Source organism: Rattus norvegicus, chromosome 1 (assembly GCF_021556685.1).
Source record: "Rattus norvegicus strain SHRSP/BbbUtx chromosome 1, alternate assembly SHRSP_T2T, whole genome shotgun sequence".
NCBI classification, from domain to species: domain Eukaryota; kingdom Metazoa; phylum Chordata; class Mammalia; order Rodentia; family Muridae; genus Rattus; species Rattus norvegicus.
In genome coordinates this window covers 52,606,972-52,895,329 of record NC_141534.1, presented here as the reverse complement: position 1 = coordinate 52,895,329, position 288,358 = coordinate 52,606,972, and the positions used below count along the sequence as shown (strand labels likewise).

Sequence of the window (288,358 nt, the reverse complement as noted above, 5' to 3'; positions counted from 1 at the left end):
GCCCCACTGAAGTCTATGCTGTTGAGCCATAATGACAGACGACCCTTGAGGCAGCCACATCCCTTAAAACATGGTACAATAGACAGTGGTCGCAGGGAGTCTTCCTTGCCCCGTATCTTATTCAGGCTTATAAAGTCTCTATCATCTTCCTTCAAAGCAGGTCAGAATGAGGCATCTACACAGTAACTAATCTGTCTTTGTGTCCCCACATTCTCTAAGTCGGAAAAGAAACTCCTTAGGCCTGAAACAACTTCATGGGGATAGATAGAAGAGGCAGTAGGTGCAAGTGAGGAGAGATACCACCCCCAAAATGTTGGTTGTTGTCTATGCAGCCACCCCTGAAGACTTACATGAGGTCCCACTGCAGAGAGGTCTGTCTGCCTTCTCAGAAAGAATAGTGCTTGGGTAGAAAAACCTCTGTCACATCTGAATTTTCCCTCCTCTTGGAAGAAGAGTGGAAAGAGAAATGAATGATCTAAGTGCTAAAGTATCTGTTCCATCAGCCCCACCTGGGTAGATGAGCGTGTTGGGTCTTTGGACCTGGCTGAGCCATGGCTCTTCCGGGTTCATCCATCCTCTAATTGTGTGCACCAGTGAGGAAGGCCCCCTCCCAGAAGGCCTGATGTCAGCAAGCTCCTTGTGGGCAGCTTCCTTCTCCATCCCTCCTTCCCACTCACAGAGTTCACAGTCTGGTGTGTAACTAGCTCACAACATTGTGGCTACAGGCTATTCGTCAGAACCACCCAGGTCAGTGGATCCTGAACATCCAACACTTGCCACTTTACAGAACACACAAAACACATTACATCATTATTTAAGGACCATTTGTGCATGGTTTAGAAATCTACAGACTTATTACATTATATACGTACATATGTTTATAAGTATGGCTTTCTCCCAGTTAATACTAGCAATGATAGTGTGTACAGAATAGGAAAAAATATAAATAAGATAGGATTTTAATGGAGCAATCTTGAAATGCATCCAACATCTTTATGCTTGGCTAGGAAGGATGATAAAGAAAGAAAACTGGGCCCCAGGGACTTTTGATTGTGGTAAAAAAAAAAAAAAGTAGCCTTTTAGTGAATTAAGTGTAAATGTACAGAAGCGTAGGGATCATATTCTCGTCAAAACAAAGCCAAGATTTAGAAGAAAAGGAATTCTGGCAAACTCATTTTGGTTTGTTGAACCCAAGCATTGTGAAAAATAGTTTGATTAATTTTGCCAACTGGAAACTCTGCCAATTTTCTAGTGTCCCTAAGCACTTACTAGCATTTTCCCAGATTGAATTTCCTATCCATATTTCTAAGCGTTCTTGGCCACTCTGCCCGTAATTATTTGGAGTTCTTTGTGAGCATTGTGATAGCACGCCTTGTTCTCTGAGAGTCAGTCCAATGTCACGCTGACTTCTGCACGGCTCTATCCCTATGAAATTCTTTCAAGAATATCCCTCCACTTTGCAGCCACAGTAGCGCCCTGTGGCTTACGAATTGTCTCCTTCTGTAGATGTGTAAACTAAGGCTAAAAGAGATGAAAGAGCTACTACATCAACGCCGCACAGCCAGGAAAATGCAGATCATGGATTAAAAAATCCTGATCTCCGGACCTGAATCCACACTGCACCATAGATATAAAGAGAATGCTAAATTCCAAGTCTTCCTCAGGCAGCAGCTCCACAAAGGAACCTTTGTGGGGTGCTCATTGGAATGATATAACCTGAGGCATCACAACAGACCCTACAGAGTCAGACCAGGAAACAAGTCTCCCTGGATGGAGTCCTCTGCCCTCCTTAACTTCCTGCTTTCCTCTACCTTGCTTCGGAGCATACCACTTTGTCCTTTCAAAAGCATCTTTCCTCACTGTGGGTTCTAACCATATAAATAGAATGATTCATCATTCTGAAATTAACATAAATAGAAAAACTTCAGGTGTAAGAATAGGCATGTAAATAAACCAACAAAAACGCCAGCTATAATTTTAGCAAATGGTGCTGTCAACAAATACGTATCTGTCCTACTTTTAACCAGTAGGTATCCTAGATTATACAAGTTCAGTATGACAACTAATGGGAGAGAGATTAGTTATCTTTTATATCGCCTCCCACTTAAAATCCAGGCACTTAATTAATGTTCTGTTCATATCCTACTTTCTGGTCATTAATAAATGAGTTCAGACCTATTGAGTTTATTAATAATCTTTATGCAAAACTCCCAATCTTCTTCCCCTAGTCAGGGCCCTGTTCTCTTTCCCACAAGCTTAGTTGCAGCTCTAAGTTATTTTTGCCATTTAATTTAAATGCCCAGAATAACCCAGCCTATAACCCCACCCTGAAGCTACAATGTACTGGGATCATCTAAAGTTCTTCATTTATGAATCCCATGGCCAGGGGCACCTAGGAGCCAGTTGTTAATTATCCAATATCTGACCCATCACTGGAGCAGAGGGACAGTTGAGGTATCTCTTCAGAGCTCTGAACTCTCTCTCATAGTCAAGAATTCCTATCTTAGTCTGACAAGGCCTGAAAAGAAATGAGGAAATCCTAAAGGCAGAGGTACCTAAGACAATTACTTCAGATCCATCTTTCTAGTCAAGACATAAACTGAGTTGAGATGAATTCATAAAGATCTCTTGCAGATAAAGACATAATTCTTTGTTACTAACTTGCATCCCATCCATTTAGGAAATAATGATAAAGCCTTGGTTCGTGTGTTGGGTTCTAGACCAAGAGAACCAAAGAGCCATTCTAATCTCATTTCTGTTGTTTTAATAAAATAAGAGCAAAAAGCACCCTGGGGCAAAGGGGTTTGTTTGACTTAGAATTCCAGGCTATAATCCATGACAGTGGGGAAGTCAAGGCAGAAAGGTAAAGCACTGCGTCCACAGTCAAGAGCAGAGACAGAATAAGTACACAGGGCCTCGCTTGATCTCAGAGAGCCTTCTCCTCTCTTGAATGTTTGGGACACACTACCTATGGAATAGTGCCACCCACAATGGACTGGATTGTCTTACATCAACTAACAATTAAGACAACCCCTCATAGATATAACTACCGGTAAGCATGATATAACATGATTCTTTCTTAAAATTCTTTTCCCAGGTGGGTCTAGTTTATGTGAGCTGTTATTAAAAACCAACCAGCAGGAGAACCTTGCCATCAAAGAGAGCTTGCAGAGTGGCCAGAGAGCAAGAAGCAAGCACACACCACAGCAACCCAGTGTACCAGAATAGTTCCCACCATGACCCTTATACTGCTGCCTCCCAAGACTGCCTTCGCCTGGCCTCTCATTCACCCTAATTTCCCTGGTTACTGGGGAATCACTCTTAGATGTTTCCTGATGGAACATCTTAGGGAGGTAAAGCACCCTAACCAGAAAAGTGCAGAATATTGGTTAAAGTCCAGGCCTCCTGACACCAAACTTAAACCAGGCCATAGGTATAAAGGGATGTTAAATTTCTAGTCTTTCTCAGTGAAGCTATCCAAACAAGTGCACGCCACCTCAAGGCATGTATTAGAGTGTGTGCAATGTAAGAAATCAGAATAGACTGTATATGGTCAGAAGGTTGGGTCTTCAAGAATGGAATTAACTGGCCTGTGTCTGCAGCTGCCCTTGACCCTCCTTAGTCTTACCAAACCCCAAACCCTTGGGTCTTCTCACATCTCCCTGTCATTTTTCTCCAGCTGAGCCTGGCCCAGATCCCTCTGGTGCTGTGACTCTGTCCCCGGCATGTCAGTGTTATTGCCCCTCGGTTCGCAGACAGCTCTGCTGCTGATATTTTGGAAGTTCCTATGCTCATACAAATGAGGCAATCTGTCAGGAGCCCCTGTGCTTATCCAATCAACAGAGATGGAGAGGGGGCAGTTCCCCCACTGCTCAAGGTCTCAAATGCCAAGTTCTTCAGTCACATGTCACCCGCAGACCCCAGCAGTCCCTAGGGAGAGCTCGTGCCTCAGGACGCTCATTGAAATATAGATAAATCCATCAAAATGAAGACCCACAGCATCCATCCACTCCTGCCTCGAGCAGCCCTTGTCTAGGGTGTCATTGCCACAGCCCTGAACAAATCAGAAGATATTATTTTCAAAGACCTGAAAGGCTTGCAGAAATTCACAGAGAACCACGGGAACCTGTCCAGCTGTGTGGAGACTCTGGTTGTCACACAAAGACAACTACGCCGATAGCTTCTTTAATGGCATATCCTCTATTGACTAACCCTCCACACTCCCACCCAGACCTAATAGCAGCCAGGAAGATGTTAATGAAAGTTAGTACTAAGGGCAGTTTTCCATCTTCCTCCATAAAAGAAGTATGAAGGGTTTAAAAAAAAAAAGGACATTTCAAACTGATGATGTTTTAAAACCTTGGTGTTCATTAAATACTTGATTTCTCTCAGGCTCCTTAGAGATAATAGTACAACTTTATGTTAACATACATCACACACATACACCACATACACACACACATACACACACACATACACACACACACACACCACACACACACCATACACACACACACACACACACACACACACACACGTCTAAACAACCTGGCCAAACATCCATGTAGTTCATGTTTCCCTGTCCAGAAAACAATGTTCAAATCCAGGACTGCTCCCATAAAATGTGATCACAAGGGCTTATTTTTAAAACAAAAATATACATGGAGTTGAAGGAACCAGTGCACGCAATGAACATAAAAGGAACCAAGACAGACTCCCTGAAGCATGTTTGTGAGCCCAAGGATGCAAATCAAAACAGAAGCACTTACAGGAGGCTTCCATTCCCCAAACCCAGAAAGGTGACAGTCACCAGGGTCTACCCTGAAAAGCTCAGCTCTTAAAACACTCCAGCCCTCATGGGCCTCCACAGCAGGTGACTACTGAACAGAATCCTGCATGTCCAACCAGATAGAGGCTCTCTCTTGCTGGCAGGGGCTCCCAGGTCAGGATTAGCAGTATGTTGTTGCCTTGTTAGATGCAGGCTGAGTCAGTGAACTAAGAGCTGGCTAAGCTATCATAAAGAACTCAGGATAAAGCACTCCCTTCATTACCAGGGAAGGCTAATGGGGATTGATGAATTGTTTCCCGTCCCACGGGGGAAAGGCATCTACCAAATTTTAGATTTCAATTGTGTGAGAAATTACTTCTGCAATTCAGCCAATTCAAGTGCATGGCACTGGCTTCGGGATTCTGTTTTTGAAATCTTAGCAGAGTGTGACCAAATCGGAAAATACACTTTGCTGCCCTGAGGGAGGAATGCAGGCATTCTGAGAGGGCCTGTTGAGAGCTCAGCCTGCACATTTGCAGGGCTCAGTCAGCCTGAGATGCTCAGACAGCATCGAGAGCTCACACAAAAGGCATTCATTTCCTGGCCTGGAGGCCCACGGGGCAGGAATCTTTTAGACCCTTTGGGCATTTCTCAATCTCTGAGTAGAGTTGCTGGTCTTGGGTTCTGATCTTTCAAAGCTCTTCTTGGCCTGTGGGTCTGTGAGCAGACTCTCTGAGGTCACTTCTGCAGATAACTTTTCATTAAAAGATGCACGCATAGGCTCTCAGGGGGCTCTGCCTTTCAGTCCATTGGCTCTGTGATGGATCAAACACCCAGGCAAAGAAAGTTCTGCTGCAGTGACTTCTAGACCATACAACTCCTGAGGATGACTGCCAGGAACTGCCTGTCACACGGGGAACACGTGATGGTCGTTCCTTTGTAAACCTTGGAAGCCTTGTCTTTACTATGTTGGTTCGCAAGTGAATAGCCATGGTAACTATGGGAAGACCCATTTTAGGGGTAGGGGATCCTGGGCTGTATAAATGAGAAGAGGAAGTGAGCAAGAATTTGTATTTATGACTCTCTTCCTGATTACAGATGTGGCCAGCTGCTTTAAGCCCTGCTGCCTTGACTTCCTAACTGTGATGGACCCATTAAGCAAAAAAAGGACCTTTCTCCCTTAAGTCACAATTGTCAGAGTATTTTATTACAGCATCGGGAAAACAAAATAAAATAGGTCAAGCTTAGCTTCTGCAGAGGGACGGCCAAGATAGGAAGTAAAGCAGAAGGCAAATACTCAGGGGTAAACACAGGTGTCCAGTTAGCCAACCATGATTTGGTTCTTGGCAACAGGAAATGCTAGTATGTCTATTCTGCACATTAGGATACTGAGACAAAGGGGGATGAGGACCACTCAACATGGTACAACAGGTCAAAAAAGGACTTACACCCTAAATTCTCACAATATACTCCATCCAGCATCCCACTAAACATCTCCATTGCCCCTTGCTTCTGGTCACTTCTATCTCATCCTTCCTAGCTTCTGGTAAATGTGTTAGCTTCATGTGGGACACAGAAGTCCAGGTATGAGTCATTCCTGTTGTGAGTGACCCTTTGTTCTTTTGCACAGAGGCCTGAGTTCAATTCCCAGGTCCATATGAAAAGAGGAAACTAACTCCCTAAAGCTGTCTTCTGTCATGCCTACATATTACACACACACACACACACACACACACACACACACACACTCACTCATAGACATACAGACACACACACACTCATAAACACACAAACACACACATACATATACACACAGACATACACATAGATACACACATAGAGACACACAGACATACACATAGATACACACATAGAGACACACAGACACATACACATAGACACACATACAGACACACACTCATAGACACAGAGACACACACATACATACACACACAGATACATACATAGAGACACACAGACACATACACATAGACACACATACAGACACACACTCATAGCCACAGACACACATACATACACACACAGATACATACATAGAGACACACAGACACATACACATAGACACACACACATAGACACACAGACACACACGTACACACAATACACACACACATAGACACACAGATGCACAGAGACACACAGATACATATACAGAGACATACACACATAGACACATAGACACACACATATATACACACATAGACACACAGACACATACATATATACACACACATAGACAAACAGACACACACATACAGATACACACATAGACAAACACAACACATATAGACACAGACACACAGAGACATACATAGACACACACACACGTTTTCCTGTAAACAAGGAAAACTAGTAAACTAGTATAGCGTACATAAAGGGGAGTGATTGACCCACTACATCTCCTAGCTGAAATGTAGTTAAGTCAGGAAGAACTGGGTAAAGTATTTATGTATATATTGGTATTATTCTTTTCCAAACGAAACATAACATTTCATAAGTATTTCGAAATACATCTTTTTGGAAACTCAGCAACAGTCAAAATGATAATACTTATGCCAGGGACGTTAGTGCCTGCCTATCATCCCAGCACTTGGGAAGTAAAAACAAAAGGACCAAAGGTTCAAGGCTAGACTCAGGTATATAACAACTTTGAGGCCAACCTGGGCAGTAAGAGGGATAGGGGAAGGGAAGAAGCTACATTATTCCAAGGCAATTTTCTGTAGGCCATGACAGCTTCTAAGCAAAGGACAGGGCTGCCACTGTCTCCATAAACGTACATGTGTGACACACACGGCATTCATGCTACAGGGTGGAGAGTGGCTGAGAATGTTGAAGTCTCAGTACCTGGATAGAAAGAAGAGTTCAGTGTGCGGCTGACAAAGCAGAGACTATTTCAGAAGCTGAAGGGCTGGGCTGAATCATAGCTGGTGGTGAGTGGGAAGAAACACGAAATACTAGCTAACACTGTGAGCCCTAACTTAGCTCCAATGCAAACAGAAGCAAGAAGCCACCGATGTGTACTGTGTTATTTTCAGCTAAAAATGAAGCCTTGTTGGGGACCCCTGTGCATAAACAGAGGCAAGCTGACGTGGTCCCCAAGGTTCTGTGGCTCCCCAGAACTTTACAAACCTCAAAGGTAAGACATTGAGTCTGTAGACAGGCTGTGTTGCCCTCCTCCATCAGTAAATAGGTGCAGTGGACAAATTTGTTGAACCAGAGTTGTTTGTTTTTTCTTCTTCTTTTAGTTCTAAAGCAAAGAACGTTAATGCCAGTGTTACAGCATCGACCACATCTTCCAAAATGCGTGCACGCTGGGAGGGTACTTTCCTGACCGCTTCTAGCCAAATCCCATTGGTCCATCTGGAGAACCTGGAGTCTGCAGATTGCAAACCGAGGGAACAGAATGTCAGCCTGTTGAGACCCATGCCTCTATTTGTCTGCAGGAAACGAGGGCCAAGACAAAGAGCTGCAGGAAGGAAATGGAAAAGAATCAAGCTGGTTTGGATGTGCTTAGGAAGCTGTGTGCTGGGCCGTGGGCCTCACGCTCATTCTCACTTATGGAACATGCCAGAAGGAAGGGGGTCACTGTAGAGTGACTACAAGGAAAGGAGATACAAATACTTCCGCTGTCTTTAGTTGCTTATTGCTGAAGGATGACAGAGGATGGGCTTGTGAAATCTCTGTTGGGTGTTTTTATATGTTAAATTCTTTACACTTTTGTAAAATGGGGACTTCATGTAGCAGTAAACACTTTGACCAGATGTTCTCCGTTGGACAAGGCGACATGAAAACTGGACATAAGAGAAACAGGAAGGAGAAGGTCACGGGTTGGAGTTTGGCGAGGCTAAGTCTGACCCCTGAGCACTGAATTCATTGCTTAAGACCCACAGAGCTCCAAGCAGGTGAGAAAACTATGCTGTTACTATCACTTCAGTCTATCAGTAGGCTTAAGTTTGTGCTAACAAAATTTTTCTTAAATCAACCCAGTGGCAAAGAATAGAAAAGCAACTGACAAATTGAACACCCATTATGTGCCCCATTTGATATTTTTTTAATTTATTTTTATGGATATGCATGTGCTGACCTAAGTTTATATGACCCACATGAGGGCAAGAGGCCAGAAGAGAGCACTGAGTACCCTGGAACAGGAAAATAAGTAGTTGTGAGGTGACCCGTGGGTCCTGGGAACTGAACCTGGATCCTCTAAGATTATGAAGCCTCCTAACAGCTGAGACTCTCTGCAGCCCCCAGGTTCAGTAGCAATAATACAATTATCATGTATCCTTGGGTCAGCATGATCAGTGCACATGACCAGTGCACTGGCAGTGAAGGGTGTGGTCAGAGGTGGGAATGGCTAATGATGAACATGCTCAGGAGTGGACACAGGTCTGGAAGCCCAGGCTGTGTAACAGAAGCTTAGAAGGGAGCCCAACACTCACACTCTGCTCTCTCAGGTAAGAAGGATGCATGGGTATACAAAGGCATCAAATAAAGAACAGCGGGGCTCTTCTCTGTCTCATGCTGCTCAGGTAAACTTTGAAGGTGAAGTTCACCTGGCTCAGGGCCAGGAGTGATGAGCAGCCTCAGGCCCCAATGCCTCAGTCTGAGCTGCCAAGGCCTCTTCCTCCTATAGCCACCTTGGCTTAGATTCCATTGTCCTGTGGTGTCTAGTCATGTGGTCTGGCCCAACTCTGGACATATAAACTGCCAGTGGGTAACCCTGTAGAAGCCGCCTGATCTCTTCTGTGACTGAATGTCCTTGTGCTAATAAAGGAAGAGGGAAAGGAGGAAGAAGAGATGGAGAAGGAGAAAAAGGAAAAAGGAAGAAGAGGAGGAGAAGGACATGGAATCAAGCTCACATCACATTTCCAAAGGTCCAGACACCAACTTGTCCTTTCTTGCTCAAACTCTGCAGACACCACCTATGTCCTTCTCGCCTCTCAGAGGAGACTCCTAGCCCAAGAGTGACAGAACAACTTGTCTGTGCAGCTCCAGAAGAGTTGGTGTCCTGGGGGCCATTTTCTATCCACCCCATCTCCGTGCTCCATGGGCTGAGTCTCCGAGGACAATTAGTCCTGGACTCAGAGAACAGATTGATTTCACACAGGGGACAAAGGAGCTTCCAACAGAGCTCAGTGAAGGGAGAGCAAGGGCACCAGCAAAGGACAATCAGAATCTTCTGTATCTTTAAGTTCTTTCCAGCAAGGGCTTCAACCCAAAGCCCAGACCTTCCTTCCCTACCAGTGGGAGAGGTCAGCCACTGCCCATGACATATTTTCAATAGATAGGTACCCTTACAGTTTCAAATGCCACAGGTACTTAATTCCTGGAACTCCGGTTTTTCTTTAAATTTCAGTTCTTCATACCCTCAATCTCTCAGCATAAGAAAATCACATTCTATTCACGCATACAGATACGTAAAATAAGTATACAAAACAAACATTTGCTGTGAATAAGTGTTGTGGTTTGCCCTGGAGTTATCTGTATTTTGATGCTAATTCCACTGCCCCAAGGACAGCTGCCCTGTCCTGTACTCAGGAATCAGGTGACTTCACCAGAACCTTTTCCCCATTGAATTTGTAAAGTACAGGTGAGGGGCAGGTACAGGATAGGAGGCCTGTCATTGGAGGAGAAGGAAGGATGGGCGGGAGAAGTTTGAAGGAAGAGGAGGAGACAAGGAAAGAAGAGAGAAAGGAGAGGAGAGAGGGTGAGAAGCCGTGGCAGGACAAGATGGCAGGTGATGTTAACATTCTTCTCTGTGTATTTACAGGTTGTTATTAATGTTCTCAAGGGATGGATAGTACCGGGCTTTGTATGTTTAAGTGGGCAATTATATCTTACCAATTGGATCTAAGATTATTGGGTTGTGTGTTCTTTTATGTGAGGGTTTGAGTGTAGGAAAGTGTGCGGCCGGGCTGTGTTTCCCCCAAGATATCTAGCAGATATCTTGGGGCACTAAGGTGCGGACCTAGCGGGGTAAAAGACAACTACCCCTTTTTATTTTTATATTTTCACAACAACAAATAAGTCATAAAGAAAATTTAAAATAGTTCTTTGATATATATCCTTTTGCCATTTAGTAAAGACGAAAGCGAATGTATGTACTAACGAGGCCGATTTGCTTGTTCTTACAAAAAGAATTAAATTTGGGGGAATATTTGTTACTGCAGGATGGAGAGGAAGCATAGTCAGTGTTTCTCGGAGATGGTCAGTATTTTGCTGCCCATTCATAGCTGTAAAGTACAGTATGAGAAGTATGTTTAGAATCATTTGATATCGATTGGGAATTCTGCTCTAGTCCCAAGCCAAAATGTAATGTTTGTTTATATATTCTTATGAAACTCAAGTCAGCCATTCAGATGACAATTGTTACAACCAGACCTTGTAACACACTACAGTCCAAAGTCCACTAATTTTACACTTACATGCCAAAGAATGATGACAGTGACTACTGACGACCTCTGTTCTCCGGAACTAAGCCATTATGCTTCATTAAGAGTGGAAAACTCTGTTAGGAACAGTGACCACTGCCGTTCACAGCACACAATGAGTCTCGAACCCATGCCGGGAGGCCTCAGGCAGCATTTGCTGGGGTTGTGTGGCTTGACTCCATGCACAGTACAAAGTGCATTGTAGTTGTATGTTCAAAACTCAAGCTATGGTGATACCACACAACACAATACTACATAGGCGAGGGCTCCGGGAAGACCTGTTTACCAATCGGGTTTTGAATTGGTTTTTGATGGTGGTAAATTCAGAAACCTGTTGTCAATTTTTCTTTTTTATGATTCCCTAACACTTAGTTACACAACCGCATATGGGGCCATGATTCACAATTCAGAAACTGTGTCCCAAAGAAACTTCTATCATGGACTTCTAAACAGGGTAAGATAGGCTCCAAGGCATGAGTTCTGGCTTTTAATAACGTAATCAATGGAAATTCACCTTAGGACGGATATAAATAGTCACTCACAGGTTCCCCCAGGACCTCGTAAGAAAATCACCTCTGATTAGAAAAAGGATAAAGGAAAAAAAGAAAAGCTAGAGAAAAGGAAAATCTCTTTGTTCCCATTGGCAAAGAGAGGCTCACATCGTCTCCTACATTCTGCACTCTCAGTTCTTCATCCAGGAAGCTGTGGGAAGGGAGGAGGCCCCTAGGGGTCTTCCTATACTGCACCACCTTTGATTCTACTTGCTACCTGGGCCCTCAGCTCTTCACTCAGAGGTCTCCAAGACCTATGAAGATGGTAGCCAGAAGACCAGCTCTGCCTTCTCTAGCAATTAAAGAACTTCTGGAAAAGGACAGGCTGTCAGTCTTGCCAAGTCTTGGCATTGCCTGTTCCTTCCCCTCCTCCTTGGAGCCCTTCCATCACAGCTGGCTGCAGCTGTGGCTTCAACTAAAACGGGTTCTGAGAGACACCACTCTCTGGGAAGAAAGTGGGCAGCTTATAGAATTTCACTTAAAACAACTTGTGTTCTGCATCATAGATGCCTGTCTGTATGAGGACACTGGCCATCACGACTCTGTACTCACACTATAAGTACCCAGGAATTATCTTCACGAGCCCCTGTCTACACTGGCAGGAGTGACCAGAGACCTTGACTTTTTCCTGTGGAAATTGGTTCCATTTTGCTGCTAGGCGTGACACGAGGCCATGTCACACCCTCTGGTTTCTTCATTCAACCTCAACTTGAATCTAATATGCATCTGAAACTTCTTTGAGTCCCTGATGGCCCACAGCTGGCATGACCTCAGACTTGAAGACAGATCTCCATCTACTTCTGGGAAGGAAAAGAGTAAAGGCAGATTTCTCAGTGGCGGCACCATTAGCCTTAGAACTGGGCTCTCTGTGGCAAGGGCTGTCCTGTGTATTGATGTCTTGGTCCATTTTTTTGACCCTAACTGAAGACTACAGAATGGAGGTTTATAAAGAATAGAGATTGTTCTAGCCCACAGTAATGAAGACTTCGAAGTCCAGTATCAGGGTGCTAATGTCTACTGAGAGTCTTTCCCTCGAATTATGGTCATGGCATCTTGCACCTGAGACACAACAATCGGACCAGGTCAGCTCTCTCTTGGTCTTATGAAGCCACCGACATCATCACAGGAATCTCTTTTCTCGTCCCACGTCACAAGGGCCCCATCTCCAAACCCTACTAACATATGTGTTGTTTTGAAAGAAAATGGTCCCAAGTCACAGGGAGTGGTACTATTAGGAGGCCCTGTTGGACTAGGTGTTAGCTTGGTTTGAAGAAGTGTGCCACTAGGGGTGGGCTTTGAGGTCTCAGTGTGTCTCCCTTCACGTCCTGCTGCCTTTGGATCAAGAGGTAGAACTCTCAGCTTCTTCTCCAGCACTATGTCTGCTTGCACGGCCGCCTTGCTTTCTGCCATGACGAAAATAGACTAAACCTCTGAACTGTAAGTCAGCACTAATTAAATGTTTTCCTCTAAAAGAGTTACTGTGGTCATGGTGTCTCTTCACAGCAATAGAAACTCTAACTTAAGATAACATATGACTAGGATCTCTGGAGGGGATCAACAGGCAGACTACAGCTCATGCTTACAGCATTCCTGGCTCCCGTGCATGAGATGTCAAAAGAACACCCTCCCCCCACCCCACCCCCGTCCCCCATGCTAATTTGATGACAACATAAACTGTCTCCAGAAATCATCAAATGTCCCTTGAGGATAAAATTGCCCCAGTGGAGAGCACTGGTTTAGAAGAAAGGAAACAATAGGAAGTGTTATCTGATGTGGTGGCAGACATTGGGACCTGAAGGCCATCTCTGTGACACATCTGCAGAGTTCACCCTGAAGAACAATGAATGTGAGCTAAAATAAATAAATAAATAAATAAATAAATAAATAAATACTCACAATGTTTTAAGTAGTTTTGCATTGTGTCTAGCCACATTCAGAGCCATCCTGGAGCACACAGGGATATACTCACAGTGGACACCTCTCTAAACTGCATACCAAGTGGGAGGGGAATAGGAAGCCATAGGAAGGAACCAAGGTGGAGCTGGGATATCTGAAAAGCATCCACCAGCACTGGCAACCACAGCTAAGCCCATCACCCTGATATCCCCTCCAACAAAGATCACACTCGTAGAACAAGGCAAACGACTTCTCTACATAAGAAATTTGTCTTAAAAACACCTCCTCACAAGCCGCGTGCTCACTGCAGCCTTGCTTATAGTAGCAAACTGGAAACCATGCCGCCCCACCTATCTAAGACTCAGATTAAAACCCACTCAGATGCCCAGTAATATCCCACAATGCAGCAGATCTGCCTAGGCGGTCAGGCTGGGGCTGCAAGAGAGCTCCGCTTGTTAAATGAGAAGACCGGAATGCTGTGGTAACTGTGCCGCTTCCGTTTCTGGGAAGAGAGAATGAGGACTGAAGGGCACGAATGTGCAGAGCTCCTTGGTGTTTTTTCTTGGTCATTACACTAATTTGAATCTTTCTACATAATGAGGCACACTTCCAAAACAAGAAATGGACACAGACCATCTTCAAAAAGAAAACGTTTCAAGGTGACCTAGGAAAAGGCAATTTTGCTAAAAGTACTTGGCAGCCAAACCCAGCTGGCTGTTCACTGAGGTCTCCTGCTTTTAAATTTAATGCACTCCTAAAGTCTTTGGTGCGTGCTAATTCTGGATAAGCGGAAGTTGAAACAGTTGGTGGGTTTTATGTGACTATTACGTTATGGTGGGGCTTACTCAGGACTAATCCACAATAGCACAGTGAAGTAAGACATCTAACATCTTCCAATTGAAGGAATTGGTTGCGTCCAACCACACCACCAACACAGCAAATCTGCTCTAAGGAATGAACAGGACCAGATTAGCTGATAGCATCTGACTGATCAATGAAATATTCTCTCTCTCAACTCTAGGGTCCAACACAATTTTTTCACTAGCAGCCATTCAATCTTAATCTTTCCCAAAGTATTGAAATGTAAATCTCTTTGTGTAACAGCAAAGGATGTGTTTTCTAAACTCAAGTTCTGCCCCTCCCCCTGGGGAAGAGCTGCACAGGTCAAAGGCAAAGAAGATAAACCTCCATTAACAATGAGAACGAAAGGTGGGGCGGGAAGTGATGTGCTAAACAGATGAGCCCAGAATCGCTTGTCAGACTTTTTTAGTCTATTTTCAGACGTAAAGGAAAATGTCACCAAATTTTATCAAATGACTAACTTCTGATCGTAAAGTTAACGTCCTTTAAAGTATACGTAAAGACCTTTGTCGTAGAAAATTAGACCGTTTTGAAACAGGATGACCTCTTTTCTAGAGCTGTGTGCTAACCCGGGGGCCTGGTTTTGTCTATATCACTTCATCACGTGGTGTCTGTCTGCCTTGTATGCAAATTCTTCCCGGAAGATCAGAGTCCTGCAGGGAATCACATTGATGGAAATTTGGCCAGATTTTCTCCAGTGCTTGTGTTAATTCTCAAACCCAGGGACAATTGTGAGGTGCCTATTTAACATATCAAAGCTGAGCTGGCCGCCAGGTTCTCCCAGCATCCTTCAGTCCTCACACTGCCCTCTTATGCACCCCACCCCCTCCTGACCCTGTAACTTCTAGCTCAGGCACTGGGCTGCCCTTCCCCCGAGAGGCTCTTCCCTACTTACTCCAGCATTCAGACGTTTCTGCCCATGTCTAAACCCTCCCTTTTATCTACAATAAAATTTTTATCTACAATAAACTTTTTTCTCCACCATACCTAGTAGCAGTCATGTCCTTTCCTTTAATTTTTTTCACTCAGCATGGGCATTTGATATCATGAAATATTTGCCACCAGATAGCCCACCTTTCTCTGAAATAGTCACCTTTATAAAGCCAGAACAGTTACCAAGTACACCCTATGGGCGGGCTGTTAAAATAGGGCATTTTCTTTTGTTAATGTGTGGAGGGAGTAGCTGAGGCAGGTGAATGAAAACATGAACTAACAAGAAGACATGACCACCTCCTTAAAAGAGATTTTTGTTGTAGATAAAAGGGAGAAAGCCGGCAGAGCTGAGTCTAGGCTGGACACAGCCAGCAAACTAACCTGCCCTGAAAGGAGACGGAGAGGCAGAGAGGCACTGACCACGAGAAGATCCCGGGGCCAAGAGACAGGCAAGACCCTCCATGACTGAGCTATAAAGGGATCCGGCTGGGGGCGAAGGGCGCGGAAGCTCAGCTCCGCGAGGAAGCCGCTTGGGGGCGTGGTCTGGGTGAGAAGTGGTGGGAGGAGCCACAGGTATGGAGTGTTTTGGGAACAGCAGGCCCGCATCAGCTTTGATATGTTAATAGGCACCTCTGTTAGCCACTTGTTCTGTGTTTCTGAGACCTAACAGCAGGGTCAAGTGCTGAGACTATCTCGTACAAGCATCCTCCCTCAACCACATTACCCCATCTGTTTGCCCAAATGGAAGAAAGCTAAAGAAGTAGAAAAATACAACTACGAGCATGTCATCAGCCTGCTCCGCCTCCCGCTCTCCAGTCCACCGGCACTCAAGTGCTCCTGTCACAGTGAGCTGTGCTGGCCTGGGACCTACAGTGAGAGGTCACAAAGCCTGAACTGACCCCTGTGAGCTGCCGCGGACTCTGCAACTTCTCATCAGGACTGAGTGTGCAGCGAGCGTGAGCAGACTTAGTCCAGAGCCGAAGCTCAAACACTGCAGGCAAAGTGAAGTTCCATCAGTTCACAACACTCTCCAGGAGAAGATGCCAACAATTTTCCTGCAATTACGCGTTGTTGCCACCCACCCCCTGTGTCAGCTGAATAAACGAATGAGACCAGTGGGCCGGAACCAGAGACCAGATGCAAGTTAGCGACAGTCATCCCCCGAGGGAAAGGGCGAAGAAATAGGTCGAACGCAGCGCCATTTTGGTTGGGTCTGGGAAGAAAACCCCTCTAAGAAAAACGAAGAAGAAACAGTGCTGGACTCATTCCCTCATTCCCATTAGCTAGCACCCCTCATGGCAAGACCCATTAATTTAACTTTTGGATGTCTGGAACCCAGCCAAGATCCGCTCCCTCCATATGCTTAGCAAAGTGCAGAGCTATAACTCTGAGCACTGCTGGCAGGAGCCGTGGTGAATCATGGCAGAGTCTTAGTGGTCCCAATTTCTCCAATTGAGTACTCGATTTTGAGGACCTCCCCCCTACCCTATATGCACTGCCCTTGTAGTCAATCTTGGCCTTCCAGGAGGTTCCAGGGCTTGATGCCCACCCTCAGTAATTGTTTTCCTTGGTCTGTTTTGCTCTCAACTGGCCGGAGTTATACCGGTCACATCTCTCACGTTCAGGCTGTCAAAGGAAGAAGCCAAACATCTCAGTCATGATGCTTCCTGGGCTCTGTTTATTCTAGCGGATGAGCAGATCTGAGGAGCGTTAGCGACAGTCAGAAAGCAGTGGGGTTCTTGCAGGGTTGTCACCAGTGAGAGGATATGGTTTGATGACCTTGTGAATTCCCACCCCGCTCCCGAATACCTACCCCGAATCATGTCCCTCTCTACTAAAGAAGCATACACATGCATACTGACACACACATCCATGGAGGCACAGGTATACACACATAAACATAAGTAGGCACACATGTACATGCACACATGAAGACATATGCATGCTGACACATATATACATATATATTCCCATATATACACAAGCATGCATGCATCTTCATATTCATGCATTCACACATATGCATGTAAGCACACATTCATGCACACGTGTGTGCATCTGTGGATACATACATGCATGTAAATACATATGCATAAACGTACAGGAACTCGTGTATATACACAAGCATGTATGTACATTAGCATATATAGAGGTACTTATGTATACACATATGTGCAGACTCGTGTGTACATATACATGCAGGCATACATGCATATACATACACGTGCACGCAGACATGTACACAGATATGTATACACACTGCATTCCAAATCTGCACAGTGTTCCAACTCAGATTGATCCCAGCCTGTCCCCTGGCTGGCCTTGTTCAGGTCGGCTGCAGAAGTGCCCAGGCCCATGCAAGCCCTGTGTTTACTGGCCATCAATCATCAGGCTTGACTTGAACTCTTTCCAGCACTGCAGCTCCTTCCTCATAAAGTTTAAAATGTGTTGAATAAATGAATTGATCTAGTTACACACACTCTGGCAAGTCATTTAACCTAGCTGCACTTCAATTTCTCCACCTGCAAATGAGAAGAGCCGCAGCTGTCTCACGGGACTGAGGTGGGGGATCATGGGAACGTGGCTGGCCAGTACTCACAAATATTTGTCCCTGCAGTTAAACCCCTGGGTGGCTATTGATGGCTCACCCTTGATAAGACCTTTATTGACAGTGGTCTACCAGATGCTACAAGATGCAGAAGCAACTAAGGCAGAGGGGCCAGATGTTGCCACCTAAGAAGCTCTTTGTCATGGCAACGGTGTGAGTCACCATATGCCACAGACGGCTCCCAGAGCCCCTGCTTCAGCAGAGGGGCTCGCCTTATCCATGTGCACTTCTGAGAGCTTCAATGCTTTGCTTTATTTTGAATTTATGGGACACAGGGTTCCATGCAGCAGAATGGGGAAAGAAGAACACCTATGTATGGCTATAAATTCTACGCGATCTCTGCTCTCCTGGAGCTCACTTACAACAGCACACCTTGCCCCCAACCCCAGGATGCTACTGCCTCTGTCCTCCCATACCTGCCGCCAAGACCCCACCCCTCCTCAGAAGTAGCAACTGAAAGACGATGTGGAAATAAGACAAGGGAAAAACCTCATAAGCACAAGGATAGCATCTGCCTTGGCCCCAGAAAATGGTCAGCATGTGGACATGATCAAATTTGAATCTTACACAACTTAAGGGGGCTCCTGAAGAAAATGGTCCCAAAATGATGAATAGGAAATTAGGCATGAATGTGAATTTCACTTACAGTGAGTAACAACACATCACTGGAAACTTAGAGCCCCTTCCTATGTGACCTCCTGAGCTGATCAGCCATTCATCTCCTCACAAAAAGGCTTCCAACAAAGGTCAGGTCCTCTATCCAGTGCCATGCCAGCCCTAGCAGTCCTACAGCCACAGGGCACACCCAGCTTCTTCTTCATCTCTCTGCAAAGTCTACAGCATCTTCAGAACTAGGACATGGCTCTGCCTACCTGTCCATGTACTTCAAGGAGAAAGAGCAGGTGAAACTCATCTGAACAGATTTTGTTGGATTGAAAAGATCAAGAATAAAGCCCTAGGCCCCTTCTAATTGGTGGGAAACTGCTATATCAGTGTTTGGCATCCATTCTGATCAGCACAGTGGTATTTGAGTAGTGCCCATTGGCAGGGCAGTAGAGAACACCCTGGTCACATGTGCCTCTGCTCTGCCCTCTTTGTTGGTCATCTTCTGCCACGTTCCCCTCCTCTCAGTGTACAGGACATATACCCTGTAAGAACCACTCCTCTTCCCACTGCCTCTACCTACAATCCTCAGAACTCCCATTGGACAATGGATATGCCCATCATTGTCCAGTGAGTCTTATCCTTGTACCTGATCTTCCGGGCCAGCCTATCACAGAAGACCAGAGAGTCAGCCCAGTCATTTTGATCATAGTCATAATTGCTGGTCCTTCGCAGATCTCAGTCTTCATGAGGAATGTTTACCAGCATATCCATGTCCCTACCTAGAACTCTATAGGATGAATGACCAAAAAAAGAACAAATGGGTTGTGTGTATGCATATGCATACGTGTGTGTGTGTGTGTGTGTGTGTGTGAGATGCATCAGCACACTTTTATTGAAAATTACAGTATCTTGAAAATTATCAATACAATTGATCTTTGATAGATGACATTGAATGTCTGTTTGCTGTGGGACAACTCATGGACTCCTTTTATGACTTAGCTCCCTTGACAGTAACATGAACATGACCGGACAACCTACCCACAGGAAGTTGAAGGAGCTGAGGAACTTAAATTAGTGCACTGTAGGCACTCATAAGACATTAGATTTACCATTCTGGCTCTCTGTCCCACCTTACTTGAAGGAACAGAGCTGAACCTCTCATGGTAATAGAGTCATAGGATGGGGGCCACAATGTCACCATCTTTCCATGCGGCACCTTATACCCCAGAGAAATACCATTCCCTGGGACTCTATTTTCCCAGTCGTTTAACCTCACTCATTCACTTGAACCCCTGACGATGGTCATAGCTGTCTAGTATGAGGGAGCGCTCTCTCCAGTTAGGAAACATCCCAAAGTTGTCAGACTTCAAGGCAACACATTTGGTTTGTGGCATGCTAGGTGTGACTTTAAGGATAGAAATCAAGGCATTGGCCTGCCCAGAGCAAGAAGTTACTGATCTTAAGATGGCACAGAAGCATCCCCAGTGGTTTAGCACTGTCCTGGGGCAGGCACTGTCTCCAACTGTTATTTCCACCCTCACTGTCCCTAATGCTCAACAGGGGCTTTCTGACAGATAGGAATTTCACACTTTCTTTTGCTTACCCTTCGATTTTATAAGTACTGTTTGTTAAAATGCTTGAGTGAGAGTCTGGGAAATGGAGTAGAAATTTAGTATCAAAAGGCTTACAGCTCAGTCATGAGAATGAGGTATCAGACGTTCTAAAGCAATCTAGACCAAACCTGAGGGTTCTCTGAGAATGCCACTGATCTGCGGAATGGAAATATGAAGCAAACAAGAAATATCTTTCTCAGCATTTTTGACAGTCCCCTGCCTTCAGTGTTCTGTGCATTTGTCAGAAACCAGTAATTAATTAATAACAATGTTTGAAAAAAATAGAGAGATCACAGTGGGTGGGCTGCCTGCCTGGGTAGAGTTCTGAGGTTCTCGATGCCTCTATTTAAAACTGCCATGTGCTCCAAACTGAAGTGCAGCAATCCATCTTAGGAATACAAATGTTTGTTCCAAGAATATTTTTCAACTTTGGGTCTTAATTAGAAAACCTTAAGAAATAATAAAATATAGTAGGCATGATGGCCACATTAGTTAGGGTTTTACTGCTGTGAGCAGATACCATGACCAAGGCAACTCCTACAAGGACAATATTTAATTGGGGCTGGTTTACAGGTTCAGAGGTTCAGTCCATTGTCAACAAGGTGGAAATATGACAGCATCCAGGCAGGCATGGTGCAGGGGGAGCTGAGAGTTCTACATCTTTATCTGATGGCTGTTAGCAGAATACTGACTTCCAGGCAGCTAGGAAGAGGGTCTTAAAGTTCACACCCACAGTGACACACCTACTCCAGCAAGGCCACACCTTCTAATAGTGCCATTTCCTGGGCCTTTAAACCCAACACTTGGGTGGCAGAGTCAGATGGATGCCTGGGAGTACAAGGTCAGCCTGATCAATATAGTGAGTTGCAGTATCCTCAGGGCTATGTAGAAAGACTCTGTCTAAAAAATAAAACAAAGCAAATTGAAAATTAGAAAAAATATTATTGAGATCAGACAATTTAGATGGATGACAAAAACTGCTGACCTCAAGTGAGGCCTTCTTTTATTCAATATTTTCAAAATTAAATTTTTGTTCTCGCTACATAGACCAGGCTGGCCTCAAATTTCAGACATCCACCTTCTTCTTCTTTCTCTTCCTCTTCATCTTCCTCCTCCTCTTCTTTTCCTCCTCTTCCTCCTTCTCCTCCTGTTCCTCCTCCTCTTCCTCCTTCCTTCCTGAATGTCAGTACTAAAGGTGTAAGCCACCACACCCAGCCTCAAATTTCTATTCTCCACTGATAATTCCCCATACTAAATTTAGTATACTAAATATGAGTTTTGTCTTGGATTTTTTAGTAGACATTGCTTGACAGCATGAAATTTAGTAAGGGCTTTTCACCTTTCAGTGGGAAGCATGAGATGGTGTCTCTCAACACAAGTAGTGTGTTTGTGGAGAATTAGTTATGAGCCTCAATAGTCTGCTCATCGTGCAACTCCATTTCCCCAACAGTGCAGCAAGTAGAATTAACTTCAAAGATTACTCGGAGCAAGACTTCTGGTCTGCTGTTTCCAGGTACCTGTCCTTTGAAGGTGGATGTGGCTATAGGAAATGCTTTGGCCAATCAAATACGTATAGAAAGGCTTTGTGTTACCTTGAGAGAGAAATATTTTAAGAACCAGTAAGCTGTGGAACTCCTGTCCTAGTATCTCGCTTCTCTCTCCTCTCCAGACAAGTGAGCTTCACCACCTGCTCCACCACCTTCTCCACCAACTTCCAGTCCCTGGGTTCTGTGCAGACTCCCAGCCAATGGGTCTGGCCTGCCAGCAGAGCAGCCAGCATTTATGCAGGTGCTTGGGGCTTTGGGTCCTGGATATCCCTGTCCCGCTCTGTCTGGGGTGGCTCTGTGGGGTCTGCAGACCGGCAGGAATGGGTAGAATCCAAACAGAAAAGGAGACCGTGCAAGACCTGAACGATCACCTGGCCAACTACCTAGACAAGGTAGACCTGGAGCCTGGAGACTGAGAACAGGAGACTACAGAGCAAAATCTGAGAACTTCTGGAGAAAAGGGGACTCTACCCAGGGCATCAGAGACTATGGCCACTACTTCAAGATCATCAAAGTTGTGAGGGCTCAGATCTTTGCAAATTCTGTGGACAATGCCCATATCGTCCTGAAGATCAACAATGCCTGTCTTGCAGCGAATGACTTTAGAGTTATGTATGAGATAGAACTAGCCATGCACCAGTCTGTGGAGAGCGACATCCATGGACTCCACAAGGTGATAGATGACACCAATATCACAAGGCTGCAGCTGGAGACAGAAATCGAAGTGCTCAAGGAGGAGCTGCTGTTCATGAAGAAGAATCATGAGGAGGAAGTCCAAGGTCTGGAAGCCCAGATTGCCAGATCTGGGTTGACTGTGGAAATGGATGCTCCCAAATCTCAGGACCTCAGCACAATCATGGTGGACATCCATGCCCAGTATGAAGAACTGGCTCAGAAGAACCGTGAGGAGAACTGTGAGGAACTGGAAAAGTACTGGTCTCATCAGATTGAGGAGAGTACCACAGTAGTCACCACCAAGTCTGCTGAAATCAGGGACACTGAGACCACCCTCTTGGAGCTGAGACGCAACCTCCAGACCTTGGAGATTGACCTGGACTCCATGAAAAACCAGAACATGGAGAACAACCTCGGGACATGAAGGCCAGATAAAAGGTGCAGATGGAGCAGCTCAATGGGGTCTTTCTGCCTGGAGTCAGAGCTGGCACAAATTTGGGCAGAAGGACCCAAGAATATGAAGCCCTGTTGAACATCAAGGTCAAATATGAGGTGGAGATTGCCACCTACAGCCGCTTGCTGGAGGATGGGGAAGATTTCAGTCTCAACGATGCCTTGGACTCCAGCAACTCCACGCAAACTGTGCAGAGGATAGCTCCACGTAAGGTCATGGATGGCAAAGTGTATCTGAGACCAATGACACCACAGTTCTGAGACACTGAGGCTGAGAAGGAGGGAACCCCTGGGGACTGAGGGACCAATAAAAGTTGAGAGCTCACTGGGACAAAAACAAAATAAAGAACTGGTACAGAATTCTGCAGATTCCCTTTTCCTAGGAGGATAATCATGGAAGCAGAAATTATTTGGAGGAGATAGGAGATAGAAACAGCCTAGAAAGCATAGCCTTCGTTTGCACAGGCCTGGACCATTGCCCAGACCCACAAATGACTTAACATGCACAAGAAATAAACATTTGTTGAGTTAAGCCATGGAGATTTGGGTGGTGTTTGTCACTGTAGAAAATCTAGCCTCCTCTGGCTGATCCATTTCCTCACTGGTGCAGCAAGGATTAAATGAATTACTGTACATAAACACTCGAAAATGCTAGCTCTACAAATATTTGCCAACGCTACTCTGTAGACTTGATTCCAGCGTGCTTTTTTTTTCTTCACGTTTTATAATTGGTGGTGTTTCACATTTTAATTGGCAACAGTGTTTCTTCCCTAATGTCCCATAAAATCACCCTACATCTTGGATCCAGGCCCATGAATCTGTATTATTATTATTATTATTATTATTATTATTATTATTATTATTATTACTATCTTAGGGCCTAGTGGATAAATAACAGAACCACATTCTTCATTGGTAAGTAGCATATAAACAAACACTTTGCAGTTGTTGAAAGAGGAGGAAAGCAGAAGAGAACAAGTTTCATCTCACAGTACCGATGTGTGTCAAACTCAACATCTGTAGCCATGTTTGTTTCTGGGACAGATGTGCTGTTTGGATTTAGGCTCAAAGCACACTGATGAGTGGCTCTCCAACAGGCCTGAGGGTAGTGGTTACTATCTAAAGAAGGATCTTGGGGGATGCTTTTGAAAACTAGTGATATTAATTTTATACTTATAGTCCACTAAGAAATGAATTCATCCATCAAATATAGAGCTGGCCATGCAAAGGGACTTCCCTCCACCAAGTGTCAAATCCCCAATAATGCCAGCATGAGTTTTATTCATTTCTAGACTTTTCTCTGTATTACATTTGACAATTTGTTTGTGGTGGAACTGTATAAGAATTAGATGCATATGGATCTTTCTGTTATATTTGCCAAGGTTGATGAAGCATCATATAAACAAATACATGAACATAATAATAAAAATAAATTGAGTCATGAAAGGAGGCCCTTCAATGGGGTATACACATGGATGGCGAGACACTCACTCAAACTAGGCAAGCAAACACCTTATCTTTGCTTTTCTGTCAACACTCCCAGATATTCTTTGTATGACAGGAAATTTCTTCAAATGTGCAGCCCAGAAAGAGCCTCTCAGAGCAGCCTATCTGCAGGCTGAGGCCTGAAAGACAGGCCAGCGTCACCCATTTTCAACCTCTGTGCCACAGCAGATTCTTAGCGCTTCTCAGCTGCTCCTGAGAAGCCGTGGAAGAGTCCCAGAAGGTGGGCTGGGAAAGGTAGGAACAGAATCCATGCTGACAGGAAGTCTCGGGGGTGTGAGGAAGGACAGAGGCCCACAGTGCTGACATTTCACACGTGAATCTAGAGCTGGAGGCCAACCTGTGTAGGAACACAATCTCCATCTGCTGCTCAGCTACCTGGGAGCCTCACAGGCCTCACGGGTTTGTTGACAAAGCCTGTAGAAGTCTCCTCTTGGAGCTCCTGTTGGGCAGCCCGAGCCCCAGAGGCTTGAGTAGTGTTGTCACAATCCCTGGAACATCTGGACCCCAGACTCACAGCATCTGTGTGTGTGTCTTCCTCCATATGTTCACCCAAACGTGCTGCCTAGGATTGCATTCCAATGTGACCGAGTCGCTTGATTAGTTTTATAACTAGTTGCAGAAGAGTCCTGTTTCTTTTAGAACTTGATTGGCATTTGAATTTCAACTGATATATTCTGTGAATTCATTCTAAACCATAGCGGTACCACAGTCCCCCATAATCTACAAAAGTATTATTCTAACCCCCTCCTCAGTCGATGCCTTAAGCCACAGGTAATAATAAACCCTACATAAATTATGCATGCCTATACATTTTAATTTATAAAGTAGGAACAACAAGAAATTAACAATGAATAAAATAGAATAATTATAGTAATATACTCCAATAACACCCATTTAAAATGTAATGACTGTTCATTTCTGGAATTTTCCATTTACTATTTCAAACTACAGGATGCTGGATCTGAGGTGAGGGAGGCTATTGTACAACAGCTCTCCACATCCATGGGCTCCTCATCCACAGAATCAACTGCAGATCAAAGCACTGTAATTGCTTCTCTACTACCCAACTATAGGAGACTTCCTACCATCATTCCCCAAGCAAAACAGACACATGACAACCATCATATGGTCTTGATATTGAACTAGGTGACATACATCACCTAGAGATATGTGATATTAAATTTAATGTACACTGGAGGGTATGCAAAGACTGTGCCATTGTGTGTGAGGCATGTTTGGGTGTGAGGAAGCCATGGAGCCAACCCTCACCCATCCTCAGACACTGAAGTATGACTATCAGCCCTCAAAACCAGAGCAGGTGGTGCACAGTCTTACAGCACTCCCTTGTTTCATAGTCATTTTAGACTTTAAGGCTTCAAGACCACAGCCAAAAATTTCTGGTATTTGAAAGTTTCCTGCAAACAGGAAATAATAAAGAACTGCTCATCTGTTCTCATTTCCCTTGGATGGCCACACTACTTCAACAACCATTTGTACCTCCCTAGCTCCTGCTGTGGTTCTTCCTCTACCATGAAGACAGTCTCTCCAGCTTTTCTCATAAAGGAGAAGGGGAACAGCAAGAAAGAGAAGTGCCTATTGTTCCTGATGTCACTGACTCCTTACGTAACAATTGTGCATAGATGATTCTTTCCACAATTCAGCAATAATTACCCAGAACCTGCTAGGTAGTGGAGCCTAAGCTACTACAGGAAGCAGAAGGCTCTTCCAGGCAGCTAACAGCCAATGGTGGATATGGAGGGGTGGATGGGGGATGGGTAGATGGGTGGATATTACTGATGATAAATAGGATAGCTAGTAAGAAGGATTGATAGATATAATAGATGATAGCTATAAGTGATAGATATGCAACATAAACACATGATGAATAGACAATTGATGCATTCTTAAATAAGATACTATATTAAATATATAGATAGATGACAGATTTAGTTAGTTGATAGTCAAAGACCTACCCATCATAGATAGGTACAAATGATAGATAAATGATAGATAGATAGATAGATAGATAGATAGATAGATAGATAGATAGATAGATAGATTCATAGATACATAGATAGGAATGAAGACATAATAGATACAGGTGACTGATAGAATATAGATGGATTGATGGATCGATGGTTGGATAGATAGATAGATAGATAGATAGATAGATAGATAGATATAGAAGTTGGAGTAACAAATGGCAAGTGCACATATATAATGAATAAAATATAATTTGAGAGTTCATTAAATCTGCCACTGAAGGAATCAAACTGAAGACATGCCCTGAAAGAGCTTTTAACATCAAGCCATCTTGGGGCATCAATATCTAAATTATTTATATTATCAATGCACTATTCCCACAAGAGATTTCAACTCTAATTAAAGCTCAGGTCTGCTGTGAAGGAACTGCAGGGTGTATACATAGGGGAGGGAGGGTGAGGACCAGGAGTACCAAATAACAAAGCTGCCAAATATACCCAGGCAGATAGTAGAGTATTCACCGCTTTCTATTCTTTCACTAAATTATAAGTCATATTGGTGGTCAGCATAATTAAAGACGACTTTAACCCCTGTTGCTCTCCCAGCCCTAACTAGTCAGCATGTTCATGGGCTCTAGGAACTACTAGGCTACCCACGTTGGTTCCTAAAGAGCAAGAAAGAGGACTTTGTTGAGCTCCTACCATGCTCTTTCCTAATTCTTCTAGTCCCAAAGCCATTATAGTTCTGTATATAGCGAAGTTTCTGTGGCAGCTCAGAGTACTGTGTCCTGGTTGCGGAGAAGGCTCTGACTTAGTTTCAGCTGTCGATGTGACACAGCTGGGAGTTATCTGGGGGAGGCTATCGTATTGGCCTGTGGGCATTTTCTTAGTTGCTAATAGATGTAGGAGGACCCAGCCCATTGTAGGTGGTCCCGTCCCTAGACAGGGATAAATAAGAAGTGAATAAGAAAGCTAGATGAGCGAGCCACAGAGAGCAAGCCAAGTGTTGTTACTCCATGATTTCTGCCTCAATTTCTATTTGAGTTCCTGCCCTGGATTTCTGCAATAATAGACTATAATCTGAAAGTTGAAATACCCCCAAATGCCTCCCAACTCAAACCTCAGGTTGGTTTTGGTCAAGGTGTTTATTATAGAAAAACCAAGCAAGCTAGAACAGAAGTTATTACAAGGTGTGGGGTGTTGCTAGGATGAGCCTGACTTCTTTGCTTTGGAAGGAAGATTGCAAAAGCATTTGGAATGTTGAGCTGGAAAAGCCGCAGAGTGCTCAAAGCTTAATGAGCTAGGATGGAGACCTTGGAAAATAATGCACCGAGAGCAACACAGACAGCAAATTCTAGTTTTTGAAGTTTTTAGAGGGAAATGAAGACTCCGCCATGGCTTTTCCTATGATATTTTTGAATGAAGAATCTCTAGGTGTGAAACTTTTGCTCTACTGGGACAATGGAGCCTGTTCATGGAGGGTGAAGAATCAGCTGTGATCACTAAAGGACAAGCATCACTGATGTTAAGTCTTCTGAAAAGTATTGCTTCAGAGTCGTCATACTGAATCTGTGGTCCAGAGGTGGCTAAGGCTGTATTTAAAGCTGGAAGCAAAACTTAGCAACATATAAAATCTCTAAAATGTGCTGCTGATTTTGGTGGCATGAAAACTGAAGAAGTCCTGGAGGAAAGCTGAAGCTTGGTAAGATGTGCCCAAGTCAGGGTCTTTTTTTTTCTTCACATTCAGCACCACAGCAGTATCAGTTTATTAGCAGAATAAAGTAGAAAACGGTCAGGTAAACAAGTAGTATACAACAAAGTGAACTGGAAATAAAACTGAGTAAGGCAAGACGAATAAGGTTCACAGTAATGGGGAAGAGGAGAACTGGGAAACCAAGCTGCAAACATTTACATTTCCTCTCATCCCCAAATCCAAACAATCACCCAAGCCATCTTTTGTGACTAAACAGAATTAAAAGACCGGTGTCAGGTGGCCTCGCTGACTTCTCCATCATGATTAGCTGCTGGTTCTAGAATCTTATCCATTCTCAAAACCTCTTCACAGAGCAAATAGCTCTGCAGACTTCTGGGAAGTGGCAACTGATGGATGAAAATGTCAGAATGACGGCGCTCTGCTTTTAGACTGGTTCAAATTTCCAAAAGACAAAGATGGGTTAGGCTTGGAACAATGGCCATATGTTGCTGAAGAGCAAAGGCGGGGTTTGCATGGACTGAGAGCATCTTTGCAACAGCTGAAGGATGTCTCTTCCAATTAGAAAATTCCAAAGTAAAGATAAGGATGTCGTCACTGACTGAGTCAACCCAAGAGCTGCTGCACAGCGGAATCAATGGTCAAATCCAGCAAGCAGGAGATGTGGCAACCATGCCTTATATTCTGTTTGTGCTTTAACTGCAAAACTTACAAATTCAGATGTATGATCCCAAGTTACCACCAGGCAACCTTTCTTCAAAAAACAGCAAAACATTGAAAACTTCTCATACTTGAGGCAGTATGCCAAGTGAAGTTCATCTAACTGGGCTCCATACTTCAAAAGAATGTTCACAATTCCAGAGAACTCACAGAGGTTCAGAGGTTCAGTCCATCATCCTCCAGGTGGGTGCAGGGAGGAATCTATGCAGGCATGATGAACATGATGAAGGCAGATCTGAGAGTTCTACATCCTCATCTGAAACTCAGGGACTTTAAAGAAAGGCCATGATGCTTAGTGAAAACGCAGCTTCAGTTGCAGTGAAGACCCCAGGATATTGGAGATGCCAGGACCCTGGAACATCTTCTAAGGGCAGCAGTAGGTGTTGAGTGGAGATGGTCTGAGCCTATGAGAGAAGTTGTATGTGCGCTATACATGGCAGAACTGGAGAGGCAGGGCTGTTCAACCTGTTTGGAGTCCAGAAGATCATGAATGAGTCCCAGACATTGAACACTGAGTTCACATTGTTAGATTATTTTTAAAAATCTGATTTTATGTTCTGGTTTCTCCTTCTTGCAATAAGAAACCACATATTGTCTTTTTTTATATACTTTATAGGAGCACATACTTAAGAAACTTTGGATTTTTAAAGAGAACTTGGACTTCTAAATCACTGAAAAGTTTAAATTGCAAAGCTTTAAAGTTGTATGGAATTTTATATTATGGTATGAACTCGACCCGCACCTATAATCCTAGTACTTGGCAGGCTGAGGTAGAAGGACCTTGAGTTTCACAGCCAATTAATGAATAGGAGATTCTGTCTTAAAGAGCTAAAAAGTGGAATTAGAGATGAAATCCTGTCACACATCTACTGGCTAGCTACTCTGGCTCACTCTCCATAGCCCTTAGGAAATCCCCTCCCCTTCGCGGAACAATGCCATGGGGCTGAGACAAAACAGTCTTGTAGAAGAGCATATCAGAGAAAATAAAGCTTTCAAATCTTATTTGTAAGAAGCCCAGTTCTCTAATTATCTGTATACCTTGCAAAGAAGAGATCAAGCAGTGAACTCTCCAAACTATGTGCCCTCCTGAAATAAGAAAGCAGAATAGGCTCCATCCCTCCTTCGCAATCACCTGCTCCACCTCTGTAAGCCTCTGATGATCACATTGACTCTGCCCGCACCTCTCTGCTGGTGGGTTTGCTGCCACAGAAGGAAGGCCGATAGCAGGTGTCTCACATGGAGGGTTTTTTCCCCTCCTACAAAGTTTTGCTCTGTGTGAGCTCGAAGAGGGACTGACTAGTGCTTGAGGTAAACTGACTTTAACTTCACTGAATCTTTAGCCAAGGCTAGCCTTGCTTTACCACTTCCCAACACCCATCTCAAATAGCAGCAGCATCTCTCCAACCCACTCCAGATGGGTTTAGTCCTGAATCGACACTTTCCCTGTTTCCAGTTTTCTTGGGGAAATGAGGCCAGCTCCACACAGCAGCTAGAGCCCTTGGCTTTGATGAAAGCTTAGAGGCTATATTTGAACACGACCGAAAGAGGACATGAAGCTTCAGCTGCCGGTCAGCCCCAGTTGCCAAGGAGGACAGGGTGAGGGTGAGGGGGGTGTTGAGCATCAAACAGCTGCGTTCCTGTTGTTCAGCAGAAACTCCATCTTTCTAGTGTTCTCACCATTTAATTCCTTCCGTTTACAGTCTTGTGATATTATAATAGAAGGTGGCTGCTAAGAAGTTTAGAAATATCCCCTTCATCAGCGAAGACAACTTAGTCCTCCCCTCCCCCCTAAAATAATCTCTCCCCTAAGTATTATTTCCTGCCAGAAAATGAGTTGGATTTGCTTCAAAACTGCTTCAGAACTAGTGAACATAAATGCCTCTAAATTTAGCAAACATCAGCATGCTCAATCAATTTGCAGTATTTTTCTCCACTCCCTTCCAAACCTTGTTTGGCCTTAAAGTCAAAGTTGAGCAGGCCACTGGATCTCTCCCACACCCATCTTTCCCTTCCTTCCCACATCTGGCTTGATGGTTAATTGATAAAAGATGAGCCCATTACATAGTAGCACAGAGCTGACCGGGTCGAGTCCCTGGCCTCACCCTGGCAGCAGCTAGCTATTCAGTGGTGAACTGGGTTCCATCCCTAGTCACTTGGCAAAGTCACTGAGTGGGTGGAGATGGGAAAAGCATCTGTCTTCCTCATCTATGCTCAAAACACAGCATTTCCTCAAAGCCTGGGAGAAGGGACAAAGAGTTCTAACTGCCTACAAACTCCAGCCCAAACAGGATGATTTCACTCTCATGGGTAGGAAAAGCACTAGGAACCATTCAGCAGACTCTGTGGTCTCTGTCTTGATCCTGCCTATTCCAGAACTGGTTATAGATATATATATTTTTTAACATCAACATTGTGTCAAACACCATTCCAGTCCATGTGTCATGTGTGCCATAAATGGATAGCTTCTAAAATAATACAATGGCCTTTGCACCTGACTTAAGTAACACCAAGAAAGATTCTTCTACACCCTGCCAACAGTTGCAACATGGGAGGCAAGAAAGGATTTCTTCTCCACATACTTACTGTCCCCTTGAAAACAACTAACTCAGCCTCATTTCCTGCTCATTGGTCCACTCTCATCTTGGACCCCTCAGAGGTATTCTATCCCTGTCCAGTATCTCACAGACCAGCAGAGCCCACATGATTACCTGACAGCACTGATCCCTGGGAGCCTTCATTCATAAGAAGTCAGCTCTTGGCATCTGTAAGAAATGACAATGCTGACAAGTCCCACTGTGTGGTGCATGTAGTGCAAAGAATAAATTAACTCTTTCTCTATGTGCTACTGGGATGAGTTCCAGATATACACGGGCTTCTTAGGTTTTAGAAATACACTGCATTGTGGAGATTGTAGCACCTTTCTTGAGCTAATTGAAGATTATTTCGTCATCAACACCACCACCACCACCATCATCAAATGAGGCCTTTATCAAAGTAGGACATATAATAGGAAGTCCAAGAACAACTGAAGGGAAAGGAAGTAAAAACCACAAAGAAGGTTCTCAGATGTAGAAGGACCAGGGTTTCTCTGTGATCCTTACCCCTACTCCAGAGGTTTCCTATCTCCAGTGCTCCTTCATAAGGACCATAATACCATGCTTGTGAATTATACGAGATCAAGCATAAAGAGTGATGGTTAAAGCCTGAGAGGCAGCCCTGTGTCATATCTGTTCATTTCAGTTGACCCAGATACATAGCTAGATTTAGATAGATCAGCACAGTGCAGCACGGTCTTTCCACATACAGAAAACCTAGATGTTAAGCTACTATGGAGAATGATTTTTAGAACCGCCATCACATTCAAGGGAATCAAAACATGCCCAGGCTACTTAGATGCACACTCTACTTCCGAGCATCCTTGTGAAGTTTGTTTTGTGTGATAATACCAGTATATGAACATTTCTGGGGGATTTTAAAGACGGATTTTCTATTCACAGTAACATCTTGAAAGGAGAAGTTCTCTTCTAGCTAATTTGTCTCAAAATGAGGTTTAGTTTATTATTAACAGAAGGCCAAGAAACAGTGTTTCACACCAGCACCTGAAATGCAACTAAATTCCCACAGTCTGTTAGAAGCTTTCTCCTCAATTCTAATATTTGCTTGAAGACTAGAGAGATTTTTCAGGGTGATGGCCTTAACCCCTGAGCATCATGGGATGGTTGAGAGCATTCCAGGCTGCCCTTCTCTTCCAGCAGGGTTGGGCACTAGAGACCAGCAAGGAGAACTTGTGGTCCTGAACTCTGTGTTCTGATCCAGGCTTCTCAGACCCACCCAAGGGATACCATGGGATGGAAAGATCAGGAACATCATCTTTTCAAGCTGAGTACATTCTCCTTCTGCCTTCTCCCTACATCCCCTCCCAGCCGGTGATAGTCAAAGCCAAATACACTGAAAAGGGAGAAAAAAGCACTGCCTTCTCTTGTCGGTCTCTGAGAGTGTAGCCTTGGCTTCCTCTCCCACAGGAAGGAGATGATGCTGGCTTCCAGTGAAGGGTGTGGACTGGGGAGAAGCCAGACACAAAAGACAGAGCAAGTCAGGATGTTACTAACAGTCCAGCTTTCTTTTCAGGTTCCTGTTTAGCTAAACATTTCAAAGGAGATGGTTTCCCAAGCTGCTGGTCTTCCTGGTGTGTCTTAGAGGCCTGGGGCAGTGTGGAGGAGGGAAGCAGCCAGATAAAGGGAGTCTGTCCACTCCATCATCCCCCAGACTGGCTTAGTGTCTCCCTATATGATACCAACTGAGACATCTGGGATATCATGTTCCCCCAACATCTGTCATCCATGGCTCTCTGGATGAGTGGGTGAAGATCCCTTTGGGACAGCCAGCTGGAGTCTGAGCCAAGTTGGGTAGACATTCTAGGCAAGCTACCTCTTTGCTTGGGAGCTGGGTATCTTGCTTCTCACTGAACTGAAGGGAACACATCATCAGGCTGTCAATGTGAGTTTCCCTTCTGCTTCTGCTGCTAGGTGAATGGGTAGCACTGGTGGCCAAGCTCTGGTGCTTCCTGAGCAATATTTTGCTCTTTGGACTCAGGGAGAGAGCCCACAACATGCGAAAATAGTGGGTGTCACACTTCACTACAGTTCCAGAGGAGACCTATGTTTAATGATCCACTCATTGATTAGGCAGATTTTGAGGCAAATTAGCAAGGAGGGGCGGGGCTTTCCTTTAAGATCAATGAAGACAGTGAATGATATGTAAAAATCTTATAGACCGTTCCCAACTTCATATGATTCAGAAAATGAATCTCAGCACGATACCCAGTAAAGCAAACCGTGTATTTAAATAGCAAGGATTTTTTTTCCTTTGTATTTCATAATCACACTCAATATTTGTCTCATTTTGTAGCTATGGGGGAAAAAAACAGAAAATCAGAGCAAATAGGAATGAGAAATCCAATTTCACAACTTGCTGTCTAGTAAGCCCTCAGCCCACAGTGAGGACCGACTGGCTCAGCAAATGTGTCATGGTTCCATGTAGCAGCTAGGAACTGGATACCCGAAGCCCTACCTGGCCATGTTAGAGGGTAAAAGGCTATGAGGTAGAAAAGATTTGGAGACCCAATACCAGAGCTACAAGAAATACAGGAACACCCACCAGACTCCCCATCTAACACCTGCTTCAATCCAGGATGGCCAACCTGGCATTGATACAGGACCTTCTCCACTGCTGTGTTGAACAAAACAGACCCTTACATTTCTGTGGCAATTTGCCTCTGTGGCTGAGCCAACTTTAATTGCAGAAATCATCTAGATGACAGGCTTTTATTACATCTGTATAGCATCTCCCAGAAGTGCTTGTCACACAGCAGTTGAGGAAGTTCACCTCCCCGGCTTATAGGGCTATCGACCTTAACCATGGAATACATTTACCTAATTGGATAGCCTTCTCTGGTGATGCTTCCAAGGCCTATAAGTCTTTTAGACCACAACACAACTCTTTGTTACTATAGATATAAAAGGTTAGAGTCTCTGACACAATTCTGTCTACCCCAGGGCCTCTTAGTTTTTTGTTTGTTTGTTTTTGTTTGTTTTTATTCATTACTTTTTAGAAGGTCTTCAATTCAGACTGGTCTTGAAATCCTTATGTAGTTTAGGGTAGCCTTGAACCCCCAATCTTCCTGCCTCTGCTTCCTAAGTGCTGTAATTAAAGGTGTACAGAACCAGGCTTGATTTATGCCATGCTAGGATGAACCTAGGGGGTTGTGCATGCTAAATAAGCACTCTGCCAACTGAGCTCTGTCCCCAGCCCTCCTCTCTCATTTCTGTAAACCCCCTTAGAGGTGAGAAAGGAAAAAGCTAAGGAGAAACACCAAGCTGGAGAAATGTGTTCACGTAATCTTGAGGGAGAATAATTTTTGCTTAATTTTTAAACAGAACCATGATGTCACCAAATTGCAATTACAGCCTGGTGGTTTGAAGTCCCATATGTTTGACAAATAGTGCCAGTCATTTGCCAAGTCTAAACATAACTAGTTTTCCCTCAGTCACAAGCTGTCTCCTCATCTCCCACCAACGTTAGGATTTGGTTTCTTCTGCTCTTCTTGAGATGAGTGTCCCTGAGGACCTGGACAGATGCGAACTGTTTTCCTGCCTGCTCTGTTCTGTTTGCCAAGGAAAACATTCTATAAATTCTTTCAGAACCTCCCCTGGTAATGAGTTTCTGTCCATCAGTCTCTCTGGCTTTGGGTAAAGCATTCCTTCTGGCTTTCCATGACAACGAGTAGAATTGCCCTTAGTGCAATCAAGACCCACCTGGCCTGAGGGCCACTCATCACAGGCCTGTTCCAAAGGCAACAGAAAGTGCATGGTCTCACCCCATTCCTCACCTCCGCCCATCTGTGGACACTTGGTAAAATCACCATCTGCATCGCAAACAGCTGCTCCTATATTTCTACAACTCACTCCCAGCACAGCTTATGTGCCCGAGCTGAAATTTCATCTCAAGAGTGGTTTCTGATGTACCCTGATTCTACAGTTGGGAGAGAGGATCAAATTAAGGATGTGGTTAAACCACATCCAGAACTAGGGGAATGCTATACTATTCTTGTCATAGCAAGACAAGTCAAATATTAAACTCCCAAGAGTCTGTCTCATTTGTATCCATATCCATGATTTACATCCCAATTACTCATCACCATGGAAACCAGGTATTTTTGACTGACTACAGAAAAGATTGCCAAGACACGGTTATCCTTTGGGAATGGGAGTTACCCGCCTCTTTTTTTCTTTTTCCCCAATACTGGGAATAAAACTCAGGACCTTACATGTACTAGGAAAGCCCTCTACATTCTCTGCATTCTGCCCCTAACCCAAGCTTGAGCCTATGAAAGATGGGTCATATTCACTATAGGCCTGTCCTGACACCAGATGGAACTCACTTTGTCCTTAAACACCAGAATGACTTTTACCTGGAAGACTGTGGAAATCTAAGTGTCAGGCCCCACCCCAGGTCTGAACAACTGGTTCAGTGTTTAACGGGTGCTGTAGATGTCCTGGGACTGGGGATCAAGCTTTAAGGATGGAATGCTGGACCAGGGTTCTGGGGTCTCACAGGATGACTGGGAGCAGAGGCCCTGTGACTAAAGCTCCCACTGAGTGTCTCCAGGTATTCCTTGGCAAGTCTGCCCTGAGCTGTTTCTTCTTAAGATAGGTCTCAAGTATTTCAGCTAATCATAGTTCCTGGCATCATAACAACCGTGGCCCTGTAAAATGATCACAAATGGACTTACTGGAAATTTAATTTTGGACTGCCAGGGATGTTTATTTTTTATTTTTTACATGTTAGTCAAATGTCAACTAATTATTAAAAGCACACCATGGAGAATTAACCAGAGGGGTTCTCTCCCATAACTGCCATACCTAGCAGGACTTAATAAGCACTAATGGGCTGTCTTTTCAAAACCAAAGGCGTGGAAGAGGCTAGGTGTCTTCGTTTTTAAGTGAGTACTTCCTATGTTACTTTGGCTGACACATGGCAGTTCTCCCCTTGAGGTCTATGGGGAGACTTTGGGGTGATACAAGGCAGGGGCCGGTGAGTCTAGACTCCCATCCATCCCTACAATGGGGCAGGCTTTAGAGAGGTTATTTCTTGAGATCTGCCAACCTCTGCCTCCAGAGTTCTGGGGTTAAAGGAACACACCACTACTCTGAGCTTTAGAGAAGTACATTCTTAAACTACCTATGTCAGCCTGGCTTTTAACCAGGAGTTCAGTGTTAGAATGCAATGTCATAGGCTGGGCGGCTTACGTGAGTAGCATCCATTTCTCAGAGTTCTTAAAGCTGAGAAGACAGAGATCAAGTCACTAACAGACTTGGTGTCTGATCCTATTCAGGGAAGAGAGTAGAAAGAGCAAGCTCTTGGGTCAAACTCATAAAGGTCTTAGTATAAAACCCATTAGGTACCCTCACCCCATGCTCCAAATAATGGAAGAAATATCTGAGTGCTGTTCAAATCTATCATACCCTAAATCAAAGGCCAGAGCACAATTGGTTGTGGTTTTGGTCATTCTATTTAAACGTAGCTTGTTATGCAACAAAAAGCTACCAGAAAAAAATAACATTTATAACCTGGTCATGAAGTACTACTATGACAAAAACCACCTGTAGCTTTGGGCTGGTGACATGAGGCACAGGTGGAGATAGGTTTGAAAGGGAAAAACTAGTAGAGATAGAGGGAAGAGGCTTTTTAATGGGCACTAAAGAAGAGATCACCCATGTGCTGTGGGGATGAAAAGTTTCATGTTGCCACAGAAATATCGAAGATATATCCATAAATGAATGGATCTGGCTTTGAGGTTTAATGTCCAAAGGCAAAATTCAAGATGAACTTGAACAAAACGAATAGTCAATTTCTTAAGCAGAGTGTAGACTTGGGACTTATTAAGTCTGGGGGTGAATGTTCTCTGTCTTTTCCTTCACTTTTCCCAGTGAACGTTCTCCAAGGAAAACTAATGGCTTTACTGCAAAGACCAAATGTGTGATGTCATTACAAGAGCCATTACGGTCTGAAAAGATCTAAGGTAATGTCTCACAGATCACTTCAGAGATAGAAAGCCCTGCTTGGCTTGTCTCAAAGCTCCTCTTTAACTGAAAATATGGCTCCATCCAGTCTTAAAGCCATGGTTCCCAAGAAACCATACTCAGAGCTGAAGACAAAGCAAGACTCCAAGACTACTCTTAAGAAGGAAAGGGGCCCATGCATGCCTAGTCCTTACAGACCCAGAATGTAAATGGGAGGCCATTTTGAACCTTCTAGATGGTTCCATTCACCCTTCTGACCAGCAAGGGATCCCAGAGTTACAGAAACAAATTCCTATCCAAATTCCTGACCCACCAAACTGTGCAATATAATGAATGATGTTTGGTAGCTTAAACCACTAATCTCAAAATGAATCTCATTCATCAAATTCTATCATCACTTAAAACATTTTATAGAAAATGAGATAGTCGCTAAATAAAAAGGAGATTTTGAATCACCTTCTTTATGCTGATGATAACTTCAATGGTTTCTGCTCACTATGAACCACAGAGTGACCACATGAGAGATTTCAACAACCTTCCTCAGCAATACACTGTCACCCTTGTATCCTTGTGTGAATCCTCTCTTGACTTCCCTCGGTCTACCAACTAGGGTTTTGTAAGTGACTGTCTTTTTCTTTTGATAAGAAACACCAGATGAAGCCACTCTATGATTGGCCCAGGCTGCTGTAACCAATTCTTGTCAATTAACTCTACCTCAAGATGTCTGAAATTTCATGCCTTTTGCCCCCAAAGTATAACTTTAATTACATCAAGCCTTACTCTGACCACTCGAAATTTACTTCTTACCATCCCCCCAGGTTCGTGGTTCCCAAATCTTTACACCTGCCATTTTTCCTCCATAGACTACCTTTGTCTCTATCCAACTTTCATTTTTATCAACATCTTCCCAAGCCCTTAAAACTCTGGAATTTTTTCCTTGCCATTGTTTAACTTTTGCTGTGCAGCTGTTTTCCCTCTGAGGAAACATGGACTTGACTATTCCGCCTGACCTCAGTCTCTGTCTTTCAAATTCATTCATTCTCTCTCTCTCTCTCTCTCTCTCTCTCTCTCTCTCTCTCTCTCTCTCTCTCTCCACAACTGCCAACAGCTTTGTCCTATTCAGTCAAGTAATTGATTCATAGATTTGTCCTCTACTGGATTACATGTTTCACAATGTTGGGAACAATATCCCAGCTGTGGGATGTGCCAAAATGTTAGCTTGAATACATTGGAAAAGATGAATCTTGCTCTCAAAATGCATTCTACCCAACAAAGATGAGAATAAAACAATGAGCAATTAGAGAATGAACTAAGGCTGCAGATAATTAGCTTCCTAATCACATAGTGCAGACTCTTTAAGAGATAGGAAGGTGGGGAGCCATGGTCAAGTATGGATCACACAGGGAAACTTCACCAATATGAGCCTGTAACTTTAGGGTGTAGGAGGGGATAAAAGGAGAAGGAAGTCACATTTGACAAAGAAACATGCTAGAGCTACAGGCTTGGAGTAAACAGTGTTTGCCAATGAATGAAGAGATGGACTTCTGTTCATGAGCTCCATGTGTAGAGGACATCTCCTAGGCCAAAATAAGAAATCCAAGCCAGGCCATAATAGTTCATGCCTTCCTTTAATCCTAGCACTTGGGAAAAAGAGGCAGGTGGATCTCTGAGTTTAAGGCTGGTCAAGTTTGCAGAGTGAATTCCAGGACAGCAGCCAGGGCTACACAGAGAAACCCTATCTCGAAAACAAACAAACCCAAACTCGTGTCCCCATCAGAGTTATAAGGTCACATTATCTTTGACTAGCAAAATCATAAAGGCGTTTCCTAAGCTATAGCCTGGGACATGTGTGAACAAAATATTTGAATGAGCCTTATTTGGGAAAGCTGAGGAAATGTCACACTGTATAATAAGGCCCCATGCAAACAAAAACAAAACAAACAAACAAACAAAAAACCAAAAAACAACTATCCATTTAAAAGAACCTTCGGTAGGAGATTGTACACTCCTTCAGCTAGATCCTGATCAAAGAGCCTTGACTACCCAGTGTGAAGAACCAATTTCATGTTCTGAATGGAACCACGTGGGACAAACCCAGCAGGACACTGGCAGGAAATGGTCAGCTCTGGGACGAACTGCCTGTGCATCTTGCTGTAATCCTGTCTACCATAACCACAGAAACAGGTAATACAACGGCACTGTCTCAGACCTGAAGTAGCCTGGAGCCTGGACATCATCTCAAGAAGACAGCAGGCTAAGAAGTTGTCACCTCCTCCTGTAGTTGACTACAAGGACGAGAGAAAGACACATTATTAAGCCACCATGGTTGGTTTGGAGGTTGCTCCGGTAGCCTAGCATGATCTCTCCTGACTTATCCAGTAAGGATTTCCTTAGATGTGTTTCTGAAATAGATCTTACCTTCATTTTAGAGACAATGAACCTATGGCTCAGGGACACTTGGGTTTGAGCAGTGGACCCGAGAGCCCATTGTCCTGTAAAGAGTAAAATTCCGTACCTGCAATGAGCTATCCAAGAGTTGGAAGGCCTTCTTCCATGGGTCACAGCTGTCACCTAGGAAGCAAACTGCTCAGTGGAAACCCTTCTACTCATGTGTGTGCACTGTTGTTCAGCATTGCCAGGGAAACACTCTACCCCAATGCCTTTCATCCACAGACACAGCATGTCCTGTCCCACTGTGGCCCATATACTTAGCCATAAAGTTCAATTTGAAAGGAAAAGAATAAGGAGGTGATTTTAGTTTTACCGGTAAGTTCCAGTCTATCCAGTTTCTCTGGCAAAGAGTGAAGTTGGTCGCTCTCTGGGTTCTCTACGTTTTTCCCCGATGAGTTCTGGACTCAGAGAAGAAAAGGTTGACTCTCTCAAAGTCATTCAACACCATCATCCTGAAATGTCCACAACACTGCTTCACATGAGGGTTCGTTGCATTAACTCAGCCGACGGAAAGAACGGCACTGTACATACCAGTAGTTACTCATGACAAGTCTGCATGCTTCCTCTGAACTGGACTCTGAAAGTGAAGCCCTGCCCAAACAAAGAAAGCTTTAGGCTCCACTTCCTCATCCCCTTCCCTAGGCTCCTCCCTCCTTCTCTTCCTCCATTTTCTGTGTACAGAGGAACATAGCTCCCCATGGGGTTGGGAGTAAGGGGTTGCTGGTCTATTGTCTACAAAGCTACCATCACCCCAAAAGTAGCAGCGACTGCTTAATTGTGGATTCTAGAACACGGCAACACCCAGAGAAGCCAAATGGCGGGAACAAGCTTCCAGTCATAGTTGCCGTTAAACATAAGAGGACAATGAGACAGACCTAGACCCACAAAGAGGAAAAAAATGGAACTTCCCTGGGAGGCAAGATTGTCTACTAATCTCGCCCTCAGTCGGAGAGCTCTAAGGGCACTCAGGTGACATCTCCCGCCATGTTTCACCTCCTTCCCTCAGCCAAGCCCCAAGAGCTCTCTTCTGTCTCAAATCTAGAATCATCAACTTTCCTTCTTCACATTTCCTTTTCCTATTGACTGGCTCCCCCTTCTCCCCCCAACCCCCCACTGTGAACCTGACACAGTTGCTCCTTTCCAAAGGAGAAGAAGAAAGCCTACTTCAGAGACAGGGCTCCCTTCACACCCCATCTCGGACCCTCTCTCTATGCAGAGCGATCTGTGCTCTCCTGGCAAGTCCCCCTAACCCCTCCTGCCCCTTTTCTGTCGCTCACCATCTTTAAAGACACCCTGCTTCGCTGGAACCAACCCAGACCGTGCCAAGGTGATCTAATTTGTACATGGGGTCTTTGCAGATGTCATCAAGCTACGATGAAGAAATAGGGTGGACCTGAATCAACTCTGTCTGCTGCCATAAGAAGAGGGAGACTCCGAGGTAAGTCAGCCATGTAGCAACTGTAGGCAGAGATTGGACTCCTGGACCTACACGCTGAGGAACACTAGGAGTGGGAGTGGTGGCCCTGCTAGAAGCTAGAGGCAGCTAGGAACGAAATCTTTCCAAGACCATTTGAGGGAAGGCAGTCCAGTGAGCCTGTGATTATGGATTTCTACCCTCTATCCCTGCGAGAGAATAAGCCTTGTAATCCCAGGTCACTTAGTCCCATGATCCTTTGTTATAGAGCCCCTAGGAAGCCAATAGACACCTCTTTCCAGGTTATGCTTCTTTCTTCCTTGCAAGAGTTAACACATCTCACAGTTCCATTCTCCTGAAAGTGTCCTTGGGGATGTCAGCAAGGCAACTTCCATTTCTCCTCGTAACTCTAACTGACAGTTGCTGGCCCTTTTCAGTGTATTTTCTCCAGTCCTTACTACTATTTTTTCCCACTGTTTGCCTTTTTGAGGTGAGCTCGTATCCACAGTGACTAGTATGTACTTGCACTTTGTCACTCTTCAGAGCTTTAGGCTTACATCTCCAAGCACTTACCAGGTATGGCTACTAAATGCAATCCCCATGTACCCATCCAGAACCGAGTTTGCATCTTAATATTACTTAATCTTTCACACTTTTATACATATAAAGTAATGCTCCTCCTATTCTCTCTTCCCGAACTCCCCACTCTTCCCAATAAGTCTAGCTCCTACTTTCATAGATTTCTTAATGGCCCACTGAATTTAATTACCCGAGCTTCAGTGGGAGATTATCTGAGCAAGGGCAATTTGCCATTGGCTTTACCATGGAGGAGAAAGATAGTCTTTTCTTCAGATTTGATTGCTATGACTTCTCAAGGAAAGGTGCAGCTGGATGAGCCCCTCCCCCATCCGTGGTGGAATGTCAATGGGCATAATCTTATGCGAGTCTTGTGCTGGTGGCCACTGTTGCTGGGTTCACAAATGCCACAGCCACCGTGTCATGTCTGGACATCCCTTCCCATTCTTACACCCTTGCACTTTTCCTCCCCTTCTCCCATGGTGCTCTTTGGGCCTTGGAATGGGTAATACAGATGTCCTGTCTAGAGTCAAGCATTTCAAGATCCACCTAATCTCCATACTTTGACCAGTAACAAATCTCTACAATAACTGGCACCCACACGAAAAGAAACGTCTCTGACACGGCTAAGGAACATACTTATCCATGAATTTACACATAAACGTTTAGAAGGCACTTTACGCCATCCCCATTTAACAAAACGACAGTAGTTGTCTCCCTGCTAGGATGTACAGATCCCTCAAGGCACTATTTTAAATCAGGTTGACAATACAGATATGAATTCCTTCTGCGTAGCAGGCCTCAAATCCAATGAACAGTTAACCCTGTAACAGTCAATCCACTAATGCACCAAAGGGCACATCTTGCCATTCAGGTTGGAGAATTCAGCATTACAGCTGGGTAAGGCTGTGTTGATGCCTTTTGCCACCAGCAGACTGCATAGTACTTTCCAGCACTACGAAACCCAACCAACTGGACAAAAGCTGCTAGTTCAGTTCCAGCTTGAATTCTCTGTAATGTGTATCCAAAATGTGTGGTTCCTTCAGCAATGGCATTTTAATGTCTGAATTTAGTGGACAGCCAAGGGTAATATCAATATTCTGTATTGTTTTGGGGGCCTCAGGGGCTTCCTAATCAACAACTTAAGAGAAAGTAACAAAATAGAGTATACCCTTTTCCTATCCTAAAATACAAGATAGGTATAGCTCCTTGTCCCACCACCACACTACCCTATCTGTTTTCTCTTTGATATCATTTAAGATCATAAAGGTCACCAAATAATATCCATTCTACATAACTCTTCTTCCTTTTCATCCTTTTTTCCCCTAACATCCTTTTCATTGTCTGAAAGTTATCTTCATTAGCTCCTGAAGAGCCTATAGTCAGTGTCTCTAATCACCACTGTTCCTCATAAACCATCCCAACATAACGGTCTAAAATAGCATCCACTTGAGCCAGGGTCTAATGAGGCCTCAGTAGGAAGACTCAAAACATGGACTCACTCTTTGTCTGGGATCTGATATATTCTAATAGCTTAGTGACTTGTGCCTGAAAACTAGAGTGATTGCTATCAGCTAGATGATGACACCTGATCTTTTTCTATGGTCCTATGGACTTCCTGTTATGTTGACTTTCTCTAAAGGTGAAATCCTAAAGAACAATGGAAAGATGAGGTAAAGCCTTTCATTGATTCCATAACTCACACACATCCTTTCTACTATATTCATATACTGAGGGGAAGAAGGAAAGCAGAGCTTTTCAGATAGAATAGAGGCAAAAATCACTTTGGAACAAGAGCTTGGGGGGCAGGTATAGGAAGGTAGAACACATGCCATCTGCTTCCTATGTCATCTTCAAACAGACTAAAACTCTCTTGACATTTGCTCCCAAATTTTTGATGCATACAAATTAGGGTTTTTTTTCTTAAAGTTTTCCTATCACCTAGGGGCTTGTCATTTTGCTACTGACTTCAATTCCACATCTACTCTTCCAAAGTCTTCTGCTTGGGCCCCCTACCCACTTTCCAGACACCCTTCCCAGCTACTTCCTTTTAGGCTCTACATGTGTTTAGAAGATATAGAAGAAAATCATTGAACTGAAAAGTATAATAAAAGAGACAGCCTTCCTTTTGTTCCTGTCACATGTTCCTAGCAATGACATTCTGGTTCAGTGGCCACATAGCTTTAGCTCTCGAACTCCATGCTCTCAGATATGGTCCACCTGAATCATCTAGGCCAGGGCCCTGTTTCGGAAGCTTAAGCTCTATCCCTTTTCTCTGAGTTTGTTGTTCTGAAAACTCCTTCTCTTCCTTGGTCTTCCAATCCTAGCATTTCACTAGTTCTCAGCAAAAAACAGATGGGAAGAGTTAAGCAGCCCTAACACACAACTGCCAAAGCAGGAGCGTCTCTCCCCTTAAAGCTTGTATTCTGGCCACAACTGTCTCAGATTTTCACCTAGAATCACACAGTCATGCCGCTCTTCTATACCTGTGGTTACATTAGATTGTGACCCTACCAGGGGAAGGGATTACATACTACTCTTTAACACTATCTTCTATAACTCTCCACTTTCTTTACCAATACCAACTACACCATCTGAGTGGTAATAAATGTTAGCTAACCAAACACATAAATCTATTTATCCTATGTTAGAGGTGGCACAATGAGTGGGTTTCTGGCAGTGTCCACTTACATGTAAGACAGACTTGAAGGATGAGTCTTCCAATACCCTGGCTTTCTGTACTACAAATAGATTTTATTTGAGATGCATGATGATGATCTCATGTTATATATCAACTATGGAAGCTCATGTAGTCCTGTAATCAATGTGAGCCACAAAGATGTTAAAAATTCTCCTCATCTTCTTGACAGCTTACTACGGATGACATCCAACAGCAGCTCTACCTCAAGTCAGAAAGGGGAGTGACCAGTAGAGTAGTCATTTGAATGACAGTCCTGAGAACTAAACTCTCTTATGCTAAAGCATCCGATGCCCCACTGTGCCTGGCATAAGAACACTGCAATCATTTCTGGTCAATAGTTATCATCATTTCTGGTCAATAGTTCTCAGTACTGCCCAGCACAGAAAGCTTCAGGGAGCTCCTCAGTCCCACTCAACCTTAAATTAGGCATGGGCAATGCTCTACCAGCTTAGGGAGGGATAAAAATGGAAGGCAGCATCTAAACACTTTGAATTAGACATGAGTCATCTTTCAAAACCAACTTTGCCTTGCATTTAGATCTCTAGCTAAAACAAACTAGCAAACAAACGCCCAGGCTAATTCTAAATATTCCGAATTTGCTTTTCATTTCTTCTCCAAACAGGTGCAGAGGCTTCTTTCCTCAGCTCGTTTTAGCTTAGGCTTACTTGATGGCAAACATTCCCTCAGGGGCAGCAGACAAGAAGGTGTTTGTGTAAGGGGTGATGAGAGAGCCCTCGTGGAGCATCAGAACAAGCCATGGGCAGCTGCCCTCCAGCTGGGCAGAGGGCAGGAGGCCAGGATCTGAGCAGATGGAGGACTCCCACACAGAGGCATGTGGATCACTTCTACGGTCCACCACTGAGAGTCATAGAAACATCTGCTCCCTTTTTCTAAGGACCAACTATCACCACTTCTTCACCGCTGGAGTAATTTCTTCTGTAAGGAGCCCACTAGGCCCATCAGTCTCAGCTGTGTGACAGGTATGAATATGGACCGCCTGCCCTGAAGTAATGAATGTTAATATGCTATCAGTAGGGTATGAATGTCATGTGTTCGTGTGTGTGCTTAGGGAGAGGGCTTGGTACATTAGGCAGGTGGAGCTGTGGGGCTGTGCCTGAGACACATTATGCACGTGGCAGAAGCCTTTCTGCAACAAAAATACATATTTGTAGCTTTCAATCAACTTCCTGATCCATTTTTCCCAAAAGTTCAAATTTTCCATGTATTAGTTTGTCATGTATCTCAACGCTTAAGTCACAGAGGCAGTGGGTCATCTTGAATATTTTTACAAAGCATAGAAGGCATGGAGGATATCAGGGGCCTCAGAACCTACATCAGTGGGATATGCCCACAGCAGGAGACCAGCGTCAATTGGCTGATTCGATCCCAAGTGGCCTTGACAGCTTTGGGGATGCGGTCACCACAAACTTGAACCTGTGTAGCCAATCAGACCCTTCCATTGGCTACCTAAACACTGACTTCCAAACTAAGCAAACCCTCAAGCTGTTTTCACAGAGGGGAGGGAAATGGGAGTCTGTGGAGGGAGATTGTGGATTTCCGATTTTGTAGGTTAGGACATCAGAATTTGGTTACAAAGGAAAAGGAATGTTACATTGCAGAGCAGATCATGAGAAACACACACACATAAACACGTGTTACATTTGTTCTTGCATGTCTACATGTGTACGTGTGTGTGTGTGTGTGTGTGTGTGTGTGTGTGTGTGTGTGTGTTCTTGCTCCTATGTATGTGGGCAGATATGGGGGTTGCATGTGCATATGTATGTTGAGGCCTGAGATTGATCTGTGGAAGATCGTTCTCCATTATATTCAATGAGTTAGTGTCTCAACTCATTGCAGGTAGCCCTAGGTCATCTGCTTGCTCCAGAAATTCCCCAATGCCTACCCCTGAGCAATGAAATAAAGGCCAGCTACCACACCCACCCATATGGTGAGCACTTTATCCACTGAGTCATCTCCTGCATCCCTGTCATGTTACAAACAAATTAAACACATGTTTTTCAGAGTTAGAATAAATAAAGCTCAGTATTTTGGAATATGTCTTTTAATCATTTTTACAGTTATTACTTGTGTGTGAGTGTGGTTTGTGTGTGTGTGTGTGTGTGTGTGTGTGTGTGTGAGAGAGAGAGAGAGAGAGAGAGAGAGAGAGAGAGAGAGAGAGAGAGAGAGTGAGAGAGAGAGAGATTGGAAATTGGGGGAATTGATTTTTCCACCATATGGTCTCAGGGATTGAACTCGGACTTGGCAGCAAGCCTTTTTACCCACTGAGTCCTTAAACTGTGGCCCTGGAGGAGTGCATTGGTTAAAGAGATTTCTCCTGTGGCAACACACAGCCTGAGGCAGCACAGGCTGAATACACATGGATCCTTAGATTAGCTCCCTAGGACTAGGCTTGAGGTGCTCCTGGGTGGCTGCAGGTAGCTCCCTCCCAGGTGATGGTGAATCCTGTGTTCATCTTGTGTCTTAAACAGTCTCACACCTGAGCTCGGGGGCCACTAGAACACAGTAGTCAGTCTTCATTTCTAAGGACGGAGCGTTGTCTGACCTTACTTTTGGTGATGCTATAGCCAGCCTCTGCTATTCCTTCTACCTCCCTACCTCCATGCCAACGATGAGTGGCTAGACGCTGATGTCCATGGACTGGTTGCTATCTTCAGAGAAATCTCACTGTGTTCAGGCTCCCACACTAGGGGAAGTTCCCCTGCCCACTTAACCCTGGTGAACATGGTCACAGCGTTGTCGGGTCACTTGTGCTACACATTCAGCTCCCACTGCTGTCTGCCATCCATTGAGGCAATTCTACTAGAAGGGACTTTACATGACGATTCAGCAGCTTTCAGGAGACCCCTGCTTAGGCCAGGAAACATTGCTATGTTCCTTGTTCCAAAGCCTTGTAGTTATGCAAGACGATCCAGTGGGCTTTGCCTGGGCCCACTTCATCATTCTCAGAATATGCTGGGAAACACTCCTCTGCACTTTGTCTTATTAGAAGTCACATTGGAAGAGACTGTTGACTGCTGGAAATCTTCCATGGTAGAGACCAGGAATGGGGATCCCAGGACACCTGCTCCCAAGGGACGAAGGGAAGCATGGGAACCTAAATGGACAAGGTCCTCAAACACGTCCGAGGCAACATCTCAGACCCTCTGGCTTGGACACAGCACTTTCCAAATGCCTCACCAGAAATAGTCACAAAACTGCTTGATCCCCTTCTAGGTCTTCTGTCTGGTTTTGAAGTTCAGGACTCGTAGAATCCATTTGCAAAGTTCCCACCTCCAAAGTTCACATCAATATTTGCCTCTTGCTCATTTCAAATGTCTGACATTTACGTTAGTGCTCCTTCCATTTTAAGAACCAGTCATACATATTAACAATTTTAACAAGATCTGAACTTATCATTTCAAACCTACATTTATTTCTTTTTTTTTTTTTTTTATTAACTTGAGTATTTCTTATATACATTTCGAGTGTTATTCCCTTTCCCGGTTTCCGGGCCAACATCCCCCTCCCCCCTCCCCTTCCTTATGGGTGTTCCCCTCCCAACCCTCCCCCCACCTACATTTATTTCTAAACATATTATCTATTCAGCTTTTGATGAATAATCTCTGTACTTGATATAATTAAGCCAGAAATTGGTCCAATTAATAGTAGAAATTAGCTGGCATTGACTTACTCTATGTATGGCTGTGGATATACATGTATGCCTATGGGCTGTATTAAGTGTGGCTGTATGTGGTAGATATAATGTGTGTGTTCTCTGTATGTATATAATATGTGTGCAGGCATAAGTGTATGTGAGTATGGATACATGCATGCCATGATGTGTATGTTATGTATGATACATGTACATGTGTTTGTGTGAATGCACACTTAACCATGATGTAATGTGTGCATGTGTATGTGATATATGTGTGTATGAGTATAGATGTATGTATGCCATGTGTATTATATGTGTACATGTGAGTGTGTGTGCACACACGCCGTGACACACATGTGAAGGTCGTAGGACACGCTCGGTTGTCAGTCTTTGCTTTCTCCCATGTTTTTCTCAGCTGTGTAAGCCTGACTAATGGGAAAGTGAGTTTCCAGAAATCCTCCTTTCTCTCTTTCCCAATCCTGACAGGGTCATGCTGCTGACATGACACATGTGTGTGTGCTGCTTCATCTGCAACTCAGGTTGTCAGGCTTGTGCAGCAAGTGATTCACCCACTAAACCGCCTTCCCCAGATGACTCCTAGGCACCCCTCTTGTGGCTGCAAGGAGCGCAGTGGACCCAAGGCCTGAGAAAACAACCAGGCTTACACTCCAATGAACTACAGTGCTGTCCACGGAACCATCACTGACGCTCCGGCAAACATTATGACTTGTTCAGCCTTATAGGGGTTGCTGAATGGAGAGATCCGACTCAGAGATTTGTGATGTGGGCCCTCCCATTATGAAATAGGTATGGAGCTTTATTGTATGAGAAAACATCTAGAAGGTGCTATTTGCAAAGATGTGTACAATGGTATAAAATAATATTTGTGAGAACATGAATAAGTTATGAAAGTAACATCAAACTCCAGCACCTAAGTATTCATGGAAAGTAAAAACAAAAAGAAGTAGGAGTCAGAGATGACATTTGGTGGCTGGGTGCGTGCTTATGCACCCCATGTAAAGTCCTAGGGTCAATGCTCAATACTAAAAACCAGTGAGCTAATTAAAATTGAAAGTCACTTTCTAGACTATACTGTATTTTTCTTCAGGTCAAATACTGTTAAGCAGGATTGGGGTGTGTCTCCATGGTCGAGCTAATGTTTAGTATGCACAAGACTGTAGGTTCGAGCATTATAAACCACACGGATGGCATCTGCTTTTATGATCCTAAGTGATCAGGCGTGAATGCAGATTGTGAGGGGTGGCCATGCAGCTCTAACACAGTTGGCCCGTGTTTAGAAATTCTTTAAATTTGAAAAGCAGACCTTTTTAGAAATGTCTGCGTAGTTTTCTTTAAAATTGTACAAAGGAAGACACACACACACACAGTTTGCAATCCGAAGTTCTCCTGAGCCTCAGACAGAAACATAAGCTTCTGCTTGGTGGAGTGTCTCCAAGGCAACGGAGTGGCCTGTTGTCCTGGAATCAGAAGGAATGCTTTCTCCTGGGAAAACAACCAGGGTGACTCTTGATTCCTAACACCCAGCAACTGTCCATCAAAGAGAGTCAACAATGATATTACTCAAAAGCTCCTTAGAAAACATATGATGGGCTCAAGTCTCTTGGTGCTGTGATTGCTGGGGGTAATCTTGCCTCAATATTTCACAAAATGTCACCAAAACGACACTTAACAGATTTTCCCACAGTTGGCACAATGGCTGCTTTCAATCAGAGTGTTCTGTTTAATCATGAGTGCCTATCCCGTGTGTGTCAGAATGTCCAGCAGCCTTCCTGGCCTCTACGTACTGAATGTTAATAGCAATCTACCTCCCCCCTTCCCCCAATACTTATGATGACTTAAATGTCTCCAGACATTGCCTAATGTCCCCCGGGAAGCCAAATAGCTCCAGCTGTAAACCACTGACACACGGGCACCATAGATGCGGTTCAACTCATTTCCTTTTAACCCGTGTTTGCTGTTGTCTTGTCAGGGGCCTCCTGGTGCAGGCACAGAGCCCGGCAAGTAAATATGAGGTTTAGGCCATGGGCTCTGCAGTCTTGCTGTTCAGCATTGAATTCAGTTGCTTCCTGTTCTAGCTACCTCTCGCCCTGTTCATCTGGGAAGCAAGAATAGTAGCGATATCTGCCTCACGTTGTGGAGATGAGCATTGGCTGCTCCTTTTAAATAAAAAGCCACTCAACAGACTACTAGCACACAGTTTCTCTAAACTTAGTGGAAAGGAAGACTCGTGAACTCACTGCCAAGAACCAAGAGAATGAAACCTTTCAGGTGTGTGTGTGCATGTGTGCAAAACATCATGTGGATGCGTGGTCATCAGAAGCTCCTCACTACATCATCCATACTGTATTAAGTTGTCAAGTGCATTTTAGGGGCTTCATCTCTAATAAATCAGACAAATTAAATTCATGTTCCTTCAGCTCAGAAGCACAGCACACCTCACTGAGCTCTAGATAGCCCCCGCACCTGCTACTTGCAAAGCTTTCTTGCCTATTTGTTTTGTAGTTTAAGAGGCATTAATGGGCCGCATTCGGTTTTTAGATTTTCTTTGTCCAAAGACTACTCAATAATGATGGAAAGTGGGATGGGGAGGTGGCTCAGTGAGTAAAGCGCTTGATTACAAGCATGAGAGCCTGAGTTTCACATCCCAGCACCCACATAAAGCCTGGCACAATCCCAGAGCTCTCGAGGCAAGAAGAAAGATGAAGACAGGAGAATCCCCTGATACTCAGAGGCCAGACATCTTGGCCTATGCTGCAGCAAACAAGTGGCCTGACTTAAGCAGGGTAGAGCTGAAGACTGATGCCTGGCCTTGCTTTATACATGCATATCCATACCTACTCATTGTGACATGCGAGTACTCATAGGCACATACAGGAATGCACACACACACACACACACACACACACACACACACACACACATATTAAAAAGGAAAATGTAATAGAAAGATGATTTGTGACTTGAAAACAAATACTGTTTCCCTCTTACTAACAGATAGATGTACAGTGTTCACCTAATTGCTCAGTTTGACCTAAGTCATTCCACAAACACCAAGACATGGAGGCAAAACCCATTGCTGCTCAGAGCTCAGCCATCTCTGGTCCAAGGTTACCTGGTGTGGTGGTTTGAGGGAGTGGCCCCATTTATAGGCTCATATATTCAAATGCTCAGTCCCCAGTTGGTGGAACTATTCAGGAGGGACTAGCCTTGTTGAAGGAGGTGGGTCCCTGAAGGTGGGCTTTTCCAGATAGCTTTTCCTCTGCCTTATGGTGTTTGTCTCAACATGAAAGCTCCGAGCTCCAGCACCATGCCTGCCTGCTCACTGCCTACTCACTGCCTGCTCACTGCCATGCTCCTTACCTTGATGGTTATAGACTCACCCTCTGGAACTGTAGGTAATTCCCCAGTTAAATACTGTCCTTTATAAGTTGTCTTGGTCATGGTGTTTTGTCATAGCAATAGAAAAGTAACGAAGACACCTGGAATCATCATAAATAGACCTGCTTGGGAAGTGGTCTAGCAGGGATCCGTCTCCATGAGACCCCATCACTACAACCCTCTTGGGCCCGGATGGGCCTCCTGCACGTGGTACAACCTTAGATGAAGCCACTCAGTTTATTGACTGGATGGCAGTCTGCCCACCAGACAAGTCTACCATCCCTCAGACTTGTTCATTCCGGGCCACTTAACCTTGCAGGTCTGTACCTAGAGGGTCATGTGGCTAGAAAAAGGATCTGGGCTAAGAACCAGGGCCAACTGAGTCAGTTCTGCACCTTGAGCCCCTAGAAATTCTTCCTCTTCCTGACACCTCCTTCCCACTTGGCTCAGAAGGAGTCTGATGCTGAAGTTGCTCTGGCTTCCTCCTTCACCCAGATTATTTCTCCAACCAGCCCTGCAATGTTGTAATGCTTCACTTGGACCCCTAGTCCTACTCCAAGCTCTCCATGGTGAGCTGAACGAATAACATAAGTGGCTTGATTGACACCCCCTCTTTATTTTTATTTTAAAGGGGCGTATTAACATCACTCTAGGCTAAACTGCTGTTTTGCTCCCAGAGAAGTCTGTCAGGTGTTATGGGTAATTTAATGTTTTCCTGGCAGAATCATCTAAATGTGAAAATAGCCAATGTCCCTCAGAACAGAGCAATCACTCTAACGAGAGAGTAGCTTCGTGACTCCCGGCTCTCAGACAGTTGTGGTAACATTTGCCACATATTATGCCAGAGAAAATGATGGAGAATATACCACAAGAAACCTGAGGGACCAAGAGGCTAAGGAGCCTCTGTGCCCCACAGATCCCAGAGGGAGGAGCTGTCCACTCCAACCCACCACTCAATGATTAAGAACACAGTTAAGAGGGAAGTGTGGCAATCTTTGAGGAGTGTCTGAATTCTTCCCATTTGAAGCATGGTTATCTGCTGAGTCAGGCTGACCTCTTATATGAAGAAAAAAGTACCTCAGAACTCTCTCCAGGCCTCCCTATGGAATCCTGAACTGCTGTGTCCTCTTCTGTGGTATCTCTATCTGGGAAAGACCACATCTTCAGCTCCAACAGTGGTGGAGAAGAAGTAAAGGCTTCGTAAGCTCCTTAGGTCTTGTCTCCCTCATCTGTCAGATGGAGATTGTCTGAAAGCAAAGTAGAGAAGCTGGGCGGGGTTCCCTCCTCACAATGGACCACAAATTCCACAAAGGGAAGAAATCGGAAACTTTCTTTCTCGGAGTATTCCTGCTTCTAGAGAGAGAGCTCGGGCTCTGCTTGTCTCTGAAATGCTGGGGGCTTCTGGGCAGAATCAGGCACTTTGGGAAGAACAGAACATCTTACAGTAAGTATGAAAAGAAGAGCGAGAGCACGTTCATGCATCCTCTCCTTGATTACTTCTGCGCACGAACACACCACACACACACACACACACACACACACACACACACACACACACACACGCACTGCCTGTTTTCAGGATATGATCAGTACCTAATTTACAAAGAGCATTACTTTTCTCTGACAATCGAAACTGAAGGCACAACTTATCCATAGGAAAAGATAAAAAGAAGAGAGGTCTAAGGAATAACAGGAATTGAAGCAAAGAACAAACAATAGCAATGTCACACTGGTCAATTTACATATGCATGTACGCATGCACGCAAACCCACCTGAACGAAGGTGTGATGGTGGGTATATGTTGGCAACTTGATGAGTCTTAGGATGACCTGGGAAACAGCCCTCTGGGCTTGTTTATGGGGGATTACCTAGATTGGGTTAACTGAGATGGAAAGACTGCCCACTCCGGGTGGCACCTGTCTCTATGCTGGGATCCCATACTGTACAAAAGAATATGAGCTAAGCAGGAGCCTCCAATGATCTCGACTGTAGAGGAGACCAGCTGCCTCACATGCTTCCGCTATAACTTCTTTACCCAAACTGTGAGAACAAAGCTTTGTCCTGTAAGCTGCTTCTGTTAGGATATTTTATCCCTACATCAGAAAAATAATTAAGACAGCATGTATATGTGTAGGACACAAGAGAATCAAAAGTATGTGATTTCTTCTAGTTTACCAGAAGCCTTAGGAGCTGAACATGAAAATAAATTCCCCCAAACCACTTTCTCCCTGAAATCCCAAATTACTTTGCGTTTAATTCCATCTGAGCATTTTACGAGAGGCCCCTAAACAGGCTCGGCTGGCATGAGCATTCCCTGCAAAAATGTGTGGCATTCAGAAGAGGAAAAATGAGCAGCAGAGGCTGGGCGCAATCTTGTTTACAGCAAAGCCTGACAAAATCATCACGAGCTGAAGGGAACAGTGTAGACAGAGCCAGTGGGTCCCACAGCACGCATACCCTCTGTATCCCGAGCCAGAAATGTAAATCAAAGCAGTCCTCCACTAGATCGTGATCAAAGACAGACACCGCCCATCCGTGTACCATCCCGCTCGGTCTGCCACCTGCTACTGCAAAGAACAAGCACATTTGCTTGTCTGCTGGGCTGGTTGGCTGGCTTGTTTGGGAGTTGATTGGTTGATTAAATAGTTGGTTAGTTAGTTGGATAATCTGGATGACTTTACAAGAGGCTGAAATCAATAGAGAACATGAAGGTTTCTTTTTTGGGCTAGGAATGTAGTTCTGTTGGTAGAGTATTTGCATAGCACATATGAAACCCTGGTTCTATCCCCAGCACCAAATAAAACCTGTGGTGACATACTGCTGCTATCCCAGTATTCCAGAGGCAGAGGCAGCAGGTCCAGAGGTTTTAGATCCCCCTCAGCTATAGGTCTCAAGACCAGCCAAGGCAATATAAGATCTTGTCGAAAAAAAAGAAAACAAACACTATCTCCCCGTTGGTGTTTTCATTTGCAGTTTGGACTTCCTGTAGAAAAGTTGTTCTCGCCTGGTTATCCCTATAGATGTGCCATACTTTCTGGTTATTGTAACTAACCAAGAAATAGCTAGAAATAATCTCTCCACAAGATTAAGCTACTGATGAATGGTTGTGCCTAGGTAGAACCCACACACCGACCTTCAAATTCAACCACATTTCCCCAAGCTAGAGGAAATGCAAGTTTTAAAAATTGTTTTATTTATTTACATTCCAAATGTTGTCCCCTGCCCCTTCCCATCTGCCCTCCAAGAGTTCTTCACTCCATCTCTCCTCCTCTTTGCCTCTGAGAGGTTTTTTCCTCCACTCACCCATCCATCCACGTCCTGCATCCCCCTTCCCTGGAGCATCAAATCTCTACAGGACTAGGTGCATCCGCTCCCGTCAAGACCAAACAAGGCAGTTCTCTGTTACATACGTGTCCAGGGCCTCAGACCAGCACATGTATGCTCTTTGGTTGGTAGCTTCAGCTCTGGGAGTTCCCAGGGGTCTGGGTCAGTTGACACTATTGGTCTTCCTATGGGGTTGCCATCCCCTTCAGCTCCTTCAGTCCTTCCCCTATCTCTTCTTTAGAGGTCTCCAACCTCAGTCCAATGGTTGGCTATAAGTATCTACATCTGTCTCTGTCAGCTGCTGGTAGAGCCTCTCAGGGGACAGCCATGCTAGGCTCCTGTCTGCAAGCACAACATAGTATCAGTAATAGTGTTAGGGTTTGAATGTGTCAGTGCCCATGGGATGGATCCCAGGTTGGGCCAGTTACTGGATAGCCTTTATTTCAATCTTTGCTCCATTTTTGTCCCAGCATAAGAAGTTTAACAAGAAGGAAGGCCCAAGTAAAAATGCTTCAATCCCAATTAGAAAGGGGGGGATAATTACCAGAGAAAGAGAGAAAGGGACCTGGGTGGGAGAAGGGAAGGGGAGGGGGAGGGGCAGAATCAAGTATGGGGAAGAAAGGAGAGAAGCCCAGAGGTCCAGGAGAATGAGTAGAAATATGTAAGTATGAGGTATGGGGGTCAAGGGGAACCTCTAGAAAGTCCCAGAGACCTGGGATATGAGTGACTCCCAGGACTCAATGGTGACGATCTTAGCTGAAATGCTCAATAATGTGGAGACAGAACCTGAAGGGACCACCTCCAGTAATAGACAGAACCCCCAGTGGAGGGATGGGGTCACCAAACTATCTTCAAAATTTTTGACCCAGAATTGTTCCTATCTAAAAGGGAAATGCAAAGATTAAAGGCTGTTTTAAAAAATTAACAGAGGAAGTAATGGTTTTTGTTCATCCTCTCCCTGTAACTTCTTTCCTTCCAGACCTGGCTCACTGGGCTCCCTCCTGTGCCAGTAATCATCCAGTAACACTTTCATATCATAGGTATTGTATTAACCCCCACCCCAATCAAAGACCCTTTTGTTCCCTGCCATGGTTTCCAGTGTAGCTTTGTGACCTATACCCACACTCCCCCACACAGCCAGTTTTCAATCAGAAGCACAACCATTGTTGGTGAAGAATAATAATGCTGAATCAATGGGTCCCACAAAGGTCACCAGTTAGCTACCATAGTCCTAATATTCCCTAGCTCTGTTCTCCAAAAGCTTACCAAAAACACTCACTAACTTATTCAAAGAAGAGCAAAGTTCCTGACCAAGAAAGTGAGCAGGAGGTCCCTGTCCTGTCAATTCCCAGCACCCTCAAACAAGGGCACAAGGCATGAGCCAGTGTAGAGCGCAGCTGTAAGGGAGGGTGTGAGAGGTCAGACTCTACTGTCCACTGAGAAAGGAAAGGATTACCTGATACACAGAAGAGCATCAGTTTGGTGGCTGGGAGATCATCTGTTTGGTCTGGCATAGCTGTTGAACAGTCCTGAGTCTTGAGGTATGAAGTAACAAGCAGACCCTTGAATGCAGGAAAGACCCTATAAAGAAGACTAGTGAGGGTAGAAGGCAAACAGCAGATTACAGAGTGGTACCATGAAAGGTCTTGTCAACATTTCCTCAGGGAAACCTGATGCTCATAGGATGAACTCAGTGAGAGGAAGGTTACAAAGAAGAATGTGTAGAGTGTGGGGTGGCCATGCTCACAGAGATCCACAGCAAATCCCTTTGGGCTAGAAACCCAGTCCAATGGGAGTATCCAGGATGATCCCCTTTAGGAATACTTGTGAAGTTCTTTAATTATCCTATACAAAACCCTTGGCCTGTGTTTGATTGACAGGGACAGAAGCCTCATCATGTTACCACATTATTGTTGTTTTAGTCTCAGTAACTATAGGCACCAGACTGACTGAGTCTAAACTCTAAACTGTTAGAAAATATTAGTATGACACGAGCCCTGTGTCAGTGAGTAAGCTAAGTAGCTGCTGAGTACCTTGGTGGCCTAGTTTTATTTTTTGTTGCTGTGATAAAACACCCTGACAAAAAATCAACATGAGGGTGGAAAGGCTTATTCTGCTTACAATTCCAGGTGACAGTCCATCATTGTGGAGGAGTCACAATGGCAGGAGCTTGAAGCAGATGATTGCATAACATATATCCTGCCTGCTTGCTTATACTCAGAAAGTTTTCTTCACTCTTTCAGTGCCTAGCCTAGGGAATGGTAGCACCCACAGTTGGCAGAATTTCCTACATCAATTAACAGTCAAGGCAATCTTCCGTAGACATGTCCACAAGCCAACTGAATCCAGACATTTCCCCAATTGAAACTCTCTCCCCAGCTGATGGTAGGTTAGGTCAAGTTGACCTAAGCAGAACATTGGTGTCTATAAAGATGCAGTAGCAATAATGATACTTATCTCCAAAGACACTTCTTTAGAGAAACGTGGGAAGGACTAAAGTCAGTAATGAATATAAAATGCTCAAAATGACATGGAAGTGTAATGAGTAGTAGAAGGTGTTATCTATCACCACTATTGTGGTACTGGTTGTGCTCATGATTGGGATGGGAATGGGGGACCTGGGTGAGTCCTTGAGGTTCCTAAGTCTTTAAGTTAGCCAGTCAGTGGCAGAGCCAGGAATTAAGACTCTGAATCCAGTACTTGAATGAGCACTTATTTAGCACTTATTGTTCATGGCAGCATGGGGATTTAAAGTGTAAACACGATTTCTGTTCAGGTAGAAAATATGAGCACACAGAGATAGTGTATTAAATGAGAGCAATACAACATCATTGATTAAAGTGTAGGTGGACCAGGAATGTTGATATCTTCCTGGCATCCCAACTACTCTGGAGACTGAGACAGGAGAATGTTAAGCCCAAGAATTCAAAGCTAGTCTGAGCAACACATTAAAATCCCCATCTTGAGAAGGGAAGGAAGGGGAAGGGAGGGGAAGAAGGGGGGAAAGAGAGAGGAAGAGGAAGACCAAGGGAAGGGGTGGGGGAAGGGGAGGGGAAAGAGAAGAGGGGAGGAGGAAGAAGAAAAGGAAGGGGAGGGGAGAGGATGGGGAAGGGGAAGGGGAAGGGGAAAGGGAAGAGAAGGGGGGAAGGAAAGGCTTGTGAAGAAAAGGGAGGTGGCTTCCTCCTGTCAGTCTGTGAAGGTCTTAGAAGTGGTGACCTCTGTGCTAATAAGCAAATGGGCGGGATTGGGTAGGTAGAAAGGAGCAGGGCAGAAAAGGACAGGAAGGTACCACACAGGTAAATGACATCAAAGCCCAGAGCTTGACCCCGTAAGAAAACCGGCCCCTGGGAGTCTTCATCTCCAGACACTGGACAGTGTCACTTCACTATTTACTTCCCCGAGCCTTTGTGTTTGTATACAGATCCCCAAACTGGATGACCACTGAACCACACAGCATGCCTGGAGATTAAAACAAATCCTCTATTTGTAGTGTTGACCATTGAGTTTCATTTCTTTCAAGGGCCAATGTTATTGGAGCAATGGACACCACAGCTGGTTCATTTCATAAATGAAAAGAAGAAAGAAAGGAAAAAAAGAAAAAAAAATAGCTCTACCATGCTCGCACAGCCGAAGGATCTTATTTTACAAATTGTGTAACTAGAAAGCACTGGCTTTGCCTTTTGTACTAGAGATGTGGTGGCATTAAAGGATTCAGGAGTGCAAAGCCTTCATGAATAATGTACAATCCTCTAGTCCCAGCAAATACTAGCTTCACGTTCTGTATGCCAATATTGGCCTCTGACATTTGAGAAGAGCTTAATGGTGCCGAGTGCTCCTTGAGAAAGAGTCCTCCTCACACACTTGTGCTGAGTGCTCCTTGAGTCAGAGTTTCTTCTCACACACATTGGCCTGTTTGCATCTGTCCATGGAACTGTGCATCTGAAACTCCAAAAGCAACTCATTCGTAATATGAGTTTTGTGAATATGAGTTTTGTACGTGGTACAATTTAAATTAATAAATAGTTAATAGCCATTGGCTACAAACATTCTAAGTAGTAGTTCCTGGGGGTTTTCAGAACAAACTCATGGGGACAGAACAGTTATGCTTTTTTATTAGTGAGGTCCTAAAGGACAAGTCTCTCTCAGGAAGGATAGATCTGGCTAGATATGCCAGCTCTCTGGCCCAAGGCTGTGTATTTCTCCACAAAGAAGCTTTTCACACTTCTTTAAGAGAGGAACAAAAGCATCTGGGATAGAGAAAAGAATAAGTGAGGAAGAACTTTGTACGTGAGCTTGGGGACCTGAGTTCAAATCCTCAGAATTAGAGTGAAAGCTTGGTGTGTATGACACAGTTGCTGCTGGCAATCCCAGCGCCACTACAGCAAGATGGGAGGTAGAGATAGGGGAACCTCAGAAGCTCAAAGACCAGATAGCCAGCATGTGTGTCAGGAAACAAGAGGCCCTGTCTCCGACATGGTACCAGGGGTTGGCATGGCATTCACGGCCATGCTAAATATTCATATATATATGTATATATATATATGTATGTATGTATGTATGTATACACACTACACATCATGCCTTTCCCCTCCCCCCACATGTGAACATGCATGTGTGCTCAAACACAATACACACACACACACATGCACACACACACACACATGCACACATACACATACACAGTGTACATGTGCTCCCCCAGTAACAGCAGCACACAAAGGCTGATACAGCCACTCTGCCACTTGCTCAGAAAGGCCAGGATATTGCGCACGTGCCTGCCCAATTTGAAGACTCCATTCTCAACTTAAATCTTGACTAGTGGTTAGCGGTCTACCCACCTGCAGAGAAGAGAAGATTCTTCCATTGCCTCAGCCTGCCAACCACAGGACAGACCAGCAGAGACTGCCCAGGTGTCCAGGCGGGTCTGTAATCACACACAGGACTAATGGAGCAGTAGGACAGGCTGACCCCATGTGGGAGGAATAATCCCAGAAAACCATCGGAAGGATTTCAGATTCAGGTCAGACACGACCGCTGAGCTAATTACTTTTCTTGGTACTATGGAAAAATACCTGCCAAGACATGTAAGACCGTGAAAGGCAGCCTGGTTCCTGGCTGAGCTACGGCTAGAAACCCCGGTGACCCTGGGAGGGTAGGCATTTTGCTTGACTCCCGGGCACCAGGCCCCCTGTCATTAGCCGTAGCCCTCCATGGATTTGTGGCCATCAGCCACACAGGGCAATTCCCCAAGCCCTTCCACAGGTAGAGGATGTGACCATAGGAGGCTCAAGACAGATCTCCATTTTAATGAGATACCTAAAGGCCTGGAGGCTTAGCCAATGAACTTTCCTTCCCAAACACTCCTCCCTGCAAAAGGAATTTAGTCTCAGACCCACCCTGAGAACTGGTTCTACACATCCACTTTACACCATGACAATAAATGCCTTCCATGGACTGCCTCTTTTCATCGGAATCCGCTGTGGTGAGCCATGGAGAGGGCCTTCCACTACAGAGTCACTGTCTAATCTCTCGTTGAAAGTCTCTCTGTGCTCGCAGCGCATGGCCAACACCCAGCCCAAGCCTAAGCCTACAGCCAACAAGTCAAGGATTTCCCTGCGGGACCAGCCAGAGCTCCCCTCTCTTTTCCCCCTTGGCCCTGAGCTAGATCCAGCTGTCGTACTCTGTTCTCAGTTCTTCTGCAGCTTCTGCGGTCCTGGCCTCATCTCAGGCCTGGGGTCCCCGGAGCCAGCTCCAGCTGTCTCAAGCCTCAGAATGTGCTTTCTCGCTCCCAGAGCAGTGTCCCAGGGCTTCCGTACAGCCCAACACCTGCCCAGCGATGGTGAGTGGTAAGCGCAGTCAACTCCCGCCTCCCGCCTACGATGACAGTGCTCTGCGGCAGAGCAGACACAGGACCCCCCTACAAGTGGCAGGTTTATTCTGGATCATGATTTGAGGGCCCAGTCCTTCACAATGAGGAAGTCAGGAGTGGCTCTTCGCTGTGGGCAGCAGGAGCTGTCTCATTATCAGCAGAGGAGGAAATACAGAGAGAGAGAAAGCTGTTCTGTTGCCTAGCCAGCTTTCTTCCTTTCCTCATATTCACTGAGTCTGGGACCATGGCTCATAGAATGGTGCTGCCACTTCCAGCACCAGGAAGTCTTCCCTCCTCTGTTCATCCTCTCGGATACACCCTCAGGCATACTCAGAGGTGTGTCTCCTAGGTGACTCCAAGTACAGTCAAACCCATAATGGAGATGGGCTACCACACCCAGCCTGGAGCACAGAGTAAAGGGTGAGCGGAGTCTGGTCCACATACAAAGGAGACCTACAGCCTGTGTGGTGGGTGCTGCCACCTCGGCTCCGGACACCTCTCCCTAGACTGAAGGATGCAAAATTCTGCACAAACCGGGCTACTGGTCGCTTGGGAAGAGAAAGTTGAACTGGCGCAGGAGAAAAAGCAGAACAAAAGGGTCCATTTTAAACAGAAACCAGTGTCTCACAGGGATCAAGGCCATTGGGCCAAGGGTTTATGCAGAATTAATTTGATAAATCTATGGATGGATTAAAAATCAGCCATCATTTAGTTCTCATTTAGTAGCGCTCTGGAGTCATTATTATGTAAAGTTACACTAGACTTGGGTGTCCAGGGAGTCCCAGCAGAGCATGCTGCACTCACCTTATTTTCAAATTCAGCACAATCAGAAAGAGGCTCGGTTTTGCCAACTCCCTTAGAGTATGCTTAGTCAGCAGTTCTGAACACCCGCTTGGTGGATTGAAACTGACTGTCTCTCAGACCCTGCAGACTTTGTGCCCAGCACGTGTTAGCAGCATCTCCTTCAAGGGCTTTCTGTGAGAGCTGAAAAATTCTATGTCAATTTTTTGTCAACTTCATACAACCTTGCCTCTACAGCAAGACTTGAAATTTTGCTTTTCAAATGATGGCGTACATTCCAATGGCAATGCCTGGTGTAGCAAAGATTTACTACAGATCTATGGAAAAGATTTCTACAGATCCTTGATTATGCTTGTCTCTGCTGATCGACCTGCTTTCTCAGAGTAGAGTTAGCACTGAGGAAGCAAGCAATACCTAGACCCTAAGACCCGCTGTCATCTCATCTAAAGCACCCAACCCATGGCGTTCTCTAGCCTGAATTCACGGTCTTGCATGTGTTCATGGGTGTGCCATCCTGAGGGCACCAGTCATGGATGCTCTAGGGAAATTGCAGTCAGACTACTCAGGCCAGATGCCCCTAACTGTCAATAAATGGACCTCCCATTTTCAGTAGCATAACCGATGACATTTGTCAAAAGCTTCCCAATAAAAAAACAATTAAAACTAATATAGAAAAAAATCACTTTTAACTCTTATGGTTAACCTTGCAAGAGGAAATGCTGACATTTGAAAGTGAAGACATCCGTGAACAGTAAGGAGTAGCAGCGCAGGCTTCCAGACGTAGTGTCTGGCAATGTCCAGGCAGGATAAGAAAAACGGAGGGCCAAGCCACAGATTTATGTAAGGTGGCTCAGAGACCACCACATAATGAACACAGGACCCTCGGGAAATAACAGCCTCAAGAAAGAGAGCGTATGAAGAGTCTTAGTATTGATTCTGGTTTTCTTTCTTTTTTTAACATTTATTTATTTGTGGGGGAGCATGTGTTTGCGACAGCAGGTCCTGACAGAGGTCAGAGAACAACTTTCAGGAGTCCATTCTTCCCATCGGCCATGTTGGTTTTAGGGATCAGAATCAAGCTTGACGACCAGTGTCTTACACACTAAGTCATCTTGCTGATGCTTCCTATTGGTTCTAAGAAGGGGGTGGGGGACTCATAAGGATTTCTAACTAGACATTGGTCCTCACTGTGTTTAGAGTCGTGGCTCACATCACTATGCAGCCCCTTTAATTCTGGTCCTTGCATCTACAAGCCCTAGCTGAGAGCCTTACACTCGGATCTCAAATAATTTCTCAATATAAATTCAAGAATATATTTCACAACTTAAAAAAAATCAGGAAAGATACGCAAGAATAAAAACTGACATGCATAAAACTTGACAGAAGCCATAACATCAAAAGCAGAACCGCAGGGCAGTAGTTAGAGTTACCAAGAGCAAAAGACAAAATGCGGGCATTTATTCAAAGATAGAAAGGACCACAGCCGCTTGATGCAAAAGTCAGGCCTGAGTGAGAACCATATGTTAGACTTCTTCACTGAAGAGAGCATTTGTGAGCTGAGGGGTAGATTTCAGTATTAAGGAAGAAACGAAATGGTAGACACTGGGAATCCTGAGAAGGACTGAGAGGCAGCAGAACTTCCGGGAAGTGTGTGAAGGTAAACACAGCAATGAAGAGATATTAGCTTGGAACGTTTACATTAATCCTCACATTCAAGACGATCAGGGAATCTCAGATGCAAAGAAAATATGGGTACACACACACACACACACACACACACACACACACAAACACACACATATGTATGCACACAGAGTACTGATTCTGGTTTTGGTTTGTTTTTGTTTTTGTTTTTTTAAACCACAAAACCAAATTTTATTTAGCTTAATAGTTTCTCCAATATAAAGAGAAATATTAAAACCTAGGACATATGCACATATAACCCCCCCAAAAAACCCCCAAAAACCTAAGAGAAGAAAGGACAAAGTTCTCTTCAATGGAGAATATTATCTTCACTTCTGGAAGATGTTTCCACGCCCACTTGGGCCTTCAGGATAGCAGCTTTTCCTCGGCCAGCCCCTGAGCCTTGGTTTTTATTTTTCATGCTGTTTGGCATGGGTGCATTTTTCAGCATGTCAGGCAAAATCAGAAACCGGATCTTGCTGCCACGTATGCACACGTGTTCCAGCTGTGCCACTTGGCCATCTCTGTGTGTGACTGTGATGTTGGAAATCTGGTAGTTCATGCTGTCCTCTGCTTGAATGAGCTTCCCCAGGATACTCCACCAGTGCTGGTCTCACATGTCACTATGTGGCCTTCCGCTTCGTGCCGGACTTTAACTGGCACACCGATAGACATCTTGGCAGGACACTTCCAACTAACTGCAGGCTTTTTTTTTTTTTCGGTCCCGGCACAAACATTAGAAGGTGAAAGCTTAAGGTGACAGGCCATATATATATATTTGTGGGGAGCATGTGCTTGCCACAGCAGTTGTGTGGAGATCGGAGAACAACGTTCAGGAGTCCATTCTCCCCATCTGCCATGTTGGTTTCAGGGATCAAACTGTCCTTCTGTAGATTCATGACAACACTCCTCTCTGCTAAAGCCAAGTGCATGTGTAGACACTAAGGCCCTCCTGTTGTCATCCCATCTGAAGCATCCAAACTGTGCAGTTCTCTATGAATTCTCAAACGAATTCAGGCTCTTACATGTGTTCATGGTGTCCAGTCATGCATATATGTTTGTGTGTGTAATATATATATATATATATATATATATATATATACATAAACATTGGAGAAAACAGTATTGGTTATTAGCATTAAAGTCTTCTAGGGGACAGGAGATGATTCAGTCAGTAGAGCATTTGCCTTGCCATCATGAGAACCCAAGTTTGGTCCCCTCGAACGCACATGAAAAAAAGCTGGTTGTGAGCTAGCAAGATGACCTATGAAGCAAAACATTTTCTGCACAACCCCACTTTTTTTTTCTTTTTTCTTTTTTTTTTTTTTTATTAACTTGAGTATTTCTTATATACATTTCGAGTGTTATTCCCTTTCCCGGTTTCCGGGCAAACATCCCCCTCCCCCCTCCCCTTCCTTATGGGTGTTCCCCTCCCAACCCTCCCCCCATTGCCGCCCTCCCCCCATAGACTAGTTCACTGGGGGTTCAGTCTTAGCAGGACCCAGGGCTTCCCCTTCCACTGGTGCTCTTACTAGGATATTCATTGCTACCTATGGGGTCAGAGTCCAGGGTCAGTCCATGTATAGTCTTTAGGTAGTGGCTTAGTCCCTGGAAGCTCTGGTTGCTTGGCATTACAACCCCACTTTTTAAAATATACAGAACCATGTTATAGAGAACCCACTCCTGCAGTGGTCCTCTGAAACACACACAAACAGGCACAGGCCCACATACATACAGCCCCATCAATAATTAATAATAATAATAAATTAATATTTTAAAAGAAAGACAAGAAAAGCCATGTGTGGCAATGCACACCTGCAATATCAGTCCTGGGAGGCAGAGATAGGCAGAGCCCTGGAGCTGGCTGGCCAACCAACCTAGCTTGCTTGGTGAGTTCCAGGCCAATGAGGGACCCTGTTTCAAAAAAAAAAAAAATAAAGCATGCTACATCTAAGAAAAGGCATCTGAGATTGTCTTCTGGCTTCGGCATGAATACACACATTTAAACACACATCCACTCATGTGTGCACTTACACACACATGAACACATACATATATGCATGTACACACATGCACACGGTATTTTAAAGTTTTAAATTTTGTTAAATACATTGTTTTTTGAGGAAATTACTATAAGATAAGACAGAAATTCACAAATTAACAATGAGCAAATACTATTATTACATAAAATATAAACTATCTATAAAAATATAGAGAACATAAAATATAAATAAAATAAGTAAATATTAACTTTCAATAAATATGAAACCATGAATGTTATATGATATATAATATGTAGTAGTAAATCAGAAACCCACTTCATAACAACAACAACAAAACTGGGAGAAACCCAAAAGTAGAGTCAGTTTACCAAAATGTCCTCCACTTTAATCCAGATTACTCCCTTGGCTTGCCCAGGTCTGAAGTCCACAGTTAAGAACTAGTATCCAAAAACACTCTCTAATCAGTTGCACACTATGCCACATTTCTGCTAACCTCATGCCAAGGCATCTCCATCTGTAACTTTTTATTTCGACCTTGCTCATTTCCTTCTTTTGAAGACCACCACCTTTTTGGATGGTATTGACCTAAGCATAAGGCAATTCTCCAAAGATACTCAGAGGTCTGATAGCTCAAAGTCACTTTCTGATCCCACTCAACTGGATAACGGTGCTTCCGTAAGACTCCTGGGTGCCTGTGGCAACAGTCACACTTGGAACACTGTTTAATTTGAACAGCACTATTGCAGAAATTTTTAATCCCAATCCAGGATTTCTACCATATAGTTCCCAGATAAAAGCCACACATACAACCTTTATATTTATAATAAAACCTTAATCAGTACTAAACATAGGCAGATACCTACCCTCCATGCTATTAGGATCTACTTTCCCATCAATGACCCTGAGTTATTACTTACTATGTTTCATTTGGGCTGCTCTTAACTCCAATTGGCCAGCCCTCAGGGCCATGTTTTCTTGACTCCTAACCCATGGCAACTTTCTCTTGCTCCTTCCCTTCTTCTCCCCCTCATAGTTCTCCTCCAACCCCGAGGCCCAGGAACCCAAAAACTCACCTATGTCTCTTCTTCCCAGCTATTAGCTGTCAGCGTCTTTATTCACCAATCAGAGATAACTTGGGGGCAAGGTCATATAGTGTCACTTGTGTCTACATTTGGACTCTCTCATCTCTGGGGCAACCAGGTCTTAGGGAACCAGTATTAACATTAGAATACAAGCAGCATCAGGCCAAACCACTCCACATCACATCCTAAGAATTAGGATGCTGGAAGACCAAACGCTACCCCATAAAGCCCCAACTCCCCTGTCAAGTCTCCAGTTCTCTTTCAACTTCTTCCTTTACCAATGTCCTCCTTTCTACCTCACCCAGTGAATGACGAAAATACAGACAGACAGATAGACAGATAGCAACTTCCATGGCTCACACACAAAAGCTACTTTTCCACTGAGTTGGTGAGCTCGCTGTGCACACCTGTGAGAGCTGGTCACCACAGGTGTAGCAAGAGCCCATGTGTAAAACCCATTGCATTTGGGTGAGAACATGGGGTTTTACAAGCTTACTCACGCAACATTAATTATTTACAAAAAGTGAGTCAGTCGCACCTGCAGTCAAAACAGAACCGCATTAAAATACAATTTATGATGTGCATATGATTTCCACTCTTTTATCACCTATTTGTTTCCTTAAAATAATTATGTTAAAAGCCGCTCCCTCAGGTAATAAATCCTTGCGTTTAACTTAACTCCCATTCCCATCCTAACCAGGCTCCTCCGCAATAAAACCCAAACTCATCTGACATGTTTGCAGAGCACTTTATCCAAAGAGTCCCAAAGGCTTTCCTGCTTTCATTCTATCTGAGGGAAAGGAGTAAATTATTCACATTACAGAGAGCTGTGAATAATGTGTCCTGGCTACTCCAGCCAGCTACTTTAACCAGCATGAACTACGCCAGGCTCTTGCGGCTGTTCTCAGGCTCAGATCCATTTGTAAGCTTGCCAGGACCAAGAAAGGCTGGACCTACTTTCCCACATGGTCTCTCATCCATCTTCCCTTCCCTACTCCTATCTCTCTCTCTCTCTCTCTCTCTCTCTCTCTCTCTCTCTCTCTCTCTCTCTCTCCACTTTGATTTTTACTCAACAAGTCAAAGTGCAGAGAAAATTTCTAAAACTCAAGAATTACTGGATTCTGTGGTCCTCTGTTACCCTCAGAGGTTAATGCCACCTCAGGAAACAGCCTCCACTCCATGTTCAGAGTCTCTTCTTGCCATTCAGTGCCAGAATCATTCACTCACCTACAGGCAATCTCTGGCCGTCACCACGGAATGCAGAAAAACAAACAAAGGAACAAACAAAAAAAACTAGGAAGAAGGAAAGAAAACGAATGAGTCCAAGGAAGAGTGTCTAAAGCTAGTCCTGTTTGCATATGCAGATTAGGCCACTGGGGGGGGGTGTTCAATTAAAAGCCTAAAAAAATGAAGGCAGACAGGATGGACAAAAGGGAGATCTCTAGCAAGGACCCAGTGAGAAAGCTCATAAGCACCTCTATCTAGTGGGTGATATTTCTGAGAAGCAACCAGAACATCCCACTATTAATGTTCCTTCTTTTTCACCAATATGCAAACTGTACAGGACCATGTGTTCCAAGAATATGTGTAATGTGCTTTGAGCAAGGAGTGATCCCTGATTCTCTGTACTCTCTCTTCCCTCATTGTCCCCCTTCTATTTCATGTCACTTTAAAATATTCTGCATATGAGGACACAGATGTGGCGTTTGTCTTTTTGAGCCCAATGTAACATTTTAATTTTCTATGCGACCCACTTTCCATCACATAGCATGATTTTACTCTTATCATGGCTGAGTAGTACTCCATTGTATAGACATACCACATTTTCCTAACCATTTTTCAGTGTGCAAGCACCTAAGCTGATCCACACCAGGCCTTTGTGCACAGTGCCATAGTAAACACAAGTGGGTAGCTACCAGTACTGTGTGCTGTGTTGAAAGACACAATTGCCAGAGTAAAGAGATAGCTTGCAAAATGTGTGAAGAATCTTCGCTAACTATTAATTCAACAGTGGATTTGTATTGAGAATATATAAATAACTACAAGCATTAAGCATTTAAAGAATGAATAATCCAATTTAATGTTGGGAAAGTGAACTAAATATGGATGTGGGGAGGTGTATTTGTTGTATTGTGATATATAATCATTAGTGTGCCTATTGTGCTTATATGCATGCATGTGGAGGCTAGAGGTTGATATCGAATCTCTTTCCTTAATTGCTCTTGGCCTTTAGTTTTTGAAGAGCGTCTCGCACTAAAACTGAAGCTCATCAATTTGGCTACACTATCTGTCCAATGAGTTTTAGGGATCTATCTGTCTTTCCTTCCCACTTCCCCTACAACATCTCACTCCTCCCCACTGACAAGTGTTGGAGTAACAGGCAGGCACATACTGCTGTAATATTTTCACCATGATTTCTCTAATACAAACTCAGGTCTTCATACCTACACAGCAGGTTCCTTCCTGCCTGAGCCAATGGCCAACCCAACACTTTCCAAGAAGGGCGTGGTCAGTAAATATATGAATTATTCCATTTTTTGTTCAAGGAAAATAAAAGTGGAGGAAGTACATCATCTATCTGCATTTGTTTCTATAAGTTTCTAAATCAACCTCCCCAGACCCATCTAAGCAGCCAACATCAACATTGCAAGTGCAAGCCCTGGGCAAATGTGGATGATAGTTTGGTTTTTAATTGCACACACCTCGATTGAGGAATTGCCCCTATTAGACTGGCCAGTGGTCATGTCCATGGAACCTGTTCTTGACTGCTAATTAGTGTAGATGGCATTGTGGGAGGTGCCATCCCTAGGTACATGGGCTTAGGTAGAATAAGAAAGAGTGAGAATGAGGAGGAAGAGGAGGAGAAGGGAGAGGGGGAGGAGGAGGAGAATGGAGAAGGAGGAGGAGGAGGTGGAGGAGGAGGAGCAGGTGAAGGAGGAGGAGTAGGTGGAAGAGGAGGAAGAGGAGGAGGAGAAGGAGGAAGAGGAGGAAGAGGAGGAGGAGAAGGAGGAAGAGGAGCAGGAAGAGGAGGAGGAGCAGGAAGAGGAGGAGGAGGAGGAAGAGGAGAAGGAGGAGGAGGAAGAGGAGCAGGAAGAGGAGGACAAAGAGGAGGAGGAGGAACAGGAAAAGGAGGAGGAGGAGGGTGAGGAGGAGGAGGGTGAGGAGGAGGAGGGTGAGGAGGAGGAGGAGGAGGAGGAGGAGGAAGAAGAAGAAGAAGAAGAAGAAGAAGAAGAAGAAGAAGAAGAAGAAGAAGAAGAAGAAGAAGAAGAAGAAGAAGAAGAAGAAGAAGCAGCTGAGCCTGAGCCTGAAGGCCTGTGAGTAGCATTCATCTTTGGTTTCTGTTTCAAGCCTTTGCTCTGGCTTCATTGGATGGCAACTATAATGGACTGTACCTTGTAAGCTGAAGTAAACCCTATTCCCCTCAAGTTGCTATAAGTCACGGTGTTTACTTATTGCAAGTTGTTATAAGTCACAGCAACCAGACAGGAACTAAAGAAACCCGGGAAACAAGCACAGTCCTTCGAGAAGGCAATCCATCAGGTATAGCTTCCCTTGGCCTACCCACCCACAGGCCGTCTCTTGAGAGAGCAAACATCAAACCCTTCATCATTGGGGACATGTGCTTACTCTAAAGATTCTCTTTACTGTTAACATTGCTTACAGTCTAGTAACACACGCATGCAGAACTGCAGGGAGGCCCTACACAGATTCCAAATCGATGCACCAAGCACCCTCATGTTACTCCCACACCCATCAATCCAGCACATTTACTGCTGAATAGATGCCAAATCAATAAAATATACACCTCCAAATACCTATAAAATAGAGTGCTATAGAGCAGACACTGTGGGCCTACAAGAAGCAATTATACTGTACAATTACAGAGCGCAATACAAACAGCAAATAGTTATCTTAACTGCTCATGAAACATTATGGGATATTTCAAGCTAACTTGCTTCTCCTTGTCTCCTGAAGGAAAGCCAGTATTGGGAAGTGTATCATATCCTTTAGTCCCACATTCTGCCACTGTCACCTAAACAGAAATGCTCAGCACTAAATAGGATGAACAGACTGGCTTCCTCTGGGACCACATAGGATGAGGCCAAGCCTTCTGAGACCAGATCAGCATCCTCTCCCCAAGGCCTACATAATAGGTTCTGCCATGAGACCCTAAGACCATTCTATGTCACTATTTAACCCACATGAGAGGAAGGCATGCCTCACTGTACCTCACAGGATTGCTACTAATCCCAGGCATTCTTCTTCAGTCCCTGCAACTTCTGTGGTTAGAGATTCTCCACGTAGCATGAGCTGCCTCACATCTGGTTAAAAAAACAAAAACTAAACAACAACAAAAAACAACAATTAAAAACAAACAAACAAACAAACAAAAACCACCCTTCAGCGCCATGAGGCAAGTCAGGGGTGCTCAAGTAACAACTGCTATGGCCAAAAAGAAGGAGGAGTGGGAAACTGAAAGGGGGAAAGAGGGATCTTGAAATTATAGGAGGATTGGGTGGGGCGGGTGGCAAAGACATGAGAAGAAAGGAAAGGAGAAAAGAAATAAGAGAACAGGAGGGGAAGAGAGAGGAGAGGAGAAAAGACAGGAGGGGAGGGGGAGAGGGAGGGGAGGAAGCATGGCTCACTAACTTAGAAATCTTTTTATCTGTACCAGAAATTTCAGCCGCACCACATTAGAAAGGATTCCCACATTGTAGTCATAACCTTCGTTCTGATACCCAATGGCTTAGCAGTTCTGCAGTCTGAGTCCTGAAAAGGGCCATAGCCAGATGTAAAAGTGGATGTAAGATACTGAAGATTCTGTGTTCTCTGGTATACAAGGATTGGCAAGCATGTCCTGAGGAATATAACTCTTGGAGGACAAGTGTCCCTGTGTTCAAACATTCAAGCAGATGCCACAGAAAGGGGGATGAGACAGACATCCTAATGTCCTGTAGCGAATAAGGGGGAGGGGTGCTGATAGGAATTCTGTGTCAATGGAAAGAAAGATTACAGAGCCCTGGAGGACACTACTCAGGTCTCAGAGGAGACATTGGTAACCAGGCAAGGCCAGCTCTCTGGTAGGTGACTAGAGCCGATTTTGCCCTTTGGAAGAGAAAGAACTTGATGAGCTGTATGGGCCTGTTCTCATATCTGCCTCTCCTTGAGAGAGATAGAGAGATAGAGAAATAGGTAAAGAGAATAGTGCCCTGCATGGGGACCACAAGGAGCCACAGAGCACTAGACAAGAGAAAGAATGTTGTCTGGGCTGCCCATGAGAAGTCTGTAGAAGCCAACAGCTATCTGCTCAGATCATTGAAGCAAAATCAGAGTATGAATGAAGACTAGCTGATGAGGAGCTTGCCCAGTACACACCGAGCCCTGGACTCACCTCACCATCACCTAACCAGCATGCGTTACCACACACCTGGAATCTCAGTGCTTGGGAAGTGGAGACAAGAGAGTCAATCACAAGTTGAGGGTCATCCTGGGCTGCTTAAGTGAGTTCAAGGACAGCCTGGGCTCTATGATGTCCCGTTTCAAAAACGAAAGAAAAGAAAAATATCCAGAACAGAGAAATCCAAAGACATTAAGTCCTTAATGGCTTACCAGCCAGAACAAGTAGCAAGGTGTTGGCCACCAAGACAGTGGGTAACTCAGACCACAAAACAGCTGAGAACACCCCGAGCAGGAGGCAGCACATTTAAACCTTCAGTGTATGGTTCTCTTTTATGGCTTAGGCCACAGTGTGTGTGTGTGTGTGTGTGTGTGTGTGTGTGTGTGTGTGTGTGTGTGTGTATGTGTGTGTGTGTGTGTGTATGTATGTATGTCTAGACATGTGTGCTTTAACTTTGCTCCATAGGCTATGACATTATTTTTGAAGCTAAATTACATATTTTACATTTTCCTACACATCTTAGCCCATTGTGTTACAATAGTCCATCATCATGGAGTAGGTCATTGGTAAGGAAAAGAAATTTATTTCTTACGGTTCCAGGACATGGGACATCCAACATCAAGGCCTTTGCGCTGTGTCATTCAGGCTGAAGTTGGATGTGTAAGAGAGCCCAAGGAAGCCAGCAGTTGGCTCAACTTGCTTTTAGGACAAGGTGACTCTGTTAGGGACTAACGAGGTCTAAATATGAGGACATTAGTCTGATCACAAAAGGGAGGGAACCCTCATGACCTGATCATTTATTGACATTCCTCCTGTAACTGCTGCATTTGGGATTAAGTTTCCAACATGGAAACTTTTCATGGCATAGTCAGACCACACAGCCAGGACAGTCTTGGACACAGTGATGGCACCCCACTCCTTTTCTTCGTGGAAGGTAGTCACCCAAAGCTTCTATGGGCTCTGACTCCAGACCACAAACCTCACAGGCTCTAGTGACCACGGGGCTAATGTTCAGATTCACACCGTAATCATGGGTTTTCATACTCTGCACATGTATTTCCATTTCCTTTAGGGTTCACCATGAAGATACAAGTTCTGCCAAGGACTTGTTTAGACAGGAGAGGGTATGTCCTACACACAACACTTACCCATATCAGCTCAGCTGTGGGCTCCATTGCACTCTGGATCCAGGTCTTCCAGTGAGTGACAGAAAAGGATTAGGTCATGACGAAGCATGGATAGGCTCCTAACTCACAACTTACGGGCTCCCAAAGGTGGTGGAAATAGCATCCCTTCCTTGGAGAATGAACCAAAAAGAGTCTACAACCCAGAGTAAACCAAAATGTGATTTTGTGTGCTGGGCCTAGGGGAGGAGGAGGTAGTGTGCACACATGTGTGAGCAGGTGTATACACTCAGGCACATGCATGTGAAGGCCATGTTTTTCTTCTTATCTCCCTGACCTCCTTGGGTATAATTTCTGAGAATTACCAAGCCAAGGATTCCTGGTGCCTTCCCCACCCCTTCCTACCCAGGATCTCCAACCCAGTGTTCTGCCATGAGGCTGCCTGTGGCCAACATCTGTTCAGCACCTCACTCCAGGACTGAATTCTTCACAGTATTATTTTATCCCTGTCCTGGGCAGTGCTTGTCTATATTTCAATGTCCCCTGAGCCCTTGGCAGTGTCAAGAGGTGAAAGCTTCCGAAAAAAATGGAGACTAGCCTTATGGTTATAAATTGGTTCTCAGGCATGGCCATCATTCAGAGCACAAACACCTATCTGTCCATCACCCACACATGATGCCTTCTTCATTAGGCCCATTATCTTGAGAAAAGACAGAGCATCTTCTTTTGCCCCTGAAGGTAGCTAAAATTTCAATTTCCTCCAAGAGTCCATCCGGCTGTTTTATAAATGGATGCTTTGTCCCCATAGTTTGCACTAAAGTGAAGCCTATCATTCAGGGTTCATCTCAACCCCTTTGTCATGGAGGCTCCCTCGAGAAGGACTTTGCCGAGCCCGTCCTTATTAGATGCACGTCGAGGCAGATCTCTCGCACTCCCGTTAGCTTCCCTCTCATGGCATCAGGGGCAAGATATTATTTGCAAGCAGCCAAGGTAATTACCATCCAGCAGGGTCCAATTGTTTTCAATTAAAAGCTTTACTGCAGTCTTTAGTTTTAATACCACTGTGGCCATCTGCTCTCACTGAAGATCTCCCAGCCAAAAGCCCAGGCCACATCTTAATGCCGTTAACTCCAGAGACGAGTTTCCCTGCAATGTGGAAAAATTTCAACAGTTCCAGGAAAAGATGGGAATGTCCCCACATACCTCTAGTGACATGGGGAAAGCTTGAGACTTGAGAAGATTTTCCTACAGGGACCAGCACTTGCCAGGAGTCCTAGGCCACTCTCCTAATTCTCTTCATCACTTTGGCAAAGGAGGCTCAGCTTGTGCCTTGGCCTGTTTTCTACTGAGCCTCCATATTCTTCAGCATTGCTGTGAAAACCCTCTGAACCATAGTTTTTCCAGTTGGATTACCTTAGGATGGACGTTTCCCATCGCTGACAACCAATATTAATTGTCATCCTCTTAGCCACCCCGATCCAATATCTAAGCATCAAAAGGAGCCATCCAGTTATCTAGTGGACTCTCAAACTGTGGTGTCAATGCAACAGCTGTCAGGCCCAGAACCTTCAGCTCACCTCCTAGCTCACATGGTTTGGTTTTATCTGGAAATTCTGAGACAGAGTCTTGCTGGGTACCTGAGTTGACCTTGAACTCCTATATAATCCAGGTTCTCCTAGAATTCTCAATCCTCCTGCTCTACCTACCAAGTGTTAGAATGAATGGCCATGCACGGCTGGTCGCAGCATTTTTAGGAACCAACTCAAATGTTCATTCCTAAGAACTTATACTGAGGCCTTATTTTTATGCCTCCCCGTTCTTCAGGAATAAGAGACTCTTGAAGAAAAAACATCTTGAGTGCCTTCCATCAGTTCTAGTGCCATTTGGAAGGGATTCTTCAGGAAGCCTTAACTTTCTATAACTCCCTACCCACTGTATCTCTGCCTCCCAGATACCAGTGTCAACAGTACCCAGTTCATGAGCTTTCGGAAGCATTCTGTCCAAAGGAAAAGAGGGTGGAGGCAAAAAAAAGAACTGTGTTTACATATAGAGATTCTTTGGTCTTTTCTTTTCTTTTTTTTTTTTTTTGTTCTTTTTTTTTTTTCAGAGCTGGGGACCGAACTCAGGGCCTTGCACTTCCTAGGTAAGCACTCTACCACTGAGCTAAATCCCCAGCCCCCCTTTGGTCTTTTCTTGATGTGTAGAGCCATGCTCAAGAGCATGTCACATCAGCAACAGGGAGAATGGCTGTTAATGAAGAAGATGATAAAGGATGAAGCTCATTACACTTTGAGAAGTGAGCTGAAGGGCCAGTCCAATCCTTGGATGCACATGGACATCAGCAAGGTTACAGCCAACATCATTCTTACTTTCTCAACAAAGAAGACTTGGCCATCCTATCATCTCTTTGTGGTTGCTGGCATTTAAGGGCTTCTGTGGCTCTGAATTGCAGACAGATTCATTTTCCTTTCTCTAAGGTGCTGGTCATTATAATAAGTCAACTCATTGCAATCTGAGTGACTATAGTGTACCTCCTCAGTGGTACCTAAGTGACCAGGGCAGCTTTCCACTGAGGGAAAATGGGTGTCCTTGACAATTGATGTGCTCCCTACTCAGGAGGGTATGCTCAGGAGATTCAGCCTGGCTTCATAAGCCCTGACTTCAGCCCCTAGAGGGGTTGCAAGCACCCTGGACTCCCCTGAGATGAATAGCTAGAGAAGAGGAGCATTTGAGAAGCTCAGTAATAGTTCAAAGTCACGCCTGAATTTAGAACTTCACCTGGAAGTCAATGGCAGGACCCTGGTGAGCTAAAACCAAACCTGACGGCAGGCTGGCAGGTATCAAATAACAAATGAAGCATACTTCAGAGGAGTGGAGGAAGAACATCAAGCTTTCTGGCAAAGGACAAGGCCTGGAATTTGCCTGAAAAAAGACAAATCACAGATTATGGGTGGCTGAGAGCTGGTTTTCTTGGGCTGTGGAGAATGTGCACACACTTAACTGTCCGGTGTGGTCCATGGTACCGTTCCATCAGTGAGCATCCTCTCTCGACTTCCTTCCTCATCCATGAATGTGCTCCGGTTGTTTTGCTTTATGAATTCATTTTATTGATTTTTTAAGTCAGCATATGAAATAATGGGCTACGTGTGCATGACATTTTCTCACACACATGTCATTTGTAGTGGATTTGGTGTAATGTTTGCACATTATGGGTCCCCAAATTACACAGGAATTCACATGTCTGCATGTAAGAAACTGCAGGTCCCTGCCCCAAGTTGGCTCTAATTGGTAAATAAAGTTGCCTGCAGCCAATAGCTAGCTGGGCAGGGAGACAAAGGCAGGACATTGAGGTTTCAGGGCAAGGAGTGCAAGGGAAAAGGAGAATCACTGTTTGCAGAGGGAAGAGAAGGTCCTGGCCTGAGATGTATAGGATGGACGGACAGAAAGACCGCCAACATGACAAGGCAGGGATTGCAGCCTAGGAAGGCTACAGGCTTGGGTCTGTGGCAGCCAGGTAATAATTCAGGAATTTTGAAGGGGAGAATGTGTTAGCCATGGGGAGATTTGGAAGTGCCCAACGGTTGTGCGGTTTAAAGCATATTAATATGCATCTGTCTTTCAGAAATTCAGAACATTGGATGGGTGGTGAGGAACACGCACTGCCGGTAGGGCAATTTGAGTAATGATAATAATTAATGTAACAGTCGTTATACATTGTTCTTATTTGGTCTCCACTGCCTTGCCCCGTCCCCTTGACCCCAACCTGTCTTCCCTTCTTCCTCATCTTTCTGTCTAAATAATCCTTCCTGTTTTCACGTCATACAGAGTTCATTACTTTTTCTTGTGCTCTCTAACATCCCTTTAGGCCCCTTCCTCCAGGCTCACAGTTGCTGTCCACTTCCATGGCATTTGGTGTGTGTATCTATATAGGCATTTACAGACATAAATCTAGATTTCATGTGAAAGAAAATAGGTAGTGTTAGTCTTTCTGAATTTGTCTTGCTTATCATATAATGTCTAGTTCTCTCCATTTATCTGCAAATGTCTAACTCCATTCTTTTCACAGATGAACAAGATTCCATAACATGCACCTGTGTTCTCGCCGATTCCATGTCTGGGCTGCTGTGAGTAGTGCATGAATATGTAAGGGCCTCTCCTGTTCTGTTTCAATCTCAGTGGAGATGGAGGTAAAATAAGAGTGAAATACATTGTGCAGAACTTTCAAATGTTAGTCAAAAATAAATTCAATAAATTAAAAAATAAAACATATAACACATCTTATTTTTAATTCTTAATACATATTAATTATACATATTAGTAAGAAACATTGTGACAAATTCTACACATGCATATAATGTTAATGTGCATTGGTTATATCTAAACACTTTGTTTTAATCTCTGACCCCAAAGAGTGTTTTAACTAGGGTCAATTCTCCCTTAATCAATAGGCCTATATTCTAACAGGCAAATGACAGAGTTACCCCTCCACAATAACATAGTCAAAAAAAAACCTATTTAATCATCCTTTAAACTATATCCTTGGGTGCAATTATAAAGATATTGATTCCATAGCAGATGACCCCTATGAGCCCAACAGAAACTACAAAACAATCTAAATGCATGGTTTTTTTGTTTTGTTTTGTTTTGTTTTGAAATAACAACAATACTCAGTTCAGAGAGTATTAATGTAGTTCCCCAGTTTGCTTGATTTATTCTTTTTTTTAAAAAAAAATGGTTGTTTTAATTTATTTACATTTCAACTGTTGTCCCCCTTCCCCATCTCCTTTCTGCCACCCCCATTCCATCCCCCCTCCTTTGCTTCTATGAGGGTGCTCCTCCAGGCCCCCACTCCTGCCTCACCCGTCTAGTATCCTCCCTATACTGGGGCATCAAGCCTCCATAGGACCAAGGGCCTCCTCTCCCATTGATGCAAGATAAGGCAAATCTCTACTACATATGTAGCTGGAGCCATGGACCCAGCCATGTTTATTCTTTGCGTGGTTTAGTTCCTGGGAGCTTCGGGGGATAAATAAATCTAATAGCTCAATCTTTAGAGTTAAGAAAACAATAAGACAACAACAACCACAATATGTTGGGTATTTGTTTTGATTTTGTTGTCATTGTTTTGAAAGTGTAGCTCTAGCTGTCCCTTCCTCAGCTGCTGCAGGCCAGGGTGCTTAGAAGTCGTTTCCTTGGAGGTGCTGTGTGAAACCTTACAATCTAAGACAAGCCCCTAAGCTGTTAGTGAAGAACACCCTACTGTAACTCTCCTATCATGTAATGGTTGGTGGTATAGATTGTCAGATTGTATTCTTGAGTCGATTTAAGCATTCTGGGTAGGTCTGTGCGTCCCAACAAAAGTGCTATGTTCCCATAGCAACTCCACAAGTGTGTCCCTTGAGGCTCTAGAGTCTAGAAGCATTCAGCACTCCCTCCAGCAAATTTTAAGTAGAGATTTTCTTCATAGAGATTCGATGAATACTTACCTAGCACATGGCTGCTACCTATTTGGGTAATTAGGAGAAAGAACATAAAAACCAGAATCCTTTGTTTTGAAAATATAAATAAATGGTTTATTAAAAAATTTGCACAGTCCAGTGCAAAGTTTTGAAATGAGCCACGGGGTCACCAACACCACTGCTGCACCCTCCTCTTGATAGTGAGAATAAAGCTTTGCTAGGGATGTTTTAAAATGAGGAAAACAAGATCTCCTCACAGCAAAGGAGTGGATCACTTCCCTCAGTTTTATCACATGCATAGACCTCTTGGACCTTTCTGGACCATATTGGTGTGAGATAACCTCACTGTGGAACATTCTTCTAGGTGGCTTTTCCAGTCCTCCTCAGCTGCTCCATAAGAGAAAACACCACATCCAAAGGTTCTTTCCCAATCTCTCAGTCATGCCACCCTTGAGTGATAATGTTTATGCCATGGTGGGGCTCAGGAATGTCTATAGAAACTGCCTATTTATGCCCCTTTACCTCAGGACCTCTTCTTTTTTAAAGATTTATTTATTCATTTATTATATATAAGTACACTGTAGCTGTCTTCAGACACACCAGAAGAGGGCATCAGATCTCCTTACAGATGGTTGTGAGCCACCATGTGGTTGCTGGGATTTGAACTCAGGACCTCTGGAAGAGCAGTTGGGTACTCTTAACCACTGAGCCATCTCTCCAGCCCCTCAGGACCTCTTCTACCACAGACAGGTTGTCATCACACCACACCACTCTTGACACCAATTAAAGGTAAATTTTATTTTACAAAACAAAGAAACAAACAAACGCCAAAAACTATTCATAGAGAAGCCATTGTGCCTCTCTCAATGCCTTGGTCCTTAATTCTTCTGTTCCTCTTCAGACTTAGAATTTAAAGGAGTAGCTTGTTCATTCTACATGTAGACAGAAGAAAATGCTCAGAATGGGGGAAAGAAATTAGCAAGTAGAAATCTGAGACCGAGACAACATGAGTACAGACAGGCCTGGGCTACTTGGCTCCCAGACCCAAGACTCAAGGCATGAGACCACCGGCTATTTCAGACCAACCATGGGATTTACTGTTAACTTGAAAAAGAAAAGTTAAGAACCTTCCAACCACTGGAGTAATCAAAACCAGGACAACCATCAGAACAGAGTCTGAGAGCCCCAGAGGTGCCTATGCTCTGATTCCAGGCCAAATATTGCTATCTTGAAATAGCCACACTGGTCTCTAAATCCCAGGACTGTGAGGAACCAGCCAGACTACAAGAATCTTGTGTAAAGTGTGAAGAAAGCCATTCCCCACTGAGCCATGACTGTTGCTGCACTCCTGTAATTTCTGCCTTTCTATCTTCCAGGAACTTGTCAGGATTGTGTCTTGCAGTCCCTCCAACATAGCATGGGGGAGCTGCCTTCACAGCAACAAACCATTTTTGCCTGCCCCACCACATTGACGTGCAAGTCTATGCAAAGCAGAAACTGTATGTAAGAGGAAAGGTATAGAGAATCTAAAACCTTGACAAGAAGCTTACATTTAAGCAGATATGCCAGTGCCAGCCCTATAGGGAGCTGGGAAAATTCCTGATGCCAAGGTCTACATCCCACATGCACTACACTGGACTGTCTATGCTGAGAGCCAGGTCAAGGGTTAGAGAGATCCCCAAGTGTCGGTAACATGCAAAGAAGATTCAGAGATATACAAAGTCTTTGCAGATGCTTTGGTAATGAGCATAAAATTATCTTATCAAAGAACTTGGGAAGCAATGGCTAGCCATCCTGTGTAGGATGGATAGGCAGGTGCTGTAGCTTCTCAGCTTGGGGCATCATCCTTCAGGGCCACTTCTGTCACCTCATATTTTCTCAGTTAGCTTTTCATCAAAAGGTGGTCCATCTCGCAAAGGTTCACATTGCCTCTGCCCTGAGATCATGCATGAGCTACAGAGGCGAGGAGCACACATCTACCATTGCCCTTCCTAGACCCTTAGCTCAGGTGAATTCCCCAACCCAGAGAGTCCTGGGAGCTTCCACACTGACCCGAGTTGGCTCTGAAGTTCAGAAAGCTAAGGGGCAGGTCACCCCTTGCAGGCAATAGTTAGTCTTGTCCAAACTGGTAGCTTGCCTCAGCCCTCATACAGAAATGATCGACAGGAAACCTTAGTGTATTGAACTGCCCTTGCTAGCAAAGAGTAAAGTAAGAAATGAGATATTTATAAGTTCTTTGCTCCTGTGCCCCAAACTATTTTTCAGCAGTTTCAGCATACCTCTGCAAGATGAAACCAGCCTGGACCAATCCTAGGGAAACCTGAGGCAAGCAAGCCTTACCTACACCTCAAACATCTGTTGTGGACTATGTACGTCCACACTCTCTGTCCCTGGGGTACTTGTGACACACCGAAGCCTTTCTTTCTCGGCCTGGGGGACTACTTAAGAAGCTGTGTGTATAGTACATTGCTCAGACATGCTCTCAGAAGCTTGGCTAATGGCCACTTCCTGTGCCTGTCAAATACAGAAAGAAAAAGCAGCACATCCCTCTGACTTATTGTATTTCTTCCCGTATTCGACTATCTGGCGGCAGCATAATTTAACATCTCTCGTAAATTAAAAGCCTCTGGCGAGGGTACCGCAGTCGAGTCCTCCAACCCCTGTTTCGCTGATTAGAAAGAAACCTTTGCCAAGACTTCCATTATGAATAGTCATTTTCTAAGATGTAGCAGTGACGCACAGCCATATATTAAATGAATGGACAGAGGTTATATGTTCACCCTCTATACCTCTGAGCTCATTCTGGAGATTAAAGTGACTTCCTGTAGCGCTCTCCAGCCAGCTCTGCACTCATGATGTCAAGTTCCCCCCACGAGCCCACCCTTGGTCTTCTTCCTTCCATCCCCCACCAGGCCCGCAGCCTCCCAGCTCTTTGTCTTATCTCAGTTCTCTGGGGGAGAACAGCCAAATGGATCCAAGATGCTATGTTGTTCCGGATTCGCTTATCTCTGTTCAGCAACTGGACAGTTCCGAGAGACTCTGCTGAATAAGACCCTGTTTCCAAACCAAATCCAACCACCATCAGACAGCAGAGGCCATGGTGGCTAGATCCCATGCCTCAGCTTCCTCCTGGGCAGGAGTGTGGGGCGAGCATTAAATAGCTATGTCCGGGGGTGGGGGTCAGTGGGCATTCTCCTTTGTCTTGCTGACTTGAGCTTCTCACCGGCTTTACGCTTGGCAGAAGGGCCATTATGATGATCTTATTGGTCCTGTGTCCAATTGGTCTGCTTTTCCCTGCAGGGTTGTGAGTGGGCAGTATAGTTGGAATCAGAGTACACATCTTATACATGGGCCTTTTCCATTCACAGTGTGGCCCCCTAGTAGGTATATTCCAGGAAGTCAAAATCTTCCTGAACCTCAAGTTTCCCGTGTGTAAAGCAGGACAATACTGAAACCTTTGCTCAGCACTGCTGTGAGAATCTATGAGCCAACACAGATGAACATTCCCTAGGAGATGAAGATAAGAGTAGCTTCCACTGTTGCTAAAAAGAAGGATCAACTAACAGCTCAAATGGTAGTTACAGTGATGGCCCCGTGTCTTTGTGTGTCTCTGAATGTGCAACGGACGGGTTGCAAAGCATGAACAACGTGACTCAGGGGTAGTGGATGCTCAGTGTTCTGTGGATTGACCATCGTGCACATCTGTGCTGTTCCCAGGACCAGCAAAATGCATGGATGCAAAACCTTGAGGCCCAGCAGGAAAACCGTCTTCCACCTTTGCTGAGATGTGAGGCAGATCAGTTGTGAAGCAGAATTGCTTCCTGGTAGAGTTAATCGCCTTGCCAATATACCCTTGTTGATTAACTGATGAATTCAATGAAGCCTTTTTGTCAATTTCCATTTCTATTGGGTAGTTTCTCTCCTTCAAGACAAATTTGTCAGAGCATTAGAGGCCATGTACCTGAAATCCACTACTTAATTTATTTTTAATCCCACGGAAAACCAAGACTGATAAAAGTGCTGATGGGCCTTAAGCAACTGACTTTTCAAGTTAAGGAAGAGTGATCTGGGCCCAGTGGACACTTAGGGGTCCACACCATCAGTCCAAGGTCTAGGTTGCTTGTTTAAGCCACAACCGACTAGTTGACCTTTAACCTTTGCCTCTGAAGTTGATGGGGGGCTAAATTTTATCTAAAATATGTTCATTTACCTTAGAAACTACCTCATAAGAAGGTCATTGGCCCACATAAGAGGTCACAAAACGGCATAAACAGAACAAAGTGACCACAATCTGATTCAGAACACCTGTATCTCCTGCCACTGGGACAACATTCCTAATCAGACTGTCTGCCCACTCTGGAGACTGACCAACTCCAAGGACTCTTAATAAGGATTCATCTTCTCTCTGGAACCTCTAGGATTCCCAGATATCTGTAACCCACCTAGGATTAGAGGACCCACTGACTATGTACTTCAAATACTGTTATCCAAAATTTATGTCCTACGCTGTAGGAGCCTTGTTTTCAAGGTTTAGGAGTAGCCTAAGCCAGCACTGCTGACCATTAGAACCTCTCTGAGAAGCTCAGTGAATATTGTACAGACATGTGTGTCCATGGTCCAGAACAAGTGATTATTCCAAGAGGGGATGCAGCTAGGAGTCTAATGGAGGAGGTCATGGGATATGGGTTAGAGTCTAATGGAGGAGGCCAAGAGTGATGAGCTATGGCCCACTGCGTGGAACCTATCAAATGCTGTCTTCACAGAGAAGGGAAGAGTACTCAATGCTTGTCTCCATTCCAAAGGGAAGGCCATTCACTCAAGAGGCAGAATCATCTCAAACCTATCATAAGGGCTCCAGATACAATAGGACTAGGAAGACACACCCAGAGCCCCAGCAAAGGGAAGAGACACTACTGGGCTGGACTGCTGGTATCCTGACAGAGATTGAAATCACCCCCAAAGAGCTACTTCTAAACAGGCCCACATCCTCTTGTCCTACTTACCATCTTTTCTCCCCTACCTTTAGGACAGTGGACTACATTTGAGAACCCTTATTAAAAGTAGATTTTGAAGAATCCAGGTCTACATTTCTCAGTCTCTATGGGTTTCTTCTTAGGATTCATCCAGTCAAGTATCTTACCCATAGGGTAAGAGCAGAGCTTAGCCCACTGTACAGTAAGCAGGCTCGCCAGCTGCCCTTACTCCTTGTTGGACTAAGCAGGTTTTGCCATAGGAACACCCTCCCTTGTTCTCTCAGCCCTCTCCCCCACCACCAGTCCTGGCTTACACCCTGCTTCACACATACAGCCTTCTCTGTGCAGCCTGCCCAGGTCAGCGGACATAGCTCTGACTATTCGGTACAAAGGACCCATAGCTTAGCTCCCAGTATTAGAGAACCACTGTGTGAGCGACAAGCTCTGCCAATCTGGACATGAAGGACTGAGACCCATTGGAGGTTCTCTTCTTAGTTTCCATTCATAGTTGGAAATTTTGAGGACACTTCATTCACACACAGAAGGTCACCTCTAACAGGCGGCCCACTGGCACTCACACCAGGTCGTGTGCACAGTAGGACTATTAGATATTATGTCCTTCTGTTTTTCACTTGACACATCTCCTCTGACCGGGAGCACGATAAGCCTATATCTGCACTCCCACCAGACCACCAGGTCCATGGGCAGAGACCACCACTCAGCTCCTTAGGCTAAAGCTTGGGGTCAAGGAGGACCCCAAAGTTGGGCATCTCCTGTTATGATGGAACATTTGGACTTTGGCTAAGCTGTTTCTTTGTTTTGCTTTAAGCCCACAGGTTAATCAATAGTTATGCTTTGAGATCCCTTGATATTCTGCTCCTGAGCCCTGGAGTAAACAGGAAAATGTCTCCGTGACCTTAACCCTGTGTCATTGAGCCTGCATGTCTGTGGAGAGGACTGAACAGGCAACAACAAGTTTCATCCTTTTTATATGTGGCAACAGGCTTTCCATGTAAGCAGAGGGGATACCTCTGAGGCTAGGAGATATTATTAGATTGAGAGAAAAATCAGTCTACACAAGAAGAAAGACTCTGCCTGATTCATTCTAAAGCCCTCCTGTCAGATACAAGAGGTCAGCAAATAATCACCTCCCCATCCCCACCTCCAGCCCCACCCCGCCCATTCCTAAGTCTCAGGGGATGAAGGTTCAGGGACGGATAGATTATTTGTGCTGAAGCATGATCCCTAAGCAGAACTGAGCAGAGCCAGGAGCTGCAGTCAGCCCGGGTATGATGGGAAAGGAATCTCAGCTAATGCTCCGGATTGTAAACACATCCGAGACAAATAGTCAAAATCTAGATGGCCATGGTCCATGGTGAGGAGACAGGGTCCCTCTGCTGCGTATGAGATAGCAGGCTTCTGGGCTGCCATCGATCCCACAGATCCCTTCAGTGTGGCTGCTTCCTTTTACCAGTTTACTTTGATCCCATCAGAAGCCCAGCAGGAAGTGCTCCCGAGGACTCTCAGAGCATCCCCACCACAGGCTAGACCTCTACTTCGACCTCTGCTTGACATTTGCTTCATGATTTAATTTACCTTTTCCTGCTCACCTTTTCCTCTCTTGTTTACCTGGATCTCAATTGGACTTAGCAGCTGAATTTTCATTACACGAGTCAGAGGTCTGAGGAGTTTATGAGATCTGAAGCTGTGCCAGCAGGACTCTGTGTTCTACTTCTTCCCTTCCCCTCCACATCCAAACCAGCTTGACACGCTGGCTCATTCCAGACCCGCAAATTCAGGAAGCACTGTGTGTGTCTCCCAAGGTCCTTCACCCTCAAGGACAAAAATGAGGGTTGGGTAGATGAGTCAGCCAAGAGCTTTCCCTGGCAGGCACGAAGGCTGGAGTTTGCATCCCATCATCCCTGTAAAAGCCAAGCACAGCAGTGTCCTGCGTAGGCAGAGAGTAGGATCCCTAGAGCTCATTGGCCTAACTGAGTTGATGAGCTCTAGATGTAGTGAGAGGCCCTGTCTCAAAAAATAAACTGGACAGCAATTTAAAAAGATTCCTGAGCAGTGGTGGCGTACACCTTTAATCCCAGCAGTTGGTCGGATCTCTGAGTTCAAGGCCAGTCTGGTCTACAGAGTGAGTTCCAAGACAGCCGGGGCTGTACAGAGAAACCCTGTCTCAATACCCCCAGCCCTCAGCTCCCCTCCTCCCCAGAAAGAAAAAGAAAAATACCCGACTCTGATTTCTGCTGTACACACACACACACACACACACACACACACACACACACACACCCCTAGCAAACATACACAGGCCCACAAGAATACATACACATACCATACACACGCAAAGGACAAAGCCTTACAGTTTCTCTTGCTGTGTGTCCAACTAGGGGCAAAGCAGCAGTTGGACAAAATGTAAGTATGGGCCTCATCATCTGCTTCTGACAGGTTCCTCTAGGGGAACACATCCCATATCTTTGTCACCACTGGGGAAGGGGCATAGCTGACAAGATTTGGAGGGGGGGAGGGGGAAGGAGGATGGGGAGGTGAGAGAGAAGGGAGGGTAGGAGATGGAGAAGGAAGACGAAACGGGGAGGATTTAAACTCCCCATATTCTGCAATGACACCCTATTCACCTGAAACAAATGCCGATCCTACAGGCATGCACAGGGACACTATGGGAAGGACCACCCAACAAGTCCTCCAACCTTTTCGAATCCACATGCCCCAGCTAATCACAACTGTGGGGACTGTGGGTGGGCAGTGCTTTTCCACTTAGGTTGGCATGGAGAGAAAATAAAAAGAGGGGACAGCAGCTTTGCCTAAGAGCCTCCTCTGCCTGCAGCCTGCAGCTCAGTCAGCTAGAGTCCCAGCATGTACAGCCACGCAGAGGTGAAAATGCCAAGTGCTCCTGTGGCCCGAGAGGAAGCCGTGATTAGACCGGACTATAAAGAGACAGCGCCCTGGCAGGAGGAAAGGCTGACCCCAATCCATCTTCAATCACCTCTCAGAAGAGTTCTTGGGCAGAACAGACGAGTCAGCCCAGCAGGCAAAAATCAGAATAAGGGCAGTGCCTTCTACCCATGCCATTTTTTTAGGTGCCCTCAAAGCTGCCACTGCCCCACTAAAAGCAACAATGGGCGGGTCAGAAAAGCTTGGTTGGTAAGGTGGGGGCTGGGCACAGACAGACCTCAGCATGAAACTCTCCAGGTGAGAGCACTGGCTGGCATCTGACAGCATGGAACTGGCCAGAAAAATAGACTTCATAACTCATCCTCCTCCCCTCCCCTCTCCTCTCCTCCCCTTCCCTCCCCTCCCCTCCCCTCCCCTGTCCTCCCCTCCCCTCCCCTGTCCTGTCCTGTCCTGTCCTGTCCTCCCCTCCCCTCCCCTCCCCTGTCCTGTCCTCTCCTCTCCTCTCCTCCCCTCCCCTCCCCTCCCCTCCCCTCCCCTCCCCTCTCCTCTCCTCTCCTCTCCTCTCCTCTCCTCTCCTCTCCTCTCCTCTTCTTTCCTTCCCCTGTGAACTGAATTGCCAAAGAAACACAGAGTGGCCTGCAAGAGGACTGTGAAAGAGCTGTAATCTCTTGATTTCCCAGGCCTGCAGGAGGAGGCACAAAGGCTATCAGGCAAAGGACATGATCTCCAGTGACCTGACCAAGTCCCACGTAGCTAAATGGGGAGAGGCCAAGAACAGCCCTCTGAGAACAGTCTAATCCAGTGGTTCTCAACCTGTGGGTTGTGACCCCTTGGGCAAACCTCTATCTCCAAAAATATTTATATTACAATTCATAACAGTAGCAAAATCACGGTTCTGGAGTAGGAAGGAAATAATTTTATGGTTGGGGTCACTACAACATAAGAGACTATATGAAAGGGTGACAGTGTTAGGAAGGTTGAGAACCTCAGAATAATCCACAGAGCCCTAGGACACTAGTCACTCCCAGAAAGAAGGTAGCTGGAGGCTATGCCTGACCTGTCATAGCAGCACAGGACTAGAGCACTGTGGTGGGTATGCACTTCCTGTGGCTTCTCCACAGTCCCTCTATCCAGCAAGCACTTTACTGTAACTTCAATTTTTTTTCAAGCCTTATTTTTAATTATGGTTCTTATACACTTTAACCTCCCTTTTAGCCCACCACCCAGCAGTGGAAAAGAAAGGGTATGGGGGGTGGTGGTGGTGGCCCGGTTTAGGTTCTTTAGAGCAGCTCTCATCTGTGTTATCTGGAAATTGGCAGTTCAGTTCACAGGAGTCAGCAGTGGCCACTTGATCCACTCGCAAACACTTCACAGATACACCAACAGTCCAGTTCGGTAGAGTAGGGATGGCAAACAGAAATCAGCAGCGGTGGCACTACCAGGTGACAGCCAGGCCTCAGCCTCAGCATGAGTCAGCAGGAGGGACCAACACCAGGAGAAGTTTCAGCTGTGCCTCTCTCAGCTAAGATCAGCAAAGATGCAAGGCCAACAAGCAATACACAGCTAGCTCTATAAGCAAGCCTAGCTCAGCCCCGTCATTGTCCATTGAGTCCTACTTATACCCTCCAAACATCACATGTTCTCCATGACTCTTTCCTCAGCACATGTACCTGTCTCACTTGACATCACTCTGCCAATTAGCCTGAGTCTGTGGAAGTGGCAGGAAACTGCAGCACAGCACCAAAAGTTTTCTTGGTGAGTTTCTCTCTATGGAATCCCGACAAATGTGGCTCAACCATGCAATGTAAGGCAGACCAATACATGTGTGTCGTCAGCAAGGAATTCATCACATGTTCTTTCACATGCTTGTTTTAGCAGAACATTCTCTCTCCTGTGTCTGCTTTAGTGAAAACATTCCTTCACAAGTGTGCCTTAGCCTTTCACACTTGTGCCCACTTTAACAAAACATTCCTTCATGTGTTTGACCCAGCAAAACACCATCCAACTGACTTTGCAAAGAACCTTTAAATTTCCACTTTGCTTTCTTCAGGTTATCTATGCTGCTAGTGTTTTCTCCACAGTCTCTTTGTCCAGCAAAGGCTTTTCTGAGCTTGTTCTACCAGAGATGCTAGGAGAACAAAGCACTGGAGGCAGGCTGGCACGTGTGACTTCAACTGGATGGCAGTAAACAGATTAAACTCAAGGCCTCACTTTCTTAAGAAGCATTTAAAAAGGAAAGGGAAAAAACAAAGGGATTTGTAGGTTCCCAAGGTCAAGTATGATTGAAACTCTGTCTCTTGATATCCATGTATTACCACAGAAACAGAAGCCATGTTTAAAATGGAAACATACCTAGAAGAATAAAGAGCTAGCTCACTTGGCAACTCCTCCTGCTACATGCACCAGCTAGATGTGGCCACATGACTATTACAAACTCAGCAAGAACATGTAAACAGTAAGCTGTGCCCTCTCATTACCCAAGAGCTGGGGTCTGCACATGGGACTCCTCCTGGACAATAGAGGTGATGCAGCTGCTGGGTAGGATGCTCCTGAGTCCCTGACACTTCAAATCCATGTAGCCCCTTGTGCCTCAGCAACTCTGAAAGAGAGGAGTGGTTAGTGACAGCCAAAGCAACCCTATCTGATAGAAGCCTGGAGATAAAACTTTAGTGTATCTTCAGTGAATAGAGGGAGAGATAAATGGAGAGAAGAGTTCAGGAAGCAATGAAGACAGGAGAGAGGGAAGGAAGGGAAGAAGAGAGAAAATGTTAAGTGAAAAGCACAAAAATTAGCTAGATCATGGGCATAAGGTCCAGTATTCATATAACAAGAATCCACAAGGACGGAAGAGAGGAAACAGAGAAATCACCAATAAAAATGTTCAAGAAAAAAAATTTTCAAGAGTGAGATATATTTATAACTTAGAAGAGCATACAGAAAAACCAACACCACAGGGGAAATAGATTCATCCCAATGCACACCACTGTGAAATGAAAGCATGTTAATGGATAACATATCACTATTTTAACTGAAAAGTCTTCTCCTTTACATTGAAGAAATTTCTAGAAGCCCCATTCTTTACAGTAGCATCAGTATTGTAGCATTTCCTCCTTACTAAACATTTTGTGTAAGTGTGAATGCTGGGCTCATACTCATCCTCGAACGAGGGATCCAAGAATATTTTTAAAAGATGATTACATATTGGCACATATGGCAGCCAATAATCCTAGATACTATGCGTGTCCTTTGTAACACACCAGAATCTCCAGGGCCAGACAGACCTGTAACAAGGAACAGTAACTAAGTGCATGGAAAGCAAACAGTGGGGATTGGGCATACCTGAGACAGCAAGACAAACAACTAAAGCAGGGAGAATGCCCCATCTATTGGGTTTCCTAGATTGTCAGTCACACATCCCTTAGGCAGAAAACCACTGAACAAGCAACATGTATTGGAAGAAAGAGAAGGTAGGTTATCATGAACCCACATTCCCTCAGACTGGTTAGTTCCAAAGTGACAATGGCAGTACCGGTGCTGAAATCTCAAACAGACCTTGAACTTAAGTTTGCAATTTAATTGAATTTTTGTCCCTAATGTACTAGGAGTACTTAAAGAAAAACATCAAGAAAGGCCTTTAAATGATATAAAGTATCCTAGTAGAATATAATTACATGGTTATTCCTTTTGGCTTGTTAACAAAATAAATTATATTAATAGGTCCTATAAGGTTAAATCATTTTGTATTCTTAGAACAAACATTCTTTCATAATGATTACCCTGCAGAGAGACTCTGAGGAAATGACCCTCTGAGTGGTGTTCCTATTCATCAGCAAGATTCACCTGTACATGTCTCTGTGGCTGTTGTCACCATAATAACTGATGTGTCCCAGTTGGGGCACATTTTAGTATCAAGGTAACACTTCCTTTGCTATCACGGAGCTGGAATGTTTCATCCTGTTGCTTGCTCTAAAGATAAGTAGGACAAGAATTACCCATGTAGACATAGCATCAGACCATAAGATCATGCATGCACTCGGGGAAGTAGGAATTTGCTATGTTATTTCAGTTGTGTCTTTCCTTGTTCCTTGATTCTTTTTCAATCTTTATCAAGATTTTCACTTCACTTTTGTGGTTTTTGTAGGAAGTTATCTATTGCATGCAGCCATTTTTCCTGACTCCCTACTGTAAAGTGGACGTATCATTCAAACTGTGCAGACTCCTCCAAAGAAAAACAAACCTGTAACAGTGCACATTATATGTAATATAGTATACATTACATGTAATATGTAACATGTGATAATTCACATTACATTAAATGTGCATACACTGTATATGCAAAGTTACAGAGATACAGAGAAACAAAGGCTGCAGGGAGGTGAGCTACACACTAGATGCAATTCACACATGCAGAATTGGGATAAGCATGTCTAAAATCCACAAACAGGCAGGGCAGTAGGGTAAAATGTGGACAGGATAGACAAATTTCATAAGATAGTGTTAAGGCCTTCAACGAGTTGAGCAAAGCCCACCCACATTATGAAGGGTCATCTATTCCTCTCAGAGTATACTGTTGAAGACTGGTGTCTGGTCTGGTCAAACAACTGGGAAACACAGTCTACACAAGTTAACATATCATGATAACCACCATACCGTTTTCTTTTCTCAGTTTTACACAATGAAAAAAAAATAGGATATCACTCCTGCGATGAAAAAAATAGGATATGTTGCTATGTCATGCGCTCTGACAGCTTCATGCAGGACTAGGGTAAGAAAGATCTCCAGATACCACTCTAATGGATTGTTTGATCTGGTAGAGTCTACAATGTTAAGTGGTGGGAACACAGAGCAGCCAGAGGTTGGGCAAGACTAGTAAGAAAATCACAGTGCATCTCCTGAGGATCTGCAGAATGTTTCACCATCTTAAGAAAAAATTGCTTAACTGTTGAAAAGTTTTTATCAACTAACTAAAGCACTCCCAACTACCTGTAATGTTCCACTGAGGCCTTGGAGAAACAGAATTCCTGGCTTTGGACACAAGTGACCATGTGACCAGAGATGCCCATGATAAGTTTGAACCTTTTATACCCACCAAGGCATCAGTCAAGGCAGACTTACAATAACCCATTATTAAATGACAGTAGTGCATTCAGGTTCTGGCAAGAGTGAGACCACGGAGCACACCAGAGCAATAATCCAGACCTCAGAGGACCCAGCATCTCTCCTTCTCTTGTATCCGTGCAGACAGAGTTGAATCAGCTCACTAAGGAAAAAGAGAAGACTGAGCTTGGGTTACAGGTGAGTCATGTGGGTATGTGAATATGTAGCCATATTCAGAGTGTCTTTGAAACATAGTGTTGCAGAACAGCTCTTTCTGTGGGCAGAACTTGGGACAATTTGTGGTCGTTAATTTTGAGTGATAGAGAAATGCTCTACATTAGACCATAAATAAATGCACAGGCAGTTGTGGGTGGTTTAGCTAGTTGATATGAAGCCCAGGAGAGAAAAAGATTAGAGGATGAGAGATAGAGAATTCTGGGTAGAGGCATATGACACACGAGAGGTAGTGGACAGAGAGGAGAAAGAATCGTGTGCTATTATTGTCTAGAAGCTGCCCATATTTAAAGGATAATATAATAAATAACTAGACAAAAATGCATACTACTTTATCCTTGGCCCTTCCATAGGCATGACATGTTCACAGTGGCAGAGATGGAGACTATGCATCCTATCCAAAGACCAGCCCTCCCAGTGACTGACCAAGTCACTGCTGTAGCTAAATTCCCAACCTGAGTTCTCAATGTAGTGCCACCTCTGGTAGACCAATGGTCTCTGGTAGACCAGTTGTCTGCCTGGGGCATGCTGATAAATCAAACCTTTTCCATTTTAAGGGTCATTGATTATCTCACAGAAATGAATGTGCCTATAGTTGGCTTGGCTGCCTGCTGCTTGCAGGGTCTTAGACAGATCCCCTGTTCAAGTGCACACCATGGTTCTTCATTTTTCGGAACCTTACAGAATGCAGCAATGTAACACCAGCCCCACTTCACAGTAAAGGAAGTGTAAGAGAGTGGGTCCACTGTCCAAGTCACCATACTGCACTGGCCTATTCAGAAGTAGCTGTCTAGAAGGAGCTGTGACACAGGTACAATGTCAGGTTGGGGTGGACATCATCAGGGTGAGAGCACTAATGTGAGTCAAAGCCACCTGTCCAACATTGGATCTCCACTGGAAATACAGAAAACTGAAAAGCAAGCGGCCACCCTTGTCACTGAAAAGGGGGTTCTCCAGAAACTGTTAGCAGTCCATGGGATGTTCCATGGACAGATGAGGTCATTGTAATCCCCAGAAACACCCATTAGCCCTGCCATGTTTCTAGCCCCTCCAGAGGAAGCTCTCTGGACATGACAATTCTTTGTAAAGGAAAACAGGGAGACCAAACATTCCATACTGAAACAGGTACATGTCTCATTTGACCTCTAATAGAGAAATTCCCCTCATTTTCCATTGTCTTTAAATATTAAGAAAGTAAAGATATGAATAATTTAGTGGACACTTTTATTCTTTTTGCCAAAATTGAGAGCAAAGCTTAAAATAACCAAGTTAATCCTTGCATGGAAAGCCTCAGAGGTTGTGGACCCCTCCCTCAGCAGTCTTGACTCAGTTCTTGTGAAGGATACAGGGTAGTAAGAATTTTGGAATTTTGGTTTCTTTAAAATCACAGAAATATTATAAGATTATGCTATATTTTACCCCCAGGTGTGAGAATATGGGGCTGCTTCTGACTGTCCACGGTGACTGACTATAATTAGTCTCATAAGCAGAGGCGTGGTTTTGCCAGCTGCAGATAGTTGCTGCGATTGTGTGAAGTTTGGAATTCTGGGAACTTTTCAGAAGATATATAAATGCTGGGGCTCTGAGAGGCAGGGTTGGTGGTAGTTGGTTTGTTCAGGGGTGGGGGTTTGGTTTTGGTTTGTTAGTAATTGTGCTCAAAGAAGAAACAAAAAGAAAGAAATAAGATTCAGGGATCTCTCTCTCTCCTTCCCTCCCTCCCCACTTCTTACTCTTCTACCTAGAGATAGTGGGTAAAACCAGGGAGATAAAAGGTAGGAAAAATAAGAACCCACAAAGTAGCAAAGACCAGCTACGGCCCAGAGTCAGCATTTGTGACAGGATCCCAGGGGTGTGTCTAGTCCAGGTCCACTTTGAGAAGAATTGCCGAAATCATTCCTCATGGCTCTTTTTTTCTACATTTAGACACCTCTGTGACCTTCTTCTGACCCCTACCATGAACTCTTTCATGAAAGGCTTGTCTCTGCAAAGCACGCTTTCGGTGGACTGCCCAGCACTGAGCATAAAAGAAGGATTACTCTGCAGCGTGCTGTGTCAGCCACTCTGAACAGCCCTCAACGCTTTGGCGGCTGAGCTTTGCCTGTGCAGATGATCCGTGGGCAGTATCCATCTACCGTGACCATGGGTCTCTGCACACAGCATCCTCTTCATCTTGTGCTAGAGACGCAAGGGTGTGTGCAAACAAACGCTTCAAAGTTTTCCTGCAAGGGGAAGAATTACCACACGCTCTCCAGTGAAGGGACTTCCTTTATTCAGAACCACAATGAGAAAACGTGAGACAGCATTTCAGAATGAGTCAGGACAGAACTTCAAATGAACAGAACTGAAAAGGATTGTTCGAAGCCCCATTGTTGGCTTTCATGGACTGTCTCCATCTTTCTTTGCACACTTAGGAAGGGCCTTTGTTTTCAGAGAGCCAAACCCTAACTGCATTCCAAGTGACCAGGCTATCCTCTGGTTTCAGCAGTGGGGAGTGTCAGGGTGGCCCTGTCTCTTATTCAAATTAAACATAACCTATTCTTGGCAATCCATTTCTAACATTGTTCCTCTTTGGACCTCATGCTTTTAACTGCTCTGCCAGCTGTTTTCTCCCATTGGACTGCCAGCATCAGCATCTGTATTAACACCTTCAGAGAGCCCCTTCAACCTGACCCACGTTCACCACCAGACATTTTGCTGCTCAGCGCTATAGCTCCCATTGGAATAGCAGCCACCTCCCTCGGGCAGATATTATGAGAAGAACTGAGTGAGGCATGCTGGCCTCTGCTCTTCTGAAGCCCTCACATATTCTGTATATTAATTATGACTGGCAGTTCTCTGGCCCAGTGCAGAGAGTATAGCTCTGGAGAGGAGTGAGAACAGGATGTGTAAATGACTCCCCTGCCCCCAGAATGCGAGGTGTGATTTCCTTCCAGTGGATTTCAAGCTCTAAATGGATGGTTTAGGCCAATAGAGTAACCTGAAGTGAGCCTGCCCGAGAGCTGAAGGTGCAAAATAAGTGGGATGTCCCTGGAAGTGCTCCCTGTCAACCTCCCTCACGACTGGCTGTTTCTAAAGATGTGCAAACATGGGTTCCTGGTGTAATCTGGTGTGTAGCTTTGGACTTCCCTGACAGGAGCTGGATAGGTGGACCAGGCTTGCTTACTTCAGTCCAGATGCTACCCTGTAACTCTTCAGTAGTGTAATGAAAGCATATTATATGCATGTCACCAAGCCAAGGGGTATGCTAAATAAAGTGGGTGTCCATTATGTCCCAGTGCTTACTGGTGGGATTGCTTCAATCCAGGCATCCACTCACAGCCCACAGGCCGCATACTATGGAGCCTCACCATGATCACAGCGCAACACAGACTCCTAAACATAATCAAAGCATCTGAGATTCTTTTATGATTTTTATTTTCAGTTTGTAGCATGGTTCTCCCATTGTAGATGACAATGTTATGTGCTGTCTTAGTTAGGATTTCTATTGCTATGAAGAGACATATGACCTCGGCAACTCTTACAAGGACAACATTTAACTGGGGCTGGCTTACATGTTCAGAGGTTTAGTCTACTATCAATGGTAGGAAGCATGGTGGCACACGAGTAGACGGGGTGTTAGACAGGTAGTCAAGTGTCCTATGCCTGGATCAGCAGGCTACAGGAAGGAATAGTGAGCCACTAGGCCTGCCTTCCGCTTCTGAGACCTCAAAGGCCATCCCCCGAGTGGCATACTTCCTCTGACAAGACCACGCCTCCTAATATTCCATGGTGGCCAAGCATTCAAACACATGAGTCTATGAGGTTCAGTCCTATTTGAGCCTCCACATGTGTCAATGTCATAGTAGAATACACCTGGAAGGGGGCCTTTGAACTCAGCCCTGTCAGCCACGGCTACCATTAAAATGTTGGCAACTGACCTAAGAATGTTAAAGGATTGACCTAAGAATGTTGAGTCTGATGACCAAACTATCCCTCAAGCCCACATCCTGCGCCTCTTAACATCTTACTGATGTTGACACTGAGTAAGCTGGACATCAGCACTCCTTTCTCCAAGATGAAAACATAGGTCACATGGGCAGTGACTTGCCAAAGCCCCATGGCTAGCAACCAAGCCAGGTTCAGACTAAGGAGGGCTGTTTTTCCCTAAGGTCCATAGTTTGCACTCACTAATATTTGGCTTGTTGTGTTCAAAAGGTAAGCAGCTCCCCTCCACTTCTCTAACCCCATTCCCCACCATCCCACATTGCTCCTTCACTAAGCTGGGCTCTGCCATCTTCAACACAAGCTTCTGGAAGTCTCCAGCCAGCAGAGGAAGCAGGGTCATTAGGATGACTTGTGAAGACCTTCTTAAGGAGATGTCATGTTTTCTGATATTGTCCATTTTGGGGGTAGAAATATATCCTTTTTTTGTGGGGAGTCGTCAAAATTCCAAAATATGATAAAGACTAAAACTACAAGAAGATATAGACTGACGAATCTAGCTGATAAAATACCAAACCGACACTGGGAAGTTCATCCCTGGGACAGTCCTATGCACACAGTAAACAAGCAGAAATGGTTTGTTTAAGGGCGAGAGGCTCCTCCCTCACTTCAGCTGTCAACGTCCTTGTCCGTGTTCACTCTTGGAGCTGTAGCGGAGTTCAGAGAGCATACAAGGTAGATGTAGGTTCGATGCCTTGCTGAGTTGTGAGGAACCCTGGCAAAGTATGCCACAGTCACCAGTTACGTAGCCACCAGCAGTAGAGTGGAGATTACACACCCACAGTACACGTCACAGACTTTTCAAGGTGCAGTCATAGGAGACAGACAGTCAACGGCCTGGACCAGAGGCCAGGCCTAGCAGCCACCCTTGCTCCAAGTGGAAGCTGCAAAAGATCTGGCTTAAGAATGGGTCATTAGCTTCATTCTAAAGGAACACGTACTGGTTCTTCCCACACAAAGGGATCTGTGGCAGTGAAGAGTTTAACAGCTGCCCCGAGGGCAGGGCGGGGTCCTTAGTGATCGGAAGTACTTGGTCTGTGGGAATGTACTGATCCAATAGCTCTCCTGTGGCTGGTAGCCTAACCAACTTTAGGCTGCTCCTCACTGAAGAAATGCCTGCCTCCCTTCTCTTGGAGAGAACAAGTATTGGGAAATGCTGTCCCCTTTCCAGCATAACAATGGCTTCCTCCTCAGAGTCCAGTACACCTGTCTGTCAAAAAAAAGACTTTTCTTCCTGGGATAAGATACAAGAAGCACAGCGAACAGGCCAGCTTAAGCTAGTTTAAAGCCACTGGGTGAGGGCTTTCAGAATAGGGTGATTCTGACAGAAAAAAAAAAAAATGACCAAAGTGTGGCTCTGAGGGGATGTGTGGCCAGCCTTATATGTCCATAAAATCAGGTTAAATTGAATATCAAGGGTATCTTTAAAACAGAAAATAAAATCTTTCCCAGCCTACGCAAGAAATAGAGGGAGCTGTGACCTTCACCCTTCATGGTCACAGGTGTGGAGAGAATTTGACTTCCTCAGAATGCCCAGGGCCACGGTCTTGTTTTTTGTTTATTGTTTTGTTTGTTTGGCGGCAGGGGTGGGGGTAGCTTTAAAGGGGTCGCTCTTTTGGAAAAGTTAGAAGGTGTACACGGCACAGTCTCAGGGAACAAAGGGGGGTCTAACATTTATAACACCCCTCCACTCCTGGGAGGTGACAAAAATAACATGTGGTGTGGCTACAGGGTATTAGGAGATTCACACGGCTCAGTCAGGGTCTTCAGGGACAGGGAGAATGTTGTTATCCCCTGTCATTCTTGCTGTCTGCTAGGAAACCTGGGCTTTAGGGGAAATTGTGGCTGTGCCTTGACTACACCCACCAGCACCCCCCAGAGACTTACCTGTCAGTTTACTTTCCAAGCTAGGGCCTGTCATATCTAGGAGAGAAGATGGCCCGATTCTTTAGCCTATGAGCTCTAGGCTTAAAGGAGCATGTCTGAAATCTAAGATGTCCCGGCTTGAAGCAGCCTCGGGCCACTCTCATTGTATGGAGCTGTTGCAGCTTCTCACCTCAGAGGCACTGACAGTGGTGGTTACCCTGGAATGGCCCGCAGTGGATGGCTGGCCTGGCCCGGCCCTGAAGCATCTAACCGGAAAGTCTGCTTACACCACTAACAAACCCGTGGATCCTGGTGAGGCTGACCCTGAAGGTTCAGAGTCGTTCAGGACCTGCTGGGTCCCTGAGCCTTGGGACCAGGTTGCACAGAGTTGTTATCAGGTTGTCCTATGTGCAGTAGATGCTCAGAAACATCTCTGGCCTCTGTCATAGATGTCAGCAGTGCTCTGTCCCGTCACATCCAAAGCTACCTGCACAGGTCACCAAATGCACACTTGCCCCACTTAGGAACTGTTTCAGGGGAACCAGGGACTGTCCCGGTGTTGCCAACACTGTCTGATGGTTCCTGGGGGAACCTTGCCGCCTTTCTCTCTCTCTCCACACTTACCCTGTTACAGACCCTCTGACGCCACCATCCTTTCCTGACTTGGTTTACCCCCCCCCCCGTATGGAAACAGCACTCTTTCATTCCTATCAAGAATTCTTCTCCCAAATTTACCTGGGCACCAGCATCCACGGACCCTCTCATTAGCCCCTAAATACAGCACGCTTAGTTCTACCCAAGACCCTGAAATCTGGCCCCTGAAATCTGAATAGTGGTGAAATGTCTCTAGAGGAAGCTCAGGGATTAAAAGCACTTGAAGTTCCTGCAGGATGGGGTTCTGTTCCCAGCACCCACATCAGGAAGCTCATGCCCACTGGTATCTCCAGTTCCCAGGGATTCTAGACCTCTCCCTGATTCCCTGGGTGCCAACGTCCATGCGTACACACATAAGTAAAAAAATGAAATTAGAAAGAGAGAAGGTCCCTAGCAATGTTCACACCTTGGAAAGTCCGCCTTACACCGCGCTGCTCGGCTGCTGACAGGAGGGAACTCTCTATGGATCCTGCTACAGCCACATCTTGGGTTCGGCCTGGAGGCTGGGAGCAGAGATGGCTTCTAAGAAGGGGAGTATCCACTTGCTCCAAGTGAGTGGTCAGACTCTAAAGCCAGCCAGCTCCTACCACACGTCAGGCCTCCAGCAAATGACAGGGCAGGCAGGAACAAGCATAGCTTCAGGGAAACCAAACTGAGCATGGGGTGCTGATGGTTTCCGGGAATTCCTCTGCTCTTCTTGACCTCAAGAAACCTCTTTGTCACCACATCTACTCTAAGTCTGATGTCACCACCACAGTGACTTCATCGTTACCCTTTCACCTCCTGCTACCATTCATGAACTCATTCTGTCCGCACACAACAGTTCATCCCCCTGTTTCATCCCATTAGTTTGCCCTTCCCCCCTGCTACTCTACGGGCTATCCTTTGGAATCAGAACTAGTTTAAGTGGGAGTCAAATTTATCCATGGAGAGGCCCCACGGTAGCACTTACCCAAAGAGGAGCTGAACCTTTCCCATGAGGAGTCCTTTGTCCTTTCAAAAAGCCCTTCTGGAAGTGTGTAATCGGCACATGTGAACAAAGTCAGATCACAGACTGACAGTGGATCACAGACTCTGGGGTAGGGCTGGGGAGCCCAGTGTCTGTTGCAACCTGTGCCTGGTGATCCCAGTACATGTACAGAGAAGCAGTGTGCTGGCAGATGTGTCCAGCTTCTTGACAATGGAACAAAGTGACCTCATCCGCAAGGTTCACACGCTACAACCATGCAAATGAGCTATCAAAAATATTGAGCTGGGAGATGGCTTATTTGGCAAAGTGCTTGCCATACAGTGATGCAGACTGGAGTTCAGAACCCTCATAAAAAGGCTGAGAGAAAAAGTCTATATCAGTGATCCTAACAGGGAGACAGAGATAAGCAAAGACCTAGAGCTCACAGGCTGGCCAGTCTAGCTGAATCACTGAACTTCCCGGTGAGTTAGAGATCCTGGAGATCCTGTCCCCCACAAAATTATGTGAAGAACAATTGAAACTGACATCAGACATTGTCCTCTAGCTTCCACATGAAAGCACATACATGCATGTGCACAGGGTCACATGCATATACCATGCATGCACACATATATATACACATACCTCACAATGTTTTAAATAAATTCAAATTTTTTTATGTTATATCACATTCATAGCTATTCTCAATAGCACGTTGCCATGCATAGCCTGAAAGTCATGGGTTGGACATGCCTGTGAGTATGGCCAGCATTTAAATTAGATTTCCTCTCTCTTCTGCACAGTAAACAGCATGTCTTCTTAAAGCCTGTCTGTGAAGGCAAAGCTTCTCACTGCTGATGCCTCCTGACAGCTAGAGAGATTCAAATCATTTGAATAGTTCTGCAGGTCACAGACTTCCTTAGGAAACATAATATAAATTTCCAAACACTTGCAAATTCGGGAGCATACATTGTCCTTTTGATTTACACCCATAATGACACTCGTGCCTAAATTATTTATGTAATATGATAATGCTCCGTCCGTTGTAGACTCTCTGAGGTGAGCCAACAGATAACCACTTTCCTACCTGAAAACAAAATGTGTCAGGCTAGAATAATGTGATATTTTTGTAAGACTGAAAGGACGGGGTGATTTGCAAATGTCGTGTTTTCAGGGCATGAGTAAAATTCTCATTATTCACAACCTGGGATCCAAGAGGCTGTTGTAAAGGCAAACGAGGTGAAACGTTACAGCCAAACATGCCAAGCACATCAGCCTTGTCCGCTGCTCTCTGGGTATGATTGCCCACACACGCTGATTGTTTTAGGTTTGACATTAACGACCTCATGGAATTACCTCTTCGCCTCAGCTGCAGAAACCTGTCAGAGATCGCTTCTGAATCAGCTGTGCGGCAAACAAACACAGTACACACAAGAACAAAGGAAAACAGGATGAATCTGTCACTGGGCGACCTAGGAAGCATCTAACAAGATGTAAGCCCACAAATGCTTACTTTTCTGAGTTGCTGTTGCCCGGGATTGCCATGCAGTAAGGGTACCAGACTGATGTCTCCCCGAGGCCGGGTTGGCATGAACGATGGGTATTTGTCTGAAGTACACAGTCTTTGTGACCACTCTCCATGATGGATAGCCCTTTCCTGTGCCTTAAAGGATGGTTTCTGAATACAGAGCACTGTCAGGCCATTTTCCAGGCCTCTCGTATGTCCTTCAGTTCTTTGCTCTCAACCTCATAGAATTAAGCCAATTCCACACAATCAAAGAAGAGAGAAAATGTTTGGAAGAGGGAAGGGATGCCCCTGAAGCCAGAGGAGCTGCCTAACCTTGAGCTGTCAGAATCCTCCAAGAAAGGACAACAGTGTTAGCCATTCAGTCTTACCAAAGCGTAGATCCTGTGGAGATCTCTCATGAGAAAGTTGAACAGTAGAAGATAGGGTGGAATGACATCTATGTGGTAAGAAGGTGTCCTCCTCTCCCGTGGTCATATGCTGACATTTAACCACCAACGTGACAGCATTATTAAGAGGGAGCTATTAAGCATGATGATTGAGTCCTGGGAGCTTTGACTTTATGCATGAATTAGTGCAGTGGTTCTCAGCCTTCCTAATGCTGCAACCATTTAATACAGTCTCTCATGTTGTGGCGACCCCCAACCATAAAACTACTTCATTGTCACCTCATAACTGTAATTTTGTTACTATTATACCTTGCAATGTAAATATTTGATATGCAAAATATCTGATATGTAGGTGGAGAACCACTGGATTCATGCCAATAAAGGGTAAGAGAACTGGCTACACAAGAATTCATCACCACATACCAAATACAGGCTCCTCAGTCATAGAGTCCAGCCTTCAGCATTGGGGGAAATTAAATTCTGTCCACAGTAAGTTACCCAGTGTATCTTATTACAGCAGTAAAAATAAATAGATACAGTGTTTCTGCAAGAACTGAGAACGAATTAACACAGTGACACCATGGGAGGCATGATTCAAGATGGTGTCTAAGACTTCTGAGGATTAAGACCCCTGTGAGTAGGTTAGTCGCTCATCATCATTGGTAATTAAAAGGCCTGACTGGAACAGAGAAGACCTTGAAGAAAGCGAATGTCCATGATGGTCAACCCAAGGGCTCCCTGCATGTGGTCTTGAGAATCAAGGCACCACCAGTCAACAGCCACAAGCAAATAGACTCAACCAACCCAAAGCAAACCTAAAGGTTCTAGAACCCTGAATCTCACTGAGACTCCAATCCCTGAGACACATTCCTTTCAGCATGCCAGGAGTCTGAGCAAGGAGACCAGCGAACCCTGGTCCCCTGTGGGCTCTCAGAAAATCCCAGGTGATCATCACATGCTTGTCTAAGTTTCTAAGTTTGTGGTATTTGTTGTATGGGACAGAAAACTGAGGCAGAAACCTAATACTCCTGGAAGGAATATTAACTTGGGGTTATTTACCTAATGGGAACATGTGTTCAAGAAAAGGAAAGATTTACTTGGGATGGACTCTGTTGAACTGAGTTAGTTGGAAAAACTATTATAAATTCCAGAATTGATGGACTAACACTATTGCCCCATTGTTTTTCACTTAGCTGAGTGACATGTGTTCAATGACTTCTGGTTTCTGGCTTTTTCAGCACGCCTTTGTCTTCCACATTCCTCGTCAATACCATGTTTAGAATCAAGGTCATATTCAAGGGACTGTCTTTGTATGTCATCTTCTGATAATAGTTCTCAGCCTCCCATATGATCCCTACTTACAAGCAGTTATGGTGACCTCCAGAGGTGTCACGCAAGTGCTGACAATTATGCACCATGGCCTGGGGTTCTGACCACCTGTTAACAAAGCCTCTGGTACCCTCTTGGCTTTGAGTGCCAGGAGAATGAGCTCTCATCAATGACATCACCAACTCAGTAAAATACAGACACTCTGCATCCTCAACACACCAAAACTGTCTTCTCCAGTACCCCTTGTTATGGTTTGTGTATGCTTGGCCCAGGGAGTAGCACTATTAGAAGGTGTGGCCCTGTTGAAATAGATGTAGCCTTGTTGGAGTAGGTGTGTCATTGTGGGTATGAGCTTTAACACCCTCATGCTAGCTGCCTGGAAGCCAGTATTCTGATAGCAACCTTCAGATGAAGATGTAGAACTCTCAGCTCCTCCTGCACCATGCCTGCCTGGATGTTGCCATGTTCCCACCTTGATGATAATGGACTGAACCTCTGAGTCTGTAAGCCAGCCCCAATTAAATGTTGACCTTATAAGAGTTGCCTTGGGAGCTGGAGAGATAGCTCAGCAGTTAAGAACCCTGACTGCTCTTCCAGAGGTCCTGAGTTCAATTCCCAAGAACTACATGCTGGCTTACAACCATCTACAATGTGATTCAATACCTTCTTCTGGTATGTCTAAAGAGAGCTACAGTGTACTCATATGTGGGACAGTGGGCTATGAAAGATACCCTGATTCTTGGACAAGATAGTTGAATCCCCCGAAAGGGATGGCAGGCACATTCCCAGTCTCCCAGGAGATCAAAGTCGCACATAGCTGCAGCCCCCAACAGACCCCCATTGAGAGGTTTGAGACAGACCAGTCACATAGGGCAATGCCTCAAGCCCCTCCTTCACAGGTGAGGGTGTGACCACAGGTTACATAGGCTCAAGACAGATCAATCACAGAGGACATCACCCCAAGTCCCGCCTCCACAGGTGAGGACCTGACCACAGGTCATGTAGGCTCAAGACAGATCAGTCACAGAAACAGGACCATACCCCCGAATATGTAGATGAGGTCTTTCCAAGCTCTCAGGCCAAACCAATAGGAAGTAACTGCTGTCAGACGCTGACCCATTCAAAAACTGTATTTAAGAATCGTGTTCAGGATTAAAAGTGTACAGGAATTATTCCATCATCTGAGAGCTTCTGTCATAAGAGCTGTAACACTGTCGCCTGGGGAAGAGATCTGCTCTCCCGAAATCGCTGCCAGAAGCTCCCTACACCCCTCACCGGCTCAACCTGTCCCAAGCAACTAAAGTGGCAGCAGCAGAAAGGAGAAGGACTGGCAGCAAGAGCTGGCAGTCCTGCCTGAGTTCTCTCCCCCCTCACCCAACCCACCCACCTAGTTTAATAAAAATATATTAAATATTTTTAAAATTTTTTAAAAAGAGTTGTCTTAGTCATGGTGTCTGTTCACAGCAGCAAAACCCTAACTAAGGAAACCCTTAGGTGCTCAAGTATAACTGGGGCATTTACATTACATCAATGAATTCATTACAAGTTAGCACCCCAAATCCCTACAGAGGTGCTGTGCTCTGACCTCTCCCCTCACCAAAAGCCTGTGGATTATTCATGGATAGAACTTTGGTTACCTTGTGGCATTTTGGTCTTTCTACGACAACGTAACTCTTAAACATCATGCATTCCATCCCAACAGAGTAGCCATTATAAGGCTGTCTCCTTAAGAGGGGTTCTCTTGCTGAGTGGCTACTACATCCTCAGAACATGTTGCAGATGTACTGTGTTCCCTTGTATTATAAATGATAAATCTCCAAATATAGCAATTTTAGCAGAGCAGCTTTGATAACAGCTGGTGTTTGCTGCATAACAAACAGGCCCATAACTCAGTAAGTTAGCAGCTGAGGTGGGCTGTGTTTTGAACTTCCATGGGTATACTGGTGGTTTTCTTTGCTGGCTTTTGCTGGGCTTTTTCCAAAACTTCACGGAGTTGGACTGTGGGCCTGAAGATTTATCAGCATGCCTGGTGGCTCGTGCTTGATACCTCTAGGCACATCTGTTGTCTTATGTAGAGCCCCTTACTCTCCTTCAGGTTAGCCTGGGTCTTCCACAGTCTTCTCAGGTTAGCATTCCAAGGAACGACACAGAAGCAACACACCATTAAAGGCCTGCTTCAGAAGTCAGGAGATGATGCTTCCTCCACATTCTGTTGTTCAAAGTATATCATCATGTGACCAGCCCAGATTAGAGGACCTGAGAGGTTAAGCTGAGAACAATGGTCCCATAGCAAAGATGGCGACACCCAATTGGAGACAACATGAGCGGATGTTTTGCAATCTACTGATAGGCCCTGTTTAGTTTCCTTCTCTCACTTAAATTCATGTGAACATGTTCTCTGTCCCTCCTCCTTCTTTTCCTTGTTGCCTCTCCCTCTTTCTCTCTCTTCCTCTCTTCTCCATTCTCTTACTCACTCACACACACACACACACACACACACACACTCATCATTATCTTGCTCCTTTTTGACATTGGCCAAGCATACCTCCCTGGCTTTTCCTTAAAGATGAGTTCTTCTCAACAGTACATCCAATCCCTTAAACATACCAAATTGGCCCAGTGTCACCAGACTTGTCTGAATCCAAGGAGGAGGCCTTTCTCAAACCTGCAGTACATTTCTACCCCAACGCTCAGCTGCTTCTCCAAACCAGGAAGACCAAAACAAGTGAAATTCCATGTCCTGGGGTTTTTTTTCTAACTATGTATCTTCATGTCTGTGTGTGGGTCTGAGCATGTGAGTGGAGTTATCTACAGTGGCCAGAAAAGGGAATTGGATCTCCTGGAGCTAGACTTACAGGTCTATAAGTCACATGACATGTGTGCTGGGAACAATACTTGGGTCCTCTCAAAAAGTAGTATGTGCTCTTAACCACTGAGCTATCTCTCCAGCCCAGGGATTCCGTGTGCCTATAACTCTTTTTACAAAGAGAAGTTGCAGATTATCAGAGGTGAGGAAGAGTAAAGACTGGTCTGGCTTCAGAAATGAGGGAACGAACAGGACATCAAGACAAGGGATGGACGCACATACAATGTGGACATGGGATTTGTTACATAGACAATAAAAACTGATTAGACAAGAGCCCAGAAACAACCAACACAGCAGGCCGATCAGAGACCCAAATCTCAAAGTTCCTGGAGAACCTTGGAAGTGATTCTAGGAGAAATATAGATCATTGGAGTGCGGATGAGTTTCACTGCTGTGATGTACATTCCCATGAGCAGGGGAAGAGGGCTAAAAGCAGACCCCAGCCTGAGGAGCTCTGGCTATGTACCCTTCACACTGTCTCCTTGAGAGGAGATGAGCCCTCATAAAAGGGCACGGCAGAATCTGATTACTCGGTAGAAATGGCCAAGTTAATTAACTTGATAAATTTCAGCTTTCCTGTGTGCGGTATAGACACGGGCATATTCTGAGAAAATATAGGATTACTTCTCCTTAGAGAAAAGTCCACTAATAAAAAGCCATTAACCTATGTTCTTTCAAAGTCTAAAATCACTGAGGAAGCAAGCCGTTTCCTCCTCTTGTGGGAGCATTCTGGGCATCCTCTTGAACCCATGTGGCCACTCAAATTGCCACGGTCTAACAGAAAACAAGCAAATAAACTCAGAGGCTTATCTGCCGCATTAAGAGTTACGGGTGGCGAGACGCACGGTATGAGAAGAGGGAAAAGAGACAGATTTTCAAAGGCACAGCTTAGAAATTATGTTTTTAAGGATTGGCTTCGTTTTTTTTGAAAACCAGCTTGGTACATTTCTATTTTAAAATTAATGGCATATACTTCATCAAACATGCTATTTCCAGCAAACTGCACAGATAATTAAGTCTAATTTCAATGATGTTTGAAATAAGGGCAATAAATCTTTATGGGTCTTAAATGCAATCTATACTGAAAGTTCATTTAAATTTCATCTTCATACAGATTTTTCTCAACTTTGGAAAGTTTTATGAGTTCGTCTAGCCAATGCAATGGTTGCATGGCCAAATTTGAGGGAAGAGGAAAAGGAGAAAGTTACTAGAGTTGTCCTGTTTACACAGAGGGCAGCTTCAATCCCTCACTGTCTGTCTTCCCTGGCTTCTGTCCCCATGTTGTCAACTGCTGTCCCCGGAGTTTAAGAATTAGACAGTTCTCATTCTCACCTACCCTCATGACATGGCAAACTGTCATGATTATGTTGTTTAAACAAAGTACTCGAAAGTCTAAGTGAGCTCAGCTCAGCACGGTGAAGAGAACACCTCTTGGTAGGGCTTCCCTGGACAAACTGCTGATAGACAGTCCAGGGCTGAGCACAGCTCTGAACCCTCACCTCCTACAAAATGATACTTTATGGAGAGATTCCTTCTGTGACTTTGGCTTCTAACCTTGCCAGCCGGGCCAGTAGGCAGGGCAAGAGTTGAGGTGAGGAGGAATGAGGTGAATTTCCCCATAGCTTCGGTATTATGAAGTGCATGGCCCTTCTTTCATGGACCTATTCCCACCACCCATTGTAGAAAGTGGGAAGGCATCCTGTTTGCCTGTGCACTAGGCCCCTGGATGTCTCTGCCTTGTCGCCTGTGTGCCCCATTATCTGGCCAGCTCCGCTGGATAATCTTTAGACACACATTTCTAGAACCCTAACAGGTTTTTTTTTCTTTAGTGGTCAGCACATGCTTTCTGTAAAAGGGGACCCGATTATTGCTTTCTGTGGTACCTGTAGAAGAGAGTTGCTGGTATGGATTGGCCCTTGTGACAAAATGTTAGGTGGGGAAAGGCCACTGAGAGGAACTTTTGTGTTCTTAGTTTTCTGTTTCAATAGCCTCATCTGCATATTTCCAAGAAAATACTTATAAAGGCTTACCATAAATCTCCATTTTTCAAATGCATAAAACATATTCGACGTGATCTGAAACTATCCAGGGACAGACTGTGCAACCAACTGGGAATCATCCCCACCCAAAGTAAACAGAGTCAGACTACGGATGAATTAAACACAAGGTTTGACCCTTGACCACTTGGCCTTCTGACTAAGGAGAAAGGTTATATAACCATTCTTTTCTGCATCTACTTCTTACTTAGTTGTAGCCCAGGCTGTCCCCGAGTGTGTAGTCCAGGCTGGACCTGGCAACCCTCTTACTGTCCCCAGAAGAATAGCTGCAGTTGTTCCAAAGGGTCACTGCTGCGAACTGAGCTGGAATATGTTTATTCCTCTCTTCTGAGCTTATACTAACAGAGATGATACCAAAAAATGGTTAAATATCACACTTGACATTTTTTTAAAGATGCAATCAGATCTGAATTGTTTTCTATGTTGAAGGAGAAATTAAATAATTCATAACACTAACCACAGTTGTCTGAACAAACACTCTTTGTCAGAAGTCCATTGTTGTCTTCGGCGGGTCATTGAATTTGTATTCCTAGCAAGTAGGCCAAGTCTTCCTCCCTTCCAACATCAGGATTTAACTGAACACCAAAGCACTCTCAGCCACAACACAAAATCACTTCTTTTTCAGATGCAGATACTGTATCAGCTGATTCATTCCTAATTATGTATTCACCCCAAACATGCTTGACTACCCTGCTCACATTCCAGCTCACTCAAGCACCTTCAAGTGCCTTCTGTGAGAATCATGAGCAGTAACCTTCCTATCCTAATCCAAGAATGGATTCTGGTTTTAAGTAGACCTTCAGTTACGTCAAGGAGTGCAACATAGCTTAGCAGTAGAACATTTGCAGTATCTCGGGCTCCATCCTTGGTCCTGACAGGGAAGAGACAAGACAGACAGACAGTGAAAGAGATTTAATTGCAGCATTTTATTTGTAAATCTTCAATAGCCATTCCTCTTTAAGGGCAACTGTGAAGGGACCAATTACCTCAGGCCCGAGCTTTCAGAGTAGTAAGTAGTAAATCAGAGTTCAGTCCAACATCTTCACAAACTCCAGGACTTCAAATACCACCTTTCAGGCAAAAGAAAAGCAGTGAGCACTGCACAGGACAGCTATCGGGGTATCATTTGGCTGCACAGATGCCCAGGGACAGTAGGAGCCTATGCATTCCCAGTCCTTCTAGCCTTTTCTTCTTTGACAGCCATCTTCGTCCTAATGGGCCACTGCCTGATGGCTACACACAGTTGTGGGCACCGAGTATGGCCTGTCTACTTTTATTTCTCTCTAGTCTAAGAGAACTGTTCCCTACTCCTGTTAACCATACCTGAGACTATGAAAACCCAGACCTTACCTCAGGGATTTCTATCTAACCCCTGATGAAGTCTGAAGAACCATGATGTTTTTATGTAGCAAGAAATGTCCATCAGATGCTCCCAAGAACACTGTCTTATGTATAAGTCACATTCCCTGTCACACGGTCCTTGTTTAATAGGTCTGTGGTACATACTCGTACACATCCAAGCACCAATAATCACTCATTCTCTCTCTCTCTCTCTCTCTCTCTCTCTCTCTCTCTCTCTCTCTCTCTCTCTCTCTCTCACACACACACACACACACACACACACACACACAAACACACAAACACACAAACACACACACAACCACTTATATGCTGTACCACAAGGCCACCTCAACCCCCACTTCCAGAGAGGTCTGCCACCTGAGAAGGCAGAGAACCAGAGGCTCTTTTGCCTCCTGACTTCTCAGTGATGTTCGAGGGGACACAGAAAATGCTTATGCCAGGCACAGAAGCTGTGGAAAGTCTGTAAGATCTCATAGCAATGCTTCCCATACCATCTAGAAAATAACTCTAAAAGGAAACATGATACAAGGCAGAGACATAACACAGGGCAGGATGAGAGAGAGAAAGAGAGTATGGAGACTCAAGGTTAATATCCAGAGAGGCCAGGTGGGCCCCACCATTCCCAGCTGAGAAGACCCAAATACTCTGCCATAGTGTCCCCGGAGGGTGGTGTCTGTAGAAAAGAGACAACCAAATAGGAAATCAGGATGAGTAGCCCTAGGCAGCCTCCGGCTTCAGAGAATCTTTGCAAACTTGAGGGCAAGCTGGATACATCACACATGGCCTCTAATCTCAGGAGGAGCTCTGTAATGAGAGCTAACCCCCTACAGCAAGAACTGGAGACTGTCTCTTAGACCTCAGGGACCCAGCCACCCACTGACTCTTTGTCACTAGGAGAACCCACGGGTACCTCCCTGAAACTCAACTGCAGTGTAACAAGCCATGGGCACAACTAACTGAGATTTAGAAAACTATAAAGCAGTAGTTCTCAGACCCTTTAATACAGGTCCTCATGGGTGTGGCTCCCAACCATAAAATCATTTTTGTGGCGACTTTAGAACAACAATTTTGCTAGTGTTATGAACTGTAATATATCCTGTGTTTTCCGATGGTCTTAGACAACCCCTGTGAAAGTCTATTGACTTCCAAAGGAGTCTCAACTCACAGGTTCAGAGACTCTGCTATAGAGATTAACTGACTTCAGAAAAATATAGTCCCTTGCCCCTCTTGTCACCCCAGTAGGTTCCTGAGATTCTGAGGCAGTACACTACACCTACTCCTTGGTTACTCCTGTCTCTGAACACAGCAAGGAGGGCAGAGTGTACAGAACAGGTGCCTCCTAGGGAAGCAGGAAACATCAACATTCCCTACAGACCCTGGACTAAGGGAAGACACAGTGCCCTGGACCAAAGCCAGCCAGGGACAGAGTGCCCTGTTCCAGGTGACTGTCATCGGGAATGTATCCAACGCACTATAGGATCAAAAATCTCACCCTTCCTTTCTTTCTTCTCTCACATCAAAGACATGTTTTTGCTCAAAATATGTTTTTGGTCATTCTCTAAGATGACACAGCATCAGTTCAAATTTCTTTTCTCAGGTAGCACAACTAGACAAAGATACTGGCTTCCGGCCCCAAAGACAGAGACAGTTCACAGGTGCTAGATAGACACTGCCGATGGTTGGCAGCCTATAAGATTCTTGATGATCCCACCTTCTCTCCTTTAGTATAGCCTTGAACCTAGTTGTTGGTATCTAAAGACTGAAATACATTTTAAAAAAAAACTGTGGTAATGTCAGTTCTCAGGCTAATCTCCAGAACGGTCATGGCTGTCCTTCTCTGTGTTCTCAGTCAGGCTGCAAATGCCAGGTGCCCTGTTCTCTGATGCTCTACAAGAGGTCCACAAGACAAAGAACTGGCTGGCAGCCATCAGAATTGAGCCCCATCAGTCTTACACATCAATGACTTGGAGATGACGCTCTACCCAGCCAGCCTTCAGATGAATCCATAGCCCAGGTCTTATTTCACTAACAGATGTTTGAGAGACTCAAAGATGGGGGCCAACCAAACCACAACACACAGATCCACATACACAGAACCTCTAAAGTTGGCTGAGGGTGTAGCGTGGTAGCAAAATGACTTGTTAGGTATATGTGACACTCTAGATACTGACACAGAGGGGGCGAAAGCACAACACGAACTGCATGGCTTTATTTGTTTGTTTGCTTTGATTTTTTGTTGTTATTTTGGAGGTGGGCCTTTGGCTTTATTTTCAAATCTTTTGTCTCATTGGGTTTTTTATCTGAGAGAAAAAAAAAACCCAGAGAGTTGTGTGGGTAGGGAGTTAGTAAAAATATGGGAAGAGTTGGGGAGGGGGCAAAACCATGGCCAAAATATATGTATGAAAAAAATTTAGTGAGAAAACCACAGAAGGCATAAAACTCTAAGGGCCCCCCAAAATTGTTATTTAAATATTTTGTGGGGTCACTTACCATTCGATAGATAACTAACACACACCACCTACAAGCTGTTTTCTTTCAGAATAGAAAATTGAATTTCCCTGGATTGGAGGACTAATTGCCTTTTCTTGACTCACTTAATTTTTACCCAAGAGCACGTTTTATGAGCTGCTCATTTTTACTTCAAAGAAAAGAAAGAGCCCTTATGGTTTAAACCTTCCCTCCCCTTTGCTGCCCTGTTTAGATTCCTTGCAATCTAACTTCTTACATTTTTTTTTAATCATCAAAATAGAAGGACAGAGAAGAGGAGCCAAAGACGTGTTCTCTGCACACACAGCTCGTCTCTCATCAGAGAGCAACGTTCCCTTCAATCTCAGTGTCTGGCCTCCTGCTCTATCGAGGGTTGTGAGATCACATTCTTCCCCACGTTACCTGGAAGAATTGTTCCTTTTCAGTTCTTATGCACTAGCTGTTCTGACAGAAAAATCTTTGTGCAAAACATAAAGAACTCATTATTTGACCAATGAATGCTTCAGTTGCCGAGGCTATATTATGGGATTGTGACATTTCTCTCATTCCCGCCCTACTGTGGAGGCTACATTGCTCATTACCAAACGTCTCAAATGGTTTTGATCAAGTCAAAAGGCTGCTCTAATCATCTTGAATGTTGGCTGACTACTGTGGCTGCCTTCTGCAATGCAAGTTCTAAGTCACATTCACAGAGGAATATTCTGAATCTCATTTTGTCCCCATGTGCCAAATAGCACAGAAGACAGAAGGCACCATATGATTGTTTTAAGCACCCCTAAATCTATTCTTACTGGAAATCCCTTGGTTATACAAAAATATAACAGAGGGAATCCTGAGTATGAAGCATCCTGTGGCCATAGCCTTCTGCAAGCTAGATGGGAGACCCTTCACTATAGAAGGGGGACATCTGGGCTTCAGGACCTTAAGAGTTCTTAGAAGGGCCTTCCCCTCACCCTGTGTCCAATAAGGATCTGGACACACAGCTGCCCTCTCCTCCCCTCCTCTCCCTCCAGCATGCAGAGGCACCATGGACCCATTGATGTGACTGGATTACATCTCTACTGTCCCTCCCTTGGAGTACCCTGGCACCTTGAATCACACACGTGCCAGCTCACGAGTTTGATGGTAAATCTTAATGGTCAACTTGATTGGATCTGTAATCAACTTCAAGACACACCTATGGGTGGGTCTGTGAGGCATTTCAGGAAGGAGTTCCTGAAGGGAAGCGCCATCCCTGCAGAGTGTGGGCCGTACCTTGTAGCTGAGGCCCAGATGTATGGATGTCTAAAGAAAGGCAGTGTTACCTGCTGTCTGTCTCTGATTCTGGCTGGTGAGATCAAACATCTGTCCTATTGCTGGCGAAGCTGTCCTCCTTCTGATGAAAGAACCTGAGTTCTTTGTCCTTCCGATCTGAACTGATGATTAGTGACTCCCCGGGAATCCTCAGGCCTTCGGGGTCTGATTAAGATCTAGGAAGCAGTCCTGCTGGCCAAGTAGCTACCTCGGCAGCATGCAGACAGCCACCATTGAACTACCCAGCCCCTGTTCTATAAGCCGTTCTAATAAATACCCTTTGTAATATATACTCGTGTAAGTATTGGTTATATAAAAATCATACAACTATTACACCACTGAACTCCTGTAATACATAGTCATTCTATCCATTCCATTCTAGAGAACACTGACTGAAAAAGGCTATTTCCCTCTCATGGAAACACCAAGGAGAAAGCTGTCAAGAATCAGTAATGATTGATTGAATGAATGAATGAATGAATGAATGAATGAATGATGCATTTCATCACATCATTGAGAGATAAATGGGCAAGTGTCTCAAAAAGGAAACACACACATCTAGGTACCAACTGCCCGAGTAGCAGCAATATGGGAGGTAAGACCCGCTCTTCAGGAGTTGGGACGAGACGAACATGCTCCTCGACCTAACACTGTGGCCCTTTAATACAGTTCTGCAAACTGTGCTGACCCTCAGCCATACAATTATTTTCATTGCTACTTCATACTGTTATGAATCATAATGTAAATAGTTTGGAGATACACGTTTGCCAAAGGGGTCACGCTGCACAGACTGAGAACAACTGCTGTATGGCAAAGGCCTAGCTATTGGACGTGGAGCTTCTTCACACACCGCAGTCAATTGACCAAAGGGACTTCTCAGTGCCTGGTGTTTCCTTTACCTCTGCTTGGCTAAACATTTGCAGGCCTGTGGCCTGCTAACATGTGTGTGATGGACTCATGGCCCAGTGTGGCCCTGCAGTCACCTGACTTGAGATGAGAGCAGATGAATGGCTTGACCTTGACATCAGCCCGCAGAGTGGTCACGGACTAATCAAGTAAAAAGCCACCCTTTCCTGTTTGCTCTGGCTCATGCCTGCTTGCAAGGTAGAGGAGGCACCGTGACCCTCCCTGTCTAAACCTCTGCTCTGCATGGCCAACCAGTGATCTCCTGGGCCTCTATGTGATGCAGGTCTTTGTTCTGACTCCCTGCCTTTCTGCTTTCCCAAAGGTCAGCATGTCCTCCTTGGCCCTTGTCAAATCTGCAACTGCCTTTTTCTCCTGTTCCTTCCACAGATATCATGAAGAAACACTGAGGGGAACTATTTCACCAGGAGTGCCATTCACTACTAAACCGAGGACACTCAGCACAGATGACACAGTCTGGATATGAAGCCTTTTGGATATTCCTCACGACTGAGTATACTGATCCAAAGCGAGTCCTAAGAGCCAGCTGAGAGGGGAAGAGCAGTGCCACAACCAACGGGCACACACAGTTTTGATACATATGGGAGTGAGCACCTTGAGAGGGGAGCCATCCCCCGAGGCCATCTCCTTACTGCATCTCCAGCCCTGCTTCCTCTCTGTGGGTGGGGTCGACACACCGTCCAGCACTGTGTGTACAGCAACTGAGATGAGAAGGTTTTGGGGTCTGGGGAGCACTCCATGTGCTTCACAGTCACCCTCGCTTCCTCTCTTGGGAGATCACAAGTCCAACATGCAAATACATCTGAGTCACACCCCTGTTCCCAGGTTTAACTCAGAACCTGGAAAATGGAAGGCGCTTAAGTTAGTTCCTGATGCTACTGTAACAATCACGGTATCCAGGGTAGCTTTATAAGGCACAAGTTGAAGATATAACAGGGTTTGAGGTCAGAAGCCCGTGCACACAGTGCTGAAGTCAAGATTGGCCGGGGCTGCCTCTTTCAAGTGGTGCTATCTTCAGAGGCAATGGCTGCCAGTCAGATCTCCCCACCTTAAACCTCAAATCTCACCTGCTTCACCCGGGGCCCTGCCCAAACACCCTAAGATAGTCTTATTTTCAAACCAACTGACTGCCAACCATGCCCACATCTGTCACTTGAATTTCTCTTTACATTTACTTTTTTTTTTAAATGCCACAGTGTTCAGCTGGTGTTTCGGTTGAGGACAGATTCACTAATTCTAGATTATAAACTCCATCGCAGCAGGTCAGGGTCTGTTGTCTGTTGCCATGGCAAAATACTTGAGGCAGGTACATTATGGATAAGTTTATTTAGCTTGCCACTCAAGATCGCATTGCTCGGTATTTGGAGAATGCCTCTTAGAGCTGACCTCATGGGAGTGAATGAATGGAAGAGATAGCAAGATGGAAACCCAGAGCCAGGCTTGCTTGGTCACTGGAGAACTCAGTCCAAGGGTCCAGCATTAGTCCCTCCTAAGGGCAATGCCCCTGGGACCTCTCTACCTCGCCCTTATTCTTTATGGCATCGTGGTCTCATCACCTGGACAACATACTACATTGAGGACCAAGTTTCCAGCCCCTGACTCTTTGAGGGACACCCAGCAATGCCCCATCCTAGCATGAAACCTCCAAGTTCCACTCTTCATCCTCAAAGCATTCAGATTTCAAAAAAAAAAAGAGGAAAGACCTCAGAATCCCATTCCTGATCAGCCTCAAAGACAACTGGTGGCACGGACAGACAGTGGTCAGAACGTGGTCAGGGGTTCACTTCCCAGCCAGTGCTGCCTAAGTTGCTCACTGGACAGTACTCAGAACGTGGTGCGTGCCCAGGCGGTGTCTTCTAAGTTGCAGAAAACATTGATTGGATTTTTTAGGTAACTCAACAGAAGCCAGATATATTTTTCCATGTTGATTTCCAATGGATCTGCTCCATAAATCCAGGGAACTGGATCCCACTGAATGGCGCAGTGTGTGAGGGAGAAGGCTTGATGGAGGAGCAGGCATTGTCCCTGTGGTGGAAAAGGCTGAACCCAATCAATTACCAAATGTCTACCTCCTCTTTCCCTTCCAACGTGGCTTTCTCTCCACCAGATGCCAGTTTGCGCTTGATCCTAGGGGACCAACGGGGATGAGGGAGACTCCTTGGTCCTCTCTAAAACAGCTTCCCTGGGTACCACGGGTACAGAGTGCTATCCATTTCAGAAATGAGTTCCTGATGCTCATGGCTCTGGCCTGTCAGGGCACATTATCTCTTGGGCATCTGCAGGGCAAAGCATCACCACCAAGACATGAGGGTAGAAATGCAGATGACTCCTCCCTCTGACACTCTACACCAGATTGGAGTCACATTCAGATACTGTTCCCACAGTGAGGACTTGGCCCCCCGATCTCTGTATGGAGATTTGTGGGACGTGACACAGCCACTCATGGAGTGTACGTTCACCCTCCCTGGAGTCCCGGGGGCATCAGTACCCTGATTTTTAGCTTTTAGCACCCATTGGTCAGGTCCAATATGGTCAAATCTAACATGTCTAAGTGCCTGGGTTCCCATTCCAAAACCCCATCCCCCAGATACACATAAAAATCCAGAATGATTTCATGTAAAAAGTCATTTTGTGTTGGGATCTATTGCTACTACAGCTGAGTGGTGGCTGAAGGGGTTTCCTTACCATTTTTTCACAGAACTGGTTACTGTCCACCTAGTCCCCAAAGAAGTTGCAAGTTTGTTTTACCACAGTGTGTTGAACTAGAAACCGTTCATTTTTCCTGTGACTTTAACAAACAGGAATTATTGGTAAGATGGGAAATAATCATTTTTAAATGTTTTATAAAATTTTTCATATTATTTTAAAATTATAAATTTATTTAAATTTCTAAAACTTAAAAATGTATAGGTGGGTTTCCACATTGGGACTATTTTTCAAGCTTCACATTTTTTAATTAGATATTTTATTTATTTTCATTTCAAATATTATCCCCCTTCCGGGTTTCCCCTCTACAAACCCCTATCCCACCCTCCCTTACCCTGCTTCTATGAGGATGCTCCCCAACCCGCCCACTCCTGCCTCACTGCCCTAGCATTCCTCTACACTGGGGCATCAAGCCTTCACAGGACCAAGGGCCTCTCTTCCCACTGATGCCAGATAGAGACCTTTCAGCTCCTTCCGTCCTTCTTCTAAGTCCTCCATTGGGGTGCCTGTGATCAGTCCGATGTTTGGCTGTGAGCATCTGCATCTGTATTGGTCTGGCTCTGGCAGAACCTCTCAGAAGACAGCTATATCAGGCTCCTGTCAGCAAGCACTTCTTGGCATCAGCAATAGTGTCTGGGTTTTGGTGTCTGCATGTGGGATGGATCCCCAGGTGGGGCAGTCTATGGCTGGCCTTTCCTTCAGTCTTTGCTCCACTCTTTGTCCCTGTATTTCCTTTAGACAGGAACAAGTATGGGTTAAAATTTTGGAGATGGGTGGGTGGCCCCATCCCTCAACCGGGGGCGGTGCCTAACCTCAGGATATGGTATCTACAGGTTCTTCATCACCTTTGTGGGGTATTTCAGCTAATGTCATCCTGGGAGGCTCTTGCTTTTCTGGCATCCGGGACTTTCTAGTTGCTACCCCAGTACCCCATCCCCCCTTGCTACACACCTCTGTTCAATTTCCTAACCCTCTGTACATCTCTGCTACCTCCCATACCGGATTCTGCCCCTCTTCCATCCTCTCCTTTCTTCCTCCCAAGTCCCTACCACCCTCCACTTTCCTTGATTATTTTGTCTCCTCTTCTAAGTAGGACTGATGCATTCCTTCCTCTTGAGCTTCATGGGTATTCCAAGCTCTTTGCCTAGTATCTACATATCAGTGAGTTCAAACCATGTGTGTTCTTTTGTGACTGAGTTACTTCACTCAGGATGGTATTTTCTAGAGCCATCCATTTCCCTGTGAATTTCATGAAGTCATTGGTTTTAATAGCTGAGTATTATTCCACTCCTCTGTTGAAGGTCATCTGGGTTCTTTCCAGCTTCTGTGTATTATAAATAAGGCTGCTATGAACATAGTGGAGCATGTGTCCTTGTTATGTGTTGGAGCATCTTTGGGGTATATGGCCAGGAGTGGTATAGCTAGGTCCTCAAGTAGTATGATATCCAATTCTTTGAGGAGCTGCCAAACTGATTTTCACAGTGGTTGTACCAGCTTGCAACCCTACCAACAATGGAGGAGTGTTCCTCTTTCTCTATATCCTTGCCAGCATCTGTCATCACCTGAGTTTCTGATCCTAGCCATTCTGACTGGTGTGAGGTGGAATCTCTGGGCTGTTTTGATTTGCATTTCCCTGATGACTAAGGATGTTGGACATTTCTTTAGATGCTTCGCAGCCATTTGGTATTCCTCAGGTGAGAATTCTTTGTTTAGCTCTGTACCCTATTTTTAAATAGGGTTATTTGTTTTCTTCTATAATTTTGTTGAAGATATTTACTGCCCCTTTAAGTGGGGAATTTTGGCTCTCTTCTATTCCTCTTATCCTTAGATTCGATCTTCTCTTTGTGTCCTGGATTTCCTGGATGTTTTGGAGCTTTTGCATTTTGCATTTTTTTTTACTATTGTGTCAATGTTTTCCATGGTATCTTCTGCACCTGAGATTCTCTCTTCTATCTCTTGTATTCTGTTGGTGATGTCTATGACTCCTGATCTCTTTCCTAGATTTTCTATCTCCAGGGTTGCCTCCCTTTGTGACTTTTTTTTACTGTTTCTAATTCCATTTTTAGATCCTTGATGGTTTTGTTCAATTCCTTTACCTGTTTGGTTGTGTTTTCCTGTAGTTCTTTAAGGGATTTTTGTGTTTCCTCTTTAAGGGCTTCTACCTGTTTACCTGTGTTGTCCTGTATTTCTTTAAGGGATCTATGTCCTTCTTAAAGCCCTCTATCACCATCATGAGATGTGATTTGAAATCCAAATCTTGCTTTTCTGGTTTTGTTGGGGTATCCAGGACTTGCTGTGGTGGGAGAACTGGGTTCTGGTGATGTCAAGTGGCCTTGGTTTCTGTTGCTTAGGTTCTTGCACTTGCTTCTCATCATCTGATTATCTCTGGTGTTAGCTGGTCTTGCTGTCTTTGACTGTGGCTTGTCCCTCCTGTAAGCCTTTATGTCAACACTCCTGGGAGACCAGCTCTCTATGGACAGAATTTAGGTATAGAGAGCTGTGACACAGGGTCAGCTCCAGGCTGCTGACTGAAACTTGAAGTATCCTGTCCCAGGCTGTTTCTTGGTTCCTATGTCCTGAGGACTCTGAGTGCGTCCCTCTTGGGCCAGGTAATTGAGCAGAAGTGCTGGTCTCACCTGTGCTCTCAGGTGTGTCAGCACTCCTGGGAGACCAGGTCTCTCCCGAAAGCTTCACATTTTTAAGCTGTAGTTTTCTGTGAATGTAAATAATTATTTTCTTTGGAGAAGACAAATTCCCACCTGTGTCTCTGAATATATTCCCATATAATGTAAAAAGAATTCTCTCTGTAGTTATATTTGTTCCTGTTTCTGAAGTGTGGTTGCAGAAGGGGGCCTCTCCCTGTCATCTTTAAAACCCATTCCCAACTTACATGACCTCCCAATGAAGTCAGCATTTGGGGCATTGATACAGCTTTGTCTCAAATATGTGTTGTGAATTTGGTTGCATTTATAGAATAGAATTTTTATTTTAAATATTTTGTTTCACAAAAACACCCCACATTTCAAAGACAGTGAAACAGCCAGGATGGCTGCTCCTGAGTTAGGAATCCTAGCTATAACTGCACAACATGAAGAATGTAAACTGCCTTCTGTGCATTAACTCGGGCATACAACCTTTGACATCTATGTCCACAAATGCACGTTTCCACAAATCACCTCTATTTATAAATGACCACAACTCAGGCTAAGTGTACAAAGAAACCCGCATAGTAGTCCAGAATTTCAGCTGCTCCATACTCCCACTCGTGGCAGTACAAAAGACTGTTTTAAGTATTTGTTACTAATGCAGATCATTAAAATGAAAAAAGTTCTAAATAACAACAAAAATATTTCCAAATGAATAATTAGTTTAAAATGCCCGAAGTGTTTAGTAGGGGAGAGAATTCACTCATTGTTAAGGGTGACTTCTGTTTATTATGTATTTCCTGTTTGGGGGGGATGCACCCCATGCTGTGAAGACACATTATCCCATCACATCGTTATCCCAGCAGCCAAGTCCTGGAAGGTGGAGCATCTTCCAGGTGGGTGGATGCCTGTGTCAGCACCCAGGTGTGTGGCACTGTTGCCGGGTACCAAGAGATGATCTTCGTGTTGTCTAACCTGTTATTTGTAAAGCACAGAATGCAAGTCACTTACAAGTTGAGATGGTCTAAAGTGTCTTCCAGGACCCGCTGGAGCCACCACCTCCTTGCTAGATCTGAGACGCTTTTGTGACTCTCATTTCCAACTTCCCATGGCCTCTTCTCCGTGCCTTATTTCCTACTGATGTCTACTTGGCTCCATCCACTCTTTTTCCTTCTTTATTACTGGACCACATTTCTTTATACATTTATCTGTCTATGGACATGTACAGTGATTCTATAACTTGGCTATCATGAATGATCTTACAGATTTTGTGGATATTGACTGGTCCTGTAAGATACCTTCTCTCAGAGAATGAGGCCCATGTGTTAAGATTCAATATATACAATGTGGGGGAAAAAGAGTCTAAAGTAACAAATACGGCCATATCTCCTAGCATTGTAACTGCCAGACAGTACAAGTTGTCTCTTATAGCCTTGGGATGGGTCCCATATTCTGATAGCAGAGCCACAGATGTCCAGGTGCTGGCCAAACACAGACTGTGACCTTGGTGCTCCTTCAAGCTGACCTGATAGGTTTGGTGCTCACTTACTGAACGCTGCTTGTGTCGTTCATGAGGAAGCCATCCCGTCAGAGATGCTGTGATCTCACAGAGCGAGATATGAACAAGGGAAACAGTAAACCTGTACAAACCATGGATACTATCCGGGCCACACTATGCCAGCCGACAGGAAAGTCTGCAGATTCTTTACCAACCGAGGCTTTAGCCCTGACCTGTTCTGCAGTGGGTGAGACTGACTGCAATGATTAGTCACTGAATCGGCTTCTCTTCTAGACAACATCCAGCTTGGAGTTGATCTCGGCTCTTCCAAACCCTCCCCTCACCCCAACCACCCAACAGAAGCCCACGTTCCACATGTCCTTCCTAAGACCATCTCCCTGTGATGGATACCAAGGTTCTGATCAGAGTGCTCCATCAAGACAATGAGTAATAGGCCATAATGTGTCTTCACAGTTCAGTCTTTGGCTGGGGGAGGGATGGTCTCAGTTGCTAGAACTATATCAGTCATTTGATCTAACTGACAACTGTGGAGATCAGAGCTTGGCAGACATCCCTTAAATAAAATTGGTCGCTATGTAAATTAGTTATCCTGCTTTAATTGACTATGTTATTCTCTGGGGTGGTAGAAGGGAAAAAATAAAATGAAGATAATTTTCATCTTTAAAAAAATATCACAGCATTGGGGGCTTGGAATATGGCTCAGGGATTGTCACACAACATGAGGATCTGGGTCCATGTCCCCAGTACCCACATGAAAACATTGGGTTTGGTCACAGACTCTGTGACCCAGGTCTGTGATGGGGGTGGAGACAGGGGAACCTCTGGGGATTCAGGCTGACGGTCTAACTCCAACTTCAGTGAGAGAACCTGCCTCAAAGAATAAGATCAGGTGAGTGAGTGGTAGAGCAGGACTCCAGAGGAGGATGGCGTGCACATGCACATGGAAAGCTCTTTGGAATGCATTTAAACAGTACACCTAGGAACGTAGATGCAACTTTGGTAAAGTTGGGAGGCTGATGGGAGCGAGTTCCGTGCAGCCCAATAGGAAGAGGCTGCCTCTACATGAGCCTCACTGCTCTGACTAACGGGCTCTGACCTTGGTACAGGCAACAAAGTCTCCCCAACAAACACACACAATGGCATATCCCATCAGGATGCTGTGAGGCTCTGAAAGGAGTTGGACTCTGTCTGTCCATCTGTCTCACTATCTCTCTGTCTTTCCCTCCTCCTTCCCCCTCTCCCCGTCTCCACTAGGGAGTAATGTGCAACATAATTAAATGGGAAGTCATAAGACACAGAACAGGATTACTGGTTGGGACAGTAGGAGGGGACAGGGACACAAGCTACATTTTGTTGAATGAATGCACTTTACCTTGAATCTATACACTATCTTACAAGCCTTTCAAAGCCAAGTTACATTGCTCAAGATAGGACCTACAAAAAGACTGACAAGAAATCGAAATAGTATCTGTTTGTTGGCATAGCTACATGAAGAAGTTTTACAGCAATCTCAGTGTTAACCAAAAAAACCCCAAATACATGTGTATAAATAACATTCGTTTACTTATTATTTTTAGAAATAAAACTGTGGGGCTGAAGAGATGGCTCAGTGGTTAACAGTGCACAGAGCTCTTACAGAGGAACCATGTTCTGTTCCCAGAACGTACGTCAGGCTGCATGCAACTGCCTGTTGCTCCAGCCCCAAGAGAGCTGATGCTGCTGGCCTCTGCCACCCTTGCACATACGTGCACCTTTTGTTCTCTCTCTCTCTCTCTCTCTCTCTCTCTCTCTCTCAAAATAAATCTTTACTATCTATTTTTTTTTATAAAATGTTACCTAAGTAGCCAGTAGGACGTTTGCAATACATTCAAAAATCAGGGGGACATGGGAGTGCTTCTCACATGTTCTTCACAGCCTCATGTTGCTGTTTTGCATGGCTGGATGCTGATGCTTCAACTACATTGCCTAAAGTGCTGGGGAAATAGAAAGCTTCCCATAGGCCTTTGGCCAACTTACCTACTTTTCTCCCACAGTACACTTTCAGCCTTTATTGTGCTCTGTCACAACTGCTTTGTTTGTTTGTTTGGGTTTTTGTTTTGTTTTTAAAGAAACAGTCACTATATGAACAATAAATAATTCAGAGCTAACTACTTTTTTTTTCAAATTTTCATGCAGAAGGGACATAAAAATATGAAAATATAGAGAACACTTTGAGCAAGTTGTATGAGGATCTGAGTTCAAGTCCTCAGCACCCATGTACAAAGTGAAGCCTGGCCACATACTTGCAATTATTCCCCAGCACTGGGGCATAGAGACAGGAGGAATTCTGGTGCTTACTCATCCTGAAAGTACCTTAAATTTTAGAGAGAAACCCTGTCTCAAAGGAATAAGACAGAGAGGGGTAAGGTTGGAACCCTAACATCCTCCTCTGGCACATGAACATACACAACACTCACACATGGTCACACACACACACACACACACACACACACACACACAAAGGACCCAGCCAGGAGTGGGATTAAATATAAATAACACAGAGCATTTCCATTTGGCTACTGCAAAAATGAGGAGAAATAGGGAAATCAAACCAATAACTTTCTAACATATCCCGAATGTGTAGCCAGGCTCCTATTGTATTTGGAATCCATTCTAAATCAACAAGCAAGAAATCCCTCTGCAAGGCTAACTCATCAGCATAGTTGAGGCCTGAAGGTCTTCACCTTCAGTGGAAAAGGCTGGAAATATTGGGAAAGCCACAGCAGGAGAGGGGAGGGGACCAAGGGTGAAGAAAGGTCAGAGAGAAACTATCTAAAAGACACGGGGAGAGAGAAGACAGGCAAAGTGTTTGCTGAGGGAATGGCTGGCCCTGAGGTTCCGACTGTGAGTGGAGGGAACTCCCTGGAAGGTAGGAAAGGCCATTTCTCCTCTGAGCTACGAAGCAGTTGTGTGTACATGTAAGACGATGAATGTCAATGTTGAAAGTACTCAGCCTCAAGCTTGGGACTTAGTGCAGCAGGAGGCGAGAGATTCCTGGACAAACACCTGACAGTGCAATGGGGATCAAGATGCAGGTAGAGATCCCTTCCGTTGGCTCTTTGAGAAAAGACCATTAGGAAGTAAGGAAAAGCCATACCCCTAAGGCACCAAGAGTCCAAGCCTCGGTGTAGATAGACGTGAGGCTGAGGGTGTAACCCTCAGCTCTGTGCAGCAGCACGGGGTGGAAGTGATGTTGATTCTTTGGTGGCTAGAAGGAAGGGAGGCATCATCCTCTCATTATCAGCACCACCCTCATGGCCGTCCTGCTACAGCATTTATAAGAAAGCTACTGCCATCTCCCTGTCTCCTCGTGACCTAATCACCTAATTAAAGGATTTTAATTAATGCTGATCCGTAATGGTGTTTCCATGTCCTTATAAGTATCACACCAGGGTATTGGGATTTCAACAAAAGTAAAGGAGCACGTCCCCATTCTCTTATCCATAAAGGGAGCAATCTGTAATTATCCAAGGGTTCTAGGATGAGTGTCAGGCTTCAGGCCGCAGTGAGAGCCTTGTCCCAGGAAGACAAGAAAAGAGTGTTAAGATCAGAGAGAAAGTCGAGAGTGAATTAGAACAGACGGAGTGGTGAGGGATCAGAAGGGGACAATGGGGAGAGATCAAATCCAGAGCAAAGGGATGCGAGGACTGATTAATGGACTGAAGCAAAACAGAACGAGGAAAAGTAAGGAAAGCCAGGAACGGAGCACATTCTCACTCTGAGTGACCATGTGTCACATTGCACCAAAGGATGCCCCCATTTCCCTGTCCCCTCATCTCCCTGCTGTTCCTTCTCTTCCAGAGCCCTAGCTCTGCCATCCCTACTCAGACTAAAACTTGTTAAGCATTTGGCTCAGCTCAGCCAAAACAGTAAAGCAAACAGCTTCCTCCTGTCATTCCTCTTTGTATTTGTGGGCACTGGTACCATTAAACACAGGATGCCACGGCAAGAATATAATTAATGACTTAATGGACTGCATTTAAATCCGTCATATTTCCATTAATCTAAAAGCTATCCCTTAAAAGTCTGTAAAATTAATTTATTGAAAAAATTTTCTGCATAGCAGTCCTTGAGTATCTCCTCTAAAAAAAATCGTGCCATGGAGGTGGTGTTTATCCCCATCTGTCTCTTCCCTTATTCCTATAAAAGCGTTGCCAAAGATGAGGTCACAGCCTCAACACAGACCGTAGGTCTTGAGAATCCATGAGGACTTTTGAAGAAAACTATCCGAGGCTGGCCACATAACATGCAAGGTGCTGACCACAGGACTTTCCACAAAGGAACCGTAGCTCTCCTGTCGCTGCTTGGACACTATATGAGTACCAAAGTGAGCTATGTACATGGAGTAGAGTCAGAGGTGGGGGTGGGGTTGTCTTAGCCCTATTTGTCTAAATGTTGATGTGGTTGTCTCTCAGGCTGAGATACTCTAATGACCAATGAGTACAAACAACAGCTTTGGATTCTAGATGCCAGAAACCTAAAGTTGAGACGTCAGCTGACTGCACTCCCTCTGATGGCTGCCCAGCCTTTTCAGGGAGAAGCCTTCTTTGCATCCTCTAGCATCTGGTAGCTTTAGGGGATCCCTGGCATGGGCTGTGTTGCTCTGGCCTCTGCCTCCACCATTGTGTGACCTTCTACATGCTTGTGTCATGTCTCTCGTTTTTCATGACGATACTTACCGTTGAATTCAGGGACCCTGTGAATAATCCTGGAAGCCTTCATCTTGAGACAGTTTAACTACTTATATTACATTCATAGAATCTGAGGGTTAGGGCATGGACATATATTCTGAAGGTCACCAGGGAGAGAGAGATGATGATGCATTTCTGATGGACAACTTGAGCTGCATGTAACAGATTCTACTTGGAGCTAGATTTAATGACAAAGAAACTAAGGATCTTGCATCAGAAGCTCAGTAGAGAAGTCATGACCGGTATCAGCCTTCTGCTTACCTCCCCTCTCCTTGCCTGTCAGACTCCTCCCAAGGCAGCATAGCTGTATTGGCCCTTGAAGCAATGAGTATTCTTGGTCATGACCAGGGAGAGTGAGCAAGTCAAGTCTCTCCTCTTAGGAAAAGCACACATTGAGCCATATTAGGTCAGTATGTCCAGGGAACAGTAATCGTTCCCAGGAAAGTTCCACTTACAGTCCAATATAACTTCGACCTGTACTGTGGATCTAAAGGTACATCAGCTTCCTCCAAACTATAAGCGTTATGAAGATAGAAACAATCTTCAAGTCATTAAAAACGAAAGAGAGAGGTAGACAGTGAAGAGAAACTCTAGGGTTGAAGAGTAATGGTGGTTTCAAGAGGGTGGTCATTGGCTGGAGACATCTGGTACAAGACGAGCATGCTTGAACCTGTCAGTTTTTTCCTAAGAAAATCACCCAAGTGTTTGGAGCAAACGCTTAAGAGAAGAGGAAGTCGCAGTGATATCATAGAGGAGAAAAGCTAGGAGCCAAGCATTCAAATAAGAAGCTGTCACTTTATTACAACAATCAGAATCAGAATACTGTACTGTTCTTCTGCTGCATTATTCTTGGAACACATAAACTGGATTAGATTTCTGTCTTAAAGGAGGTGTAGCTGAAAGTCAATGTTAGGATAATTTGAATGTGAAATTGTACCGTGGCTTAGACGGCAGTGTCTGTAGTCATTCAACTCCTGGATTTTTGGTAATTATATGGTGGTTTTGTATGAGAGTCTGAGTATTCCTAGGAAATACACCCTAATACACTCCAAGTAGTGAAGGATAAAGATCCATGATTTGTGAAATTACTTAGATACAGCTTAAAGAGGGGTGTATATTATATATAAAGAGAGAAGGAAGCATTTTCTATGTTAACAATCAGTTGGTCTGGGTAAACAAGGTCTTTGAACCTGTCTTCTGAGTTTTCTTCTAAGGAGCCCAAACGAAAGGTGATAATTTTCTGGATCAACTACAGCAATACACAGCTGGGGCTGCCAAAGGTAGGCTAATGAAAACTGGTATTCTATGCCACAGAAGCCCCATGGCAGGGAGCAGGTTAGACAGGGCAGGCACAGTTGATTTCCCCTATGGGTCTAAGTAATGTTCTTCTTTCAGAGGTCTCCAGCACTGTAGTATGTAAGCAGCCTAGAAGCCCACAGGTTAGGGACAGACTCTAACCTGCCGCGTCGCTGACTGAGGTCTCATGGTCAATTAAGATCATAATGAGAGCATCTGCTCAACCTCACGCCACCCTTCCTCAAACACTATGAAAGGAGAGGTCATGTATTCCATATGTGCATTTAAATGCACAGCTGTACTCAGGACCAAAGGACCCTCCACGATATCAGAGTCCACACTGAGGTCAATGCTGCACAGCTCTTAGAGAGAGTCACTGAAGGCCAGAACAGCCTGCCTATGTTGAAGGAGCTGTGAGAGAAGTCACGTCACTTACTCTTCAGGACAAGTGAAACATGTCCACCCACGCAAACATGAAAAAGTCCCAAAAGGCCGGGAAGAGCATGTTGGAGGCTATTCCATCTCACAGAGGTTACTAATGGGAGAAGGAAATCTTGTTGATGATGAAGGACAGCATTTGGCCAACTAAAGCAACAGAATTTATGCTTGCCAAAGGCAGAACACTGATGTCTTCAAAAGGTAGGGGAAGATGGATATGAACTCACGACCACTTGATTTATTATTCGGATACCTCCAGACATCTGCAGATAAGGGTCCCCACACATAGGAAGTGTCGCTAGAAGAAACACTGTAAGAGACACCGCAAGGGAAAAGAACGGGACGACCCCAAACAAGGGTGACAGAAATCAATACAAGTTGGGTGACCTGGTGGTGCTATAGTTTTGTATGCTCTGTCCTTTCCCACAGCCACGTGGAAATGTGCTGCCACTGTGGTGATCCTTGGAAAGGGACCTTTGGAGCTGATGAGGTTGTAAGAGGCTGGGCTTGCTCGGCTGAGAGCAGGCAGCCCCAAGTCCAGACAGCCCCGAGTGTCTGGTGCCCCATATCTCACTGCTCTTCTGGGTTTTTGTTTTGTTTTTCACTTTTAGGATACATTATGAGGTCCTCACCAGAATAGACACCCAGCCTTTGACTTCAGCATCCAGAGTCATGAGCCAGATACACTTTAAAAGTACCCAAGGTACTTTATTTAGTGATAGCAAATAGAAAATGGATGACCACAATTTATATACATCTTAGTGCCTACATCAGTTTGCATCCAAGTTCTAGAAAGGCATATGAGATTCAGAGGGTTTTTTTCCCCCTCCCCAACGCAATGTTAAAATGTGTTACAATTCTTCCCCTCTAACCCTGTCTGGGTATGTATGTGTTTTCCTGGAGAGGAAATACAAAGCTTCCACAACACCGTCAGAGGAGCCCAGAGTCTCAAAAAAGAACTAAAGGCTATTGTTCTGACAGCTGTCCCACAAGGCACAGCATAGGCTCAGCACAGAACAGAAGAGAATCATGGTCATGCTAATTTGCTTCCGTGCTCTGTCCTCATTCTGCCAGGCAGAGATGGAACTGAGCAGTGGGAAGGAGACCCTCTGGGGTCCACCCTAATATTCTGCACCTCCAACAAACCTAAACCCCCAAACCTAAAAATTGGACAAAAAGAAATCATGTCAATAGGAACATTTTTCTTTAACTCCCTTCCAACAAGAGGCACGGGCCTTTGTTAACATCGCCATAGGCGTCCTCTCCTGAAGTGTGTCAAACTTTGTCTCCTGAAGCCTGACCTGTGTAGCCACTGACTGTACGACTGGACACACGGAAGCTGCAGGACCTGTTTGCCTGACACATTTGTATCCTTTGGGGAATGTGGTAACTACTGGGACTTAAACAGAACATTTTTATAACTGTTAATATTTGTTAGGTAAATTCTTACTCTAGAGCTTCTTTTTTTCCAGCCAGAAAACAACTATTAAGTTAAACTATTAAGTGATCAACTCCGTTTTCTTTTGTTCTGCTGATGACTTTTCTTTTGGTAGAAGCATGAGACATAGTAACTGTGACAAAATCTAGATAACTTGGACCATAACATGGAGGCCATCCTTGGGGACATATTTTCTTCCTCCCTCCTACCTCTACATGAGCACAAAATAACCTCAACTTAGCAGATCTGGCAAATCGTGGTTTGTTTGGCCCTGTGTCCTATAAGTCAGAAAAAAAGAACCCGTGTGGCTGCTGTCTTTGAGCCAATCAGTCTGACTACTATGACTTCCAATGTACCTTGGTACCTCAAGACATATTTGTGCCATTGTGCTGCATATTCAGGGAAAGCTTTCTGAGCCTCTTCATAGCTCTAGGTGGCATGCATGTGTTCGTAAGAGTCTTAGTCAGGGTTCCTATTCCTGCACAGACATCATGACTGACCAAGAAGCAAGTTGAGGAGGAAAGGGTTTATTCAGCTTACACTTCCACATTGCTGTTCATCACCAAAGGAAGTCAGGACTGGAACTCAAGCAGGTCAGGAAGCAGGAGCTGATGCAGAGGCCATGGAGGGATGTTACTGGCTTACTTCCCTTGGCTTGCTCAGCTTGCTTTCTTATAGAACCCAAGACTACCAGCCCAGGGACAACACCACCCCAACCTTGGTCACTAACTGAGAACATGCCTTACAGCTGGATCTCATGGAAGAATTTCCTCAAGGGAGGCTCCTTTCTCTGTGATAACTCCAGCTTGTGTCAAGTTGACACACAAAACCAGCTAGTACAATAAGATCACCTCTGCTTCCAAGGTGGGCCACGAAAAAAAGTTGGGTCAGGTTATCCACAGAGCTTCTAGAGTTAGTTGTCATTGTTTAAGACAGAGGAAACACTTGTTACTGTCTGAAGACAGTATTCAGTCTAGAAATAAATGTTTCATGTCAACAAGAAACCTCATTGGATACTGGGTTTCAGATTTATAATGGATGAAAGACACTCTCACAACTCCAAAATTTTCTGGAATGTTCATTTTTTAAAAGACCATTCTGCTAGTTAGATTTCAAAATGAAGTTCTCTTCATGGTGTTTTAGAACCAAGGTAGAGATTAGAGTTTCACTCAACACCATTTAAAATCTAAGACACTTGAAGAGAACATGAAAAAGAGCAGCCCATGTGCTTGCTGGCAATGGCCAGCCATTGTGTTCCAAAAGCTAGCTGTGAGCAAGGAGTGACAAGATGCAGTAAGAGAACAGGAGGCTGTGAAAATCAGTAGAATCTGGACAATCAAGCAAGAGCACCTGACTTAACTGAGTTATGTGGGTCCCCAGCAACCACATAAAAAGTCAGGCACAATGGTACTTAATTGTTACCCTAGCACTAAGGAGCGGAGGACAGGTAGCTCCCCTGAGTTCACTGGCCAACCAACTTAGTCAACTAATCCTGGGTTCAGTGAGAGATCCTATCTCAAAACTTAGACAGAAAGCAATGGAGGAAGACACCTGATATCAACTTCTGATATCCACATGAATCTGCACACACTCACACATACAGACACACATACACATTCACACACATACATACACACATACACACACTCACGACACACATACACATATACACACATTGACACACATACATATTCATACACACACACTGACACACAATACACTCACATATACAAGACACATATACACAGTCATACATACAGTCACACCCACATGTGCACACACACACGATCACATACACATATACATACATGTGTATATACACATACACACACTCTCACACACATACATACATATATATGTATATATATACACATAAACACATATACACACACTCAAATATACTCATATATATAGCCACACTACATACACACACATACTCACACACACACACACACAATCTCATACACATACACATATATACACCTATACACATCACACAAACGACTCACATACATGTACACACACACACATACACACACACACCAAATACAAAAAAGAAATAGAATACACTTCTTTAGTTCCGGCAGAGTCTTTCCATAATCCTTTTGTTGAAATGAACAAAACCCAAGTATCATCATCTGGACTCATCGATCTTCGTGTCAGAAGGCTGAAGTGTGTACCTACACTGTTACTTGTCTCCAGGACACCATCACTTCCAATGTTTGAGGCTAGCGGTTGGCCTGTAGTGGTTTCCCTAAAACCTTAGGTCCATGGCAGTTCACTGTGAGACATTGTACAAATCTACCCCTACTGGATTCATGGGCTGTTTGGGTCATGTGTAGCATTTGGTGTCATGTGACTTTTCTTGGGACGTTATCAAGGAACATCTATTGACCCCAGAAGGAGAGAACAGTGACAAACCAAGGAGGAGCTCTGTCAACATATATTCATTACCAAGAATATATTCATTACCGAGAGTTTGAGGAGCATGAGAGATTCACAGGCAGCCACATAACCATGATGAGGTCCCTTGGGTAACTCAGAGAGGACCAAGAAGCCCTGCTCCAGTCAGTTGTTGATACTTATCTAACCCTGGGAATGGAAAGGGCGGTGTGAGGCTGTGCCAGCCACCATGTGAGCTCCTCATTCTCTCTAGTAAGTATTATGGGTTGCGTCCCATGAAGTCCTATCCAACCCAGAGCAAACAGTTCCACTGTTCCCATCACTGGAAGCTGCTTCAGCATTAGACTCAAGCTGCCAGGAAAACGACAAGTCGCTCAACCCTGTCCATGGTTAGGGCTGCTGGCATATAGACTCGTCACAGGGATTTGATTGACATAGATCACAGGGTTCCATGTGTAGTCACCAACTCAGCGATACCACATGGCCTGGGAACTGGTTGAATAGCAAAGCCCACAGCTGAGGCCTGGCCGATGAGATTTAGCTGTCTCTCCAGGTGACCAGCTCAGGTCAGCTCTGTGACAAGTCAGTGACGCAATAGGTTGACATGGGTGGGTACCCAGGTTTGGGTAATAGCTGACATTTCTCATCTATTTGTTCTTATTAGACGTTATTCTCTTGTTGTCACAGATATGACTACCGTTGCTCCCACACCAGCATCCTGATCTGCAGCGAGCAAATCTCAGACCCCACCTGCTCAGAGCCATCAGTCAAATTCACACCCACTGTGTTACACACTCAAGACACATGGGCTCCTTCCTGCATGAAGATCAAAAGCGCCGACTGCTTAGTTTATGAGTGCATGGGACTCTCCTACCCTCTCAGCCTTCTGCCTTCAGAGGAAGACCGTCTGGAACTAAAATCTATAAGGTTTTCTTTTTCAAGGTGAGCAAGTGTCTGATACTATGTGTTCTTTCTGAACTCTTCCAAACACAGGAGAAGGGGCTGGACAGGTCTTCTGTTCTCTGCTGAGAGGGGAAGATTAGGAGTCATAAGCCTGTATCCCTTATGCACCATGCATTTTGTCTACTTTTTATGTGAGAGGGTTTATCCTTTCCCTCCCCCTTACTCCAGCCCCACAGCTCCCTCGCCTGGAGGCTGGATGGGTAGGAACGGTGGTTTGGACAACAATGGTACCAATAGGCTGGTACATCTGAATGCTTAGTCGCTAGGGAATGGCACCATTTGAAAGGATTACAAGGATTAGGATGTGTGTCCCTGTCAAAGAAACTTTGTCATTGGAGGTGGGGTTTGAGTTTTCAAAGTTCCATGCCGGGTCAAGCTGCTCTTCTCTTGACCCATAGATGAGGATATAGTTCTCAGCTACTGCTCAAGTATCACGCGTGCTGCTTCATTCCCTGCCATGGCGACAATGGACTAAACTTCTGAAACTGTAAGCATGCCCCCCAGTAAGAGTTGCTTTAATCATGGTGTCTCTTCACAGTAATAGAACAGTGACTGGGACAGTACACATGGCAGAGGAAGGGCTATGGAAGGATCCAGGCCATATGTTGCAAGGAAGGCATTGGTAATAGCTTGCACTGAGCAGAACAGGTCAGCAGCTGCCGCCGCCACTGCCGCCGCTACCACCACCACCACCACCACCGCACATTTAATGTCACCTGAGACATTAAAGTCACTCATAGAGAGAGAGGTTCGATTTTTGCATTCTTCTTCTTGTATTACATTTGGTTTATTAAAGACCATTTTGGGAAACCCAGCAGGAAGCTGCAGTTCCGCCTGGCACCTTCCTCCAAGGCACCCTTTAGGCAGAGACCAGAGCTATACCATTCTGATATGGAACTCCACCTGCAATTAGTGTCCACCATGCGGATGCTGTGCACACATCATGGCTGTCAGCCCTTCCCAGCAGTCAGGAGCTGAGGGTCACATGCTCCCTAGAACTGACTGAAGTGTAGGGAAGTTTTATCTGTGCTCAATGTAGACAATCTAACTAATTTGACAATCGGAAGCGGACTAAGATTAGAGAGACAGATCCAGAGAGCTGGACCTCCCTTTCATTCATAGGAAGTGCATGGCAATGCATCTTGGGAAGCGATTGAAGTCCAGGTTCTTTTCGGCATCTCTAGCCTCATCGGTGCTATGACCCTATGTTTGGAAGGTGGAAAGGAGTCCATGGGAGAGGGTTGGGCCTTCAGGATAGTTTGAATGAAGGCTGTAGGAACCAACAAGCAGGCATGTAAAGACAATCAGGGGAGGAGAGGGGAGTAATGCCATCTTCATAATGCTGTGGTGTTTCACAGGGCCATGCCACAGGGAGGAACTGGCCCAAATAAGTCTCTGGAGCACCTTCAATCTAACATTCATCCATTCTGGACTTAAGACAGAGCCAAACAAGTAGAAGGGACCGATGCCAAGTGGGCTGCAATAAGACACAGTTGTTTGGAAGTGGGACACAGAGACGGTATGATCTATGTGCTTTTAACCAACTGCGCTTTCTGCAAAGTGGGTAACTGGCTGCAAGTATGGATGGGTACAAGACCGCCCTCCCAGCAGGCGTACCCAAGGCTGTGATCAAGTTAGAAGCATTCACTCAGTCTCCGATCCAGCGTCACTCGACTGTGGAAGCATTTATATGAGCAAAGCAATAAAAAAAGGGAAAGGGGTGGAGAGGAAGGGAGACCTCTAAAGATGATTAAGCTTGTTAAAATGAGGGCTGTTAATGGACTAAAGGGTATTAGCACTAAGTGCAAATTGACAACATCTTTCTCAGGTTGAGAGAGTTGCTGGAATGATAATTCCACTATTGATTATATTTAATTATTAACATTTCCCCCCCAAATGAAATGCCAACTGGTTTTCTGGATGACAGACTGTTATTAACTAATGCAGCTAATGACTATCATGCATGAAGACAGAAATATTATTTGGCTCTTTATATTAAAACAATGAGAAAATTGTGGGGAAAAAACATGGTTTATATGGATGCATTAAAATGTAAGATTGAAGCCCCAGAGAGAAAATTCTACAACCTCAGCGTGAAAACAAGCATGTGTGGAAGGCTGTCGCACCCAGGTTCAAGGCACATGGTCCACCGGGTCCCCATGTCTTCATCTTTTCTCCTCCTCTGCCTCAAGCTTCCACTGCAGGGAGGGAGGGGACCCTAACTCACAGGAAATATAGAGTGTGCATGGGCTAAAACCAGTTTCAGGGGGATGTGCATTTTAAGGAGAAATAAATACTTGAATAGAAAGTATACATCCCAGAGCAAAGAGAACAGAGCGCCAGGAGCCAGAGAACCACTTGGAGCTGGCAGAGTGGAAAAACACTGGATATTGAGGAGTTTCTCTGCCTCCTACAGCAGGTCATTGCCACTGGGACCCAGGAATAGGACTAGCATCTCTGACTACAAGTTCAACCCACAGAGATGTTGCCTGTAACTCACGTTAGCTCATTCCACTGATCCCAGCAAACAAGAAGCTTGAGGCCATTACTGAAACCCTGTGATTTCCTTGTTCCATGATGTACCAAGAATGCATTTTAAAGCTTTAACAGAGTATATTTTGATTGGAGACAGTCTTGGACCAATCACACAGACTATCTAGAACCTTCTGTTGGAGGCTAGAGAAAACAGCCCAGCAATTAAAAGCATTAGCTGACCTTCCATAGGCCCCAGGTTCAATTCTAGGCAACTCATGTGGTGACTCACAGCGATTTGCAACTCCACTTCCGAGGCATCCACTGTCCTCTTCCGGCCTCTGTGAGCGCTGCACACATGTGGTGCTCAGGCCCACATACAGGCAGGTAAATACCCATACGTGTACAGGAACTTTGAAAAGAAATAAATTGCATGTTATGTCTCCTAGATAAGTGTGGGAATCCTTACCATTCATTTAATTTACTCAATTAGTTCACTAAGCTTTAGCCCGGCCTTACAGCCACACAGCACTAAGGAAAAGCGAGCAAACGCCTGGTGTCGGGTGCTTCCTGCCTGCCTAGCCTGGTATTTATGCATCAATTCTCAGAGGCAGGTCACTCTTCAAACACTGGCTCCGTGTCTCATTAATGCGTTTTCTCTAGGTAGCTCTGCAGGGAGTGCTGGGAGCCCAGGCCACCCACCCTCTGTTTGAGCCAACTCCCTGCAAGAAGAACAAACTGTTAGCGGGGCCCAGAGAAAACAGCAGAAGTGTTTTGGCTCCTGCTGAAATGCTAACATAGACATAGAGCTGCCAGAATATGGCCCAGAAGCCTCAAAGGCAAAAGTCACTACAGATCCATGTTTGTGTGCCCACCTGTCCAAGACTCCTCCCTGTTAAACTGTAAGCAACGTTATCTGGGATACACACTGGGCTAGGCTGGGCCTGAGGGCACGGAGGGAAGGGAAGTGTGATCAGTGACAAAGAGCTGGCATAGGCTTCCTCGAGCCTCCGGAGGATATCATGTGCTGCGTAGCACTTCAGAGGTTAAAGGACTATAGACAGGAGAACTCTAAGTTCTCGGTCTCCGCATGACTGTTCATCAGAAGAGCAAACAGATGTTCCCTCTTCATCCAGCTTCATGCAAGGTCCTTCATGCATCATCCTTTGGGAAAACTGATGCAAGTTGTATGTTAAGAGGGTAACTTCCAGTTTACTGTGGGCTCACAGGGTTGTGCACACCAGCTAGGGGATGTACATGGGGCTCTGACCAGACCTAATTAACTAGTATTCATGAGGATCTGCGGGTAGAACTACTGATATTTCTATGATGCTCACAGAACCATGGGCATAGACACACACGGGCTGCAAACACAGCCACATGCATGTGGCCCAAGGTGGCCCAGGCTCCTCAGCCCTTCTCCTGCTCCCAGTTTCTCACTGTCACCCTCCCTCCTGGCAGCAGGATCTCCACAGAGGCTGCCTGCCCATCTCTGCACCAGTGGATTGGACAATGAACTGGCGTTCTCTAAGCAGTCTCTGCTCCACCCTTGATTAGACACTATCTTTAATTAAAACGCCCCATCAGAACTCGGAGCCAATTTCATCCTGGCTCTCCTAAGTGCTTTGTACAAAACATTAACTCTGGAGTCTCATTACACACTTTCAACCCCTGTGACAAACATAAATGATAATTCAGCTCTAATGCTTTCTTGAGCAAGCCATATTTTCAGAGGCTCACGGATAACAGGAATACACTGGGGGGAGCACAGAAATGTCGAATCTCTCTCCCTCTCTCTCTCTTCCTCTCTCTCTCTCCCCCTCTCTCCCTCCCTCTCTCTCTCCTCTCTCTCTCCCTCTCTCCCTCCCTCTCTCTCTCCTCTCTCTCTCTCCCTCTCTCTCTGTCTCTCTCTCTCTTTCTCCCTCTCTCTCTCTTTCTCTCTTCCTCTCTCTCTCTCTCTCTTCCTCTCTCTCTCCCCCCCTCTCCCTCCCTCTCTCTCTCTCTCTCCCTCTCTCTCTCTCCTCTCTGAGCTGTTGCTACAGTGGTCTCATCACCAAGTATGCATCTTACTGGCCCCAGATGATGCTCAGAAGGCAGCTAGAACTCTACTTCAATGAAGTTCTTCAACTTTGAAGACTTGGGTGCCAACAGAATGTTGGAAGGCAACAGTCATCTGGGCAAGTGATGGAAGCCTGAGAGATGCTTGGCTTCCTTCACTCAGAGGCACGTCCTGCCCTGGAGCGCACTGTGTTGTTGGAGACTGGGAAGAATTGGCAACTTCTTAGCCTGTGGACTTGATAACAGGTCTTAGAAGGCCTATGGCTCTATGGCTTAAAGGTTGATATTGTCATTGAATCTGATGATCATACCCTACTAGCTACATGCTTGATGTCACTGGTCATACCCATGCCTCCTCCTCATTAAGACTGGAAAGCATTGTTCACAATACATGTTCCCCTTCTCTCCAAGGCATGATGAGGGAACCAACTGTGAGCACCTGATTCCACCTAAGAGCACTACCCTTCCATTTCGCTATAACCTGAGAATCAAATGCTGAACAGGCATGCTCTGTGTTAATCACATGCTCACAGCCATATCAGAGCCAGACAGAAAATGAGGAGGCTGACGGGGAAAGAACGGGCCAGGATAAAGCCAAAATTGCTACTGAGAAAACCCCAAGAAGAGTAGAGGCTGGGGGCCCTGCAGGAAGCTGGCACAGTGAGAAGCTGTACTCCACATAAGGCCAAATTAAATGATGTCTTTTATAAAATTGCTTTGGTCATGGTGTTTTATCACAGCAATTGGAAAGTAAGATTCTCCTCACATTGTTTTTGGTCAGGGTGTTTCATCAGCACAGAATGAAACTAGAACAAAGGTCAAACAGAAAACAACAACAACGGAATGATGGTTGGGAACTGTGAATAAAACATGAGAGATCCTTAAATCTCTGTGGCCCTGTTAGTTCTCATCCATGACAAAAACTGAACTTCTGATACTAAAGAAAGAAGGGTAGCAACAGGAAAGCCTGCCCTTCCAGGAACAAAGCACGGACCTGTTACCTAGGAAGACACCGATCCGCCTGTCATCTGGATCTCACTTAGAGAGCTCTATTTCATGCTACAGAGTGGTGCTATTCAGTTTCTTCCCCAGGGTGAGAGAAATGGGGCAACCATTCTACAGACACTCATAAGCAGCAGCCAAACTTTCATGGAGAGCCACCACGCAGACACGAAGAGTATCACACCAACTCCAGAAGCACGCCAGTGTGCCTTGATTAATAATGCCATTTTGAGGACCAAATTAGAAACTAAGTGACATGGAGTGGCTTGAATATGAATTGGTTCCCGGTTGGCGGCTCGGCTTTCAGAGTTTGTGAGACCTTTGGGAAGCAGGGGATAGCAGTGAGACTGTGCCATGTTGTCCTCCTGTTCTAAGGGTGCTGATCCTCAAGGGCAGGCACGAGTTGTTGATTGTTGGGAGTGGGCAAGCCATGGTCTGTTAAAGGGTTCATGACCTTACTGCATAACACCAACATCTTAACCCCTGTCCCCATGAAAGCAACCAATCCTTTTCAAATCTACTCCTCAAAAGGCATCAATACTTTCTCCTCAGGTGTGAGAAGAAAAAATTGCCATTCTTTATTATTATTATTATTATTATTATTATTATTATTATTATTAATTGATGAAGGTGGAGATGAAGAAGAAGACGATGATGATGTACAGTGTTTTGTCTCATTACAGATGGTTGTGAGCCACCATGTGGTTGCTGGGAATTGAACTCAGGACCTCTGGAAGAGTCGACAGTGCTCTTAACCTCTGAGCCATCTCTCCTGCCCAAAAATGTGCCATTCTTTAAAATGTTTATAAATTAAAAATAAAGAAAAACTTCTCATATTGTAACCTGGCTCCTGGTTTCTAAGTCTGAATCTCAAGGAAAGAGCATAAAAATACATCCAGAGTCCAACTGCAGAGCCCTCCACCCCAAGGGCCCTCTTGGAATTGTTTGGTGTGCCGAGCTTTCTCAGTTTCATCTCTAAAGGACCTCTGGATTGGACAAGACTCTTTTCTTTACCTGACAACAGACAGAAGTCAGGCTTGGCGATCAGAGGGACCCTGTGTATCAGTTCAAGAGGGAAGATTCTAAACCTCACTTAGCAGAGCCAGAGCGGGTCACAGGCGCTGCTCCATGGAGGCGGCGCTATTGAGGACTCACAGGAAATGAATCCCCATCCACGTGCTTACTACCTGCTGTTCATATCAAGGGGACTAAGATTCAAACTGGAAGAAAACACATGCAGTTACAGAATAGGTCCTTATTAATACTGCTTCCTGTGTGCTGTGAGAAGCTAACTAGCTTACTATTTGCCTCAGTATGTTTCCATTTCCCTCTGCCTCCAATCATTCTATTAAAAGTTTCTCCTTTGAAATTGTTTCTGTGCATACACACGTGCTATTTCACACAATATACAAACACTATTTTTTTTTAACCATTCTTCACTCATTCATGCTTCTTTGTCTCACCAGTGGAGACAGAATGACATCACCATTCAGCAGTGCTCACACCTTAACCCTAGATTCCCGACTGCTACCTTACAGCACCAAATGGACTTTGCAGATGGGATTCCTTCAGGTAATCTGCACTGGGAGATTATTCCACAGCATCCAATGGACTCAATATCATTACTAAGGTCTTAATAGGAGGGAGGCAGGAGGGTCAGAGTCAGAGAGAATAAAACAGGAAGATGCCAAGCCTTGTATCAACCATACTGGCTCTAAAGGAGGCCAGCTTCTCATCTCTAGAGCGAAAGACAATATGACAATAGCCATAAGAAACGAATACTCTCTCTCAATTATCTGCCCACTTCTCATGAAACCATGTGTCCTAGATTCCTAATAGTCAACTGGAGCCATCTGGTAAGGGTCTTAATTGAGAAATTTCTCAGATAAAATTAGTCTATGGGCATGCCTGTTGGGGCTATCTTGATTGGTAAATGACTTTGGAGGGGCCAGTCCACTGTGGGTGCACCATTCCTTGGGTAGGTTGTCTTGGGTTGTATACGGAAGTTAACTAAGCATGAAAATGTGCAGGAGCCAGTAAATAGCATCCCTCCATGGCTTCTGTTTCCAGTTCCTGATTAAGTTCGTGTCCTGACTTCTTGCAATAATGGACCATAACCTGTAAGCTGAAATAAAGGATCCTCCCTGGGGTTGCATTTTGTCATGGAATTTGTCATAGTAACCAATTGAAATAAGAACACTATATATGTTTCTGGAATACCACTAGCCATTATACCAAACACACAGTTACTTATGGTCTAGGGACATAGTTCAGGCTTGCCTAGCAGGTTTGAGCACCTGTGTTTGGATTCCTAGCACCAAGTAAAAGCCAGATGTGGCTACACAAGTCTATGATCCCAATGCTGGAGAGGCAGAGAGAGAAGTATCCTTGGGGTCCAAGTCGACGAGCCAGTCCAGGTTCAGTGAGAGAGCCCACCTCATAAGGTGAAAAGGAAGGAGAAAGTACTTAATGTCATGTTGATCTCTGACACCCCTATGAACATGTATACATACTACACGAATGCACACGTGCACACACACACACACACACACACACACACACACACACACAAACATGACATACTGGCTTAAACAAACAGTGCCTAAGTGTTCCCAGGCAGGCTGGCAGCTGTCTTCTTGGTGAGTATTCAGGGGCACAGAGACCTAGGCTCAGTTAGGTGTGGCTTCTAAGTTCTCAGCATCTCCATCTCAGCAGAAAAAGAATAGGAACAGAAGCCCATGGTTTATTGAGGAGAGCATGCTCCTACAGATACAATTAGTTGTAAGAGGGGGGCTGTGGAATAGCACCACCTTCAGCAGATGACCCAAAGTCTTGCTGACACACCATATCCAGCTTGGCATCTGGTACACATGGGAGGCAGTTTTGTTTATTGGGTCCAGATGCCCATCCTCTGGTTCTGATGACATGTGAGTGGGAGGAGCATTGTCTTCAGTTTGCTTTCTATTGCTGTGGTGAAACACAGTCCAAAAGCAACTTGGGGAAAAAAGACTATTTTATCTTACATTCCCACTCAAAACCCAAGAAGGAATCTGGAGACTGTAACTGAAGCAGAAGCCATTAAGGAGCGTCATTTACTGGCTTGTTTTCCATGTCTTGCCCAGCTTGCTTTCTTATAGAACTCAGGACCACCTGTCCGGGATGGCTCCTCCCACAGTGGGCTGGACCCTCTCACATCAATCATTAATCAAGAAGCTCCACAGACTTTCCCACAGGCTAATCTGATTGAGTTACTTTCTCAGTTGAGGGTTCCTCTTCCGGATGACCCTGGCTTGTGTCAAACTGACAAAACACAACCCCGCAGAGCTGAGCCCTCTATTTGTTTCCCCTAGGCAGTTTCTGGGACCGTCCTTCCGAATGAATTTCAACCACACCTCTCAGGAAGCTTGCTGCATTAGTGATTTAAAGGTCTGTCATATTCACTATGTCCTTCCTTCGGGACTGAAAACTGTTCAAAGGTTTGTTCAAATGCTTCTTGGCCTTACTTTACTTGTCCTTTCTCTAACCTCTTTTACCAGCATTTACACTATCCCTCCTTTGCTTCAAATCTGTCTTCTCTTTCTATTCTTCCATTTTCTTTCGGGCACTTTGCAATACAAAACAATTTTGTTTTCCCTAAAATATTTTTTCTAAAAATATTTCTTGAGCTACAACTGGTAGTTCAGCACATAACTTATACATTTGTATAATACAAATTTGTCCTCTGGTGTGTACTTGAAACTTTCCTGTGATGTTATCTCAGGGTGACAACTTCTGCTATCCCCTTCTGAAATTTCAGCTAGGGGTGCTACTGCTTGTCTGCTTTGCAAGTTCTTTGATTGATTGATCTATCTATCTATCTATCTATCTATCTATCTATCTATCTATCTATCTATCTATCTATCTACCTACCTACCTACCTACCTACCTACCTATCTACCTACCTTGCTTGCTTGCTTGCTTGCTTGCTTGCTTGCTTGCTTGCTATTTTTTCCCATCTTAGCATGTGACATTTCACTTTTCTTATATTTCTCTGGATGCAAAAACTCATGTGGTGTGAGTCCGACTTCATTGAGCCAGGTCTTACTAGAGCTCAGACTAAAGGACTTTCTGCTGGCCCTTTGGTTAAAACACTTTCATCTGTTGGCAGGAAGCAATTTCTTTAATCACTCCTTTCAGCTGTGTTTCATCTTCAGACCTAGCCACAAAATGTACACTTGGTTTTGGAGTGTTTGTACGGTTGAGGTCCCTGGGTGGCTTCAGAATGAAGCCTGGTTCATCTGCTCTTGAAGTTTATGGCATGACCAAGACTGAAGGAAGTCATGTCACCCAACAATGCTTAAAAGATTTATTTACAATTTTTTATTTATGTGTGTGAGAATGAGTTTCTGGGCACATGTGTGCAGGTAAGTGCCTGTGTACACCAGAGTGTAAGATCTCTTGGAACTGGAGTTACATGCATTTGTGAGCCACCTTGATGTAGATGCTGAGAACTGAATCTGAGTCCTCTGTAAAAGCAGTAAAGACTCTTAACCTCTCTGAGCCATCTCTCTATCCCCTCCCATATTTTAATTTTAGTTCTGTTGGTATGAGTGCAGGTGCCTATGGCATTCAGAAAATGTCAGATCTCCTGGAGCTGGAGTCACAGGTAGCTGTGAGCCACCTGATTCAGGTACTAAACTTGGGTCCTCTGCAAAAGCAATGAGCACTCCTAACCATTGAGACATCTCTCCACTCCTTTTTATCATTTAGATTCAGATCACAGAAACTTCTATAATGCACTGCAAGGCTCTTAGTTTCTTGCAAACTTCCTAACCTACTCAGAGAAGTACACACTTCCAACATTTGTCTAACTGTGAGAGTATATTCTGTAAATCCAGGAATGTAAGAGTTAATAAGTAAAACATCTCAACACCATCCACTTCTGTTTTTCATTGTCCTCCAGCCACTCAGCAAGGAAGATTCATTCAATCTACTCATTTTGTCTTTGCCGACCTTGTACTCCAGCCTCAGTTTCAATCTTGTAGTTTCCCTCCAACAGGATTCTTTAAATTCTTCAAAAGCCTTATGCTACACTCCAAGGAGTGATTGTGTTTTTGTACAGAGTTACTCAAAGGGGCTCAGTCAGAGGTGTTATCCTGCTCCTATCCTGCTCTGTGCATGATCATCCCCAGAACAAAGTGAATGGTGCTTTCAAAAACTCAGCTAACTCCTAAGGTCTGCGTCTTGGTCTAGATTCTGTGGAAACAATGAAGCAAAGTTTGTACTACAATGAAGTAAAGAGCCACAGAGGAGGTGGTGTTCAGGCAGGACTATTTATTCTCCATGTGGAAGACTAACTCAGCAAGCCCCCCTCGATCACTGTCTTTCTCAGGGGAGACCCTGGCTGCACCCAAAGCTGACCATAGAAAGAAGCACACCTATCAGTTTCCTGGTAAGCCAATAATGTTTGGACAAAAAGATAGTGAGGTCTTCCTTTGTCTCTGGGCTCCAGGAAACATGCTATGAAGACCGGAGGCTCCTTCCCTATAATATGCTTATTGAGTTTTACTTGGGTTCCATTAGATTTTACAAACAACTTTCAGATGTCACTGATGTAGGGCAAAACAGTGGTGATGGTACAGTCCATGTCCACAACACCTCAGCATGCAAGGCTGTTGGTGGGAGTCCAAAGGCACCAGGCTAGTACCTGGAGTGTGTCTACCTGGTGACTGCTCAAATATTAGCATACATACTTGGATATTATCGAGTCATCCAACAGAAGAAATGTCTGGTAATGTGTCTGAATGTAGTCATGGGGGATGCCTACATTTTACATGTTTTTAAAACATCTTCTCATACACACATGTGAATGCTTTAACTAATCACACAGTAGTAACTTCTAAGGCAGTCACAACTTTGTATCTGAGAGGTTTGCTAGATTTTACTTGAATGCTTCAGCAGGTTGCAGAATGTGTAAAAGAATCATGCACAAAACATGTCAGTTACTTGACCCGTGGGATGTGCCTTGGAGCCCCTTTAAATGCATGTGCATCTTAGGAAAGCATGTTTAATCCTTTTACAATAGGAATGAATGTAGGATATGATTTCCTTTCTCCTATAGTGACTCCACTTTAACTGCAGGTCTTCAAGTCAGCACCAGGAAACTGCAGAATGGAGAGGTTAAGGGCAGATGTCCACATTCGGTCCTTGGAGCTATAAGGCATGCTATGAAGGTCAAATCAATGATCTGATGCAACCTACCCTTAGGAGCCCTGTAAGGTAGGCATTGCATATCTTTTAAAGATGAGAAATCTTTAACCTGTGTATGTGGTGTCCATTCCTGTGTGTGTGTGTGTAGATTTTACTTGAATACTTCAGAAGGTTGCAGAATGTGTAAAAGAATCATGCACAAAACATGTCAGTTACTTGACTCATGGGATATGCCTTGGAGCCCCTTTAAATGCACGTGCACATGCATAGATGAATACTGGTATACATGCATGTGGTCACTTGAGGATGACACGTTACTTTCTTGGTCTCTCTGCATCTTACATATTGAGGCAGCAGCTCTCCCTTGAACCAAAGCTCACTCACCTTGTTTCAGGGATCCCATTTTCACCTCCCAGACGCTGGGACTGTAGAACTATCACCTGGCATTTATATACTTGGGTGCTAGGGATTAACTGTGGTCCTCACACTTGGGTGGCAATCACTGTACTCTGAGCCATATCCCCAGCCTCTGTGAGGCTTGACATTGCAGTTATATGTGATTAGTTAACTCAGAACACAGATTAATACTTCCTACATGTGGACAGATTAGGACTCAAAGTATTCAGATAACTTATGCAGGTTTCTAACTGCAAATTCTGAGTGACGGACAAGTACTTCTCACCCCTTCAAAAAGTTTTGGGCTGGAGATGTAGCTCAAAGTACTGAGTTCAACTAGCATTTCAAGACCCAGATTCTATGTTCAACACTGTAAACAAGAAATAAGCTTTAAAATTACTTATATTTTGTTTGACAGACTCATGAACTTATTAGCCTTACAGTCAGAAAAGAGAAGAGCTGTTACTGGACAAGGGCTATGTAGCTAAAACACTGCTGTATCAGAATTCATCTCTAGTAGAATTGCTGTGAAGCCCAGAACAGGGTAAATGGTGAGCGTGAACTCATCAACTTCAGAGGACCTGGATCAGTTTGGAGACAAACCTCTGGGCATATATGTGTCTGAGGAATTTTCTCTATTAGGCTAATTGAGAAGGCCTAAAGTCCATGCGGTCTTGGACTGAATTAAAAGAGCTGACCACCAGCTTTTATTCCTGTTTCCTGAACCACCTGATCATGGTCCTGAAACCAGGAGTCCCAATAACCCTATTCTTCCTTAAGCTGCTGTCAAGAGTGCCGTTGGCTGCTGTCTGCTCTTAGTTAACCTAAACTTTGACAGCCATCCTACAAATCCCATGTTTTTTTCAAAGCATGGGGGAAAGGGTATTGAACTAACCTTTAGAATACCTACATTACCAAAAGGTACCAAGTAGGAGAGAAACATGGATACCCAGATGAAAGAACTCAGATGAAAATCTTTCCTTAGGTCCAAAGAAAGCCAAGCCTCACACAGGGAATATAGTGCTATATAAATCGCACACTGTATGAACTGTGTGAAGCCCCTCTGGAAGTCCCCATTTTTTCTGTTCTCTAGTGGACAAGAAGAGTTATCCTGAAAGCAGCTTAGTTACCACCATGGCCCTTGCAGCTGCTGTCTGGCATCTCACTTCCAGTGGAGGCTAGTCCATGCTTAGAGTCAAGTTATTTGAATACTTTTGGAGTCCTCTCTCTATTTCCTAATGGCTTCTCATGAAGTCAGAATCAAATGGTTTTGGTTGTTGCAAACAGTTGTGGGACCCTCTTGGAGCTCAAAGACATCTGAAGACACACATGGTCAGTTACACGTTCAGTTGTAAACTTCTGAGCATTAGGTTTATCACCCCAAACCAGTTGTGGTTTTCACACTTTTGCTGTAGTGAATGAAGCATTAGTGTGCTCTAGCAATTTATAGTTTCTGTAACTGTTAGATTACCTAAGTCAACGGTTTAGACTGGGGCTCCCTTTGAAGGGGGTTTGTAACCTCCCTTGTGTGTAAACTGTGGACCACTCAGTTTGGAGAAAGTCACCGGACAGGAGAGCTTTGAAAATGCACAGGCTGGCCTGCTATTTCCAGATGAAAGCTTCAGCATAAACAAATGGCTCTTTTTAAATCAGATGACGATGTGCAGAATACTCATTGGTGAAGCTATGTCCACCAGTGACTGAAAATTCACAAAACTCTGTGTCCATTTAGAGAAAAGTAAAAGTTAAAGGAAAAAAAGTTTCCTTTCTCTCCATGAAACAAAGCTTCTTTTATAAACAGTGAGGAGGCAACATGGAACTAAGTATCTCACTTGAGGCAGACTACTTCTAGATATATTTCTTCTAGATATATTTTCATTTTTTTAAACCTCTGAAATTGACTGTCCTGCCAGTAACCAAAACCTAAAAACTAATTCAGAGTAAGGATTAGTTAGTATGTTTGATTTGCTGAGCTAATTTTCTGAGATATCCAGTGTGTATGTTTGTGCCTGTTTGTGTGTGAGCACGCTTGTGTGCGTATCCCCACAGCACATCTGTAGGTCGAGGACAGTTTGGGGAGTCAGTTTTCTTCCACTACCTGGGTTTCAAGCTTGGTGATGGGTACCTTCACCTGCCGAGTCACCTGTCAGCCTGAGACGTCAATTTAAACCTTAGCTCCAGATCTTTCATGCTACCCTTCACCCAGTAATTTCAATTTTCACATTTCCACCGGAAATCCTTAACTTTTGGACATCTGCTTGAAATGTGTTCAAACCAACTTTATACTCTTAAAGTAACCTGTTTCAATTTTATAGGCTGCATTACTTAGAATTTCACAGTACAAAAGCAGCTTTTCAAACATGTTTCAAATATAGCGAAGGCACTGCATTCCTTATAAAATCCACACAAGTTTGCAGTTAAATGGGTGAGTCTGGAAGTTTTAGGATTAACTCAGTTCTGCAAGAAAAGTTTCTTGTGAACATTCTCCTCATTGTTCCCAAATGTTTTAATCAGTATTGAATTAAGTAACCAGTATGTAAGAAGGGCATAGAGAAAACAAAGAGCAGTAACACTGCCACCCCAAGAGGTGAACACTTCATGAAATCATACAGCCAGCCAGCCACCCACCCAATTTTCTAACAAGACTAGTTGATATTATGAAAAAACAATAATTTTGGAAATCCCAAATGCCACTCAGTTCTTCACTATGACACAAAAACTCTATGAGTGACAGTGACTTGGAAATACTTTTCGTGATGTGTGTGAGCTTTGCATGCCATGGCACACACATTGAAGACCAGAGACAGCTTTGGTTCTTTGTTTCTACTATGGGTTGCAGGGAAAGCATCTCACCTGGTAAATAAGCTAGTGGCCCCCTTTTTTGAGAAGGCAGTGTAGTGAGGGTAGTGTCTGCAGATACAAATCATACTCCTAGACCTGGGCAGACTATGCCACAGCTCATGAGTGTGATTCTAGGTGCCCTAAAGAGTAGTGGTGGGGTTAACAGAGATGTCTTTTGGGACAAGGAAAACAAAAGTTCTATTTTCAGCTTATGAGTAATTACTGAGAGAATGTGATCTTTGAAGAGAAGTTTGGTGAAAAACCTAACCTGACTTTTAATGGGTGCTAAGCCATCAAAAGTGCAAGGGTACCCACCTATGTACCTGGTGCCATGGCTGCCAGCTGGCTACCTTTGGAGATATATAGAAAGGACACCCCTTCTAGTGAGCACTTGGAAGACAAAGCCTCTAAGTATAACAAGAAAAATTGGTTACCTTAGAGTACAAACAGCTGTAAACTTTAGATGTCAAGAGGAAACTTTAATGGTGTCAAGCTACTGAGAGAGACCCTAGTGATCCTTCCACTTTGTACAAAGTACCTACAACATCAATGCTTTTCACAAAGTAGCGAGGCCAGCATTTAGTAAGCAAAGCTTCTTTGTTTGTAATGGTGCTAGGAATGCACACTAAGCCAGTAACTTCACCAACTGAGGTACATCCTCAGCCCTTTTCCAGGAATTCTTACATTTAGAAAACTACCTAAAACCCATACCAATGTTTCTTTTTTTTTTTTTTTTTTTTTTTTTGAGCTGGGGACCGAACCCAGGGCCTTGCACTTGCTAGGCAAGCGCTCTACCACTGAGCTAAATCCCCAACCTATACCAATGTTTCTTAAAGATCAGCATGCCAGTGTTTTGGATGCACAGACCAGCTGGGAAACACCACAGAAGTTAACCAATCTTCTTCTTATAATCAGTGCTGTGAGACTGTCTAATTTTCTGCATAGTGTTTAAAGGAGGAGTAAAAATATGCTCTTTACTTTGGTATTTCTCTGTGACAGGGAGCCAGCTACACTTTCAGCTGATTCTTGGCTTGAGAAGATGCAGCACATGCACTTGTCCAGTTGTTTTATTGTATGTTGTGTACAGTCATTTGCAGTTTCCCATTCATGTATAATTCAGGAACATCTACTCATATATATAGTGAGAATATATATATAGTCATATATATACATGTACACATACATACATGTATATCTATTCCTATATATACTCTACAAGTTCAACATTTTTATACATACCAATATAACCTACAATAGATATATTTGGCTCAAAACTTTATAAATAATAGAACCTTTAAAGAGATGTAAATTAATTTTTACCCTGGTTCTGAGACTTGTCCCAGTGCTGGCCGGTATCTCTCCAGGGGATAGCAAACTTCAAGTAATGTTGAACTTCACTTTGTCCAGTCGCTACACACAGCACCCCCCCCCCCCCCCGCCCACATCTGCCTACATGGATTAGTTGCTGCTTCTCCTCTCCCAACCCCTGGCAATTAGTTCAGCAGAAACAATGAGGAGTGTACTGTGCTTCAGTTTGACCAGTTTGATTCAGCATTGAGCACCAGCTCTCCATATACTTTTGTGAAGCCTCTTTAAAGTAAAGACAACTTACAATCTAGGCAACTTTATACAGGGAAATCAGGTACTACCATGTACCATGGATATGTCTAAACTGATATGTCCATAAAATGGGTTATTTCCATGGTAAGCGTATTAAATGATTTGTGACAAAAATACGATTAAATGTGATTAAGCACATTACCCTATATACTTTAAAAATGTGGGAGACTAAGAGGTTTTCAGAAAATAAGCTTTACTTAACTGATAACTTTGGCAACGTGTTTCATTCCACCAAAGAACTCAGAGGTTGAGAATGATATTAACACTTAGCTGTCATCAAGGAGTAGTCAGGCATCCCATTCCAGGCACACGAGCAAACAGCATGCACACCCATACACATGCAACCATATCCTTTATACCCATCAACTTAACCAGACACCGCTCGTGTGCACACAAACATCATCATCATCTCTCTCTCTTTTTAGTGAACAGGGCATTCCAACAACTCCCTCACATAGGCATGTACAATGAAGTGAATATAATTTTCACATGTTTTCCTATATATTTTGCCTAAAGAAAAAGAAAACTACTTTACTAAGTACATTAATATTGCCAGTCTATTGATAATCATTTTACCAAAGAGCGTCAACTAAGAAAGTGACACTAGAACATTCCTATCTATCGTTCGGCTGTCTATTATTACTGTACTTATATAAAAATGTGGCATACCACTCTATCTGTACGTGGGACTCTCTTTGAGCAATATATTCAATAGGAATGGTAGCAATGAGACATATTTACATATTTACATCAAGTGCCCTCACTGAAAACAGGATGAGACCGAATGCACAAGTCTTCAGAGAATATTTAACGACACACGAGTTCTTCATCAACAGTTGTAACAAATTACCACTGGGGCTTTTGTGTAGCAGCAGCAGCCTCTGAAAACACTCGTGGAGCACTAAGCATATTTGTTATAGCAATGGGAACCTGTCTACCCAATATGATGCGGTCTCCTTCTCTTATCAGAGATATTCTGTGTGTACAGGACCAAAAGTGATCAGAGATAAACCAGTCTCACTGTTTTGAGCTTCAGATATGCACAGAATAGTATTTTAACAATATTCTTTCAGAAAGTTAATTTTCAGCCCTTAATTTTAAGGATTCTAAACCACATTTCAAAACATAAACCATTACTTACAAAAGCAAAATTCATTCTAAGAAGGTTTTTTTTTTTTGGTTTGTTCTGGATCATCTTAAGAGTTTTTTCCCCAGACAAGGTAACTGTCCATTTGACACAACAATGGATTTAAGTGCTGAGGAAGAGGTCCCTTTACAGAGCACAGGCAAGTGAAGCACGGTAGAATGAAGGATCTAAATCTGCTATAAATTCACCACCCACCCACCCACACCCACACACTCTCTCTCATATTCTCTCTCTCTCATATTCTCTCTCTCTCATATTCTCTCTCTCTCATATTCTCTCTCTCTCTCTTCAGGTTACAGTGTTTGTTTCTGCCATTCTTCCCATGTAGTTGTCTAGGCTGTTCCTGAAGTGGGTAAAGGTAAAGCCGCCTAGGATGAGCTCTACAAGACACTAAGAGGGGGCGGGGCACAGACAGGATGGGGCTGCCAGGCCTAGAGAGGCCAACTCAACACTAATAGGAGCAGCTAGCTAAACAACACGGGAAACATCAACTGACTATTAACTTTATGAGACCGAAAATGACCCAATCACAGAAATGTAGGCAAAAGGCTCAAAAACGAATCAAACTGGTCTCTCAAGGTGTGTATCATTACAATAAATATCTTGACTCTTTATGCTGTGAGCAGAGGGTGATTATTTTGGAGCAGGAAAAATAAAGTGTGGAATTAGTAATGCAGATGCTGAAAGGCCAGTGGCATGACTAGGAGACTGCCTGGCAAATGCTACCCTGCTCCCATCCTAACTGGCACTTACCCTCCGTGGTAAAAGGCCATTTTAGCAGTAGTGTGCACAACTGTCAGCTGACAAACAACACAGAAAACAAGTCACACTATGTTATCTGTGGTCACGTTCTTCAGTGTTAGTCCAGGAACTCAAGACTTTATTTATCCCTGTTTATCTTCATTAAACATGTAAAGGTTAATAAACAGACATAGTCCAGAGTTAGTAGGTTGGTATTATAACATTTATTAAAATAATGCTATGGGTTAATAGAAACAGCAAAGAACCAAAGAATTAAATGCAAGCTATGTAAAATCCCAACTAAAACCCAGAAGTGTCTAACGTATTCATTCATTAGCTAACTAAAAGCCCAAGAAAGACAAGACACCAATATAATAAAGTACTGCAAAACAATTGGCGATTTTCAGTTATCAAAATTGTGGATTTTGCATTTTGTATCCTTTTCTCAATCAAGAAAAAAATTCTTTTGAATGTTATATAACATACATATAAAACAAGATAGAAAAATACATTATAAACTTGTAACAATGGCTGTAAATACATTATCTTACATGTTTCTCATAGGCAATAGGTTGGTTATGGTACATACACAGCATGAAACTACTAAGATAATAAAGAATAGACAAAAAATACATGTCAGCTGTATGGTAACATACAAGCGACACTCCCATCTACCCACGCCAAAAAATTACATAATACTGTCAGGAAAAAAGTCTAAAAAACTACATACTTTAATAAGAAAAAAATTCAATAGAGTGATAATACTGAGAACCAAGGCATTCAGAGATTCCAAAAGTCATGCTTTTTTCAGTTGACTCAAAACACTGTCAACTAAGTTTTCAGAAGTTTGTTCAGAGCCAGCATTACTCATAAACGTCACACGTCTATTGGTTTACACATTTACTTTCTTCCCCATAAAAGACCTTTGATAAACATCTAAAATGTCCAGGTATAACACAGCTGAGATGAGACTGGATCAAATACTGGTACTGTTCTTTTTCTTTTAAACTATCACCTCAAGTGTTCTGAGTGTCGCATATTTATTCAACCAACCAACCAAAATAAAAATCAAAATGGCACAGCATATATTGTAAATAAATCAAAACCACCACATGTGTAACAGAAAGACAAAGCAGTGGTACATTAAACCAAAGCTGAGTACAAACAAGGACTGTCTATTGCATAGTAAATAAACTGAAAATGGTTCCAAGTGAGACAGAATAATGGAGAGGTCACCGTGAAGGTGGCCAATGAGCTTCCTGCTGACCTTGACTGTGAAGCCATGAGGGTATGGAAGAGGGCATGAGTTGACGAGCCAGGAGTTCACAATCACTTGAGATTTGCCACATCTGGTACTGGGCAGTTCAATGACTTACTAACTCAAGTGTTTATATGCAGGCTTATATGCACACAAACTGCTTCAACTACAAAACTGTGTGACTTTCAAGAGAGAAACTCAAGAGGAAAAGGAATGGAGCTGAGCATCCAGTGTAGCTGTGATGCAGGCTTTCCACATTCCTTCAGAGTTAAAATGGTGTGGTTAGGAGCAGTTACTGAAGCCAGCAGAGATGGACTACATAAGATAGCTGATTAAATTTAGGTTACTTAACACTTTTTCAACAATAAAAAATTTCAAAGATTCATTTTTGTGAAAAAGTTTTTTAGGCATTACGATTATTTCTAATTGGTAAGAAAAAAAATCCATTGTATTCCTCTTCTCCAAATAAAATAAAGTTCTAATTTAATTTTGTCTGTAAACTGATGTTCAGATCTCACATAATTTTTTTTCTAAACTTCAGAATTCTTTGGGCTAACACTGAAGACGGTAATAACTAAAAGAACTCAATTATGATTTGTAAAAGAATGGCATTTTAAAATTTACTAGTCAGACATTAGAAAAGCTATCAAATTTTTTTTCACAGTATCAGATTTGGCAAACTGGCATCAAGATAACGTGACACAAATCTTATCATTTAGACCATCAACTCATTTGTCTCTCCTCATATCTCCTTTCACATACTGGGCGAGGGAGGAACATGCAGTAACTTTATTCTGAGGGAGGAGCTGATCTTACAGGACACTTGACTAAATGACCATGAAGGAAAATAAGGCACTTTCTTTTTCTTTAGACTTATTCCAATACTTAAAAAATAAAAAAGAAAGACAAAAAGGCTCTTTTGGTCTTTTGTTTCTTGACAACCACCAGAAAAAATCATTTAATGAAATAAAGGGTTTCTTTGTTCTTTTTCTTTTTTTTATAACACTTGAAAGTATAAAATGCTACATTTCCAAAAATATATATATTTTTTCTGCACCAGCACCCTTGTATAGTAAAAGTATCTACTTTTTGTTCATTTGTTTCAATGCACTACACTTTATCTACAATTTCATTACATGTATACAGCAAATAGGCAAGCATGGCTTTTACATCCTTAATGATATTTTCTATACAGGGAGGTTTAAAAAAAATATTTGAACAGTTTGCCCAGTAATGTGACACATAATGCATGTACCTTGTTCTCGTATAATTTTAAGTGGTGTAAAATAAAGATTTGAAAATTTTAACTCAGATACTCAACTTTTTAAAAATAGTGTTGTAGTTTTGTTCTTTGCATTACTTTTCAAAACTCCTTGTTAAGTTTTTCTCTCATGGCACACTTTGTTCTAATACTTCAAATTTTGGCAGGCAATATAAAAAGGCTGCAATGTCTGCCCTTTGAGGGCACTGTAGTGACTAAACAAACAGCATGTCAAATTTTGAATACTTTTGAAGTCACTTCCCCAATGACGTCCCTGACCGAAGGTTCATGCATGATGCATTGTCACACAGTACATTCAGAGAGAGCTTTGACTTCGCTAGGAAAGAAAAGGATTCCTACAAGTCTCTCACAGTAACTGCCTCTGTCACTGAGTAGTTAGGGCCATCTGTCTCCCCTTCTTAAGAGAGGCCTTCTTACCGTTCGCTTGGGGTGGGGCATTGAAAGATGATCAGTGCTGTGGGATGAATCGGGCCTTATTGCTTTACTACTATTCAGTGCAGGTTCTAGAACCACTTTCACCCAAACAGGGGGGGAAAAGCTGAGTTGGAGGACAATTTCTTTGTCTTTTGTTTGGTTAGATGGTAAGACGAACGGACAAGTGCCTCAGCTCGCTGCACTGACGACAGGCAAGCAAAGGCGATTACCAGTTAACTGATCAGCAGGCAGGCATGGTCAGGTCATCATTGGGTGAAGAGTTCAGAGGTCAGAAGGTCATAGGTTAGTTGCCGGTGGCGGCTGGGTGGTTAGAAACAAAAAACAAAACAAAAAAAAGAAAAGAAAAGATAGAGAAGAGATTAGTTTCAGCTAGTGACGGCTTAATGACAACATGAAAACTAATCACAACTAATAAAAAAAAGCATGTTGAATTCTGACAAACTGATTGACACCATCTACAGAATACAATAAAAATCATGACAATTTCATATCATGATTTGAACAAATGAAGAAGAGCCCACTCCCACAAAAAATAATTTGAAAAACCCAACTTGTTAACAGAAAAAATAGAAATAAAATACAGCTAACAACTAATAGTTAGTAGCAGTCAATGAAGGAAATTGGAAACGATGATGAACAGGTTTGGTATAAAGAATTCTCAACAGTCAGTGCAGTTATTAAGTATCTGACTGCTATTAAGCATTAGTATTCTCTCAGATGCAAGCAATAAAGCAACTATTAATGATGGATGTGATTATTAATAACTGATGATTAACAGAAATGAATCTAAGGAAATTTAAATTGCTATGAACAATTTGGTTCAACATAAACTCTGGGCCAAACAAAGTTTCTTTTGTTCAATAAATGTTTATTGCTTTTTCAATTATCCTATTTACAAACAACATGGGATTCTTGGCCTCATGATACAAAGCAATACTGTAGTCTAGCAGTGTAGGCAACATCATGGGAACCAGAAAAAGGCCAGGCCTTTTTTGCACCAGCCAACATTTTCCAGTTGAAAATACTAATTTACACATAAAGAACACTTATAAAATGCACTTGCATGTAAACACTGTAAAATCCTGCATTTAAAACTCTATACCTCAAAGAACTCTACGTACATAAAAAATAGAAGAAATTTCTAACTGATACCAAGAAGGCATTTTTAAAACTACAAACAGCTTTCTTTATTCAATTTCAAAGCTAATACTCTGCAAATACAATAAAATCTGACATTTCATATACATTCCTGCTTTATATTTTTATATTTTAAAAGAAGCCACCTGTAAATACTATTTTCTTTTGCAAAGTAACAAAAAAGAACAAAAAAAAACTTTAAAAAATTACAGTAAAACATAAAGTAGTTCTCAAGTGGAAAAGTTATCACTCCAAATGTCCGTGAGTAGCTCCTTCTTTAATCAGCCTCTCACATTCTACTTCACCAAACTTGGTCCACTTAACAGTAGTATAATGTTTAAGACTCATTCAACAGCTTAATTATTTCTACTATATTCTGAGGTTTGACAGAATTTTCTGTACTGTTGCCATTGAGACAAAGGCAGGAGAGATGTGAATGAAAAGATGCTCAGTGCAAGTTAGATACTATGCCACTTCATAAATCAAACCTAGTAGGTGTAATGTTCACAAGGTTTAAATGTTCTATATAATAGACCTATTTACCTCTGTATGACAAAAATGGTTTCTATAGTCTATCAATTAGGACAGTTTATAAATACTACAAAAATATTGTATCTTCAATATAATCAAATCTTCCCTGAATTTCTTAAAAGGAAGCAGAATTTTATTTAAATTTAAAACAAAACCAAAAACGCTGTTCCAAAGTCTTAAATTTTTGTAAGTAATGGTTTTTGTCAAATCATTACTTGGATAATTTCTGATTACGTTTGAGTCTGGATTATTTAACAAAGTACATCATCATATCCAGTACATCTAAAAATACATCCTCTGCCATGTCCTGGACTCCTACAGTACACACAGGTATGTCAACTGTGCAAAATCACGTATAGTTCACTACAACTATAAAGTCAGTTGGTCTTTAAGTTTCAAACTGATTTTGAAATAAGTGTGGAGGTGGGTTTGTTTTAGTAAGCAACTAGATACTTGTCAACCATGCAACTACTCTAAATGCTCCCATATAGTTACATGGTTATATTGTCCTCGGGCTGCTTCCTTGCATCAAATGAATGCTAATAATACTCTTCTCCTTAAAGGATTAAAAATAAAAAAATAAAAAAACAAAAAACAGTAGTATCATAAAATAATGTAAGTCGAGGGCTTCGGTTCTCGCCCTTAGACCCAGTGAGTACATGTGGTGATCATGTGCATGCATAAGTGATCTGTTTCTAGAAAAAGAAAGGAAAAGGTTGGGATGGAGGGATGGAGGAGCAGGGGGATGAAGACGTTTCGGTTTGCTGACACTGCATTTTTTAACACAAACAGAACTAATCAAAATAAACACAGCTCCAGATGAGCCATGCATGGAATGTGTTGTCATTTTCCAAATACAATAAGATCTTGGTCTAATACTTTCAACTGTCTGAAGGCTCTGGAGTACAAAGTGAGGAAGGATTATTGTGTTAACAACAAAAAAAAAAAATCTAAGAGGAAGGAACACGGGACCCCCCCCCCCAAAAAAAAAAAAAAAAGCAAACCCTAAAGGGGGAAAATTACTTCACAATCAAAACACTCTGTAAGATAATCATTTTAGACTTTAGCAGTAAGATACAGCTTCAAATTATGTATGAGACTGCCCACATCTCAAGTGACCTGACCCATCTAACTTCCTCATCTCTATGTGACTCTGAGAGAATGGTTGATATGCTCACACTTGGCATAACTGCATGTGGTATTATTGTTATGGATATGCCCCCAGATTGGTTCAATGAATAACCACTACAAAAATGTGTATGTTAGCTAAAGTTTTCAGGACTCTTTTAGTATATATGGTACTAAATAAAGATCACTGATGTCTTTGGAAGGGTATTTTATTTCTAATATACAAAAGCAATTGTGTGCAGTATTTATTTTGGTGGTTATTCAAGAGTAGGGTAACAATGTCTACTATGCTTGGGATTCCAATCTTGCAATTAAAAACACAAAAACAAAAGAACCACACAAAAAGGTAAAAAAAAAAAAAAACAAAAAAAAACCAACAACAACAACAAAAAAAAACACAATTCAATGTCAAAAAACCGAAACTATCACTCCTCAAATAAGCATAAATAATTTAAAAATGGGTCCCAGGGCATATATAGGGCACAAGTTACAAATATGAAAATGAGAAAAATGAAGACTTGATTCCAGTCACAGGTTAGTCAGAAAGGATATCCAAATAGCTGGATCTCACATACCACAGAACTTCAGGGGAGTTTACCTTCGGGTACTATATTTTAGCAGCAAATGACAAAACTCAAAGGATCCGTTTTGGCAAGAAAATAGAGTAAGAGGGAACTCATTTTCTATTCATAAAGTATCCACCTAGATGAAAATTATCTTCACAGTCCTGACTGTTGCTTTTAGCTAAGTACTTGACATGTATACCCTCATATTTATACAGTGGCTCAATGTTTTATAATATAGAAAAAATGGAAACTAAATGTTCAGTTTCTCCAAAATTACATGGAAGCAAATTTTTTTTTACTTCTCTCATTAAAAACATCATCTGTTCAATTCATTTTGTAGTACCAACAGAAATCTTCAGAATAATTAAAGGGAAAGTTTTAACAACAATTATTATTAAAAATTGCTATGGTAAAGTAAAAATTTAATAGTTCCCCAAATTGACTAGTTTATGTTTTAGCTGGAATAAATCATAATAGAAGATTTAATAAATTAAAATATAATGGGGAGGGGTGAAAACCCAAACCAAAAAACAAAACCATAAACAAAACCATAAAACCAAACCAACCTTAAATCAATTATTAAATTAATTTAGGGAAGGAAAAGAAAACGGTGTGCAGGTAAACAGTTACATTTTTCCATCAGGTGTGGTGTTGCAAACTTTATGGACACCCAGCACATTGGTTATAAACAAGAACTGCAGAACTAAACTAACCTCGGTCTGCGGTCACAATCCTTTGGTAAGGATGGACACGCATATCGTGCCTTCGAACTTTAGTAGCCACCGCACCTAGTTAAATTGCAATTACCAAGACAAAGTTAGAAAACATACATAAGGGAAACATTGACAGCAGGTTTATCAAAATGGATCTCAAATGTTCACTTACTACAAAAGCTTAAGAAACACGTTAAGGCACAGTAGTTTTAAAATCAACTGCAGTATGTCATGTCTATGTATCTATCAATATTGCATTCATTTCAAACAGGTTGGCCTTCTACCTACTTCACCCCTTCATTTACAGTCCCCAGGTCACAGTATCTCACGAGCTCTATTAGAACCAGACGTGTCTGAGCTTTACTAGTCACATAGTCACTGAAGTGCCTTTCTTGCAGCAGGACTACTTGCCACATTTAATACTGACAATTATTTGCTACCTTAACTTTCAGAGTTTATTACTTAAAAAAGGTTTTAAAAGCAACTCTTAAAGCCTACAGATTGTGGATTTAAACTTTTGAGTCAATAAGTATGAACTGCAATGAATTAGGTGATTAGTAAAGCAAACAGTACAGTACACTTAGCAGTCAGTATACTTCTATACACTCCTTTATAAATTACCGTTGCTTTGTAGTATTACAGACTAATCCAAATTAATAGCATCATTTTACTTTATGTCTATGTGCAAAAAGTGCAAGTAAGTCACTGACTGCTAGGCTAAGGTTTGTCCCGGAGGCTGCTGAGACTAAGCATTGGTTAAATTCAGATCTGATGAGGGTTCGGTTAAGACCGTTCTTGAATTCTTAGCCTTTCGTTGGGAAAGCCATACCTAAAGATAAAAGGAAGGGAATTAAACATTAGTCATCAATGAAGATTTGATGCTAATACCAATCTCCTCACTACCACCAACACATATGTCTGCATCTGTTTTGAAGGGCACTGCTTATTTTAAAATAATGTGAGATTTGACACATAACATGCATGTTATCTGTGTGCAAATATACTATAACTTGGGAATTTAAAATAATTTCCTCAGTTCTCCAAAGAGAAATATCATAGTTTTACTGCTTAGGTGGCAAAGCAAGAAATAATAATAATAATAATAATAATAATAATAATAATTTCTTACTTGGTACTTATTGAGAACCTTGACAATGTTAATTGGGTATCTGCATATGTATTTTGCTCTTAATAGTGTTGGTTTCAAGTGTGTGTGTGTGTGTGTCTGTGTGTGTGTATACACACACACATATACACATACATTCTTACCAAACCAAACAACATGTTGCTTTACAATGGGGAAATTCTACAGCAGTGCCTCTTGCTGTCTCTAAGCAGTAAACTGGTTGAAAACCTATTTTTCATTTTAGATAAGCAGACTGCATAGAAATGTAATTCTATCTTGCAAAACTAGGAGCTCTTGCACTAACAGTCAGGAGCAGCAGCTGGAAGCTGAGAGCCCTAACTCCTCAGTAACAGATGCTGTGAGTGCAGCAGAGAGGAGTTCTGGGGAAGGAGCATGCACAGGGCCACAGGACAGAGTATTAATAGAAAGGAAAACTTAAATAAGGTTATAGGTTACATGTTATTTTTTTTTTTAAAAATGCTTCAAGTAATGTGCAACAGAACACAGCCTCTTACTAACATTTCTGTGGTATAATTCTGACTTATAATTATTTTATACAATGATTTAGACAGAAAACATGTACAATAAAATGTATGTTTATAAACAAAAGGCACCTAAGTGCATGCACACACACAGATAACATACAGAGCATTGTGGCTTTCTTTAAATGAACAATGAATTTTCAAGTTTAAATCTCAATGTCCAAGTTCATTAAAGATTTTCAAATTAATATTAAGCCGGGATCAGGAGGGAACCTTTAAAGATCAAAGTCCTAGGAGTCAACAGCAGGCACACAGCACCAAGGTCATACACAAAAAGGTTTCAGATTCTGTCTGGTAAAACAGTGGGGTTGCACAGAAACATTTTTTTTTGTTTTGTTTTTTTGTTTTGTTTTCCACATTGACTGGTCGTGTTATAACAGCTGCTGTATTCTAGTCCTTCATCCAGCAACTCAATGGGCTGAAATATCAGGCATGACTGGCATTTCAATCCACTCTATAAAAAAAAGGCATCAGTAATGTCTTTTTCAAGAATATTGCTTTTTGATCATGTAAACGCATGAATTTATATGACTTCAATTTTTGCCTCCAACATGATTGAATTTACTAAGTTGGTATGTGATCATCTAATCCACAGTCATATGGAAATTATAAAATACTGGTCATGTTGACCAGGACTTTAAAAGATATAAGCTGAAAACCCTTAAAACTACAACTATCAACTGCATCCTTCAGGTGATCATAAATATTTAAACACATACAAATAACAGACTTTTAATAAAAATATCAATATATTGATAGAATTTTAAAATTCACCAAGCAATCTGAGACAAAATAAACCTCATTTTGGGAGGTAGAACTTTGTCAATTAGGATAATGGGGCAAAAATGACCTAAATAAAACTCAGGAACAAGTTTAGTCACCTAAGAAACATCTCACTGAGACTATGCATGGCCAGTTTCCCTACAGTGATCCTGAGACACTAAAGGAAATTAACCCAAATTAAGGTGTCGCTACTTAATGGGGAGAACCCTAGTGAGGAACTGAAATAAAACCTATTTAGTTTTCAACTTTTGCTAATTAAAACTTACAATGTCTTTCTGAAATTGATAAATATCCTTTCAAAGTCTGCGGTGCCAAAATTTAGGAATGCATTAATCACTCAGGACAGAAATCATACTCACCTAACACACCGCTGGGTTCAATGGGGTACTCAAGGATTGACGTAGCTGGTGCCAACGTGTAGGGGTACTCATAGGGTGTGTAGATTAACCCAGCTTCAGGCCCTGGAGGGACTATTGCAGCAGTTGGGTGAGGAGTTCCGTTTGGCATGACAGCGGTCTGAATCTGTCTGATCAAAGGCATTATGGTAGGGCCAGCTGGCGTGGGTGTACGCAGAGCAGCTGGTGGGAGGACAGGCGCGGGCCCAGTGATGATCCTTGGAGCAGCCTGGGCAGTTGCTGCAAGAGAAAAGGCAAGGGCTGCTACAGTAAGCAAAGAAATTTAGAAAGAAGTATAGGGATAGCAGTAATAAAACATGAGGAAATGAGAGGGAAGTAGGAAAAAGAAAGGAAAAAGCAGAAAAGAAGAAAAATAAAAGGAAATCATTAGTACATGCATTGACCACACGGAAATGCCAAAGCACATCAACCAAGTGCAGTCAGCTTCCTCTCCCCAACATGATCAACAAATGCAAAAATAAAAACCCACTGTAAAAATCAAAAAAAGATCAAGTCCATTAAATGTTATACTTTTCCTATCTCTGCTGATATATCCATTTACAACATTTTGAGAGACTAAACTGCATCCAAAAAACCCCACAAGAGAACATTCCAATTAAAAGATGCAACAAAGTAGCAGGAGTTGAGTCCACACACTGTATCTCCAAAGTACAACTCTGTTCAAGGAAAGCTCCCTGGATAAGTCAGGTAAGTCAACACTGACATCATGTGTTCCCAGCATGCTAGGGATTGCTGCGTGAGGAAGAGAATGCAGAAACAGCCCTACTGCTAACTCCATGACGATAAAGAGTACATCAGAGCCAACCACAGCAAGCACTGCTGAACTCAGTGCTGCCTATCTTGGGAAATTTGATTATAAGTTTAAAATTATTCGTGTGTGTGTGTGTGTGCTTGCTCAAAATATGTTCAAATAAATGACATGTAAACCGTAGCTCAACTCAAAACAGCAACTATTCTCTCACACAGCTTATAAAATTATGCCACAATCCATGAAAGGGAGAACGTAGTTTGAAACATTCTCCCTCAGTGATCTCTGAACTTGCATAGGAACTTTTAATAGCGAACAACACGAGTGCAAACATGCAAGCAGGGGAAAGGAAAGACCAGAGCAGCAGCAGGGCCATTTCATTACACTTCAAATAAAAAAAACTTTCAAAAGTTTGTCCTTTGACTAATGTCACACACACAGACACACACACACACACACACACACACACACGCACGCACGCACGCACGCACGCACGCACGCACGCACGCACGCACACACCAGGAGCTATAATCCTGCCCCAGGCTCATTCTTACGTGATTTAATGTTGGCGTCTCTGTAGGTGCCATTCAGAATTGCAAGCTCCATCAGCTGCATCTTCTTCAGGCTGTCTTCTCCTTCAGCCTGCACATGGGAAACAAGAGCAGTAAGTATTTGAGACTGTATATGTACATCACAACTAAAAAATGTATACCATGTGACTCTGAACTACAAAGGTCAACTAGCAATCACTGAATTTCTAAGCTTTTATTCCTGATTTCTTACGTTACTATTCTTGTTTTTTTCCTCATTCTAACTACAAATACTAGTATATCTTCGGCCCTCTATCTTTAGGGTCACTGTATAATTTACTACCAACATAGGAAAGATTTACAAGTGAAAGGGGCACTAAAACTAGAACGTAAACTGGATGGCCACACCTTGGTTCACCTTCTTCCATTAACTAATGCTACCTTTAATAATTCATTATTGCTAGACTACTCAAATATTGAATTCAGCTGACAGTAGTGTCTGTCATTTAGTAGATACCCAATCTAAAAGTCCAATCTACTCCCAAGGGCCAAATAAATTTTCCCAAACACATCTTCTAACTTAATGCTTTGCAATATTCTCACATCTTAAACCCTACACTGATCTCATACTATCTGAACAAAGATTTAAACCCTCTTTGAACTACCATCTCAAGGGGAGCCAATTAACCTGCTCTTTCACACATATCTTGTAAAGCAGCAACTCAAACTAACTCCGTTAATGACTTCGTGTATCTTCCCATTTGCCTATTGAATGCTCTTTACATGTTCCTACATGCTTCCCTTTCCAAGCCCTACGTATTCACAGCCACTTCAATTTAAAACAAAACAAAACAAAACAAAACAAAACAAAACGCTGCCTTCTCCAGGAGCCACCCTTCCATTTTATAATTTTAGCCACAAATTGTTGAATATTACCACTCCCAAAGTTCTATTAGAATAGCTTCAATTTTGTTATTTATCACTACCTAATACCCATGCACTAACCCAATAACGATGATGATGATGCTATTATCTTGAGACAGGCCTCCAAAAGCCCTGTTTAAAGTTCAAGCCCTGGCTGGTCTTGAACTCACAGAGATCCCCCTGCATGCATCCCAAGTGCTGGAATTAAAGGTACATTCCACTAAACCTTACTGGAACTTATTTACTTTTAAGGATTGGTATGGAAATCAAATTTGTGATTTTACTTCCAAAGCACAAGTTTTTAACTAAAGTGGTTTTAACTAAAGTGGTAGAGAAAGTACCAGCAAGTTTGTCCTTTAAAAATTATACAATTAAGTGTTCTGCACTTTGATACAATATTTAGTCTACTTGATATTTGAAACATTTGACACAAAGATCTTTAGAATAGGGATTGGTATACTGTAATTTGTAGTAAACAGAATTGCTGAGTGGGTATTTAATAAACCACAGAGAATTAAAGAAAAATATAAGTACTACTGAAAACTTTGAAAGTCTCCTTTGCAATAGAATAATGAAGATACTTGTATTTGTTACTTATTTATTACGTGACCATCATCAGTTTATATAAAAATAAATATGACTTATTTGGTTAAATATAAAACAAGTGAGTTACTATTAGAAGGGAAGTTGAGATTCGTTAGTATCAAAGCTCCTAAATCTGTTCATTAAAAATTAATACTACAAGTTAAAATTTATCAACAGCTGTTTTGAGGTTAATCTATATAGTAATGAAATACAAAAAAATTATAAAAGAAAATAAAAAGCAACAGATATACTTTAGTCAGAGTGAAAAAAGATGTTGCCCAACTTTGAGACTATCAAGTAGTAGGGACAAATTTACCTCCATCAAAAATCTAAAAAGAAACCGCAAAGAGACGATGCACTTGGAAACATGTTTGAATTAGTCTGTTGGTATTATTATTATGACTATGATTATGACTATGACGATTATGAAGTGATTCATGTCAACTATGGGGATGATAGCCAAGAGAAATATGGTAGAAGAAACCCATGTGTTCCCACCAATGTATGTACACGTGCCTATGTCCTATGTAGGATCCAGAACACTAAACCTGGGCAGAGAGCAATCACTGCAGTGGGTTAGGTAGAAACCGCTAAGCCAGCAAGTGCTGGCCACACAATGACAGTGTAACAATAACTTAGTCTATGACCACAGTAGAAGACTGCACCAATATGCTATGACGTCCCCCACCAAAGGAGTTATGTGGCAGAATTAGAATCTAAAACCAAACTGTCACATTCCAAAATGGGCTTTATTATCTTTATGACCCTATTACACCTATTAATCTCTTTATTCAAAGAGAGCTACAAAAGACAATATAGATAATAAAGGACATGACAGAATTATTCCCATGTGAAAGTGGTTGTTTCAACTTTACTGCCCCATTTGACAGAAATTTAGCATATTTACTTGCTAAAAAGTTTTTATCCCATAATGTAAAGGCTCTCATCTAGTTATTCTCTAAGACTTCTCAGAATTGGTCAGATACAGCATCTTCACAAGTTATAGACCTTGTAGATATTTTACAATGTATTTTATCAAACCAACATTATCTATATCAGGTGTAATAATTATTTGGGGGGGGGGTTGGATAACAAAGAAAACTGCTCTTAAGAACCTGAATCAGGTCACTAAATTGTATTTTACACTTTATGCTATATCCTCAATCTCCTTAATATTTTACTTTTAATTTACCTTACCTTTAATATTTTAAAAACTGAGATAATTTATAGGCAGTGACGCCCCAAAATCTAAAGTGAAACATTTGGCCAGTGATGATGAACATAGCCACATCTAACAGCAAAATCTTGTAAAGTTTAAGCACCAACATTAGTGTGATTTCTCTTAAAGCACAGTACAGCTTTTCAGTTCCAGAAGTTAGGGGATGGTGGTAGCACATGCAATTCAGTGAAGTTCCAATTTTCTCAGCTTATGATACTGATCCACGCTGTCTGTAGCGCAGCAGAATGTTTAAATGGCCAGGAAGTGCTTTGTTGTTTATTCATTCTATAGACTTCTGCTTGCTTCTAGTTTGAGAATACACTATGAATATAACCACTGTGAAAACTCACAGGCTTTTGTTGTGAATCTAAACTTGAACTTATTTTGGTAAGTATCTAGCAGTGGTATTGTTAAGTCACAGGGCAGATGAATTCCATGAGGAAATATAAAATGAAAATAATATAAAGATAATCAGAACAGCATCACCACCTTTGAAGTAGATAGAAGAGGTTCAACATGTTAACAGTTGCTTAAAACTCATGGCATCCTAAGGTCAGAGATTTTTTTGATTTGCAAAAGGATAATATACTAAAGATAATATAGTCTCCCTACTGGTGTCTGGAGAAATCTCTTACAGCAATCCTATCTATACTATATATAACAAAACATATATACTAAATAGAATAAAGGGTTGCAAAACACAATTTTCTGAATGTTTTAGAATTGTGAATGAATAACAGACTGGTGAGTGTATGTAAATATATTTAAATGTAAGCATATGCTACACTGAGTTGTCAGCATGCCATCAGGTTTGTCGACAAGCTATGTCAAAGTAATAAATAGGTCAAATACCTTGAGACTAAAAGGGTTTTAACATTGTAAAAGTATGAAAAGGTAAATGCTGTTTACTTTATTAGAATGAGATATGAAATCTTTATCATCTAAGCACCATGCTTCATAATAAAGCTACGATACTGGCATACATTATCACCAAGATTAACTTCTCTACAAGGTCAGAATCCCTGAGTCAGAGCCCTCAGGCTCTTAGCATTACAGCAGTATTCTGCAGTTACCACATTCAACACTACCACAATACCTTTAGAGAATATCTCTGAATTCATCAAAGACTTCGAATTTAAAAAACTGAAGAAAATCACATTTACTTACTAATATTGTAAGTGGGTTAAACGGGAGCTGAAATCTGCTAGGATGGCTCAGGGGTAAGAGTACTTGCTGCCAAGCACGGCAGCCTGAGCTCAATGCTACGATCTACATGGTAGGTGGAGACAGTTCTCTTGTAGCCTTATTTCCAATGTTTTCTTCAACAACAACAACAACAACAACAACAACAACAACAAATCAAGTTCAAAGCCCTTAGAATGGACTACAGTGTTTTTCAGCCTCAGAACTGAACAAGCTCTTGCTTACAAGCATCTCGTACTATCATCTTTCAAGAGCCTTCAAACTGGACAACTTTTACACATGCAGACTCATCTGATGACTCTCGCAATCCTATTTCAGAGATCTATGCTGTTTAAAGGAGGGTCGATTACACATAAGACACATGCTGTTGTGCCTGTTCAGCTTTACTTTTCCAGATCTGGTAAATATTTCCTAAACAACTTTCCCCCAAATTCCCTTCTCTGTGTTTATGTGATAGAGTGGAGGGGTCTGGGGGTAGGAGTTGGGGGGAAGAGACCCTGACTGTCTCATAAAAAAATGAGGAATCTTTATATGAGACTGGGGAGAAATAAAAGTCAATGTAATGAGTAGAGGAAAAAAGATGGCATTTTATAAGAATTTTTTCATTTTTTAAATTAAAACATAATTATATAATTCCTACCTCAGTCTCATACTCATAGTCTCTTTTTAAGTTACAAGGCATTTTAATAACAGCACTTTCCCTTGCTATGCTATGTCCACTTAACTCCATTAAGTTTCAGAGGCTAAACAGCAACACATCAGAGGCTTCAATCCCAATGTTGCATAGAACTTTCTCAGAGTCTAAGATCTAATAATAGTAAAATCTCTTATGTTTCATCTTCTAGCCCTGGGGCTATAACTGCTTCTAAATCTGTATTATAGTATGCCTGTCTTCTTTCTCCTCCGGTGTGCAAGAGTTCTTTAGCTGACTCCTAAGTTCTCTGTTGAACTAGTACCCTACGATGGTTCATGCTTTTTTGACGGACACGGAAAGTGAGTAGCTTACCACCACCGCTCCACGGGACCTGAATTTCCCAGACTGGTTTTTGGGACCATGTTTATATCCTGTTCTTACAACACCAATCCCATTCTGTGAATTTAAGTTTACATGAACAGTGACTGTCATGCTCAATTATTTCTTCTAGATCATTTAAACTTTCCTTGATTTCAAAACCTTCATGTCTCCTGACAGGCTTTCACAGATAGAAGTCTGTCAAAAATTGACATAAACATAAGTTTTTAAAGGGGGATTAACTGTATGTGCTAAGCTCATCCACAAAGATTGATGATAAAACTACAAATCCATCCCAATTGCTTTTACTTTCTTCCTTCTTTCACATGGATCCTTTACAAATCTTCTGGTTTAATTGTTAGAAATGATCAACAAGCCATCTTAGGATGCAGTTTTTGTGCTAAATCTAACACTAAAGGAGGAACCTCACAAACTGAGCACCAAAGAAACTGCCTGTCTTCTGACTGAGAAACCTCCTGCAGAATGCAGTGTCACCACTTCACCTGGTCATATGAATTTGCTTATCTTTGCAGAAAGTCTTCAATTTGAACATAGGTTAAACTGTTATTTCACTAGTAAATTCATGAGTCAAAGTGTTAAGGAAAAAGCTTCCCCTATTATTTTCTAGTACCTTTGACTTTCTACTTAAATGTAATACCTGTCTTAGTGGCCACAACTTATCAGCAAGTTATAGTAGAAGCCATGAAGTACGCTTATCTAACCAGAAGACTTTTAAACACTCAAGCCCACGTGTAAACAATGCTGTATCTATTAGTGTGTCCAACATGCAGCCTAGTGGTCACTTCACTGTGCACAGTTGGGAATGTGGTTCAACACAAACAGAAAAGTTACTTAAAACTTCACAAGACTTCTGAGGGGAGGCTTGAACATTACTTGACTGCACTGTCAGGCAAGACTGGGTTTTGTATACTGTCGTTTTGGTCCAAGACTGCTGAAACTTTCCTTGGTCGGGAAAAATCATCCAATTAAACATTTCTCATGCAAAGAGCCTTAGTTTATTTTACAGTGTACGCAGAACTAAGCATTTATTATTTCATTTGATTTTAATAACTTGTGAAGCACTCAGCACCAGTACTAGCTCTGCCACTGATTGCATTGTTTTACAATAAAAGTAGAAGGGAAAAAAAAATGTACCATTGTTTTAATGAAGCATTTACTTTCCTTAGTCAACAAAAGCTATAGTCACAATTGAAGAACAAAGCAAATTTAGGATGAAAACAACACATTCCTCTAGGAAGAACAACATTTTATTTATGAAATCCAAAGTGTCCCCATTACTATTAGGAGGAGGAAGGGCAGGAAGTTGGCTTTTTTTTGCTTTTTGTTGAGACAATCTCTAGACTGACCTCAAACTCAGAAATCTCCATGTCTCTGCTTCTTACGTAATAGGATTAAACAATGCACACCACCACACTTGGCTATTCCTCAAGTTCTTAAGTGGAAAACTACATACCACTGTAAATAATGCATCTTGATGCAACCATCAAACAAACTGATGAACCATTTAGGTTAGCTACTAGAACATGTGTCAAGTCTAGAGCTCAAGCTCAAACTCAGGCCTGGAGCAATGTCACCGTGAACGTGATGCCTGCAGCACTAGGGTAATGCTTTAAAGGGGAAAATTATATGAGGTTACCTGTGTCTGGCCACAACTGTACACACTGTGAAATGTCTAGTTTGTAATCTGAGACTTCTTCATGACATTATATAATACAGCATGTCAATCAATGTGACACTAAATGAACCTATGAAATTAGTAACATACTATTATCAGCAAAACAAAACAAAAAAACAGAAAAGGATAAGAAAAAAGTGCTTAAAAAGTATTTCTAAAGTACTAAAAAGTACAAGAAATCAAGGAGGACTGGTAAGATGATTTGATTAGTTATGATGCTTGCTGCCAAGCATGATGACCTATATTCAAAACAAACAACCATTTCTGCAAGTTGACCTCTAACCTATTAATCTGTGTATACAAACAAATGTAAAAGGAACTCAAGCACTATTTTAACAAAAAGGGCCACTGAAGGTTGCAAACCATAGATGACAGCAGTATGGCCTCAAGGTCTAGAACAATGTTTAAGTTATGTAAGTGTCCACATAAATTCTAAAAGAGGTGGGGCATACCAAGGATACAGGAAATCCCTGTGAGACTTTTGATAAAATCACTAAGAAAGGGAGGTTGCTTGTCTCAAACAGTTTTACACACACGCAGTGACCTGTTTTGAGCAAATGATCAGTAATCTCTGGGCTATGAAGATGAGGTTAGTCTTGAACTCCAGCTCCTCCTGCTTCTGCTTCTGCAGTGCTGGTGTTCCAAGGTGCACACCACCATATACAGCTAGAATGACTATAATTCTGCTTAGCAGAACATAGCCAGGGCCTTAAAATCATTTCTAAACTACAAATGGACCTACAAACAGACTAAGGCATTCTTATTCCAAATCTAAGAAAATTTATATCATGTTTTTAAAAATTACTGGTAATTTACCCTAAGAGAATTGAATACTTTTATTCCAACTTAGATTTTATTATAAATAGGCATTTTCCAGTAAGAGTTACCATATAACTGTATTTTTAAATTTTGATTTGGTTAATTTTTAATCTTGCAACCAAGGCTGGCCTTGAACTCTGAAAGATCTACTCAGTTTCCCTGAAGACTAGGATTAAAGGTGTGCCCTACCACACCTAGCTTTGTATCTACATGAAATACAGTATCAGATATTTTTCACTCTATAGTCTTTGAAACTTTAAAAATTGATTATAGGACAATATTTTAAAGGATATACTTTAACAGACCCAAATCTGCTTTCTTGAGAACTCATGGGAAAAGAGAAGAAAAAGTAATTAAGAAAATTAGTAATTACAAAAAATTGATGACAACTTTCTAGAATACAGTGCAAGACTATCAAGGCAACTTTTGGACTGGTAGAACAGAGGGGGGCGGGGGCGGAGGTGGGGCTTGTGCGAGAGTGCTCTATCTGTAAGAACTATAAGAAAGACACAGTTGAGCTATGACAACAGAAAGGACGTAGTCAAAGGAGAATTTAGTAAGGAGTGAGAATTAGAAGCATCAGATATGAATGAAAGTGGAGGACTTTAGATAAAGTTGTCATTCATACAGAAAGCAAAGGAGAAATCACTGAATATAAGAGAGGGACGAACTATAGAAATACTATGTTTAAGATGTCTCTATGGTGTCCAGGTAGAGACAGAGAAAAAACAGTTTGTGCTGGAATTTCAGATTTAGTCACAGTTGTAACTGCACACAGCACAGATCTGATTATCTTGGAGCAAGAGTAAAAGGAGATCACCCTGGAAAGCATTTGATTCAATGAAAGTGTAACACTTCTCTAGTGGACACCACATGACCAAACAAAGTAACTAAAAAAATCAATTACTTTTTTCTTTTCTCATTTGTATTAGTGAGTAAGAGTCTCTCTCTGCTGGAAACTGCAGCACCAGAGTAGTTTCTCAACAGGTTTCCAGTCATTTAATGCTGCTCTTAGTCTTAGCCACATACACAGTTGTTGTAATTGCTAAGTGTAACAATCAAAGCTCCCTTTGCTTAGTAGAGAATGTCATCATCATCTCACAGAACTCATTAAAGCACTAATATCAAAAAAGTGAGCTAACTTGAAAATTTGCTAACTTGCTCAGATTTTATATACTATTATCAATATAAAGCTTGAAGGATTAACTAAAAACAAGTTGACGTATTTGATTTATAAAAAGTAATTGTCTTCTGTCCCCATAAGGGCACAATAAAATAAAATTACCTTCACAATTCATTAATATGGTTTCAAAATTAATTTCCATAAGGGAATCTTGTTACTAATGAATGGGATAATCTGAAAGTCACTTCTGAATTAAATTTAAAACTCAGTTATCAAAACTGAATTAGAAAATAATGCTACCAATGCTACCAAATAAGCTTATCTGAATTCAAATTACAATGTTTATCTGAACATAAATATTAAAATGCTAGATTTACTATGAATGATTTCAATAAAAGTATCACATACTAAAAATGAAATGTCACAAAAAGTTAAATGAGAGTTAAAAAGTATAAATTTTTGGGAGACACTTGATTTTCCTAGTTTTGTCAAATTCAGTTTCAAAGGTGTTAACACAGTGTATGGTCCACAAATATTCTACCTAAATACAAGGAACATGAGGCTACTTACCAACCATCAGAAAAGCATGCAAACAAATTAAAGGGAGGTATGAAAACAAGTGAACTATAGGAGATATACTGAGAAATTATTCATCTGTTTCTTCTATTAAATACATTTTAAATATTTTTTAAAAATAAAGAAACCAGTATGTATATCATACATTTAGTTAAGTGTAAAAGAACTCAAATTAACCTAGTCAATGTGGTACTTATTTAAAGATGGGGTATAAATATTGTTTAAGTAACAACCACATATGAAGTTCTATACAGTAAGTTTAACATGTAAATTCGGAGGGAGGCACACCATACACAGTTGAAAACAGGGTACTGGATATAATTCATAAAATTTTTCTAAAAGAATACACTGCCCTGTTTTTCTATAGCCAACATCATTATTCTCTATTTGTTAACAGCTCCAATCTTTAGTTATAAGCTATCTAAACTAACTGCCAATCTGTCAAGCACATGTCGAGATGAGATGTCCTTCAATGAATCCTTACAGGAATGGCTCTTTGTGCAAGCTGTTCAGTATTATCACAGACAAGACATTGAACGACAGCACAGAGCTTCACCAGGTACAAAACTGCAAGTGTGTGGAAGGGTGCTCTCACTTGTTTTAAGAAGCATGAGCCTGACAGCATTACAGGACAAACAGTAACTAGATTGTTAACAGCCAATGACTTAAGAAAATTATGTGCGACTTTGATTCTAGTTCTTCTTGCCCTAAGTAGAACACACAACTAAAAGTGAAATGGTATAAAAAGATAACTGAATCAGAAATGAATTAAATTTTACTTTAGAAATTAAAAAGAAAAGAAAACCAGGCAGTATATGTCAATTTCTGTAGGTTCTTTTCTGTCCTGTCACATTTCCTTAAGCAGCACACAGCAGAGGGACTCACACACAGCACACGCAGCCTTATGCCAACTGGATTCTAAGGAACTCTATAGGAACTATAGGAACTCTGAGGTCTGGTGAGGGCTCCTCTAAGGGTCTTTAGTTTACACTCAAGTATACCTTTAAAAACTTATCTGCCACTGAGTTAAGTTTCATCAATGGGTCAACTAAAATATTAGGAATACAAAATGCTACTCAGAAGATGCCAATATATAACTCAACACCGGGCAATAAAGATTAACAAAAAACATTATACTTTGCCATTTATCAACTAAATAATTATTCTTTTCCTAATATAACTGTGTCTCCCTGATAGTGTATTTTGAAAGATGCAAGAATATTTTCAGGCATCCAGTTTACTATTGCTATACTATTTTACTATTTCCTCATGAAACAGTACTTACAGTAGGTTCCCCATAGTACTTTATCTATTTTATGAATCAATTACACAGCCTTGAAATTTTAAATACTTCATCTTTGAATGTCTTTCTAAAAAAATAGATAAAAATATCACATTGGAACTGATTGGTATGGTTAGTATCCTGAAGACAAGTGGCATCCTACACACTAAGTGATGGTCTGCACTTTGGACACTTACTCAAAGTTACGCTAACATACAATTCTTTGGAGACACAGGGTAAAGTTGACATTATGAGAACAAGCACGTGAAACCTGAATAATACCCTTTATTGCAGCTTGAGAACCACATTTGATTCCAAAAATTTTTAATTTTATTCTAACCTTTGTTAGAGTAAAGTAGGTACAAAAATATATTATCTATTATACACACTGTTTTAAATTAAAATATTATTTCACTGTTTATAAAAACTAAGTATTCTTCCCACAATGCTCTGCAGTGCTGAACACAGAACTGTCAGTCACACTCTTCTCCAGAGAAGTCAAACAACCTCTTTCCTTAAATGTGCTTATCATGCATTTGCTTGAGGGTGGGGACACAAGCCCTAATAAACTGGCCTCATGTGAGCAGGCATCAATTCATTCTCATCAAAAATTTATGAGGCCATAGGCCTCTACAAAGAGCTCATCTATAGGACTAGTTTCTTTTTTCTAAACCTGCAATTTATGAGTTTATTCAAACCCATCAAATTGCTCTAAGTAAATGCCTCAAACATTTGAAAATTCCCATGGCAACTCATTTAGTTTGGCAGACAGGCTGACCCAATCCAATCCTTTTATCCCACAGCTAAGCACCACAATGGTAATTCTGCTCTGACACTCTGAAGAGACTGCTAATTACTGCACCGAGTCCCATTCAGATGAAATGGCAGCGAACACAGAGAGAAACACCCTCTTCACAAGCTCTCTCACTGTTGCTCTATCAGCAACCACATCCATTTTGGTTAGATGTTTAAACATCTTTTAATTTATTTTTCTCAACAAAACAAACAAAGCCAAAATGCCATACACTTCAGTTACTAGTACTTGGCCAAGAAGTTAAATGTAAGAGCAGCAGTGCATTGGCAATCTGGCTTAAGAATGTCTTGAAGAAGAACCTATTTCAGTATCCAGATGCCTCTTACTATCAATATTACTTCTTCGAACTTATTTTCAGATTATAATTAAAACAATTTACCATGAGTTAAATCCATAGGACATTAAGCAAAGAACTCCTGAGAAATATGAAAATATTTATTGTAAAAGATTCTTTTCTCTTTATTTTTTCTCAATTTCAATGACAGTGATAACAGGTATTTCTAAAAAGAAAATTAAGATGATTTTGCTAAGATAAATATTTTCAAATTTCATAATATTCCTTGATTAATCAGTACAGCTTAAAATTTCAAATTCCTCAGCTGGAAATTTGTAGTAATATATTAAAACCAATTATTTAATTCATATTTATTTAGATCTCCATTAATGCTAATGCTTCTAAAAAATCAAATGTATATTAAAAACTCATTCATATTTAAGTTCAAAACACCTCTGAGTAAACAGGAGGAGGATTCTACCATAAAGCCATATAGCCCAAAGTATGGGTAGGAGGGAATAAAGGTCAAGATTACAACAAGAGGAAAGCTGCTACCATACAGACAATAAACACTAACGCCAAACCCCGTTCAGACAGGTTTTCTCTGTTAGAGATACATGCCTGTGTGCAACAAGTGCATCTGCCCTCTCAGTGCCACAGAGGAGAATCTTTACAACTAATGAAAAGACTGATCTATTCACAACAACTTCTATCTAAATGAGACTTACAAACCAAAGACCCAATTACTGCATAATATACGTCCACATACAAGGATACTTTTAGTAAATATGAGATGTTCACCAAAACAGACAATATCACTGGGCTATAATGAGGACTGGGGGTGCAGTTCAGAGGTAGAGTCCATCCTAGACATACTTGTGAGGTATAGTGCCCTAAACCTACTTAACAAATTAAATAATATAAAAGTGTAATAATCATATTTTAAAAGTCAAATGCATAGAATGTATTCATCAAGAGCAATATTAAATTTAAAACAATCAATGAGATACAAAGAACAGTTCTAAATACAACAAGAGAAATTAGAAAACACTTAGAAATGAAAAGTAATATATAGCATAACCCTATTTCTATCTATTAAAGAAAGGTCTCAGATCATTAACCTTTTACTTTAAAATGTCCAAATAAAGTTAAGTTCCAATAAAACAGAAGAAAAGCAGAGGTTAATGAAACAGAAAGAGAAAAGTTAACAAACATCAAAATTTGAAGTTAAATCAAAGTTTAGAAGATTAATGAATTTGATCAAGAAAAATGAAATCACAAATTATTGACATCATGATGAAAAAGAGTACTATTACAGATCCTACTGCCTTACGGAGATAAAAAGGAATTATAAATGAACTTTATGATAAGCATTTTGACTATTAGGATATTAGAAAAACAAGAGGAAATTCTGAATATTAATATAGTGATTATTTGTATGTAAAAGCCTTTATGCTAATATGTAGATTTTTATCTTCATGCAGGTAAAGACAGGCACAAGATAAGGCAAGGTCTGTGATTGGGCAGTGAAAAAGGTGGGGACAGAGTTTTTGTTAAGGTGGGAGATAGAAAAAAAAGAGAGAAAGAACCAAGATGGAGGCAGAGAAGGACGACCCAGATCCAGGTGGCCTTAAATGGCCACAGGTAGTTATGAATATTTCATAAGGGGTGGATATTTATAGACAGTTTGTCTTATCTAGGTGGTCAGTTTATATTATTATCAACTGGTTGTAAGTTTATTGTGTGGACATTTTGTGGAATGAGAATTTAAGATACAAATCTGATTGCTAGATTACAAGCTTATTGAGTTTTGGTTTTAACAGGTTACTGGGAGTTGTGACTATGGGAATGTGAGCAGAGTCCACAGTAAGAGAGCAGTGAAATAGGCAGCAACCTGCCTTGCAAGTAAGTTCCTAAGAGTTGCAAGAGGGCAGCTGCCGCAGGGCTCAGATAGTAGGGAAAGGCAGCCTGCGTGGGAGTTTAGTAGGGGAGACGCTTTGCTGATTGAGATGAAAATACCCCACTGATGCCATGTGGCCCACCGGAGCCGGCTCTAGCGTGGGTTGGTAGATTCTTTTAATATTTACTGCTACACTAATACAAAAGAGGAGAGGCACATCACAAATAGAAAAATGTATTTGATATGACTCAAAACTAAAGTAAAATAAACTTTGAGAAACCCAGTAAGAGACAAGAAGCTGGGTTAACTTAAAGGCATAACCTAAACTATCTTAGTAGGTGCATAAAATACCAAGAACTGAAAACAGGTCATGATACTATGCCACAAAAGTAAAAAGACCAATCAACCAAAAAAAAAAGCCAAACAAAGCTAAAAACATTAATGTAGCAAAAGTAAAAGAAAAAAGAAAATAACACAGTTGGGAGATGTCCTAATTTGGTTTCTGTTGTGGTAAGACACAGAATAAAACAAACATGAGGAAGAAAACTACTTGGTCACACTTTGCAGTCCATCACCAGGAAAGCCAATGCAGTACACCAGACAGGAACTCAGACCATGGAAGAATGCTGCTTACTGGCTTGCTCAGGTACATGCCTCGTACTACCACATGCCTACAACAACCACAGCTAAAAAAAATACCCCCGAGACATGCACACAGGCTTATCTGATGAGGTTGATTTCTCAGACAGTTTTAGTTTGTATCATGGTAACAAAAAAATAACTAATACATGAGATAACAAATACATAAGATAATATGCAAGTTTTCTGTGAGATAATATAAAACACAATTTGAAGGTCCTACATGGACGTGAATCACTCCACAGCTCAGAATTTGTAGTTGACTTGTAAATAGATGAGTGCTGTGCTAAGACTTTAAGAACTTTGCCCCCCAATAAATTTATTAACAGACTAATTTATTTTTAAAGGGGACAAGTTTTCTAGTTCTAAGAACATAGCTCAACATGTTAAAAACATTATGAAATGTCTGTGATACAATTACTAATATAATTTTTAGAAAATCAAAATTGTAAATAATCATTTTGCCCAGAGCCTAATTGGCCAGCAAATATAAAATGCCTTTAACATTTTGCAAAAGTTATCATAACTATTTAAAAGGCCATTTAGGAAAAGGAAAAAAAAATCAAGAAAACTAGTTTGCCAATTATCTTATATCCCAATAATTCCAATTAATATTAATGCTCTTCTATAATGTACCTAAACTAATGCTACCACTATTAATCCTTAACACAAGGCATTGCTTCTTCCTATGGATGTAAGCTCTGTTTAATGCATCTTCCTACAGTAAGATCTGCTATGGCAACCCAGTACCTTGAAACTGTTTTTCAGAGCTGTGTAGATAACTCAATAATTAAGTACCCACCTTTCTATCATCACAGGGTTAGGCTCTGAGAGGACAAAATTCCTCCTCCCATTTACAAGATACATTAGGAAACGTACATGAACCTACCCCAAAATCCTAGTATTTTTAAAATGTCAAAAGAAACTGTACTATCCAGCAAAGACTTTAAAACGAGACAGCTCGCCTCCTCTTCCACTTTCAGAGGAGCTAGTGTGGTACAGTTTGAGTTTTCCTTGACTAAAATGTTAAAACTGAATGATTTTCGACATTTTAAAAGGAATGAAAATGATAAGAGAGGATACTCTTCCACCCCAAAGGAACAGAGAGGTGTATTACAGAATTATGGAGGTCTAGCATGATGGGTTCAGGCCTTAACATTAGAACTCAGGGTGGTAGACTGAAAGAGGAGGATCCTGAGCTCAGGCAGGGCTACACAGGGAGACCTTGCCTCCCCAACCCTACTTTTGCCTACCCTCAAAGAAAGGGGACAGAATTATCAACAGTTTCTGTTGAGGATAAGTCTCCAAAGACTTTTGAGTATATTTGTAGTAGATACTTGAAGACAATGAATACAGGATCATATGATAAAAATACTATATATAATGAGAAAATTTACTCATGCCTACTTAATGCGTAGTCTATTAATAAATTAGAAAACTAAAAGATTAAAGTAATCTATCAAAACAAATGTGAAACAAAAACATTATTTCCCTACAAAATAAGTCGTCCAAATATCTGATTCTATGAATGATATGCGGTCATTGCAAAACCTTTATTGATTATGCAGTTAGATTTCAATACTGAACTATTTTCTGGGGGAAATTGGTATATTGTTTGTTGTATGCTTACTGGCAGAAGGAATGAAATCCACTTAAGGTTGTTTTTAAACCCAAATTTAAGCCCAGCACTGTTGATGCTACAGACCTTCAACCCTAGCACTGTGGAGGCAGAGGCAAGAAGATCTTTTGACAAAGCTTCTAGAACAGGAGAGTCTTCAGAGCCAGAGCTGCACAGTAAAACCCCATCTCAAAAAAAAAAAAAAAAAAAAAAAAAAAAAAAAAAAACCCACACTCAAGCCAAAACCAAAAACCCACCTTTGGGTTTTGGCTATTGCTCCAGAAGGTAGGGAAGTATTTGCTGAGCATGCAGGAGGACACATGCATCCCCCAAGTTTCTACCCCCCAAGTTCACATAAAACTGAATATTATGGCACATGTCTGTATTCCCTATGTTTCTATGTGGGGACAGGAGGCAGAAACAGAAGAATCCCTGGACATTCATACTCCAAAAAGCTTCATATACTCAGCAGAAACAACAAACCCTACTCAAACAAGGTTAAAGGTGTAGACCAATACCTAAGGTTGTCCTCTCACCTCCCTACCTGCACCCACATTTAAATGCATGAACACTGCCTGCATGCACACACAGAATAACTTTTTTAGCTTAAAACACACACACACAAAACCAAATGTGATTTACTAATTATTACATTTAAATTTTTCAAAAATAGACAAGTTAGAACTGCATCACAAGAAGTGAGGATATAATGTTTGTCATATTTATGAACCTTAAACACCAACAGAGATAAAACCAAACAAGACGCTTAATTCCATTTAATTATAAAGCTCAGATGAAGCAATGTTGACAATGTTCCACACCTCACCCCACATTCCTTAGATTCAGCTTTCTCCACAAAAAGGGGCACAGAATTGCCTTTTTATCTTTCTAGAAAAGAATGATGCCAAATGTAAGAACAAAAACAAGACAAATGTGGGCTTTAGCTGTAAATTTAATCCCTAAATGATATCATAAGGTAAATAACAGCCCTCCACAATGAGACCAGAGACTGTAGTGTATCACTTAAAAAGGGAGGGAGGGAGGGGAAAGAAAAAGAAGTTGTTGCATTAGCTTGTAATTCTCAGCACTTGAAATAGCAAGTTCCAGGCCAAGCAGGGCTAAAAACCAAACAAAGCAAAATTATTCATAGTTTCCTAATGAACTTGGCTGTGGATTTAAACCCTGGGGGGGCACCCAGGTTTGAGACCATTAGGCAACAGGCATTTTCTGCTAAACTAGTACAAATTTCTTAAAGGTAACTTAGGAGTAATTTTAATCCTGTCTTATGATGATATGTACTTCCAGTCCTGTGGCTCTAAGTGTTTGGGATATGATGGCTCCATATTCCCATCAAATTCCCATTTGTTATTGCCATGTGAAACAACTCATCATCTGGTTTCTCAATTTTCACATTTCCAAACCCAGTTTCTTTGTTTCTCTTCTAACAATGTAAATAAAAGGTAGCATAAACTGCTGTAAGGCATCACATATCTTACTACATCAAGTCTAACCAAAATTCCCATCAATTAATTTCGCCCTCAAAATAAACCCTTCATCAAACACCTCCATCTTCCTTGACTCTAGGCCAAACAATTTTTGTGTATCTAGCCATGACCTATTCTGAATAAGCACTTGAATTAAATGCACTCTAAGTGGCATTTGAGCTTTTAAAATGCCTTCAAAGCCTACTAGCTAAGCAGCCAAAAGAGTCCATTGAAACAGGCACCAAATCATGCCATTCCTATCCTCAATCTCTCCCAACAACCCTTAACCTACTTCCCAATTACTTCACACATATCTCCAGTTCCCTCAACTTTGCCTGGTACCATGGTATTTTCCAAACAAGACTCGGGGCCACTGCATTTTCTGTTCTCGGTAACTGAGAAAACTAAGATAAGCAAATAGTTGTACTACACATTTCAGTTAGGTATTTCTCAAAATCATCTCTTCAAGAAGCATTTTGTAATCATTAACTAAAACAGTATCCATGGTTCTCTATCCCCTTTATTGTGCCTTAGCAATTCACAAAAATAAGTAAGCACTCAATGAAGTATTGTTATAAATCTATGCATATAAACACACATATTTAATCATGTTAATTTTATTTCTGGAAACATTCTAAAATATTTAGACAGACAGCCTCTAACATTTCCTTACAAAGATATTATCTGTGATGCTATTAATAAGCAAGAAAGGCTTACTAAACTGATTGACAACAGCACAGCCGTACGTATGATGGCATTTAAAGCATGTCACTAGGGGAAACCACGAATAACACTATTAATGACTCTTTCACGACACAGAAAACCGTAGTTGTATAATGTCACACTAGAAAAATTATTCTAGCTTCTAAAATATGCACTTAGAAAATAAACAGATAACGTTAACATCAGAATTCAAGTATAGGTTGAAGTCTTCTAATTCTAGTTAAATTTCTGAATTTTCTTTTCAACAAATACAGCTAATATAAATAAACACTGTTATTAGCTCTCCCTCACATGATGAAGTTTAAAATAATTGGTCTGATAGACCCAGAAAGTAGGATAGAGAATACAGATACAGAAGAGTGCGTGGCGGCAGGGGTGGGAGATTTAAGAGGTGTACAATTACAGTTAGATGAAAGGAATAAACTCTAGTGCTTTGTAACAGCAGAATGACTACAGTTAACAATTTATTGTTTGTAAACAGCGAAAAGACTTCTAACACAAAAGAACTGAAAACCATCTGAAGTGATACAAAGAGGGGAGAACAGAAAGGATAAGAGAGGAAGAGAAGAAACAGCTAAAACTCAGGGTCACTTGAGGGCTAGTATGGAAACCTACTATAGTAGAAGCTTTATAAAATATATACATATATGAAAGAAATGCAAATGGCATCACTAAATAACAGGGAGACAAAGTACCAAGCACACACCTCTCACGGCCAAATGAGACATCCAATCTTTGGAATGCATTACATATAATTGAGTTCTTGGTAAAGGAGCTCCACAGAACCCCAACAACTAGGATACAGTGCTAAAGCTACTTAATCTTTACCCCTACTGACTGGTGATCATGGTACTAAAAGGACTCTGAACACTGCAAGAGGAGACAGGTTAACACCAATCCAACTACATTTCATCTATAATGGTGGCCTATAGATACACTGGGGCAAGAGTGACACAAGGGTTACAGGAGTCACGGCTACTATCTAAGAAGAATTAAGGTCCACTCCATGAGATGGAACCCATGCCCAACATTCCTCAGATGACCAGGAACCTGAGACCAGAAATCCAAATACTACTGTTCTGATAAAAGAATGCCACAATAAAATGACTTTTAATGGCATTCAGCTAAACTCATAGATTAGTGTCATGCCTAGCCATTATCAAGAATCAGTAGAAGGGAACAAGTAATCAGTAGAAGGGACACACAACTGAACAATGTACAGAGTGTGAGCCCTTGCCTGGGACACTCAGTCCTAAATGGAATGTCTCCATCAAACCCCTCACTTCTGTGTTCAGGGACCTCTGTAGAAGTAGAGGGGAAAATATTCTAAAACATGCCACAGCTCTCATGTGAAAGTCAGAGGACAACTTCCAGAAATTGGTTCTCTCCCACCACTGTTGAACCTGGGGACCAAACTCAAGTCAGGCGCACTGAACAACAAGATATTCTATAAATGAAAGAGTGGGTACTCCAAAGTCTTATCTCACCACTTGTTTTTCCCCACTAAATTAAAGAAAACAGAGAGGCCAAAATGTTCTAGAATTCACTAAAAATCTTCTAAATCAATGCTCTTTTCTAAAATATCTTTTAGAATAAAAGTAAATTACAAAAGCAATGGCTAGAAAAATCAAATGGGTAAATAGTAAACTATTAGACCACTTTCTTTTTGCTACATTAAACACGTGTTAGATACACAGCACTGTAATAACCTTCCTGTCTATGAAACTAAATACCCATAAGTCCCCTTTGCACTGCTTTTCAAGACCACACAACTACCAAGGAAAGAGAAGAGGGTAAGATTTAACTGTGTATTTGCAAACAATCTTTACATGTTCCTTAGGTATCTATCAATAAAATGCACATCAAATTTTCCTTGGGAGGAATCAATTTTGTCAAATGAATAGGAACATGTTTCTAATGTATGAGTTCACTTAGAAAATGGACTCTGAGGGCAATAAAGAGCAGATCGCTGGGATATAAACAACAGCAGATCCCAAGTGCATTCATGGAAGCCACAAAATGACTCTGGTGACAGCACACTATACATTTTCCTAGCTTCTTTAAGAGCAGCCAATTGAAATATTTTTATGTTAATCATTTTCTTCTCATTTCCCATTTAAAAAAAAAACAGTACTCTGATATTATGCAGCAATATAAAAAATGTGAAGAAGAGTTGACTGAAGAAAATTGAAAGAACGGAAAGAGGTGTGATGTAAAATGAGATAACAATCTCAAAGTTTATTTTCAATGCCTTATGTAAGATTCCTAAATATGACCTTTATCAGTGGTTGTTAGCTGATAAGTGTAAAAATCATTTGGATTGGTGCCTATGAAATCAGTAAAACTCAGCTTTCCATAAGAAAACAGATTTTTACTATTCAATAAGAAAGCTTTACTGTGCCACATTAACTTATTTACCGAAGAAAACATACCAGAGAGAACCTAGCGTATGAGCAAACTCTTCTTTCCTCCAGTACAGATTACTTAACCTTACTTTGTGTTTTGCTTGTTTGGTGTTTTTTGCAACAGGATCTCTCTACACAGCCCTGACTGTCCTAGACTAACTATGTAAACAAGGCTGGTCTAGAGCTCAGAGATTTGCCTGCTTCTGCCTCCTGAGTGTTGGGGAGGGACTGCATGCATGTGCCACCATGCCCAGCATACTTAACGTTTTTAAGAAAAAGAAAACAGAAAACAATCAAACCAAAAACTTTTAACATCCGATGGCTAAATCTAGATTCTTCTCCTACAACATAGCAACTTAAAAGCTGACTGTGTCTTTAAAAGCTGACTGTGTCTTTTAAGAAGTAGGCTAATCAGAGTTGCTTCTCCACCACATCACTTCCTTCAAAAAAATAACCAGGAATTTCTGGTTAAGAATTTGAACAATCCTGTCTTTTACACTATATATTTAGCGGGCCACACATTATTTTTATATTTGTGGTTAAATAAAATCTCTAACAAATAACAACCCAACCTTTATTAACATTACATTTTCGAGTTAATCTAAAAAGATAAAACAATAATTCAAAAGATGAAAATTACTTACTGCAGGTACCAGTAACTTCTTCACTTCTTCAACCGCTCTCTTCAGCTTGATTTCTGCTCTGTTTTGAGCATCTTCCACAGTGATTAGTACATGTAAATCTTCATTTAGATGCTCCCAATTGGGTTTGCCTCTATTTTGCTCCTCCTTTAAAAAACAAACAAACAAAAAAACCCAATGTTACTAATACTATTTTTCAAAGACAAAATACACCTCTTATGACATGCACCTAGTGCCAATTACTTATAGCCATGTTTCTATTATTTTGCTAGGATGACTGTATAAAACCTTTCAACTATTTTCCACAGTAAACAAAAGCCTTGCAATGAGACTAGTCAGTCAAATGAGAACTCCACAGACATTCATGCTGCACTTATTATATATCCAGCCGAGAATAAAAGTGACCAAAACAATCACAAGAGATAGTATTGATACTCTAGAAAACATGCAGTACCATTTTTAACTATAATGAGTAACCCTGAGAAGCATAGTACATCAATATTTTACTTATGAGAGAAATCAAGGTTCAGCAAGTCACTTAGCAGTTATCACACAAATAAGCTGCCAATGTGGGAAATGAATCAAAATTTTCATCCTCCAATTTAGTGATACCTCCGTTCATTTTAGTAGGTTTAAATAACACTGGTTTCCAGTCAACACTAGAATAGGCATTTTGAAAATAGATCTCATCATGTAAATGAAGCAAGCACTGGTTGCTGTATTCCAAGTAGTAAGTGTAAACAATAAACCACAGCAAACGACTAGATATTGGTTTAATTATATTTCCAGTGACTTTTACTTTTTAAAATGAACATACAGTGAGAAGCTGCTAGGCAAGAAAGCACCATTCCTCTTTGGGCATGTGGCCACTGCTGTTGCATGTTCCAGTGGCTGGCGTATGTCACGCACATATGGGCAGCACTAAACAAGCTTAGTAAGTTTTTAAAAAAATAAAAGATGAACATGAAATTTTGGGTCAATGTATGTGGCTATGTTGGAGGAACTGAAGGGGGATCTAGCGTGTTGGATCTGATGTGTATATGTGTATATGTATATATGTATATGTGTGAATACAAAATTTTGAAATAATAAAAATGAAGTCCATTCTTGCATTGTATTAAGTCCTAAATACATGTTTCATAGAGAACCATCTATGTCATTTCTTTGCTAGCTTCTGATTATCATGCAAGGATACATGTACATGCTGAAAGTCTTATCAAACTATAAGGGCGCACGGACACATGTACACTTATATAATTTATAAATATACAAATTTTTAAACTTGAAAACAATTTAGGAATATAAGCATAAATATAACTGCTACCCAAACATAAAGCAAATTATCAGATGCAAACAACAAAAATACCCATTGTTAGACCTTTCTTGAAAAAGCCACTAGCTTGTTACTGTGTCAATTACTATCAAAGGAAGTAATTAGCATAAGGCTTTCCTATTATTTTTCACATTGAGGACAAATAATGAAGACGAAAATAAGATTTACCAAGTACACAAGTACAAGATTCTGGTTTATTAGTAACTTCACTAGGAAAATACACCTACATAGTCAAGGCATATGCTTCTGAAGATATATAGTCATAATGAGCTAACTAGAACTCAAAGAAAAACAGCAACAATCAAACAGTAATTAACTAGTAGCCCAAAGCCTATCTGTTTCATTACTAGATCACACCACATTCCTTACAACAATAAATCTTGGCAGAACTGTATTAAAAAGTAAATTCCATGCATTGGAGAATCTGAAGAGTACTCAAACGAATACAAATATAATAAATATTAGTCTTTCTATTTAAAATTTTTTCAGTTTAAGATAGTTCTAGTTAATAAATGATGGTATAAGTTGTTTCTTTTTATTCAAGATGCATCATGATGGGCATTGAGGGGAAAGAGTCACTGGATCAAATAACTGGGAACCCTGAAATCATTTGCATGGCAAACATAAAACATAAACACTTTTGTGACAATAACTTTAAATTTAAATTTTTATGTTAAGGAATGCCTGTACTTATCACCAAAATTTGTATTTTTGTTTATTTTTATATATCCACTTGGGAAAACTACCTGTACGCCTAAATTCATATATGTATAAGAGACTTTCATTTGTAGCCAAGACACAGAATCAGGAACAATGCTCACTCCTTACTCTATCTGAAGTAATCAAGTATATGAGGCAACAATTCCGAACTATTAGAAATTAGGCATTGGAGAAGAGAACTAACAATGGTGAGAGGACAGGGAACAGCTGCAACTGCCAACACTTGCGAGCACTCAACAGCTTTAGTCTCGGCCACTAAAGATAGGAAATGAAAGCAATTTCAGAGTCCAGCAAAGTAAAGCAGGCAGGGCTCAAGACTGCTGGAGAGCTGTAGCATCCCGTTAAGTACTAACTCAACAGTTAGTTCCATGCAGGCTAGGTAGAGGACTCTAAAGGTCAAGAATCAGTTTCCAAAGGACTCCACATCACAGACTGTGAAATATCTCATGATGTATCAACAGTATCTCAAAGGGAAAGAATTCAACTTAGTATGAGCCACTATTCAAGTACTGCCTTAAAAAATTAAAAAAAAAGATGGACACTTAAGGGGTCTAAACTATTTCCAACTAATTCAACTATTTCCTAGAACAAAACTGAAAGACATTTATAAAAGTAAAAATGTATCTTTCCAACAATGTGAAAGTCGCTATTTGCTGCTATGTCATCAGAAGTTAACAGTCATTAGAGCTGGGAGATGGCTCAGCAAATAAAATGCTTGCTCTGTGAACACAGAAACTAAGGTCAGATCCCTAGCACTCTACAAAAGATGTGTTTTGGGGAGGGAGTGCTAGCATGTGTTGCAGACAGGATCTAGATGGCTCAATGGTCAGGTAATCTAGTCAAACAATGGACTCCAAGGTCAGTGAGAGACCTATCTTTAAAAATAAATAAATAAATACTGGATAGACAGCTCAGCGGGCTAAGAACACAGGCTGCTTTTCTAGAGAACCTGGTTTGATCCCAGTACATGGCAATTTACAACTACCTTATTTGTAATTTCAGGCTCATGAGATCTACATTTTCTGTCCCCTGTAGACACTACACAGAGTATACAGATATACTCAGACAAAACATCCATAAACATGAAATAAAACAAACAAATAAATGGATAAGGTGGATACCTAAAGAAAAAGATACCCAGCCTCATGTTCTTACACACACACACACACACACACACACACACACACACACACACACACACACACACACACACACACAGAGAGAGAGAGAAGGAAAGGTAAAGGGAGAAGGAGAATGGTGGGGCCATTAAAGATTATAAATTGGACACTTACAACAGAAAAAGTCAGTAAAACAAATCTGGGAATGATACGTTTTTATCAAAAACATCATTACAGAAAGTATTCTATAAACAAAAACATTGTACATGTTTTCAAACCCATAATTCTAAAATCTTTCACTGTACTTTTCAATTTGTTGTACTTATTTTAAGACATTTCATTCTTACATTTCCATTTATTATTTATTGTGTATATGATGTATATGTTGGATGCATGTCCCAGATCTGGTAAAGGGAGATCAGGAAACAACTTTGGAGAATCCACTCTCCTCTCCACTATGGGTTTCCAGGGGTTGAACTCATACAATCAGATTTGTGCAGAAAGCGCTTTCACCCACTCAGTGATCTCAAGGACAAATTCTAAAACATTCTTTTAAGTAACACAGCAACATTTTTGAACCTTGACATGTCTTATTAATGCTGAAGGGTGTCAGTTTTGCCCTTCTTGCCTAACCATTGCTGCTGTGACCAGATACCTTAAATATTTTTAGCCATCTCTTCAACCAGTTTCTAGTCACAGAGGATGTTAAGAATGCTGTTGAAAGATGATGGGGTAGGACAATCTTATCTATTTTAGGGTCCCTGGTCAATGTTCCTCTTTACAAAGACAGTCACAGAAGCAGGTGTCATAGCCTTCCGAGTTACTGTTGCACACCAGACTCAGGGACTTGCTGCAAATATGAGGACATTGCTCTTGCTTTTGCATCAATCAGAAAGACTGGCTTCTAATTCAGGAAGCACTGGTCCTCTACTGACATCTGTGAAACTGTGGCAACAAGCTAACTTGTTAAGTTTAGGTAAAATTAAGATTAAAACAAAACAAAACAAAAAAAACCTGAGACATTTTTAGAGTTCCTGACAACAAACTTCCAAGAGCTAGGGAGGAAATATGATCATTCTTAAAGTTGTTTTAAGTTGGGAATTGGTTCTAATGCTTTGTCTTAATTTGGCTCCCAAAAGCCACTTCCAAACCTGAGGGTCCCTGCGCCCCGCTGACTTTGACTGGTAATAAAGAATTGCCTTAAAGCCAATGGCTGGGCAGGGAGATGGAAGAGGGACTTTTAGATTGCATGGGCAAGGGTCTAAGGGAGAGAGGGATAAGAACAGGAGAACTGCCCTGACTTGGAGGGAGAGGGATCAAACTTAAGAGCTACAGGAGAGGGGTAGAGCAAGCGCAAGGCCCTGGGTTCGGTCCTCAGCACCCCCACAAAAAAAGAGCTACAGGAGAAAAATCATCCAGCAATGTAGGTAGAAAGGGAAAGTGGCCCTATTTAGGGGGGATAGAGGAGGCAGAGGCTGCCCAAAAGATAACAGGGCAGCAAAGATAAAATATAGATTTAGAAGGTGTTATACCAGGAATACTGGAGGTTAATGTGTGCTAGTTACAGGGAGGTTTAGAAGTGCCCAGTCATTGAACTAGTTAAGGCATATCAAAATTAGCTGTCGTGTGTCTCGTGTGTGTGTGTGTGTGTGTGTGTGTGTGTGTGTGTGTGTGTGTGTGTGTGTGTGTGTGTGTGTGTGTGTGTGTTATTCATGAGTCCAGAGAGCTCTTAGGCAGGTGCGTACCCTCTGGGAGCCAAAGAGTTTTAACCAATTTACCTCTACAGCTACATGATATCAACAAACACAAGAGACACAGACTACTATGGCATAAAAACATGACAATAAAAATAAACTGTGAACACTGATATATTCCTTTTACCACAGAATACAATCAAAAGACTAAGTCTAGGAAAAACCTGTTTAAAATGACACTGCTATTCAAGACAACAAATGTGCTATTTCTGTTTTCTGCTTAGGATTTTGCTAATTTTCAGAGGAATGTCCTTTATAAGTTAACCTTCAGTGTCCTTGTTCAATAAATTTGATACCTATCCGAGCTTGTTCTTTATTGCTTTTATTTTCCTAGCTTTTCATCTACTTTAGTGTTTCTTCTTCATGAAGTCCCACTTTGAGGGACACTCTAAATTTTCCATTCTTTAGCTGATTTCTAGAACACAAACTTTGAGGCTCCTGGATCTGACAAGATTTTTCTTATAGAACAAAGATGCAGTGAGTATGCCCAACATCCAACTTCGCTCACTGTTCATCAGTGTGGTGGTGTTAGTCTGTCTTCACTATGAATGTGTGTACCTTCCTGTTACTTCTGGTACTTTCTGCTTTACATGTTTCTCAGTGATCATATTTGGTAAATACAGCATTTATCATGCCCTAGAAATTTCTATATAAAGAATCAAGTCTGAAAAGAGTTTTAAATTATCTTCTGTTCTATGTTGTGTTCTTTCATTATTATTTTTAATTTTTATGTGCATGCATCTGTGTAAGAGTACCCATAGATTAAAGACAAGGCCACTGGATCCCTGAAAACTGCAGTTAGGGGTGGTTGTGAGCTGCCTGGCACACAACCTAAAATCCAGAGCTTGTGAGGTGGAGACAGAGGATTAAGAGTTCAAAGTTACACAGAACTATATGACACCTTGTCTCAAAATGTTGTTCATGCCATGCATTCCTTCAAGAACTTTTTAATAAACAGGATCTCTAGTATATCCTTCATCTTCTTAGACACTGGTTGTCAGTATTTTCTACTTGGTATACATCAGCCTAATTAGTTTCATCTATTACACTGATAGTCTGGAAGACAAATAATCAGTGTCATTACATTTCTCTATTGTCCTTTTTCAATCTCAGTAGCTTCCATCTTTTATTTCTCAGTTCCATTTTAGTTACACTGAACTTAGTTCCTTTATTTTTGATGTTTCTAAACTTGTAAAGCATATGTAAATAAAAGTCCCCTTTAAACAAGTTTTTACCTCACACATTTTTCTGCCTTGTATTCTTTACAAACATTCAACTAAAAATGTTTTCTAGTTTCCTCCAAGACTCCATGTCTTGGCCAATGAGTCATAAGGAGTTGTGTTACTTATTTTCAAAATATTTGGTATTTAATTCCTTGATGATCAAAGTTTAAGTTACACAATTCTCATCTTTTCTTACCCTATGACATGTATAGGTTCCATTCTAGTGCATGAAAAAGAAAATATAAACTTTCCAACGATTAGGTGTAATATTTAACAAGGTCCAGAAGGCCAAGGTGGGGGGCGGGGGGAACAAGGTGGTAGAATAAAGTTTATCTCCTCTTCAGTCAAAAAAAAAAAAAAAAACCCTACTTCTAGTTATGGAATTAATTACTGTTTGTGCCTATATTTACTTTCTTTAGGCTCATGTATAGAGTTGTATTTATGCTGTTACATTATCCTGATAGATTAACCTTTACCATTACAAAATAATCTCCTTTATTTCCTTTTGAGAGTATTTTATTTTATATCAATAGAGACAGACACCTGCTTGCAACCTTCTAGAAATATTGTTTCCATGTTTGTATTTTCAATCTCACAGAATTTCTATTATGGATGATATATCTCTTGATGAGATTTAGTAAGAGCAACCTCAATGCTTGCTCTGAGGTGTATTTCTCCCACTGTTATTCAAGCAATTTGGAGCAGGGCTAAAGCTACAGCTCTCCATTTAACAGTCTACCTGTGCAACTATTCTGCTGTTCATACGCTTCCTTTCCCTACTTTCTTCTCTACCATATCAGATCCAGCAGCATGTTATGTTTTTTGCATTCAGATATTGTATTTTTAATGGATGCATGTGTGCCTAGTTCTGTGTCTCTACCAGATGTGTGCACAGGAAATAGGAGAGGTGTGAAGACATCAGATACCCTAGAACTGGAGTTTAAAAGTGGTTGCGAGTGACCATGGAGTGCTGAGAATACAAACCCCAGTCTTCTGCATGGCAATAAGCGCTCTTAACCACTAGGCCATCTCTCTAGGCTCACTGTTATAGTATGTTCTATAATTGTATTTTACTTTTAACTTTGGTAGCTTTCTAATTAAACTTCTTAGTAATAATTCTATGGTTGTTATCATGGAGGAAGAAGGTTATAATACAAATTTTAACTGTACATGATCTACTTATGTTTACTTTGTTATTTCACATAACATATAGAAATTTTATAATCACAAAGGTCCATATATACATTGATATAATTTAAGAAATCTACATTAAATAGCTATTGTCTTTTATAAGAAATCATAATGTATCCAGTGAAGTTTTTTAATTTACCAGAATATTTATTATTACCAGTATTAGCCAGTAACCAATTTTCAGTGACTACCATTTTTCTTTTAGCCTAAAAGAGCACTCATTCACATTATCTAATGCAATCAATATGCTGGCAATCAGTTCTTGTATAGTATTTCACTTTTCATTTAAAATGCAGCTTTTGTTGGTTAGATAATTCAGGTAGGTAAATTTTTAACTTTTAACATTTAGAAGTCATTTTCTCTTCCCATTTATTTTCTGTTAATAAAATCAGTCACTTAATATTTCATGTATAATTTTCATTTCTGTCTGCCTTCAAGATGTTTTTATGCAATACAAACAGATAGTGAAGCTAAACTAAGCTAAAATGAAGGCCCTCAGGAAAAAAGAATGGGAAGCAAATATTCAAAAGCATCAAGATTTCACTCTGAAGCAGAGTCTTCCTAAATATGAATACATATGAATATACATGGACTATATTTAACTTTGCCTCGGTAGCTTTTAAACTATGCTTCTAGGCAATGTTTGTAAGATTAAATGATCTATTACATTAACTACTTTACCAACACTTACATTCATAATGCTCCTGCTTCAGCATAAACCACACCTGGATAAGCCTGGCCATTGGTATCTGGAGTCAGAGATCTGTTCTTGTACACCTTGGTGTACACCACATTCTGTGTTCAATCTATATGCTGCTGGTTGGGCTTCTACAACCTGCCTATTTATCTATCAACAACTACAGAGGTTCTAAGCCATTATTTCTTAAAACATTTTTTCCAGGCTTATCTATTTTCCTGTTTTCTTGGATGTCAAGTGTGTGTCTATTAGACCATCTGAGGAATAGAAGAGCAGCATCAACATCAAAGAAGCCATAAGACAAACATGGCTGGGACCACCCTGGCCTACAAGCAACAAAAAGAGCATGTAGGAAAAACAAAACCAAACCTAGACATACATATTGGATGTGTCCTATGCAGGTTAATGGTAATGAACCGCATGGCCCAGGGCTGTTGTACATGCATTTCCCCAGCATTCTAGGGCCTGTCCATTCCTGGGACACTTTTTTATAAACTGTTCCTATTCCACTGTTTTGTCTTATGTCCCTGATGCATCTCTTCATCCCAGGACTCAAGAAGCTAGAAACTAAGTGGATGCCCCTCGAACTCTGATCTGCACCTATAGTATGCAAACCCCCATTTTTCTCAATGGTTCCCTTCCCTTGCTTAGTTCTCTACAATAGGAAATCTCCATTGTCCTCTTTTTTTTTTTTTTTTTTTTTTTTTCTGGAGCTGTGGACCGAACCCAGGGCCTCGCGCTTGCTAGGCAAGCGTTCTACCACTGAGCTAAATCCCCAACCCCACTGTCCTCTTTTCAAATACATATTTAGTAAAGCTCAACCATTTATCAGATTTATGTTTTCAAGAGATTTAATTGTTTTTATTTTCCTTTTGGTATTGTCTATCTCTCCCTATATCAATTTATCAGAATACTAGGACAGTTGTTTTGAAATACCTCTGGGGAGAGGCACAGTAGTTATGCCTACAATACCAACATTTATCCCATTTATGATCTTCTGGAATACACGAAAGGACCTGTCTTGCAGATCTAAAGCTACAGTACCTCTCCCTAGAACACAACAAGAGGGAATCCAAGATTAGCCCCATAACGATCCAGTATGACAGTGTAGCAAAAATCAGAAGCCTAGAAACAGACTAATTGCAATGAACATTAGCAAATAAAGATGTGTGGACAGAAGAGTATATGTGGCACTGTGACATACTACAGCCTCCACTGCAAGATGTTTTTTGTTTGTTTGTTTTTGTATTTTTACTCTCATTTTATGTTCTTTGGGGGAAGTTGCAAGGGTGGAGGATGAACACAAAGGAACAGGGAGAGATGAGTGGGATTGGGGTACATGATATGAAATTATGGATAGTGTCACCTAATCCTTCACATGTGCACACATGAATATACTCCCACACACACAAAAAGAAAAGAAAGATACTAAGGATATGAAGTCTGTCTCAGCAGGTAAAAAAGGTACCCATGAAAGCCTGGTACCTGAGTTTAGTCTCTAGAATACACAGTGGAACACAAGAATCAACTCATGAAAGTTGTCCTCTAATCTCCACAAATGTGCCAAATGTGTGTATGCTCTGGAACACGTGTTCACACATAGGCAGGCATGTGCATATGCTCATACACAAACAATAATAATTTAAAATACAGTACTGAAAGAGCAGTACTTATGAAAAGAACAAATTAATTCAACAGGATATTTTTAAACCCAGGGGTTGGCTCAAGCACAGCATATGAAAGGTCGCAATACATTAAATTTCCAAGTGTCACCCATGTGTCTGTCATGCATGTGCAGGACTTAGAGGTTACTGAAAATAAACTACTGTGAGATAAACCTGTAACTGATTACAGAACATAGCAAGTATTTACATGAAAATATGGATGTATTATAGAAAGAATAGAGAAAAAAAATCATTCTTTTGATGAAATTATTACTTAAGACTGAAACAACTGCAAAAGCTCAAGTAAAAACCAAAAAATAGATCAGATATTCGGTAACTCTTCAAAAATTAAAAACCACATGATATATAAAGGGTCTGATTGTTCAATGGCATTTCCTACAGCTGGAGATGGCCTCAAGCCAAATCCCACAGAACTCCACGACACTCGAATTTGATTGTTGTTCCCTTGTAAACTGTTTTCACAAAATAATGCTAACTAAAAAGAAGTACAAAAATCACAACAGACTAACATGGTATGTTTTTATCTTATGCTTTGAGACAGGGTCTCTCTATACAGACCAGGCTGGCCTCGAACTCAAGAGATCTACTGTCTCGGTCTCCAGGTTGCTGGGATTAAATGTGTATGTCACTATGCCTGGCTTCAACAAATTAAGTCTTAATTTATAAGGTAAAACTTCACGGGAGTATCTTCTGAAAAATATCTGTTAACTCCACTAACAATGTACAAAAAATAAATCTTTTTCCCTGAAAAGAAGAAAATTAGAAAGCAAGTAGTTTTTAAAAACAAAGTTTAATAATCCTAAATTCTTAGATTTAGAATAAACATTTTAAAAGGCAAAATAGAATTAAGTGAAATAAGGAAATGCTTAAAATGATGGTGTTTTGTTTTGTTGGGGTCATGGGGTTGCAGACATTTCAGTAGTTCCCTGGCTCAACCCAAATCGTTGAATCTTGAAGACTTTGTTATCAGGCTGAACCTATCTTTTCCTCAGGGACTGAATGACGAAGAACTAGTTTTGGGGCTGGAGAGAGATGGCTCAGTGGTTAAGAGCACTAACTGTTCTTCCAAAGGTCTTGAGTTCAAATCCCAGCAACCACATGGTGGTTCTCAACCATCTGTAATGAGATCTGATGCCGTCTTCTGATGTGTCTGAAGACAGATACAGTGTTACTTATATATAATAAATAAATGAATCTTAAAAAAAAAAAAAAGAACTAGTTTGACACTAATTGAAACTAAAATATGTTTTAAGCCTGTGTTAGATGTCTGAGTTCAATGAGGAAATATAAAAAGAGCGTATATTAGTCTGAAAACCTTGGAAATTAGTGGCTATAGAACTTTCAAAGACATTTAAGGATGTTAAGAATATACTGTCTCTCAAGTTAATAATACAGTGAAAAGGAAAATCTACAATAACCCAAAGGACTCATAATATGGTAAACAGATTTTAACCCCAAAGGGCTAACAAAAAGCAAAGATGTCAGAAAACAGCTTGGGGAGGGGGGTGTGAATTCTTTCCACCAAAAAACCCAAGCATACTCTAGCTGATTAATAGGAAGTCTTAGTTTTAGTAGTAAGGTCACTGGTGGAACCACTGCTTTCCATATAAAAAAGCAGGTAATTAGCAGTCCTTCTGGCACCATCCCACATCACCAATGCACACAATAGATAACATAGTAATGGCTCTCAAAGCCCAGGCTCTATTGCAGCAAAGCTCCATTGGTGTGTCAGAGTCACACTTGCTTCTCTATTACACAAGCATACATTTACTGCTCAGCCAGACACCTATAATTAAGCACAAGAGGACTATAATGCTAATATTCAGGCTAGCTTACAAGTTAGGGGTCCTCCCTCCTCCCCACAAGGATGATTGCCTTTCATTTTAAAGTTTGAAGTAGCTACAGTTCACTTAGTTTTGATTACATAGCAATTAGATATGCAAATACACAGATCCAGAAAAATACATTTTCAGGCTTCAAATTGTGAGCAATCAGGCCCATTCTCTTCTCTTGCACATACAAGCAAACTCATTAACCAACTATTGTCTCAAAGCATCTCTGCTTCCAGCTCTCCCACCCCCTTTGGTAATGTCATAAACATCCCCAATACATGCAGCTGCCATCTCTTTTGGTGACTTCCTAAATGTGTACTCAGGAGCATGGAAAATTACCAAAGAGAAAAGAGCCTAGCCTCAACACCAAGTTACTGAGGTTGGATAATGTACAGCTTGCTATAAAACTTATTAAAATTAATTTTTAATGTACAATTTTAAAGCCTGATATGTATTATTTTAGCTCATGTCTATAATTTAAACATAATAAAAAGGTAAGTTGAACTGTCTTTGAGGCCAGCAAGAGCTATTTAGTAAGTTCCAGGCTAGTCTGAGATACAGAGCACAAATCTGCCTTAAAAAAAAAAAAAAAAAAAAAATTCCTGGGGTTGGGGACTTGGCTCAGTGGTAGAGCGCTTGCCTAGCAGGTGCAAGGCCCTGGGTTCGGTCCTCAGCTCTGGAAAAAAAAAAAAAATCCTATTAAATGAGGCCAATAATTAATACACTAAAAGAAAACCACAATAAAGTTTGGGTCCAGCAAGAAAGTTCAGCAGGTAAAGGTGCTTGTCAGATAAGCCTGGCAACTTGAGCTTGGTTTCGCAGAACCCAAATAAAGACAAAACAAAATAACAAACTCCAAAGTTATCTGCTGACACAGACAATCAGACAGGCAGGCAGGCACACACACAAACGCGCACACGCACCTCATGGTACAAACATACCGTTCACATAGATACAGAGCAAAATAATAATAATTAATTAATTAAATGCCATAAAATACTACTAAATAATCTAGCCACTTGACTGAAAACCATTTAAAAGTTTGTAAATTCACATTACAATGTAGAGAATCGTGCAGTTTGGAGAGAAGATCAAAAAGGAAAACTTATGCATGAGCTACATAATTATTATGATTACTCATATTATCTACAAAATACCCCTCCCTTTTTGCTTATACCATGGTAATTAATAACTTCACTTTTACTTTTCAAATATCAATTCTGCTTAACTTGAACTCCAATTCAAAGTGGTGCTGGCTTTGCACTGTCTCATTTTTTCTAAGTTAAGCTATAGTAAAGTTGTTCTATGAGTGAAAACACATATGTGTGGACGATGTGTGCATGCTGTGTGTGTACATAGGAAAACAACTTTGGGTATCTTTCTTGATATATCAGTCATACCTTGTATTTTCGGGCCATGGTCTCTCACCAACCTGGGGTCTGTCAACAGTCCAGAGTGAGGAGTCAATGAGATCCAAGGATCCTCCTGTTGCTACCTTCCCAGGATTGGGATTATAAATTTATGCCACTATGTCCTGGTTATTTGCCCCCCTTTAAGGTGGGTTCTGAGATCTAAGCTAAGATTCTCCAGTATTTTATTGACTGAACTATCTGCCTAGCCCTCTGAAACTGTAATTTAAGTCTTCCTTCTATACTTACCTGGCACTCCTACACTTCAGGAAGTAAGAAATTGACTAAAATTATACAGTGAGACTATATGTGTGACAGAGAGAGAGAGAGAGAGAGAGAGAGAGAGAGAGAGAGAGAGAGAGAGACAGACACAGACACAGACACAGACACAGACACAGACACAGACACAGACACAGACACAGACACAGACACAGACACAGAGAGACATTAGACCTACTAGGGTTTGGTGCATTCTAGAAAAGGCTTTATCAGTAAGCTACTCAGTCCCCAACCCCAGACAAAAAAAAGACCTTAGAAAAAATAAGTATCAATTATGCCCACAATTCACTGAAATCAAAGTAAATGACTACTCTGGGAGAATACAACCTTTGTAAGCCAACACAATAACAAAATCAAGAGGCCTATTTAGAGACCAATACTAGATTTGGAAATCCAGTAAAAGTCAAAATAGTCTCAAAGTGTTCAAACAAAATGAATCTGAAACAAGGCTCCATCTCCCACTTCAGTAACTACAACAGCCTAACACATCCATTCCCTTTCTTCAACTGTACTCTCCATTATTCCAAAGAACTCTTTAAAATTTATATTCAACAGTATCAGTCTTCTACTTCCAATAATAGTCAAATTCTCTAAGCTTTCTACAGGCAATACTATGGACAGACACTTTGTCAGGACCCCCATAACACACACACAGCACACCCATCCCTCTCCTTTCTTCTCCAGCCACACTCTATCACAGACACTTCCACTTTATGCTCACCTGAATGTTTCTGCATTTGCTCGAACTTCATTCATTCTTAGATCCTACTGTGGACACCAACCATCACCCTTGGTGTCCATCCACAACTCAAATTTAAATGTCCCTTTTCTAGTGTTTGGTGACTTTATTTAAAAGACCTCTACCCAACATCAATCTCCCAAATGGGAAGCTATCTGAGATGCTGCTGTTCACAAACTTGTGTACTTTCTGTCTCAAGTTACATCTCATGACAATGACTTCTTATTCTTATATGTGCTCCCAAAAGCAAAAACAGGCCCAGAATGTAAAGGCTTGTATACACACCAGAGATCAAGTGAACAATGAGCATAGAGTTCTTTCAATTTTAAAATTATTTCAAAGTGCCCAGTTAAAAAGATACTGGACTGCTAAGCATTCATTTTCCAGATCTGCTATACAGACTCCCTGAAAAATACAAGATGTTATCAGTGGAAATTGATTCCATTTCTCCTGTACAAATAGAGCTATGCATCTGTCATCACTGAGGACTTCAACTGAACCATGCAACTGCTTAGTTTTCCTCTCTTTGTGGGCTTTCATTTTTACAGTCATGCGTAAGATAGTGGGATGGTCTGGATTTGTTGCCAAGTTCATGAATGAGAAACGTAATGTACAATAAAGAGTAACAAGCTGGACCTACCAGGAGGTGTCCTGCTCGTAAAAGGAGGGAAATAAGGAAATATATTTGTTCCTCCCATCTGTTCAATCATGTTTCTCTTTTGTGGAGGATAACAGCAGTAGAGTCTCTAATCGAGCACAGACCTCAGCAAACTGCCTCAGAAAGAGCAGTGAGCTTCTATTCACCCTAAACCACCCACTCTCATGGACGCTGCTACAGTGCCACAGACCATTCTGATGAAGGAATTCTAGTATTTTACCAGAGAGGGAGGGAGGGGAGGAGGGAGGGAAAGAAAACAAAAACTTACTATTTTAACAGCAACTGGGAAGCCTCTGATATCTTTTTGAGTATACCACATAAACTAGTTTCTAACTATACAAAGTCAGCACTCGAGGATTTGGGGAATCTGAAGACTAGGGACAAACATCAAGAATGTTGAACTTTTTTTGGCAGAGATTGTCATAGGTGCAGTTTAACTAAGGAAACTAAGGACAGTAGAGGGTATAACATCATTCTGTGGATTTACTGTACCTCAGTTTTGACTACAACAGAATGCACTATTTCAAAATACTACCAGCAACCTTATTTGACAATTATCAATGTTTATTTGCCACAAAATGATTCCTAACACTATGGAGAATATATTTAAATTTTCTTTACTTAAAAATTCTTCTACCACTTACTTTTGTATGTCTATATAAACATAAGTTATTCACTGCAAACTTTTCAGTGCATAGTAGTCTACAAAATAAATCTTGTTTTTTTTAAATGTGTAGTAAATTCCAGAAGTTTTTCTAAACAGCTACACTTGCTACTGAAATTTTAAGATAAATGAAAAAGTAAGAGCATATATTTAAGGCAGACCTAACATGAAAATCTTAGGCTTTCAGTTAATTCCATTAACTGATGAGATGGTAAGAGTCCATTTCTAACGTGACAGGTTAAATTAGTGAGTGTCTGTATAAGTGTCAATGAGGACCCAGTGCTCTGGGAAAGAAGAAAACTACTGACAATTACATCACAGCAGTGATATAGCTTAGACTATTTTGGGCAAACTGAAATGTAACCCTTCTCTCCCCTCAGACCTATGATGATTTAAAAAAAAAAATGTGGGGCTGGGGATTTAGCTCAGTGGTAGAGCGCTTACCTAGGAAGCGCAAGGCCCTGGGTTCGGTCCCCAGCTCCGAAAAAAAGAACCAAAAAAAAAAAAAAAATTGTTTAACATGCCATCAAAATATGAGGTGGAATGACTAAGAAACATCGGTTTACTTGAAAACAAATCATGTCTTTTATTCCCAAGATAATTGGGATATAAATGTAGCAAAACTAGGCGAAATAAAATTACTTAAGTAAATTCCTACCTAGACAGTAAGTTCCCCCCATGCTCAGTAGCTATATAAAAACAATAAATATTAAGTTAATAAAAATTTCACTAAATTAAGAACTTACCAAGTCAATTTTATAATTTTTTATACTGAAACAAGTAAACTATACCAGTATATAATCAATTCAAAGATTTGTCATTAAAATTGTTTTACAGGGCAAAATTAATTAAGTACATGAGAATAGAATTGATACCATCCTACCTTATAAAGTAAAATCAAATAAGCAGACCTGATACTGGTGAATACAAATTCTAAACTCAACAGAAAATAGAGATTATAGAAAAAATTTTAGCCTATCAGAAAGTGCTATCATTAACTAGAAAGTATAAATAGAATCTCAAAAATTGAGCACAAGTCATAACCAATCCTGAAACCATTAGGCAAATGTCTCTTGGGAGAGAAAAGAAATAGACTATCCTTAGCCATAAATTTAAAGGGGAGAAAGTAACCTTATGCTATAGGGAAAAAATATGGCAAAATTCTTAACCAACTGACCGAAATGTTCACTATCAAAACCAAAAAGAGACAAGCCTACCCTTTTAACTGCTAAATGATACTAAAGGGAAAAAAAATCACTTTTAAAAATATTCTTACCAAAACAGGTGGCATAAATTTTAATCATGAGAAAACAGAAAAGCTATCAAATAATTTAGAATGAAGGCCAATAGCCTATTTTTAAATAGGAGACTAAAGAATACAGTGCACAAATGCTGTTTGTGATGTGGATTGAACCAGCCTAAGCAGGAAAATACAATAAAAAAAAAATTAAAGAAATTTGAATCCAGAAAGTCTAAGTAAAGATATAACACAATCTTCAGAATTTGATAAAAGTATTTTTATCAATACTATTTTTATCATGACTTTTAAATTCTCTCCCCCCCTCCCTCTCTCTCTTTCTCTCCCCCCCCTCTCTCTCTGTGTGTGTGTGCGTGCGTGCGTGCGTGCGTGCGTGCGTGCGCGCGCGCATGCACAGCTATGTGCACAAGAGTAGTAACATCTATGGAGTTCAGAAAAGGGCAACAAATACCCTGGTGTTATGGGAAGTTGTGAGTTATACAACATGGGCATTAGGAACTGGAGTAAGTTCCTCTACAACATCTGTAGGTGCTCTTAACTGCTCAACTCTCTCTCAATTCCCTAGACAGACAGATGGATGGATGGATGGACGGACAATCTGATCTGTCTTAAAGGTCATTTTAAAATAGTAGAGGGGTTGGGGATTTAGCTCAGTGGTAGAGCGCTTGCCTAGGAAGTGCAAGGCCCTGGGTTCGGTCCCCAGCTCCGAAAAAAAAAAGAACCAAAAAAAAAAAAAAAAAAAAGTAGAGCAACAGGAAATTATAACATAAGTATTTCACAGCTAAAGAACTAAATTAAAAAAAAAATCCAACTACTAGGGTAGACTGAGTGGTTCACCAGATTTGAAATTGCCTAACAATAAATATGCTGTTAACATGGCTAAGACGTTTTCTAACTGAAGTTCTTCATTGCAGGATTATAGATAGGAAAGTCAAGCAATACAGCACATGATATAGACAAGTGGCACTTTCCTATCAATTCTGTCACTATGAAACAGGACATTTTAGGAAGAAAACGTGCCATATATTCCTTAACTGACTGTAATCCACTCAAGCTTTAATTTTAAAATGCTCATTAAAAGCACCTAGTGATAAAATGGACTCTTGCTTTACGAAACTCATGTCTAATTTCACAGACATGGACAATTAACTTATCCTGCAATTAGATCTATAGCAGAATAATTTAAGTTTTATAGGTTACTTAAAATGTTACTTCATTTTAACAAACAAAGGAAATTCTAGTTTAGGTTCATCTTTTTACTGCTTAAAAACGGTCTCACAATTTTAACAACTGTACATCAAAGTAAAATAATTATTTAAAATCCTCGGAGTCCATGATCCCCTGGTAAGCACGTAACAGAAATGAAGCTGAATAGCCTAGTCAGTATTCTAAAGTTACTTTCTATTTTTGAAACACACATTAGGAAAAAATAAAGTAGCAAAAACGGACCCCATAAGAACTAGTTGACAGCCTTGAAATACTAGGAGATGATGCCACAAGTTATACTATACTTGTAAACAGGTTAAATCAAGCATGCTTACAAAAGCTTGACAGCATTTCCAACTGGCTAATTTTATCTGCTAACAAAGTTTAAAATAAGGTTAAATTGTCTTAAAAAGTCCATTTCTCTGAAAGCTAATTTTACTGCATTTAACAAAGAGATTGTCTCCAGTGAGTTTGATTTTTCTTAAGAGTGTTTTTAAAACCTCAGATGCTTTGAAGAGAATTGATTTAGTCTTTTGCAGAAGAATAAACGTTAAGGTCTCAATCTGAAATATTCCCTGAAAGGTTTGTGTATGAACATTTGTCTAGCCCTCTACCTGTTACACTGGGAAGGATCTGGAACCTGTAGGAAATGAGGTATAAATGGCACAGACTAGCACCTAGTTCCTCTTTCACCTCACCTCTCTGCTTACTCTTTGGAAGAATGTGAAAGACAAGCCACATATCACCTGACCAACAGACCTTCCTTCCTAAAGTCCCATTTGTCAGTTATATGACTACAGGGATTAATACAGTAGGCTTCTTTCTGCTTTAAAAACCAACCACTTCCAAAGCTCAATGAGACATTGTGTCTTCACTTGATCAAAAAATACAGGATGATCAAAGTGTCTTAAGAGTTACTATTAGGGTGATGAAACCCATAACTAAAAGCAACTTGGGGAGGAAAGGACTTATTTCACTCACAGTTCCATACAACAGTTTATCACTGAAAATAAGGAGACCAGGAGCTCACAAGCAGCAGGAACCTGGAAGCAGGAGCTGATGCAGAAACCATGGAGACAGCTGTTTACTGGCTTGCTTGCCAGGGCTTGTTCAGCCTGCATTTCCCACCACCCCAGGGATGGCACCATCCCCAACAGCCTGGGTCTTCTTCCACCAATCACTACTTAAGAAAATGCCCTCCATCTGGGAGATTCCCTCCTTTCAGGTAACCCAGCTTGTGTCAGGCTTACATAAAACTAGCCAGTAAATCAAGTTATGAGCTCTCAGCTACAGAGACACCTTTAAGACACTGGCACTGTGGGCTATGGCAAAAGACACTAAGACACAGAGATGTGTTATTAATTTAATGTGTTATATTAAAGCTAGGGGACTGCTAAGATCCTGAATGCTTACTTTCTTCTTTTTAATGGATCTAAGAGTTTAATTTTAGTTTTGTGATGCTTAAGGAATCATATTTAATTGTTAGGGAATGACAGAATGTGTTTATGAGTTCTAACAACAACAAAAGTTTCTTACCACTGTTAAAAGTTTTTAAAAAAAAAAACAAAACAAAACTATACTATAAAATCATTCTCAAAATAGTGACCTTGCTGTAATCACATTATAGAACTCTCCCAGCACACAGACCCTAGTTTCCTTTTCATGACTAAAAACACTTCATTCCATTTCAAGATGTCATCTAAAAAACCATGTAGTATGCGTGGCCTTTCTACACACAGTGACTTCATTCTCACTCTGATTTTTATGTGTACCAGGAGGAGGGGTGCACCAATTTAAGCATTCCCTTGCAAGATGACATCTGGGATATTTCCAATATGGAGCTATTGTGAGGAAAGTTGCTAGGGAAATTTCTGCACAGGTTAAGCATATTTTCATTAACACAAAGAAACATGGACCTAATTGGATGGCAATTGTATGAACACATTAAAATACCATACTGCACCTTATAAATGTATCAATTATTAACCAACTAAATATAAAATTTCTATCTAAAAAGGGATCAGAGAACTGACTACTCAAAGACATGAATCTTACGTTACTACAAGGGTAAAATCTCTAAGTGGGCTGTCTGGGCTTCATTATCATCTGTGACTTGCCTCTTCAGCTCATCTCTTCCAATGCTGTCAAGTTATTTTTTTTAACTAATTAACATAACATTAAACAACTGCTTCCAAAACGAAAATAATTTAACATAGCATTCAACTTTGTTTTCAATGCCAACACAGCTTCTCCAACTGTACCTCAAACCTTCTACTATGGTAGATGAAGCACCTCACCTTGCTTCTAATTTCTTGAAATTCATCATCTAGTATCCATAAAACCCTCAACCTATGAGAGAACCCACTAGTTCTTAGATTTTTTTTTTAACAGCAAAGTCTGCAAGCATTGTGAAGCCACACAGCTATCTTTACTAACTGTCAACACCAAGCAGCCTATTGGCAAAAGTTATTTTAAGATAAAAGTCTTAGAAGATGGTATTAACTACAAGAGTTAATAAGAGTTAACAGGTTTAAAAAGAAAACAACTAAGTAACAATCATCTATAGTATTATGAACTGAAATTTCAATTTTTACCATAAAGATGGTTAAGACTAACTAGCCTAGTCAGGTTCTTTCTAAGCCAAATTAGGTAGGAGCAGAATTAGTCTCAGTTTTATAGCAACTGATCTGTCATCATAGCTGAGCACTACTATTCAAGCACATTCAACTTAAAAAGTAACACTTAAATGAGAAAACCTTGTAACAGTTCCTACTCACTAATTCATCTTGTCAAAATTATCATTAGGCCCAGTGTGGTAGCACATACTTATTCCCAGCACTCAGGAGGCACTGGCAGGTGGCTCTCTGTGAGTTCAAGGGCAACCAGCAATAGAGAGAGCCCTGTCACCAAAGGAAAAAAAAAAGAATCAATAGATGAGAAATATGGCCACTGACTATGTTGCCCACACACCTGTGGAGGATGCCACATCCATTGACATGTAGGCAACACCAATCTACCTCAGTGAGCAAGTCCTTTAGGGGAAAAAAAAAAAAAAAAAAAAAAAAAGGTGAGGACTGGAGAAATGGCTCCATGGTAAGAGCATTTGCTGTTTATTCCAGAGGACCTGGGCTCAATTCCCAGCACTCACCTGGAGACTCACAATGATCCAGAGCTCCAGTTCGAAAATCTGACACACCCTCTGCTTTTTACACCAGCTCACACAAGGTGCACAGACATACATGAAGGCAAAACATTCATGTATATAATATAAAAATAAATACATTTTTAAAGAGTGACATTAACATGCAAAGGGATGTGGTAAGAGAACTGGGTTAAGTAAAAAGAGATAATACAGGGCCAATAAGACCGAGTTATATATACTTACGTGAAATTGTCAAAAAAAAAAAAAAAGTATAAAACATTCTTTTTAAAAAGTAACCAAAAATAATAGCCAATAAAGGAAGGGGTGGACCGTAGTGTGATGATAAGGCAGGAATAAGGTACAAAAAGTAAGTGCAAGGGGTTGGGGATTTAGCTCAGTGGTAGAGCGCTTGCCTAGCAAACGCAAGGCCCTGGGTTCGGTCCTCAGCTCCCCCCCCCCAAAAAAAAGTGCAGCTTTTTTTCTCTCTGAGAAAAATCAAAACTTACCCAACCTAAGGCATAATTATATATAATTAGCTTTTTATCCCTGATGCCTGTAAAAGATGCTAAGTCTTCTACATAACACACAGAAGAGTAACTCTGTTGGTGATACAAAGGAGAAATTAGTAAAAATATTATATATTACACACACATATCAAAATTACCTTTTTATAATTCTTTTCTAAATATAAACTAGCAACTACATGTAAAGACAAGCTTAAAAGACATACACTATAAGCCACTACTGAATTTTCAATCAAATTATAGTCCCTCACATAAAGGCCTGTTCCTTCCTCCTCCACCACCTCACCTGCCACTCACTCTAAGGAAATGCACCACTACCTTCTTACCTGTCTTGATCACCCTTCTTCTTAATTAATCCCATTTCTACTTTTAAAAAATTCACAATCAAGTATAGCTATAAGACATCTTGAGTACATTCCCCAGCACTCCAATATATCAAATAAATGTTTTTAAAATGCAGTAAGTCCTTTTTATAAACAGCAGGAAGGAAAAATGGGGTGAGTGAAGGAATGGCTTAAGACAAATAGTTTTCAGCCTTCCTGATGCTGAGCCCTTTAATATAGTTCCTCATGTTGTGGTGACCCTCAACCATGAAATTATTTCATTACTAGTTCAAAACTGTAATGTTGCTATCATGAATCGTATTTGGAGATAGAGGTTTGCCAAAAAGGTCAAAACCCATAAGTTGAGAAACACTGGCTTAAGGGTTCTATCAATCAATCAATCCGTCATAATGTAGATGACATTCAAATGCATGTAATTTATGGATTGTGGGGGTTTTGTTTTGAGGTAGGGTCTCACTGTGCAGACCAGGCTGCCCTGGAACCGGCAGAGTGTGTGCCTCTCTCTGCCTGTGTAATGCTGGTGTTGGAAGGGTATGCTAACATACCTAGCCTGGGATATAATTTCAGCAAGCATTTTTAAAAGAACATTTATGGAACATGAACTTTGAGTACTGAGTACATATTTGGTGATATAAAGAAAAATTAACAATTACTATTATTGAGTCTATTTTAGAGCTAATTAATAGAATATTTATAGTTGACACTTTATGTCCAGAATTCAGTTCTCAAGTAACTTAACATGCAGTGGGGAGAAATGGAAGGGCAATGAGAAATGCCCTGCTGAAAGAAGTGCTGGTGTGGTTGGGAGACAGTCCATTAGGCAGCTGACTGCCCTGCTGTTTCAATTTTTTCCACAATGAAAAGATGTTAAAAAAAATTCATACTTGTGCTTAAGGTATTATTTACTGAGAACAGAGTACTCAGCAGAATCAATAAAACAAGTTCTTTGGACTTGTCTTTGTGTTAGATAATTGTGCCACTAGCTGTTAAGGCCACTGACACAGAGACAAATGTTAGTCCATCATGAAAATGTAACTAGCAAATCCATAAGAGTTCTTGAGAACTAATGGAAGTGATATACCAATCCCAAGCTAAACTAATTCACCTCTTCCAAATGCTGAGACAACTGTAGCAGTCCATATAAAAATGTGATAGATAGATAGATAGATAGATAGATAGATAGATAGATAGATAGATAGAGAGAAAGAGAGACCTCAACTCTTAGACCCCTAAAAATGGAGGAAATGTTAGTTTGTGCATACTGTTAATATTACTCAGTATTTCGTATGGAAATACCTTCCTAACCCTCAGCATATAGCTCAACTATTTGGTAAAATGTCAAAGGACTGATTACAATATTGCAGGAGAAATCTAAAGTTATGAACTAGCACGATCCACTTTACTGTCTATAAAAGGTATGTACATATGAACAATTATTTGAACAACCTAGAAAACATCCCCAAACTGTCAAAAGTAGTTTCTAGGACAATGGCTTTGGTTTTTAATTATATTTAGTGTTTGTTTATGTGTGTGTGAATGTGACCATGTGTGGAGGTCAGAGCATAGCTTGCCAGAATCAGTTCTTTCTTTCACCATTGAGAGTTCCAGAGATTCAATTCCGGTTGCCAATCTTAGCAACAATGATTCAAGTTTATGTGGCACTTTCCAATTTTCATACAGTATTATATATTTAGAAAATAAGTTTTATAAAAAGCAGAAGAAAAAAGTTAATAACTCTAATAAATTGCTAGATATGACCATTTAAGAATGTTATCTTAGAAATGATCTTATAAATGTTCTACCAAATACTTTGAGAGAAAATTCAAAAATTGTATTATGTTTTCTATTATATAATATACCTCTATCGTCACAAAATACTGTACTTCCTTAGTTTTTTTTAAAGCACAGCTCTACAAAAGACAAATAGTCAAATACACATCAAAAAAAAAAAAAACAAAAAACAAAAACGCCAAGGCTAACTTGAAAAATTAAAGCTTGTAGCAGTTTTGTGTGGATTTTGACTTGCAAACCCCACATTCCAAAGGAAATGGCATGACACAGCTAAATTTGCCCAAGGAGATAGTTGGTTTTCTATTTAGAGCAGTATTTTACTCAATATAGGGCAATGAATGTGTTACTATATCCCTTTAAACCTCAAAACCTGTGAGACAAGAACAGTGCCACTCATTAGCTCCTGAGGCTGACACACAGCCTGAGTCAGGTATTGCATAGAGTGATATAGGCTGGGACTATGAGCCGCCACCACTATTAGCAGTCCGAGAAGACAGGCAGACCTACCATACAGCCTCCTTCACTGTGAGCAGGACTCTAAGACTGCTGAGTTTGCAAACTCCTATAGGACAAACTTACCTAACCCAGCTTCATCAACTTCAAATTCAGTCAATCGTGGGAATATCTGACTAAACAGGGTGAGGTGTGAGGCAGAGACTCACAGGCTTGGACACTTTGTTCCCTCTAGTTTATGACAGGAAAAGAAGTCATAGATTTATAGACTGATAATAGAAATCTAAAAAATATTCCCACCAAGACTTCCTTTTTTGGAAGTAGGCTTTTTTTTTTTTTTGCCATAGTATATATAACTGTCGTTCCCCAAAATTTCAAAGTACCTAGTTATATACAAAAGACAGTTGTGTTCTATAACTTAAAACTACTTTCTCTAGTACTGTAGATTCTGTTCAAGAATATAATTTTTCTATTAGAAAACTTAAGATTAAGTCTTTGAAGGATTCTGAATATCAAGGGAATTACTGTTTAAGTTGAGACTCCCTACTTAGAAATTATTATCAAGTACTGTAAAAAACTAAAACATTTCTGAGCATTAACACGTTATAAACAAAAAATTCTGTAACTGCCAACACGTGATAGGTGGTAGTCAAAAAAGCAAATAAAGAGCACAAAACTGTACATACTACCTTCAGGGTAGATGTGAAAGATATATAAAACATAAATGAATTTCCTGTTCATATTGGGTCCTATCCCCACTACATATTTGAGTATTTCATTTTTTAAATCCATCATTAGGAGTTTTCAAATAAGTAATAATCTGCATCTGTTCATTTCCTGGCAACACAGCTCTCATTTAATATCTTTATATACTAATGGGGTAATTGATAACTAAAGGTTATGGGACAGTCCCAGCATATGAGTAGGTTTCCATGGAAACCAACATCATTTTAACTGAAAGGGCTGACGTTTTCTGGTTCCCAGAAATAGGAAAGGAAAGGGAACGAAAGATGAATTTATTGAGGCTGGAGAGATGGTTCAGTGGTTGAGAGCACTGACTGCTCTTCCAGAGGTCCTAAGTTCAATTCCCAGCAATTACATGGTGGCTCACAACCATCTGTAATGGGATCCCACACCCTTTTCTGGTGTGTCTGAAGTGAGTGGCAGTGTACTCACATAAAATAAATAAGTATTTAAAAAAAAAAAAGAAGATTTTTATCACTAACAGCCAATGATGTCAGCAATTGTCATTCCCCAGAGATGCATCATGAAAACTCTTAAGGAGCTCAACAACTACAAAAGCCTAGAAGGTAGCACTCCCAGAAGAGGGCATGGAAACTCTACCTTTCTCTATGTTTCACTCTGGGCATCCATTCTATATGGCTGGTGGTTCACGGGTATCCCTTCAATATCCTTTAATAGCAAACAGGCAAGCCTAATTAAAATGTTATTCTGAGTAGGTCACTCTAGCAAATTAGCCAAACAAGAGGGAGACTAGAAAAATGCCTTAGAGATGAACAGAAACCAAATGTGTGCTGTGCTAGGTTTCTACAGTGGAGTTCACGCCTAAAACTTCTGTGATCTGATATAATCTCCAAATAGGGCTCAAACTGAGGCAAATTATATAATATCAGTAAGTGCTCCCTAGAGACCCGACTATTGATTATGAGTGTCAGAAGTCCCTAGACATCTACTACTACCAGGAGTACTAGGTGGTCTGACAGTATGAAAGTACTGTCACCTATGAAAAAGTAAGAAAACATGAAAGAATTTAATAAAATGTTAAATTGGCTAACTTCATATGTTGCAGCATTTCTGTGGTTGTTGCTGTTGGAAACACCTTAGAGTAAAACGTGGCACATCAAATGATATAATGCAGGCTTTGTTTCAAGTTCTGACTACTACTTTTCTGGTAAATCAATCAATCTCCCTGACAAAGTTTCCTCACATACAAAATACAAATGATAAAACCAAGATTAGTTGAAAAAAAGTGTCAAATATTGAAAAAAAAGTTAATGAAAAGTGCACAAAATAAATCAGATGAAATTACCACAAAGTAGCTGATTTTCACTTATAGCATATTTTCTAACGATGCTGTCACCACAAGCATATTCAGCCTCAGACAAGAAGGCACAGAAATAGTGCCATCCATATGCTGTCCAGGACACACAAGACATTCCTGATAGCATTCTAAGTTCTATCAGTTCCTGCCCATAGGTTCTGTTAAGTAGTCCTGCAGGCTACTTGAATTTTAAAACATCAAAACAAAAACCAGTGCTGGTAAGCCTAATAATAATGAATTATGAGCAAAGTAAGAAAATGAAAATCTTGAAAACTTGACATATTAACTCACACGCTTAAACCAGGATCTTAGAATTACATGCTACTATCTATCTTCCAGGAATATCAAAAACATATAGACCTTGCAATCATTACTATTTGTCAAACCTTCAACAGGGAGCCAAGGAGAGGCACATCTACATCATTCTTTTACTACTGGAACTACAGGGCTAGTCATTAATTAATGTTAAATCATTTTCTAAGTCTTACTCAATGACAAGTATTCACCAAATAGCAATGAAATTCCATAAAAGACAGTATGTGTTGTGGTTTGTGAAGGATGAAGTCAACAAACACTATTTCTATCATAACATTTTTGCTCCAAGTACATGAAGCAATAAGGAAACTAAGGTTACTAACTAGCTTTGTTAGTATTTTAGCATAGAAAAGAGGATTAAAGCTAGACGAATTTCCTTTGTAACTACTTTCAATTTGTACTTTATATAAATTTCCTTTAAAAGATACTTATCATTCTTATATGATGATGATGATGATGATGTCAGTACTTACCTATTCGTTATGTCCTTTACTAAACAGACAAGTACCAAATGGAAACACCTTCCCTTTCCATTATCAACACTTTGGAAAGCACAGCAGGGTTGGGGAATAAGGCTCAGAGGGTTAAATATTTGCTATTCAAGAGTGAAGAATAGTTTGGACCCTCTGAACCCATGTAACTCATGCAGTTGTAGGATCCACTCATAATCCTAATACACAAGGAATGAAGACACAGAGAGTCTCTGGAGCTGTTCAAGTAACTAAGTGTACTAGCTTCCACCAACCAATGGAAGAGCACGAATCAATATGTAAGGTGGAGAGTTCAGACGAAAGACCCTGACACAATACATAAGGCAGAGCACAATGAAAGAAGACATAAAAGAATATTAGTCGGGGTAACCAGGAGTAGGATACCATTTGAGATATAAATGAATGGAATGATTAATTTTAAAAAAAGAGCTGTCAATAAAAATGGTGAGCTTTGAAAAAATGAAAATATTAGTCACACAGAAGTAATTCAAGTTAACAGGTTCATCTATAACATTTTAACAACACTGAAAATGTATTCTGCAGCCCAATTCATTTTCAGGTATTTTCATTTATTTTACTATTGTTTTCTATATGAATATAATGTATATGTATGTATATTCTGTATATGTATGGCACATGTGTTATATATTATATATAACACATATGCACACACATATAGCATGTATAATCTCAAGTTTCATAACTCAACAAACAAAAGAAGAAAGTAAAGTGTGGGAACTGTCTTTACTAGTAAGGTTAAGAATTAGAAACTGCCAATAGAGAGAACCCTACAATGACACGGGATACTCAGAAGTGACGAGCAACAGTAAATATTCTCATCACTGCCTTTAGCCTGTAGTTTAAAACAAAATAAACTGTCATTATCCTTTATCTGAGTACTTGCTAATATCCATCTCCTTGGTCTAAGTACTTTGCACTTAAAATTCATGTAACCCTCACTACAATGCTATACAGCAGAATCAAGACGCTAACCTAAGCAATCTGAGTAATGCTCACTCTTTATCATTCTGCCAAGACAAGAGAAAATATTCTTTACTCATGTCTAAAACACAATTCCAATTTCTAATTCTCATCTGTTGAGTATTGTATGACCACAGTTAGATTAATGAGGTCAACTCAAATTAATAGCAACTTAAAAAGAAGCAGCAGTATTTTTCTTTAAAAAATAATTTAACTAGTGGACATAAACCACTTTTTTGGTGAAAATCAGTGTGTCTTAAATTGTCAAAACTTTGCATTCAATGTTCGTTAGTAAACTACATCAGTACTGTTCAAGGCCAATGTCACTAACCTACAGTCACTCACTCACGAAAGCCAATTTCAGAAGATTACAACACACCTAATTCTGAATGTTTGTTTAAAATTTTTATTTAAAAAAATTTAAATACATCTAAAGACGTTCTAGGAAAAACATAATTCCCACAAAATATTTTCTAACTATATAAAAGGCACTATTTAAAGATATGAGCAAAGCCTTTGCTGCAAATCTCCTAGCTGCCCATTCTCTGTGCTCAACAGCGGGGCAGTTGCAGTCAGATTCTGAAGTTCAGATGACACCATCACCACAACCAAGTCACAAAATGTTGGTGGGAGGTTTTCTTTCTGAAAAATCCACAAATTCTCCTAACATAAACTGACCCCAGATTTACCATCTGATAACTTTTTTAAAAAGCGTTTTTAATAAATAGTAGTAAACTCACAGGACTTAAAATCTTTTTTTTTTCAAAGACAGATAATTCTCAACAATCTACATTATATAATATTCCGGATGAAAGGCAAATAAACTCTTCCTAACAACAATATTTAAAGCAAATAGTTCAGCATCAACTGACTGACGAGACTGACAGAACAATCCCCACCCTTTCTCTCCTTTCTCTCCCTCTCTTGAACACACAACACACAATCACTATTAACAGTAGCAGTAGTAATAGTAACAATAATAATAATAATAATAAAGTAGAAGTGGTTTTAGGAGCTAAACATAGAAGCAGATTCATTTACTAAAATAAGATTTCTAGAAAACCATCTTTAGTCAAGAAAAAATATTGCTAAAACTAACTGCCCCAACTCATCTGGTCAATCTCATTTAGGGTTTATCAAAATAAATACTTTAGGATCTGAACACAATGTTATGTCTACAACCCTCCTCCAGAAAGTGAGATACAATGATAAAAAGCTTAAATAACAAGGTATTTTCTCAAAAAAAAAAATTTTTTTTTTAATGTGTGGAGGGGATGCTGCTGGGGATGTGGGATCCCATCTAAAAACTGCTGATGACCTCTGTGGTAGAGTGCTTATGCAGTCAGCATAAATCAAGGCCCTGGGGCTCTATCACAAAAACAAAATACCACTGCCTTACCCCCCAAGTTTTAGTGCCATATTTTTACATAAAATACAGTAGTCAAATTCTTATAGGTGGTTCTAAGTTATAAGTGGCAAAGCATGTTATCATGTTGTAGTGACAAAGTTCTTGAATTATAATAAGCAACAACAACAAAAAACAAAAACAAAACATAACAACAAAAAACAAAAAAAAACCAAAAAACCAAAAAAAAAAAACCCACCAAAACATGATAATGTCTTAAAATGGTTCCAAAATTCTTACTTAAAATCTTAAGGATTTTGGATTATGCCCAACATCTACAAGATGTGGAACTTGACTATTGTACTAGCTAATTTTGTGTGTCAATTTGACACAAGCTTGTCATCAGAGAGGAAGGAGCTTCAGTTGAGGTAATGCCTCCATGAGGTCCAGTTGTAAGGAATTTTCTCAATTAGTGATCAATGATGGAGGGCCCAACCAATAGCGGGTGGTGCCATCCCTGAGCAGGTGGCTCTGGATTTTCTTAGCAGGCTGAGCAAACCATGAGAAGCAACACACCGTCATAACCTCTGCATCAGCTTCCCTCCAGGTCCCTGCTCTGTAAGGGACCCTGTCCCTAACTTGCTATTTGCTCATGGTGTTTCCTCACAGCAGTAGAAACCTAACTAAGACAACTGCTAACAGGGAAAAAAAAAAAAAAAAAAAAAAGCAAGTCACTCACTCACAGGAAGACATGCCTATTATCAAGGACTTACCTTCTTTTTATCCCTCATGGAGCCTTTGCCTCGGACCATTATTTTACATCCTGTTTCTGCTTCAAGTTGTTTAGCTGTAAGTCCTCTAGGTCCAAGGATTCTCCCAACAAAATTAAACTGTAGGGAAAGATAATATAAATTACTCACGTGCTGAAAGTTATGTCAAAGTTATCTGAAAGCATACATATGCATCTGTCTCCTTTAAACATGAACCAAGAATTAAAACCTACAACTCATTAATTTCTTGCCAGGTGAATGTAAATCATTGTTTTACACGGAATTTTCATATGTATTAATAAACTGTAAAGAATGATCTAGCTAAAGAAAGTCATTTATTGAGTTCTTCATCAACACAGAATCTCAGCCAGAGTAAAGAATTAACACAACACTGGATACCATGCACACCATGAATCCTTTCTACAAAATATAAATCCTTTAACAAGGATAGCTGGGAAAGAATCCTGCAAGAAAAATTCTGTCTCCAGACACAAGTGTGTAAGTGACAGTTTCACATTGCTGCTAGTACATGAACACTCAAACTAGGATTCTACCCTGTGCTACTTATACAACTCTTTTGAGCATACTTTTAAAAATGGCATTCCTTAAACAATCTTATACATCCTTATTTGACTTTCTTTTTTTCCATTCCTACTTTAACTTATAGTTCTACAAGTTTAGGCAAGAAATCTAAACTTTCTATGAAAAAAAAGTGACAAAAGTAATTGTACAAGCAAAACTTCAGCAGCTTTTAACAGAAACTCCTGCTATTTAAATTTACACAATTTTAAAGGTCACTAGGAAAGGCATACATCTACTCACTGGTAAAAACTACTTTGCTGTGAACAGCATGCAATGTTATACCTGATCAGCCTCACTTATACATCTTAAATTTTCCACATCTCATGAGTGACCAACCTGTATCATTTAGGTCTATAGTATCTTGTGTGCTGTTCTAACAACAAATGTCGGACAACACACTTCTCAGAGCATGCCATGAGCTGTACACAAGTACACATAGGTCAGTGTTTGGGGCATTCTGTTCCATTAATCTATTTATTCTTGCTATAGCATTCTAGATTAATTGGTGGGTGTAGTCAAGAGTATTTTAGCTATTCCTTGCCATCTTCCTGCATGTATTTCATTAATATTTTATATACCCTCCAGAGTATGCATTGAGACCAACCCCACCGGAACTTCAAAACCATGAATAATGGCCTAAATTATTCATTTAGTTAGGTCATATTACATCTCTCTCAAGAATGTAAAAGGTTTGATCATTGTGCCTTTATTATTTTAAGCTATTCCTAAAACATTAAGTTTTCCTATATGCTTGCAAGTTTTTTAGAAATTAGCTATTTCCAGTATGTGAATACATAATTAGTTTTTGTTATCAACCTTTTACCCAGCAATGCTCCTTCTTGATTATTGAATTTTATAATTGTTCTGGGGGAAGGGGTTCTATGTGGTGGTTATGTAAGTAGCATTGTCACTTGCAAATCACGTCATATGCTTTCTTGTCCAACTACATATTTTTCTTTACTACTCACACAGCACACCTTGAGTTCACAAATGTGCATCATTCTCAACTTGCTACTAGCTTAAAAGAACAAGGCTGACAAAGTTCTAGGTAAGCTAACCATACAGATCATGGAGGGCTATAACTAATTTTCCCCCCCTCCGGAGTGGAGGACCGAACCCAGGGCCTTGCGCTCTCTACGCAAGCGCTCTACCACTGAGCTAAATCCCCAACCCCTTTATAACTAATTTTTAAAATGTTAAACCAACCTTATACTCCTGAAATGAACTCAACTTGGTCATTATGCATTTTTCCTTTTTTATACCCTACTAGATGCAGTTTCCCAACATTTCAGTGGTTTATTTTAAGAGAGGGAGAGGGAGGAAGAAAAGTGGGAAAAGGCAAGAGGGAGGGAGAAAGGGAGGGAGACGGAGACTGAGACAAGAGCACTGGCTCAGCAGTTGGCATTGGCTGTTCTTCCAAAAGACCTAGGTACAATTTTCTGCATCCATATGGCAGCTCACAATTGTCTGTAATTCCAGTCCCAGGGAATCCAAAGCCCTCTTTGTGGTTTTCCTAAGCACCAGAAATGCATGCGGTACACAGACATACATGGGGGAAAAACATTCATACACATAAAAATAAAAATGAATAGAATTCTTTTAAAAGTTAAAATAAATTCAGGAATGGAACTTGTTTATAATTTTCTTCTGTCATAATTAAGATATCAGGTTTGGACAGTAAGGTTATTCTGACTTCCAAACATGCTGTAATGTTTCCAACTCTGGATGAGCTTATATGAAACTAGTGCTATTTCTCATTAAATTCCCTTTAGAACTCACTGGTAATGGATTCAGTTTTATTAACCTCAATGTTTGTATACCTTAGTGTTATCAATTTTGATATACTGTAGTTGTCATTCTTAGAAATGTGTCTCTAGCCGCCTAAACATTCAGACTTATCTTTTTAAGTATTTATCAATCTACAATGATAAGGCATTCTTTTTTAAATTTCTATTTCAGTGTGTATGAGAGTTTGCCTACATGTTTCTGTACACCATGTTCAGGACTGGTGCAAGGAAAGACAAAAGAGGGTGTCTGGTCCCCTAGACCTGTAGTTATGGTTGGCTGTGAACCGCTCAGGCTCTCAACCACTAAGCCATCTCTGAAGCCCGATGGTGAGGGTTTTCATCCCTGATTAGTTATCTATTCTCCCAGGACATCAGCTGTTAATTTTGATGTTAATTTTGCTTCTTGGAGTAGATCCATTTTTTAAAAGTCTACAATCCTCTAACCTCATCATTTTCTTTTTATTTGCAATATAAATGTGTTAACTTCTAGAATCTAGAATAACGTTGTGACTTGCTTTTTAAAGAACAATATATAATAGAAATGCTATGTTAGATGTTAGAAGACCAAAGTGTTTACCTTAAGAACCACAGTCACAACTACAGTTGCTTTAATGAACTCAATCATAAGGTTTGTTCAGTAAACAGCTTGTTGAAACTGCCATTTTTGGGTTGGCTTATTAAAATGACATTTTGGTTCACTTCATTTCATACATTCCTTTTTTAACTGATATCTACTCTTAGCTTTTAATTCCCTCTTCTCCTCCTGAAAGGTTTAATCCGCTGGTTTTCCAAACCTGAAATGGATACTTCCATATTGCAGGCTTCCTGCCCCCTCCTCGTGATATACATATAGATCTAGGCTGGCTTATGAAGTATTTTCATTATCATTCAAGTCACGGTAAGTAAATTGATAGCTACAAAATATATAATGGCTTTTTATTTCAAGGATGTAAGAATTTCCCAATTATCTTTGATTCGATTTCTAGGTTCCTATGCTATAGACAAAAAAACAAGAAACATCAACAAAAACTATATAAATTATCAACTTTGAATATTTGTTCAGAAATGCTTTTCAACACATGATAGAGTCAATTAAAAATAAACTCGGTGGGTGTGTGTGTGTGTGTGTGTGTGTGTGTGTGTGTGGCGTGTGGTGTGTGTATGTGCGCACGCGCGTGCACTCATCTATGCATGCACATGTGCGGAACATAGGGAGGTGTCCTCTATTGCTCTCTACCTTATTTCCTCAGACATGGTAACTTACTGAATCCCAAGCTCACATTCACCTAGGCTGCTGGGTTAGAATCTGACCATCCCAGTCTAACTGCTACCACATGTGGCTTTTATGCGGAAAATGGAGAGTCAAACTCAGATCCTTATGCTTTTGTGAGCCCTTTACCCACTAAGCCATCTCCATAATTGTTCCCAGTCAAACTTTTACAAATATTAAGTGGGTGATTAAAGATGAGGTGATGACTAGGCCTGTTGCTTGTTCTTGTGCTGGAGATGCAGTTGGGGCCTCAGCTATGCTAGCAAGTATTCTCTCACTGACCTATACTTAAGTTTTCTTGTCCTTTTATTTTGGTTTTCTGCCTTTAAAAGTTATTTGACACGTACAAATGTCAAAATCTATATTATGAAATAGGCTTTTTCATTTTCCTTTAATAGCTTTCTGCCACTAATCTTACATTACTATTAATATGGACACAAAAATTTTGCTTGACTTCATACTGTATATTTGACTATATTACTTTTAACCTTTCTTTGTATTTTAATTAAATTCCTATAAGCAATATCAAAATAAATGTTTTCAATCTATCAATTTTTCTGTTTTAACTGATCCCATTTGCACTACATGACTTTTATCTACTTCTTACTAATATATACTTTCTATATATCATACCTTTCTGTGTTCCTTTTTCTTTTCTGCCCTGCCTCCCTTTCTCATAGCAGGGGGAAATTAACACACCAGGATATCTATTTGTTTTCTTTTTCCTATTAGCATTTCTATAAGCTACATACCTGTTGACTCTCCTTGAAGTTGCATGCTTTAAAATCACCTGAAACTTTTACATCTTAAATTCAGGAATATATCATCACCCCAAGTCCTGTGTGCCCCTACTCTCAAACTCATGGCTTTTCCCTTAATATATTCTTCTCTCTCTCTCTCTCTCTCTCTCTCTCTCTCTCTCTCTCTCTCTCTCTCTCCTTCTCCCTCTCTATGCTGTCTCCATTCAGTGCTCACATGTATGTACTTTTTCAGGGCTGACCATTCAACATGAGCCATTAAGGAGAACATCCCTAGGAAAGAGTGCTTCTCTTCTCTCTCAGTAGGCACTGAATACCTGTGGTTCTGGATAACTTTTTATATATTGTCCCTTTTCTGAACAGATTCAGAATTAACTTCACAGAGTAGTGCGGAGGAGAGAAGAAACATCACAAGAAAAATCAGTCATATGCAGCCCCGTGTTTAACCCCAGAAAGCCCTTCCAGCATCTACAAGCCCCTCATTTTTGTTAGTTATATATTCCCATGCCTGTCCCTCTAAAACAGCCTGGACAGAGACAGTCACCTTCGTACTTCATCACACACCGTGCTTAGCTGTAGTGTGTCTCAATGGAACAGGCCTTACAATTTCAAACTGGATTAACAGATCATGTATTCAAGAGCTCATGTATTCAAGAGCTGCTAAGAATAAGTAATGAAACAGATGTGAGTAATTGAAGAAAAAGAAGCAAGTTTCCTTGCTCAAAGGTCTGCATAGGCCCTTTTCAAAACCAGCAGTCCTGCCAGCTATTCCTCAATGACAGCTGTACTCTAACCATATCTTTGACCCAATCGTGTGAAAGTGTTAAATCCAATGTGCTCCATGGCTTTCTAGCTGTATACAAGAAGTTTACTGAGATATATACTTTGGTTCTGGCTAAATTTGATATGCATTTTTTTAATTTTTCAAGTTCTTTAAAAGTTTTCATTTTTTAAAAAAAATTATTTATCAAACATAGGAAAACAGTCTGAAAATGTATGATGAAAGAAACATGCTTTATCTGTCTGAGTGCATAAATGTGTGGGGATAGGGGGATATTTGTGTACAGGCACATCATATGTGTGCATAAAAGTGTCAAATATAAAAGCCAGATGACAACTTTGGGTGTAAGTTATCTTCCAAATTAAGACAGGTATCTCTTTGCTGTTTGTAACCATGTATACCAGGAGAGTTGTCCTGTGAGTACCAAATACTCTTTGTCTCTGTCTCCTACCTCCATGTAGAAGAGGTTCTGGGATTAAAGATATGAGGTTTTGCCACAACTGTACATGGTACTGGGGGTTCAAACCTGGGTCCTTATACTTGTACAAGAGACATCTTACCTACTTAGCCATCTTCCCAGCCCTTATAAAGACATTTTATTCTAGCATGTTGAGTTAAGGAAGTTTGACACACATCATTTATCAAGACAGTTGGTCTACCCCACTATTTGTCCACTGAACAAATGCATATCCTACTCTTCTGACATAAGTATCTTTTGCTATAAATACAGCTATAAGACTATAGAGAAAAAGTTAATTCGTACAATTATTACTTAACTTTAAAATTATCGTTAAAACAGATAAAACAGAAATATTGAGTCCATAACAAATACAATTTTCTTAATCCTAAAAAAACCAACTACTACTGTACTCATGAACCAACAAATAGTTCAAGTATGTTAATGTGCATACCATAAGTATGCTAAAGTGCATACCATCAGTATTCTAATGCAATTGGAATTGTCAAGGTCATCCTTCCCAAAATGTTTTAAGCAGGAATGAAAAAAATTTAATCATAGCAGCTGCTTTGTCTATTGCAACCAATTTCCAGGTTAATGTGCTATGCCTTACATTAAAACTTGTTCTGTATTGATTTATCATGTCAGTTCTGCAGCTTCATTCAATTAAAACAATGTCAAAATGCTTTCAAAGAAAATCATTTCAGTCTCAGCCAAGTGCAACTTGAAAAGCCAACAGACAGAAAAGAGAAGAGAAAAAAAAAAGAAAGAAAAAGATACTCATTAACCTTACTGTTTAACTACAGACCTTTGCTCCAGCTCACCAATTATATTTCTACCAAGTGGCATGTTAGTTTCTAAAGGTTTAATAATCATATTTTTGCTCACTACATTTTAAATAAATATAAGATTTTTCTGAGGTGACAAACTATAAACTGAAAACTCCAGAAACTTCCTTAAAAGAGTACAATTAAAAATAAAGCCTCCTTGTGAGACATTATCCAAATAAATGACTGATTATAAACTGAAATTCCAAAAGCATCTCATCTCAGTATCACTTTTAAGAATCACTAGACTGTAATCTCTGCTTAAAATTCTGGAACTAAAAAGTTATAAATTTTTAGATTTGAAAGTTATAAAAGTAGATGTAAATTTTGGGTGGCTTTTTTGTACAAGAGATAATCTGGGGGCTGCAGAGACAGCTCAGCAATTAGGAGCAAATAAAGCTCTTTCAGTACCTGAGTCTGGTTCTTAGCACCAAGGTCTGGCTACTCAAAACTATCTAATTCCAGCAACAGGAACTCAGACATTCTTTTCTGTAATCTGAGGTCACCTGCACTCACAACATGTGCTCACACCCCAATTTCCATAGACACGTACTTTAAAAAAAATTAAAAAGATGTTTATTTTATATAAAAGTCGTTTTTTATAAATATCTAGCCTGTTTATTATTATCAACACTGGTATGATCTTAGCACTGCTGGAAATTAAACCAAGATCTTCACACATGATAGGCAAGCACTCTACTACTAGGCTATATTCCCATTATCTACCATTTCTATAATTTTAACTAGATATTTTACAAATCCTTACATTTTATGCCATATAATCAGCAGCAGAAATTAAACATACCCAATCAAAAGAATGCATGTATATGTACTTATTGCAATCAAAAGAATGCATGTATATGTACTTATCAAAGAAGACAAAACCGGGTCACCTCTAATCTAGACAACAATGGAGCTTATTTTGGGTAAGTATTTACCTGGATTAAATTTTTTAGCCAAAAATTTCTAAATAAATATATCAAAATGTTTTGAGGGTACAGGGAAGTGAGTATGTCTTATCTCATTTATAGATTCATGTTAATTCTGAATTAGTAGCTAAAGACTCCTGGAGAAAGGGCTACTTTATACAACATAAGCATTTAATAAACCATTCATATATTGGATATATTGGTCATTTGTAAACATTTGTGTTTTATGTCCTATGACTCCAAGTACTATGTACTAAAAGGCTTCTTACCAAACTATTTAAGTAAAGACACTAAAACTAACTCCTACTACAAAGAAAAACTACTAAGCAGTTAAAAAGATTTAAAAGAAAAGACAGGATTTCTCTTCATATCCCTGGCTGTCCTAGAATTCACTCAATAGACGAGGGTGGACTCAAAGTCAAAGGTCCACCTGCCTCTGCCAATCAACTGCCTGGACTAAGGGTGTGCATCGACATGCCGGGCTTAAGAACAAGACTTTACATTGGCTTATGAATTAAGATATCCTAAATTAAGACAAATCTTCACTCAGTAAAATACTGAAACCATTTAAAACAGACTTGGGCAAGACAGGTCTTTTTAGAAGCAAATTATGTAGGTTAGAAAATAAAATTAAGTCTACAAGGATGAGATTATCTATTACAGCGTGTGTTAGAAAACACACACAAGCCTTACAAGCTTCTTAAGCATTGTTTTTGCTGTTGCGCCTTTATTCAAACCTAAGTTCAAAGTGTTGTCGGTACTTCTAAGTTTTCTTCCTGTCATACTTACTACCTTACTACCCGAAACTCGCGGCCCCTCTCTCCATTGATCCCACAGTAATAGACACAAGTTTCTCTCTGTGACCCCCGGAGGGTTCTTGAACCCTGCAGACAGGTTTGTCTTCCCTCCTCTCAACAATTTTGCTTGTTCCTCTCACAGCTCTTAGCAAAGCTGTATGATAATCTTGTAGGTAATTTCTGAAGTTAGAAGCAGTCACCTAAGTTCACACACACACAGACATGCACGCACACACACACACGCACGCAGCACGCACACACACGCACGCACGCACGCACACGCACGCACACACACACACATACACACACACAGAGCAAACATATTTTCAGACAATAAAAAACTGTAAACAGGGAGAGTATCCCTAACTTGAAAACACAAAAATCCAGAAAGTTTCAAGTATCAATTAAGCCACTCCCTTCATCCCCCCCATGGGGTGGGGGAGGAATCTTTTGCATTTTACAGATCTTCAGATTAGATAAACTTAACAGAGTCAAACGTAAGCAAACATTCAAAAATACTCCAAACAGCTGAAATCAGAGGAAGAAAAAATTGATAAGTATTGCCAACAAAAAATGAAGCTGATGTCATTCTCATAGGAAAGAAATTTGTGAGATTTTAATTCTTTATAAAATAAGTAAGAGACCACTTGAAACAGTTGGTGCCACAGGTCTAAATATAAAAAAGCAAAGAACATAGAAATAAATAAAATAGGGTCTGAAAAGATTTAAGAAGTTACTTTTCAAAGGCTTAATAGATTTGATATCACTTCTTGGCCTTTTGCCTAAGATCAAGTGTAATAAATCTGACAAACCTTTACACCGGAGAATCAAACCTCCAAAGGAGACAAGTGAAGCAAGAAACAGTTGGGAGAAATGAAAGACTACTATGAATAATCTAGACAAAGAACAAGATTACAGAGCGATTCAAAACTCTCCAATAAAGAAAAGCATAATGACCATACAAAATTCCAAATATTCAAAGAATTGAACTAATCTGTCCCAAACTTTTCTACAAAACTAAACAAAAAGCACTCCTTCAAGTTTTTACTTTAAGAACATTACTCCACACCAAAGCTAGATAAGAACACATAAAAATGCAAAACTTTCAAACTAGTTATCTTTGATGAAGAAAGATGCAAAAAATTCCAAGCACTATGACATTCAATGGATAAAAAATCTGAAGTTTTCTCTTTTAAAACTAGGGACAACTCAAAGATGCCCATTCTCACCATTTCACTAGAAGACCCAGCCAGACTAATTAGGCCAAGAGAATGAAATTTAAAGTATCTAATTCGTGTGGGGGAAGCATAAATTAAAATGTCTCTTTTGCAAAGAATATGATCTTCTCTCTATTGGAAACTTTTTAAAGATTTTATTAAAAAAATAAATAAACTTTAAACTAAATCCAAAAGTTGAAGAATATAAAACTGCATACAAAAAAAGAAAATCCGTTTTCTTGTCTCTGCATTAACAATAAATAGCCAGAAAAAGTAAAGGCTGGAAACATGACTCGGTGCTTAAGAGCATTTGTTGCTGCTCTTCAGAGGACCTGGGTTCAGTTCCCAGCATCATCCACATAGCAGTTCATAACCATCTGTAACACCAGTTCTAGTGAAAGCTGACACTTTCTTAAGACCTCCTCTAGGCAGCATGTGGTACACAAGTGTGTGTGTGTGTGTGTGTGTGTGTGTGTGTGTGTGTGTGCGCGCGTGCGCTTGTGTGTGAATAAAATGAACACTCATACACATTACATCAAATTAAAAACACATACAAAGAGAAAAATATTTAAGAAAGTGATTCCACATATCATCAAAAAGAATGCTATCACATCCTAATGAGTCCAAGTGTGTACACTGGTAAAATGTGCCCACTAACCAGAGTGGTCTACAGAGTCCATGACATCCCTATACAAAATCCCAACTCTACTTTTCATAGAAACAGAAAAAGTACTTTGAAAAACTTGACTTTTTAAAAAATCATGAGGACTAATAAAGCTCAGAAATAACACAAGTATAAACGGTTAAATAATATAACTAGCGTAAGAATGTCAAGCATCTACATACAACAAGATATCAAAGAAAATTCCTCACTAACCAGTCTGAGTGCACACACCGATAACCTGGATTTCCACATCCAAAATAAAGAAGCTGGATCTTCATCTTACACCACACACAAAAATTAAAGTTCAAGTCAGAAGTAAATACTTGAATTGAAATTGTAAGGTTTTAAAGTTCCCTGAGAGGTAGATAGATGGTTCAGCATGTAAATTATTTGCTCAGAATGTATGAGGGAGGATTGCAAAAGCCTTTTTCGAAACTAGATGGATTTATTACTCCAACTGTGATCTAGCAACTGGCCAGCAGACATAGGTCTCTTGAGTTTGATGTGCTCATGTCTAGCTAAATCCACAACCTCTGGATTCAAATGAGAGGCCATGCCTCAATAGGTAGTGAACAATCAAGGAAGACATAGGATATAACCTCTGCCCTCCACATGCATGTACACACAACGTACATCTGCCCCTACCTACATACATATGTGTATTACCTACATATATATGTGTATATAATAGGGAAATAAAAAGTAAGTAAGTTCTGATATTGGCCATGATTTTTACATATAATGTGGGGGGAAGGGGAGAGAAGCAAGCAACCAAAAATCAACCCTAAATGGGGTTAACAAAGTAAAATAAAATAAACTTACACACAGGAAACAAATCATTAAGCAAACCACAAATTAAGAAGCAATACCTGCAACTAGTCCACAGATAAAAAATTAATATCCAGAACACAATGTTCAGAACATAATACAAAACAATAAGTAACAAAAAAATCTTTCCTTCAAAATAAACAAGCAAAAATCTTAAGTATAGTCCCTTCTACAGAAGACAGAAATCTCTTGTTGAACAGGCACAAGAAAGGGTTGCTTGCCATCACTAGTCCCCACACAAGACAGACTCTAACACTGGCTGGAATGATTTCCACAGATCATGCGCGCACTAGTCCCTGCAGATGGGGTCTACATAAGTACAACTGCAACCAACCACACAAGCTCAAGGGATTCAAAGTTCTCGTCTGGCCTCCACAAGTATTGCATGCTTGTAGTTTACACACATGCCTGTAAGCACAGCTTTACATATAAAAATAAAATTTTTAAAAGTTTTTTAATTGATGAATGAGTTCTGGGTTTTTACTTCTACTGCTTTGCACTATGTATTTATATGAGGCAGCATTCTGGGCACTGATGATTATACAATTAAAATGTCAACTAGCTCTGAAAAACATAAAAGATGTTCTGTATCTGAAAAATAGAATAATTAGAGACTAGTTAATTCTTATTGGGAACATCAGTATGTATGCACATGTGTACACATGCACATGCATGTACACATGCACATTCATGCAAAGGCCAAAGATTAACTTTGGATGGCTTCAAGAATTTGAAAGCCAGGCTCTCCAGATGAGATCCACAAAACCCCGTCACTGATATTCTCTCCAAGGCTTGGGGAGGTCCCATCTTATATAACTGCCTGCAATGCCCCACAATCATTCAATAAAGCCTTATGGCAAAATTACTCTAAACTGTTTGTATATTTGCAATTAAAACTACTTATAAGACTAGAGTAAATGTATAAGCTAAAGAAAGCTGCACTAAAAAAATCCAAGTTGTGAAATACCAAAAACCCATCCCTCATTAATTCAATTTAAGACATTTATACTCAATCTACAAACTAATATCTGAATAACAACTAGCAGACCTAAAAAACATCTTAACATTAGAATCATTCTTTATTTCATTTGTGTCCAATAAGTGTTCTCAAATACAATAGCTATTATTTTTCCTTTATAGTCAGTAAGAAGTAGATGGCTATTATGTGCCAGTATCACATGGTGACTAACAAAATGATGGCAGTGAATTAACAAAGGTTCTTGTCTTATGATCAATATATTCTGCTAGACAGGGTTGGGGATTTAGCTCAGTGGTAGAGCGCTTGCCTAGCAAGCGCAAGGCCCTGGGTTCGGTCCCCAGCTCTGGGCGGGGGGGGGGGGGGGGGGGAATATATATATATTCTGCTAGGACAGTGTTCTCACCCCTCCTAATGTTACAACCATTTAACACAGTTCCTCATACGGTGATAATCCCTATCTATGAAATTATCTTTGTTGTTACTTCATAGCTGTAATTTTGCCACTGTTATGAACTGTAATGACAATTATCTGGTATGCAACCCTGTGTGAAAGGGTCATTCAGAACCCCACACTACCCTACAAAAGGGCTATGACCAACAGGTTGAGAATTATTGTACTAAAGAGAAAGAAAACACAGATAACAGTACTACAGATGTGAAGAGTATGGGGTACAAATTGGGGAAGGGGTGGAGATAGACAGAACCAGACGGCTTTTAGAATAACTGGTCAGGGAAAGCCTCTGCAAAGTGATATTTAAACTCAACCACGCGTAAGTAAAATCAGCATCCAGTCACAGTGAATGGTGTCTAAGTGACATAAAGATCCTAAAGCTGGGAATAGATATGACTTATTCTCAAAGCCAAAGGAAGGCCAGTATGATACAGTGAGGTGAAAAAAAAAAAATCACTCAAGATGAAGGCAGAGAAATACAATCACTTTTATTATATAGAATTTTGTAACAAAAGGCAGAGCCTGGAGGTACTTACTTCAAAATCAGCCAAGTATAGGAAGAGACTATTTCCAACAAGATACTACAGACTGGCTGAGCAACTGACTAACACTTGGGGGCAAAGAGCAATCAGACCAGAAAGACAAATACAATCCCACAGAGAGAAAAAGAAGAAAGTTTACTGCTCTTCTCAGTGAAAACAATCTTGTAACTAAAGCATGGATATTCGTGTATGATATTTAAAAATGAAAATAAAACCAGATGTGGGAAAAAAAAAAAGAATCCTTAAAAACTTGAGAGTTGGGAGCAACCAGAATGAACATCACTCACATACAGAAAGAATGACATGGTTCAAGCTATGGATTCTGTGGTCAGATTGAAGACTATCAGAGTTGCACTTCATCTTTAAGATTCAGGACAAAAGTCTCCCACAATTCTTGACCTCTTTTTGAAATTCCAAAGCTTTCAGCATGATTATTTCCCAAAGTGACATAGCAAAACTTAAATGGAAATATACTTTAAAGAGAAAACATTTAATTAGCCATATAAAGTTATTCTCATTTCTAATTTCATACACCATTTTTTAAAGCAGCTGATAATACGTACACACCTACTAAAAAGTTATCTCTTCACATATTATATGAAGCAGAAACCACAATCAAAACAACAGAATATACTTACATCAGGGTATTCTTTTACAGGCACATAAAGTTTCTCTTGTAACTGAACAATGGGTCCCACCGCGTCAGGCAATTCTGCACTCCTTTTCTCTGTACTGCCATTTAATGTGTCATTGTACATGTCTTTCCGTACTCTGCTAATTTCTGTTAAAAATAAAAATTATAAATGTGTTAGACAAAAAATATTCGTGCTAATCCTGGAAAGTGGAGAGGGGTGCTTCATTGATAAAATGTTAACTCTTGAGGAGCTGTGGGACAATCCTATTATTTTCTGGATTGAGCCTGCTAACAAGATGATAGCCTTCATTTCCATCACAAATCAAATTTATACTAGCCAAAGTACACATCTTATCAAAACTAACTACAGAGTAGACTTTTGAACATAATCATATAGATTTAGTTTACCTAATATTTTCAAGCTTAAAAATGAGGCCAGTCATTTTAAATGATAGTTTTAGTTATGTAACTGCCATAAAAACACATAAGACAAAATACCAAAAGGCTCTTTTATTCTTCATAAATAATGAGCCTCAGTAAGATTTAAACTGGACACCACTTTATTGAAATGATTTAGATATCGTTAATGCACTCAAGATGCTCACAGACTAAATACATAGCAAGTTTAGCCAAAGTCTGAGTGTGGTGCACACATTTAGCAGTTAAATCCATTAAGAGAAAGAAAAAACAGAAACCAAAAAAACAAAAACAGTAGACTGGACTGACACAACTGAATGAACCCTGAGGGGAAGAGGAAAAACAGCACTTAATAAGAACACAAAAGGAGATGCAAAGGAAGACAAGTAGCAAGCAAGCCAGTGATCAGACACTATGGAACAAATAGGCAGTAAGGATGGTGCCTTGGACTAGACCACTAGACCACTAAGGTAGGACTAATCAAAGGAGTTTCAAGGGATGGTAACAGAAAACAAACCACACTGGGTTAACAAAAAACATATGAATTGAAGAAAGCAAAGATAACCAAAAATCAATGACCTTTACCCCCCAAATCTATATAATTCTTAGGTATTAAATGTACTTTGGGAAAACATGAAAACTGCATTTTAATAAATCAAACTGTACAAAGAAAATAGATTCTTCCATAAAATATTTAATGAGTTTCAGCTATATTATCAGCAGATAGACTTGCACACTGGAATATACATCACTACAATAAGGTATTTCATTATTAATTGGATTAACCCCTACATAACTGTCTCTCCACTCTATAGAGTAGTGCCTCCTTAAGAAAAAGGAGAAAATTTCCACTTCAGTAAATACCTTATGTATTTCAAATAAACAATTTAAAGTAGTCATATTAAGAAACTCTCAAATATGAATGCATTACAATTTTCCTAACTACTTACTTAACTCAATTTTGTTCAGTAAAAACCACAAGAAAAAGGTACAATCCAAGTATTCTTAATTAAGTTATAAAAATCTTAACCATTCTAAGAATTACACATTTTCCTTTTTGATGACCAGCAAATAGAATCAAAAAGTATACTAGATTTAGCTAAAAGTAGACTGCAACATCTTCCTAACCGCTCTATACTCCTAATATTTAATTAAATTAAAATTACACAAATATTCTTTAGTTCGTGTCCCTAAATAAAAGTATTGGTTGGTATTAATTTATTATCATTTAAATTTCTTCACAAAGTAACCCATTCTGCGAGGACATAAGCATACCACCATAATAAAAATTCACTAATATCATCCCTTTAAAATGAAACACAGGCTGGAGAGATGGCTCAGTGGTTAAAAGCATTGACTGCTCTTCCAGAGATCTCAGTTCAAATCCCAGCAACCACATGGTGGCTCACAACCATCTGTAATGGGATCCAGTGCCCTCTTTTGGTCTGTCTGAAGACAGCTACAGTGTACTGTAGATTAAATAAACAAACAAACAAAAAACAGCACACAGGTGACATACACTACTCTATTGTTGAGGGTCACCATAACATGAGGAACTGTTTTAAGGGTCACAGTATTAGGAAGGTTGAGAACCATTCAGCTAGAGATATGGTTTAATGGTTAAGAGTACCTATAGCTCTTGGAAAGGACTTAGGTTCCATTTCCCAGTACCCACACAGGAGCTAACAATTTTAACTCCAGTTTTAGGGAAACTGACCCCCATTCTTGAGCTCCTCAGGCACCAAGCATACACATGGCATACTAGCACAAATGCAGACAAAATATACACATGCATATTCATTCACACATAGGGCCTGGGGGCAGGGACTCGGTGGGTAACAACATGTACTCTTCTTACAGGAGCTGAGTTGGGTTCCCAGCACAGTCAACAGGCATCTAACAAGCCCATGTACCTCCAGCTCCTGGGGGATCAAACACCTCTAGCATCCAGGCACACCTATATTCAAGTGCACATACTAACAGTCACTTACATTATTAAAAATAAATCATAAACTACATCTGGTTTGCATATAATATAGGTGGAAAATCTCTAAGTAGGACTGACAAGCTAAAAGAGAAAGAAAGAAAAAATAGGCACTACACAAAGTGGAGGGTGGGGGGATGTAAGTCAGCCATGATGGAAACCTTTAGTTAAATTCTCAGCACTGAGATGGGAGATGGATGGTGGGGGAATGACGTTTGCTGCTATAAATGCAAAAGCAATTCTAAATAATCAAGAAAGGACAGCAGCACCACAACACAGAGGAGAGCTAGAGATGTGGTAGAGTGGCAAGGTGCTTATGGCATGTGCAAGGCCCTGGAGTCAATCTCAAGAGTAGGGCAGTTTGCTATTGCATTAGAGTTCAATATTTGAAAAATTAGTATTTTAAAATAATACTATGTTATCTATGAGAATTTCATTCAACTCATTTTGATATTTTCTCACACACACACACACACACACACACACACACACACACACACACACACACACAGACTCTTCCTCCTCCTCTTCCTCTTCCTCCCGGATTCAATCTCCCTATCCACCCAACTTCTCTGTTTTTGGCTTTGTTTTTTTCTCTTTAACACATCGAATACAATGTGTTACCCAACTACTTCTTGGGAGTGGGGCTTGCCCTGGTCATTACCGAATGCCAATAGGTCCTTAACTTGTGATGGGATTTGGCTCCACTGTTCTCCCTCTATTCTGGGATTCTGTCTGGCTTAAGGTGTCACAAGTGCTCCAAGTTTAGATGTGCAAGGGCTCTGTTGTGTCAGAAAACTGTTCCCCTGAAGTTATCACCACACCAGGCCCTTACCGTCTTTCCACCCCACCCCACCTCAGGGACGTTCCCTGAGCCTTGAGATGATATGCAGAGCCTATTTAGAGTTAAGCCCTCTGTAGTCTGAGTGTTTATGTATTGTTAACTGCCACTTACTGCAAAATAACTTCTCTGAAGATAGTTTCAAAATTCACTGATCTCACTTAGGATAATCTACTATTGTAAGAAACTGTCATAATGTAATAGTTCAAGGAATAAAGAAATTGTATTTTCCAGATAAACAAACTTAGAAAAATAAAGAGAACCAACTATAAATGATTAGAAAAATTCAGTTAGGATGGCATTAAAATATTCCTACAAATAAAACAAACATTATTACACACTATCATCCAGTTAGTTAATATGACACACCAGCCTTTTCACTTGTATTTCTATAGAACCTGAGCAATTCTTTAATGAGCAAGTCAAAGTTCTGTGAGTATCTGCCAGCCGCTGGGTCTGAGCTCCTAGAACCTGGACCTTCAGTAAGGACTTGTGTTGAGCACATGGGTGGGAAATGAAGGGAGGACAAGCTAGGTCCCAAATTAAAGCTGCACAGGCCATGACTCTAAGCCTACAAAGAACGTTATATCTAAGATGAGTGTTGCACCTGACTTTTCAGTCTTAAGGTTTACATCTCTAATAATAGTATAAAAATATGCACAAGATAGTGCTGACAGGAATGTAAAAAAAACTAAAACACACTTGTAGTCCTCCAGATTACAAACTAATTCATCACTGAATCTAAGAAAGTCACTACCTTTCTAGCCAGAATAGCATAAGCAATTTGAAATACAATACTCCAGTCAGAACAAAATCTGATTCTAGTTCTTACAATAACTCTATGATTTGAGATAAGTCTCTTATTTAATCTCTCTATATTAGTGCCTCATATAAGTACAACTCACTGAATAGCTCAACTGAATCCAATTCTTTAGACTTCCACTTTTTTCCTTCAAATTCCTGCTCAAAACTTTTCGCTCCCTAAGTCCTAACAATCAGAGACTCTACTAACATCCTAACAACTTGCGGTGATTCTATCCATATTGGCCAGGACATATACACAATGGTGGGTTCATTTATAATGTACACGAATGACTCACAGCAGCTGTGTTGTATACATTCCCTTGTGTCAAATATGACATAATGCTGAAACACTCTGCAAACATCCACATGACTTTCAAGCTACAGCAGTGGTTCAGAAGGATCCAAGTTCAGAACCATTAGTATTTAAAACTTCTACTACAGTAACTCCTAAATTGTGTATTTATCTTCCAACTAAATATTCAAGTGATTAAGAAAGACAGTTTCTTAAAAACAACTCTGAAGTCGTAAGCACTTCTGAGCTAAAACTCCCACTCATAAAACATCAACCACTCACTGACACTTAGGAGCTTCATAAATGCTCAGAATCTGTGATACTCAAGTAACCTGTAAACCACCCAACATGTTTTTATTCCCTTCTACTTATTTAGACACAATCTAATTAGTTAAAGTTTCTCTAAAATTATAAAACCTCACAACATTCCATGACAAAAAGATGAAGCATGAAGAGTAACATCTACTTCCTTCCGTGAAAAACACTAATCCTTAGTCAGCTTTACAAGCAGTGCTCACGTAGCTAGTGGGGTTGTGGCAAGACTCTACCCTACCCTCTCTCCACAACTGCAAAGCAAACATTTTCCTTTTTTTTCTTGTTTATTTTCTACTACACATACCCCTTAAAATGATGTTAATCTGCTGATTTACTACTGATTTCTCAGTCAAGATGACTGCAATTTCATAAATCACATTTTGCTAGTTTGTACATCAAAATATCTGCACGACTTACAAACTACCTACTTGATAAAATCTCAACACTAGATACACACTATCTAATCTGGTAGGGGATGGCATAGGGGTGCCCTTTTTTTTTTACACTGTCTCATTCATTAACAGCCTAGGGTGGCGTCCAGCTCACAATGGTCGTTCCTCAGCCTAAGTGCTGAGGAGTACAGATATAGGTTATCACACACACTCCACCTTCCTCCAGGTCTGCATTATAGGAAATCTATAGTTTGTGTCTTTAAACTCAGAAATCAAACCTTCATCTTTATAGCATTTAGGTTTTCTCCTTCAAATTTCTGTATGAACAAAACTATCTGTGTTTAAGATTACAAGATGAACTCGTTGTACCATCTACAATACAGTCAGTCATCTTCCACATCCCTGCTTTAATAATCTTGATTTTTTTTTCTCTTTTTCTAACTAAGCCCAACTGTCAGTTATTTCTGTTCCTAGCAAGGGAGCCGAATTGTTTCTCACTGGCTATTACTGAATCATCTCCACTCATCTCTGTCTCTTCCCCTCAGTGTACCTAATTAGGTTTATTATTCCCATGTCTCATATTTCAGTTCACTATTTGCCTCTGCCATTTTCTTTCCTATCACTTTTACTGTATTGGTATATGACTATAGTAGCTACATGAATAGCTACTTTGCAATATATAGAATGACAATATCAAGGACAACATAAGGAAATATCAGATAGAAAAATAGAACTGAAGAAATTTAAATTAAAAAATTAAGTAGTCATAAATGTATAGATTTAATAATGTAATACTAGAAGACTTGATAAAATAAAAACAGCTCTATTTAACTTTCTGATTGAGACTTTTCAACAAATTGAAATTTAGAAAATTATTATAAAATACGTACTAGCTATTAATAATTAACAAAGCAATTAATGGTATACAATCAACACAGAAAAACAAGATGCATTAAAGTTTCAGGTCTTAATGCCATATTTTTAAAGTTTAAAATATATATTGTTTCAAATAAAGCATGTCTTTTGCACTCTACTGTGATAACTGATTCTAATAGGTCAACTGGACATACTAACATTACAGACATTTTATCTGGGCAGCTATCTACTTTTTCTTTATGCATCACACTTAAATACATCAAGATATACCTTAACAGAATAAACCTAGATACACAGAAATATAGGAAAGTATGAAAAGATTATAATTTACTTGATCATGACCATCTCAGTTTTAAATTAGTATTTTCATTGATTTGAGTAAATTAATAGCCAATATTTTACACATACATGCTTTGATTATATGCAGGTTTTAAAATGTTACTATAACATTGTATGTCAGCCTTCTACACAAGTTTAAATAGATTCTATTATTTGCTACCTGCAATTAACTTTTTGATGGGTTATTACTGGGACACAGTCAATACAAACAGTAAAGTAAGGGTTTAATATTTAAAATCTTAGAAGTGAATTTTCCTTAACATGATGCTTACTAAATCTTAGAACAATATTGGAAATCTATTTATATCCTAAAGAATTAGCTGTTATGTAGCCATATATAATTAGGATTAACAGAGCTCTTTCCTATGCTGTCCTATAAATAAAAAACAATCAACAAAACCCAACTCATAATTTACCATCTACAAAAGAAGTTTAGTCATTTTGAGTAGAGAAAGTCCATAGAATGTATCACTTCACTGTGCTTACTTTAAGAAGATACATCTGTAAGCTGGAGCAAATAAATTTAAATACAAGGGAAGCAAAATCATACATTAGAGAAGGCACTCTGAACAAAAGTCATGGGAAAACTAGATAGCCACGTGTAAAATAATGGAATTAGATCTCTATCTTCCATTCTGTGCACAGAAGTAAATTCAAGGTGGATCAAAGACCTTAATGTAAGATCAGAAACTCTCAAATACTACAGTTAAACACTTCAAGGTACAAGAATAGACAAGAATGTTGTGAAAAGGACACCAATGGCCCAGGAAATAAATAATGAGAATTAACAAGTGAGATTACATAATGTTAAAAAGCATCTGGGCAGCAAAGAGAAAAAGTAACAGCAGCAGCCTACGAAAGGAGAGACAAGTTTTGTCTACTATACATCTGACAGAAGATTAATAACTAAAACACACAAATAAAAAATTAAACATCAAAAGAACAAATCATTCAAAGAATGAGCAGATGGAATCAAGAATAAAAACTACCAATAAATATATGAAAAAAAATGTTCAACGACCTTTACCCTGAAGGAAACTAAAAGCTACATTGAGATTCCATCTACTTCCAATCAAATGGCTATCAAGAAAGGACAGACCCTCATACACCACTCATGGGAATGCTGCAGGCACTACTGAAATCATTGCAGAGAATCTTCAAAAGCTCAAAACAGAAATGTTGTGTAGTCCAGCTATTCCACTCCTGAATGAACACACACACACACACACACACACACACACACACACACACACACACACTCTCCCGCTTCCCCTCCACAAGGAAGCAGAGTCAGAAGCTGGAGCGCGATGACTCAGTAGTTAAAGCACTTGCTATACTTCGAGAAAACTGAAGTTCAACTCTCTCAGCACCTAGGTCAGGCAGCTCACTTCTACCAGTAAGTCCAGCTCCAGGGGATCCGATGTCTCTGGGGTTCTACAGACAACTGCATTCACCTGCAGATGCACACACCTACACATAATTAAAATTAAAATGTTTCAAGAATCAATAAGAGTACCACAGAGATCTGCACACCCATTTTTACTATAGCACTAATGACAACGGCCAAGACATGAAATTAATCCAGACATCAACAGATGAAATGTATAAAGAAAATTTATTTTACACACACAGACACACAGACAGAGACAAAGACAAGTTTTATTTAGCTGTAAAGAAATAAATATGACATGTAGGTTGCAAGTGACTATTAGTGGAGATAAGAGGGATCATCAGGGAAAAATGGAAGAACAAGTAGGTAAAATGAGTTGTGTTCATAATATGAATGAATTAAAATGAATAGCTATGATAGAAACTAATTTTATAAACAATTAATAAAAGGATGGACAGATGGCCCAACAGTTAAGAGCCCTTGGGTTCAATTCCCAGCACCCACAAGACATGTCAGAGCACTACCATTTGCAAACTCAGTTCAAGGAAATCTGACTTTCCAAGGCACTAGGCATACACATGGTGGCACAGACATACATACAAGCCAAACGCCCACATACACTGAATAATTAAAATAATTGATGTGAGCAAATACTGCTTCTGTACAGAGAGGTAACATAAGTCATTAGAAAGACAAGTACAGAAATGAAAAATAACCTTCAAAAAATGAAAACCAGGTTTTTAAATTGAGATACGCAGTTTTCTTCACTTTAAAGCTTAATTTTCTTTCAATTTAACAACAATGAAAAATAAATGGTTAGTTTAGTATGATAAGTGTCAATTAATATTTCATAAAAATGACCCTGCTGTTCACCGAGTTCTCCAGAATTTTATGCAATTCCAATTCTATGAAGCTTTAAGATAAATAACTCATAAGGTTGGTCGGTGATATTAGAAGATAACTAACATAAGAACCCAGGTTTAAACGTAACACTACAGTGTTAGAGTTTTATTAACTCTTTCCTTCTAACCTACAAGCAAAGGAATTGAGTACTCAAGACATAGCAAGTAAAAAGTCTTAAAATGTACTATTATAAACCATTGAATTTTTAATCAAGCTCATTTCTGTTTTTTGAGAGTTTCTTTATGTAGTTCTGGCCACCACTAAACTCAGAGACCCACCTGCCTATGCCTCTTGAGTGCTGGGATTAAAGCCATATGTCACCACCTCAGAGCATCTGTATTTTTTCAAAACTGGTTCTCTTGTTTTTTCTTTTTAAACTTGTTCATTGTTACACACAGATGCTCATCCTGCACACATCTCTAAGTCAAAATACCAATTTCAGGAATCCATTCTCTCCTTCCAGAGTTTCAGGGAGGCTTGAGACTTGCTTATTAGCAAAGTGCCTTTACCTTCTGAGCCATCTCTAATTTTTTTTTACTGTTGACCAGAATAATGGCAGTAGCGTATTGTACTATGAAACTACAACTAATACAACAGAGGAAAAGAGATTTATAGATTCCAATTAATAACTGTCAAATTAAGATAAAATTGTTTTTTAAAGTTACTAGTAGGAAACCATCTATAGCAATAATGGCATCCAAGAGCTTTATGCTAAAATCAATGAGCAACAACACTGGATAAGGTGTACTATTAAAGAAACTTTACAGTGAAGAATTATGTCAATCAAAACTCCCCACAATTAAGCAATTAAAATTAACACACATACTCACCACCCTTCCTAGTTTGATGCACCAAAGTACTTGTGTGTTTTTCTTGCCAAAATACATAACCTCAATCTACCTCAATCTACTCATTTAATTAAAAAAAAAATCAGATTAACTCAATACTTAAAAGCTTTTAAAAGTACCCAAGTCATTAGACAGGGAGGAAGGAAGAGAGAAGAAAGAAGAAAAAAAGAGAGAAAAGAAGACAGGACAGGACAGGACAGGACAGGACAGGACAGGACAGGACAGGACAGGACAGGACCGACCACCACAAAATTAGAGGATCTAGAGGAGTAAAAGTGCATGAGCTGGACTTGGTCCTATAGTCCCAGGACATGCAAAAGGTAGAGGCTGGAAGATTAGGAACTTAACTTGGCTACACAGTGAGTTTAAAAACAAAAAAGCCGGGGCTGGGGATTTAGCTCAGAGGTAGAGCGCTTACCTAGGAAGCGCAAGGCCCTGGGTTCAGTCCCCAGCTCCAAAAAAAAGAACCAAAAAAAAAAAAAAAAAAAAAAAAAAGCCTAGGTTGTGTGAAACCCTGATTCAAATCAAAGGGGAAAGGAGAGAATAGAAGAAAATTAAGTACATGAAGTAAAAAGGGCAAGGACTGCTTTTAAAATCTGAGTAGGACTTGCAGAACACTTAACAGCACTACATCAATGGTGTATTGTCTGGTCACAGTTCTACTTATGGCTATATATGACTTAATATGAACTCCCATATTATTTTTCCACATTTTTACAAATCTAAAATTTTTTCAAAGTGAGAATTAAATTTAAGAAGTCTTTGCTTTGTGCTTTAGATTTATTTATTCCAGTGAGGGGAGGGAACATTCATAAAACTAAGGTCATAAGAACATCTTAACCTAATAAAACATTTAACTTACCAAGTCAGTAAAAAAAAAATTACCAGCTAAACTAAGGAAATCAAAGTCATTCACAATAATCGTTCCCAAAGTTTGACTAAAGGTGCTAAATGTTTAACTGTGCAACTTCTCTTTCTCGCCCCCTGGCTCCTTTACATTTATACTCTTAGGTTATTGCCTTCAGAAAAATTAAAAAAAAAGAAAAATCGCAAAACACTCAAGGTCGTAAAAATCCGAGCAAAACTAAAACACCACCTTCCGAGTACTCTCAAGATGGCTGGGGAATAATGGGTTACTTTATCTACACAGTTATTTCCTTTTATTTACCCTGTTTTATTTGTATTCCCAATTTGATGCAGTTTCAAGGAAGGAAAAGGCTCAGAATAGTAATTGTGTCCACGGGTTTTATTACATGCACACCTTAATGCCATGAAAAACAAAAGAATCAATGTAAAGTTACATGAGTGTTATAGAAGCCCAAATACAGGAGCACTCTTTCATGCTATGAAAAAAACTAAAAGGAATTTTTAAGCATACTTTTTTTTTAATCTAATATATACAACATTCATAAAGGTCTTTTACAACAAACAGCAACATTAGATAAGAAAGGTGAATATGTCAGCAAAAATCTTAGTTCTTTTTGTGACAAAAGCCAATACTGCCCTCAAAAAATCCAAGTAATTGAAACTGCAAATATCACTGCAATACAGTGAAAGCCCCCTAATTAAACCTCAGCTAGTTTAAGGAATCAGAAAATCTACATAAAGTTGCATTATTGGAAGAAGTGCATTTACTACACTTTTATTGTCTCCTGAAGTATACCTTCTACTATGGCAGTCTTGGAGACCAGTTTTAATAGAGTTGAAATACAGAATACAACTTTTTGAGATCATAAACATTAAATTTATCAAAATGAACAGTAAATGCTACTGTTTAAAATATAAAATAAAACACAACAGCCCAGCAAAAAACCTGGTAAAGAATATTCTAATCAAGCCCACTACCCTCACAGCTCCAGCCATATCCAACTCCTCCGCATGGCAATTTCACACATCTGAAATCAAACTCCAGTCTTGGCTCATAAGTTTTGTTTCTCCTGCTTTCAAAACAGGCAAACTCATCCTCATACTTCCATGTCCCCAAATATTATGGTTTTCAGAATACATATTAATATCTCACCACTTCAACCTGTACCACACTAGTTAGTTCCAGGCATAGCTATCTCAGCAACGCACTTACCACATGAAAATAAACCAAGCTACACTCGTAACACCTTCACCCAAGCATCAAAGATGGATATAAGCTTGACTAAGTTGGTCTCTTCCTTAACATAAAGGCTCTTCTCAGCACAGCTCGTTCTCTTTATTTTGGATTTATGAGGTTTGACAAGAGTATATGTTCATGACAGCAATGCTAAATTCCTTTAATGGATCACAAACCAGATTAAGTGCAAACTTTCAAACATGTATTTAACAAATAGATACCAGTGCACTCAGGTCAAGACCATAGGCAAATGGATTATGAAAATACAGACATAGTTTCTGTTGTATCAGAATCCATGTTAACAAAAAATAGTTGAAGCAAAGTACAGAGGTATGGCCTTTCAAAGAAGTATCAACTACTTTCTAATGTCACATAACAACAATCTTATCTTTTACTGAACTCCTAATTGACAAGACAGATCAACCATAAAGGATAGGCTTATAGCAAAAGGGGGAGGGAGGGAGCCTACAGCATAATCTGAGAGATTTATACCTACAAGTAGTATGTTAATTATAGGGTCATGTAGCCTATATAAGTAGGAGGTGCTTTTAGACTTCATTACTCAGGGGAAACTGAGATCTCAGAGAAGAAAGTGAACTTAGAGTTCCTTTTCTGATGTATCCTTCATGTTCAGGACTGAGGTTCCAAAATCACACATGTACAACAAAATACCTGGGAAAGCAATCCCATCATACATTGCACAAGAGGTGGATCCACAGAGCAGTAGTCTATTATTAATTCTTCAAGCAGTTTTTTTTATTTTTTTTTAATATTTATTTATTTTATGTGAGTACACTGTTGCTGTCTTCAGACACACCAGAAGAGGGCTCCAGATCCCATTACAGATGGTTATGAGTCACCATGTTGTTGCTGGGAATTGAACTCAGGACCTCTGGAAGAGCAGTCAGTGCTCTTAACCGCTGAGCCATCTCTCCAGCTCTTCAAATAGTTTTAATTGTATGAGTATTTTGCCTTCATATCTGTCTGTGCAGTACATGTATGTCTGCTGTCTGTGGAGGCCAGAAGATGGTGTCTGATATTCAGGAAATGTTATTAAAAATGGTTGTAAAACTTCCGTTTTGATGCTAGAAATCAAAAGTCAGTTCCTTCTCTCCAAGCCCCTACAGTTAATTTTTTTTGTAAGCCAATTTTCAGCTACTACTACTCTACTCAGTTCTGCCAGTACTCAAAAACCTTTCCTGAAAAGAATTTACACTTCACAACCAGATGCTAATGGAATTCAAAAACTTGAATAGTGGTAGTTTTAACAGCACAGAACTTAGAATTTGCTATCTCAAATGCCTTATTTCTTCCCATACATCTTCCTAATAATTCTATCTTAGAGATGAGAGATTTATTCTTATAGTGTGGTTAGGTACATGTCCTTACAGTTAAGAACTATTCTTATGATTTTAAAGTTAGGTATTTGAGATATGAAATTTAGATATTTTTATTTAAAATCATTTAACAATTAATTGAAAGTCAGGTTTCAAAGCTGGACTTTCTCTAAAGTTGTAGTCTTTAATTCATACAATATACCATCTCCAGCATTACTTTTCCAGCCTCAAACTAAATTTGACTGTTTCTGGAGCAAGTAGCTATGGGTAGGAAAACCAGTAACATGAGCCAGACAGAGAAAAGGGAAAATAATGGGGAAAGAGAAGAGATGTAAAATTGAATCTAGGGAATAAAAAGACTGTGATACCAAGGCAAGGAATGGCATATGCAAATTACAATTAAAGCTGGAATGAAGGCTGTGTCAAAGATACTCATCCAAGTCACAACTGCCCCTTTCAAGCTGTCAATTAAGCTTTTTTGCACAGCTCATCCATGTTTAATGATATAATTAAGACCTGAGGTCACTCTATGGGTAAACTTATAAATTCAGTAGAAAAACTTATTTTGAACAGCAAATATTTATACATGTCTGGAATAAATTGGATGTTCAGCTAGTATGGACTGAATATTTTTAGTATGGAATCAGGAACTTATGTCTACAGTTTTCCAGAAGTTAAGAATTGGCTTCCATGAAAATAGGTTGACAGGTAATAAAAATAAGACACAAAAGCTTGGTGTTCTGGGTTATGCCCCCGGCTCTGAACGCTAAAGAAGCCATCTCTTTTATTTAAAAAAAAAAAAAAAAAAAAAAAAAAAAAAGACTTCATTGTCACTGGAAATTGGATAACTAGTTAAGTCCAGTAATTGGAGATGACTATAGGGTGTGATTTAGATAGAGACTAATCTTTACCACACAGTAATTACAACCAAGCCCTTCTACAAGCTTTCGTTGGGTAAAGGAATTTGAAGTCCATTAGCAACCCCCGTATGTTTATTTCTAAGCAGGGAAGTGATATGGGATGGTGGAATCTCTCAAAGCCAGGCCAACGCACAGCTGTCAGTAGCATCACTAAGTGGTGCACCAAGTATCAAAACATAAAAGGCAAACTCACTTAAGAAAATCAATATTAAGAGATGACTCAATAATTAATAAGAGTACTAGCTACTCCTCCAAAGGACTAAAGTTTGATTCCCAGCAGCCATACATCAGCTCACAGCTGTCTGTAACTTCAGGTCTAGGAGATCAGATGCCATTCCTGGCCTCCATAAACATACATACAGGTAAGACATTCATACACACAAAACACCGTGTGTGTGTGTGTGTGTGTGTGTGTGTGTGTGTGTGTGTGTGTGTGTGTAATTTTTAAAATGAAAATCATTAGTAATGGAGTAAAGAGTGTGTTGAGAGACACCCAATGTCCATCTTCCAAAAATAACATACTGAGTATTTTTTCTCTTGAGAAAAGAACAACACAATCCTGACTGAATCTCATGTAGATACCACACCTCTCTGCCTTAAAAAAAGGTTGTTTTTTTTTTTTTTCACAGAATGACGCTGTCAAATCAAGCCATTTACAGTCAAGTTATCCTTAGAGGTGTAATTAGGAACTTAAGACAATTTAATATTTTATGCACAGTGCACATTAGGAAGTACAAGGAAAGAAAAGAGAAAAACTTGTTCTAACTACGTTCATAACTGAACAACCAGTTCACAAATTAAGCAAAATACTAATTAAAAAAACAAACAAAAGTCTCACAATGTAGCTTTGGTTGGCCTGAAACTAAGTATGAACCAGACTATATCCTACAACTCATAGAAATCTACCTGCCTCTTTATCTGAAATGCAGGGTTTAAATGTGTACACCATCATACTAGCCAAAAATTTACCAAATGACAGAATGGTGATAAATATAACCAACGGTGAGGGATGGATAAACTATCAAAGGCACATTATCTCTTTAATATATATCATTTTTTCATCTATAAAATGAATCTGTTCCCACTGAAAAAAATACTGAAGATCGAGACGCTATGTTTATGTGTTTAAGAAGATAAATACACGTATCTATGTGCATACACTCCCAAATAATATTACTCACTGCTGTATGAATATAAAATGTCTCCCAGAGACTTATATTTTGATAAGTAGGTCTATAGCACAGGTTGAATATCCACTTAGTAACTATCTGAAAAATAATTTAGATTTTAGGTCTATATAGATGTTGGAAAAAAGTTTGCACATTGACTAAGAGACTGCCTTGAGGATGGAACCAAAGTCAAAATAAGAAATTCATTTATGTTTCAAGTATTTCTTATACATGTTTATTTTATATTTTTAGCGTGTTCCAATTTTTATGGTAAACAGGTATGAAATTTTCCACTTATGGAAAATATCAACCTTTATAAAGTTTTGAATTTTGGAGAATTCTGCATATTCAGATTAAGGATGTTCGACCTGTATCCACTGCTACAGTAAATTATAATGCATTAAATACTTAGAGAAACCATCTAGCACATTCTATTGACAAATGAGTCATGAACAGGAAAGCAAAGGTATAATACAGCAAAGTCATGTTACCTATATACCCAACAATCATTACTTTTTACAAACCACTAAAATACAAACCCCACAGAGTCAGCCTATTAAAAATGAGCCCCGGGGCTAGAGAGATGGCTCAGCGGTTAAGAGCATTGACTACCCTTCCCGAGGTTCTGAGTTCAATTCCCAGCAACCACATGGTGGCTCACAACCATCTGTAATGGGATCTGACTCTCTCTCCTGGTGTCTGAAGAGAGTGATGGTGTACTCACATACATAAAATAAACCTTTAAAAATGAGCCCCAAATATTCAGGGCAAATGGTCTCTTTAGCAACTATTTTTAAAATGTAACAGCACACATTTTTATTATCTGGGTGTTAATTTTTTTCTTTTTTTTTATTGGTTATGTTATTTACATGTTATCCCCTTCCCAGTTTCCCCTCTGAAAACCCCCTTTCCCATCTCCCCCTGCTTCTATGAGGGTGCTCCCCCACCTACCCCACCCACCCACTCCCGACACACAGGACCAAGACCCTCCCCTCCCACTGAGGCCATCCTCTGCTACACATGCAGCTGGAGCCATGGGTCACTGTGTATCTTTGGTCAGTGGTTTAGTGCCTGGGAGTGTTGGGGGTGGGGGGTGGTTGGTTGATATTGTTGTTCTTCCTGTGAGATTGCAAACCCCATTCAGCTCCTTCAGTCCTTCCCCCAACACCTCCATTGAGATCGTGTGCTCAGTCTGATAGTTGGCTGCAAGCATCTGTATTGGTCAGGGCTCTGGCAGACTTTGGGGGGGGGGGGGGGCCTATACCAGGCTCCTGTCAGCAAGTGCTTCTTAGCATCAGTAATAGTGTCTGGGTTTGGTGTCTGCATATGGGATGGATCCCTAGGTGGAGCAGTCTCTGGATGGCCTTTCCTTCAGTCTCTGCTCCACCCTCTTTGTCCCTCTTTGGCACTTTTCTTACTCTTTTCAAAGGGTCAGGGCTTTTTGCTCCAGGTTCTGACTTTATTTAATCAGTTTTCTTAACTCTAAGGTTATTTTAGTAACATGGGGGAAAGGAAGGGTAGGGGTTAACGTTTCAGTTTGTAGTATATATTTAAGTTTATAAAGTACATTTGTATAATAAAATAGCAATGTATGTTTACATACTAAAAACCTTAAAATGGTTACCTAAAATAAACAAAACAAGCCATCTGATACTGTTGATATGAAGCTGTAATCTTACTCAAGCACTGTCTTCCCTTCACAGCACACCATGGACCCTGTGATTGTGAACAACCTGAACTATATGACTATTCAAAACAAGAATCCAAAATGCTTTCACAACAACGCAAGACCTTAGGTACTTGAGATGCTTTAGCTCTGGCATCGAGAACCTGAAACTAAACTGTTGCTAATAACTGTGTTCCACACTTGATTTGGCGTAAGATAATAAAATCTCTTATTAAAAGAAAAATGAAGAAAAAAAGACTGCAGAGGGAGTTCCAAGGCAGCCAGGGTTACATAGAGAAACCCTGTCTCAAATAACCAGATAGATGGATAGATGGACAGATGAACAGACAGAGAGGTAGGTAGGTAGGTAGGTAGGTAGGCAGGCAGGCAGGCAGGCAGGCAGGCAGGCAGGCAGGCCGGCCGGCCGGCCGGCCGGCCAATATTTCTGGCTTCATTTTGGATGTAAAATCATAAAATAAAGTTCTGTCACAAAGTAAAAATAAAGCTTCTCATACATCAATTATCTGGTACAGTAGAGTTCACACAAGTGGAATATTAATCTTGGCTCTATCTAAGGTCTAAAGTTGCCACAGCTTACTAAAATCAGGTAAAACAGATGACCAAGTATTAATGTGTCACTGATGATGGAATTGCAGCACTGACTTGTTTACACTCTGCCCTCAGGGCAAACCTCAGTGATGGTAAGATGGGTTATGTTCACTATTACATGCTAAGGTCTCCTTTCACACAGATGTAATACAATCACTCTTCCAAAGACTCAGCACTTACTTAAATGCACTTTTTCAGTAAAAAAGATACAATTACTGGTTCATTTTTTGGTATTTTTAAAAGAAACACTATTCCTTCTTGATTTTTCATATCTTTATAGTTAATCTACAACTTCAATAAATGGTCTCCTGACTACAGACACTTGTGCCCTCTTCTTCCTTCTACCCTTATTGTTTAATCACCAAATATTAAGTTTCAATGTCTGCTTTAAAAACTGAACTTTAACTCTGTAGAGAACAAATTTACCACAAATAGAATCTTCAAACTGTACTGCCCAGAAAATATGATCAATTAGATCAAGGGTATATATTTTAAAAATATAATATTCACAAAATCTAATAACCTTCTTAAAATAATGTTTATTTACCAATCAAAATTAACTGGAGGCAGGGTCCCTCGATGTCATAACATGTGGACTCTCTTGTGCAAACAGTTTTGGGGGACCCAAATTAATATTAGAATACAAACAACATTAGACCAAGCCCACTACAGATGGGTTTTCGTTTTCATTTGCTACAAATAATTCTCTGAATCTGAAATGCCCATCTTCTAATGTAATCAAGAGTTGGATTATTCCTCAGATATGACAAGCACTAATCACTTAGAGAAAACAAAATAAGAACCTAGATTACCCATAATACAAGTTCTATCATTCTGCTCTAATTTTATACCATAAATTAGTTAGGCACGGGGTTGGGGATTTAGCTCAGTGGTAGAGCGCTCGCTTGCCTAGGAAGCGCAAGGCCCTGGGTTCGGTCCCCAGCTCCGAAAAAAAGAACCAAAAAAAAAAAAAAAATTAGTTAGGCACAACCCAAAACAGCAATGACACCTACAGAACACGATGGGGTTTTAAATAATGATGACAGAAAATTGAATGGATACAAAATGAGCTGGGAAGAAATGGAGGAGGGCAGTGACTATTACCAAAATACAACACAAAATTTTCAAAGAATACAAAAAAAATTTTAAAGTAACAACTGATGCATTCTATTAATCATTTATAAGCCCTGCATTTCCATCTCTTCTAGGTATAGTTCCTCACATACACAGTGCAGTTCCTCAAATATGGAAGAAACATAAAATACAGGGCACAGTAGTAAGAGGAATATGTGTACTAAAAAGGCAATGTTAGAAATATTTAGTAAAATGTAAAAGTTTATAAACAAAAGCCTTACATCTAAACTGAAGGAACTTTAAACTGTCTCTAGCTTTTAAATAGAAAAATCAAATGTCATTCATCTGAAGTAAGCAGGCCAAGCAAAATACCCTATGATTCCTATGTTCTCTTCAATGTCGAAATGGGTGGGTAAATTTAAAGCTTCTTCTTTCAAGAGTTGCTTTATAGGCAATTTTCTCCTGGTATCAAGGCCTGCAGTTTCCATGTGGCTGCCAGTTTGTGATTAAATTCATCACCTTTATTATAAAAATGTGCTTTATTCCACGGCCTGCTGCACAAAAACTGTAAGAAAAACATTTTTCACTGCTAACAGCAAGATCGTTTAAGGCAACTACCACATCCACATAGACGTTAACTTCTTTAAGCTACTCCAACAGCCTCTCACACAGAGAAAAATCTAACAACTATGAAACCTACAAAAACTGGATCCTATGGAAATACCATGCTTTAAGGTTTTTTTTGATAAAATGTAACTAAACATTCAGTTTTTCGTGTTTCAATCTTAAACTTTTTTAACTTACTTTGCCATGACAGAGAATGAAACCACAATTAGTGTACTGACAGGCAGGTGCTCTACCAAGGAACTATATATATACTTCAGGCTGCCAAACTTGAAATTTATAAAGAACTACAAGATGAAGACAATGCGTACAATATTCCCAAAGCCCAATAAAATGACACTATTCTTAGGCACTCGAAAATTATATGCTTATCTTTTTATCCCATTGTTTACAAGTACATGGCTTGATTCAGAGTTTAACTTTTACCATCTGGGCACAGAGCCAATAGTCAAAGTCAAATATTTATATAACATTTCTACCTGACAGTTCCTTTTCATACTTGGGAAAGAAGGATATCAGAAAAGAAATGCTTCTTTTTTTTTTTTTTTTTTTTTTTTGGTTCTTTTTTTTGGAGCTGGGGACCGAACCCAGGGCCTTGCGCTTCCTAGGCAAGCGCTCTACGGCTGAGCTAAAATCCCCAACCCCAAGAAATGCTTCTCAAATAGTTACATTTAAACTAGTTAATACATGTAGAAAAATAATCTTACTAATTTGTCAAATTTAATATTTTAAAGATTAGCTATGTAACTAACATTTAACAATTTAAGTCAAACATTTAACGATTAAGTCAAAAATTCAAATTTCATATAAACATATTTGGTTTTTTCACTTTAGAATGTGCAGAGAAGGCAAGAACTAAATCTCATACTCAGTTAAGCTTTAGTAAGAGCTATTAACAGATTATAAAATATATGTCCTTTAAAGAAATTTCATCTTCCTGCTAGAAAATCTGGTATTTCCTTAAAGTTGGACATGGTTCTGTTAAGTCCTCTCCAGACCACTTTATCTCATTCATTTCTATATCTGTAGCACCCAGTAAGATGTTAAGGGGAAAGAAAGCTGAAAATAGTAAATAATAAGATAAGTTGTAACAAAAGTCAACATTAGCTTTTTAATAACTATAAGCCAAACATTAAATTAGTATTAATCAGCATTTTTAGGTGAACTGTATTTTTCCAAAACTAAATTGTACACAGACAGAACACTGAAAACATTTCCTAAATATTGACATTAGTTTTATAAATACACATGCAGACATACATACTTTATTTTGATAACAAAGTATTTCTCTTGGTTAACATTTAAGAATTTTTGTTTGTATATATAGTCAGTTGCTAATCCAGACAACCAAAGAGACTAAATTTCGGCATGGTGAAACACATCTGTGATAAAGGACCTAAAGAAATGATTCCAGGAAGAAGTTCAAGACCAGCTTGGGCTACTGTACAACATATTCGAAAATCCCAAATTGCGGCGGGGGGTAGGGGGGTGGTGGTGGTGGTAGGGGGTGGTGCGCCCCAGGACACATTGAAGATCCTCTTCTTTATTACCAGTACTCTGTCCAGCACTGTCTTGTTCTTTCTCCCCTTTAGGGACCAAGCCATCTTTATTAAACCACAAAGTAAATTATAATTCAACATTCAAAGTTGATTTGAGACACACCTTTAGTAGCTATTATATAACACCCTAACTTGCTATTCTATATTCTGTGGTATTCAGCTAACTTATACCTGAAAATCAAATTTCATACAGATGAAAATGAAGTGAAAAATAAAATAGCACCATACCCCCTCCTTACCACAACATAATATACAATTTTTCTATAACCTAAACTAACCTTGGATTTTCAAACTCATATCTTACTTTATCTTCCCTAATTATTTTCCTATCTAACACACTTCACTTTCTATTTACTGGAAATTAAACCTAGTACCCTGAATGTGCAAGGGAAGTGGTCTACCAATGAAGACAGTACTCTACCAGCAAAACAGACCCTCAGCCCTCACATCGCTTTTTTAAGATGGGGAGAAGTTTCATCCTAGCCCACAAAGTACAGACAATACAAAACACAACACAACCGGTTGTAAATAGTAGACAGCTGGCAACTGCAAACGACTCTTTTGTCTTTGGTTTAACGTTGGTTTAATGATAGTGAGTCTGTGCACTGTATACTTAATTTTGTTCTTATTTGGAAGAAATGTTTTTTTTAAAATGACTTGGAAAATATGACAAGTAACAAAATAAAATGTAAAATAATTGAGATTTCACATCTGAAAATAGCATAAATTAATAGTTATAACAAAATTCTCTTAGTGATCAGGCTTAAAGGTATTTTTTACTTGCTAACAATATAACTTAAGTATTTTCTACAAAAAGACAGCTTAGCTACTCTTCCTGAAACCAGCACTGTCTAGACACGGTACCTGTGGGTTGCAATCCCTTTGGGCGTTCGTTGAATGACCCTTTCAAGGGTCATATATCAGATATTCTGCATGTCAGATACTTAGGATTCCAAACAGTAGTAAAATTACAGTTACAAAATAGCAATGAAAATTTTATGGTTGGGGTCACCACGACATGAGAAACTGTATTTAAGAGTTGCAGCATTAAAAAAGTTGAGAGCAGGTTTAGACCATAAAATTTATTCATGTTTTCTATACATATGTATAATACACAGTCAAGCTGTGACTGAGTTTCAAAATTCCTTCCAATTCCAAAACTTCCGAATTGTAGTATTTCTATAAAACTCATAAAGGCTAAACTTGTTTGCTTGCAGAGCAGAAGATTAAACCCAAAGTCTTTAAGATGACAGGTTACCTACCACTATACCAAGTCCTTTTATAGTCTACAACAGTGACTTTGGGGCCAGCTATGAAACTCTTGTTTCCCTCACTCTCCCAATGTTAAGAAGATACTCCAGCACCCCCCCCTCAAACAAAACAAAACAAGACAAAAACAAAACAAAACAAAACAAAACAAAGAGAAAACGGAAAGGGAGAAAGAAACAGCAGTATCAAGTACAGCAGCCTGTCACATTAAGAGATTGCATTGTAACCAAATGCTCATACAACTAAAGAAAACCTAGGCTAAAAGCAGAAACACAGTGGTAGATCAAAGTGGGAAACAACTAAGAGCCCTGAAAGGAAAAGTTTTAAATAGCTCTCTTGTCTCCTGGTCAGAGCATAAACCTCAAGTATTTAAAGTTTAATTCAAAATGTCCTTGTACAAGGACACTATTCCTGGATCTAGTGTATATTCCTATACCATTTAAATTTTGTCCATTGAGATCAGGTCCCAGGCTGGCCTCCAACTTGTGATCCTCCTGCCTCTGCCTCCATCAGCAAATCCTAATGGTGTGCCCCATAAGAACAATACCAACCAAACAACCAGAGCTCCCAGGGACTAAACCACCATCCAAAGAGTACACATGGACAGACCCATGGCTCCAGCTGCATATGTAGCAAAGGATGGCCTTGTTGGGCACCAATGGGAGGAGAAGCCCTTGGTCCCGTGAAGATTCCATGCTCCAGTGTAGGGGAATGTCAGGGCAGGAAGGCAGGAAGGGGTGGGTGGGTAGGTGGGGAACACTCTCACAGAAGCAGGGGGAACAGGGATGTGATAGGGGGTTTATGCACAGGAAACCAGGAAAAGAGATAACATTTCAAATGTAAATTAAAAAATACCCAATTAAAAAAAGAGAGAACAGGTCCAAGTCCATCTCGGGTGAACCTCCCAATCTATAGTAGTCTTTCTAGTACAAGTCTCTGTGTTTGTTTAGGTTACCTTAACTAATCAATAACTATGGAATGATTCTGAAGTTCTAGTATATCCCCCATAATATCCTACACATACTTTTAGTCAAGTTTCTGTATGTTAAGTCACTAAAACTTAGTATGTGAAATAGAGTACTCTACAATTCAAAACACTACATCATAATAATCACTTTCTATTAAATACACCAAAAATACTCACTTCATTTTAAATACATTGCAAACTGTGAGTTTGGAATTCACTAACCTAGTCATAAGAGCATTCTGGGACTTATTAAAGACTTTGGAATTCATTTCACACACACACACACACACACACACACACACACACACACACACACACACACACACGTATCCTGAAAGCAAAGTGGCATGTCCAAAAAGTCAAAACCACTACCACCCAAAAAAAAAAAAAAAATTCAGTAACTAATAACTTTGACAACATCAAATAACAACAAAAATTGAAAGCTAGAAGACAGGAAAAAAATGCTTAGGTCAGAGGTGCGTCCACGTGTGTGTGTGTGTGTGTGTGTGTGTGTGTGTGTGTGTGTGTGCGCGCGCGCTTAAAGAAACACACAGGGCTAGCTAGTATTTCAGTGGGCGCTCAATTCTATCATATCCATTAATAAAGTGTAGAAGGAAAACCACCAAAACTCAGTACCTATTAATTATATGTGATTTTTCACTTTTTAACAGATATATCTAAAACGTTTCCTAAGGAATATTTGTTAGTAAAACACATCTGTCTAGTTCTTTCCAACAACTTAATTAATAAGAGGAAAGGATTGAAGCTTCTCAAAAGTTCACATACTAAGAAACAATGTTAAAAATATGCACACCAGACTCATCTTTGTCTTTGTTGTTGTTTTGAGACAGAATTTCTCTACTTAAGTGCTGGCCATTCTGGAATTCACCATATGGGGATGGGGAGTGGGGGGTGGGGCATGGGGGGCTGAAGTGCAGCAAAGGCAGAGGCTGAGAACCTCCTGCCTCTGCCTACCTTCTGAGTGCTGGGATTAACATGTGTGCCACAATGAAAACTGAGCTTTCTCACCTACTCTTCTGCTCTCTTCTGAAGAGAAGTACAGTCCTGCTCCTAAATGACAATCTTTGCATTCAATTCTCTGTAAGCACTATAGAAAATCAACAAGTATAAAGCAAGTTGGTATAATTGTACCAAAGTTCCTATTTCAGTTTCTTCCTTCCTGGGTCTCCATAAAAAAACAAACAAACAGAAGATATCCCCTCATTATACTTGGAGTTTAATTTCAAGTGACTAAGAAATAGTAGTATTTCACAACTGGAAAATACAATAATGGGGCTGGGGATTTAGCTCAGTGGTAGAGCGCTTACCTAGGAAGCGCAAGGCCCTGGGTTCGGTCCCCAGCTCCGAAAAAAAAGAACCAAAAAAAAAAAAAAAAAAAAAAAAAGAAAATACAATAATAACCTAGAAAAACGTGACTATTTAAAAAGCACACATTTCTCAAACAGTAATGAACAGCAATTTTTTTCAACAACTATTAAGGCACATTTTACAACAAAATATATAACATTTATAAAAAAAAAAAACTAACAAGAAATCCTGTAATGCTATAAACTCTAGCAATAAAGTGAGATAAGATTATGGTTTAACTGCTGATAACTTTTTATTGCTGTAATAAACTATGATCCTCAAAAGAACTTTCTCCTCACGTAACAGAACAGTAAGCTAGGGTCAGTTTGCTGATAGTACTAAACAGCAGTCATTTGATTCGAGACCCAGAACAGCATAGATTACTAGCGAATGTGCACCTCATATGTAACACAGTTCCCCACCCCAAATAACTTTTCAATACTAATATAAAAGCAAAAGACATTACAGAAAAAAATTGTAATCTGTCTGCTAATTACAGTAAATAGTCAACCTACAGTTTCTTAAAGACAATCTTTAAAGATACAACTTAGGCATACTTACCATAAGCACAATAACTACACTGCATCCTATTCCTGAGCTTATAATATAAAGGATAAAATGTTCTTTTCTGACAAGTCACTTCCCAACACATTTTAGTCACTAAATGCTCTTGTGTGTACTGACATCCCCATCTGCTGGAACATAAGTTCCTTACTGTTAAAGATTCTTAACGACAAAAAGGTTGCAGTAAAGATTTTCCAAATACATAGAAATACAGCTTCAAAACTTCATTTCTGGGGCTGGGGATTTAGCTCAGTGGTAGAGCGCTTACCTAGGAAGCGCAAGGCCCTGGGTTCGGTCCCCAGCTCCGGAAAAAAAAAAGAACCAAAAAAAAAAAAAAAAAAGCTTCATTTCTACCAAGGAGGTTTGTCTACATCATACAACTTTAAAAGTGTAAAGAACTTTCACTGTCACCAAAAACTCTTCTCCAGATATTTTCCTTCAGTCTAAGATCTAAAGCATTAGTCTAAAGAGAAAACATTCTCCTTTTAAAATACAGTGTGGATCACACACACAAGGCACGCATATACGCATACACACACTTCTCATTTTGAAAGATATTTGTTCTCCTAATCTCTGCTGGGTTTAAGGTAAAAAGCTACTTTAAAAGTACAATAAAAGAACTTATACAGTAAATGTTGACATCAAAAAGTGGATGATTAGGGGCTGGGGATTTAGCTCAGTGGTAGAGCGCTTACCTAGGAAGCACAAGGCCCTGGGTTCGGTCCCCAGCTCCGAAAAAAAAAAAAAAGAACCAAAAAAATTAAAAAAAAAGTGGATGATTAAGGTTTACTACTAAAAAAAGGAAAACACTACACATAAAAGCAAAACAAACTAGAAATGACAATAAACATACATTTGTTATATGTAAAATGAGTAAGAATTTAAATATATGTAGTGGTTTGCAGATTATTTTGATTTTGGGAATATCTCCGATACGCTACATAAAGAATCAAGTAACTAATTATATCACCATGGAGAATGTTATTGGGGGCTGCAGCACTGGCTCAGTAGTTAAGAGGCTTCTCTTCCGGGGGACACAGATGGCGATTCCTATCACTCATATGATGATTCCAAACTGCAACTCTAGTCCAGGGGGTCTAACACACTCTTCTGGCCTCCATGTAGCAAACAGACACACATACAGGCAAGATAAACAAACATAAAATATAATTTTAAAAATATTACTTTGGTGTGGAAAAAAGAAGGACAGAATTGTGATAAAACTAAACCAAAAATGCAGATGCACACTGACTAACTTTAAAATGAATAGTACCTACCTGTATCCAGAGGAAATAGATTGAAAATGATCTGACACCAACAATGATGAATATTGTTTGCACCTAACTAGTCCGTAACACCATTCAGAATGGAAAAGAACCTTAATGAAAAGACTAGTTTTACATAAAAGTCACATCTGAGCAGCTAACAAATCTATGGCTAAATAATGAGAAATCTACATAGCTTTCCCAATAGGATTTTATTTCAAATAATAATACCTACCCTATTATTCAAAGTTCAACTTTTCAAAGACTACCAAGATGCTGGTTGAAAGAATATTAGAGTAATAAAAGCATCATGGTGGACGTTCTCATAAAATGAATTCAGGCAGATTAGCAGCTGTTAACCTAGTATAAATGGTTCATAAAGCAAACCTAAGGCTGAGTTAGGTTCTGATCAAAACAAATAAAACCTTAGTTTTACAGAAGGGACCACCCAGACTCTTGCCTCTGCACTCTAATCCAGATAACAATCTGAGTCTCACCAACAGTGAAACTATTGTCTCTACTAATGTGATACAATGTAAAGCACACACCACCACCTCTGGTATATTCCAAACATGCTATTATTCAACCTGCTTTACCTTTTAAATCTAACTTCCTAAACCTAGTGAGGTGGTAGCACTCATATAATTCCTACGTTTGAGGGCAGAAGGATCACAAATTTGAGGCCACTCAAACACTACACACACAGTAGGTTCAAGGGTAGTCTGATATACAAAGCAAAGACCTGGTCTTAAACATACAAAACAAATACAAAATTATAAATATGTATATAGACATAATTTCCAACACAGTAAGTATAAAAAGAATAAGAAACAACTTCTCAATAAAGAAGTTCAAGTTGATGCATTTTTTAAAGTTGTTTCCAAATTTTAATAGATTTAAAATTATAAAAAGATTCAACTATTTGATTTGGACATTGCAGGAATAAAGAACACTCCAGATGCAACTACAGAAATCTGAGTAGTGACTCTTTTGTTAATGTAGTATCACTAATAAAAAAAATATTAATTTTGAAAGATAAAACTTTAAGAATGGATTATCAATGTATCTCTACCATATTTTAATCAATACTGACAATTCAGTTAAGCAGAAGTAACACATATCAGCAAAGTAATGCTCAAAAAATCTCATTATGCTTGCTAACACAGATTTGATTTAATACATGACATCACAAAAGTTTCTTCCTTCTTTTCAACTTTCATTTTAAAAAATTAAAAAGTGCAATTTTTGTCATGCAGTGGTGTTGCAATGCCCCTTTAATCCCAGCACTCAGGAAACAAACACAGATGGATCTCTTAAGTTTCAGGACAGCCAGGGATACAACAGAGAAACCCTGTCTCCTCCCCACCCCCCAAAAAAGCCCACAACTTAAAACAATTAAGTTCAATTCTCTCTTAAGTGATCAAAATTGGGCTGAAAACAACACACGCACGCACACAGGCACTCATGCACGCACATGCACACACACACTCACTTTTCTGACATGATAAAATACAATGTCAGAGCATTTGTCTAAACAGAAAAGTATCTTTGAAGTTTGCAGAAGAGGGCTTATGAAGCTTTGAGTTCCCCAGTCTTGTCCAGAAAGGAATCGTAATAAGTCAACCATATACAAATGCTTAACCTTCCACCCTGATTCTATATACCTATATGACGTGTTTTTATTAGTTTATGCACAAGTTCACTATGACATACCCAAAAAGTCCAAAACTTAAGAATTCCTGGAATAAAATTCAACTATCAAGTCCAGTATGTAGAAGCACCACAATCCAGTCCTGGTTTTGCCTACTCTCTAAACTTCACTTACTGTTCACACTACTACTCTGCAAGCATTTGCCATTCCAACTAACCAACTAATCAATATGTATGTTCTAAGAAAAGCTTGTATCCTGCCATCACCAGTCCTCATCCTTCTTTTCTTCCGGGGTCTTTCTTGTTAGACAGCCCTGACTGGCCTAGACCTTGCTATGTATATCAGGCTAACTTTAAACTCAGGCATGTGCCACTGTGTACTAATACAGTAGCACCTTCTGACTACCTTTCTGACTGTCCCCCTTTGTCCTAGAGCATACCTTCCCACTCACTTCATTCCAGACTACCAAGACCAGGTTACACTACTCAAGAAGGTCTACTTAATTAACACTTCAGGTCTGTACCTGTAAACTACCAGTTAAGGACTCTCAAGAACATAAAGCTAATAGTTAAAGCACCTTCCTCTGCCTTTCCGGTTTCTCTACCAGATTATTCCTACCAGAAGAAACTTAAAAATATTGATAGAAGAAGACTTCTCATATGAGCAATCTTTTGTATCTTATATCCTCAGAATAGACAGACTTTGCTTAGAAAAGGAGTTTATTCTATTTGTAAGAATAAAACAAATGATACAGCATTTGCCCAGCATGTATGAAGCTCTAGGTTCAATTCTTAGCATACAACTGTATCTAGGTAATAAAATTACTTTGCACAAAGAACTAAGACTTCTACTTCAAGGGTTTTTTTTTAATATAATTACAAATGAACAGTCACTCACCCTCCAGAAACTGGTATAGGAAATAGGATGTAGTAACTAAATGCGGCACACCTAACTCCCCAGCTCACAATCGTCTTTCTTTAGCACAGAGACTCTGAAACCTGTGGGTCATGACCCCACTGGAGATGGGAAGACCCTTTCACAAGGACCACGTATCTAATATCCTGCATATTTACGATTCATAACAGTACAAAATTAGTTATGAAATAGCAACAAAATAATTTTATAGTTGGAGGCCACCACCACATGAGACTATAATATTAAAGGTTGACAGCAGCTGCTTTATAGAGTGTCATTCTTAGTTACCTCCCTGACTTAAAAACAACAAAAACAGAGCTATGCCCCACGCTGATCTAAAGGTGAAGCAAACTTACCTTCCTGGCCTGAATCACTTATCAGTATTAAGCCTCTATATTAAATCTTCTAATGAAAAATACTGCCTTCCTCTGAGTGGTTACTAAAAATAACAGTAATAAAAATAGCAACACTGGTAAATGAACACTGAATTCATTTGTATAACAATATTTTAAGAACTGGGGCTCTATCCTTTGGTTACAGAAAAGTTCAAGTAAATTTAAATCCTCCAAACATACCTTTGATTTCTCACTTTTAGAATAACTGACACCTCCCCCCCCAAAAAAAGGTCTTATTTTTAGCTATTTTAAGAAGAATATATATTCTAGCTCCAAGAAGTTGACCAGCATTTGTTCAAGTCCAACATAGCACAGAAGTGGCAAAATTGCTTCCGTCTTCCCTCTGTTCACACAGGGAGGGAGGCTCTAACAGTTTTCCAGTGTGTGGAAATACACTGGAACTCTCTTCCTCTCAGTCTACTCGCATGAGTGGCACATACATCATAAAACAAGTCAGCATACAGAATGAAGGGCCTGCACCACCTCTACAACAACGAGCGAGCTTTGTGATAAAGGCAAGTCCCCACCCTCTCTAGACTGCTATGTCTACATTTTCTGGTCTCAGGTCCTAACAGTTCTGAATATGATCACTTGATTTGCACTAATTTTCCCTCCGCTAAGACTTATCCAAGAAATGTCTTTCTTGGTGTTATTTCTATATTCTCTTCCACAATACGTACGAGACGATTTTTGAAACTGAGTAAATAGTATGACATTGAAGTTTAAGATCCACAGTATTTTTAATTTTTACTTGTTTTATGTGTGTATGAGCATTCTGGCTTGCACATGATATACTATACGCTGTGTGAAGGTGCGTGCCTAGTGCTCAAAGAGGCTAGAAGAGGATGTCAGATGCCCCTGGGACTGGGGTTACAGATGGGTGTGAGCCATCATGTGGGTGCTGAGAATTAATCCTGGTCCTCTAGAAGAGTAGACAGTTCTCAACTGCTGGACCATCTCTCTAGCCCTTAAAATTCTGTACTATTTTTCCTAGGTCTTAAGAACTGTCTTAAGTTCTTAAGACTGTAACAAATATGTTTGCTGGATTTTGTCCTATGTATTTCAAATCATAAACCTAGCTCCCAATAACTTGCTACTGACCAAGCTGATCGTGCCCCTGACTCTATAATAATTTGGTTTTGTACTAAATCCAGAACAAGGCTTAAAAACCTGAACCTTTACAATCTTAGGCCCAGCAGATTAATCACTACCTCCACAACCTGCTTCTTGTCTTCCCTCTAAGTTCACCACCTCCACTATGCTGGCCAGCACTCACCTGGTGTCTTCCTTTACAGATCCACAAGCACTCTCAAGCATGCATTCTTCTTGTATCATACCCACAAAGGACCATTTTGTGGAATTACCTGCCTTTTCATGTTTTCTCCTAGCACTCTACTCCCTTTGGACAGGATCTAAAACAACCTGAACTAGACAATTCTTTCATAAAAATAACAGTAATGATACAAGGCCTATATATTGATTTTAAGAGCAAATGGCTAAAAAACTTACCTACATAATTCTAAAAATGTTAAAACTTACAAGGACTAATATAAGCACTGACATGTTTCTGTGTATGGATGGACATTTGGACATAATGACAAAAACAACCCTAAATAAGCAAAGGAATTTTATACTTCTAATTCCTACCCTTATCTATGATAATAAAGTAAAATCAATATTAAACACAGAATAACTACTACATATATATTACAAAGGGAGGGGGATAATTTTTATTGGATTTTTTTAATTTACATTTCAATGTTATCCCCTTTCCTGGTTTCCTGTCCATAAACCCCTTATCCCAGCCCCCCTCCCCCTGGGAGGGAGATTTTTTTTTTTAAGGAAAGAAAATGCAGTTACCTTTGTTCTCTAAGAGTCCAAAGCTTTCACTGATTATTACAAAACTGCTTTATGTGTTTAAAGTATTAGTGTTTAATTCCACTTCTATATTGTGATTAAAAGCATTTAAAGAAAAACTAGAATTCAAAAGGAATGTAAGTTGATGTGATTTTAAATTTAAACATCAAAGTGTCTGTTACAAGTTGAGTTGTACACATGGAGTGAATCACTTCTAAAAGGCATACAGAAACAATCAGATCTAAGTTCCAATGGTGATAACTGCATAAGTAGCACCAGACAGAAAATGGTTTGTATTCATAAACTTTTTCCCTAATAAAGCCACACTAAGATGACAAACTATACTAATTTTAGTATTTATGCTTATTTTGTTTTTATATTAAATGAAAATGATGCTGAAAAAAATCATTCCTTGGACATTAAGTAAGCAATGAGTCCTCCAAAATGAAAAAAAGGCCAATTTTTTAAAAAGTATAGGGGCTGGGGATTTGGCTCAGTGGTAGAGCGGTTGCCTAGCAAGCACAAGGCCCTGGGTTCGGTCCCCAGCTCCGAAAAAAAGAAAAAAACAACAAAAAAAGTATATACATTTCCTAAAAGAGATCATTGCAAAGGAGGAAAACACTGCATTTAAAATCCCTACTGTACTGCCTTAATGTCAACTAAATGGAGAAAAACGAAATCATCAAGTGAGTCATGCAAAGAAAGCAGCACATGGTTCTAATCATGACCTCCTAACATGGATCCATTTCATCCATCCCGCACCCTTAAAATAGATTGTTAGCTATCCCCACAGCAGTTGACATACTAGGAGCAGAAAGTTGCTCAGTGTCCTATCTTCTGCGTTATTAACAAACAAAACCAATATTCCATTTCAGACAGAAAGGGGTAACTTTTCCTTATAACAGCATCATCAAACAAACTGATTCTCTCAAACCAAAGTGCAGGTCCTATGATTATTAAAAGCTGTCCATATAATCAAATAGTTTAATTCTCTTAGTACCAAAAGCAAAAGAAACTAAAAGAAAACTACACATCTAAATACAGCAGCTGAAAAAGGTGTTTCTTAACCCTGCTTTATAAAGGGTCTTTGGCAACAAGGGGTTATACTAGTCAGATTTTTGTCATAGGACTTTGTTTCCCTTTTAGATACTAAAAACTACTTGATCTGATGGGAAACTAGTGAGACTCCAGCTCCAGGACAGTGAGAGATGGGGTCATAATTATCAGAGATGTATAATGTTCAAACCACCTAAAAGGTCAAAGACTGATCTGGGACAGCTCTGAAGGTCCCTATCATCGAACACACCCACTCTCATGCAAATCAGAATTTTTATTTTAACATTCTCATACTTATCTCAGAAAAGGCAATGATAGCAAACATACCAGGAAATGTGACTCTCAAAGACCTATTTCTACTATAAACTTAGCTGTGCTGCTGTTTAACAGGACAACCTTAACTATACAACATAGTGAAGCTCACCACCCCACCTCTGGAGCAATGCAGTGCACATGCAGAATCAATGTCCAAACGACTGGTGAGAAGTAGCAGCTTATTACAACTCCGAATGGATTACTAAAGCAATGCCTTAGCTCTTAAACAAATTAACTACCCCCTTAAGTAAAGTATGCTTGACACAAATAATAACTACTGTCAACAATGTTTGCTTTTTAAAAAAAGAAAATCTAAAAATTTAGCAAAGTGTAAAACACCTAGGTCCTCTCAGTATCTATGGTCATACAAAGTTTTAAGCCAGTGTTTATGGACAAAACAAGTTTTCTCAAAAAGAAAATAATTAAAATTCGAGAAATGACAGGGGTATGACACATGCAACAATGAACACATTCTCAAAGGTAAACATAAATAGCAAAGCCAATTTTAATTAAAAATCATCTCAGTTTTAAAGAGCAGGAAATTTTATGAAAAAGGATTATCAAAAATAAAAACATTTTTAAACCATTCATGCAGAATCTAACATTTGTTTACTTTTCCTGAATTATAAACTAGTTTTCCTGACAGCTTCCATAAAAAGTTTCAGACTGCCCTTTTTCACCAAACCACATTCTCATTTTCATAGAAGCAGCCTCCCTCCCATAATCCTGCCTAAAGAATTAAAACTGGAAATGCCATGTTCATGTATCACATTCTTGCTTTTCACTACTTGTTATTTGTCTGTTATTTACTGCTGCACATCTATCTTCGATATTAAATTGCAAAATGTTTATTTTTTTAAAAATGCTTTGTATTCAACTACTCTAACAGTTTTGTTTTCATTACAAAGAAATGTCTTTAAGATAATCTGCGTAACTTTATCCCAGGGATGGTAAGGAGGTTCAGTTAAAATCCTAAGAGAAAGTAGTTTAAGACCTACATTCTATTTGTAATCTTCTGCTCACCTCTAGTTAAACAATCCTTTAAGTCTTACAAGTATTAACTCAAGTTATAGCTTTTATTTAGGACTGCCCTGGCCTAAAATATATTGTTAACTTTAAAAAAAACCTATCCTGCTAAAGATAACTATGAAAGACTGACACAACTCACAAGCAGAATTAACAGCCAACAACACAAGGACTGATTTACCTAAGTTAAGCACTATAGGCTACTTTCTTTAAGCCAGCAAGAAACAATATACAATTTCTGTATCATTCAAGTTTTAACGAGTAGAAAAACCAACATACCTCATTCCCAAATTTGTTAACTAACCAAATGGAAATTCTCAAATAGGAACCATATTAAAGGTTAACTGCTGGAAAAGAATTTTTAAAATAAAATTGCTAAATAGTCCCATTCAAAGTTTCTAATTATCAGAGAGCATTTTATTACCACTGAACAGTTTAATCCCTAAAGTGAAACTTAGTTTTATCTGAATGTAAAAGTAATTTTTCTTCCAAGCATTACAGACAAAGTAAAATGTAATCCCTAACCACAAACAGAAGTCATGATTAATTTGTTTTGGACAATGAGAGGCCACAAGGGGTAAAGGACAAGTTGCCAATTTTCACAATTAAGTCATCTACCAAGAAAATTACGATGCCCTTAAGAAACCAGTATTTTCAAGTCAAATTAAATTTACAATAAGACTAACAAGTAGAGTCAAAAGCCTATGACACACTAAGGACAAGTCCCTTTCTTGCAAGCTTCTCTGGTCTGACGAAAACAATCACAATCCCTAGTCAATTTGCTGTCTCCCGTAACATCCAAGTCATCTCTACACTGACCTGATGCTGAGATTCCGGAGTACAAATGGACTACGGTGAAGATGGAGAAAACATGAAGAGGAGACACCAGACATTACTTTCAATATTGTTATCCTAAACTAGCTGTCTTTTACATTTAAAACCCAAAGGGGTTACTATTTCTAACCAAGAGAAATAAGCCTGTGCAGAAATGACATAATTGAAATTCTTCTAGTTGAAAGACTTATGTCAACCTCGAATTAAGGCAGTTATTTCTGATCAAGCTGAAAGAGAACCACTTGGGCAGCCTTTACAACTAATTTAAAAAACTCCTACTAGTTTTCTTTATAGCATATCCAAACTTTTTATAAGCTCCACTAAGTCACTTGCATATAGGAAGCATTTTAAGAATGTGCTTTAGTTCATTTTAAAGAAATTCTCCCTTGATTGAAGTTTTAAAAACTAAATTTTTCTTCAGAAATTTGATACTAATAGCACAAAAACCAATGCCAAGGAAGAAATATCAATGTATTAGGTGTTTTCACTCTAATCACATTTGTGGATGACAAATGAAGTCATCCAAAAATTTAAGTTTCAACTGCACCTAATATAGGTCAGATTATTAAGCAGACTACCCATTTTGTTCCAAATATTTCCAAGGTTAAAAAAAAATAACTGGCGCCCCTTAGCGCTCACTTTTGGAAATACTCAATTTAAGAACTCCAGCTTTTTTTTTTTTTTTTTTTTTTTTGGACATTCCAGAAAGTTTTCTGCCTCCACAATTTTTCAAATGCCAACACAAAAAAGAAAGGCAAAAACCCTTAAAGGGGCAGCTCAAGTTTTCTCCAAGGCAATTTAATACTAACAAATATGCTAACCCAACAGTAAAAAAGGCCTCTTTCAATGTGTTATGTTATGTTCATGGGTAATAGCTGAATAGCTGAATGTTTTCTGTTTTAAATAGTGCCCAAGGCTCCCCACCCAACAGAAGCTCTTAAAATAGTTCTTTAACCATCTTTTAGCTCGGAGTCTTTTGTTCTTCCCTGACACGCCAGCTCCCTAAGCACAAGATAGCCCCAACAATCTCTGAAATTTTTCGAAATTCTTCTAAAGATCCTAAAATCCATGTTCATCTGTCCAACATAGTTTTCCGCTTCCTTTAAACAGTCCACTCAGAGACTTTAAAAGAGAAGACCGAAAGTACTCGCTATTCGATTTTCAAAGCAGACTTGTTGGTCCTATCCTCCCCCCCACCCCGAACCCCGCCCCGGGCGTCCACATAAACCCACAGCTACTGGAAACTAACACTCCAGATCGCTGTTGTGCGAAGTTCCTAAAGAATTCCACAGCTAACCAGCATTAATCTTCCAGTCAGTCTTTGCTCCCCACAACGCTCCCAACTCGGCTTCTGCAAACTTCTGCTCTATTTTATCCCCGTCTTTTCAAACTTCCAGCTCCCCGCCCTGCAAACGCAGGCGGCTACGCCAGGAGCGAACCCTCCGCCCCAGTTCTTCCGAACTCGGATTCCGTTCAGGTCTGTCATCGCGGTATTTCGTACTCCTCCCCCACCACCACCACCACCGACTAAAAAAAAAAAAAAAAAAAAAAAAAGTGAAGTTAAACTCCCAAACAGTTCTCGCTTCCCCAAACAAAAGGACAAAAAGTGCTCTGCTCTGTCACTTCGTCCTCGCCTTCGGCCACATAAGCACTACTTTTCCGTACCCTACGTAATTCCTGAATATCTCGGGGTCCACTCGGGTACTGCGGGCCACACAACTCCACCGAAACGAGCCCGCTAAGCTGGGGCCCCGCGGGCGAGACCAGGCGGAGCTCGGGGACTCGTGTGGCCGGGCCGGGGCGGCCGGGATGGCCGGAATGGCGGGGAGCCTAGCCGCCCCGCCGTCGGGAGCCGGCCGCAGCCCCGCAGCCCCGCGTGCTCCCGGGTCCGCCCTCGGGCCTGGCCGGGCCCCGGCCCGGTCCCCGCCGCGAGCCGCCCGCGCCGCCTTTGTGCGCCCGCCCGCCCGCCCGCCTGACCTTCCCGCCGCCCCGCCATCCCGGGCCGCCGCGCCGGGTCCGGCCACCTCACCTTCGTCCAGCAGCCGCTCGAGGTGGTTGAAGATCCCGCAGAAGTTGGGCAGGCTGCTCATAAGCTTCTTGTCGTTCATCAGCTGCATCAAGTAATCTGGGGTGGGCTTCGGCTTCTCCTTCGTTTCCATTTCCCCGACCATATTCCAGGCTCCGCAGCTCACTCCGCCCGCCGCCGCCGCCGCCGGAGGAGAGGAGGGAGGGGCGGGGGCGAGCTCCGGCCGCCGGCCGCTCGGGACACCGCGTCCCGCTCCGCGCCGGCTCCCGCTCCGGCTCCCGCGCCGAGCCCCGGGGCGGCCGGCTCCGCGCGCCCGCCCGCCCCCCGCAGGCACTTTCGCCCGGCCCGACGCGCCGCGGCCGCCGCTCCTCGGCCGCCCGGCGCGGCTCCCCTCGCGAGGCCGGCGGCGGAGGCGGGTCTCGGGCCGAGCGCGGCGCGGGGCCGCTGCGCCGCGAGGAGCCGGGGGCCGCTCGTCGGCCGGTCGCGCCGCCTGCGCCGAAGCTCGCGAGTCTGCGGTGCTGTCCGCCGCGGCGCTCCGCGTTGCCGCCGCCGCCGCCGCGCTCCGACTGCGCTCCTCCTCTTCCTCCGCGGCTCTCCTCCTCCTCACTCACTTGGCGGCGGAGTTCGCCTCAGTTCAGGCGGCGCAGCCGGCGGCGGCGGGGGGAGGGGCGCGGGCAGGGCCGGGGGCGGGCGGCGGGCGGGGCCGCGCAGGGCGGCCGTTACGGGGCTGGGCGCGCTCCCGCCCCCCGCCGCCGCCCCTGGCCGCTCGGGCGGGACGGCCGGTGCAGGGCCCGGCCGCGGCGAAGAGGACGCGCGCCGGCGGTGGCCTGCGCGGGGCCCGGGTCGCGGCTGAGGGGGACGCGGGCGGCGGCACTGGCTCGTCGGCGCGCTGTTGCTGAGGCGGCGGGCGCGGTCGGGCGCGGCGGCTGAGAGGAATCCCGGCGGGACTCTCCGCGACGCGCAGCGCTCGCCGCCGCCCGGGCCTCGCGTCCGCGCGCGTTACTATAGTTTGGTTTTTTTTTTTTTAAACCTCTTCGTCCACCTTCCTCGCTACCCCTCAAAAAAAAAATTTTTTTTTTAACGTCCTGTTGCTTCACTGGGGACTCTCGGGTGGGCGTCACGTGTGCCGACACGTAGCCGTGAGGCTGAGAGCGCGTGCGCGCGTCGAGGGCTGTGGCCACGCCCCTTCCGAGGGTCGCTCCGCCCCACCGGGCGGAGAGCGCGCCGAGGGGGGAGGGGCGGGCCTGGAGCGCGCCTGCGTTGGGGTTGGGGAAGTGGGGGAACGATGGCCTGCGGACCGAGAAGCGGGGCGGAACGGTTCTGGCGCGGCGCCCACCTGGCGGGGCGAGGGACCCGACCGTCGGATCGCTTGGGGTGCTAGGTGGCGGTGGACTGAGTCGGCGTAGGCGCCCGCACCGCAGTGTCTTCCGCGGTGGGGACTCCAGCGAGGTTTCCCCTGGAGCCAGCGCCACGCGTGACGGGCCTCGCATCGCCGTGTGCTGCGAGGCGGCCCCGGACCGTGGGCGGAGATGGCACACGCGTGCGCACCCACGGGCGGGCGGGCTCCGTTCCATGCGGCGTGACGCGCGGTTCCGTTATCCTCACCGCAGGTTACAGTCCGGAGGTGGAGGCGGTGGCTCCTCGGAGGCGCGGCCGCTCGCTGAAGAAGCCTGTGTGAGCACACATTCGGGAAAACCAAGTAGTCAACACCTATTTCTACCTACTTGACAAAAATAAATAAATAAATAAATAAATAAATAAATAAATAAATAAATAAATAAATAAAAATAAACGAAAGGCAGTGGGCCAGAAAAGGTGCTTCCTATGGGGGTGAGGGAGTTCTGAGGGTTACATTTGTTTCGGAAACAATGTTCTGAATTGCAGCAATGAAGTCCTGTGATTTATAGAAGCTGTCACTCACTAAATCTGCATCATCCCTGTTTTGTTGCAAGTTCTTTATAACGTGCCGTATTAAAATGTAGACAAGATTGTCAAATTAACCATTTTGAGAGTTGGCCCTGGCTATAATTTTCTGTGAATCATCTCACTGTATTTTAAATGTGAACATAAGCAGCGTTGTCGAATTGTTTTTTTTTTTTAAACTGCTTTACACAAATTCTAAAGAGCATTCCGAAGTTTGTGTGGTGCCAAAGGTATTTAAAGCAACTTTACTCTTGATTTCATTTAAAGACTACAGTTCGAGTTGGTTTTGGTTTTGGTTTTCTCGTTTATTAAATTAGTAGAGCAAATGATGGACAAAGTTAACGTGTAATTGAAATAACTTGAATTTTTCAACAATGACTATAGTAGTTCTAGATTATTCACCTAGTTATCTCTTTAAACAGTAAATTATGTAAAAGCATGGAATAATTTGATTAAAAAGCTGTTACTACGTTTTCTAAGTGTTGCTTCAAAACCTAGAAAAATTAGAAGTTTGTTCCTTGTATATTATTAAAAAATATTTGTCCCTGAATTATTTTTCATTGTCTGTGCTTGTGCAAGCAAAGTCCCCTTTGTAAGTTGATACACTTATAGGGCCTGTGCTAACTGCTCTACCTCTGTAGCTCAGTCAATCACAACAGTCCTGGGCCTGAGGTAATACTGGCATCCCCGATTTGTACATAAGAGGAAACCTCTGAAGAGGAAGAGGTAAACGGAATAATTTACCCAGCACTATATAGCTAATAAGTCCTGCTGGCTGTTCAAGTCCATGTATATTTTATACCAGAGTGCCCCCCCCCCAATTTTATCAACCTTATCCAGTAAATCCTTGGAATTCATGACAGTGTTCCATCATTTTTGACCCATAAAGTCCAACCACTTTTTATAATGTAGTTGAACCAAAAATAACTGTCAGGCAATATTCATTCACCATGACTTAATCCCTGGTGGACCCATCATTTGGAAATAGTTGCCATTTGGTACATTTTCAAGTACATGTGGATCTTGTCCCCTACTTACTTTTCCTGATTTCTCAGGTAAAGAAAAAATATCCTAAGAGTTTACCAAGACCTGCTAGGCCCCAAGAGATCTGGTCCCCTGCATGTTGCTGGCCCAAGCTCACTAGATGGACTCCTGGTCTCCCTGAAATCTGCCTTGACCTCTACACACGCTTGGCATCTGTAGGACTCTGGGCCTGGTATCTCATTGGAATTTTTTTTCTATCTGCCCAAAAGCCCCACTCCAACTCCCAGGTGTCACCTCTATTTTTTGTTAAATTTTTAATTCTTTCTGTCACATTTCCTCATGCCATGTCAGCTCTGTGGGTCAGTGTGTTTGCCATCAGAGTAAAGACTTGAAGGTTTTTAGAACTCCTAACCCCATCAACAACACTTGTGTAGGCTCTCATGACTTGCATGTTCGAAAAGAAGTGTCACGTGCTAGTTTGCATGCCTGAGGTTCAAATACTTACCTGGCTCATTTTCTTCAGTGCTCCCCCAACACATAGGGAAGGAGGCAAGAGTAGCCATATTTGAGGGAAGAGATGGTTGGCTGCCTAAGAACAGTTTAGTGGCTGGTGGAGGCAGTCCAGGGCTGTACAGAAAGTGCATCTACAGCCTTTGGAGTCACTGACCTTGCCCAGGTACTCATCTATAGGCTCCCACCTTTTTCTCCCTCACACTCCTTCTTCTTCACACTGTGGACATGTATCAATCCGCACAACACAGTGTAGACTACAAAGTCTGTTGGGATGTGTACCTCCAGGCTTAAAATCTCAGCGATTATTATAGGTCCTTCAGTTCTGTTATTATAGACATTTTAATACAGTTTCAAAATGAGTAGGATAAGTATACATGAAGATATATACACCGGGTATATGAAGATCCTTGTAATAGCTCTTTCAGTGAAAACTCCTATCATCTATTAACAATAAAACCGGCTCTTCTCTCTCACATTAATTAGCTAGGAGTGGAAATGGACTTCCTGTTCAATTTCATTGGCTCTAGGAGTTTACTGCATCTCTTGACATTTAGAATAAAAACTTACAGTATTCCAAGCACTTCCGCTTTTATCATCATAGAGTTTCTACATGAACTAAAACTTCACATTCGGTATTTAGTGGTTTCCTTGTTCCAATACTCTTTTAAAGAAATAATTTAAGTTATAAAATTTCTTTAAGGAGGGATGGGAGAAATCTAGGTATGTTTGTGTAATTAACTCCACAAAACGTTTGAGTATCTTCCTAAATGGTAAAATGGTTTATCATCAAAGCATTGGAAATGATCTGGGGATTCTGGTCATCTTCAAATGGGAAACTTGGATGTTTGTAGATTGGACCCCGGAGAGTTGTTATTTTTTTTTTTTTTTTGGTGTGTGTCTGTGTGGGTGCAAGCATGTGTATGCTGCACTGTTGTCTTTTGTTCGTTTTTAATGCAAGAGTTCGGTCCAGTAGTCCTCTCGCTAAAGCGTGTTTAGATCTCTAAAGGTGAGGAGCCCAGCTCCCTGGGCTGCTGGGCTGTGATTTGTGCTGCCTTTAGAGGGCTAATGTGTTCTTTCCAGATGTAGCACCAGCATCCAGCTTCAACCCCTGCCCAGCAGTTAAATATTAACCGGTAGTGTAAGGTTTCTGCTCATTTGACCCTAAATGAAACTGGAGAGGTAGAAACACTCAGAGCAGGATGCAGGCCCTTGTGCCATGTAATTTAACCTTCTCATTCCACATTTAGACAGATCTTCAAGTAAAAAATAACTATTAATTATAGGACTCCGACACTGAGCTTCAGATGCACTCTGTTTTGACCAATTTCCATACTGACTCATAGCATTAATTTCAGTAGCGCTCCTCTGGATTGGGGTAATTTCATGTTTTGTTCTGTTTTGTTTTGTTTTGCTTTTGTTTTTTTCTCCTCAGGATCTAGACACCTCAGAACGAGTGAGTGATTAGGTTATTTTACTATGTTCAACAGATACCATTTGGTTCAGTGTGTTAATTTTAAACAGCTATGTGGGTAAACATTTTATAAGCAAAGGATATGACTACTTATGTCATCCCCAGACATTTAATCAAATGCCATTATCGGTACTACAACTTAGAGGCTGAATGTGTTTTCCTGGTAATTGTGGCATATGTGACTTCTAAACTGAGTTTCCAGAAGGTCAGTGTGAGACTTCACAGAAGTCCTCTGGGGAGCCAGGCACTTCGGTTATTTCAGTCCACACTGGCGCCCTGAGTTGATAATTACCTCCATTTTACAATGGAGACAGTGAGGTTCACAGAGTAATGCGACTGGTCCCTGAGTCAGTCAACCCTAGAGACAGGATTCACATCGGACCTTCAAAGTCAGTGCCTAGACCTGATGCTTAACGTAAGTTAAATTAGAATTCCCCGGGAACTGTGGTCTTTTTTTCCCCCCTCAGTATTGTCTCTTATCCGTGATGTGATATCTTTTAAGTATTAAGCTCTTGTATCTAATAGTGTGGTGTTGCACAAAGAAAACATATCTGCTAGTGGCTTCTGGGGAAGGGAGAGTCAAGATTGGTTGCCTTGCTGAGGTAGATAGTCCCAACACAAGAGAAGGTAGGCAGCATTAACTGGGCTTGGTAAGTTATTTGTTTTTAAAGAGAGAGAGGACAAAAATGTTGTAGATTATCCTGATGCTGTTTGTATTCCGATGTTAATTAAGCTTCCTCAAGAGCCCCCCCAACACACACACACACACACACACATACACACATACACACACACACACACACACACACACACACACACAATGCATCAGGTACTCGGGTGATCTCATATGAACCTTCTCCCCATTTTAACTGGTCAATAAAGGCTAGAGCCTGTGATTGGCAATGGAGGGGAAAGGTGGGCCAGGATGTCTTTGAGAGTGAGGGCAGGTAGAGAGGAGAGGGGACAAGGGAAGGAGAGAGGACAGAAGAGGAAGGAAGCTGTGATGGAGCAGAACCACCTACCCAGGAGAAGGCACAAGTCCCAAAGGGTCTCATGGCCGGGGAATGAGTGAGTGTAGTGTTAGAGCTGCCCAATCTAGGCTTATAGCTTATAATTACAGTAACTGGATCGCATGCCTTTTATACGGGGTTATTAGGGTTGGAAATTCTAGCTACACATAAAAGTGAGAGAGGGACAAGTTCAGGGAGTCCGTAGAGAGCAGATGGGGTGGATAGGATCAATATACATTGTATCCATACACCAAAGTATCAAAGAATAAGCCTTTGTTTAACTACCTTGCCCTCTCCAAGTGTGTAAAATTCCTAGGGGTTCTTTCCTAACAAGTTGAAAGCCTGAGACAGTAACTCAGGGTATCTGAAGCTTGGACTAGAGGAACTCTTTAAGTCTTGAAGTTCCAAAAGTTTCTGGCTGTGCATAGTCCTCACGGAGAAGAACAGACGTCTGTTGTTTAGTTTCTGTGTTGGGTAGCCCTATACCCAGATGACATAGAGATGCCTCTGAAACCTTCATCTGTTGGGTTGAGGACCGAACCCAGAAGCAGAGCAACTTGCCTACCTGGCAGGAACTCCAGGGTCCGATCCCCAGTACTAAAACAAAAACTCCAATTTTGTACTCCAAAATCTTTTGTAAAATATCTAACTGCTTTCGTTTCCCTCCGATGTATAATGCTTTGGGCTGGAAGCCTTCTGTGTTTTAGATTTTGTAAAACCAAATTTCCCACCCAACCCATTACAACTTTACAGCATTCTAACGAGAGCAAGCAGAACACTAAGACCCTTCCTGGAGAAACTACAAGCAGAACAGGGAGATTGGACTCCTTGGGAGTGGGGGAGGGGGCTGAGCTTGATTCCCTTCTGTTCTCTTGCCCTCTTCCAACAGCTTCTCTGAGTAAATGAAAGGAAAAGGCCAAGACCACCTAGGCAAATCTGAACTCTAAGTGGGGAGCAGTTGGGAAGCAGGTCACAGCAACTTCTGGAAGTCCAAAAGGTTTCTCTGCCTTCACTACAGGGAAATAGAAGAGTTGATTCCTCAAGTTCAGTATTTGCAGTGGTCCAGGACCTGTACATAATTTGGGTGTGGGGTGGGGGGAGGATTTCTGGCACAAGAAGTGTGTATCCCAACCTGACCTGATTCAATGATTCTTAAGAATTTTTGGAACATAAGAGATTTCTCTTAATAAAAAACATCCGTGGTCCCCAGATAAATTACCTTTAATTTCAACATTAAAGGGGAGCTGGTGGGCACTGATGGTGCCCCCATGCTGTTTTCTCTTTATTGTGTGTTTGGCACTTATGAGCTGCCATGTGGGTGCTGGGAACCAAACCCAGGTCCCCTGGAAAAGCAGCAAGTACTCTCATCTATCTTCCCAGCCCCTGGTTTATTGTGTATTTGAATAAAGGATTAAAAGCAGTTATCCAATGCCCTGATACTCTCCTCCAGTACGGCTTTTATCAGCTTTCAACTGTGTTGTTTAGTTTGGTTTTTGAAACAAGGTCTTCAGCCAAAGCTGTGTAGCCTAGGCTGACCTTGGAGAAGACTCTCCTGATAAATTTGAATGATTTGCATATCACTGTTTTTCACCACAGGCTGAGCCATGCAGTATAGCCCCTGTGCCCCCAAGGCTCTCCCCATACCCCAGCAGCCTAGGTAAAACCTGACTTCCAGAGCTGGGGGACACTCTCACCCTAGGAGTCTTTAAACATGTGCTCGCTATTAACTTCTGCATCAGCCTTTACATACCTGGAAAACTAGTTTGTGTGTCCATCAAACCTGAATTTACTAGGTTTTGCAAATTACAGGGAAAGCAGATACTGTGTTGTCTAAAGTGTGAACAGTTTCTTTGGGTGCATATCCCAGTTTAGAGAGGAGGTCAGTGATGGCCCTTGCCCTATTCCAATGGAATGCCAAAATCTTATCTCTTCAGCATTGGCTTGTGTTTCTTAAAGGTTAACACTTGCAGCAACAGGTTGTTGGGAGAATCAAAACATATCAAAGTGTGTGTGTGTGTGTGTGTGTGTGTGTGTGTGTGTGTGTGTGTTCAGCAGCCCGCAGCCCTGCCTTAGCCATCTTGTCTCTCAGCTGAGCCTCAGGGCAAACATTGACAGTGCCTGGCCACTCATCAAATATGTTACAGTTACCTAAGTAGATCTCGAAGGGCCACCAACTTGAAGAATTAGCACTAACTGCATTGTTTTTCTGTCAAACCATTGGTAGCATTGTTTTTACATGGAAATAAAACGTAGCCTAGGAAAATGAGTAACACTTTTTGTCTAACACTTCTGCAGTGTGTGTGCCCTATATTTATAGTGTGTGTTTGGAATTAAGTAGCAGTGAGAAAACGGCAAGCTCAAACTGGCAGACAGTGGGATGGGGCGGCACCTGTGTAGTAGGATTCTGTGTCCAGACACAGCTGCCAGAGGAGTAGGAAGACTGGGGTGGGAACTAGGAAAAGAAACTGCTCAATTGTGAAATCAGGCAAGAGAAGAAGGATCAAGGGGTTTGAGGACAGCCTTGTATCTGTCATCAGCTGACACACCAGCAAAAAGCCACAGCCTCCTGTTCCTCTCCAAACGACTAGGCCACTGGTAGGCAGAGACAGCAGACCTTTCTCGGTGCCAGATCTCTGACCTCTGTGGCTCAATGGCCAGACTTGACTTTCTCTTCTCCCTCAGCTGACCAGGTTTCAACACTACAGCTGGGCCCATGCCTAGCTTCATGAAGCGTGTTGGCCCCAGCCAGGCTCTGACACTCCTCCAGATGGGGGTGGGGAGCAGACACTAAGTCTGAAACAGTGAGAGGCAGCGGCCAAGTCTCAGCCACTCAGTGGTAGTGAGCTCACAGGGGTAAGGAGGGCCTTCATGTTTGAGTGAAGTGCCTCTCTCTGCACTGGGAGACAGGAGATGACCCCGAAGCCCACAGCATCTCCACTTGCTAATCTTTCAGCCCTGATACATAAGGCAGAGCCCAGAAATGCTCTTCCCAGGGAGTGTGACATCCAGCCCAAGAGTCCAGAGAAGCAGCAGAGGAGGGCCCCGGTTCAGATCCCAAGCCAATGTATGCCAACTGTGCCTCTTTCTCCTTATTGGTTAAATGTAGCAACATAAGTATATCAGGGTGACATGAGTGCATGGTCCCCAAACAGCCTCCCAACATGTGGAATAGTGTGTTAGTTACCTTTCCCATAACCACCTGAAAAACACAGCGGAAACAACTGGGGGTCATCTCTCTAGGCTCACAGTTTGAGGGTACACATTACTGCAAAGCAGTCACAGCGCAGGAGAGTGCCACAGTGGTCACAGTGCATCCGCAGTCAGGAAGCAGAGAGATGAAGGCCCTCAGTTGGCTTTCTCTTTATTCGTCAGTCTGAGACTCCCCCAGCCCATGAAATGCTGCCACATACATTTGGTGGGCCTTGCCACCTCCATTAACTCAATACAGAAACTCACTTCACTGACAGGCACAGAGGCTGTCTCCTAGGAGAGTCTAAATTCCAGCCAGCTAACAAGACTAACGTCCACACGCTAAGTTTCCAATTACTGTTACCATTTTCTAGATCAAAAGGACCTGTATAAGCTCAGCTAGGTCGACGTGCATAGGTTTTGGAATATTACTGTCTCAAATACATTGAAATCTTATTTACACAGCTCAGAGTATGTGATCGTGAATTTTCTACGGCTTCCAATTACATAAACTCCATGCACTGTACTCAGCTGCTGCAGGAGAGTTAACCTGCTGTAGTCAGGAAGAAGCTTCTACCCCACCACTGCCAGTCCCTACAGGGGCGCAGAAGAGGATATCCTCTAGTAAGCTTAGGAGGCAAACAGACAGATGCTGTCTGAAGCGGAAACGTAAGGGTTCTTTCGAAAGTTGTTTGGATGGTGTTTTGCTGGTGCAAACACGTAAAGGAATGTTTCCTTAATGTGGACACAGATGTGAAAGGCTAAGGCAGACTCATAAAGGAATGCTTCCCTGAAGCAGACTCGGGAGAGAGGATGTCCTACTAAATCAAGCACATGAAAGGACACATGATGAAGGATTCTTTGTTAATGATATGCATGTATTGGTCTGCATTCTATTGCATGGTTGGGCTCCATTTGTCAGGACGCCATAGAGAGAAACACACCAAAATACTTCTGGTGGTGTGCTGCAGTTTCTTGCCGCTTCCGTGGGCTCAGGCCAATTGGATGCTAAGGCAAGACCTGCGCAGAGGCAAGACTAATGATGAGGCAAGGCATGTGGAGGACACGTGATGTTTGGCAGGTATAAATAGGACTCCACAGAGTGACAGAGACAGAGCTTACCTTGGTGGTACAGCTAGCTGTGCAATGCTTGTGGGTCTCACATCTTTGCTGGTCTTCTCTTCCCTGAGCAAGACACTGCCAAGAACTCCTGGTGTTCCTGCTGGTCCCTCCTGCTGACTGGATCAGAGGCTGAGTGAGGTCTGGCTGTCTCTGCTTGGTGGTGCCACCGCTGTGGCTAAGCCGATTCTACCCAACTGGACTGCTGATGTTTCCGTGAGGTGTTTGCAAGTGGATCGAGCTGCCACTGCCTGCTAACCTGTGAACTGAACTGCCGATTTCCAGACAACACAGACAGGAGTTATTCCAAAGAACCTTTCTAAGCAGGTCTACTCCCGCCCACCCCATCCCACCCCCAGTATCCTTTCTTTTCCATTACCTCTGGTGGGTGGTGGGCTACGGGGAAGTTAAAGCATTTAAGAACCATTCTTAAAAATAAGGTTCGAAATAATTAAAGTTACAGTGGTCGGTCCTCCAGGCCGATCTGGGGACTCGCCGCACTGCAGCACCCCCAGGGGCCTGATAACGGCAGTCAACAGGTTTAAAATGGGGCCACCGAGCCTAATGGCCCAGGCTTGTGATTCCAGCTACTTGAGAAGCTGAAGCCAAGAGTTCAAGGCCTGTCTGGGCTACAGAGTGGGGCCAGCCCATCTTTAAAAAAAGAAAAAAAAAAGCATGAGAGGGTAACTCAGTGGTCAAGCCCTTCCCTAGCATGTGCACACCGTCGGTCCGGTCCCCAGTAGAGAAGAGATGGGAGCCAGCTGTGGGCTTCCTTAAGCCAAGCCAAGCAGCCCCTGGTCTCTGTCCCTGGGTACCACAGTCCTAAGGCACAAGAGCACCGCAGCCCTGCTTCCTTCTCACCAAGAGCCAGAACCAGGTTTTTGTTTTTTATTTTATTTTTTAAAATCAGATGCCATGGGGGAAAAATAGCTCTTGCTTTGAGGAACTTAAACATCTTAGAGTGTGTGTGTGTGTGTGTGTGTGTGTGTGTGTGTGTGTGGGTGTGTGTGTGTGGGTGTGTGTGTGAATGAACAAATAGTCACAGGTGGCTTCTGCAGGCTCATGTCCTTACCTGGCATATGCTTCCCTGTAGGTCCCTCATATATCCCCTGAAGAGCACTTTATATCACCTGCCATTACAGATTCCACTGCTCAATCACATGCCTCCACCACTGCCACCCAGCTCCAAGGCCACATGGCCTGCAAAAAGGGTCTACCCTTGGAACCAAAGCTTGCCCTCCGAGGTCTTCAAGGCATCATTTCAAAATGAAGGCCTGTGCAATGAAGCCAAGGTAGCCAAAAAGAAAAGGAAGAAAAAAAGCTTTCAAATAAAGACTTGGGTCTCTCATGAGTCTGGCTTCCAGGGAATCACACACCCCACTGGAGCACTAAAGTTGAACAAGATTTGCTTTTGAATCACATGTTTTCTTCAGCAGGAGGGACAAGCTATCAATAGACACCTGGGACACGATTCAGTCTGTTGTAGCTGCAACCCTGACGCCAGAAGGAGCTTGCGGAGAACCTTCCTCGGTAGCACCGTCTCTACAGAAACGATTTGCTGTAACTCTTACACAGCGCTTACACAAGTGGAGATAGTGCAGAGAACCACAACATTGGTCTACACTGATGAGCACGGACGCCGGGACCCCATCACGGCCCAAGAGGGAGTGTTTTGGTAAATAGTTTTTTAAAAAATGCCTGAACCTTTTATCCCGCACTAGCGCCAGCACCCGTAGGCCCACATGGCACTGTGCTCCTCGAGCCGTTCTGGCGTGGCACCTTTCCATGATGGTCCCTAGAGTCGTTTCCAGCCCCCGTGGGGCCATATGGAACTAACCATAATTTATCTCTGGTTAGTATCTCTCCCCACAGCTCTCTGCTAGCCGTGAACTCTCTGGTTCCAGCTACCAGGTAAAATCAAGACTCAATAAACTGCAACCCAACAATCAGATTTATATGTTAAATTCTCAATCTACAATACATCCTCACAATAAACTCACAACCAATTGATAAAGATATAAACCGCCCACCTGGGTAAGATAAATTTGCCTGCAGAAATCCTTCCCTTAAGAAATATTCATAGCTGCCTTGGCAATTCAAGACCACCTGGATCTGGGTCATCCTTCTCCATATCCATCTTGTTCTCCCTTTCCTTCCCCTTCTCTCCTGCCTTACAAAAACTTTGTCCCTGTCCTTATTTTTTTACTGTCCAATCATGGCCTTGACCTAACTTGTGCCAGCCCTCACCTGCATACTGACATCAACCTACAGGGGAGGGCTTGAACTGAGTACAGACATGTACCTTACTATGTAAACTTATAATCTTATCAGGATTTTGCGATGGGGAAATCTGGTGTGAAACAGGCTATTTAGGCTCTGTGGTGTGGTCACCTCCTTTGCTAGAAAGTAGAATGATAAGCAGTCCCCCTCCCCCAGTACCTCTCCCCCCCAAACACAAAGGTCCAAACTCCAGGAGGCCACTTCTCAGCCACTTGCTCTGGCCCATGTCTACATGGCTGAGTCCTGCCGTGCCCTGCAGGTCATGGCAGCTCCAGGGACCTACCAGACTGGGTGCTTGTTTGAAATCATTGGTCTACACTGATGAGCACGGACGATTGTTGAAGGGCGGAAAAAATCCAAACTTCTGCATAATGCTATGAAACAGTCCTTGGATCTGTCATCTATTCTTAATTGTAATCGAGGTAAATTACTAATCAACTTCAGAAAAACTAAAAAGAAAAAAGATGGGGATGGGGCGGGAAGAAAAGAGAATGTCACAATGTCTTTGCCCTCATGAGTCGGATAGAGCTTGGTGGGGTGACACACACCTGTTATCCAGTGCTTGGTAGGCAGAGGAGGGACTTCCAGAGTTCAAAGCCTGCCTCAAAAAACAAAACGAGGAAAAGACAGTTACCCTGGATTTTCCTGCTAGTTAAAATGTACAGCCTATTCCGCCTGGACCTTGTCTACCTAGTATCCACGTGCTAAACAGTCCACACAGTCCAAACTATTCTAGGGCTCAATGCTTGCCCTTGGCAGTGATACCTTGTATCTTCTGGCCCCTCCAGTGTCTGTGACCCCCAAACATTGACATATCTTGGTGCCCTTTCATTCTAACTTAACCTGCACTTCCACGGAGCAGGTCGGCACAGGCCCTGCAGGAATGCCAGCAGTGGTCTCTGAATCCACAGACCCCCAGTGACTCGCAGGAAACCGTCCATCTGTTGTGTCCAGGTAGCTCTCAGCCAGCTGCCACCCGTCCTGCCCTCTCCAGCAAGCCCTACATCCCTGCGCATCTCACTTTACTTTCTGCTACTGCCTTAGTTCTCCACGAATACTGTTCTCCCCAGGCTGGCTGCAGCGCCTCACTCACCCTCCACAACCTCGCCTCATCCCCACTGCCTACAAAACAAACACAAATTAGCCAAAGGACACGGGAGTTTCGCTTACAGAAAGGTCAGGGCATTAGAAATTATCAAGCCTGAGAAAATCACAAGGTTGCTTAAGGGTCGGAACTCTCCTGCAGTGGTTTCCAGAGCTGACCTCGTTTACATTTCAGCAGAGACCTGGGTCAGTTGTTTCCATTCTTTCTAAAACATGGTTACCAATTTTAAGTATAGGCAAAGGTTCCAAACAGACTGTATCCCTCCCCCTCCCCCTCAAAGGGTCCTTTCTCCCTCCCACATTCTCTTGGCTGTCCTCGTTTCCACCATGTCTCTCAAGAAGTGCCTCCTGTTTGAGGTCCTGGGAAACCATCCTTACTAGCTATGACCATTTGAATGAGCTGTCTTCCATAGGCTCAAGCATTTGATTACTTGGTCCCCGGTTCATGATGCTGTTCCAGAATGTTTAAGAGGTGTGGCCTTGATGGAAGAGGAGGTAGGTTTTGAAAGTTTAAAGACTCTCCATTCTGGGTTCTCTTTGCTGTTTGCTGTCAGTTCCAGATGGTCCTGAACGTGAGCAAGGACTCAGTTTCCTATTCCCGAGGTCTTACTGCTGCTCCTCAGTCACGGACTCTGACCGTGGAACTGTAAGCCCAAGTAAATTTTTTCTTTTGGAAGTTGCTTTGGTCATGGTGTTTTACCACAGCCACAGAGAGTAACTACATAATTGCTTCCCCTCTGAGACTCCTCCTCGGGGATCCCCATTTAAGAATCTCCCCAGTGCTTTTCTACTGGGTATTCTTACACGGAGCATCACTGGATTTGTGTTGGCCCCACTAGAAAAAAAACAAAACAAAAACAACAACAACAACAAAAAAAAAAAACCGACATGATGACCAAAACTCTCTCTCCTTCAAATCGCCTCTTGCAGGCAGCCTGGTCTCAGAATGGGAGCACCAGTAACATCCAGTTCATGTGTTAGAGAAAGTAGCAGGTACCCAGAACCGCACGAACCAGGCACGGTAGCTCAGGCCTGAAATCCCAGCTTTGGGGAGGCAGTGCAGAGTCAGAAGTTCAAAATCTCCTTGGTTACATAGAGTTCAAGGCCAGCCTGGGATAGATGCAGTCCTGTCTTAAAATAAAAATAACAGATATGGGGAATCTCCAATACATCCTCAGGTCTGCCCTCTCTTGCCAAGGACAATGGGAAGCATGGGCATTTAAAGATGAGTGCTAATCAGTACCTTCAAGAAACCCACAGGGTGAGCAGTGAGGAACGCCTCTCGGTGGGAATATGCTTAGTGCCTTTTGTTTGTTTGTTTTTTCCTGTTTTTGTAAGACAGGACTTCTCTGTATAGCTCTGGCTGTCCTGGAATTCACAGTGTAGCCCAGGCTGGCCTCAAAGTCACAAAGATCTGTCTGCCTACACATCCATCCTATTCACCACCAAGCTCCACCTATGCCTGGGGACGTGTGGGGACGCTGAGCAGCTGCAGCGAGCTCCACCTGTGAACAAGAACAGAGAATGGCTATGCAAAAAAAAAAAAATCGTCTAAAATTCCTGACTGAGTTAAACAGGAGACCAGAGGGGGTTCCCTCCCACAAACGGAGGAAAGGACATCCTCCCGCTAGGAAGACAAGGCAAGCCCTCAGTGATAGCACATGGCTACCATACCAACTACCTAAATGTAGTCCATGTATGTTGTCTCCATAGGCTGTCATGTGCCCTGTGAAAAGTCCCTCTGGAGCCTGCCCCATGTGGTTAGGTCTCAAGTTTAAAACTGTATCTCCAGACGAGCCTTCCTCTGGGACACCTTGTGTGAAGTGAGATGCACGTCCCCTTGTCTTCCACTGGCTGAGTGCTTTTTCAAAGCCCAGCACTTCCCATACCCTCATGAACCCCACTTCTCTTAGTGTCCCCAACAGCAACTCCACATAGCTCCTCTTCTGTGAGATCATGGCTCCACCAATGGTAGCTTTGCAACCCAGTGCAAGTAAGCGGCCTCTCTGTGACTGTTTCTCCTCTTCCCGTGGGAATGCATCCCACCCATGTATGGGGGACAGCATGTACTTTGAGTTGGTCTATGGGAACCATCACAGCAGGAGCGTAGTCACAGCTAGAATGGTGCAGCAGGGTGCACCCATGATTTCAAACCCACTTGCACACCAGCAAACACTGGTAGAAGTTTACTAAACTTTATTTCCCTTACATCCTGAGCACAAAATCTCCATTTCCCACTTACCAGGTGTGGCCATGTGATGATTTCTGGTCAACAGGATATGACTGGTTGCACCCCTTCTAAGCCTGCCCTGCAAAAGTCTCTCTCTCTCTCTCTCTCTCTCTCTCTCTCTCTCTCTCTCTCTCTCTCTCTCTCTCTGCCCAACTGATTCAGGCCAACTGGGAGCCCTGTGGAAGCCACAGGCCCCAGGATGAAAGCATGGACAAAGGCCGTTCTTCAGAGCCTTCCCTTGCCATGATCCCATGACCCTGCGCGGGAGGAAGGGCCAGCACTGAACTGTGGAATGTGAGTGATGTGGTTGGTACCTGTATGCTCCCTTCCTTTACCTTCCTCTAAGAAGAGGCACTGCCCCATCCCCTCTCTGGGAAATTCACTGTCTCAGTAGCCAAATTGAGCAGGCAGTCCACGATGGGTGGAGGGATACACAGTGTTGTCACAGTGACTGGTTCAAGGATAGCTACTACCTGACCCAAAGCAAAAGTGGCAAGCATTGCAGAAACTGTCAACAGGAAACATGGCCTCCTGTTTAGGCGAGATCACTGGCTGAAGATAAGGATGCGTCGGGAATCCTGGTCGCTGTGAGAGAGGCTTGCTAAAGGAGTCAGGAAAAAGCAAAGCAGAAGAGAGCTTTTCCCCGTGGCTTGTTGGAGCTCTTGAATCCATTACGGTTGTTTCACATTTCCCAGTTACCCTTATCCGTAAACCTCCTCCTGACTTAAGGTGATTGGAGCTAGTTTTCCTCAGCTTATTGGGGCAAGTTACCAGTTTACCAACTTTGCCCAGATGGTTCCCTTGGGCCTCTGACTTTGGCATCAGTGCCCTACACACACACACACACACACACACACACACACACACACACACACACACACGCACGCACCCTGAGAACTGACTTGACAATCCCATCTTCATAGTACACAGCCTGTTAACATGCTGTAAATGATCTGGGTTGCCTCAGGCCTTCCTCCTATACGGCCACAGCTGGCGATGGTCTCCAGGGGAGCCTCGCTGCTATGCTAGAGTAGCAAGACCTCCCCAAACACACACACAAGGCAAACCACCCACCTTCCTTTTAATTTTCAGTGAACTTCTGTCTCATTAAAGGTTTCTTGAAGTAAGTAGTGAACAGGGGCAGATTGGAAGCTTTTGTGAAATTTTGCACCTTTCCTCCAATGTTCCCTTATAATGGAATTTAACTAATAATATTTGCACACTTTTGTTTAAAGCAACATAATTGCAAATCCCAGTATTTCCAAAACGTGAAATAGGATGGAAGTGATTTTCTATTGTTAATTACTCAGGATCTGGTTGCTGTATAGTGTGTGCTCTAAGCAGGATGCTTTCTAGGACCCATAATCCACTTGGTTTATCTCAATCACTGTAAGGCATTACAAGGCTCTGACTTAAAATTCCTACCTGGTTAAAGCCACCCCTTTTAACAGAGGAGAACTTTTTTCCCCTGGGGCTGCTTATTTCCATGCCGCCCTTCTCTTCCTTTCTGGTGAAAACTATCCTGGCCAATCCATCCTTTTCTGCCCCAGTATTCACTTCCGGGCTCTAAGACCATTGGTCATCCTTCCAGGGAGACAGTGCTTTGGAAAGAGAAAGAAGACTGTTTTAGTTTCCGCTCTTGAGCTCTCTCCCTTGCCCTGTGCACTCCAGACCTCCCTCAAATAAAAGCCAGGGGTTCTGACTCCACGCGGAGTCTTTAAAAATAGTTTTTAAAAGCTTCATAGGGTGTGTGGGTGTGTGTCAAGGTAGCTGTTTGTGTGCAGACTTTCTCTTGGGATTCTGGGTTCTGTCCACGGGACATTTATGGAGGCTTTTCAACCTGCGGTGCAGTGAGTGTCGATGTATTGTTTATGACGCACAGGCTGATTTTGCGCACATTTTCCCCGACAAAACCATATTCTGTTCCCTTTCTTGCCTTGCATATCAGTGTAGATCCCAAATCTTCATACTTCACTTCTGTGGGTGGCAAAGGAGAAGGCAGCCGCCAGCGCAGGGGAGAGGGCAAAGCAAATCAGTCTGTTAAGAAAGTGCGGGACAGAACAAAGAGCACACATCCTTTGCCAACTGTCTTTGGAAACAGGCTCAGTCCGCTCATGCGCAGGAAGAAGGCAGGCCCGGGATAGTGTGGGCTGGAACAGGCAGAATGACCCCCGGGGATCACGGGTTTGTTGGAGTTTCCAGCACCTTTCATCCTTTGTCCGCACTTCTGATTCACATGCATATTACCCTGACCAACTCCACACTAAATTTTCTTTCTCCCCCCCCCCCCCACTCTCTGGAAGGTGGTGGGAGCTTCTAAATATTTATGAAGCGTTCCAGTCTCTGGTGCTCTTGTGGTGCTAATGAATGCGTGCCTGCGCACAGGGACCCGAAACCGGGCAAAGGGACTGCCACACAGCTCCTGGCCTCGCAGTTCCCAGGCCCGGAAGAAAGCCGGGAGGATGAAGGGAGGAGAAGCTGTTGCCAGGAGAGAAACAAACGGTCGGGCCACACAAAAGAAAGAACAGAGTTCCGTCTTTGCCCACTGGAGCGCTCTGGAGTGGGTAGGAATTTGTGTGAGGCCGGGGAGTAACTCGCCCCGATTCCCAAGTCGGAAATGAAGAGTTTCCTAGGAGACAAAGAACCTACCCGCATTTTCTTTTTAAGCTCCACTTTCTCCAGTTAGAGTCTGGACTGCTTGCAGAAGGTGTTAGGGTCCTTTAGGCTCTCCTTTCATTAGAACTAAATTCCACCTTAAAGTGAACTCTCCCTAAATACGTTTGCATGAAAGTATCTCTAATTCTAGCTTGGAATGTAAATCACCTGTAGTAAAAGGTGGTCTGTGTGGCATCGTAATAGAAAGAATGATGTAATCACACTTCAGAAATGAACCGGGGACATCGGAATGGCCCGAACATCAAACACCAGAAAGAGTCATCTTCTGCTCTTTTAATCCTCTGCCTTCTCCAGACACCCGGAGCTGAGGGCTCCCTCAGTGTCACTCACAGTCTGCTGGCCGCGAGTCCATTGAAGTCATCTATACAATTTATTTTCCTTTGGAGAGCTCAATATACAAAAAGATTAAAGTTTTGTTACTTTAAAACACTCATTCTGGATGCAAGGAATAAATAACCTTCGCTCCCCTCATCTATCTTCTTAGGATGTTAAAAAAAAAAATCCTACCTCAGACCTGGCCATGTCCCAAACTTTTGCTCTTGTCAACGGGAGGCAAAGCCATAACTGAACCATTAACTTCCTGCTGAACACATGAGGTGCCCTGCACAGCTCTGTGACACCCTGTAAATTAGTTGTAGAGCATTAAGACTTCAGAACAGTCTCCAGTATCCCACCCTGCCCCAACACACAAATCTGGCTACTTGACTCCTAATTATTCCCCATATGAGTTAGACTGAATGTCTTACACTTCTGCAAACAAAGCTGGACGTTGGGAGGGATATTTAGTAAATGTGAATGTTAGTAGGAAGATCTAGCAATTGTTTTAAGTGAGCATTGCATAGCTTTGATCAAAAGAATGGACATGTAGATTTCGCCGCCATTTTGTGTGGAAGTAGAATTGAACTTGTAAGCACAACTACCTTGTGGTTGTCTGTCATTGAGGCTTCTACTGCCATAACCCTTCCAGCTGGCCTTGCTGGGATCTGCAGAGGACCCAACAGAGCTCTCCCATTGGCTCAAAGCATGCATTTAGAACCAGTGAGAAGGAACTGCACACAATTCACCTCAAGTTTTTTTCCTTTGTTTTTTATTTTGGTTGTTGTTTTGATGGGTTCGTTTGCTTGCTTGTTTGTTCTGAGGACACTGTCTTCTCCCTAAGGAACCTTTGACTGACTTGGAACTTGTAACCATCCTCCTGTCTCTGCCTTTCCAGTGCTAAAATCCTGGATGTGTCAAGATGACTTGGTTTCCTATAAGTTACCAGCCTTTAAGAAATGTGTCTATTCTTCTGGACCGATGTCACCAATTAACTTCCCCTTAAAAGTAGTACATTAAAATAACCTATTCAGGAATAGATGGTAGGGGACCTGCATTTTAAAGCATAAGATTCACAGAAGGAGGAAATGTCAGTCCCTTGTTCTACTATCCTCTAGTAGAACATACTAGAATATGCTAGAATGAGGTTCCATGAAAGCCCAAATATAACCTTAGGGGTCGGGAAGAACATCAAAGAGTGAAGTTATCTGACAGGGCAGAGGGAGCTGTGGATGGACATGGAGAGGACAAGTTTGTCCAGGAAAATTAAACAATCACAGAAACTGTTGCTACCTATAAAATCTCAATGCATAGTTTAATCACACTGCTCACATTCAGAAGAAGGCGGTGCAGGCATTCTCATGCACAAAATGAGGCTTTTGGAGCCGAAAGATTTCTGCAGGCAATTTGATGATAAATGCCAACATACAGGATTCTGTATGCCTTTGGGCTATAATCTCGATTCTAGGAGTTTTGTGTAAATTATCATGAATGAACACAGACAATAATTTTATTCTACATGGAATAAGTTAAAGGGAGAACATTTGGATCTTACTATTTTATTTAAGTGTATTGTTTAAATATCATTAAGTATTTTTAAGTATTTATTTTCCTCATTATGTTTGGCTTATCTGTCATTTCTATAATAAACATGAATTAATTCTGTTAGAAGAAATCGGTAATAAAATTCGCTTGGAAGAAAAGTCTGTCCCGGTCTTTGGGGTCCACGAGAGGGTTAGCAGTCTTCTGATAGTGGGCAGAGATCTATAACTGGCCCAAGCACACTATCCCTGAGCTCTCTCTGTTCGGCCAAATCCGGGGAAATTTCAGGGAAGTAACCTTGCTCTGAAGTTAGGAATAAATTCAAATATACGTTTCTAAAAATATCAACCAATCTTCCATTTGCTTTTTAAGTTGCAATCAAATAGCCCGCAAGTCCTGTTTCAGTTAGCCGTGTGTGCTTTAGCCATGCTGTTCTCTGAACTGGGCACGTTCCTCAAAGTCCTTCCACTGGGACTACTTCACCATGGAGAATCTCAAAAACAGAAAGGCATCATCAAACACGGCCCCATCTCAAACCAGAACAGGTTCTCCAGTTTGTATTTAAACAAGAACGGGCCATTTAACTTGGTGCGGCAGTGTTAAGGAGTACAATCCCACGCTGTCTCCTCATGGAGGCTTCCATACCCCCAAATACTCTCTCCTCATGGAGGCCCTGCCACACCCAACACACTCTCTCCTCAGGGAGACTTCAACAAGGCTTCTCTTATGGCATGATTTTGACTCCTCAGACGTTTAGAAACATTTGACCCTGGAGATGCCCAAGCCATAGCGTTAGAAAGCTTAAAAGAACACTTTGTACATCTTTCTCCAACCGGAGCAGCAGCCCAGCCCCCAGCCATTTCCAAAGGCCTCTGGAGTGGCTGCCACACTCTCTCCAGCCTGAAATTGCTGCTGAAGACTGGACGTGTTTCCCAGCTGAGCCTAAATCCACGCTGAATTTAAGTTGCTGGCTAACTGCCATGTTCCAAACTACCCTGACCTGTCTTCCTCTGTTCTCTGATGATGTCTCATACACGTACAAACTTGTTCAAAGGCGTCCCTTTGTAGGTAGGGGGGGAAACTATCCAAGAAGTTACACCCAGGATGATATAATCACTTTTTTTCCTTTTTTGGTCCATTCAGACAGCCAGTATGTTTGGTGTGTGAGAGCAAATAATCATTTTTTAAAATTTTGTTTGTTTGTTTGTTTGCCTGCTTGCTTTTTATATTTTTAAAGACAAAGTCTCTTATAACCCAGATTGGTTCAGAGCTCTCTATAAGCCGAGGCTGGTCTTGAACTCTTGATCCTTCTGTTTCTTTACCTCCTAAGCACTACATAGGCCTGCAACACCATGCCCACCTAAAATATTTCGACGAGTCAGTCAACCTAATTGCATGGTTTATTCATATTTTTAATGAATCTTCAAGTTGTCTGCAGAATTGACTCTTAAACATCAACTTGTGCAATATAAAGAATTCCTATTGCATAATGTTTCAAGTCCTTTTGTCTTCTTCCTGACCAATATTCAAGCATGTGGCTAAAGGTGTCTAACACTGTTTTCTAAATGCTTCCTGGGAGAAGCCCCGTAGCTCTCAGCTTAGCGGGTTGCTAAGAGGGGAGGGAAAATTCACCTCAGCGATAACTTTCTTGAACTCTAAAACCTGGGCCAGGCAATGTTTCTTTTACTTCATTGTGTATTGGACTTTCTAAGACCAAAAAAAAAAAAAAAAAAAAAGCAGCTTGAAAACCAACCATCCTACCTAGACTTTCACCAGTGTCACTCCTGTACAGCATTACACAAGGACCCGGGAATGTGGGCAGATCAAATACGGAGCCGGCTACCCCTAGCTGCAGACTTCAAAGAAATGTTCACACTCTCTTAAAGAGTTGTTACAATGTAACTTTGTTGAGCTTTCTCTCTGCTGTTTTTGGTTGGTTGGTTGGTTGGTTTGGAGGTTTATTTGGTTGACTCTACCACTACTTTTCCATTAACAATAATAACATGGTTTTTCTGGATTTTTAAAATCAACCCATGAAAGGGAGAAAAATGAGGAATCAGAGTTTCATGACCCTCAATTTTAAGCAGAATTCACCTATAAAATGAGTCTTCCTAAACTATGAATGGAATGTTTGCATAACTGTAATTCCACCAAAGGCTTCTAAACTGTGAACTAATTATGGGATCTAATTTTGGAGCCTTCCAAGTGAGTCTCTGAATTAGTTATCTTCTGCTTTTCTCTTGCACCTTCCCCCCACCCCAACCCCCACACGTTTCATTAGGAATTAAAAACCATGAAAGACAAAGTGCAAGCTATTTATAGTTTATCGAGTTTCAAGATAATGGGAAATATTTTATCCCAGTTAGTACTGCAAAGGGATCAGGTGGCTCTGAAACCAGGATTTTGACAGGATAGAAAAGAAAAGTGATTTTAAGCAGTAACTTCCAAGAGCGTCAAAACACAATCCCAGGGAAGATGCTTACTGTGCTGATCTTGGTTTCTCCTTTTTAATCAAAACACACCTCTTGGTGCTCTTCTCCATATTTGCCCAAGAGTACAGCGTGGGGATGGAGAACAGCAGGTACCACAGTGCAAGGCAGGAGTTCAAGTCCTGCTCCTTCTTGTGTTGACTGACAGCAGGCAGACACCTAATTCCTCCAGCCTCAGTTTCCCCCATCTAAATGCAGTGCTAGCAATCTTTGTTCAGACTGGTTCAAAAGCTTGCCACAAAACCAAATTAGTCTGTGCTAATTACCTAGAGAGGGTCCCATTGGATATACCCATGATTACACCAAGAACAAGTGTAAGAGTCAAGACACTTCATTTAGCTCCGGTGAGACCCTGCTTTTTCATACGTGAAAGTGGGATTACAGAAAGCAGGCTGCAGGGACAAAAGCAATCACAGCAGCGTAACCTCGAGCATGGACAGTTTAGTTACTGTTTTTTTATTTATTTTTATTAAGTAACATGAACTCAGCTAGAAATAGCTTAAGAAAAAAATTAAAGGGGCTGGAGAGATGACTCAGGGTTATGAGCACTGGCTGCTCTTCCCAGAGGTCCTGAGTTCAATTCTCAGCAACAGATGGTGGCTCACAACCATCTGTAATGGGATCTGATGCCTCTTCTAGTGTATGTGAAGACAGTTACAGTGAACTCACATATATAAAATAATGAATTAATTAGTTAATTAATTTAAAAAAAATTAAAAATGTATTTGTTGTAATTCTGGATAAAGCAAAGAAGCCACTAAGCTTTAAAAGCTCTTTTAGAGTCCCACCAGATGGCCCAGAGAGTAAGGGTACTTGCAGCCAAGACCGAAGAACCACGTTCAATCCCCAGGACCAACATGGTGAAAGGCAGGAACCAATTCTCATAATTTGTTCCCTGACTACCGCATGCATGCATGCTTCCCACACATGATAAATAAGTAAATAAATATTTTTTAAAAAGCAAAACAAAACACTTCTCTACTATATGTAATTTCCATTCTCTCAATCAAACTTGCCATTACGTGAGGCTCCTGGAATCCCGCAACTCCGGGAAAACAAACAAGCAAAATCCTATGCTGTATCTGGGCCCCTTCCTTCCTCCCAGCATGAGTGAACTTAAAAAATCCTGGGAAAAAGCATTAGTAGCCTAGGTTGGAACCAATGAGGAAGAGAGGTACCTCTGAACTGAGGAGAGTCCCAGCAGGCAAAACACCAAAAAGTGAACCACCTGTAGCCCCTCTTCGCTGTCCCGTGTCCCCTCTCCCCACTCCCCTGTCCCCTTTCCCTTCTTCTCCCCTCTCCCCTCTCCTCTTTCCCCTCTCCTCTTTCCCCTCTCCTCTTTCCCCTCTCCCCTGCCCTATATGGTCTTGGTGCCCAGGAGTAGTGTAAGTCACCAACCATGCTTGAAGTACACTCACCAACAGAAGGTAAACCAAGGGAAGCTGGCACGCACAGTGCTTACAACTCAAACTGTTGCGGCGCAAACTCATGGGCACGCAGAAGCAGGCACTGACATCCTGTTTCTATTTCGTTAAGAAGCAGCACCGTTTCAGAGATTTTTTCCCCCCATAGTTTATACTGTATTCACTTCCTGTTAAATCACACGGGAGATTCATTTAGGGTGAGCCCCTGGAAGTTTTTCAATCAGAAGAGTGTAGCTTACAAGGTGCTTGTACCTTGAGGAAGCTACAGCGGAAGAGCACAGCCCACGGGCCTTCCCAGTGCATCCCATTCTTAGACAGTTTTCCCGTAAGTGTTCTCTGCTGTGGAACGTGTGCCTGTCTGCATGGAGTAGGGCCATACACTAGGTACTCCTGATTTAATCCCAGCACTCGGGAGGCAGAGGAAGGCAGATCTCTGCGAATTCAAAGCCAGCCTGGTCGGAAGTACAAGTTCCTAGAGAGTCAAGGCTACAAGGAGAAACCATGTCTCAAACGACACCCTCCTCCTCCCTCAGGAAAAAGGGGGCACACATCCTGGACCCCAATAATCTCAACTCATAATGGTGCCTCCAGCTGTTCTAAATGGTTCCTGTGGATAGTCGCCCTACAGAGAGAATGTGTCTCCAACTGCCTCCCCCAACCCTTCCAGGTACTTCAAGTCCATAAAGGTAGCCTGAGGCCCACAACTGAGGTCCATTGCCTGAGGAACGGACCCTCTCTCTCAGTTCTTCAGTGTATGAATGTGGGGCTCTTAGCTTTCTGACCCGCTCACTGATACATCTGGGCATAGCTGCTTCTCTTCTCAGTTTGTTTCCTGTAAACATTTTGTCTCTCCAAAGGATTAAGACCTGTGCGGTTGCCACATTTCTTTGTAGGAAAGACGACCCTGAGTTTTTCCATCTGACCTTTTACCATAAAAGTGGGGCTTATGGCAGACCTCGACATTGGTTCTCTACCTCTACTTTGGTTGGGGCCTGATGGGGAACTGGGTAACAGGGAACCTGGAATACGTGGGCCTTGGCCTTTGTCTCTCTGGACCCCGGCTGTGTCTGAGATAGGAGAGAGCACCTCCGGCCCAAGATTGCAGCGGGAGTGCTACCAGATAAACGTTGAAAATAATATCCTGGGGTGAGGGCCAAGGTCATGGCTGAGGAGTGAATCCAAACCAGTCATAAATTAAAGTAACCTGGAAAATGAGGAGCCAAGTGTACAGTGCCAGAATGAGGCACTGAGCACAGGGACGGCCAAGACGAAGACAGGGAATTGGTGCCATAGTTGAAGGTCATCTCTGAGCGCTCACTTCCGGGCCACAGCGGAGCTGTACTCGCCAAAGCAGAGGGCGCCAGGTCTTTCCGGCAGCAGCCCTGAGCTTGGAAACTTGTTTGTGAGAAGACTCCACAAGCTCCCACATAGCCCCCAAAGTTGGCTCTGTTCCCACATTTAAAACTCATCACTTAGGGAAATCTCAAGTTATTCTAACTCAGAACAAACCCTAATAGCTATGGAGCCAGTTCCAGGGTGATGGGTGTTAACCTTTATCCAAAGAAAAATAGACCTTCACACCTCTGTGATGCCCTTTAAAATACTCAGAGTACCAAGGAAGATCCCCGGCAGTTTAAAGAGCTCACAGCTTACGGCTGTGTGAAGAAGGGAAGAGCCACCTCTTACTTTATCAACATCCATAAACTTCCTTCTCTTCCCGCCCCTTCCTCTCGGGATTTTTTTTCTCTACCTGCCAAGTACCGTAAGACTCCAAAGGAAATCTGAGCTCTTGGCAATTATTTACATCGAAGCCTGGCAGAAGGACTGGGCTCTCTGTTAGAGGTGTGATCAATATTCAAAACTCACTGTAGGCTGGTGAGATGGCCTCAACCTTCCTTTGACCTTTTAATAGAATCCTCCCGTGGTAGAAGGAGAGAACCTAACATCTACAAAAGACCTCTATGCTCACATTGTCACACACACACACACACACACACACACACACACACACACACACACACACACACACAGGCGAAGGCACACTGGCACCTGCTAGAGATCAAACTGTTAATTCTTGGAAAATTTTTCTGACAAAAAAAAATTGAATACATCCAGTTCTCTCCAGTTTGCTCTTAACTTTAATTTATTAGTGACCATTGGTGAGTCTTCCTCCTATGCTATCTGGATTTGGAATGTAGCAAGTTCAGTAAAATGTCATCTCTGTTCTGTCCTGTCTTCTCCACCCACTGCCAGAGGCAAGGAGAGAAAAGGAAGGAAAGCCCCGGGAGTCTCACTGGCCTGAACCCTGTAACTAGATAGAGACTCACCTTGGTGACAGGACATGAACAACATCCAGGTGGCCTAACATTCATCCAGAACTGATTGTGATTTTCTTCTCTGTGTTTTTTAATGGAGATTTTTAGAGAAGAAAATGAAAAGAAACAAATTTAATAAAAAGCTTGCTTGCTTTATTCAACTCATTGGCCAGTGAGTAAAAATTGATCACTTTTATAGAAACTTTTTCTTTTCTGGTAAGAAAACTTAAGAATCCTTTTGGATTGTGGTCCCTGATTTGTATCCAAAG

The 288,358-nt window shown here is 41.5% G+C and overlaps 1 protein-coding gene, 1 long non-coding RNA gene and 1 pseudogene across 16 annotated transcripts; 2 read left to right on the top strand and 1 right to left on the bottom strand.

The window, feature by feature from the left end:
• Positions 1-21,602: 21,602 nt before the first annotated feature.
• Positions 21,603-23,430, top strand: Krt18-ps4 (keratin 18, pseudogene 4; annotated as a pseudogene).
• Positions 23,431-150,120: 126,690 nt separating this feature from the next.
• Qki (QKI, KH domain containing RNA binding) lies at positions 150,121-262,114 on the bottom strand. 15 transcript variants are annotated; one of them, XR_015635258.1, is made up of 8 exons: positions 261,509-262,114; positions 225,539-225,681; positions 212,035-212,151; positions 182,051-182,194; positions 161,135-161,222; positions 159,776-160,075; positions 156,966-157,794; positions 150,121-153,190 (listed from the first exon to the last, which is right to left on the bottom strand). XR_015635258.1 is itself a non-coding variant. In XM_087581110.1 (8 exons), the coding sequence occupies exons 1-8, from the start codon at positions 261,648-261,650 to the stop codon at positions 153,174-153,176; spliced, it is 1,002 nt and encodes a 333-aa protein (XP_087437236.1). In that variant the 5' UTR covers positions 261,651-262,114; the 3' UTR covers positions 150,121-153,173.
• A 717-nt stretch (positions 262,115-262,831) lies between these two features.
• Cahm (colon adenocarcinoma hypermethylated) lies at positions 262,832-263,976 on the top strand. The gene is given in 1 exon segment (NR_132441.1): positions 262,832-263,976. It is a non-coding gene; the product is annotated as a colon adenocarcinoma hypermethylated (long non-coding RNA).
• The last annotated feature ends 24,382 nt before the right edge of the window (positions 263,977-288,358 follow it).

What these genes read in the sequence shown, in the direction of transcription:
- Qki (NM_001414465.1), bottom strand. Translation starts at nt 261,650, where the DNA reads ATGGTCGGGGAAATGGAAACGAAGGAGAAGCCGAAGCCCACCCCAGAT. An exon ending in CCATGAGGGATAAAAAGAAG is followed by an intron (nt 182,195 to 212,034) that starts GTAAGTCCTTGA and finishes TGTTTTTTAAAG; the next exon opens with GAGGAGCAAAATAGAGGCAA. An exon ending in AGACGCCAACATTAAATCAC is followed by an intron (nt 160,076 to 161,134) that starts GTAAGAATGAGC and finishes TGCTTACTGTAG; the next exon opens with CAGCCCTTGCCTTTTCTCTT.